Source organism: Micrasema longulum, unplaced genomic scaffold (genome assembly GCF_059751315.1).
Source record: "Micrasema longulum isolate JH-2025_06_02 unplaced genomic scaffold, ASM5975131v1 h1tg001520l, whole genome shotgun sequence".
In the NCBI taxonomy this organism is placed as follows: domain Eukaryota; kingdom Metazoa; phylum Arthropoda; class Insecta; order Trichoptera; family Brachycentridae; genus Micrasema; species Micrasema longulum.
The window spans coordinates 7,459-256,614 of NW_028278703.1; the positions used below are offsets into that span (position 1 = coordinate 7,459).

General features: G+C 32.7%; 11 protein-coding genes and 1 non-coding gene across 17 annotated transcripts; 7 read left to right on the forward strand and 5 right to left on the reverse strand.

Annotated features, from left to right (window-relative positions):
• Positions 1–2,975: 2,975 nt before the first annotated feature.
• LOC148275059 (protogenin B-like) lies at positions 2,976–40,431 on the forward strand (the record flags this gene model as incomplete). The annotated part of the gene is made up of 17 exons (XM_088236205.1): positions 2,976–3,629; positions 20,729–20,873; positions 22,389–22,457; positions 22,539–22,914; positions 24,565–24,799; positions 27,914–28,108; positions 28,860–29,015; positions 29,575–29,739; positions 30,352–30,508; positions 30,881–31,126; positions 32,404–32,537; positions 33,107–33,285; positions 34,612–34,783; positions 35,356–35,479; positions 36,046–36,109; positions 38,474–38,578; positions 39,719–40,431. Coding segments are annotated over 17 exons (3,722 nt in total), but the record flags the coding sequence as incomplete, so codon positions are not given.
• TRNAV-AAC (transfer RNA valine (anticodon AAC)) lies at positions 33,372–33,444 on the forward strand. Its single transcript has one exon. It is a non-coding gene; the product is annotated as a tRNA-Val (tRNA).
• Positions 40,432–58,713: 18,282 nt separating the features above from the next.
• LOC148275061 (eukaryotic translation initiation factor 4E type 2-like) lies at positions 58,714–68,641 on the reverse strand. The gene is made up of 6 exons (XM_088236191.1): positions 68,481–68,641; positions 68,228–68,402; positions 66,058–66,222; positions 63,980–64,102; positions 62,247–62,380; positions 58,714–59,859 (listed from the first exon to the last, which is right to left on the reverse strand). The coding sequence occupies exons 1-6, from the start codon at positions 68,489–68,491 to the stop codon at positions 59,532–59,534; spliced, it is 936 nt and encodes a 311-aa protein (XP_088092317.1). The 5' UTR covers positions 68,492–68,641; the 3' UTR covers positions 58,714–59,531.
• A 1,290-nt stretch (positions 68,642–69,931) lies between these two features.
• EloB (transcription elongation factor elongin B) lies at positions 69,932–72,441 on the forward strand. The gene is made up of 4 exons (XM_088236193.1): positions 69,932–70,037; positions 70,138–70,231; positions 70,424–70,568; positions 71,696–72,441. The coding sequence occupies exons 1-4, from the start codon at positions 70,035–70,037 to the stop codon at positions 71,805–71,807; spliced, it is 354 nt and encodes a 117-aa protein (XP_088092319.1). The 5' UTR covers positions 69,932–70,034; the 3' UTR covers positions 71,808–72,441.
• Positions 72,442–72,875: 434 nt separating this feature from the next.
• Positions 72,876–80,001, reverse strand: LOC148275063 (esterase AGAP003155). Its single transcript, XM_088236192.1, has 4 exons — positions 79,530–80,001; positions 78,975–79,178; positions 75,175–75,315; positions 72,876–73,107 (listed from the first exon to the last, which is right to left on the reverse strand). Exons 1-4 carry the CDS (start codon positions 79,747–79,749, stop codon positions 72,920–72,922), a joined length of 753 nt encoding a protein of 250 aa, XP_088092318.1. The 5' UTR covers positions 79,750–80,001; the 3' UTR covers positions 72,876–72,919.
• An 8,957-nt stretch (positions 80,002–88,958) lies between these two features.
• Positions 88,959–105,048, reverse strand: LOC148275064 (uncharacterized). 2 transcript variants are annotated; one of them, XM_088236198.1, is made up of 9 exons: positions 104,888–105,048; positions 102,914–103,104; positions 100,289–100,354; positions 95,979–96,029; positions 95,340–95,564; positions 93,708–93,939; positions 92,076–92,241; positions 91,065–91,252; positions 88,959–90,270 (listed from the first exon to the last, which is right to left on the reverse strand). In XM_088236198.1, exons 2-9 carry the CDS (start codon positions 103,092–103,094, stop codon positions 90,090–90,092), a joined length of 1,290 nt encoding a protein of 429 aa, XP_088092324.1. In that variant the 5' UTR covers positions 103,095–103,104; positions 104,888–105,048; the 3' UTR covers positions 88,959–90,089. The 2 variants fall into 2 exon arrangements, with proteins under 2 accessions (XP_088092324.1, XP_088092323.1); XM_088236197.1 differs by having other exon boundaries at positions 88,959–90,273.
• On the forward strand, positions 104,890–107,913 carry LOC148275065 (DNA primase large subunit-like). Of its 2 annotated transcripts, XM_088236194.1 has the most exons (2): positions 104,890–105,019; positions 106,575–107,913. In XM_088236194.1, the coding sequence occupies exons 1-2, from the start codon at positions 104,940–104,942 to the stop codon at positions 107,905–107,907; spliced, it is 1,413 nt and encodes a 470-aa protein (XP_088092320.1). In that variant the 5' UTR covers positions 104,890–104,939; the 3' UTR covers positions 107,908–107,913. The 2 variants fall into 2 exon arrangements, with proteins under 2 accessions (XP_088092320.1, XP_088092322.1); XM_088236196.1 differs by lacking the exon at positions 104,890–105,019 and having other exon boundaries at positions 106,361–107,913.
• A 4,187-nt stretch (positions 107,914–112,100) lies between these two features.
• On the forward strand, positions 112,101–140,349 carry LOC148275066 (synaptic vesicle glycoprotein 2B-like). The gene is made up of 11 exons (XM_088236201.1): positions 112,101–112,235; positions 116,976–117,151; positions 126,215–126,376; positions 128,096–128,258; positions 129,502–129,623; positions 130,133–130,371; positions 131,896–132,044; positions 134,478–134,613; positions 135,605–135,906; positions 136,585–136,712; positions 139,862–140,349. The coding sequence occupies exons 2-11, from the start codon at positions 117,064–117,066 to the stop codon at positions 139,954–139,956; spliced, it is 1,584 nt and encodes a 527-aa protein (XP_088092327.1). The 5' UTR covers positions 112,101–112,235; positions 116,976–117,063; the 3' UTR covers positions 139,957–140,349.
• A 2,787-nt stretch (positions 140,350–143,136) lies between these two features.
• LOC148275067 (synaptic vesicle glycoprotein 2B-like) lies at positions 143,137–160,719 on the reverse strand. 3 transcript variants are annotated; one of them, XM_088236202.1, is made up of 10 exons: positions 160,550–160,719; positions 158,115–158,276; positions 155,746–155,908; positions 154,895–155,016; positions 150,638–150,882; positions 149,083–149,243; positions 147,628–147,766; positions 147,145–147,434; positions 145,624–145,751; positions 143,137–143,361 (listed from the first exon to the last, which is right to left on the reverse strand). In XM_088236202.1, the coding sequence occupies exons 1-10, from the start codon at positions 160,596–160,598 to the stop codon at positions 143,270–143,272; spliced, it is 1,551 nt and encodes a 516-aa protein (XP_088092328.1). In that variant the 5' UTR covers positions 160,599–160,719; the 3' UTR covers positions 143,137–143,269. The 3 variants fall into 3 exon arrangements, 2 of the variants coding, with proteins under 2 accessions (XP_088092328.1, XP_088092329.1); XM_088236203.1 differs by lacking the exon at positions 155,746–155,908; XR_015824122.1 differs by lacking the exons at positions 143,137–143,361; positions 145,624–145,751; positions 149,083–149,243 and having other exon boundaries at positions 147,297–147,434.
• A 1,079-nt stretch (positions 160,720–161,798) lies between these two features.
• Positions 161,799–175,754, forward strand: LOC148275068 (putative transporter SVOPL). Of its 2 annotated transcripts, XM_088236199.1 has the most exons (10): positions 161,799–162,432; positions 164,486–164,647; positions 166,437–166,599; positions 171,048–171,169; positions 172,059–172,303; positions 172,389–172,531; positions 172,688–172,826; positions 172,984–173,279; positions 173,377–173,504; positions 175,520–175,754. In XM_088236199.1, the coding sequence occupies exons 1-10, from the start codon at positions 162,312–162,314 to the stop codon at positions 175,612–175,614; spliced, it is 1,614 nt and encodes a 537-aa protein (XP_088092325.1). In that variant the 5' UTR covers positions 161,799–162,311; the 3' UTR covers positions 175,615–175,754. The 2 variants fall into 2 exon arrangements, with proteins under 2 accessions (XP_088092325.1, XP_088092326.1); XM_088236200.1 differs by lacking the exons at positions 161,799–162,432; positions 164,486–164,647; positions 166,437–166,599; positions 171,048–171,169 and adding an exon at positions 171,679–171,741.
• Positions 175,755–177,277: 1,523 nt separating this feature from the next.
• Pxt (chorion peroxidase) lies at positions 177,278–211,686 on the reverse strand. Its single transcript, XM_088236190.1, has 16 exons — positions 211,559–211,686; positions 210,258–210,415; positions 208,999–209,190; positions 207,568–207,743; positions 206,090–206,234; positions 204,323–204,472; positions 203,143–203,310; positions 201,146–201,342; positions 198,677–198,869; positions 194,920–195,117; positions 193,322–193,466; positions 191,931–192,084; positions 191,058–191,216; positions 187,824–188,028; positions 178,862–178,976; positions 177,278–177,485 (listed from the first exon to the last, which is right to left on the reverse strand). Exons 2-16 carry the CDS (start codon positions 210,394–210,396, stop codon positions 177,416–177,418), a joined length of 2,406 nt encoding a protein of 801 aa, XP_088092316.1. The 5' UTR covers positions 210,397–210,415; positions 211,559–211,686; the 3' UTR covers positions 177,278–177,415.
• A 5,410-nt stretch (positions 211,687–217,096) lies between these two features.
• On the forward strand, positions 217,097–242,099 carry LOC148275070 (synaptic vesicle glycoprotein 2B-like). Its single transcript, XM_088236189.1, has 12 exons — positions 217,097–217,339; positions 220,159–220,209; positions 221,170–221,331; positions 224,113–224,257; positions 226,071–226,210; positions 229,809–230,035; positions 232,110–232,363; positions 233,187–233,316; positions 233,413–233,548; positions 234,292–234,451; positions 238,553–238,680; positions 242,001–242,099. The coding sequence occupies exons 1-12, from the start codon at positions 217,336–217,338 to the stop codon at positions 242,054–242,056; spliced, it is 1,593 nt and encodes a 530-aa protein (XP_088092315.1). The 5' UTR covers positions 217,097–217,335; the 3' UTR covers positions 242,057–242,099.
• The last annotated feature ends 7,057 nt before the right edge of the window (positions 242,100–249,156 follow it).

The following is a 249,156-nucleotide window of genomic DNA, read 5'->3' on the forward strand; positions in this document are numbered from 1 at the left end:
TTTTATATTTTTACATTTTTACATAAAGAAAGCGATTTCATTGAGAAATAAAAAAAAATAACTTTAATAATTTATCATAAAATAAAGATACGTGACCTTATTTATGTACTGTAATTATGTCGTTTTTATCATTTAAAAAAAATAAAAAAAATATTTAGTGTTTAAGTTTTTATTAGAAATTCGCAATCTTAAATTAAATACCCACACGTCAGAAAAATGTTGTAGTTCGTGTACAAAATTCCTAAAACATTTTCCACTGATTAAATTCATATGTAAATAAATATTGCTTATTGTCTATTTCTTATTCCCGGTGGTAGAGAAACAGGCTTATGAAGTGGAAATCCTTGTGTCTTTACTCACTAAGCCATCTGAGATATCCGAGTCGTGTTGCTCAAAGTTTGCCTTTCGGATTAGTACTGTGAAACACCCCGAATTATTCTTCCCTTTATCAGTATCGAAGGGTTAAGTTAGTCCACATCTCGAGTAAGTTATGTAAACGAAGCTTTCCTCCTCTGCGTAATATCATCAGACAAAATGTGAACTTCAATTTTAATTTACGGAAAAGGTTCTGCTTCCTGAAACATAATAACACTGAAAATCTTTGTGTCAATTAATGTTTCGGCTTTTGTAGTGCGGTAGTCAACTCCATAATGTTAACATGGAAAATAGCGTCGATTAAGTCTGAAAATACCTATATAACTGTATGTAGATATAGGGAAATTATATGTCAAACCAAATAACATGCAACATACGTAAGATTAGATTACGCAAGAATGTTATCTGAAGGAAATCAGTAAGTTGCCATATCTTTTGGAACTTTAGATTTTTAAAAATCAGTTTATAAATAATTGACTCATGTATTTATGTTTTGGAATAATAATAAATTACTGGCTACACTCACAGGGACACATACATAACAAAATATAGCTGGGCCAGCAAAAGGGTATTTTCGCAAATCAGGAATAATGTTGAAAAAATATTAAATATTTAGAGCGGAGTTTTACGATTCTACATAATTTTCTAGTTTAAAGACGAGTACATACAAAGCGTCTCAAAGTTGGCGTCACGTCACTTTAACGCCACGCGTCATGCCCGCTGAGTGCGCTTCTAACAAACAAATGCGTACTAGTATTGGGCGATAACGTAGTTTGTCCCCGGGGCGCGAGACGTCTCGTTTTCAGGTATTTCTAAATATGCGTATTTTAAAACATTGTAGAAAATTTGTAGGACGTCTCACGGTAAAAAAAACATTATTATCGTAATTTTTTGCTTATTTAAATAAAATAATATTAATAATAAAGTGAATAGGCCCTATCCTGTTGACCTGTCTAAAACACGTGAGTTTTAAAAATCATAGGAAACCAAAAAAATAACCAAAATTTTAATGAAATACTTACATATTTAGAAAGAAACTTAAGAATATTAACATAATAAATCCAAAACACAAGAACAGTAGAACTCCGTTTATCCAGTCATCCGGATTGCCAAATATCCAGATCGGTATCAAGAAATTAAAAATAAAGGATTTTTTTTTTTTTTTTTATTTAATTGTGCGATTCACTTTGCTGGACATGTTTAATTAAGTAAGGTTTTAATGTGATTCCAATTCGCTGTATTATTTCAAAAGCAATAAAATCTGGCACTCATTAATCCCGATAGTCGTAGTTTTACTGTATATACAAAAGATGTCTACTCACACACGATACGTTGGTTTATTTTCTGATTAATTAAAAAATGTATTTATTTAATTTTATTGTATTTATTATATTTGTTATATTCATTTTATTTATTCATATAAAGATACATGTTACAAAAAAAATATCGTATACCCAACTCTATGAGGCCGAGATCCCTGTGTTGAGTTGGGATAACATAATGGAAAGTGGAAGCATGCATATTATAAAAGAATACAAGAAAAATTATTACCAAATACTTCCTAAAGAGTAACGAAAAAACACCTTGTAATTTTGATGTACCTGTTCACTATCAACTGTTTTTTGAAAAAAATTTAGGAATTTGACATTCGCGAATATGTCATCTAACAAATAAATTCCTTCTCCGTAATGAGCTTTGAGCTGATGGCGTAAATACCTTAGCATATAAATGTATACAATTTAGTTGCCGCTCGGAAAGTTCTGTCCGCTAAACCCTTGCATTAGTGAATTTCCCTATTCCCCCGCAGGGTCACAGGGCGCGGTGAGAGGGAAAGTGAAATTGGTGGCACAGGGGGGAGCTACAGATATGCGGGACAAGTAGTAGGCTTTAAAATACAAAACAACGTAAATTTGCTCGTTTTGTTTTAGTAAGTTTGCATTATGAAATCGTTTGAAGAGAATGTACCCCTAATTAATTATCGCTTCTGTTATCCTTAACAGTTACATTCGTTAAAAAACATTTTTAGTTTTGTATCGAAATTTATTGGGTAATTCATTTTTGATTTGAATGGAAGTTTACCGACCATTGATCCTAATTAATCCCGGCCTAATTATCCTAATGAAAATATCTTCCTCTGTGATATATTATATCCCACATCCGATAAAATAGAGTCATAACTCGAAAAAGCATAATTTCCAGGAGAGCCAAAAAAATAAATTAAACCACGTATTTTTCATTGAATTTATTGTTTTTCTTTTCCCCCTTTGAAGCGATGCCGATGTGTCGTAATATACATATTTATATTTGTCTAGTTAAAATCTCGATTGTCATAAAGAAAATAGCTCAAATATGACACTGTTTGAGAACGGCAGCCTTTAAATGAGTGTTATTGTAAGTGTGTCATACAACCATCGAGCTGGTAAATCGTAAAGCTAGAATTATGTCATTTTTTAGCGTATGAGATTTTTTAAATGATTTATTCTCTACACTTAGCTGAAATTATATTTTTTTGAGTTATGTCTCCATTTTATCGGATGTGCGATATGTAGGTATAAAGGCGTTCGTTCAATATGATTAACGTTCGTTTCCTTCTGTTTCAGTTTGGGCAGGCGGAGGAGTCGGCACGGGGGCGGGGGCGCGGGCGGCCGTGCGGGGGGCGGCCCTGCGCCTCGCATGCCCCGCCCCCGACCCCCGCTCGGCAGCGGCCAGCAAGCCCAAGCACTCCAACATGCTGGACATCGGCGCGGCGTACGGCGCCGCGCCCCCAGCGCCGCCGGCGCCGCCGCCCCCGCTGGTCGTCCTCAAGGAGGAGGACTTCTACTACGACAGCAACGACGACAGCGAGCTCGCGGCCGGGACGGAGGAGATCGAGCTGTACCCGGACGCGGGGCGCGGCGCGTACGACGACGACGTCGCGGACGGCTTCCCGGAGCGGAGGCAGGAGGAGGAGGCGGCGAAGAAGCGGCGCGGGAAGAAGAAAAAGCCCGAGACGAAGCGACTGGAGGCGAAGAAGCCCAAGCCCACGCCGGCGCCAGCGCCGCCGCCGCCGCCGCCGGAGCCCGTGAGCTACGTGTGGTTCCACAACGGGACGGAGCTGCCGGCCAACGGCAGCAAGCGCCACGTGCTCGAGGACGGCTCGCTGCACTTCAAGAAGTTCGGCGGACGGCGCGGGCAGGACGTCGGCCACTACCGCTGCCTGGCTGTTGGCGCCCACGGCGCAATGCTCTCCACGGCCACCGTGCTTTCCTTCGCTGGTGAGTATCTACGAGTATTTGCTTTGTTTTTAAATAGTGTCATTGTAGTCATTAAAATTTTGAGAGGCGAACTTCAACGAATCTGTTTCATTTTTAATTCCGTAGAATAGTGACCGTTTAAAAATTATACCTACCATTATAATCTACGAGCTGAATCCGGCAATGCTTTTCTATTGCTAGATTTGAGTACATGCTCTTACGTACATTAGATTAAATTAACACAATCAAAAGTTTGATTTCAATTATTGTATATACTCCAAATTAGATATTTATTTTTATTTATTTAAATATTAGAAAAATCACATAAGCCAAATTACAAACAAATATTTTACTTAAACACTTAGGATAAATCAAGCAAGCGAAGGAGTGCGGTATAGCGGAATACTTGAGAGGATCTATCGGTTTCTCAATAGGCAATGCCTGTTCTAAGGAACCGATATGTTGCGGCAAAAAAAAAAATATATAGGTTCGTAGTGTACACGGATATATTAAGTATGAATGTAATAAATAAGTATGTATATAATATAATAAATATGTACATAATATATACGTATGGATATAACACATAGGTACAAATTAAGTTATAACTGTCACTAAATTTTCTGACTCTTTGCTTCCCATGTCTATCAACCATTTGTCAATTTTTTTCCCAAAACATGGTTTACTTTCGTTTTTCCAGATATATAGCTTTGGTCCCGTGAAAATAAAAGATCTTTTTTTTTTCTTTTTTTTTTAAAGAAATATTTGCGGTCTTATGATTTACCCAAATATTTGATTTTGAGGGCCATTTTCAACGAGTTGTAAATAACTCACTATTAGAAAATGGAATCAAGTTGGGGTAAAGTGGGATTCGAATCGCGGAACTTTGGTCCGTGAGTCCGAGACACTAGCCACAGGACCACAACCCGATAGTTTGAAACACCGCTACACGCGCTCTAGGCATCATTAAGTCATTCCTCACAAAAAATCGTGTTTCGTGTGCATGGTGTACGCTGTCTAGGGTATCCCAGTGTTTATGGGTTTCAATCAATTTTTTTCTTATATTAGATTACCATACATCAAGAACTCGTACAGTTTTAAACAACTCTTCTCTCGGGGGCCTATATGGCATTTTTAGAATAACTCTCAAAACAGTTTTTTGAGCTTTTACTAGTGGGTCTAATATAGTCCTAGCAGCTCCTCCCCAACCGGCACATCTGTAGGCCAAAACAGAATTACAGAGTCCATAATATACACAAAGTATGTCTATCATAGACAGTATTTTACGTAACGTTACAAGCACATAGTACTCTACGTTTTCTTACTCTACCCACTAGATAATCAATGTGCTTTCTCCAGTTGAGGTTAGCGTCAATAAAAATCCCCAAATGTACGCATACATTATTATTTTTGTGTTTCAATTTACATAAATTGTGAGGACAGAGAATTTCGATAAATAGGTATTCGAAAATTGTTTTCCCGTCACTGTCTTGCAGATGCCTACCCGATACTGTGCGAAAAAGATAACTGCATGTCAGACCTTGTTGTTAGAATATACAAAATCGACGTTTCGTTGTCCCGTTTTCCGCACCTCAAAACTGATCCGATTTTATTATTTTTTTAGACATACTTGTAAACCTATTTTCGTTTAGTTTTTATAAAAAAGGTTTATTATGGGAACTAGAATCATCCAAACCCGTAAAAAAGCACAGTTTTATCTGCTGTCTTCGAGTGCACGGTATACAAATATATCTGTTTTCGGAAAACGCAAAACGTACCAATACAGAAAATTTTATTCTTATACTCTGTCTAAACAATAACAAAATCGGTTCAGTTTTGAGGTGCGGAAAACGTGACAACGAAACGTCGATTTTGTTTATACTAACAAAAAGTCTGACATGCAGTTGTCTTTTTTGCTACAGTATCGAGGAGGCATTTGCATGGCAGTGACAGGAAAACAATTTTCAAATACCTATTTATCGAAATTCTCTGTCCTTAAAATTTATGTAAGCTGAAACACAAAAATAATAATGTATACGTACAAATCTAATTTGGAGTAAATACTATAATAAATATCAAACTTTCGATTGTGCTTATTTAATCCATAAACGAGTATGTACTCAAATCTCTCAATAGCAAAGCATTGCCGGCTTCAGGTCGTCGACAATAAATGGTACTGGTAGCATTAGTTTCAATAACAGATTATTCTCTATTACATTACGATCGCTTACCAACCTTATTTGGTCATAAGAATTTGAAACAAACAAAACAAACAAACCATCTCGCCGTTTGCCCGTAGGGGTAGGCAGAGAGGATAGAACGCCATATCACTCTATCTTGGCATACAGACCTCGCTTCCTCTACATTCATACATCTTCTCATGCACGCACGCCGATTTTTCCTACTTTTGACATGTCCATCTTCAAGTATTTGATGGACTTGATCGTGCCATGTCTTTCTCGGTCTTTCTCGTTTTCTGCATCCATCAACATCCAGCATCGTAGTCCTTTTAGCCGTTCTTTCGCTGTCCATTCGCTCTACATGTCGAAACCAACGCAGCACCCCTTTCTTGATTCTGTCGATAATGTCATTGTGATAGCATTATTTTGAGTAACAGATTCTTTTTTATTACCGACTTTTCGGTCGCACCGAACAACAATAAATACATTGTGAGGCCTTAAGGATGGAATTTTCTGAGTGTTCGAGATCCAGAGGTCCGGTTAAATGAGGCCGATAAATTTTTTGACATGTAGCGGTCGGCGATAGTCACTAAATACCACTAAAATATTCTTATTTTTCACTGGCACAAACTTATCATTATAAAAATAAAAAAAACTTTATTAAAGAAAAATAAAGCAAAGGCATACACGGTTAAATAGCGGACTTATTGCCACTAGCAATTTCTTACATCCTGACGAAAAACAAATATAAATTACAATAATAATTCAAAATATTTTTTGAAATTATAAAAAACAAACAAAAAGTTATGAAAAGACAAACAGTAAAAACACTGTAAGATTATGGTGTATATTGCTTACATGAATTACAATTAATACATTTTAATTATATAAACAAATTATTTAACAAATATTAATTTATATTAGAGAAACATTTATTTATTCATATTTTTCTCTTACAAACTATAATAAATAATAAAAATTATGTGTCCTCACTGGGGTTACCCGTGCCGAGGACACTTAACGGTATACTTTTTTGATATGTTTTTACATTAGAGAATAAATAAAGAAGACTAACTATTAAGTTAATATTTTGTTAATGATCTCTGTTTATTAAACTTCACTCTCACAGTTTCGGATTTCTGCTGGGAGAGCATTCCATGCCGTAGGGCCTGCGACCGCAAATGCACGTTCGCCGAATTTAGTGCGCTGTTTGCGTAGAGGTATAATAACTTTTCCTTTCGACATAGATGTAGCTGATCTAAGCGTAAGACGTCTGTCAGCTAGTTCATCTCTAATGCAGAGTTCCCTTAGATATTCTGGAGCAGAGTTGTTCAGTGACTTATACATAAGCCAACAGAGTTTGTATTTCACCCGCTGTGGAAAACGTAGCCAGTGCAATTCCCGAAGTAGTGGAGTGATATGACTGAATTTATAGATTCCAAAAATAAGTCTCGCTGCGGCATTTAATACAAGCCTGTAGGCGAGTCATTTTATTCATCGGTAGACCTGCGTAGATACCATTACAATAATCGACTCTAGACACTACAAACGCATTTATTAATTGACGGGCGGCATCAACTGGCAAATTTTTGCGTACGCATTAAATCTGTCTCAGCTGGTATCTCAGCATGGTGTCTCAGCATGAACTTGTATAATTTGTTAATTATATGTATTTGATTCCTTCGTCACACACTAATTTATTTTACTTATTAGATTATTACCTTTTCATTGCCCTGTTATTGTGTGTGAAGCTACAAACGATTGCGTTTTTTATTGCGGCGCTGTTTCATATGGGAAGCTAAAGAAAAGGTTGGACAATTGACAAAAGATTTGACCATTTCGCACGTGCTTGAAAGGTCCTGTCGCCGCTCTTTTTGCGCATTTTAATTCGCCATTGGTAGGCGGGATAAATCACTCCGCTGGGCCGTCCTGCAGCGGAAGTTTGCAGAATACTGATGTTCATTTTTCAGAAATTTGATTCGGCGTTTTTGCACTTAGGCCGGGGGCATATTGGATAATATATTGATATCTGCGTGTGACTCGACTAAGCCATATCTCACGGATCTGGACAACTGAGATGGCCATATCATACCCTTGTAGAACTAGCAATGTCTTTATATTATTTTTACTGCGTCCATTAGACTCTTCGAATCATGCACATAAATAATACTGATTTATCCGATGGTATCTCCACGAACCTGAGTTTAATCTCATGTGTTCGTTGTGTTTTTATCAATAAAAATACAATCGGGAAATGCATTCATGGTGATAGAGTTAGGTATTTGTCTTGTGCTGAAATGCAATATTCCACGTTTTAAAATTAATTTTGAAAATTTGTCCAGAACTATTTTTCATGAAGCGGCCGGGTTGTGGTTTCTTGGTAGCGTCGCGGACTCGGGATCAGAGGTCCGAGGTTCGAACCCCTCTATACCACAACTTGATGGCCATTTTATGCTACGGCAATTTGAAAATGGCCTCGAAATCGAAATATCACATCCAATAAAATAGAGCATAACTCAAAAAGACAGAATTTTTACGAGAAAAGTCATTGTACTCGTGTGTAATAAACTTTTTTGCAGTGCCACTAAAATTATTGTTTTATTATTCCGTGTCCGGGCGGATAAATAATACAGTTCTGTGTGTGAAAAAGACCTAGAACCCTGGACGTGTGCCAAGTGTGTCTAAGGTAATAATCCTGAAAAAAGGAAATAGACGGCTTTAATATAACCGCCTCATAGAGCAGTGGTTGGTGTTTGAGGTCCTGGGTTCGCTTCCCTGGCAGAGTAGACGTGAAATATTGGTTTTGAAGGTGGATTTAAATGTTTTTTCTCAGTAATATTTCATTGTCCCTGGACCGGTACCTGGGGGCAGTTACAAATGCTATCTTCATCGGTACACGCCGAGTTCTACCGACTTATCATCTCGACGTCATATGATCGAATCCAACCAGTAAATGACGCCGAAAATTGACTCCGTGTTCCTTAATGAATTAAAATAGTTCTCATTCGTACTTTAAATAGGCTTCTGTGATAAAGCGTGGCCACTTCAAGGCGATTATAAACTCAAATAAATCCCAATTCAAGCCAAAGGTGTTTGCTTAAACAAGATTTTTTTTAAATTATTATTTTTTTTATATTTTTTTTTATTTGAAAATTTATTTTTAAACCCTTACGGATTATTACATTCATTTTACATAAAATAATATATACATTTTTCATTTATACTCTGTTGTTCAAAATAATATTTTTTACATCTATTGAAAAGTTTGTGAGTCTTTTTTTAGTTTTGTATGGTAGTTTGTCTTGTATAATTTCAGTCCCTGGTTCATTAGTCTTGATTGTCCTTGTCTTGCTTTAGAAAGTTGTATATGGTATTTGTCTGATATTCTCGTATTATGTCCATGTTGACTACAATTTTTTAAGTTTTAGTTCTTCGTCTACAATTACATTAGTGGCTAATTTATGGATAAATTTTAATGATTCTAGTTGAAAGAGTTCAGTTATATTTAATTGCTTAGTTTGTTTAAAAAGTTCTCTAGTTGCAGTTAAATAGGGAAGGTCATATACTAACTTTAATATTTTATTTTGTTGTCTTTGTAGTCTGTTTATGTCATTTTGATTTCCTGCTCCCCATAGTAGTTGCGTATAACAAATTTTAGTTTTTACATAGGCTTCATACATTAGAATTTTTTCCGTTTTTGGAATAAAATTTTTGATTTTTAAAAAAAGACTCGATAATGTCGCCACTTTGCTTATTGTTTGTTGATATGAATTGTCCATGTTAATTGTCTGTCTATTGTTAGTCCTAAGTATTTAACATGTTCAATTTCAGTAAGTCGTTCATTATTTATGTAAGCATCTACTTTATGACATTTTTTTCTAGTTTCAAAATGGATAATATTGCATTTTTTTTTTCATTAAGTGTAAGTAAGTTTGTGTTTGTCCATTTAGTCAACATAGTTAGGTCATTGTTTATGTCATTGTTTGTTAATACGTTTAATACGACAATACGTTAATACGTAATTTTTTGACTTTTGACAATTACCAAAACGGTATGCTTGACTTTTATCTGTATTTATCTACCGAGGTATTACAAAGCCGGCTTTTTTGACATCTCGATATGTAAACTCAGGAAGATATCAGTAAAATAGATGAAACTAATATAATAACTAAATTTATTTTTTTATGGTGGCAATGCTTTTACGGCTATATACTCTTATATGCTAATAGGGTAGTATCTAGCCGTTCAGATTCAAACCAACAGTAATGTCAGAATTTAATTCTACTCAATATTTATTTATTTCATTCTCGTATTTTATATAGGCTTTTAAGAAAAGAACTGGCCACTTCAGAACGATTAAAACATTAAATAAATTGTAATGAAAGCAAAAATTGCTCGGCGGAACAAAATTTTTGTCACTTTTGAGTAGATATGTGTACCGGGGGGTACTAAACCCGTCGTTACACATCGATGTACCTACCTCAAAACTTGAAGATTGAGCATCGGTGGTGTATCTTAGCAATAGTTCGGGAGAATTTATCTTCAACTATGACATCATAATGAAGGTATGTCATTTTAGTGCGTAGATATGTGTATCGTGGCGTACGCGTCCCCTCGGTACATATCGATGTGCCTACCCAAAACTTGAAGGTAGGGGGTCGGTAGTGTATCTTCGTAATCGCTCGGGAGAATTTATCTTCAATTATACCGTCATGATGAAGGACGTCTTTGACATCCCATTGTAAACGCGGCCGTGGAGTGTAAGACTGATCGATCACCTTACCTTCCATTAAATTAAATTTATCCACATGCGCTGCAGTTGGAGTACCAATGCAGTGCCCTACGCCCACTGGGTGCGGATAGGGAAATGATTACGATGATTTAACTTCCTCATTATAAATTATTACGACTTTAGGTTAAATAGGATTGGTCTATTTCTCGATTAATACAACTTACTTCCATTGTTCATAAGAACAATTTAACGTAGTTATGCAAAAAGCAGCCAGTCCACAATTTAGAAAAATAGAGACATTAATGTCATCGGATGCAGTAAGGTCGATTCTATGTTCTGCTAAAAACAGCCAGACCGTTTTCATACAAAATACTCTAATAATCACCTTATGAAAATGGTGTCGATCACAAAAACAATATTTCTCAATTTGCAGTGAACACCCACACCACTAGAAAAATCTTATTGTATTTTGAAAATCATGAAAACTTTTCAAATACATAATTAGATTCTTCTTTTTAATATATAAAAAAACTAATGTATTCATTGTTTATCATTTCAACATTCCAACTAATATGTAGATTTTTTTATTATTCCATCATTTCATAAACGTGCTGTTATCTCGGTTTTACTTTTCTATGGCTGGCTGCTTTCTGCATAACTACGTTCAATTAGCAAGTACTCCTCAGAGTAATAATTCACTAAATAACTAGCCCTTTAGCTCTATTGCATAGAACAAAAGCGTTCCAAATTTTTGGTTTAGTTTTTAGTTAAACAACAAACGTGCAACAGACGGTTTTGGTTTTTGCTTGCAATTCTCGACCAGAGTACCTCTACGGCCCATTGTATTGCTGTAATATGTAGCTCGTAGTTAATATTCATGTAGTCGTTTTTCTCCCTATTGGCGACTCTAGCCAGTGGCGTGTTATTACTCTTAGAGTACTCACACTTAAAGTTGCTATCTAGAAATGGATAATGGAGGTGGGTTGCGCACAGATTGACGAGTCGATCAGGCAAAATTGTTTTTAAAAATATAGGATATATTATCGTCGTCGTTGCGCCGGGAATATCTGTTACGTGATTTTTCTTTTTTTTAAAAATATTTTTGTTTTCTCATTAAGATTACACGACTTTGTTTCAATAAAAAATACTCAAATATTATTTCTAAATGAAATTACGTATTTTTCTTTTTGTTATCAATGAAAAAAAAAGAAAAAAAAAACCATCATCAAAACTGTACAAAACGGTGTATTGTTTCATTAATCTCCGTAATTTATTTTACAATGTTAAAAAATATTGGCGGCGCAACGACGAAATGTTTAAACTAAAATATCGTTTAATTTATTTATTTATTTAAATGCAGTTTATTACACATTATTTGAGACATAAGTCCATGGGACTAAAAGTACTGTGTTGAATAGAACGAGCAATTAGTTAACACATCCACATGAGTATATTTATTTATTTATACATCAAAAGTTCAAAGAACCTTTTACAAAAAAAATAATAATTTACAGAAATAATCACAGCAGTGCACAATAATCACGTAATACATAGTATGAAATAATAGAATAATTAAAACTAAACAATTTAGTAAACATATAATACAAAAAGTTAAAAAGAAACATAGCATTTATAAATAAAGATAGCAATAATCACGAGAAAATCTTATGTACTAAATATAAATATAAAACGTGAATATGGAATTGTATTTTGATAAAAAGTGTGAATAAATAAATAAATAAATAAAATAAATAAAACACAGTAAAGTTGAGAATAACTAGATAATAATAATACAATAATTAATACTTAATTAGTACGTAAAAAAAAAAAGTTTTTTGAGCAATAAAACAAAAATAAAATAAAAAGTTAAATTACTAAATAATACCTCTATTTAGTGAAATCATCATCAGTTGGTTGGAAGAAGTTGCCATTTGGAAATAAATCCACCAATGTACAATTTAAAATTATGTCATCACAAATATTATATATGATCAGAAACCCAACAGTAATAATAATTATAATAAAAAACAAATATATGGCACGTCAACATGGTAAACAGTAAACTCAAACATGCGTAAAAAAAAAACATATACGTATTTAGAGAGTTTCCAAAATTATGTTAAATATTGCCCGCGGCACCCCAGTGGGAACATTTAAACATAAATTGTAAAATAATGAATAAATACATGATTCCATGTATTGGTACATTTTTCCATTCACCTTTTGAGATTATTGCGTACCGATAATCTCGATACAATTTGCTCAAACCGAGTAAGTACTGAGCAGTGAACAGTTCAGTTGGCATTAAAGGAGCGTTTCCATGTTTAATGTGGATTCAGTCCTGTTAGTGTTTTATGTCCACCTTTGGACGTGCCCTGAGCCCAGAATAATCCATTTGCACGATGAGTTCCTACCCCTCGTAAACCTCGTGAGGTCGCACAAGCACACGCGGCACGGTCTTACCGCAATCTTTTACAGTGGAACGGTTTTGACTTTTTTCCATCACCATAATTTTCTACACTAAGTAGTCCATAGGGCACTGCATATTCTGCGGTATTCCATTTCAGCGTATCTTTCTTTTTTTGTATTTAGGAAACATGTTATCATCATCTCTCTTTCTGTACCCAGTGGTGCGTATGACACTGTATTATTACACTAAATGCAGCGTATATCGATCATCAGTTACTAATAAATAATAAATACTGAAATACTTTCATAATCAACCATTATGATCGTCGGATTTTGGCTGGTTCGATATTATTGCACAAGTTAATATCTAACTGCATAGATGCCCATGATATCCTTGCTCAGATAAACCTTAATGTACCTCGCCGTAACTTGCGTACCGATCCTGTCTTTGCTGTGGGAAATTATAAAACTAACATCGGATTCTTTTCCCCTCTGCCGAGGATCCTCATAACAGTGAACGAAATCTCATTAAACGGTACTGTCAATGTGTTTTTACAGCAAGGGCAGGGATTTAAGAAGCAAGCGATGTTATCTCTCCCGACTCGCGATGTCACACTTGTCATTTCCGCCTAGATTATGCTATATACATACATACAAACCTTTTGTTAATTATACACTTTGTTAATTTAAGTAGATTTTAAGAATGTTTAGATTAAGTATTACTCATTAATGCCAATCTATTAGGGCTTACTAAAGCCTGTTGATTGGCTTAAAAATAATAAAAAAAACAGTTACATAAAGGTAAGGTGATCAGCCTATCCGTTGCAGCTTTCGAAAGCAAATTCTCAGAGTTATCTGTGCCCCTGTAAGAGAAAACAAACATTGGCGTCGTCGCTACAATAGGGAGCTGTATGAAATCTATGGGGCGCCCGATGTAATCAACTCCATCAAGGTGGGGCGCTTGAGGGGGGCTGGTCATGTAATTAGAATGGACGACGAAAACCCCCATAAAACGCAAAACTCTCTTTTTGCCACGAGGATGACAAAGACCAGGAAGGCCCAAAATGCAAATAGATGGACTGCGTCAGTGCGGATACGACAACGTTGGAAGTAAGGAACTGGAGAGGAAGGGCAGCAGACCGGCAGGAGTGGAGGAGACTAATGGATTCAGCCAAGACCCACACAGGACTGTCGAGTTTATGATGATGATGAAGGTACCAGAAACATGAAATGTTGCGGTGTAGAGCCAGCTTTGTAATCAATATATCATGTCGACCTTCCCAGGGATCGAACCTCAAGCATGGTAGGCGGACGCGCCAACTACTACAGTACGGGGCGGATATATGTAAATAACTCGCTATTAGAAAATAGAAATCAAGTTGGGGTAGAGTGGGGTTCGAACCTCTGACCTCTGATCCGTGATTCCCATCACTAGCCACGGGACCACAACCCGATTCGAAAAGAAAAACAATAAAAATCAATCCACCTTAGGTACTTCGACCATGCCTTGTGGATTTGTACGATCCGTCTGAAATAGGCCTTACCCTCGGTACGTTGGGGTCGAGCTAGGGTTACCATGCGTAAAACTGAAAAATCCCAACAACTTATTTCCACGAAAAAGTCTTCCATCTGTTGACCTTAATTTAGTAAAGTAAAAGAGCCGAAACTTATTGATGTGGGTGAGATTCATCTGACTGGATTATTTTACCTATTAGGCAACACATGAAAATGCATTTGAATTGTTTTACTTCTTCATAGACCAGTTGGTTGAATCAACAATATTTTGAATATGTCCAAATGTTTGTAGGCAAGGATTGGGTACCACCATTTAAGGAGTTATCAAGATTGGTATGTAATATATTATAATCTATTCTTTGTTTACAAACGTTTGGACACATTGAAAATATTGTTTGGAAGAAAGAAATTGTGCTGATGTTACGCTCTAAATATTATTATAAGGTATATATTTTTTTCTTCTTTATCATCTTTTAAGAGATCCTAAGATCTTTGGTACAGAAAACTATTTATTCTCCTGAGGTGATGAGGTCCAACTGTCCCTCCCTCGGGTGGTCTTCCAGGCGGACGTTGTCCAAATGGGATTTTATTGGCTGCAGCGTACACAAGTCTGTCACTGCTCATCCTGTCCACATGGTCTCAGAGCGTTTTTCCAGCAATGGACCTTAAGACCTTCATTTCAGCAGTCCTAAGTAGCCCTTTGATACGAACAGTGCCAGCTCGCATTCCACAGCATACGTCATGATAGTTCTCAACCATGTCTTGTGTATTCTGACCTTGATATCGATACGCTATATGATAATTTTTTGTTTAAATTAAAAGTAAAATTCTGGTTTTCTTTATTCAAGATTTCAAATCTAAATGTATAGATCTATGGGCGGAAGGAACAATCACATAAGTCAACTTTTTCATTTATTTATTTGTTCATCTTGTAGTGTGCAACTATGTTCACACGTATTACAAAACACACCATGTCAAATCAAATAACGTTATTTAGTATAATGTTATCAGTGTACTTTATCACACAATTGCCGGCTTTGTGGTGTAGTGGTCAGCGCCTTTACCTACCATGCAAGAGGTCTCGGATTCGATTCCCGACATGGTTGCCATGAAATTTTTATTTAAAGAAGTGTTTTTGCACTAGAATATTTCATAGTCCCCGGACTGCCACCTGAAGCGTTAGACTGATCATCTTACCTTCATGTAACAAAAAATGATCAAGAAACTCAGATCAGATCAGATCTCGGAGATATAAGTTCTTCAGAACAGAGCTCTGAGAAACATTCTTGGACTGAAATGGGATTTCCATGCCAAGGATATTATTTACCGACATACAAAAATACTTCCTTTCAAGGTATGGCACTGCATGACATCACCAACACTATTTTGAATATCATAAACTTTTCTGCTCACACAAATTTAAAATACACATTTAATCATGATATTTACAACCACAATACACGAAACTCCATGAATCTAAATTTCGCTCGACGAAGTTCGGCAAAAAGTTTCTGGAAAATATTGGCCATTCCCAATTTACTTAACTGCCCGATGAACTGAAAAACGAAAAGTTGAATAGCAAATCCAAAAGTGTTGCAATTAAAAAATATTACTTAAATCTTTTTGTTAGCGATGGTTAGTAATATAATTTATATAAATAGTGTATAATACTGTGTTTTATGTTTCTAATATTATGTTTTCTTACTATTTTTGATTATATTAACTGATATTATGAATAGTCACTTTTTTTTTTCTTTATGTACCCTCCCAAATGAGTTTTTTTCATAACTCCTTGGAGTATAATATATCGTTCATGTATTATAAGTATGTTTTATTAATAATAAAAACATATATTTATTTATTTATACATCAATGGTTCAAATAACCTTTTACAATAAAAAGTTTTACAGAAATAGTCACAGCAGTGAACAATTAATACCTAATATTATGAAATATAATATAAAAATTAAAACTTAACAATTTAGTGAAAATAAAATATTAAAAAAATAACAAAAAAGTAAAAAAGAAACAACATATCTTAGATGGCAAATAAAAGATAACAATTAACATGAGAAAATATTATGTTCTAAATATAAATATAACAAAATATAGTTGATAGTAATTTAACGTAAAAATAAAGTGGCTAGTATTTAACTAGGTAATAATAAAAAATAAAATAATACTTTATAAATAAGAAGTTTTTAGAGCAATATGAAAACATAAATTATCTAAATAATACGTTTATTTTACCGGTTGGTTGAAAGAAGTTGCCATTTGGCAATTAATCCACCAATGTACAATTTATATTATGTACCACACCTTAAAATTAGTTAAAAGTTTTCTCGAAGAAGAACCTTTTCTAACTTTATGCCTTAAGCGATTTAACACTGAAGAGTTATCGCCTAACTGTGTAGTCCCGATTATTAGCAATAATCCAATTCCTATAAATATTGTCGTGGTGTAATGGTCAGCGCGTTTGCCTACCATGCAAGAGGTCTCGGGTACGATTCCCGACATGGTTGATATAAAATATTTATTTAAAAGGGTGTTGCTTGATAAGTTAGAACGAATGCAGAATATTTGTATTCGTTATATCTTTAATCTTCGCAAAATTTGACCACATAACCGAGTATCGCACACAACTACACTGACTCAGTATCAGGCATAGAAAAAACATTCACATTCTATCACTTCTTCACGATATTTTAAATAATCCCACTTCGCCTGTTTATCTGAGAGAGCTCATCCAACCTCTTTCACAACACGGACTATCTCTTCGTTCTAGTAACGAGAGAACCCTTTTAATACCCTGTCATCGCTTTAATTTTCTTGCCTCCTCTTTCACAGTTGTAGCCGCTCGATTGTGGAATAATCTACCCACTAATGTTAGAGACGCCCCTTCTTTATTTACATTTAAGTCAAGATTGAAATGTCACTATCTAAATTTTTAAATCGTTCTTTTGTCCTACTTCTTTCCTTCCCATCCCCTCTCCACTCTTCACAGTATAGTGTTAATTTTTTTTCTGTATATATTTATTTTTGTTAATCTTTGCTTTTATTTTTTGTATAAAATTGTAAGATTCAATATGTCCATGTATTTATAATTTTCTCAAACTGAACGGTTTGGGTAGGTAGGAAGAAATTGCCTTAAGGCAATATGCCTGCCCTTATATGTGTATATATTGTATATGTATATAAAGTGTCAAATAAATAAACAAATCCACATACTTTTTTTTATTGACGTCATAATGTTTTTAATATTATTAGCTTTAGTATTAAGGGAAACATTTAACTTACACGCTTGTGAGGCTTTTAAGTGTGCCAACAGCAATGGCATGTTTTATGCAGTTTAATATTAAACCATGGCTTATTAATAAAAATACCCAATAAGAATACTGGTACCTAAATCGTAAGACTGATCACCTTACCTTAATTTAACAAAACTGATCGAGATATGCTGCGATTGGTGTACCAATCCAGTGCCCTATGCACCATTAGGTGTGGAAAGGGAATGATGATGATAAATATTGAGAAAAAAAACTACATTCTTTCAATGTTAGATTTGATTCCCGCAATGTAATACGATTTCTACCGACTTCCCGCTGTCAATGCACCAGATCAAGATCGAGATCTTATTGATGATGATGTTGATTAGTTTTTTAGTTTAGTTTTTTTAGTTTTTACATTAAAAAAAAGTGGACCGTTTTCAGTTTAGTTATGACTGCCACAGAGTAGTTTTGTCAAAACTTTCAATACTTTGTAATGTTTACAATATATAAATTTATGCAAATTACCAATTAAAATGAATAAATACCAATTACATCCATTTGACTAGATGTTTTAATTGTTTAGCCTAAACACATAAGTCACATCTTTTATTTTCATTTTGTTTATTCAGTTAGTTACACACAAGTCAAAACTTTTTATAATTTACATTATTTTTACAAATATTGCTTAGTTGTACGGATCAGTGACACCTTGAACAAAACATTTGAAAACATTAGTATAATACGTTCTTTAAGAAAAATATTAGTTACAAAAAACTGTCTCCTGAAAATAAAGGCATTTTGACTTACGCGATTGTTCCCTACCCATGGATTTGACACATCGGCATTGCTTTAAAGGGAGAAAATAATAAATAAAAAAAGCGCAAATAAAAAAATATTGTTTTGAGCATAGAATTAACCCACTTTCGTCACACGCATGCGTCAAGTCACCACGTAATGTTGCCAGATCGCGAAAAATATAATCATAACACAGATGTAAGATAATTATATATGTTTTAAAAGCAATTTGTTAATTCCTCTAAAATTTTATAATAAGGAAACATTGATTGGCACAACAGAGTAGATAAGTAAAGTGTCATTTAATAAGAGTAATTGAATTAATGAACTTTGAACTTAAAAAATAAAATTAAAATTATTTTACATATAACGGATATTTGTATGTCATGTTAAATAATATTTGATGTTTTAAATATAATGTCGGTCAAATGTCCACCACGGCGGTGTTTAATCCGAGAAGTCCAATTGTCGTAAGTTCCCTCATTAGATGAGAAAAGTAGCGTAAAAAGTTTGACTACCCTGGTAACACCCTGGTAAAATGTCCATTTTGTTTTCTTTGTCAATCTGATAGATGGAAAAATAATTAAATTTTTAAGTAATGCATTTGCTACTTACACATGCATTTGCTACTTACACATGAAATGTGATCCCACCCTGTTTCTTTTTTATCCCAGCAGTATTTCTACACTTTAAAACGACACAACTCGGCATAGTTTAATTCAAATCGGGAGTCGCGTACTGAGCGACGTCTACAGAGAAACTAATGGTCAAAACGTAAAACTACCATTTTAGGAGTAGTTTAGTCGCCTTATGTTTGATGCGCATATGCGGTTTCTGGTTTATTCTTTATTCTATGGCTTTTAGACATTATTGTAGTATTTAGTCTCTCCTGAGAATTCTGTTTTTTGTAGCTATGACTCTCGGACGTGCGATATGTACAGCTGATGATGGATAGGCTTGACTATCTGAAACTAGTGTTTGTTTAATGAACACGCGCTCGGTGAAAAGTACAAAGTGATCATTATTTTAATTTAATAATGTCATCCCACAAAGTAAATGGCGGAACAATGAATTATATTATTCTGTTCAACTTACAGGATATACAACAATAATTTAATACTCTAGTAATGTATTCGATAAGTCCACTCGCGCCCGGAATCCTGACACGTCAGGAGTCAGGACTCGGGTCAAATCCTGAGGTTTGGTAACCCTAGGTTAAGCTTTGAACTTTTTTCATCGTCCAAATCAAAGTACGACCGTGTTTATATTTTATTCTACTGCCTATTAAGGTTTTATTATTCAACCTTTGTGTTATTGATTCTTTTGCGCTTTCGGCGGTAATCGCATTAGGCGATGAACTAATAATAGCAACGTCGGCGTCGTCGGAAATCTCAAGTGCTGTAAATAAAATACAAGATTCCGAGATATTATTTGTGCTGGGAATATTGAAGTCTAGAAAGTCCAGTCTCCTGTAATTCTTTGGTTGGCTGATTAATTTACACCGTATACAATGGATCAAATATCAATAAAAAATATTTGGAAAATAAAATAAAGATTAAGATGAAAACAGGTTCGAGGAAGATTTAAAAAAAAGTTTTGGAATTAACCCGTTGATTATATCTTTAGCTGATTATGAATATTATTTACGTATTCTCATCAATCTGTTGAAAATGGTAGAAATTTACAATATTATTGTTGAATGTAATTTATAGTTACTTGTAGTAAATAAGTATTATTTTTTATGTATACCTTGCCCACCGCATCTGAAAACTTAAGTCTCTGAGAGAAAAGCTGCCCGAAGTAGCTTTCTGTAATATGGTAGCCTCGGCATCTTTGCACTAAAAGAAAGTAATCCAGAAGTACGTAAAATGTACTTATTGAAATTGAGGAAAATAAGGAAGTGAGTGCGGCGCCCTCTGTGGTGTAGTGGTTAAGATGCCTGACTCATACACGAAACGTCCCGAGTTCGATTTCCGGTGAGAACACAAAAAAAAAAATTCTCAAGGTTATATGTTCTGTGCTGTAATTCACCACTGTAATTGGGCCTCCTGGCCTGTTGTGGCGCAAACAAAAAAATAAAAATATTTCAAAATTTTTTCAAATAAATTATTTTTGGAAACCAACACACTTGCGATTTTATAAAATATATGTTATATTAGAAGCTTATCTATTTAAGTCTGATTTTGATTATTTATAATTGAATATATGTATTTTCAACAGGTATGAATCGTGATTTCACTTTGTACCCAGTCGACAAGAATGTTTCTGAAGGAGATGCATTTCAGTTTTCTTGCGAAATCCAATCCAATCCGACGGCCAATATCACCTGGGAGAAAAATTCACAACTTCTGCCCGAAAATAAAAGGTAAAAAACTACATGAATATCCCAATATACAAATCACTACATATTTGCTTATTTATTTATGCACATTGTATCCAAATCCATCACTGCGTAAGTCAAATTTGCCCACATTACAGGAGAGAGACAAAAACCTTTTTTTTAATGCGTGTTCAGTAAAATTAAGGCAATCAATTTAACATTTCAATTTGACTTTGCACTAGGAAAATATCACGTTCTACGAATACCGATAAAAATATGTGAAATGGATTTAGAAAAAAAAAAATCGAAATCAATATGGATATTGTGAAAAATTGTTTTCATTTATAATTTTTATAATAATTTAAAAAAAAAATACGCTTCCATTAAAACGCGACAAGATTGGCCTTGACAATCGTGACGCGAAGAAAACGACGTTCTATTTAAACGGTCACAAACGACCGTCAAAATTTAACCGAATGGTGACGTATTAGTGGCGTGTCGGCCAATGCAATGAAGCGTTTTCGCAGGAACTTTACTTAAAATTCTAAATTTATCAATACTTTTTATGCTACTTATAAGTACATTTTTTTTACTCTGCGGTATTTTAAAGGCTCTTTTTAATTCATAATTGTAAAAAACGTGATATTTCCCCATTATGTATATATTTTTTTTTACTTGCAATGTTTGAATATATTTAACTCCAAATGGCATAACTGTTTGACTTTAGGCGGTGATGTTTCATACGCGGTTATGGACTGCCGTCGACGATATGCAATTATTATGCTTATGGGCCTTACTCATAAACTTGGCATAAAGTTACGCCTAGGTATAGTGGTAAAATATTATATATAAAATATATTGGCGGCCTCCGTGGTGTAGTGGTCAAGACGCTTGACTCACGCACGGAAGGTTCTGGGTTCGATTCCCGGTGAGAACACAAAAATAAAAAAGTGATTTTTCTCAAGCCTGGTTGTTCTGTAATGTAATTCACCACTGTAATTGGGCCTCCTGGCCTGTTGTGGTGCAAAAAAAAAAGAAAAATGAAAAAAAATAAAATGAAAAAATATGTATGGGAATACCATCCTTATTATAGTGGTAGAATAAGGATGGTTTTCCCATGCTTATTTCACCACTATTCTTAGGCGTAACTTTTTACCAAGCTCATAAGTAAGGTTGTACATATTATAAGGGGGCTATATTGCCTGAAGACAATTTCTTCCTTTCTTCCAAGCATTTTGTTCACATTTAATAAAAAAAAAGAGAAGAAAAAAAGGGGGGTGAAGTATTCGGAAAGTCATCAAGAAATTTCCCACTTAAATCCCTCCCACTAAGGAAAATCCAGTCCTTGACTCCTCTTTTGAAAATAGTTTTTGTCCTTGAGAGCTTAATACGCTTTTCCAAAATATTGAACACTTGGTGAGACAAAGGAGAGATGTACTGGTTTTGGTTATGACATAATTTGTGCTTTAGGAAAACCTCATACGAACTTGTATTTTTTCATTAGATTAAAAAAACCTTTATAATTTCCTTGATCTTTGTTAATTAAATATATTTTTACAGGTATTACTTTCTCACAACTGGGGCTCTATTGATCACCAATGCTCAGAAAGAAGATAGTGGAGATTACAGGTTGAGTACTTAATAATTTATATGTAATTACCATATCCTAAATTTTTCAAACACCCATTAAAAATATCTTCTTATTTACAGATGCATAGCGGTCAATTCATTTCTGAATAAGACCAAATACAGTCCAATAGGACGTGTCTCTGTTGTGAAATCAACCATACCCAACTACCCCTTGAGTTTTGTCTCCGAGAATGAAAATGACAATGATCTTGATAACACGACCATGGAAATAAGGACCAAAAACGTGTTTGTCTATTATGGAGATAATGTTTCGCTCGGGTGTGCAGTTTCTGGAAAGCCAAAACCAAAGGTTATTTGGAACTTCCAATCTGATTCTTCGGAGACGCAAGCCAAAGAAATCAGTTCAATGGAAGTTTATCGAATTATGGGTGTCAAGGAAGAAAATGGTGGCCTCTACACATGCGTAGCTACTAATGAACAACAAAGTATTCAGCAAGTAAGTCACTTTTTGTAGCTGACTTATGAATATAAGTAATATTTTTATTGATGTTTTGCGATAAAACTTCGTTGGCAATTAGATGAATTATTAGATGCCAAATTACTAGTTTTCATGAAATATTTTTTAAAACTAAAATGATTTTGTAAATTAAATTAAATCAAATTTGATATTCAAATTTCCTTGATAATTATTTTTGCAGAACTAAACCTACTAGTTAAATTTAGCTCTTATGAAATTCCGCAATTGTAAATAATATTGCACTCTATATTTATTGTGCATCAACACAGTATCTACTCGCATATTACTTTCTCATTCAACAATACTCTTAATATCTTATCATGAAAATATTCATAGGCTACTTGGACAATATTTTCATTGTTTGATAGCATATAAATAGATTACTATGTTAACAAACCATTAATTACTGTGCATTGTATTTAATTTCAAAACAAATATTTTTTCGCAAATTGCCATCAAACTTTGCCATGACGTTTGACTAAATATTTGTTGAATTGTTTTACTTGTACCAGATGTTGGCCTAAAAATGATCAAATAATCCAGTATAAAACTGACCCCCTGAATAAATACAGTATTTTTATATTTTTTACTAGGCATGAACAGTGAAAGTGCTTTTTTCATCCATGTTGGAAACAGTAAACTACATACTATTCATCATCATCCCCCTTTCCAAATATTCCAATTCAAAAAACATTTCTTTTTCTTTATGTGTCGTGTCAGGTCCCCCTGACGTTGACTGTCACAGCTCAAAACGGCGCCTTGACTATTCTTATCCCCATCCAGTCTCGTATGTTCCGGAACTAGGAGATCTGTCTTCTGCCTACACCTCGTTGACCCTCTATTTAGAAGTTTTATCGATAATCTTATTTATAATTTTATCTAAATCATTCTTTATTTTGTCGTTTATAATTAGGTGATGTAATTTTATTCCTCTAAGCACATGTCCCAGATAGGACACCTTCCGGACTTTAATATCAGTCTTACCCTGTCAGGAATCGAGCCCAAGACTTCGAGAATGGTAGGTGAACGCATCCACCACTTCACAACGAGGTGGACTTATCTCCACTTAATTTCCTTCTTCAAGACTTTTACCCGAGAGCAGCCATCGAATCAAAGACACTTGTCCAGGGTTCCGGTTCCATTTCACACTCACACAATTGTATTCTTCATCCGCCTGGATACAGACAAACACATATTGTTTATTATGTAATATAGTTGAAGGGGGGTCTGATTCCTTGTAATTTATTATATCTAGACTATTAAGATTATGAAGTCATAGTTTACGAAACTGATCCATTTTCACATACCACAATCTAGGAGATTATGGTGCTTTTTCTTAGAATGAAAAAATTGTGAGATAAAATGTATGATATTATTTACTGTTTTATCTTTGTGAAACATATAAATATTGTGCTCAGATTTTATTTATACGTTATTTGATATTAATATTGTATTATGATAACTTTTTGTGGTTTAATTATTGTAATGGCTTTCATAGGTTATTTGTGAGATTTGAATTAAAAAATGTAGAAATTGAGTACCTTTTGAGTAGATATTGTGTGATGGTGTGTTTGCATAATTTAAATTGGATTTTTCTTCAGCTTATGAAGTAATTTTTTTTTTCTTTAGGCTTATCGTGTGTCAGTGCTTCTGGCACCGTTCCTCAAGCAGACTCCGACATCCGAACACACCCCGACAGCCAAGACCGTGAGGTTCAACTGCTCAGCGGGCGGCAGTCCGCCCCCTCAGATCATGTGGTACAAGGACGGCAGGCCACTCAACATTACGGGCAGAGTCAAACTCAAGTCACAGGACAAGAAACCGCCGGAACTCATTGTCAGTGATACTATTAGCTCTGATAAAGGTAAAAAAGGATATCTATTTCTTGTACTAATTAATTGATAAATAATTAATAAAAATAATAGAGATGTTGGACATCATTGTGAGGAGAGTGCTGCGTAAAATCCTGGGTCCCGTTGATATTGAAACCTGGAGAATTAGATACAATTACGATATGTTGAACATCTATAGAGCTCCGTAGCTCTCTGTACACAGCAGATTAAACAGGCTTAGGTGGATCGGACATGTGCAGTGAACACCATCATCATGAGTACCAAAAAGAGTCTTAGATGGACACCCAGGAGGCAGAAGAAAGTTCGATAGACCGAGGCTGCGATGGGTAGACGACATAAAACGGATGCATCCCAGCCACCAGAAGTATTCAACTGATTGCAGCAGATGACAGATGGAGTTGGAGGCGAAAGTTGATGGCTGTAGTGCCATTGGAGTATTACAGATGAAGTGGCTTTTCAATAATCTTTATAAATAAAATTTTATGTTTCCAGGCATGTTCAAACCGACATTTGCTGTTATACCGGTAATATCGTTCGAATATGAATCGGGTTGTGGTCCCGTGGCTAGTGTCTCGGACTCACGGAACAAAGGTCCGTGGTTCGAATTCCACTCTACCCCAACTTAATTCCCATTTTCTTATAGTGAGTTATTTACAACTCGTTGAAAATGGCACTCAGCACTCAAAATTAAATATTTGCATAAATTATAAGAACGCAAATATTTCTTTTCTTTAAAAAAAAAGAAATATAATATTTCTTAAGTAACATTGACAAAAATAATCAAAAGCGAAAAACAGCTCTGCGCTATTGTTAGAAGTAAAGCTCAGCTATTTTATATCTTGTTTTTCATTCAACTCAATCAATATTACATAAGAGTAATTACTAAATGTTTTGATTGCAATTAAAAAAAATTCACTGTAAGAACTGGGTTGAAATGAATATATCTTAAGGTCAAGCCGCAATAAAGCGTCACTGAACTTCAGCGGCCCTGCGCAGTAAAATTTTGTGTAGAGTGCCGCACAATGTAGTGCTGTTTGTTTTATCCAAAACATTATTTAATAAAATATCTCTTTTGTGTTTTTAAAAACACGATGTGTGTCCATTGTCCCAACTCTCTAGAAAAAACTCAGTACATTTTTCCTATTCAATTACATCAAAATCTCATCATATTTCCACTATCACATTTATTTATTTTTTATATTTAATCCGCGTACAAACCTGTTTCATTATTTTATGGAAAACATGTATTCTTATGAATATGATAGAGGCGAGAGAAGTGTACTTGTGAATTTAATTGATGGATGATACATTGAGAAAATAGGTAACTGAATGGCTGAAAACAGACTAACATTAAACCCATCAAAAACGGAACAACTTTGGGTGGCTTCAGTCAGATTTGATTCAGGATACGGCACTACCCGATGTGGGGAGTCCCACTTTACCCACCGTTAAAGTACTGGGAGTCTTACTTCATTCTGACCTTTCTCTTGACGCTCAAATTAACAGAATGATAAGTTGTTTCTACCAGCTAAGACAAATTAAATGCATTCGCAAAAATTGCCACCCGTTAATTAATAAATGCGTTTGTAATGTCTAGAGTCGATTATTGTAATAATATCTATGCAAGTCTACCAATGAACAAAATGACTTACCTACAGTCTGTATTAAATGCTGCAGCGAGACATATTTTCGGAATCTCTAAGTTCAGTCATATCACTCCACTACTTCAGGAATTACACTGGCTACGTTTTCCACAGAGAGTGGAATACAAACTCTGTTGGCTTATGTATAAATCACTGCACAACTCTGCTCCGGAATGTCTAAGGGAACTATGCATTCCAGATGAACTAGCTGACAGACGTCTTATGCTTAGATCAGCTACGTCTACGGCGAGAGAAAAAGTTATTAAACCTTTATGCAAACAGCACACTAAATTCAGTGAACGCGCATTTGCGGTCGCAGGCCTTATTGCATGGAATGCTCTCCCAGCAAAGGTGATGTGAGAGTGAAGTGATGTTTCGGAAAAAACTTAACACCCACTTGTTCTCTAAATCATTTGAATAAATCCGTAGCATGAGATAACAAAATAAACGGTTTTAATTAAATTACAAATTTAAAAGCTTTAATTAAATTTATTTATCTATAGAATCACTTTGTAAAGCACCCTTGAGGTATTATATTACAAAAATGGCACTATATAAGTTATCCATAATAATGTGAATAAACCAAACATGTCAAATGTAACATCTTTCTTTTGAAAAACATATTTCACATCAATCTAATATTCACTACACTTCTGTTGATGTGTCAATGCCGAAGCCGTGGTTCTTGTTTATTTCAAAGAATATTTGTATTGCTGACAAAATAAAAATTATACTGTCTCAGTGAATCACATGCTGTCGATCCTCTAAGATGGATTTATTTAAACACTTTATATGCATATACAGTTTACATACATATAAATAAGAGCGGGCGTATTGCCTTAAGGCAATTTCTTCCTACCTACCCAAACCGTTCAATTTGAGAAAATTTAAGTGGTATATTTATTTATTTATTTATTCATATTTTTCGCTTACAAACTATAAATTAACAATAAAAATAATGTGACCTCACTGGGGTTTCCCGTGCCGAGGACACTTAACAATTTAGTTTTTTTTTATTACATTTGAGAATAAACAAAGAAGACTCACTTAAAAAACAAACATAATTAACAAATATTCAGACAGTTTTAAAAACAAGGTATTTATATACATCTATATTATTTATATTACAAAACACACAATGAAAACAACAAAAACCTAACATAAGCCATACAGTTGTGGAGCAGTTGATTCAGCATATGAACATATTGTTGGTATATTATAATATTTTCAGATAAAACTCAAATATTCAGGAAGTGACATTACTTTATGTGCTTCAACAATGTCATCGGGTTCGAAATGGATTCTGTCTGTCCTGTTTGGCCCTCTTCAGGTCTTCATGTGACCTGCAGCTCATGTCTTCACACAAATCTTCGAGGTGTTCTCGGCGAAGGCGCCTCCCGTAGTTCGTAGTTTAGAGATTATCTTAAGCAGGTGCCTTCGTCCTTCGATTCAGTATTTGATTTAAAATTTTACTTATTTCAGGTGTATATCAGTGCATCGCATCTAACGCTGCGGGGGAAGCTAGCGGCTGGGCCCTGCTAGCCGTGAGAGCTCTAAATGTGCCCCCGCCCTCCCTCGTACGCTGCCGCCCCCTCGCACGGGATACGGTGCGCATCACCTGGGAAGCCCCCTTGCACCTGCCTGCAGTGGCCTACACTGTGCACTTCATGCTAGCAGGTCAGTTATAGTGTGTATAGTATCCAACGCCGGGGGTAAGCTAGCGGCTGGGCCCCATTGACCGTGAGACTCCTCCCTTGCTTTTTTCATCTATATTCTACCGGTTTTCGAAGCAATATCGTCGCCCCATCTTTTTTTGTGACCCTCCAACCCTTGTTTCGTTTGCCCATGGTCTCCATTTTATTATTCTGGGTGTCATTCAGTCATTATTTTGTCTTGCCAAGTATCCTGCCCTCTGCTATTTTAATTTTACTGAACAATTCATGATATATACGACTCTGGTTCGGTACCTAATTTCTTCATTTCTCATTCTGTCTCTTAGAGATACACCGAGCATCCGTCTTTGCATGAATTTCTGGGCACTTTTCTGTCACAGACATGGTTTCTAGTCCGTATATCATCACTGGAGACGATTCATAAACTTGTCTTTTAAGCATACTGGGAGTTATAAAAACCTAGAGTTAGAATAACCACAAAGTTAGTGCTTCAAATATAAACTTTATACTGGGAGTTGTTTATTTTAAAAAATGTACTTGAATTTGCCAAAAGCAGCCCAACTTAGCCCTATTCTTCTTGGCAACTCCTCTGTCTGGTTGTCTTTACCAAGTTTGACTTTGTGTGATGTTATTATTGTCAGTGAAAATGTTGGGCTCATATCTTTGTTTTATTAATATTAATTTCCAAACCGTAATAGTAATACCACCAATGCTATAATGTTTTAATTGAAAATATTTATATGTAAATTTTTTAGATGGAGGGGAAGAACATTCGCAAATTCTTACATCAAAAATATACGATCTAAGGAAGTTGGAGCCTTTTAGAAGTTACGAGTTCTACACCAAGACTTATACCAACAGGAGGGGAGCGAGTGACCAATCCCCACACGTTGTGTGCCATGGACAAGGCAGTATGTTTCTTTATTGATAAATATAATAAAAACTAATTCCACCAAACTTTAAATCATTTTTCCAATTAATGAAAGCACATGACTTTCCTTTTTTAAACACATACAGTAAAACCCCTGTTTTGCGGTTTTCAAGGGAGCAACAAAAAAATATATATAAAATTAAGGAAAACTTAAATGAGGAAATGACAAATGTATGGAAAAAATTACATTTTATTAAAATAGAATTATTGTACAAGACTTTATTAAATATACTGCAGAAAAATTGTAAGAACTGTCGTGATTGGGGATTATTCATATTTACCAATGATTTAACTAAAAATATTTTGCATTTTTTCAAACAATACTAGGTACTACTACTACTATTCAAAAAATTCATTTACAAATAATTTTATCTAGGTACTTAACCTTCAAAACACGAAAATAAAAGTTTGTGAGGTTTTACTGAAGTAATTTATTTATTTGACCAATTGCCACTTTCACCCTCTAATGCTCTCTTAGTTTGACAAAAATTTAGATGAAAGTTCCGTGCTCTTAGTAATGAATAAATTGTCATTTTCAGTCGATATATTCTTGGCATCTGTTGGAAACTCTTCCATGCACGTATCCTGGAGAGAGAGCGCCCCCAATGTGAAGATGTGGCAGCTACAATGGAGACTAATTGGCATCAATACAACTATCAACAATGTCACCCTGCCACAAAACGCTTCATCCTACCTAGTGGAAGGTATACTCCATATTACCTTACATTTCAGTTTAGAGTTCAGAAGGGTTTTGGCTGGTTTAATATTCTTCCATAAAATAATATCTAACCAAATAGATGCCACAATATTCTCGCTCAGATTAATCTTAATGTTCCTCACCGTAACTTGCGTACCAATTCTGTCTTTGCTGCGGGAAATTTTAGAACAGAGAAGTCAGATTTTTTTCTTCTCTGCCAATGATCCTCGGAACAGTTAACAAAATCTGTTCTACAGCAAGGGCAAGCATTCAAGAAGCAAGCGGTATTATCACTCCTGACTTGAGATGACACACTTGCCATGTCTGCCTAGATCATGTCATGACTATACCTTTTGTTTAGGTTAAGTGTGTAAGTTTATTGTATTATATATCATTAAAGCCAATCTTTTAGGGCTTAAGAACAAAAGTTTTTTATGCATAATAATCTTTTAACACTAGTTTTTATAACTGATTGATCATAGCACAATTTGCAACATTATCTGATAGTCCATTCCTATCTGCCAGGGAGAAGATGTTTCTTAGTATTATGATAATATTAACAGGAAGCTTCGTGATTATTGTGCGAGTAAATACTAATAATTACTGTTTACATTTGCAGATATACAGCCACTCAACAAGTACGAGTTCCGACTCCTGGCCTCTCCCAGTGACAGTTGGCTACCTCAGGACCTGGGCCTCATCTTGTGGACCTCGGCAGCAAACAGAACCATACATCCTTATAAAGATCCTGGCCCCCGAGGATCGGCTCCTTTTGAGTATGTCTACTGAACATAATTTAATGGCTATTTAATTTTTTTCTCCTTATAGCATTTTTTAAAACACAATCCTGGATGCAGTCCTGGTTTCCGAGAACATATTTCTCTCTTTTGATTGTTTTTTTTGCTACTTTGATAGATCCTTTTAAACTGTTACATTTTATCATTGTACATTTTCATTGTGTTTTTTTACTATTGTGTCCATTTTCTATAGCTTTTTAAGTAAAATATTGAACTCATGTTTGAGCATCTGATGACAAAATGCTTGAAAAATGGTTTATTGTGACTTGTTTTTGTAAGAACCTCTATAAATATGTGTTTGGAGCGAATTCAGAATAAATAAATAAAATGATGAATGTCTTCGTCTTCCAGCGCGGATGAGCTGGATGTGAGCAGCCAGAAGCAGCTGGACTGGGAGGGGGCGGTGGCGGGCGGTGCTCTACGACCGGCCTGGGTGCACGCAGAACCCACAGGCCCCCGCTCTGTCAACGTGTCCTGGCGCTGCGACGCGGCGGAGGCCAGCTCCGACGGCTACTTCTTCATCCTCTGCTACATGCAGCGCCCAGAAGAAGGCGACGAGCCTGACGCCCCCGCCTACAGGGAGAGGTGCATCGAGAGGTAATGACATCCTAGCTAAATATAGCTGAATAGATTTGTGGGACTCTCCTGGAAATACGTAATCATCACTCAATACATTATCAAAACATCCAAATTGCTGACAGTCAGGGAAATAGAATATGACCTCAATTCCCGACTAGGAAGCAAAGTGAACACTGGACAGTTACTGAATAAGTAGTACAGTACTAAGTCTGTTAATTAGTAACTCTCGCGCTGCATTTTCGATTCTCTATTATTTTGTATGTAATAAATACACATCAGCGCACAACGTCATTTTCTTCTGTCAATCTCCAGCTAGGTAGGAGCTCCCATGCATCATCCACAAGCAGAAGTCAATTTTCAAAAATGTCCCGAAGTATTGTGAATATTTATTTCTCACCCCCTCAATAACTTTTACTTAAATTTTGTTAGTTCTAATGTACACCCGATGATGGACAACTATCTGAAACGATGTAGATGTGTTTGTGTGATGAGCTCATGCACGGTGAAAAGTATACAGTGATTTTTATTTTTAGTTTAGTCGTATCATCCCACAAAATAAATGTCAAAATATTAAATAGTATATGTAAAATCTTTGTAAACCACTAAATCAGGTTGTGATCCCGTGGCTAATGTTCCTGACTCACAGATCAGAGGTTCGAACCCCACTCTACCACAACTTGGTTTCCATATTCTGATAGTGAGTTATTTACAACTCGTTGGAAATGGCCGTGGAAATGAAGTTTGTGTAAAATCGCTCAATTTTATTTTATTGATTTTGAATAAATTCTTTTCCAATAAATTCAAATACATAGTTTGCTTATTATTCCTTCAAATCTCTACTGCATTTAATTCTTCCTCAGCCAGTTTCACTTCTGTAAATAAGTATCGGATCTAAACCTATATTGTGCAGTCTAGCTCCGATTGTCATTTTTCTAATATCGATTTGTACTTTTATCAGTACGCCATTAATTTTACTGCCCACAATTATTCTACTTTCCACATTTTTTCCTATTTATCCATCTCTCGAAAACATGCTTCCTACCCACACAGATTCTCCTACTTGCTCGAGATATTTGTTATTTACATTTATTCTGGATTTTAATTCATTACCAACTTATCCTTCGAGCATTCTAGAAAAGATTACTTGCAATGAACAGATGCAAGTCCGTAATTCTTTCAAAATCATTTATTAATCCAGTTTAATGATTTTAAGGAGCTTTCGGATCATTTTTACAAAATGCGTTTTCTGTATTTCCAAAATAGAAGTGTTTATATATTTCGTGTTTCTGTTACAGTCTCAATAGTTGGACAGAGATCATGGGGCTGGAGCCAGAAACACTATATGGGTTCAAAGTTCAAGCGGTCATGCAGAACCAGAGGAGACGAGGTCCCTTCAGTGAGACTACTATCTGCCGTACTAAACATGAAGGTAACTATGCCGAATAATATATATATAATAAATAAATATATAACTGGAATAAATTTCTAAGCCTAATTATTGTCCATTCCATTTTGGTCAGCCAGTTCAATAACCGTTTGGATACTTGTTTGAAAGAAGAAGAACAGAGGCAAAAAGCAGTACACGAGATATAGGCGCACCACCAGAGGCTGCCTGGCCTATAACAAATAATAATCATAATAACTATGATATTGGTAGCATTAAACGATATAAAAATAGCTGTTGAGAGTTAAATGAACCCAGATAAATTATAATAAGTTGTTGGAATTTCTGAGACACTAAATAATCACAATTATTAAGTTGGTATTCCAATAAGACAAATTATAAATGATCTATTTGATGTTTATACATTCACTACACATGATATACTAGGCTTATATCTTTCTAAGGTAACCCTTGTAAATCCAAACAAAAAACTGTACAATGTTAGTAATTTGTCCAATATTATAAAATCTTCTTGAACAGAACTTATTTCAAGCAAAAGAAAATTCAAAATCAATTATCGATAATGACTGCATCATTTGATTTTGTTCTTTCAGTGTGGAGTGCTGTAACAGACGTCCGGTGGGAGTTGCTAAAGGGGGGCGTGGTGCAGGTATCGTGGGCCCACAAGGGCAGTCCCGGGGAGGCCCTGTACACTGTGTACTACAGTCAGGACCCCCTGGCCCCATTGCCCCAGTGGGTGGCCAGAAACGTCACAAATTCCACCCAACTACAGGTAAGGTACTAGGGCAGCCCTAGGGAATGTCTGTAAACAAATTGACGTTAACTTTCACTCTACTATTTTCTCTCTTGTTATATGGTGGCCTTGTGGTGCAGTGGTCAGCGCGTTTGCCTAACATGCAAGAGGTCTCGGGTTCGATTCCCAACGTGGTTGAATTGAAATACTTCTTTTGAAAAAAAAAAGGTTTTTTTTATTTTATAATATTTCATAGTCCCTCTCTACTGCTCTACTGGCACCGAAATCGCAAGACTGATCATCTTACCTTCATGTAACAAACATGATCAAGAGACGCTGAATGCAGTTCCCTATGCACCACTAGGTGTGGAAAGGGAATGAAGGTTTCAATCCTCTAAAATTGATTGGTGTGCAGCAAAGCTGTGCATCTCCTCTGCCACTCCAGTCTGTCCCGTCCGGCCCTCTTTAGGTCTTTATATGACCTGCAGCTTATATCTTCGTATAAATCCTCGAGGTATTCTCGGCGAGGGCGCCCCCCGCAGTTCCGTACCTCAGAGGCAGACGAATGCAAATCCAAATGTCAAATGTTCAACAATAGCCTAAAGAATCTACTTTTTCTAAGTGATTTCTAATAATTCAGAACATCAATTTGTATGTTCAGTATCTTAATACATTGGTTCTTTCATTATAAGATTTACATTTCTTCAAAATCAATGGACATGATCATAAACTAAATACGAAAATCGAAATGTCATTTGTTCAAATTCTGGATTTGCATCCGTCTGCCTTTGAGGTTCAGAGTTTATCCCCTCAGAATCCCCTTTATTACCTCATGTAGGGGTCCCTCGTGATGCACTCTGTGTCCAATCCATCTTGCACGTCTTTCGGGGATGGTTTTAACCTCGCCATTTGCGATGCGGTCTCTCCAGAAAATTCCTTGAATTCTTCTACAGGACCTCATCTAAACTCTTTCGGATTGCCACCGTTCGTTGTTAACTATTATATAATACATATGGTGGTGCCTTGGATTCCAACATAATCTATTCTGAAAAAGCGTTCAAATTCAAAGATAACTTTTGTTCATTAATAAAAATGCCTTCTCTGTATAGTAGCACGCGGCTGGCTCAAGCCGGGCATTTAAGTTCCGAGACAAAATTTACTCTTAAATTTTGTTTGGGTTCTCAGGTACCACTGTATGTTAGGAGATATTAAGACTATGGGTTCTTATGAAGCTTTCTCAGACATCACCGTGTACCCAATAAACCTGAGTAATACCCAAAACCAATAAATTCCGAATGAAATTAAATATCGGAACTATGTTGAAATCAATGGGTGTGAAAACCTGAGAATTTGGTTCTTTTTCAGTTACCTGACCTCAACACTGACTCAGTGTGCTACGTGATGGTGTCCCTGAGGGGGGAGGAGAGGGGGAGAGTGATAACAATCCCCCCCCAGACCAAAGTAGATGTACCTGTAGAGGATAAGAACTCAGTACTGCCCACCGCGGAAGAGAACACATCTTCAGAACGGAATTTCGGTAACTCTTAAAGTTTTTGTGCGAATACTATAATACTATTGGCAAATTTACACAGATTGATTGATATTTCATTTAAATTTACATTGAGTTTGTGTCTGGGCAGATGAAGAATACAGTTCTGTGTGGGAAATAAAACTGGAACCCTGGACGAGTGTTTTTGACTCGATGGCTACTCTCGGGTAAAAATCCTGAAAAAGAAAATTGAAATCGCCTACCATGTTAACATTAAATATATATTTATTTATAAGGTGGTTTTTCAATGTCGCTGGACTGACCCGAAGCGTAAGACTGATCACCTTACCTTCCCGTAATGACAATCGACAAACGCAGCATTTACTTATCCAATGCAGTGCCTTATGGATAAGGATTTGATGATGATGATGTTATCTCAATGGAGATGTGTCTATTTATTTTAATAATCTGATTACTATTTTTTTTATGTTTAAATATGTTCTGAAACTTGTCTCTTGGATTCTTCGTAGTGTCAAAATAATATGCAGATTTCATAACATCTGCGTTGATGGATTTTACCAAATAATTTCCATTGTTTGTAACTAAAGCATTTATTTCAGGAATAATTCTGGGTGTTAGTTTATCGGTGTTCTTTGTGATTATCTTTGCAAACTGCATTTTGTGGCACCATCGCAAGCGCCTCAGGCAGCAACAGGGGGCTGCGGCTCCCATCAGAACCAACAGGTAAGAAACCATTTGGATCAGATTTTTATTTTGCTTTTCCCTGGTTGGAAGGTGTAAAAATAATGGTGTCTGTGAGATATGTATTTTTTCATTGTTTTTCACAGGCCATGAGACACAATTACAGTGGTGAATTACAGCACAGAAAGGCTTGAAAATGAAATTGGCTTGAAATTGAATTAGGCTTGAAAAAAATCACATTTAATTTTTGCGATCTCTCCGAGAATCGAACCCCGAACCCTTCGAGCATGATACCATCGTGACAATTTTCTGTCACAGTTATACAAATATTTCAACATATTGTAGTCATTCGGTCAATTGTTCTTACATAATTTGAAAGATCAGGTTTTTAACTAAGGTAAAAGTTTTATAGCGCAATTTTTTTAAATCGACGCTAGATTAGGTACATCGAATTATGATGTCACACAGTGACCAACTATAGGCTAAAGCAAACTCCATTTTCTATTTTTTTTTTATTGCACTCTACATTTAAAGGATTTTTTTGACATTTTAGAAATCTAAAGTAGGGTAAAGCTAATATTTCCCATTATATATATTATTTGTTTTAGGGTTGCTAGATCAGACTTTGAATGTCAGGAGTTGATGGGACAACCGCCGAGTGTTGACTCCAAGGTAATTAATTTCTTTACATATCATGTGTTTATTTGATCTTTACCTATATGTAGCTGTAACCCTTCTCTTTTGTTCATTATCTCTCTGTATTGCGTGTTCATTGTAAATATTTCCAAAACATAGATTTATCACACCAAAATTACCATTTCTTTCCCAGTAATTATCATTTTATCGACGGTATAATGATTAGAACCTAGATTGAATTTATTCCATAATTTCAACCAAGTATATGTACATAATTGAATTGTTACAAACAAAAACAAATCAACCCGCACATAAGGTTGAAATTTAGGGCTGGGAACCACAGTCACAGAACTAAATTTGCCTAATTTACTTACAGGGCAAGATTTATGCAGCTACAGATGGAGAAGCGATTAATTGCCTCCACTTTTTAAAAATCCTTATGCTTGGCTACTTCTCTTTTTGCAGCTTTTTCGTAATGTTTTTATTAGCTTTCTTCTGCTTTGTTTCTACAAATCTATATTATTCAAACAATCAGTGAATTGCAAGCTTGCTATGTTGTATGTTTTCTATTACGTATTGTTATTTTTCATATATTTTCAATCTATCTCAATAGCACTAGCAAATACGAACCGCTCAAATGCCAAACTAGCGGGACGCAAAATGTACCTCAACTGTCGAGCATTTTGCCTGCACGCACTGATTTTTTAGCTCTTTGCGATCCAATTAAATTTTTTAAGCGAAAACGGAACATAATCGCTGATGGATTTCAATTCTCGGTTGGCCTCTATCTTCTTCTTTTCTACATCCGCTCCTTAGTGAAACATGTGGACAATACCAGACGCATCCAGGAGACCCTATTTGGCTGGCGCCAGCACTCTCGCCTCCTCCCACGTCAATCGTCCGTCCCTTGGTTCCGCCGAATAAAGCTGAAAGATCGTCATTGACAGCCTTCCAGGATACTTTTATTCAGTGGCATTCTTTAAAAAGTTTTTACCTTTTCTTAGAAAAAACTAATAAAACAACGACTGCATCACAAAACTGTTCATTTTTTTCAATAAAAACCAATGTTTCATAAAAAACCAGGTTATCAAAAAAGTACTAAAACAGTATGGTATTTGTACAAATACTGAATAAAATAAGCACCTCCTTTTTTAGTCCACGGGTGTTCATTTTCTACCCGCTCGCTGTGCTAATTTGTTTGTAAAAATCGTAGTTTTGTTGTATCATATGAAAAAATCATAATTTTGTTCCATCATATCAATATTTGTAAAATCTTTATAAAATTTTCTATAAACTGGAATAAAACTATCAAAATACTGGCAATGGTGGCGATTTTATTACTTAAATCAATCAAATGCAATCAATCATGAACAAATACTCACATTTATCATTATCTTTCTGAAAAAAAACACTAAACCTAAAAATCGCGATCCGTTGAATGTGATTTTCGGCACTGTTATGACACCAACAACGTTGTTGATGACTGATAGTAATTAGGCCCTTAAGTCCCCAATAACAAGGAGAATAAGGTGAATTCAGTTTGAAGATTTTGAAGCGCAGATCTCAGCTCCGGCACTCAACGGGTATGGAGATCGAAAGCTGAGATCTGCGCTCTGGCATTTGAGCAGTTAAAGTGCGAAAAAAATAATAATGCTTTACATTAGCCTTAGTTGCAACATCTTTTAAAATTGAATTAAATTCAGTTTCTCAAATCTAACCAGTGAATTTTCAATGTGTAGCAATATTGTTGTGTCCATCACCGTGTCAGAATTTTCAGCATTTAAAAAAGAATAATTATTATTTATCTCTTGTTGGGAAACTCTAATTTTGTACAAAGAAAAATAATACATTTTGTATATATTTTTTTAAATACTGATTGTGCCTTGCCATTTTCCACAGCTAAAAGTGGAAAATAAGATTAGCAAAAACCAATCTTCACGTTCTCGTTTTTTCCACTTATTGAAAATAAAATATGTTTTGCAAGATTAAATTAGATGCAAAAAATAATCATTCTCAGTGGTTTTAGACACATTAATATTTCATTCTGTATTTATTACGTTTCATTATTGAAACGTAGTATAGTTTTTGTTCCAAATTTTGATTGCTGGTGTCCCTTGTGGTAAATTTAGGACTTACTTAAGTACCTATTTTTTCTAAATTGAATGGGTCGTGAACCAGTGGTAGTGTCCCCCACGGAAAATTCTACCATAACTTGATTCTCATATTCTAGCATTGAGTTTTGTATTTACATCTAATTGAAAATGGCTCCAAAAATTATAATATTTGGGTTAGTTATATGAATGCGACATTTGTATTTTTTTTATGAAGAAAAAGATAAAAGGTTGTTTATTCTGAGCACATTTATTGTTCCTTGTTTGATGTGTTGTATATATATTTAAGGGTGGAGAGATTTATGTTAATGGTGTTGAAACTGATGCTGGCGCGGGAAGAGAGTTTGGTGAACCTCTGCTGAATGCTCATATTCATATTACAGAGAATCCCAGAGTGAGTAAACTTCATGTTCTTCATTCACATATCCCCACATCTTTCTTACAATACTTGCTCGGGAATTTGGTGTGATATTCTTGAAATGTTTTGGAAATACGTATATTTATATTAGATCTGTTAAAATTAATTCACATATTTTTGTCATAAATATTATAGTGATTTTTATTTTACATTTTCATTAAATGATAAATATCGCAGATAGCTAGCCTACTATAATATACATACTAATAATTTTTAGGCCCTTAAGCTTGGAAATTATTCTGGATCAATGAATCAACTTCTGCAATCTAATTTCTCCTAATTTATCGGCACTCGCAATAAGTTCGACTTTACATTCTAAAATTGGCTATACTAGTTTAATTAATTGGAAGAAATTTCTAATTGCCACGTAGCAATAAACCCACCCATGTGCTTTATACAAAAATCATAATTAATTTATGTAAATTTTGGAACAAAAAAATGGCGCTCCATTCACTTAAAAATAATAATTCTTGTTCTGATGTCACTGCGACCTGTGAAAATCTGTTGTGACAGGTCCCCGTGAATAGTTCTCGCCCTCCAAGCCCGGGTCCTTTACTTGGCTACTGTGTGGAAGGCATAATTAATATTTAATAATTATGATGAACTGGAACCTCGTTTTACACAGATTTTTAAATAATACATTTCAAAGATTAAAAAAATATATATATATATATTTAATAATGCGTAATAGTAATATAATGAAACTATTAGTTTATTGGAATGCCCTACATCGCTCTTTTACTTACTTGGCGTTTAATATATATGATGGTGAATAATCTTTAAAGTATTTTGGTCATGTTAGACTTAAGAAAAAAAATTAAGGTATAATAAATAATAAACGATTTCATTAAAAATAAAATCCAAATTGATTTTGATACAAGGAAACCTGTCAAGAATTGTTCTTTTTTTAAAAGACTTTTTTCTCGGTATTGCGTTTACCGTATCCCCTGTGTAAAAAGAGGTTCCAGTGTACATACCCATTATTAGCTGTATTAAGGTTACCATTATGTTTGCCGCCTAATTTGGGATCGGTTTTGTCATTAGCAAACAGTTATTTTATTATATGAGTCAAAATCTTATCTAATATAATATTAATAAATCTTTGGATATTTTCAGTTTAACACCAAGAAGCACATTCCCAATGGTAACTGTCGTCCACTACTGGGAAAGGAAGCAACGGGCCCGGTGTACGATGGCACTTTGGATGTGTCCAGGTACGAAGAGTTACCCGACATCACGGTAGAAACTATACTGGAGCACTCTACCGTGGACCCTTGTTATTCGGAGGCTCCGTCCGTCTCCCCGTTGTCCGCCAATCACTCCCAATATTCCGTCGGTAACGACTCGGACACCATCGCTGTCCCCAACGGGGTACGAGTGCACGTGGACAGGAATTCTAATTCCGAGGTAGCCAATATCAAGAAAATCAAGGACAATGAAATCTACGACAATGACAAGGTAATAATATTAGATGCTAAATCCGGCTCCATAAATTACAACAAAATCGAGGAAAGTAATCCGGAGAAGGCGCTCAGGGGCGGGCCAAACACCAAACTTGAGAACGCCAAGAACAACTCCTCGGTGGATGCAGCGGTGACGCTCGACTACCGGGAGAACGGTAGCGTGCGGCGTTGGGCCCCCGCCCTCGGGCCCAATGGGTGAGCAGCCCCCCGGGGTCAGCGGGAGAACCCACTACAACGGCAGGCGGCCAGATAAAGAGAGAGAAGCTTTAAATGTATTATGTTTCCGCATTGAGCTCTTAGCGACGAATCCAAATTGTATAAAAATATACCCGAGTTAATTTCATCACATGTGATCATTTACAAAAAGCAATTTTTAACCATTACCTTTTTATTTAAATTATTCTTACGTAGTGTGTATGCGAAGTGTGTCCGGAAAGGTATGAAGAAGAGTATTAGTTTCTTCGCAAGTGCGTGTCTAAAGTCACTATTAGATGTTTTATATGTAGATGTGAATATACTGGAAGCGTTATCCGAGAGATGTTTGCGCTGGTAGTTGCGTATCGTGCTGTTGGAACTGGAAGCCTCATTTTGGATGTTCCCCTGTCCTCCCCATTAAGTGTATGACTAAAGTAGATAAAACAATGTGTCAATATTCTATTGGTGTTGAAATATGTGAACTTTAAATATGAATGTTAAAATCGTGTAGATTTTTTAATAAGAAACCTAAAAAATATTTCATCAAAAATGGTTGTATTTTGATATATTATCTAATATGCAAATATAGAATTAAGATAAATTTAATACATGCATACAGGAATTTGGCTCTCGACAACTAAAACCAGAGTTATAATTCAGCGTTTATAAATGGTCAAACGTGTTTCTTAGACTCGACGAAATGTTTTAAATGCAATATTACAGTTTCCATTTTCATGAGACAGTTTTTCATCTTCACGCATAAGGAAGTGTTTGTAATAACGTTGGAAGTTTGATGTTAGTAGAATGTAAATGTCTATTTGAATTATTGATGTTGTTATTCAGAATAATAATTGTTAGGTATTGAGGGATGGCATCATTCTGCTTTCTTCTACTATAAATTTCTTGTCTGTGGCGAGGTTCGGTCATCATTCAACCCGGACAATGATGTCATAAAATAACATAAATGTTGTTTGTCATGTGTGTACAATGTTGTGTTGTATTGTTCTAACTGTAACGTTATACGAACCCGATAAGAGGAATGGACAGGAAGAAGTACGTCTTCGAGTGAAAGGAATTTTATTAATTTGCCATACAATTACAACTATCTATTCAAAGATTTTTCATATTTTACAAGCAATAAATGTTACTGACAAGAAAGGAAAAGTTGTGTAAAGTAATATTACAAAGTAAACTGCTACAAACATAACATGCACCAAATGTACAAAATGTATTCGACATAAAGTTTCCCCAGTTTGATATTTCCTTTGTTATTTCCCCAAGAACCGGAAGCTAACCTGCATTTGTACATAACTTTTGAAACGTCGAGTGTTTCAAATTGCACATAAACATATTTATTTTCCTAGGAAATAAAAGTACATACATAATCTAATTTTGATACTATTGGAAAAACAATTTATAATTAGTTTATCATATAATTAGTTTATTGTATAATTAGTTACGGTATAATTAGGTTAATCGGATGATTGCGGGTAAACTGATATATATATATTTTTTTATTTTGTAATATTGTGTTTCGATATACGAGTTACATTTTCTATTCTCATTTTTGTTCCTAGATTTGATTTTTTTATTTGTCAATATAAGTAAGGTACCACTATAGATTACACATAGGTTAATATTTAAAATAAATACAATAATTTACTTTTAGTTCAATATAGAAATATTAGTAGCAGTATAACAGCGGACCTGTCTCCAAACCAGATTGTCGACTCAGTATTAACGCAGTATGCTGTGGGAGGGCAGCTCGTACTTAACTCTCACTTACTTACCGTATATTAGCTCGGCGACCGACCTGATAACGGGCCCATCTCCCCCCGCTTTCTTCGGCCTTCACTGCGACGCTGTGTGTATTATAATACCTAGACTAGACTTTACACTCATTAATAACGACTTCTAACATTTTACTGATAAGACCCCTTTGTACCTGATTTCAGAATATTGTAATTTTAATGTATATTTTATAGTATACAATAATTTATTGACGCATGCGTATTTATATTCTTTAACCCTTCGCTGTTTTCTAATCAAAACACATTGAGGAATTTTTAATTGCACCTTTGTTTACATCTAGAGTTTTAATTCAAACGCATTTATTGATTTGTTTGTATTATTGCCAAGAAAATATATATTGTCATAGGAATCTCGTTTTATACGATGGATATTTTCCACACAATGCCGTGTATAAACGTACAATAAAGTAAAGAATAATGGTGGATAGGTTCCCTTGTATAAAAATAAGTTCAGGATATCGAAAACTAAATTTCATTATTGTTTATAGTATCTTAATTAATTTCCTTCTTTTAATTGTATCGGAAGATTGCTCACTATCACTATCAGATAATAGACGTACTCGTACCGATTTACGAACATTTGGTACGATCTCTTCCATTCCACCGACTTGTCAACAAATGGGCAAGATGTCGGTGAATGCGTAAATTTAGAATTTACCCAATTATCTGGATTGAATCAAAACGCCGTTGTTTAAAATTATACTTTATGTACATAATACATTCAGATCATTATGAAAGAAAAGCAATATTATTCTGATAATTTTATTGAATTATCTGTGAATTATAAAAATGTGCATAATATTATGAATATATTAAATCCATCATTTGAATATTTGGTGAACTTAAAGTTGACAAAATGAGTACCGCATGTTGATGTTGATCGGAAGTGCATTTCACAGTGGCAGAATAACGCCACCAATCCTAATTCCTCGAGAACTATCTGTTAGGCTACCGGAATGTGTGTTGGATGAATTAGGTGTAAGGTAAATTGGAATAACCTGTAAGGTGATGTATACAATACTGTTAAGGATTCAAAATTTTAATGTTAAGAAAAGGTAATGGTTTTATAAATATGTACATCAATCGAGTTATACGTTTGGCTTCTAAAGCAGATAAACTGTACCCGGGATGTTACACACGCTATATTGGATTTATTGCCTTTGCTAGATCATATATGTATCTTTATTCTTGAAAGTAATTGGAATAATATGGAATGTTTTTTGTATAATATGTATTACCAAGATCAACTTATTCTATATACTTATTGTTTCTTTTGCCTAAATTTCTAAGTTACCATTTGTTATAAATAGGTAAAATTCTACTGTATTTAAATATTTGTATACATGTTGGTTTCATATGGCCTCATTTTAATGTTGAATATATTATTTGCAGATTATTTAGCAAAAATCCTTTATTAAAATGTAACAAATCTGGATAAAAGCTACCTACTCTCAGCTTTATGCATGTATTGTTGTTAAACTTTTACAATAATACTATTATGTAATTGTTGATTTCATTTATATTTATTTAATTGTTTAGCTCTGAATGTAGTTTATGTATGTAAATAAGCACAGTATTTATGTAACCGCAAAGTTTTATAAGATAATTGTTCATCTTTAGAGAGCAAATCACATGTTACAAACAAATTAAATGTACAAACACAATTTTTATACTACATTATAACATTATACTGTATGTGCAAACTAAAGTAGTAAAAATATCAGCAGTTCAGGAATCCAATAAGTGATTTACCAAGCACAAGCAAGCCATTAAATGTGACTTCATATTCAATAACAAACTCAGGATTCCAGGTTCATATATTATATAGTACAAAAAGTTTATCCATTGCGTGTGCATATTTCAATATTCATAAATTATTTCATGTTAGCAGTTATGAAGTTTACTTATTTTGTTTTTTTTTTAATTGTACCATTCAGCATTCTATTTTCCCGCTTTATCTTATAGTAATAAGTTTGCCATTCTTTGTTTTGTTTAACAACCCTTGCTACTTATTCTTTACAAATAAGTGTATTATTTTACTAGCATTTAAGTTATGATTTTCTGGTATTTTCAATTTTGCATTTAATTTTATATTTATTACATAAATAACTGTTTAATTGTATGTTCCGCTTGATTATTCAAAATCGTATTAAATTATATATTGCAGATTATTTTGCTCGGCATTTAACTTCAACTGGGAGATAACCTTCACTAGAATCTGGAAGGTTTGGCAGAATTAAATATGTAACTGATGAAAATATTGTAAACATAGAAATAGTTTACAATAAATCTATCAAAAATGAACGAAACGGGTCGATATTGTATAGCTCGATTACTTGTGTGTACTTAATTAAGTGATTGAGAAGATTTACATGTTGTTTATCAAGTTGTCTATTTTCACTCGTAGAATTCTGAGCATTATATTATGTTATATGTATGTAGCGAGTGAAAAATTCACAGTTGTTGGCACTTCATTACTCTTTATGCAATTTTCACAATTAACTTTCAAGGTGAAGAACAGATCGGTAGACTGCTGTTCCAAATTAAAGCCCCTTAATTAAATTAAATTATTATTAGTGCGTGGATGAGGGTAGGGGGTCATCAGGTCTTGATTTCCCTCGAAGAGGGAGCAGCTTCTATACTCCTGACCAGTAGCCATAATTCATTCTTGGACTACGGCCGTTTTCTCCTCTTGTGATTGTATTTTAATCTATAATACTCTCCCCAGTAAAGGGCTAAGTTAGGTCCCGTTCTCCCGAATGATTGGTAAACCATAATTAACTTTTTATTTTCACATCTTTCTTTATACAAATTTAACACTATATGATAATTATTGTCATCTGGATAGAAGCGATTAACTGATTTCCGTCTACTGACTTCTACTGATGTAAAGTAAAACCAATCTTATAATTTTCTTGAAAACAATAAAATGGAAATTTATCTAAGCAGCTTTATCTGTTAAACCTTAGCAGTTAATTGAGAAAGGAAAACGAGCGTAGCTCTTCCGCAACTTATATATAAAACCCACCTGCAGAGTCTGAATTTCTGAGAGTTTTAAGTGTTTTAAAGTGTTTGTCTTTCTCTGTAGTATAAATGAATAGTCTATAGTTGTTTACAAAAAATATTGAAAGCTTTTTGGATTTTACATAACTCGTTTTTGTTGGTTTGTCGGGAAAATACTAAATGATAATTTTAAGAATGTTTTATGATGTCAACGATTACCTCATCTTTGTCGTGTTCAATGAAGTATCAAACTTTCATAACTCAAAAACGGTACTTCCTTTTGTTATTCCACCGTTTTGGTGTTGTTATTTTATATGCTGAAAAAGTGCAACTTCATACCTTATACCGAGCTGCATTTGTCCAAATAATGTAGCTTTTCTCGGGTTATAATAGGCTAAAAGTAATTATTTATGTCCCGGGAACTAAAGATCTTCTTCACTTTTATAGCGCATCAACTATGTTCTATGCTTATCTTCTAGCAGCTTCAGTTGTCGTACGTCACAGTTACTTGAAACAACCTGAACTATTTATTTTCGTTATTTTACTGTAAATTAATTTAGTAGATTATTGAAAATAAGATTATTATTTAAATGAAATTATTTGTAAGGCAAAGTTTTATGACTTGAACATTGTTTAATGAATAGATTAAATTGATGGAATAATATTGCAGCTTGTAGGATGGATTTCCCACTAATTACAGACTAACTGTGTGTTTTGTGCAAATTGCAAATTGTTTCACTTTTCTCTGAAGAAACATTTAGTCTGTTTATATTTTCCGCTGCTTTTATAACATTACACGGGTAATTAGAGTTTTACTTTCAATATGTTATTTAGAAGTCACTTGATTTCTCACCGAGCACATTCCCCTTTTCATTCTCGCAGATTTAGTTAGTCTCAAAAAGTCCTAATTTACCGGGACATTTTTGTCCAGAAACTTATTCCATATTGTATTATGATATTCGTCTTTATTAACCATACACCTGTTCTGTTGTGCTTGGGTGGAAAGCAGTAACTTATATTTATAAATATATTCAATATTATTTTCCTCCAAAGTTAAGCGAAGCCTGCAAAGGAACTCGGAAAAGAAACAGTTACTGGCCTTACCTAAGCACTACAGTATGTATTGTACACTATTAGGGAGAATGGGTGTATGAAATGATAATTATCTACCTCAAATGAATTACCTATATTATTATTATTATTATTATACTGTAACATATTTATTTTACGCAGTTTCTAGTGTGTTTGCGTTAGTTTTATTTGTGTTTATGTAACACCTTATTCTTTTCTTCATTTTTATTTGATATTCAGATCTTTACATTGTTGGGGGCACAAAATATATCAAGCGTCTTGCAAAATTGTAAAAATAAACTATTGAAATCTCATGTGTATCTATAAAATGCTCAATTAAATATTTAATAAATAAGTACGATCGATAGATTCAAAATGGCACTAGATTTTTTAATAATTATTTGTATATTTGGAGGATAAGTCTCACTGCGATTTAAGAACACAATTTTGTACTGCAAACATTATATTATACACAGTAATATGAGAATTCAAATGAAAATTTTAGCAACACAGGGTTTCGTATTATAAAAGCGCAACAGAATAATTGCATCTGGAAATATGTATATTATTCACTGTTCACCAATAGTGTAATAATATATGAAAATTGTTGCATAGTTTATTTTTATTTTGTAACAATACCGAATTTACTATTTCAGTGTTTTTTACAGCCACTATGTACAGATTTGAAAAAATATTTTAAATTTTTTAATTAAGATTAATAACGATGAAATGTACAAACCATAAATATGCATTTTTATTTTAAATCACCCACTAACCTTAAACGTGACTAATGACATTAATTTTTAGTCTTAAGTTATATGCAAGTGTAAAAACCATAATCTCTGTCCTACAGCTTGCTAACTTGCTATCTTTATAGCCAGCGATTTACGGTCATCCAATCAATTAAATGGATATTCAAATTATTTGTGGGATGGAGAAAATTTGTAAATAACATACCGATCTATGAACGGAGCAATAACAAAGAAACTCTGAGATATTTATAAATGTTTTATTGCTAAAAATTTACATGTCATATATTTTTTGCACATCTGTAAACATAACACATCATAAAAAATCTTCCGTTAGTCACTAACATTTCCGATAACTCAGAATGTACTATTTTCAGTGAATTTTAAATAAAATTCTATTTGAAACCAACCAATAAGGTATATTAAACCGAATCTTATAGATTTTGTCTCATCAAAGTGGGCGATTTGACAAAACACCGAGAAATACAAACCAATTTGTGAAAATCTTTTGGCATTTCTCATTACAAAATTTTTTATAAAATGAGTTAAATGTTGAAAGGGAAAGATCAATATTTATATGAAGATAAACAAAAATTCCAAGGAAACAGCAATTAAATTAATGGATATCAAAATATTACATACAGGTGCATAATTTTTTAATAATCAGCGTAGAATTTTGATCAATATAATGAGAACATTTTAGAGAAGGGATTTTGGAAGTCTACCTATTTACAATGCTTATATGATGGAGCTTCATTGTTTTAACAACATAATTACAATAATTATTAATTTTGACATTTTCATCGCTTGACACAATATTGGCAGGTTTAATTTTTCCGACTATTCCTTTAGAATGATTTAAATGGGGTCAGGAAGCAAGCAACAATGTTTTGTCAAGTATTTATGCAGGGAGTTTATCAACTTGCAGGGAGTTTATCAAAATTGAGATGAGTATATATATATTTTTTAATATAATAAAAAAGTTACATGTTAACAAAAAGAAATACACGATAAAGCAAAAGTACAGAAACAAAAAACGAAACTATCGTTGATTGGAGTTCAAGAATGGTAAATGTTGCAATGTGTAAAATCAACGGTAGGTCAAAAAAGCCTTGTAAATGTCTGGATTTCCATACTTCCTTCTTAAAGAGAAGTTCTCCGTCTCTATTTAAATATTTATAAATCTCATCAAATTCCAAAGTTTTTTTTTAGTTTGGTGGAAAAAAATTAAAGCCCCTATTATATTATGTGTCAGTAAACTCATCAGGTTTTGCCTCGGTTATATTATGATACATAAATTGCTTGAAGTCTTGTATGCAAATGCTATATTTTAGAACACGTCTTAATGAGGAAGTTCCGTTGTTTTTAATATTTTTTTTATTTGTTTAAACTAAGTCAATTTTTTAATTTTGATGTATCGTATTATTCGGCGCTTTGATACGCAACTCTCTTATCATCGGTTGATTTGGAAGAACTAGTGACGTCATGCAAAGTAGTTTGTTTTTATTAAAATAACTTTTATTATTAGTAGTAGTAGGGCTGAACTTCCTTAGTAGGGCTGAACTTCCTCATTTAGATCCAGCAATAAATTTCTTGACGAGTTTTGTAATCCATGTAATATGGCCTAAGAATGTAATGGCACAATATTGTATATGAAGTATCAATAAATCTTCCTAGTTGGTTTGTTGGTCTTTTGAAATAATATTTGTGTCACATTTCATATACAACATTATATGATAAATAATTGTGAAATAATAAACTGTATCAGTGTTTTTAGTTTCAGTATTCATAATATTAGTATTCGAAACAAAACAAACAATCGCGCTGTTTCTCCGTAGGGGTAGGCAGAGAAGACAGAACGCCATATAATTCTGTCTTTGCATACAGACTTTGCTTCCTCTACATTCATCGTCTGATATGTCCATCTTTAAGTATTTGTCGGATTCGGTCATGCCATGTCTTTCTCGGGCTTCCTCAACCACCGCATCCATCAACATTTGCATTTTAAATCTTTTTAGCCATTTCTTAGCTGTCCATTCGCTGTACATGTCGAAACCAACACGGAACTCCTTTCTTGATTTTGTCGATAATGCTTATCTCAGCCTTACATGATGTTACTATCCCTTTCGCTCCTGAGATATTTTTCAAAATTTTCTTTACTCTCCTTTTTTTGGACCATCTCTCCACTTCGGATACTGGAGCTATCATATAAAAAATATGTTATATTCTAAGTGGCCAGTAACATGAACAATCGTTGTGGCCAGGATCTAATAGAATATGGAAGGCAATTTGAATTTTTGTTTGTACCCACAAAAACGTGTTGGCCAGGAGCGAAAGGGTTATGACATTTGTGCACCTGTCGTGCATAGTTTTACCACATATTCGCCTGAGAAATCGCATTTCAATTTATATAAATGGTATTATGTATTGGTAATATTAATTTTTTAACACCTGTCGATGGGAGTACTCTCTCGCAAGTAAAGTTGTGTTCTTTAAATACAGTAAAACCTCATTTTTACGTTCCTTGATTTTACGTTTTCCCGCTTTGTATGCCGAAATGTTTAGGTGCCATTTTTTTTCCATACATTTTCATTCAAATATCCCCCCAATTAACGTTTTTTACGTTTTTCATAACCCCCCAGGTTTTACGATTTTTGAAACTCATTCGATCTGTCCCAAATGATGAATAAAAAAAATGTGTAAATTGTTGTCTCAAACTAAATTCAAAGTAGGTTCAGTGTAATTTACCATTTTGTTTAAGTGTCAAATTTTGACATGCGGTTGACGCATGAAGATGGTATATTGGATAAAATGGATTATTTTCTGCAATATTTCATAGTCTCTCGACTGGCCCCCGAGGCGTAAAACAAATCATCTTAACTTCACATAACAAACAAAAGATATGCTGCATTTGGCGTACCAATGCCCTATTCACCATCGGGTGCGGATTATGTATGTAATTATAAATGGAACAGACCAATCGTCATCAGAAATTTAAAATGCAGTAAGGGTCAAAATGAAAATTGTTCAAAAGAGCGAAAGAAACAATGCATTTCGTTGGTGATACTGCAATACCACATAACCTGTTTTTTTTTTTTTTTGAGAATGATTTACAGAAATAAATTTATTATGGGGAGTAAGAACGGTTAGTTTTAAATTAATGTTATTTTTACTTTAAATAATGATAGTTTTCTAATACTCCAGCGGTATTTTTGATTTATTAAAATCGTAAGTAATATATTAATAGAACGCTTTGGTTCCCCTGTCTAAAAATTCAATCGATAGTTACGCGGTGTTGCAGTATACGGATGATTAATTTTTTGTTAGTAAATAATATCAATTTGTTCTAACGTAATACCAAAAATAAGAAATACCTTCGGCCTAACTTGTAAGTCCCAAACTCACTTTTGTTAAGGGAAAAGTAAAAACAGTTTGTACTTCAGTAGCGAATAGTGGCAAAGTTTTTTTTAAATATTGTATCACTATGAATACACAAGTTTTGCACACTTATAGATTATTTGAAGTCATAACAGAAAACACCAAAATATCATTTTTGACCATTTGTGAAATTACGAGTTTTACAAGTGAGTTAGTTAGATAGTATATATTTTCAGCATTATTTTCCCCCTTTCGAACAAATTTCGTTCCTTACAGCACTTTGAATTTCCATTGGCGATGTTCAACAGACGTTGTTTAACAGGTTTAAAATAATGAAGATTGTATGTATGAATATATGGAGCATTTCCGTATTGTTTTTAATAAATCAGGTTTTGTATATGAAAATAACATTGTTTTTGACCAATATAAAGGGTGCAATGACATCAATACGAGTATACTACACTGCGCATATAAAATTTAACCAAATTACTTTGGCGATCTAACTATTATATGGCTGGTGAATAGATTTTTAAATAAACCAATATTTTTTTATTTCTGAGTAAGCCATGTTCTATTTTAAAAAAAATAAATTAATGGTGCTGCAAAACAAAATTATATACTATTGCCAGTGCCATGTTTATCTTAATTATTTATATTTTTATGATGGCTATTTACAAGATGATGTATTAATCCATTCAGACCCAGTGTGCACAATTATGCACACTTATTTTAAAGCATAACGAGTAAATTTATGTATTTGAAGTCTTCCGCCTGTTTTTATTAGACTAGCAACATTATTATTTACTAAAAATATGACTAGAAGAGCCATCTACCGCGTCAGTAATAAATATTAGTTCTTTCAAATAGTAGTGTTTGACAGGAGCGCTGGTAAGTACATTTTGTTTTCATTGTTTTGGTTGAAAATTCATAATTATTCAATAGTAGAAGTATGAAAATGCTTTATAAATAAATAATTCAGGTCTGAAGGGGTTAAATTAAAAAAAATAAAAAAAATGCAAATTGAATAAATTATAAAATAAGGTTATTTAAAAAAAAATGTTCCCACATAATTCAGTTTCTGATTGAAATTAAAATACAAAAAATCCATGGTGCGATAATTCCAGAAATTTATTGTTTTTAGAGGGTCCAGTCTCTATATCAAAAGTATTGAGTCTGATGTTACGCAGATTTATTTATGCTTAATTTAGTTAGTTCATGACATCTTTAATTAACATTACTATTTTTTATTAAATTTGAAATGTAAACATTGGTAAAACTATAAATGTTTGAGTACTTATAAGAACAAAAAAAAAACCATTTGAGTCGGCCTCGCGGTTTAATGGTCAGCGCGATCGCCTACCAAGCAAGAGGTCTCGGGTTCGATTCCCGACATGGTTGATATTAAATATTTATTTAAAAGGGTGTTTACGCAAAGGTTTCAGCTTAACTTCACAAAAATCAGATGGAAGAATTAATAAAAATTTGGATGTTCAAACATAGTCAAAATGATGAATGTTATACAAGGACAGGTCATAAGTCCTATAGACTTCCATATTTCCTTCTCTAACGTTCTAAATCTCTGTTGTCATATTAATGTTAAAAAATTTGTGGTTTAAAACAAAGTTAAATTTATAGATATTTTCTAATCAACCATTGCACAGCATTTGAGAGGTAAGTAAGATTCGAGGTGCAGCAAATATGATGATAACCTTTCATTAAAATAAAACTTTAATTAAAATTGGTTGAAACAAAACAGATCCTTACCAACCTGTTTTCTTTCTGTCAAATTGACCTGTTGTTACATTAGAGGTATTTTGGTCTGAAAATTGAAGTAATAAAGTGATGATTTGAAACATAAGTTACTTTTGACAATACATGTGTACTTAGAAATAATTTTTAAATTAGAAGTTACTTAATACATTATGTAATTGTTAATTGACTCATCAATCCTTTGTACAGACAAAATTACAAAAGCTAGAATTTCGGGAGAGCAAATTTTGTTTGCCAGTAATCCACAAGTTCATGTAAATTATTTTTTTCCAATTCACACACAGTCCCTTATGTCCAGGGCCCCGATTACAATGGGAAGTTAACAGAGTTATCTTCAATTGTCTATAAAGTAAAATAGAATTTTCTGAAGGAAGTTCAGTAGTTTTTTTTTATTGTTAATAGATTATCAAACTAAGCCAAAAAAAATGTTTATATTTTTAGGTATCGTATTATCAACACTATGATTTTAAAGAGTTTTGTGATTTTAAAATTACTCTGCTTGTGACGTCAAAAGTTTTCTTCGGCGAGTTGCTCTGATCGGTTAGTTGGCTTCCTGGTAACCTGATATCTATCACAACACTCTATCATTGGAAGATTTTGGAGAACTAGTGACGTCGTTCAAAGTAGTTAATTTTGATTATTTTTTTCATACATTTTTGAGTAACTTTGCCGTACAATTAAATACTCTAAGAAAATATTTTTTACATCCAATGTCACATAGCGCTGTACTTCCTCATTGATTTTATCTTTCATTTCAAATTGAAAATGTTCTTCTTAGGACTCCATATTAATACACAATTTGTTTACATTTACATAAATCGATCGTCCAGTTTATTTAGTCAGACAAGCCCGAAAAAGCTATATTTTCTGATTTACTACTCCGATAATTAGAAAATGCCACTGAAAAATATATTTAATACCAAAAAACTTCTGCAGAATTGAATGATAGTATTGTTTTGGTCATTTCAAAAACATTCCCAGGTGTTCTATCAATAAAGCAGACATTTTGCCAATGTTAAGTCAAACATTGTTTGAAAAATATTTATAAAAAATATTGAATTAAAAAAGATTATGTATAAATAAAAAAGATTAAATTGAAATTTAGGCGATCATTTAAATACATAGTTTACTTACTGTCTCTAACTTGTAATTTGGAGATATCCGACTAATGAACTGCACAATCGAAGCATTGACCCATCCTACATAAACTATTGTAATCCATAAAACACAATAAAGGAGCAAATATTTTATGGTGTAATTTAAGACGCTGGGTAGTAAAGTAATTTTCATAATTTATTGAAATTGACGTGTAGTTTCATTTGAAGGATACTATAATTTATGCAAAAGGAGTTCAAAGTTCATTTACAGTACTCCGATTACGTCTAAATTAGCCAAAAGTATAACATGCATTTTGGCGGGTAATAATTCAAATAAATTATTAAAAAATTGTTACAAAAAGTAAATAATATATTGTCACTTCTAATAATCGAGTTTTTATTCAGAAACTCGATTAGCATTTTTCTCGTTGTTACAATTAGCAACAAAGTGCAATGATTTAAATAATAATAATATAATTATTTTTAATATAGAAAACATTTTTCACATTCTGGTATGACATTTTACACTTTTTATTTACAAAAACTAAAAAAAGCGCATTAATACAATTGATGCATACTTCCCATGGCTTTCGTAAAATTGCTATCATTGTGTACATCTCAAGCAGAATAGACAGAATAAGAGAAGAAATGCTGGTTTTACGTGGTGCAATAAATGGTACAATAAGTTGCACAAGATTCGATCACAGAAATATTGTTTTTCTATTTTCATACAATATGGAACTACTATTTTTGATCGAGGTAACAATACATGTTTTTTAACTGTAAATAGTAATGTACGTAAGTTAATAGTTTATTTGTCAGTATGTTGATCCAACATTGCTAAATAAGGTTGAGTTATTTTAGAATTCATTTCTATTTTAACTATTTTTATATCTTTGTATTTCATTTTAATGAGCTTGAATTTTAACATATCGCGAGCATACAAGGAAAATTGGCCAAGTAAATTTTGTGCAATTTTCAGATTTTTTCACCAAGTTTTAGTGCTGGATGTTATTTTTTATTGAAAAAAAACCAAGTCCTCTTTTATCTTAATGTTTTTTTACAAAATTGATAATTGTATATTGACCAAGTTAGTCTATGTACATCTGGTACAGGAAATATTGACAAAACACTTCTATACTAACACAATACATTGCTAATCCTTTATCTATGTACAGCAAAAGAAACTTAAAATCAAAGTTGTACTAAATAGCAAAACTTCAATCTTGACGATATACTGACATAGAATATCCTTCTTCTCATCCTTAATGCACAGAAAACACTAAATTCAAACATAGTCAGGAATCGAACCTGAGATCTCATGTACGTTAGTTCAACATTTAGCCAATATACCACGAGGTAGACAGTTTTCAATTAAATGCACTAAAAAGATTTGTTTAAAGTTGAATCTCTGTAGGAATAAAAAAAAATTGACTACTATTTTTACATTTACACTAAGGCTACACAAAACAAAATAAATTGCACAAGAAATAGTATAATTTATGGTACCATTTATTGCTCTGTCTAATAGCGACTTAAAATACTGAGATAAAAACACATAAATAATATTCATAGAATATAAAATAGCTGTAGACAATTTTATGAAGCAGTGATAATGGATGGATTGTCATAAAAATAAACACAAACATATTGTGCAACAAATTGCCTGTATATACAGTTAGAGCATTATTTATAAACCTGGTATAAGGTCATAAATTTCATCTGTCATCACTGTCATAACATAACATAAAGGCAAACCTAGGCATAACTTTATACTGGGCTCATAGTGAGGCCTTTTGGCAATAAATAAAAATATTGTTGATGCATACACCGCACTGCAGTAAAAAATAATGGATGAGAATAAAATATTTTCAAATCATGATTTTTTTAGAAAACTATGGAAATTATTTTTCAGGACAAAATACTAAAAATCCAGCCATTTGTTGACTGATATAAAGTTGTAAAGTTGTTATTTAAAATACGCTCGGGCAATGAATCATGTTTAGGTGTTTAAAAAACGAAATTTTAATTGAACCTCATAAAAATATATTTGTATGCGTTCCATACATTTCATAATGTTAATCATTCCAAGAAAATTAAATGCATTAACGTAAGAGGTAAAACAAAAAAAAAACAGTTTTACAATTAGACTTAATGCGTATGGAAGTACAATGTGTCATGATCGTAGAACAACGACGCATGAGATTTTCTTAAACTGAACGTTAGACGGTTTAATTTTATTTTTACGCTTTATGTCACATCTTGATAAGTACAAAAGTATATAATTTGATACTTCGGTTAGCTATGTTTATGAAATTTTTTCAAACCTAGAAAAAAAAGCCTACAATATTAAAGAAAGTCAATGTCAGATTTTTAGCACATCCATCATTTTTCTACGATCCCGACGAATGGGAGATTTGAATTTTTCCTTTTATATAAATCAGCAATTTTTACAGATTATCAAGATAGTCTGTAAAGCAATCTGTTATCAATTGTCTGTAAACGACAATCTATCACAAATTTAAGTAACTTCACCAGAAACTTCTTGAACGATAATTCCAATAAGCAATTTACATTCTACCAGCAGTTTCTTACAAAAATCTTCTACCAACAGAATAAAATATTCATATTAGAGTTCACAAATAAATAAGGTCAAACTAGGTTGTGGTCCTGCGGCTAGTGTCACGGACTCGTGGATCAGAGGTTCGAGATTCGAACACCACTCTATCACAACTCGATTTCCATTTACTAACGGTGAGCTATTTACAACTTGTTAAAAATGGCCATCAAAATCGGAATATCTATATAAATCATAAAAAAGCAAATATTTTGTTTATAAAAAAATAAATATGTAATAATGAAAGCAAAAGCTTTAAAAATACTAAAATTAGCATGATAAAATTAATAAATACTGACATACAAAATGCAGTAAAACATTTTTAATTGTCGATGCGAAATTTGATAACTACATTTTAATTCAATGTTTATTTTAAACAACAGCTTTATGTTTATTTCTAATACGCACACTAAAGTCTGTCCATTTTTACAAGACTATTCAAATAAACAAACCAGCCGCGTAATACCCAACGGAGAATAGCCTATTCCACACATATCATCTTAATCTAAATGGCACGGAAAAATTATAGTGGTATGACATTTATTAGATTTGTTAGTACCTATTTAAATTTGATATTTATATTTTTTGTTTTTTTAAATAAAACTCCACAGTTAATGACTAATAAAACATATCAATAAAAACACCTAGGTTAATATATTATTTTAAAATATATATATATTAGCATTCTTACAATTTACCCAAATATTTCAATTTCGGTGACCATATTCAACGAGTTGTACATAATTCACTTTCAGAAAATGGAAATCAAGTTGGGGTAGAGTGAGGTTTGAACCTCGGACCTCTGATCCGTGAGTTCACAACACTAGCCACGGGACCACAACCCGATTAAAATAATATAGTAAAACTTTACAGAAGAGGTTTTAATGATAATTTTATCAAAATCATTATTTAAATTTAGCGAGTATTCTCAGGTAAAAATCCTGCAAATTAGTCGGTCTCATGGTGTACTGGTTATTGCGTTTGCCAGGCATTAAATAAATAAATAATTGTAAAACAATAGATATCGATTCACCGTATTGTATTTTATCATGCCGTGGTGTAAAATGGGCCAATCGTGCGATATCACGCAGTGGGCTCGCGGTTCGCACGTGCACAGCGGTCCAGTATCCGTGAATGTACGGTAGAATATTATTATTATTTTGTTAAGTATTTTTTATGTCATCCGAATTGAGGAAGTTTAGTGTTTTTTAATGTTTATTTAACTCTCCGTATGCCGAGCACTGCATGTGAAAGAATAATATTGAAGCTTCCATAAAAGCCTCAATTTTTGCCTCAAAACCGTGACGCATAAACTGTTTCTTTAAAATAAACAATACCAGATCTAAAATCCAAAGATTAATTAAGGCAAACATTTTTTTGAGATATTATTTTTCAAATTCGCTTTTTACATTTTAATTGTGACGTCATGTTTCCCCTAGTTGTTCTAAGAAATCTGTGTTTTTTTTTTAATGTTTCATAAAACAAGTGTTTATGAAACATTTTAAAATTACAATTTAATAAGCGAAATACGATGAAGAGATAGTTGGATCTCAATGTCCCGAGAGTAGCAGCTTTCTGCCACAACAGAGCAAACTAGATCAAGACTAAGAGGAACAAGAAGAATTTAGAAATTTTCACCGGTGACTGGATTTCGTCAATGCTAATGTTGTCAGATTTCGAATATCACTAAACTTCCTCATTGGTGGTAAGTCATTTTGTCACTCTTCTTGAAAATGTTACATATTATGTGTCAGATATGTCTGGCATTTTTAAGGGGAATAGTCAGTTTAAAGTAGTCTGTCTTGATTTTATATTAATATTAAAAATATCTCAATTGAATACTTATTAACTGGATTAAAATGTTGGGAGACATGAATCGATATGTAATAATTTAGAAATAACGGTAGTATGTATAATTTCTGTGGCAATGCAATTAGGTATTAAAAAAACAGCACATTTTGTGTGGTACAACAACATTACTTTTGCATTTTCTATGTCAAACAGAAGCCAAAAATTATTTTCTATGTTGAATATGAAGATTTTTTTTGTAATATTAAAGATAATTATTATTGTGATAAAATTTGTAAAAGTGTAATTATTGTCTTAATATTGTTGTAAGATTCTGAAAAAATGTTTGAAGTCATTCAAACATGTTTACTTTAAGTTGGTCAAACAGTATGTGAGAAAACTTGGTAATTGAATAAGGTTCAACTCGGTAATTTAATTACATTGTACATATATAATACACATTTCCTTTAAGACACTGGCAAAAGCATAAAATTTAACATGTTATCACACCAAACGACGTCGATCGATTAGTGTGGTAGCTTCGGCTGATCGACAAATACCGATCGACGATGGATCGACCGTCGATCAATGACGGATCGCACCGATCGGTTGATGTGATTATACCCTATACCAGCCATACTCAACCATTATGCAACGAGCAGATAAATTTGGTCTACCGAGAACTGTCGATCGACGATCAAACAATTGGTGTGGTAACACCCTAAATACAAATTTCTGGATTCAAATAAACATTTGTCATAATCATTTCAATATGCAACAAACTAGGCAAACTCTATTTGAATAACTACATATTATTGCACCGCATATATCCTGTGGCACCACTCCTCAAAATTACACTTAAGAATATATTTGTATAAAATTTCTTTAATGCATCTGCATGTATCGTGGTTAAACTACATATAAGGCAATAAATGTACTCATTCAATGAATGTACATGATACAGTAGATACCTCAAGACATATTTGCATTCTGATACATGTCAACGAAGTTTATGTTAGTAAAAAGGAAGATGATTATAGGGGAGTAGACCCAAACTCGGGATCCTCACTGCTTTCAAGAGATTTAGTCATTGTACTAGGAACTGAGTGAAATAAATAGAAATATAGGTTCCTTGAACAAATAAATAAAAGAAAAAAAAAACAGTAAAAAAGAAAGCAAGGTCGATGTATTATTATTTGATTGATCATTAATACGAGGGTTGGTTGATATGTTCCATCCCTGACCTATTTCAAAGTGGACGAGTAGGAGTTTTTGTACCGACGTAGACCCCCTGAACTTGTATGCACTTCTTCCAGCGAAGCTCCAACATTTGTATAGCTTCCTGGTGGAACATTTGTCCGGCCCCTGCCAATCACTCACCTACACACCGCCACTCTGCTCCACTGCACTGCTCCCTATACTGGCACCTAAAGCGTAAGACCGATCATCTTACCTCCAATCTAACAAAATGATTATGATGATTGAGATACGCTGCGATTGGTGTACCGATGCAGTGCCATAGGCACCATGAACATATTACATTCAACAACAATTCAACATCCATTCAGTAGAATTCCCAAGAGTAGTTAATGAATGAAAATTTAAGATGACAATGAGGTTATGTAATGTGTAGACGAGTGGTCAGCTGAGGTTGGACAAATGTTCTAACAGGAAGCTATAGAAATGTTGGGAGTATTGCTGGAAGAAATGCATTGGAAACTCCGTTGAAAAATAAGTCTCAAAAACTTTTTCTCATCCACTTTGGGACAGATCAGCGATGCAGCATATCAATCAACCCTCGTATATATGAAAGATATTTTTTATTTACAAATATACAAATGGAAAGTACATAACAAAAAATTAAATGCAAATCTGATGTGTTATACTTACACCGTTTTCTTTGGAACGGAAACAGTTTCACGCGATGTATACAGACGGCGGATGTGTTTCGGATAATGATTTATAGATGACAGACATGTAGTTAATCTCAACTAGCTTCATTTGTCTTTTGTGATGTTGAATCCGTGCCAGAACTTATAGAGGACGTAGTTTCCGTGGAGAGGCTGCCATTAATTGATTCCGGGGTGGACGAATTTGTATTTGACGAGTTTACAGCCGTTTCGAGTGTAGAAGAGTTTGTAGATAATGAATTGGAAACTTTATTAGGATTTGCCGAGGCAGCCGAGGCAGCCGAAGAAGCGTTAGAAGAATCAGTATGATAGGAATTCATTCTGTGTGACGAATTATATGAAGGGTAGTAATTTGAACTACCAGCCGACGTTGAATTGGACCCCATAGAATTAAGCTTCAATCCTCTGAAAGAGAAATTACATGTTAGTGCTACTAGCTAGTATTTTATCAAATAAATATAGAGTTGAAATTGTTTAATGATAACCCATGGAGTTTGTAATTTAAAAAACATAAAGTAAAAAAAAAAGAAGTAAAATAAGTGAAAAAATCTTTTTGACATATTACAACAGACATGAAGAACATTTTAGAGAAGGTAATATAGAAGTCTAGGCATCTACGGGGCTTATGATCCGTCATTGGCTGGTTTAAGGGGCCACTTTACACACTGTGTAACATTCACCATTCTGCCCATATTTTAACATCTATATTCCTTCAATTCTTTCGTGTATTGATGTTTGTGAAGTTAATTCGTTGAAACCTTTATTTATGCGGGTGAGATTCATCTAATTGAATTATTTCACCTACATATTAGGCAACACCTGAATTTTTAATATTTTTTTTCAATTTCTGTTCTTCTTCATGGACCAGGTGGATTTATCAACATCTCACCAGGGAGTTGAGTCCAGTCCTTGTCCCAAACTCAAAATACTGTTGATAAATCTTTTTGATGTCGTAATTATCATAATTTTCAAACAATCAAGTCATCATCATTCCCTTTCCGCACCTTATGGTGCATAGGGCACCGCATTGGTACACCAGCTGCAGTGTGTCCTGATCATTTTTGTTACATGAAGATAAGATGGTTAGCCTTAAGCTTCAGGTGCCAGCCCAGGGACTATGAAATATTCTAGAGCAAAAACACTTTTTTAAATCAACTCATGTCAGCCATGTCGGGAATTAAACACGAGACTTCTTGCATGGTAGGCAAAGGCGCTGGCCATTAATCCATAAGGTGGTTGGTTATTATGAGAAAGATGTAACCGACTGAATTTGCTCGTTATAAGCATTACTTGTGCCATAGAAAAGTTTTTTTTTAACACAATAATCACCATTGCATATTGTCACTAAGTAAACAAATAAATATACATATACGTATTTCAAGCAAATAATTTTTTTAAAAAACAAAACTTTTATAGAAAATTATAATAAATGCTTACAAATATACTTTTTGTAAATTTTTTCCTGTTCCTGATGTTTTTTTAATTCAGATAAACAAAAAAAAATCCGAAATGTCGATACTAGAGATGCGCCGAGTACAAGTTTTACCGAGTTACTGAGTTACCGAGTAAGAGTTTTACTCGGTTTGATGTTTGCCAAACCGAGTACTCGGCTGAATAACTCGGTTCAATCAATCAAATGCTTTGTTTGGGGCGCGAAAACAGGTTTAAATATGTCCGCGGGTGCTTCCCGTTGCATACGAGCGGCACTCCACCTCCCGCCTCGTCTCGGTTAATCAGTTAGTTGTTATTTTACAACAAAATAGCAAAAAAGCTGTCACCGAAATGATTGCTATTGACAACCAACCGATTTCCATAGTGGAAGATAATGGGTTTCGCAGATTAATGAACGTCTTAACGTTTTCATTATATTTCCCAAAATATTATTTTACTTTAGTTTAACCGAGTATATTCGCCATTTAATTTGAGTTATTCGGCCGAGTACGAGTAGTAAAAAAAACGCGGAATGCGCTGAGTACCGAGTATTAAACGAGTACTCGGTCCATCTCTAGTTGACACTGTATAATAGAGCATACATTTTTCATGCCACATTCTATTTTAGGAATAATTGCCACTTTTACACAAATTGAGAGACACTTATACCCGTATGCAGAGACAAAACTTAAGGTGAGGAAAGTACATTCTCATTTCAAATGCAGATAATAACCCGTAGGTGAAGACAATAGAATGTACTCCCCTTACCTTAAGGTTTGTCTCTGAATACGGGTATTACTCTTGTTAGTAGACACGTTTGTAATTTAAGGCTTAGTTTTTAACTGATCTTATATAACCCACTCGTAATGATAAACATTAGAAAATCTGAAAAAAACACTGTAAAAACCCCTGTTGTAATAAGTTGCCGAGCCGAAGCTTGGATTTTTTACATGCTATTTCAACCATATGCGTGTGGTACATTTTTAATGATGTTGGTGAAAAAACCGATTAAGAAGAATTTGCTAGAATTACTCGAGTTAATCAGTTTCATAAAAGTAATCCGATCCCGAGGCCCAGCTGCATGGATCCTTTAAGGTAGTCATCAATTTGTATTTTATTTCTTAGGTTCTTATTTCGAAATTTTTTGATCGGCCTTTGCCTCCTGCGACAAACATTTATTTGCCAAGGTTGATTTTAGTGCACCGTTCACCCTGTTCCTGGCATTCCTCCCTCCTTTTAATATTTTTCTCAGAAAACATACTTCCCAGATACACAAATTCCTCTACCTGTTTCTGTAGGGTGTAAGGACACAAGATAATTCTACAAATGGTTTAATAGAACAATATAGTGTCTGTACTCACTTGAGTAATTGGGGCATTTTGTACTCTAAAGAAATTCCGGGCTGTAAATGTAAAACCCTCCGTAAAGTATCTCGAATACGAGAACTTGCCACCTGGTCGGAAGATGTTCGATGCCAAATGGAGATTATGTCTTCCTGCAAAGGTTTTATCATGTTATTAAAAATGTGATTGGATCCATAAAAAGGGCCCTTTCATCTCATCATTCTAGATTCCAACTGATTTTAGACTAAATTAATTTTTATTAGAATGATATGAATTTCAAGTTATGTGTAGAAATTTTTACAATACAAACTATGTACAGGCATTGTATGAAAAACAAAAATGAATCTTTAGGAATAAATAAAAGTGGTAACATGTGCATATTTCAAAACAGGAAAATTGAAAAACTATGTTTTATTTTTCAGCCATTAACCGTATGTTTAAAAATTATAATGTAAAAATAGTAGGCACTTTAAATACCTCTCACTTATGTCAATTAATGTGAGGGCAGTGCGCGGGGTGCCAAGAATGCATTTACGCATTATAACCAATATTCAATCGACAACTGTTGTGGCAAGTTGTTTATTCATCGGTACTACGCTTGAACACTGTTATATAGCAGCAGTCAACCTGTCAAAGTGTGTCTATTATCTAATTAGTAAACGTGACACACTTATAATTTACCAGATATTTTCCTCCATATTCGTTACTATTCTATGTGGATGTCGTCACTCCCACTGCTGGCACTGGTGCTGAGACCCCACGATCAGAATTAGAATTACTTTTGGCTGTTTTGTTTGAATTGACTGAAGTTGAAGTGACTCTTGTTTTTAACATTAACCTTGCTCCACTTCCGCTTCTACCACTATGTACATACATTTAGTAAAATAAACTTAAAGTTTAAAGAACATTGTTTTTCATTTCTACCTTTTTAAAAGATGGAAACAGATTAATTGAATTTCAGTTATTTCTTATGGGAACAACGGTTTCATTATTGATCATATTCTATATTAAAACATTTAAGTTTGTAAGTGAAAATTCTTGATGGAAGTTCATTGTAATTTATTGTATAAATAAAAGACAAGCGATACTTTAATCCACAAATTTGGAATATCCAGTGACCGGTTTCATTGCTTTCGCGACATCTTCGAAACTGGTATCTTTATTAAGGAGTTCAATGTATTTATACTAAACAGAGGTAAGGATAGATAATTCAAAATTTTATGAAAGTAAATTAAATAAAGTTATTTTTATCTTAAATATCATTATCATATTTTTTTTGGGTTAACTAATGAGTTGATATAATTGTAATATATTATTACTAATGACTTTTTACCCTTTGCGTTTCAGAAATCATAATTGACAAAAATCACACTCACGAAGGATGGGGAACTAAAAATAAAATACTTAAACTCATTAGAATAGCATTATATCAACTCATTAGTTAACCCAAAAAACAATTGATAATGATCCTTAAGATGAAAATAACTTTATTTAATTTACTTTCATATAATTTTGAATTATCTATCCTTACCTCTGTTTTGTATAAATACATTGAACTCCTTAATAAAGATACCAGTCTCGAAGATGTCGCAAAGGCAATGAAACCGGTCACTGGATATTCCAAATTTGTGGATTTAAGTATCACTCGTCTTTTATTTATATAATAAAATATTCTATATTCCCCGAAGGTGAATGATGATGACAAATATAGAGGTTTAGATAACACTAAATATAATATTTGTGATCAGTACCTGAAATTTTATACTGATGGAAATACCACATATCTCCGGGCCCACCATGAACTGCTCCCCTAACATGGCCATACATAAATCTTCCCAAGCTCTTGAAGCGAGTCCTTTTCTTAATCTTATCATCTGAATCAGAAAATCAGAAAATCAGTACACAAATCAAAAGATCTCAGTATTACAAACTTTATAATTTGGATAAATAAGTGTCTATTGTAAAATATTATATTTGAGAAACAGTTCCACATCGTATATTATGTGAATTAGGTTGTATTCGCGTAATAAGTGTCACAAAGTCACGAATCAGAGGTCCGAGGTTCGTACCCTGCTCTACCACAACTTGACACCTGTTTTCTAATAGTGAGTTATTTACAACTAGTTGAATATGGCCCAAAACAAATCAATATTTAGGTCATTCATAAGAACGCAAAAATTACACTACATCTACCCTAAATAAAAAGAAAAGATTTACCTGCCACTAAAAGGATATCATGTGCCGGAGCCAAACTATATATCGCTAGCCCAAAGCGACAGTGAGATACACCCGAAATTTCCGATTTTAAGATACACATGCAGATATGTTCATAACTTAAATAAAGCAATGTTTTCAAATAATAAAATATTGAAGTCAGATAGTTAACCTATGTGAAAATATAGTATTCATAATCTATTTTAAATGATTTAATTCCGTCAGACCCTTTGCACACCTCAAAGTCCGATAAGATGTTTCTCAATAGTCCTATTCGAAGTCATAATTTTAATCTTTGTATTGAAAGTGGAACCTATCCAGATGGTCTTAAAACCGCGATTGTAAGACCCATTTATAAAAGAGGATCACACTCGGACTACGGAAATTACCATCCCATTTCTCTACTCCCAAGCATAAACAAAATCTTTGAAAAATATCTTGTTAAATATATAAATGTATTTTTATCAAGAAATAATATTTTATGTATAAATCAATATGGGTCCCAGGAGAAAAAAAGTGCTACGCAACTACTATCCAGATTTTCAAATCATTTAATTATGTTTTGTTACTAATGATAGACTTTTCAAAAACTTTCGGCACACTGAGCCATGGAAGGGTTTAACTAAGGATTTCCTAGTTGTTCCCCGAATTAGAAATTACTTCAAAGAACGAACATTAAATTGCGTTATTCCAGAAATGTTCAATAACCTCCCGAAAGCCATTATTCAATAGTATGGAAGATCTTTAAATGCAAAAAAAAACTCATAAATTATCTCTTTAGTACTTTATAGTAAATGTTAATTATTATTAAATGTATTATAATATTGAATATACACAAAACCAATAACAGATTTCCACATACTATTCAAACATCTAAAAACAAAGAAATACATATGATACATAATACTACAGCTGTAAAAGAGAAGGGATAAGAACAGGGAGGCATAGAAATATAAGAGGATAAGGATAAAGAAGCGGAGTATGGATATCTTCGCGAATAGCATAGTAGAATAGAAAGGCGGAGAATAGGAGCCCATTCAGCCTCCTTTAGGAATTTTTATGAAAGAAATGGGATTCGCGAAGATATACGGTGACAGAGCGGTACGAATTATTTATTTTTAAGAGACACGGGAATAAATTCGCGGTCAGGCGACAGTACACATTACAAGAATATTTATTTGTAGACTTTGATACAATAATAATCAAAGTAGGTAAAAAAATTATAGAAAAAGGCTTTATTGTTACAATAAACTTTTTATTAAATGATTATTTTATTTCATTTACACATATTTTGGGGAAATTTTAAAATTTCATATGCGGTCAAAAGAGGTTTAAACTACATGTTTCAATAAATTGATTTCGGTTAACGAATAATTTTTCAAAAAGCCCAAAAGGACATATTTCCATTTGCAAAAACTGAACAAACGTTTATGGAATTTTAACTCATTCGGAACATTTTTTTATTTTTACTGTGCCTTTTTATAGAGGATATAATTAGTGATATTACCATGAGATGCCATCTTTAAACTTGGCGTCAAATGTTAAGTTACAGATGAATTATTAATTACATGACATTAGTCACGGGAGTAGGAGTACAGATGTAACTAATACTCACCCATATTCCTCCATTAATATTGGCCTCGTCTTCCCACATGGGCCGTATACCGTACTTGAACAGGTTGAAGGATGTGTCGGGGGGCAGCTCGCTGGGGCGGACCAGGTGGCTGTACAGAGCCCACCACTGCTCCACACTGGCGAACTGCCCCACCAACTTGAGAGCCTGTAACAAAACATAAATCAAATTATTGAATTGATAAGATTTATTTCCAAGTTTGGGCTACACTGCTACATAAACACGTTAAAATATATTTTTTTTCACGGTAATTATTATTAAATCAGCTGATATATCATAGGTGTTTATCGATGTCGAATAAGTCTTTAAGCAACTTCACCGATCACAATGAAAGTGGTTAGTGTTGTGGACTCACGGATTAGAGGTCCGAAGTTCGAACCCCACTCTACCCCAACTTGATTTCTATTTCTAATATTGAGTTATTTACAAATGCCAGCATGGCCAGCAAAATTGAAATATTTGGGTAAATTATAAGAACACTAATTCTTTCTTTTTTTAAAATAATAAATTCACTGAGGCATTTTTATTAACATCAAGTCATTAATTATGGAGTTTAATAAAAAACAAAACTAAAAATACAAATATTATCAAGTTTAAATAGGTACTAACGAATCTAATAAATGTCAATCCACTATAATTTTACCGTGCCGTTTAGAATAAGATGATATGTGTGAAATAAGCTATTCTCCGTCGGATATCACGTGGCTGGTTAGTTTATTTGGAAATTCTCGTAATAATGAACAGACTTTAGTTGAAAATACCTCGAAGTATTTGATTACATTAAAAAAATATATATTATATATAATGATTCCTGAAATGTAACTGAACCAAAACAAAAGTCTAAATATAAAATTTTGTGCATTGGTTCCAAAAGGCAAATCTTTATATTAACTATAAATACGACACCATTTATTAAATCTATTTTCATACCAGTCTTAACTATTTACTTACATTAAGGAATCTACTAACTATGATGAATAACAGAAATATTTATTAGTGACTGAGAGAAACAAGATTTTCAGTAGACACCAAAACCGAATTTTGGCTTCTGTTCTAGTTTTGGCCAAAACCGAAACATATTAAAATAAGCTGAGTAAAAACGCACAAAATTAGTCATTTTTATTGTTAAACCTTACGAGTTCATTAAGATAACTGATAAACAAAATACACAATTAAATCAATTAAACGGGCTAATTTGTTAATTTTTAGGGCTTTTTGGTTTGTTGATATCTTATGCATAAAACTTATATGTAACAGTTCGTTAATGTACGCTGTAGAAACTTTAACTTATTAACTAAAATGGAATTACAAAAACATCAATGCGAAAAATCTTAGAACTACTAACTATAGTCGGCAAATAACAAAATCAGTCTAGTTTTATTTTAGTATGTTCGACAATGCCAATAAAATAACTAATTATTTGAATTGAGAAAAATTCAATATCTGTAATGTGATAATTTTCCATCCGAGAACAGCCAAAGGTAATTTGACACATCCCAACCGCAGGTTTTGGCTGGGCTGAAGTTTTTGCTGAAACCGCGGCCGAAACTCGTTTTATCGGCCGAAATTGAAACTTCAGCTAGTCACTAATATTTGTATTTTAATTGTTATAATACCAGAGAAAAAAATAAGTTCCTATCTAAAATAATTACTGTTTTCCATAACACAAATTAAATATTTTTATATTTTGCCTATTTAAATATATTAACTATATAAACCGAGCCCATGCAATGTGTTTACAGTATATTTAAAATCAAAACAAGTCATGTTTTACACTGCATATTATAATTATTTATATTAATATGAATTGAAAAATAATGACATACTAAATTGACCCACAAAATGGCCTTAAACTATTATGAATTAAGAGAAAAGTATTTTGCAATCATATCTAAAGGAAATAAGTCAAGATATGTTATAAATGAGACATGTGACGATGCAAAATGATGATTTAATTTTTTTTTAAATTGTAAACATTAAAGTGAAGCTTTAATCCACAGTAAGTAGTAACTTTAAAATTGTTAAAAATCATTTAGTTTTTTAACTGGTGTACAGTGGTAGCTGACTAGATAAAATACAATACTGAAATAGTGAATTGTATAGGAAGCTAATATTTTGTGATGCTGCAACCACAATGGAAAAATAATGTTACCTGTTCGTAATGCTGGGTAATGTTTCGCAATCTATTTCCGGGTCTTCTGAACCAGAGCCAGTAAGGATACTGAAGCCTGTGCTCATTTGGAGGCACGGGAATTGGAGACGACCGATCAGGGGAAGGTTCGCGATGTTCTTCATTGTCACTATTATCCGATCCATCCCCCTTGGTGCTAAGCAGAAAAGTGAGGTTAAAAAGAAAGATCGCGACCATCTTGAGTAAGACTTGGAATAATTATAATTACTCGTACTTGTCAGACATAATGTCCCTTGGGCGACACGTGATTGCTTCTTTTGTGCAACGATCTAAAATAAAAAATATATATCACAGAATTCGCGCACGATTTCAAGCAGATGCAACACTTTTTTAGACACCTATCACCGATGTTAACTCTTTAAAAATATATATATTACCATTTCGAATTTGTGGGACCCAATATTTTTTGTCAGTACTTACTCAAATATAATAATATTTTTTTATGGCTGACATAATGTGAACAATATAATACGTAAAAATTCTGTAATATGTTATTTATAAGTACTTAAATTGATTCCTCATTTCTTATTAACAAATTATTGTATATTTTTTCATAATGAGTAATTAAGAACGAATGATCATCATTTTTTTTTGTTTAAGACATTGTTTTCTTCATATTCAGTATTTATATATATTTTTTAAAGCTTTCCTGTTATTTTTATATTTTCCTTTGAACACTTATTTGGTACGTATTAAGATTTTACTCAATCAATTTTCTAGGTAAAGTTTATCCTTCTACTCTGTATAATAATAAAATTTATAATGAAATGTATTCTCGATACGGGACACCTCAGCGAGGATGTATTTATTTTTGATGTTTTATGTTTTGTACATGTATTAGTATAACAATACTTAAATAAAAACATTGTTTGTTTGTACGGCAACTTTTGCTACTTTCAAAGTTCTTCTTTCAACTTTATATTGCCACTTTTATTTCAACATTTCTCAATTCACATATTCGATGGATAAATCTTTATTTGTTCAACTGAAATAAATATGATAATAATTAGGGTCGCCTAAGAAGGTTTGGCTATGTGAAACTAAATGATGGTAAAACATATAATATAGCGAGTATAAATGGTAATGTAGGACGTGGACGATAACAACGTGACATAATAATCAGACAAACCAAAATCTTAAGTCAGGTCATGTCAAAAGCAGACACAATTGAAGTCATGCATAAGGTGTATGAATGTAAAAGAAGATGAAAATGTATGTCAGGATAGACTTACGGATTTCCATCCTTTCTGCCTATCCCTACGGAGAAATAGGGTAAAATGGCGTGATGGTAGTATTAAAAAAGTAAATAGTACAAACAGAGGATCGAAAGCGTTCGATTATTTAGTCAGTTTAGTTCTAAGAAATTAATTAGACTTCATATAAATTTCAAATTGTGTTTTTTGGTTTTTATGAGTGCCAACTTACTTAGAACTTTTTTATATATTTCAAAAATTAATAATTTGTGCTTTAAAAAGCAGATTTTTATTTGTTTTTATAAAATAATTCTTATTGCGTAAAATAGTTTTGAAACAGTAAAAAATGAGGTTCTAATTATTTTTATATTATTAGGAACTTGTAAGTACCTACATATGTACAGATGCATTTATCCATAGACAAAAATAATTCACAACGCGTTCATTCACTTTTACTCTTATTTTTAACTTTAGTCTATGGTTAACTTGACGGACGTGAAGGCTGACTTTGCGTTTGCCGATTATTTAAAGATATTTTATTCCGTAACCCGTTAAGTGTCCAAATTCAATTAAAAATGGTAAGCTAATAACGTTAGTTACTACGTTTATTTTGGTTTCAGACTATTTTATTATCCTGAACTTTTTTAACATAATGTTTTCATGTTGTATTTTTTTTAGGATGTATTCCTCATGATCAGAAGGAAAAAGAGGACCATCTTCACCGATGCCAAAGATACCACAACAGTGCTGGAGCTAAAAAAAATGATCGAAGGTATTTCAATAACTTCTTACGTTTATACTTTTACAAGCAGTTTTTTCCTGGCTGCATAAAAATTGCATATTAAATTTACTCTTGAGTCAATCTCCTGATCACTCGAAGCTTGGGCCACTTGATGAACTTATTAAAATTATGTTTCGCGAATTTATTGTGCATTCATTGAATTAATCTTTTTTTATTTTAAAGGGATCCTGAAAGTGCCGCCTGTAAATCAAATGTTATTTAATAAGGATAATCAGATGATGGAAGAGGATAAAGCACTGCAAGATTATGGCCTTACGTCTTCTACAGCCAAAGCCCAAAGTCCTGCTCCCATTGGTCTAGCCCTCAGGTAAATAAGGAGCTTATTCTCAATGAATTGTGTCTACTCTTCTAATATGACTTATTTTTCATTCAAAGTGTTGAAATCTGAAGAAAAAATGCTAGATACTTAAATCGGTTATGTGTACATTTTTTTTGGACTCAATGAATTTTCTGATATAATTACTGGAATCACTAAAACTACTTTAGTGCATTCCGTACTGAGAAAAATCAGATTCCAACTGTAAAAACAAGTATTCCTTTTTTTATCAAAGAGCTCTTCAGTTTTAGTATTTTCTAGTGTTGATTTAAAATTCTTAGATACATCAACCCTGATGATGTACACTGTTGTGCAATCTGAAACGTCGAGAAAGGCTATTAATGACACACTGCATAATAACCCAGAAAAACTTATTGTACAGAGTTGATTTGTTACTCAAACCAGTATTATTCATTCCACAAATAAAGCCGAAAATGCTTTGAATGTTTAATAAGGATGAAATAAACAAACACATACAAGGAAATTACTAAGAAAGTTAGTAATTATTGGCCTAGTGAAAGTACTTCGATTCTGAATTCAACATATTCTTATTTTACAATAATTTATAATTTTCTTTGCCCCTTTATTGACTTTTGCGCAGTATAATGTTATATCATCAATATTTAAAGCGTCAATTTTGCAGTTGAACATATCAATAAATTAGGCAATAATTTTTTTGAAAATGTAAGTTATTGCCTAATTACAATGGAAATTCTATCAAGAATTGCCAATAAATAGTATAAATCTAATTTCAATAAATGTTGAAAAATATTTTTATAAACCACTTACCGAATTTTCCGTGAAAATCAAACCTACATAACAAACATAATTCAAATTATAACTACACTATACTATGAAGAAAGGACGGGCTAAAGAGGGAAGGAAAGAGGGAGGAGAGAGAAAAAACGAAAATATTCAGGAAGTGACATTTCATGATATTTATACAATATTGATTTCACTTAAAAATAAATTTCGTGACACTAATTAAAGGAGGGAAAGTGTAGAGAACGAATGTGGGTGTGGGAAGGGGGTTGATTTTCATATTTAGAATAAATAATTTGCTTTTTAGGTATCCACTTCGGTTAGCCAAGCTAAAGATCGTAAAATTGTAATTTCAGAAAAGACACTGGCGAATTTGAAATCTTGGAACTGACGCCATTTTCATCTCCACCAGATCTGCCCGACGTAATGAAATCCCAAGAGAGCAACGGACAAGAGCAAGTTAACTAGAGCACGTAAAGCCGTGGCACACGAGCATAGACATGTTCTCGGCATGCCGGAAGATGCCGAATCGCTTTCCTCTATCGGCGCATATTTGTGGAAGTTTTATTTTTGTGTTATCATCTAACCCCTGCTACGTTTGATCAAGCATTAACTTACACTAAAAATTAAGGTCGCAAAACTTAGTAGGAGGTGTATATATTTTGTATAAAAATAAAGACTTAATATTTTATTTTACTTATGAGTACATAATGTTATCGTATGTGTTGGGCCAATGAAGTCATAATAAGTTATTTTTTAAATCTTTTTTTTAGTAAACCAACTTTTCAATTTTAACCACTGGCAGAAAATATTTTTGGAACTTCGGCATTTAGTGAAACAGGGCTATATAATATGATTATCAAAGTTAGACTTTCAATTATGATAAGCACTGAATGTGTTGCGGTCAATGTAAGACCAGTGCATTTTCTTGATCTTTAATGACTGTGGGATAAAGTAATATGTAATACCCACCCACATCACATTTATTTTGAAAGGCCTTTTCATATTTAATGATGCGTAAGAAGGTACAGTAAACAATAAGTACATTTTATGATATACAAATAAACATATGTGTTTTATCTAATAAACCATAAAATAAAAATATATTGTTTTATTTCTATATTGTAGAAGTAAAAGAAGAGTGATACTTTAGAATAAGCAGTGACTGGATTTATCGCTTTTGTGACTGGGTTATTCAAAGTTTGTGGAATTTAAGTATCTCTAGTATTTTATTTTTATAATATGTATATTTCAATAAACTTCCACCAGGAATTTTCACTTACAAATAAAAAATTTTTACTCAACAATATTTTTAGTAGTATGCCCAAATGTTTTGTGTTTAATAATCTTGGAAAATGTTTATATAGATGTTCAGAGATGTGAATTCAGACAGAATGTTGCAATGTGTAGTGATCACTTTAACCGGCCAATGACAGGTCATGAGCGCTCGGACTTCTGTTTCCTTAAAAAAAGGCTCTTTTTTTCTTAATATTTATAAATCATAAAAAAAAAAAAATTCTAGCAGTAAAACTAAAATTTTCATGGAAAACTTTGTTTAATTATCCTATTAAAAACATTTATCAATGGTTTGAAGAAGGCCTATTTTCATCCTCTTGATCATTTGGTAGATCTAAAAATTCATCAGCCATGTCTCCAAAGAAGTCCTTGTAGCTACTTTTCAAGGAGCCAGAACAAGCGAGGTAATGCCCTCCTCCGTGCTCGACAACCAGAGGTTTAATAAATATATTTACTAGAGCTTCGCTCATTTCTGAAAAAAATACAAGAATTTGTGTTTAAGAGCACTGTCATTTCAATAGATATAAAGTTAGACCATATACAGAAGTCTCGTTACAGCAATGATGCGTTTTATTTTAAGTTAATCAAATGGGGGCATGCGTTCTGTAGCTGCAAGACAAATTGGGATATTAATTGTACAGCACGCTTGAGGGGATTTTTACAAAAATGATAATAATTAACAATAATAATAGTCAAGTTCATAATGTTCAGTTTCAGATGTCAGATTATCAAATAAAAAACAAAACAAACCATCAAGCTGTTTGTTTGAGGTAGGCAGAGAGAATAGAATACTTCACCACTCTATCATTACATGCAAACTTTGCTTCCTTGCTGATTATTCTGACTTGACATGTCCATTTTCAAGTATTTATTGAATTTGCCCGTGGCACCTCTTTTTGTATCAACATTCGCATTACATTTATTTTATTTAACACTTAGCATACATATACATATAAGGGCGGGCATATTGCCTTAAGGGTTCTCAATTTCTTCGTACCTACCCAAACCATTCAGTTTGAAAAATAAGAAGTATATGAACATATTCTAGGTATGAGTACAGAATCTTGTAATTTTATACAAAATTTGAAAGAAAAATAAACTAAAAATCTACACTATAATATGAAGAGAGGAGGGAGGTGGGATGGAAAGAAGAAGAAGAAAGGAAAAACTAAAATATTTAGTGACATTTCAATCTTGATTTAAATGTAAGTAAAGAGGGGCGGGACGGGGCATTCTGACAGAAGGGGGTAGATTATTCCACAATCGAGCAGCTACTACTGTAAAAGAGGAGGCAAAAAAATAGAGCAGTGAATGGATATTAAAGAGGTTCTCTCGTTACTAGAACGAAGAGATAGTCCATGTTGTTGGAAGAGCTCTCTCGGCAAAGTGGGGCTATTAAAAATATTGTGAAGAAGTGATGTAATGTGAATGTTTCTTCTATGCCTGAATGAGCCATTGAAGTTGCTGGCGGTATTCGGTTATGTGGTCAAATTTGCAAAGATTAAAGATATAACGTATATAGACATTCTGCAATCATTCCAACTTATCAGGCAGTTCAAAATTAGCATCTGGGTAACATACACCTACAAAATCAAGGAGTAGGAGAAGTAAGCTCTGGACTAATGTTTGCTTAACATTGATTGGAAAGAAATTTTGCAAATTAAAAAAAAAATTACAACTAACTTTGTTAGTTACAGAACAAAACAAGATTTTCATCGGAAACCGAATTTTGGCCTCTGTGCTAGTTTCGTCCGAAATCAAAACTTATTTAAATAAGCTAAAAGTCACTTCAAAATTAGGTTTTTCATTGTTAAACCTTATGAGTTCATTAAAATAAGTATGAAATAAAATACACAATGAAATAAAAGGCATAAATTGGTTTATTTTGAGCATTTTTTGGTTCATTGTCATGTTACACATATAACTTATATGTAACAGTTCTTCAAGACCGGCTTTTCTCACCGGCCAACAGCCGAAACAATGTACAGGTCACGTAGCTGAGTCACGAGCCATAAGATGCACCCGATTACAGCCGAACACTGAAACTTCGTTCGGTCACCTAACTTCATTTACCAGATCATGCTTATGTTTTTATACTTTTACATTGTTTGTATTCTTTTTTTATACAGAATAATGTACTGGGGCGTCCCGTGTCGAGGGAAACATTTTACAAAATGTGAAACATGCCTAAGATTAGCTATTTAACAAGGTTAACATAAAAATAACAATAAAAAAAAACGTAATTAATCCAATTGACCTAATTATCATTAACATAACAAACAATAAAAAACTAAAATAATCATAAAAAACATAACATTATATATCTTTTTTATATTCTTTCGCTGTCCATTTGTAGCTACTGTGGTAAAAATTTACCAAAACAAAAATATCAACAAGTTCATTTATTTTTTACAAGAATTAAATTTTATTAGAAATGCCAGGTAAAAAAATTACATATTTCAACTTTTTCAGAATGGATTTTTTTTTTAATGTGTATTTATTTATCTTTAACATGACTCATCATTATGTCGTGACTCACCTTTAGGAATGACCTTGTCAGTTTCACCAAAAATGTGCATGGTTGGTAATGTAATGTCTGCATCATAGAAGGATTTGTGTACCAAACTCCCAGAACAGAAGCCAGATGCAAGGATTGCAAAATTGAATGTGTAGGGCAGAACTGAAATTGAAACAAGCAAGAATTTAAGATGTCAAACCTAAATATTGCTTTTCTAAAGTTTATCTAGAAAATCTAAAATGTTTTTTATTCAGATTGTTACGATATGAAAATAATATATAATATACAGTCTATAATTGGTTACATCACTGGCATCATTGGATTTGTGTATTGGCGTTATGTGACTAAGCTTCCAAACATCACTGCTAGATACTGGGCGCATTGTTTAAGAAATGAAGGAGGAATTTTGTCTGGTCCTGCTCCTTTATTGTTATCAAGAAGATGGATACCCTTTGAAACCTCACTTAAGGAAATATGGGAAGATGTTAAGTTAGCAACATTTTCAAAAACAACGTGGGGAACAGTGACATTGTCATTATGATCGTCATAGATGCTGGAAAAGAAATCAGAAAAAATGTTTGCTATGTCAGGACCGTTATCAGCTAATTTATGAGCAAGGTGCATTGACCTTAGGTAGCCACAGTTTTTTCTTTATATACTCACGTGTTTCCAAAATACTTTGGGATTTTGCTGAAGGGAAGCCTTAACACCTGAGATATAATGTAACTCTCTTCGGATAAGAGTTTACATTGCTTTCTTAAGTTCGAGAAAACAATGAAGTCTTCATGAGAGCCACATGTCTTTTATTCATGGTGGGCTTTCTTTTTTTCCCACACCAGTTTTTTAAAATGGTGGTTGAACCATGTAGGATACGAGTTTGCCTTGATTATTTTTTTCGGAATAAAATTCTTCAATTGTATTGTATAATTAAATAGAATAACTGACTCATTAATATTTGTGCTTCTATTAAATATAGACCAGTTGATTTTAGATAAAGATGCAAGTATACTGTTATAGTTAGTGATTTTATAGTCAAGACAAACTGTTTCCGGGTTATTTAAAGTGGCATCAAATCCAAGAGGAATTTCAATCTGAAGAGGGGGGTAATGGAGGTCGACAGGTACTAACAAGTCGTTAGATTTTAGAATTTTAATAAAAGACATATTAGGAATTACAAGATCTATGATTTTATTGGTGAGGTTCGTAATTTGATTAGATTGTTTAAGATTTAGAAAGTTAAGTATTTGGGCTTTGGGAGTGGAGGAGATTGGAAAATGGGTTGGGTTAGACCAATCAATGTAAGGGAGATTGTAATCTCCAAAAAAAAAAGTTGCATTGGGAAACTTAAGTTTGAAGTCTTCCATTTCCTCACAGTGCTCCATGTAGACGTTAATATGAGCTCGTGGGGGAATGTAAACACATAAATATAAATGTCATTGAGTTGATCTTCGCCATTATGGCCACCTGTTCCACAGTCTTGTTTTTTAAAGATAGCGGCTGCGAGTTCAACTTGTTTTTAATCGCTATGAGAACACCTCGTGATCTGTTCGTACTTGACATCGATCCTCAAGTCGAAATATGAAATTTTGGCTTTTGGCCTTTCTACATCCAAGCCACGGAAATATGGATAAAATATTTTATTATACACCCAGCGGGCATTTACAAGGACGATCTACATTACATGATAGAAAAAAATAGACAAAATATTAAACAGTAAAAGTACAGGAATTAAGACAGAATCATTGATATAACATTAAGGAAGAGAGAGAAAAAAATTGGAGTAGGTGTGAAAGGAAGAGGGAGAGAGATGGTTCTAGTTCCCATAATAAAGAATTTATCAAAAAAACTAAACGATAGGGACATTCCAATGGTAAATATTTATATTGTGTAAAAAAATCACCGCTCTAGTGTCATAATCCAGAGAAAATACGAGAATACGTTTGTATGAAGAAAAGTTAGACCGTGTTTCCTCTTGAGAATTCTAGGCATGGCGGTGAAAACCATAATTAGTTCTATGGTTTTCAGTAAGAAAAGGTACATTTTGTCTTTGGTTTCTTGTTAGGATATTTAATTTTACAGAACTTAGTATTTCAGGCGTATCAAACAATGAATTGAAGATTTTTAATAGGACTAACATTGGATTTATGTACACATATGATCTTGAAGAGAAGATATTTTAAAGATAGTTTCTAGCTCATGGATAAGCCTAACATCCAGCCTATTTTTTTTAAAATCGATTTTGAACTGATTTAAAATTTATTATTTATTAATATGGAAACCAGATAACATAAGAATACTCTAGGTGTGGGCAAACTAGGGAACAGAAGAGAGTTTTAAGGGTATTATTATTTTTTAAGTCGTTGTGCTTCTGTTAATAAACCCAAGAAGTTTCAAGGATTTATTGACAACGAAATTAGTGTCCAGTATATGAAACACCTAGATCTCGTATATTAGACACAGAAGACAATATGTTGCCATTCAATGAGTAATCATATATGTTTGGATTTTCAAATTTTGAATAGAGTAATTTATTTGAATAATTTAAGAATAAGATGCACAATTTACTTTTTTAAAGATTTTTTAATAACTGGGTGTTATTTTTCATATTAAAAAAATGTAAAGGTATTTTTATTTTGTTGAAATCCATACTAATAGTATAAATGCAAAAGTGAGTTTGTTTGTTTGTTTCACGTCTCAATGCAGTAACTAATTGACATAAGTTTTTACAAAGGGATAGCCGGAGAGGTGAGAAGTAAAATACGATACTTATTTTTCATCCCGAATAAAAAAAAAATGCAATGAAAATAATATATCAACAATGAGCAACACATAGAATTAAGAATAGTCCAGAAACCGCATACGCGCATCAAACAGAAGGCGACTAACTACTCTCAAAAGAGTAGTTTTACATTTTGACCCATTAGTTTCTTTGTAGACATCGCTCAGTACGCAACTCCCGATTAAAATTTAACTATGCCGTGTTGTGTCGTTTTAAAGTGTAGAAATACTCCTGGGATCTTTATTATGTTATGTATATCAGTTTTATGTAAAATAAAATTTGTTTTATATTTTAAGTTCTAAGTTCATTCATTCAATTAATCTTATTAAATGACCCTTTACTTATCTACTCTGTTGTGTCAGTCAATGTTTCCGCGTGCACAATCAAATTTTAGAGAAATTAACAAATTGTTTTTTTTTTTTACCTTACATTTGTGTTATGATTATATTTTTTCTCATCTGGCAACATTACGCGGCGACTTTGCGAATGCGCGCGGCGAAAGTGGGGCAAAGTGGGGGGATTTTTGGTCACAGTCCGATGTGTTCAAATATGATTCTACGCTCCTTCTGGACTATTCTTAATTCTATGGAGCAACATTATTTGAGAATGAGTAGGCGGTAAGGTGAGATGTCAGAAAGAATTAATTTGAAATTAATTCTTTAAATTTCTATAATTGACTTGTTTTATCTGTGGTTAGTTTGGTTTGCTCTTCGCTTCAGTTATGTAGTAAGATTTTTGATTTGTGAACAGAATAACGATGCTACGTCACCATAGACTAACGGATAGTCTTATATCTTTCATAGCAATAGTAGGAAGACCAAGCTACTTTCAATCTCAATAAAATGATACATTCTTATTGATATATGAAAACTCTTATTCATAAACGACGCAACTAATTCATTACCTGAATAATTTGTCCCCAATACCACGTGAGCGAAGCTGCTGCGGGTAAAAGCTAGTCAAATATATTTCACATTATTTGCGGACACCATTTATTTTGTTAGGGAGCGAATAAGCGGTGTATTTATGAAATTCCACTTACGGCCCTTTTGTTGCATGGCAGCCAGAATACCAACTAAACACGCTCCTTGTGAGAATCCTAAGATTCCGTGGAAAGGTCCGTGCTCTTTAAATACTTTTTCAGTTAGTTCCAGAGTGTCTGTAAAGCCGATGGCAGGTCCACCAACCCGTTTACCACTGAATGTGTGATCTTCTGCATTAAACCACCACCCTCTTTGGTCTTCCTCTTAAATAAAAAAAAAACACAATAAAGAGTTATTGAGGTCTATCAAATAAAAAACAAAACTGTTTAAAATTTGGGAAAAATGAAAAAAGTAAAGTAAAAATAACGAGTAAATTATCAAGACTTATTGCAAGTTGTGATAGGAAGTTTAAAAAATATTATTTACTATGCTATAGAAAAATATGACGAAGTTTATTTAATACAGCAATAAGTATTACAAGATTATCCTTTTAACGATTACTATTTTTGAAAAAAAGGTGTATGGTACAATAATACAACGTAAACTTTGTTATTTACAGGAAAATCAAAACGAAGAGCTTAATATTTCGCTTATTCAAAACGAGGAAAACTTACCACTTTCTTCACCATTTTCTGGTTTAACAATATGAGGTCCTGTCAAAAAAGTAATATCGACATATTTTGCAACAGCTTTTCGGAAAGATCCTATTTTTCCTTTGAAAGAATTTCCATTTTGTCTGTATCCATGAAATGCGAGTACTTTAAGTTTGGGCATTTTATTAATGATTTTATTATTACTACTTCCTTCGCAAGTATTTTCTTTTGTTGAATCCATTTTAGTAGTATGTTTTATTTATCACAGCATAAAATTATGCATCACAAATCCAATTATTGGTGAATTAGTACAGAAGTTATAATTGATTTTGAATTTTGAGCACTTACTGGATTACAAATTAATGTCAAGTTAAAATAAATAAAGCCAAAAAGCATCTAAGCGGATCTGTCAAATTATATTGTATTTTCTAGTTTACGTACATATTTATTCCATAACTACTAACCATAAACAACTAACTAGCCAGAGATTATACACCATACACCCCTAACCACAGAGAAATAAAAATAACGATTTATTCGGGTGTCCAAAACCATTGGTAGTTGATACAAATTCGGGGGAACATAATATTATGAAAATAATGAAAAATAAAACAAATACACAAAATTGTCGAAGAGTAATAATAGATTTTTCCGAAACGTCATTATTCACGTATTATAATGTATGTTACGGTAAATTATTCTGTTAAATCCCAAAAGAAACACTCCAATACTACCAGCAGTGAGATTCTGAACGCTGTCTAGTAGTTTACGTTCTTACTTTTAATAACGTGCTAGCAACGCTTTCTCTACCCCCTAAAGAGCGTTCAGAATCGTACTACTGGAGTCAAACTAGAGGGCGGGTCATGAGGTCTACCACGAACTCTGAATGCAGGCAAAGAAATTTCAGGTTTTTGGGACCCAAAATATTAAATGTATTGCCCAAACATAGTAAAACCATGACTGGGATTCAACTTAATATTTTTTAAAAAATGGTTAGCGGGTTTGGGTAAGAAGTAGAAGTAGAGAGAGAAATAAAAGTAGAAGTAAAGAAGTCAAAAGAATTACTTAAACATATTGATAAATATTTACACAACAGGCCAGGAGGCCGTGATAGCACAGAATACTCAGGCTTGGGAAAAATTATGTTTCATTTTTGCATTCACTCTGTGAATCGAATGCGTAATCTTTCGTGCGCGAGTGACTCAAGCGTCTTTAACCACTACACCACGGAGGCAGCCAATAGTATGGATAATTAAACTTATATAATAAATACACAAGTAGGTAGTCACATTCTATTTTTATTTTGCACTGCATATAAAAATGTCTTCCTTAAAACAGGATGTACCTAGGTAGGCTTCCTACACACAATCCAGAGAAATCTATTTTCACAAAAATCGTTAAAGTTAAAAAACATTATTGTTGTTATTATACTACATCAAAAATCCCAGTAAACCAGTGATGTTCTTACTATTGTTCCTAATCTGTATTTATTTATTTACGGTTCCGTGAACCTTTTACATAATTACAATAAAACCAATGAAAAAAAATACAACAAAAAATAGCATAATATAAAAGAACAAAAACATCAAGAAAAGTATACAATGGTAAACAGTATTCATATAAAAAAACAGAAATATTACATCTGTAACAAATATAAATATTTACCTATATAAAAGAAAGGTAAATTATAGAAAATAGCAGTTTTAAAAAAGAGGAAGAGAAGAAAGGAAAGTTAAAAAGTTTACTTCATGGTTTATATAAATATTAATACTAAACAATAATAAATTTAAAAAATAATTATACACACAAGAGTAAAGAGCTAAAACAAAAGTAAAGAACTAATCATTATTAGAATTTTTAATTGTTAATTCTTTTTCAAAACACAGGACTTGATCATCAGAGGCATGGTATAAAATAAATCTAAATCATCACTGTATTGATTTGCAAGTCGCTGCATGCAAATAATTGGTGAATTCAATGAATAATTAGTACGATGATGATGATTGTAAAACAAAAATTTTTCTTTGTTTTACAGTCATCATCATTTACCAGTCTTTTTGGTCTATGTGGAATACGAAAGTTTATTAAAGTTAACAGTTCGAGGCAATCTATTTTATTATTTAATAATTTATAAATAAACAAGAGGTCATGATTGATATGTATAAGAATAGACAGGGTCTACGCTCAAGACGCACTAATTCTTTTTTTTTTTCCACCGACCGGTTTCAAAGCAAACAAGCTTCTTCATCAAGGTTTACGTAACTGATGAATTCTTTCCTATTTTATTTTTATCATGTTTACTAAACACTACACGTGGAGCCAATAAATCAAGTTTTTTTTTTCTTAAAAGGGTGGTAATTTGATATGATTATTTTCGAAGCTAGACAGGAGTGGACTAAAAGAAATATTGTTTTTTTGGTTATTAATAATTTTTTTATTATTATGAATCGCTTTTTTAATTTCCAAGATTCCTAAGTTGTCTAATTTTAATATTTTATTTTTAATATGAAGTACTTTTAAGCCAGTGTCTTTATTGAAGTTATGATTATTTTCTATCAGATGGTTTGCAAATTCATAAAAATTATTATTATTTAAGCATCTTAAGTGTTCTTTTACTATAATATTAAAGTTTCTTTTAGTTTCTCCTATGTAGATTGAATCACAATCATTACAATTTAATTGGTATATCCCAGATTTATTATATATATGGACTTTGTCGGTAGGGAATTAGATAATTGGTTGGAAAAAATTTCATCTATAAAAAGAATCCGCCTTCATTGTTTAGATGGGTTTGCTTTATTGACTGTGGGAGTTAGTGCTTGGAAAGGGAAGTTAGTGCTTCAATTATAAAATTTATATTAAAATTAAATTCATTTGTAGATTTATTTACATTTATATTTGTAAAGCGCCCTTAAGGAATTATAAAACGAAAATGGCGCTATATAAACCATACATATTTTTTTTGCAAAAGGAAATACTTGAATTGAGTTATTATTTACTCAATTATTTAAATTTTCAGACCATTTCCTAAAAGTCATAAATAACTTGTGCTGGAAAAGTGGAAATCGAGTTGTGGTACAGTGGGATCTCAGACTTTTGGCCCGTGAGTCCACAATAATTGAGCCCAAGGAGTAGGTACTTTCTGTACACCTGATTTTCATGGAAACTTGTATTTCGATTTAGCTATTATATGAGGGCTATTTAAAATACTTTTAGATACATAAATGTTTAAGGATAACGCCGGCAAGCTGGAGCAATAATCCAAGTAAAAACATTAAAAATAATTAGAAATATGCATTGAGGCATAAGAAAATAAAGTGTTTTTTTTTGCTCTCCCTTTCCCATACCTAAATTTATACTTTTGTAGATAATGCTCTTTTTAAAATAACGTACTGTATCGACACAAGAGGTTGAGTAGGTGATACTGTTTTTACATTTTATGATTATAAGTGAATAAAATATATCTATATGTAAAGAAAACAACACTAATGACCTTTCAATGAATTGTGTTAGCAATTTAAATTTTGCATGCATACATCGGTTTAGCTGGTGTAATCATTTGTATTGTTTTCATGTCCAATACATATGTATGTCAACAGTTGACACTGCAAATTATGTTTCTATAACTATTATTATTGTAATGCCTTATGTACGTAACATGTACCATATCAACAAAGTGTATGTAGTAAAATCTGGAAACAATTATTTTCTTAATATTATTTAGTAAAATGTTATTATCATTGGTAAGAGTTATACACATCTAAAAGTAAGGAATGCCTTATGATGTAAACAATGTCTTCCTTTTTATAAACCTTCAATAAATGTCTGAAAGGAGACTGGGCAAATTTGTATGGAAAGTGGTCTATGAACCAATAGAGATATTATTATATTGATGTTTTTTGATAAAACTCCAAAGTTAATGATTTAGATATAATTATAAATAAAATTATCAATAAAACTTCTTGGTTTAGTTTCACTTTGTTTAATTTTGTCCAAAGAGCGCTTTTGCCTAAGAAGGCATGTTGAGGACAGGACAGGATTTTATCTAAATCATCAATAGAGATATGATTTGATATTTGTATTAGGTAACCCAACCACACACACCTCTGTGCAAAGAGGCATCAAAATCTGACTCAAAAGTTTTGAGAAAAATGACATTGAAAATAAATATGTTTCCGTCACATTTTTGGTTTGAAAAGTCTTGGTATTTTTACAATTGACAGTATTAGAAGCAAACTTAGAAATCTCCATTGAGGAAGTTACTGAGATATTTGCGAAAAACTTTGATAAAAGAATTATGAAATTTCTAATTATACTTCACCAACTCAATGGAGAATGCTAAGTTTGCGGTGTCAAGTAGTATAATTGAAATCTGTTTTTGCAAGATTTAGAAACGGTTTTCAATTACGCTATTATTTAGGAAGGCAAGTTTTTATGTATAGTTTATTTTAGGAGATTTCTAAGTTCGCTTCTAACACCCCTAATTACTTGTTCCATTTTGTGCTCCACTGCTGGGCAAAGTCCTCCTTAAAAGATTTTTAGATAAATTCCTTAGTGATTTTTTCCCTACCCCTCCCCTCCGCAAAAATCCCTTCTTGACCATTCCTTATTATTATATACGGTCAGATAAAAAAAACAGGTAACCGAAGGTCGAGGGTGATAAATGCAGTTCATAGCACAATCGAAGAATAAAAATGGCATATGAAACAGTTTCTTACCTTATTTTAACAAAATAAAAATATTGTTGAAAAGTAAACAACTATAATTATTCCTTATTAAATATCTCAAAACTGTCAGGTCAGATTTTGATGACATTTTAATAAAAAATGATTGTGCACATGTGTACTTTCAAAAAATATTTACCACATCTCTATTGGTTCACAGACCACTATTGCTGTCTCCTTTCTTTTGATCTTACTATTTTGCTTAAACCCTTTCAGATCCAGTTTTTTCCCACTTCCCTTTTTAATCCTGAAATATATTGTTTGTGTGACAATGAGGAAGTTCAGTGGTTAAATAAATATATATTCTTATGTTTTCTAATTTTAAAATTACTCCGCCTGTGATGTCACAAGTTCTCTTCATTGAGTTGGCTTCTCGTACACCGAAATTCTATCACAACACTATCGTTGACTGATTTGTTAGAACCTGTGACACAGTTCATTTTCTTTATTTTTTCATACATTTTTGCGAAACTTTTTGTATCAAATTTCCCATAGCATTGAACTTTCTATTTACACAGCATAAACAAATGATATTTTAAGGAAAATATGTATATAGTTCTAAAAAAATAGATAATATTTATTTCATAAGTTTTATTAAATAAACAACATCTTTTTAATTTACTTACAGTTTATAAAATCTAAAGGCCTAGGAGAATTTATATCACATATTATAATATACTACCTCAATTAGAAAGCTAATAAAAACCACATTACCCATAATTTATCTGTTTAAAAATATTATTTACATTTAGTGTAATTTACAGGAAAACCTATTTTATTGCAGAAACGGCAAATGTAATTTTATAAAATATTTACATAAGGCTAAACTGACAGTAAAATTATTAAATTGATATATTATGGAACTAGAAAAAAAGCTCATTTAATTTTATAGGCAATCATAATGTGGAACAATATAAATTGTACACTGACCCAGATTTTTAATCCATTGAAATAATACTATGATAGATTTACTAATTCATTAAAAATTTCATGAAAAATTGGTCATATTACCCAGCAAGATCACAACAGATGGTGAAATACATACATAAAAACTTGCTTTGTAGAACCTAAGATAATTATTATTACTAGGTTAAATCCAAATATTTATTTTATTGAATACTTGATGTTCTACAATCAAGTTAATATACACATATAATTTTTGTTTCTTCTCGAAATGATTGATCTAAGATCATGAATGCCAACATGTGATTGTACAAGATTTAGAATACTTAATATATTTAGCATTTGGTAAGGAATGAAAACATTGCGACCTACCATAGGTAGAACCCTCATAGATAGGCTACTTTACAAAGAGATTTGCAGAACCTGAAATATAAAGGGCATTCTGAAAATACCACGTTGGGCGGATGGACTTAGTGAGGATTCCCACAATCATGATGCACAAGACTCAAGAGTCTTCAACCACCGGGACGACCACCAAAGAGATGAAAAGAAAGTTGAACATCGCCATCACAGGACCCAGATTGATGTTCTGTCTGTACAGATCACAAGATGTATAGAAAACAGATGAAGATTTGGTAATGAGTTTTACTTCATTCACAACTTTTCGGAGAAGGTTTCAAGGCAATTTGCAATTTTGTAGATATTTTAAAAATAAATTTATAAGAACTTTTAATACCTAATTATTTCACTTATCACCCTTTTTATTCTCTGCAGAGATAATCTAGAATTTATTCTAGATTTTTAATGGTTGAAAAGTTAAGAAAAAAAATTTTTTATGACAAAATAATTTAACTTCGATTTTTTTATATAAAAATCATTTTTCACTTTACGGTATGTTATTTTAGTCATTTTTGGTTATAAATATGTTTATATTGTAAATTTTAGATCTAATATATATAAAAGTGTATTAAAAAAAAATAATAATAATTCTTATAATTTACCCAAATTTTTAAATTCTAGAGGCCATCTTTAACGAGTTGTAAATAACTCACTGTTAGAAAATGGGAATCAAGTTATAGTAGAGTGGGGTTAGGTTCGAACCTCAGACCTCTGATTTGTGACACTGTGATACTACCCATGGGACCACAGTCCGTTTCTAAATGTAAAAATCTAATATTTGGCTACATTCTAAAGAATCACAAACTAGAAATAAAGAGTGTGGGAGGCATATTCATAAATACCTGACGCTTTATCCATTTTCAATGCTTTGGTTCACCTGCAAATATTTCTCCCGCTCGGGGTGTTTTAAAATCCCTCGGGAGCCTGTTAGTTTATGCCTCTCTTAATTACTATTTTTCAACTTCGTAACGCCACAAAGTTGCCCCTGAGTAGCGCCTACTAACGTCACTCAACATGAACATTCAATTTTTTATTGTAGTATCTCGGCTACACTATAAATGTCTTATCAAAGAAATTAAAAACAAGTACACCCTCAAGATTCCAAAATTATTTCAGAATACCAAAGTGAAACATCAAGTAATTCCATCTAAATTATAAATATTTGGAAATCAAATATTTTTAGTCTCCTACGGATATTAAAAAAAATAGAGGACTTAAAGCAATTGGAAAAAAAACAACCCTTTTTATAGCAACCAACTCAATCAGATATATAAAATTAAAAATATTGTATTACAACCTTAATTAAGTCTAAGTCTCGAACCGGGTTGTGGTCCTGTGGTAGTACTTTGGACTCACAGGCCAAAGGTCCAAGGTTCAAATCCCACTCTACCACAACTCGATTTCCATTTTTCCAGCAAAAGTTATTTACAACTTTTAAGAAATGGTCTGAAAATTTAAATATTTGAGTAAATAATAAGAACTTAAGTATTTAATTAAAAAAAGTGCCTTTCCAAGCACAGGAGCTTAGTCTCCTTTTTGGAGAGGCTCAGCGTAGCTAGAACAAGATATAATATGAAGTAGTAATGAATAGTTGATAAATTAAAGTGTATAATATTTTGTAAACAATATTAAATTAATAAAAACAATAATTTTATATGTTACTGGGGTGGATAATGTGCCAGGCATTTGCATCCGATGTGTCTGCTATTTATGAAGCCACTTTAGGTAGATTCCAAAACACCCGAACGGAAGATGTTTTTCAGAGTGATACCCAAACATTCCGAATGGACAACACGTTGGGTATTTACGAATACAGTAGAACCGCGAACGAAATCCAAGGAACCAAAAAATAAAAATTCGTAATAGCAAATTCCCCCATACAATGAAAAAAAAAAATCATACTAGGTGTGCATGTTACGCGCCGTCGCAAAAAAAGGTTGCGCGGCTTCAAAAAACAAATCAGACGGACTGACGTATTCGGATAGGTTTGGAGGTTTTCCTTCACACACGCGCTTACATACATACACATGCACATACTGGACACGCACTTTGACAGTTCTGGGTGCCGACAGACTGCCACGCGCCGCCGAAAACGCCATAAAACCGTTCGCATCTGCCGTATGCAGCGGCGGCGCGGCTTTGAAAGTTCGAAATAATATTTTCATCTTTTAATTTTTTTTTATTTTGTTATAAATTTGTATTGGCATTTTTTCATAGGGGGACAAAAATGATTTTGTTATACATATTAAGGGGATTTCGTTATATAAATGCATTTTTGTATGAGAAATTGGTTTTATGGAATAAATTTAGACATTTTTTGCTATATCGCGGTTTTACTGTATGCGTGTGTGGATGGCTAGTAAAAATATGTATGAATTAAAAAATAATAAATATACATAAAGAAGGCATTGTTTTGGTTGTTTCCAAATTGTTCTTCTTTTTTTTACCATCACACACAATGTTTCTTAAATTATTCAAGAAAATGGATTTAGTTTGCTGTAATTCATTTTTAGAACCAACTGAAAAATGAGATTATTGAGATCAGTGTATTATTATAAAACATCAATTTAAGTCCCAAATATCCAGCTACAAGGGATTTTAATTTTTTTTGAAGTTTTAAATGGTACGTTGATAATTTTTTAATATTTCTATGCATTCAAAAATGCATTCTATTTTCCACAGTTTGGTACCAATATCAATAATATTTTAATCATTTTACTTATGGCATTTATATGTTGCTGTTTTTTTATGGTAATTTACTGTTGACGGTTTTATACATAATATTACATTATAAAATAAAATATTTAATTAAAATTATAAAAATAATACTATAAGAAAAAATAAATACGTATTTTTATGTAAGATAATCATAAAAATACAACAGTATAAACTCTTGAGTAAACATTAGTATTTTTTACATCAAAAATTGAGTATGAATAAAGGAGTTAAACACGTTTGCGGTTATGCCGGCTATCGCTGCCAAAATCGCGTCTCTCATTTATGAAATGATAGCTATTGCCGTCTGTCCAAAAGACATTGGTAGTGGAAAGAAGTCTATAGTCTACATGACATCGAAGTAATTATATTGTAGGAGGAGATGTTGTGTCCCTATTAAAAAACAGTCAGCAAAAAGTGTCCTAGTGTGATAATCAAATAAGATTTACTTCAAACCATCAACTATGGTCCAATCGGAAGTGAATTTTTTTTTTTAAATAAGAAAATTATGATATGTGTCCATATGAGTGGATCCTATGTGAAAAAATTGTCCGCGAACGTGTTAACTGAAAAAAACTAGATTGCTTTAAAGGATGCTGCATAATTTAATTAATAAAATAAACCCTCTCTGTAAGAGAACACTGAATTAATTGTAAAATTAGATTTTTAATCTGGAATGTAAAAAAAAATCATAATAAAAGTTGGATTACTGGCAGTAAAATAATAAAGGACGTATATTGAAATTGTACAAAATATTTACATACCATTTTAGTAGTGTAATAGTTAGCACTAAACACTACCATACATGATGTCCCGGCTGGATAAACCCAAAATATTGATTTGAAACTGGGTTTTCATTATAAAATTTCACATTATATTCTGGAGTTGCATCTTATGTAATGTTCGATCAAAGAAATTTCATTGCAGTGCTCTATACGCCATTAGTAGCAGATAAAAGTAGGAGACAAATAAGTTATTTACGTTTTGGGGACATGAGCATGAAAAATTACTGAGGGTTTTTCAGTCTTTGTGGCCACATTTTGAAGAATTTTTATTACAGTGTGCATTTGAAAAAAAAAATTAAATGTGAAATAATGTGAACATTTCTTATTGCTGGTTATTGCTTTGCTTCACATATTTTTTTGAATGAATATTGAGATTAATGTGTTAACACGTGTAAAAATTGATGAATATTTTTACTAGCGATGACTAGATTTTTAACTCTGAAAAACAGATTATATATTTTGTAATTTTGTCACTATTTGCAATATTCCACGAAAAAAAGGGCGAGGCAAGAGGCGAGTCAAAGTAAAAAAAAGAAAAAAACAAAGCCTCACACTAAAAGAAAAAGCATACTCAATCTAAATTAGTAACAAATATTCAAAATAACTGTAATTTATGAGTAAAATAAGCTTGTTCACATTAATTCACTCAGGCGATGAAAAATGACTTAAAATAAGTATGTGTAAATAAATACAGCTGATATATCTGTTTTTATGAAATACTTTGAAACTCGATCGCAGTGCAACATGATATTATTTTTTTAAAAATGCTTAAGGATGTTTGTTTGTCTAGTCAACTCAAATATCCCATTGCAAAAAACGTTTGTATAATTTTTTTAGTTACCTTCTCCAGTTACATAGTACTAATCATGTTACTGATATAATTTCATAGAAATATTAATTTAAGTAAACTATATGGACATGTTGTATCCGTAAAGCGGTGTTACGATCAGGGGGAGGGGGGGGGCGCCAAACTTCTCACAAAATGACTGAATGAATAAATTACATTCTTTACATATGTATATTGCAGTGAAAATCTTCTCAGTCCGGTAAGCACTTTACTCAGCGTTCACAGTCTCCGCAGGCGGTGTGGTGTTTGTGTTTGCCGCTGCAGCATTTGGATTTGGAGTCTGCGAAGACTCAGGATAGTAAACACAAATAACAGCGATGAAATACAGCGCTGTCAGTCCTAGCATAGCGATGCTTGCGGCTATTCCAAATAAACTCGAAAATCGGATACTGCAAAAGAAGAAATAAATAAAAGAAAAAAGCTAGATACTTAGATTTGGCAACTTGGTACCATTACTTGCTATGCTGACTGATTTTCGGTATTAACCTCTAAGCGAGTATGGCCATACCGTGTACGTGTGAAATAGTTTATGCATAAAGGAGTATGGGCGTATATTGTACATCATCACTTGTCAAAAACCTTCCGTTTAATTTATTCATAAAAATGACACGGGAATGCCATCTATGGATGATTGGAGAAAAAATTTTGGAGTAACAAAACTACAGCAATATTTTTTCTCCCAAAAACTCACTATCTGACTGAAACTCAGAGCTGACCAGAGTGTACAGCAAGTTACATGTTTGGAGATAAATAAATGTACCTATATAATTATGTATTACATTTCTAGCATGTTACAGATAAACAGTAAAATTGTACACTTTTCCAAATACAATCATTGCAAAACACACGGCTGACAAGCTAATATGGGACACCAATGGTATGATTTGGTTCATATAAATTTGGATTGTCAAAAGGCAGATCAACTTGAAAGAATTTTTTTTTAGTGGTTAAAGAATATTCGCATTATGTAGCTGTAAATAAGGCACGAGTTCTTGTTAACTTGGTTTAAAACAATTGAACATATTCCAGTAGGTGACCACAGAAAATATTTGAGTGTGTACAAAAAATTTTTTTTTTTAATATGAAGGTATAGCCTCATGTACGAGGTTTCCAGGTCCGATTCTATGAGCTGTAAGTTAACGGAATTTTTAAAGAAAAACAATAGAAATTTATGTATACTTACTGGCAATACCATGCAATAGACAATATGGATGCGAGGATAGTAAGTAAGATATGACTAAGGTCCCAATCTCTCTCTTCGTGAGGTCTAGAAGGATCAGTCGGAAGGTGGAAGTGCTCCCGGATTTGTGCAGAAACTCCGGAACTAGGGTTAATTTCCGGACTGACTGTCGAATTTACCTGTTGTTGGACCTGAAACATGTTTATTAATAATTTATATCTTCTATTAGGTGCACTTATTTAAACTGAAGGCAAATAAAAAACGTAACAGAAATAGTTATATGAAATATGTATATCATTAACTAAGAAGTAGATGGACATAATATAATATACATATGTATTTTTCATTAAAAAAGTAAAACATTTTCATTCATGTGATTAAGCCAAATATTTTAATTATGGGGCCATTTTAAATTCACCGATAGAAAATGAGAATCAACTCGGACCACTGTTTTACGAGTTGACAACACTATATGTTTCACTGTTCTGGGCCCTAGTGAGGTACCACGATCCGCATGTATAGAAGTAAAGCCCAAAAATGACAAATTTGAAATATGTAAAAAAAAAATTTTTAATCACTATACAGTCCTCCTCAGAATAGGTTTTCCCTGTGAAAAGGACTCTTGAATTACCTTCTTATATAATATATTTTATATAGTAAATAAAAATAAAATAAATTTTAAAAAAGCACTCGCTATATAGTCGGTATTTGGTTTATTGTAATTATTTCATCCGTTTGAGATCTTTCTTTCTTATGGTAAATTTTGCATGTACTATTAACTATTAGTGATAAGTAATTTATCATGTTTTAAAGTGTGTTTACATTTGATATAATATTATTTTGTGATACAAAAATAACCCCAAAATTGAGTTTGTACAAAAAAAATGTTATTAAAAACATTTTGGCATTGCAAAACAGCTTTCGTTTCAGTTTTGTAAAGTTTTTGATTACATTAATAAGGTTCAAATTACTTTTGGTGCAGGTACAATAAGAGATAAGTATGACTTTGTTTACCTGGGCAAATTGATTGGGAGTTCTAGGGTGATGGACAAGGCAGTGCACCACACAATTATCAAACAATCCACACGATGCCAAGGTTGCCCCTTCTCTCTGCAAAACCTGTCCGTTGAATATAAGGCGAACCAATTTCCGAGTATTCAGTTCTCCTCGAAAGTGTCTCCTAGAATTTAAAAGCATTTTGATAAAATTACTACATTTAATATTATAAAATTGACCGTTTAGAAGGGATGGGTTCACACTGGCCCATTTTTTCAGGCTGATAAGATGTTATATCAAGATCTCGGCGATTTTCCAGAGTATCAATTTTTAGATATCTCACAGTGTCAGCACAGGCTGTTTTACCTCCCGGCTTTCAGAACCAACCTGCTTCTGGTAATGCCGATAGGAAGAGCAGTCAGGCAGCTGAAAGTGATTACTACGGAGATTGACATCTTTTACTTTAGTGAAACTATGTTTAAAAGGCAAACACTCTTGCTATTGGAGGGTATTATGCCTTCATAATATCTAGCCATTACTCAGGGGTGTGGCTGATAGTTGTCCCAATTGAACGCTTCAAATATTTTGTTTTATTTGTAGTGATATTTAGGTTGAATACAAATGAATAATTTTTTTGATAAACATATACGTTCATGATGATTTATAATGCATGTTACACAAGTTTCATCTAGCATGTCAGAAATTTAACATGAGCATCTCGGTAAGTAAAACAAAAAGTTTAACAATATCTAAGCACCGTACGAGATGCAAACTGATGATAGATGATAAGACAGAGGAACAGGTCATGTCTTTTAAATATTTAGGTGTTAAAATCTCGAGTCACAGTAACCTATACTCTGAAGTGAGGGAACAAACAAAGCCTCGGAAATATCTGGATGCTTGAGAAATATTGTATGGTACAATAAATACATGCGGATTGAAAGCAAGGTTTGTATGTACAAACCGTATATCAGACCGATCATGACGTATCCAGTAGAGACGAGAACAGATACAGTGAGAACAAAAAATCTGCTCAGAACGTCAGAGATAAAAGTACTAAGAGCAATAGCAGGAAAAATTCTAAGGGACAGAATCCAGAATCGAGAAATTGGACAGACTTGCAATGCCCACGACATAGTACGGTAGAGCAGAACAAGGGGAAAATTCTGGAGAGATCGGACAGCCCCAAAGCCCCCTCCCATTGCCCAGGAAATCACAGCAGGTCGCCGTCCGCCTGGAAGACCACCAAAGATGGAAGGACAGCTGGAACTCAACTTCAAGGCAGATTCATGGTGTCATCTTTATACATATTCCCGCATATTAGTTGGCCAATCGCGAATCAGCGGAATATTTACATAATCGCACAAACCAACCTTTGAGGGATAAATGATATCAAGCTCAATTTTTGGCAGGGTGGATGAGTATTATCGGTTTTAAGGGTGGTTCTACACTGCAATATTCCGTTGTTTCTGGGTTGACATTGGAAGTGCAAGGCTGATCACCTTTCTTTCCATGCAACAAAACTGATTAAGATACGCTGCAATTGGAGAACCAATGCAGTGCCCTATGCAATACTGAGTCCGGATAGGGAAATGATTATGATTTTCCCTAACATATTGGGCATTGGTATTATTTCTGAATCTTGATTACCTTTTAAATTCTCCCAGCAATTCGTGTAACTTCCCTTCTACAAGTTTTTGGTCATCATTCAAAAATTTGAGGCGTATTCTAATATTGTCATTGTCGGGTTCTTCTTGCGGTCCTTCAGCTGATCTATTAACGCTTTCTTCTTTGTTTTCTTTTTCATCTAAATTTTCAAAAGCATCTCCCGAGGGACTGCTTTTGTCCGACTCTCGGGGTTCCCCACTTTTGTTTAAATTATCTGAGGAAAAGACATAATAAATTATCAGAGCAAAAGATGTAATAAATTATTAATAATAATGTAATAAATTATTATTAGAGGAAAAGATGGAATAAATTATCAGAGGTTAACTCCACTCGATTTCCTTTTTAGGATTTCTGCCTGAGAGTAGTGATCAAATCGAAAACACTTGTCCAGGATTCTGATTCAATTTCACACACATAGCTGTATTATTCATTCACCCAAACACAGAAATGTCCCAGTTCGGAGACTGAAATATTGTTGTGAAAAAACACCATTTAAATCAATATTTTGCTTCAAACCTGCCGGGAATTGCACCAGATAACCAATAGACCACGAGGGGGACAAATCTCCACCTCATTCCCTTTTTAAGAATTTTTGTTTGAGAGCAGCATCAAGTCAAAAACGCATGTTATCCTTTAATTAACAACACCAGGTCAGTCATTATTTTTTCTTTTTACTGGATGACAGAAGAACGGCTTATTTTATTAAACACTGATCTAAATTACACTTTCAAATGTATTAGGGACTTGAATAAGTTCTTGCCTTTTCCCGAGAGATGGTGTTGTCTTAGCCTTGCGACGGCCAATATGTACTACAGCCAAATTCACCATGAAGCTCTGCCATTAGCCTTGAAATGACAGTATTTGTTATTCTGCCGAAGTGTAATCAGCATATTTTTTTATAGTTTTATGTCAAATTTTGTGGCAAAAAAAGTATTTGCGGGGAATTGTATTGTATTACTTTTTTTTTGCTGGGTGTAGTGGACCTCAGCTGGGTGTAGTGGACCTTCTCAAATACAATGAAACCATCACAGGAGATCGCTATTGCCCACAATTGAGCAGTTTGAGCAGAGCATTGAAGGAAAAACCGCCACAATACTAAGACCACAAAGGAATTTTGCAGCATGACAATGCTCAGCCATATATTGCAAGGCCAGTCAAATATACTTGGAAACGTTCAAATGGGAAATCCTATCCCATTCGCCGTATTCACCGGCCATTGCTCTTTCCGATTACTACTTGTTCCAATCAATGGTCTCATGGCCTGGCTGACTAGCACTTCCATTCCTTTGAAGATACCCAAAAATGACTCTATCTGTGGATGAGCTCAAAAGATAAGTCGTTCTTCTGAGATCGTTAACGATGGACAATACTTTCAATGACAACATAAATCATTAATTTTTATAAAAAACAGCAAAAACTTATTCAAGTCCCCAATATTAAAATGAAATGTTTATTTATAAATTTTCGCCTATTAAAACTCCAAGTCTAATTTCTCTTCAATTCAATAAAATAAGCAGTTTTTTCATCGTAATGTAAAAAGAACAAAAATAACTTACTGGTTCTATTTAACACAAAAAACAGTATTTTTGGTAATAAATAAAAAAAATTAAATACCTGCTGTGTGATTTTTTAAAAATGCCAGTCTTCGATTCCGAAGGACACAAGTTTCTGAATCCATAGCATTTACTATGCTATCCATCTCTACATCTTGCGGAGATGAGTTTGAAGTAGACTCTTCTGATATGGTATCCTCAGAAGTAGAGCAGCTCGTAGTAGCTACGGTGGGTTCTGTAGAAGTTACCGGAGATGGTATCTCAGCGAGGGGAAAGATTAGATCACCTAAAACAATAAATAATTTATTTACTTAATTAAGAAGGCCTTTAAAAATATTACTCCAGAGATATTTCTTAAAATATACAAGGCCCCTATTAGAATATGGATACCGAGTATGGAGTCCCTACCTCACTAAAGATATTGAGCTACCGGAAAAGGTCTAAAGATGCGCTACAAAAATCCCCAAATTACTCAAAAGCACTAGGACTTATGTCATTGGAAGAACGACGGAAGAGAGGGGACTTGATAGAAACTTATAAGATACTAAATAATCACTATGAAAGAGATGTATAAATCAAATTCCAAAACCAATGTACAGGGTCATAACCGGAAGCACTATTGTCACCAATTCCAAGAAAAGCTTTATTTAAATATTCACATATGTATTGTTAAGATAATAAATAATATAATATTTTTTACCTGTAGGCTCTGTGGAGTCTTCTACAGATGAAGTGGAAGTATCTGTGCTGGCTTGAATATAAAACACATATTTTAAAATTACAAAATAAATTTATAAATCACACAATTTATTTACATAGCCCTGAAAGATTTGATATTTCAACTCAATTCCTAGGTCTGGTTTAAATTATTAGTTATTCATGAAATTTTAATTTATTGAATGCACACAATGGTTGATATGAAATATTTATTTAAAAGGGTGCTTTCACGCTAGAATATTTCATAGTCCCTGGACTGGTACCTGAATCGTAAGACTGATCACCTTACTTTCATGTAACAAAATTGATTGAGATATGCTGCGATTAGTGTACCAATCCAGTGCCCTATGCACCATTAGGTGCGGAAAGAGAATGATGATATGTTATTAATAATTAATAGTAATTTTATAATTCGATTCGGTAATTAATTGATAGTAAAAAGAATTCAATCTATATATTATTACTCTAGAAATGATTGATTGCGTCTGTCCTCTTTCTGTACGGGCAAATTCAGCCGCAGACCCCCGACCTCAGACCATCCACCTCACCCTACCACCTCAGCCAACCACCGAGTAGCCGGATTACAAAAGACGCCACGCTTCCAGTCAACGAGGGCCACAAAAACATTGTATATATGAAAGGTCTAACGATCGGATCCTAACACATGTAATTTTTTTAACAGACTAGCATGTAACAGTCGGCGATAGCTGACTGTTGCCTGCTAGTAAAGTAATAATAGTAACACATCTACATGGTAGAATATGTAATTTAATAAACATATTAAATAATAATTTTATGCTTCGATTAGCAATAGTTAAAATATACATTCACAGATTATGTAAATATGTCAAAACTCATTTACACGTTTTAATTTTTTTGTTACGGCTTTTTTGTCTTATGACTTATGAGGCATTATATAATGAAACTATAAAAACATGTTTTCATTTAAACCATAAATTCAATAAATAAATACTATTAGTAGTAAACATAAACAAGGAAATAGAGGAAATAATTTTTATGTCAATATAAAAAGGAATCGAATTCTTTGACCAAAAATATTTTGGTGTAAAATAATGTTTCCCTTTTGTGAAAATTTTAGTTTTCTTAAACTCCATTAACTACAAGGAGTTAATTAATATCACGAAAAATAATGTTATTATTCATTACTGGATTTTGAACAAAAATATGTTATACAAGATCATTATTTGGATGTAGATACAAGAAATCGAAATGGAAGGCACTACAAAGGGGCTGAAATTTGTAGTGACCACGAATTAGTTGTCGCTAAGATCAGGATGTGACTCGCACCTTCTAAGACCTCCTCAGAGAAAGAGAATCGACGTGGAGAAATTATGACGAAGCACAACAGAGATTCGAGGCTTTGGTTATTCAGCGTTAACTAACCTACTCATCCGGATTCTATTTCAGATTACAGAAGAAAGACCCACATGGATCTCTGATTGCATATGGGGGAAAATAGCAATGCGCGCAAGATTGAAAGCACTACAAGACAGTGAAGATGACCCAGACCAAATGGGCACTCGCAGAGGTGATTATAGGCGCAAAATTAGTAAAGTTAAAAGCTAAAAGATCGGTAAGACTAAACAAGCACAGCCATCTTGACACTGTAATTGCACTGTGCACAGCATCACTGGTATTGTTGGCCCTTTACCAACTAATGACCAGGGTGTGGGAAGAAGAGAGGTGTCCAAGGGACTAGGTGAATGGGAAGATTACTGCAAAAAAGGTGTGATCTGTTAAACTGTGATAACTATTATAACAGAAACAGCTTGCCCATGCTATATTGCAAAGAGTTTGCCCCCATTTCGAGAGTATTAAGGGAGAGCCAGGCGGGTTTTCTGCCAGGCAGGTCAGGTGGGGATCATATCTACAATATACAATGTATTCTACAGGAAAACCATGAACTAAATAGTTCCTTGGGTTTATGCTTCATAGATTACAAAAAAGTGTTTGATAGTCCGCACAGACCCACACCCCGGAAAATACTAGAAGCAAATGGAGAGTTCCTAGAAAAATGTTCAATTTATTAACCCAGTCCCAGAGATAAATAAAAACCAACGATAAATTCACTTTTATTATTTTGTGTGTAGAATCTTAAAATCACAAGGATAAGCATTTTTATTTTAACAATAAAAATAACATAAATATGAGTTGCGCTCTTCACGCATTATGAAATTTGAACCGATGTTAAAAAAAAAAAAAATTAGGACATAATATTGGAGGAATTTTGAATAAACAATAATTTTATTTGTTGAGTTATATTTAAGCAAATGCATTGAATATATAATCTAAGAATGTAAACACTAATAATTGTGCTTAAGTGTCTCCGCACTGCGTTCCATCAACACATTCATAAACATGAGCATAATGGTAGTGCTCTGTTCACAAATCCGTTGGAACACTTTTTAATGTTTATTGATGTAATTTCACAGTGTATATATGAAAACCTATTTGATTATTGAAGTTCAAGTATTTGGGAAGATAACTAAACGATAAATTATATGGATAAATGCCTTTGTCTATTATAATTGGAAAATTAAAAAATCTCATCTGCAATTTTTAGCGCTTTAAAATATGCCGCCGCGTACGAGTGTCGGCAAATGTACTCTATGCTTAGCGGTGAAAGAGTTAAAGTCCTTCACTTGAATAGCAAGTGCTAGATCAGAATTAACGATGTTGTCACATACTGGTTTGGGGTCAGCTGCTGCATGCATCCTTGCACTATTCCTAATCATAACATTTATTCATATTAAGGAAATCAATAATACCAGAACGAGGAATATCTATTCCCTCCTCTTCACAAAAACTCTGCGACCTAGAGTATTGACAAATCATTGTTGAGGCTGAACAGATACTCCGTAAGCATTGGTTTGAAAATAAATGTTATGAAAACCAATGTTATGTGAAAAATTTCATGCCTGGATGCCCCCCAACAGTCAGGTCAAGTCTTAAATTCCTGAGTGTGTATGTAACAGAAAGAAGCTTTCAAAAAGAGCTGGGAGTGAGGCTAGGATAAGCTGATGCTGCATTCAATTGTCCGAAAGCTGTCTGGAGAACAAATGCTTACTCGGTAAAAACTAAATGTTGCATATACAATGCCTGCATAACACCTATTATCCTCTACGGATGTGAATCATGACACCTCCTGGGGCCCAAAATAGCAAACTATTGAGTTTTGAAAACGGGTGGCTCAGAAGAACACTGGGTGTGGGGATGTTTGACTTCGCAAAGAATGTAGAAGAATGACAACGGATGCAGCAACCTTCAGTGACAACCATCGTCGAGCAGAGGTGATGCGGGTTATACGGACAGTTCGTCGGCAGTTCACGTTTCAACTACAGGTCGTGGATCTTAGTTGGGAGGACACACAAAAGTTAGCCGCAGACAGAGATGCCTGGAGGGATTTGGTAGATACAAAATGCTCCACTCAGGGAGCGGAGATGAATTAAGTATAAGAAAATTTCAATACAAAAATGATAAAAACATGGTATGGAAGAGAAAAACTATGGTTAGTGAAATTATTGGGATCGAATTCACTACCACACTGTTAATGTTTTTAAGCTTGACATTAACTATAGTTAGGTCAAAACTATATATAAGAGAACTCAGATTCTAGAATAAGCAAACACTAAAGGTTTTAAAGTTCTACAATGCATGAATAAGAAAGAAAATGATTTTGAATCACACATTTGGTAAATCCAACAAATTCAAAATTTATTTACAAATGGTGTTTATTCAAGAGTGCACAAACGATGCTATCTCATTTTATAACCACTCACCAACTTCATCTTCACTCGTGTCCTCTACAAATTTTAAACAGAAAAAAAATATTTGAAGCACTAACTTTGTGATTATTAATAATTATATAACTAAAATTGAAAGATACTTTTTTAACCACTAATTATTTATTTGAATACTTAAGTCTAGAAACTGTTAAATTATAAACTAGGATAAATTATATTCCATTTCAAGTATGTGTACCTCGATAAAGGAGCATGTGTAGCTCCGAAACAATTAGTAAATAAATATTGATTGGTGTTTTTATTTTAATTAAAAAATACCTCAACTGAATATATGTGATTAAAATAATTTCTTGCATTTCCATAAAGAAAATCAATTAAATATATTGTTTTATTGATTGATATCAACCGTACGTAAATATAAGTATTTACAATTCATCAATTTTTTAATGAAATTTCTTAATAACATGTAAAATAACTAGAATTAATAAATAAACTTAAATATAAAAATATAACAATAAAATAAAAGTACCTATTTCATTTGGCGCTACTATAGTCGTACTCCAAGGAACTGCCAAATTTTGAATGGGTATTCTCACTGCAATCAGATTTAAATACATATAAATGTACATAGTTGAGTAATGAATTTTCCACGAATTTGTTTAATAAGAATCATGTTTTAAGCCATCCAAAAATATTAAATGTCTAACTCTGTAAAATACACCTTTGTTTCAGTGATGATTCTTGACGTGAACCAGTTTTTGCCAAGCCATTTTTCATGTTTAGAAACGAAAAGAAATTGCAGAGTGCCAAATCTGCAGCATAGGGTGGATGTGGCAGAAATTTGTAGGGTAATTTGACTAGTTTTTCTGTGGCGATTGTGGATTAGTGAGCTGGTGCATTGCCACGGTGAAAGGGTACTTTTTTATAGCTAAATGGGGCTGTTTTCTTATTAATTCAGTGTTGAATTAGTTCACGATCTTTCCAGCCGATGGAATCGTCATTGCCCTTTTTAAAGCAGATTTGCCGGGTGAAGTCCACTGTTTTGACTGTCCTTACATTTTCTAGAGCATATAGGACATGCTCAACGGATGCACTCCCGGTTCTAACGGGCTTGTTTCCTTTAGATCTGGAGGTTCAGCGACGATCTGCAAATTTCCACCTAAAAAGAAGGCGTTCCTCTGTTATTGGTGGCGTCCGTCTACTCCCAACTGAACGAATGTCTCAATCAAATATTAGAAAAATGACTTTAAATGCTCTTCTTAATGCTTGGCAATCGCGATGGGAATCTTCCTCTTCAGGGAGGGTTCCCTTTCTTTTTTTTCCTTCAATCCGTCAGCGCTTAGAATCTTCTTGGGTTATCCCCGATCACTGGACTACGCAGTTTTTATCAGGTCATGGTAAATTTAATCAAAAATTATTTGTTTTTAATATTGTTGACTCCCCTTCGTGCTGCTGCGGATATCCTAACCAATCTTCTGAACACATCCTGTGGTCTTGTCCCTTTCCCCTTCTCTATGATTACCGAATGGAGCTTCTCGCTACTATCCGTGGCCCTGTTATAGGTCCTGTCGGATATACAGATCTGGTGGCTTCTAAAAAGAATTTCAAGGCTTTTAAAAAGTTTTGTAATCATTTCGGCGAATTGCTCATGTCCAATCAATTTAATCCCAGTCAGTGAAGAATTCACTTCCCTCTCTTCTCAATCCAATGAAGTACATATTTGTACTTCTGGATTACTTTCTTTCAGCACAAAGATGCTAAGGCTACCAGATCTCAGAGAGCTCCTTCGGGCAGCTTTTCTCGTTTGACAACGAGCAAATTTTCCGTGTATGTGGGCACCGCCAAGGAGACTTATGTCCTCAGATGCGGTGTGCGGTATGTGGTGGGTAAGCTGTCCTTACATTTTTAGCGTGCAGTGATGGATCTTGCACACCAGAAATGAGACTTAATGTTTCGTCAACAGTTACAAAATGACGTAAAATTGCGCTAAAACATGTCTTAAACAGTGCTCCGAAGTTGTCATGTGATTCCGTTTTTGTTCCACTGCGAGCAGACGCGGCGACACATATCTCGTCAATGCCCAATTTTTCAAACGCATATGGATATTTTAGGCTTTGAATTGAGATATTTACAAAATCAGCAATCTCTCTAATATTATCCTGGATTTTGTGGACTAAATACTCCGCAGTCACCTCAATCAAACGGCCTGGGCGCACTTTGTCCAAAACAAATATTCAGCCGCGCTTGAATTCATTAAACCAATATCTGATAGTAGTTATTGGATGTGCATGGTCTTAATAAACGGTATGCTTCACTTTGATTTCTAATACATCTTCCTTTTAAAAAAAAAAGGAATCGAATCCTCAACTGTTATTACTTTTTTTCCATGGTTGCAAAAAACACAAAACAAATTTTGACTGGTGTCATTTGGATCAGCCATTCAACACGGGTACTTATCATACAACCTTCGTAAGTTGCTAAACATGTAATCCCATATTTTGTTACTAACAGTTAAAAATTATTTTGATTGTAAATATAATTAATTGAACGGGGCTAGATTACTACAAATCTTAGTTACAAGCACTCACTTAACTTAACTAAATATTTATAAATGTTAATACTTATGAATAATTTTCAAATGGGCAGATTTAAATTAAACATTAATTTTTTAGCTTTAATGAGCTAGAGTACAATTCTCACAGCTATAATTTGGAAAGACTATTAACTCTAGTCCAGCAAAAGAAAAAAATACACTATTTTATCAGATTATATTAAAAGATATTTTATGAATGAGAAAAATTAAAATTTATTTGAATGTCCATAAAGCTTTTACATTCATTTAATGTGATACATATGACAAATTACATAAACAACATATAAGGTGATGATAAATTAGCATATTAATTGATAAATATATGCATCCATTGTAATGGTGGATTTGTGCTATAAATTGTTGATGCTTGGTCACAGTAGAATTGTGTATTTATTTGAGTGGCTAAACCAGGCACTTGTATAACTACGTTTAAAATCCCATATGCTGATAAAACTCAAACATGGATTATAATATTTTGAATATTAATCATAAATTTCTTAATTTCAGTTTGTTTTCTAATATTTGTATTTCTTCTTCTAATATAAATAAGAGAGTGCATACCGATCATTCTTCTGGGTACGAATCTGACCAGCCTTCTGACATTTCTCTCCATGACGAGTACAGTCCTCAGGCGCTGTTGTCGGTAACCAGTGGACCACCAAGCCAACAGTATAACCAGGCCGCATATCACGGCTATCGCAAACTGTGTCACCTCATCTCCAATACCTTCGATCAACGGCATTTTTAGTGATCTATAAAAACATCTAAATATTCAATACGTTCATTTGTTAATAATAAAATGAACAGTGTTACCGAAAAATGTTTTAAATCTAAATTTTTATATGTTGTAATGCTGTGGCCCTTACGCATGTAGATGCTCGTAAGATCACTTACATGGTATGGATAGCCACTTAATAAAAATCAACCATATAAATCTTGCTCGCTTCCAAATGGGTAAAGACAAAATTCAAATTCATCCTGGACAATGGTAGGGTTGTCTAATAAAAAAAAACAAGATAAAAAATAAATATAAATACAAAGGTGAATCCTGGTCGACGTTCAAATCAACCTCAAGCGGATTATACTGAGAGGTTTCTGATTCAATAAATTCCAGAGGAAAAGGGACATCATTGAAATAGATAGGTAAATAAATAAATATTACCCATTTGTAAATGAACAATAATTAAATAAATAAATCAAATAAATTAAATATTATACGGGCGAGTTTTATTACAAACTAATTCATCGATCTAGCTCAAATCAAGAAGCACGAAACCCCAGTTGAAATTATGGGCAACCTGCTAGGAGTAAAAATTCTTCAAAGAATAATACAGGATAATATTCTTGAAAAAGATCAACCTTTATGGAATTTCACACTACCTTTGAATCAATGAAATAAAAGATTTTGTTCAGTTAACTATTGCATTTTAAAAGTTCTCTAAAAAATACATTTCGATCATTACGATCGTTTAAGTAAGATTTTAATATGATACTAATTCGCTGTATTACTTCAAAAACAATATCTGACACTCATTAATCCGGATAATTGGAGCTCGACTGTATTAGATTCCTATGAAAGTATCTAGTGTTGGGCTTGCGGTTGACGGTTGGGTGTAATTCTCTATTCAAGTGCATGACCACTACCGTTATCAATAAATTATGCTGTTGATTAACATTAAGTACTTTAAATTCTTTGGAGAGCAAGTCACTTGGATATCGGAATGCAAAAATAGACATATTTGTTCTCTACAGCAAGTACTTGGACCAAAAACTGTGTTTTTAAAAATAAAAAAAGTTATTTGTGAATGGTTTTTACATGGGTAAGTATTTACATACTATAGCATTTTATACTACCTCAAATACAGTAATTTACAAATGATAATTTTCATAATACAGAAGGCAAAACGGGCATATATACACGTTTGTAGATGAATGCTAGTATAATATTATATTATTCTCCCCTCCCTTGTGAGTGTGATTTTTTAGGCTAGCTGAACTTATAGTAGGTCCGGCTCTGAACGCAGGGTAGTATTAGTTTGATCAACAGTATAAAAGTTAACATATAAAATAAACTAAGAAAGACTAAGAACACTGAATGTATAGGCAATGTAGCAATTCAAGAAATAGAATCTAGCCTTACTAAGAAAAATTAACTTTGCGTCATTTATTTCACTTCTCAAGTTTTGAAAAAAGATTATAACAAAATAAAAATCCATTTAAAAAATATTAACGACAATCTGCTATGATGTTATGATGCAAAAGACACTAGGATGGTGAAACACAAAAAATAATGAAAGTCGTAAAGCTTTAAGTATTAGGCCGTTTTTTATGGGATGAACATTTGAAAATAGTATCTGACCGACTATAGAAAGTTAATTGGAATATCAAGGTAATATTGTCAAAATAACAAGATTACAAGAGCTAAGAATGCGGAAACAATGTGGATCAGGAAGTTTTTCACGCACGTTACGAAGAAATAACCAAAAACGATAGAAATAACACGAGACAATAAGGCCCATTAAAAGTTATGCTTACATGAAAACACAATTTCACAATATCAATGTCACAAATATGACATATTATCAAAATGTCATACAAATTAAAATTACAGATAACAGCACAAAACGAAAAATATTGTCATTTTATAAAATTTGGGCTCTACGGTAGGTAAGTACTGAAACCATATTTCAGAGATTGGAAACCTTTTTCCTAAATTCCGAACACGTTTTTCTGGATTGTTATATAGTGTATTTTATTTGTTGTTGATTGTTTTGTATTGTATTTATAATAGAATAAACACATTATGGTTTAAAAGTCATGTAAAAACAATTACTTTTAACTTTAATATAACAACTTTCCTTCATAAATTGAATCGATTTTATAAAGCGATCCAATTTTTTTCAATATTTTCTGATCCCTCTTCACCACTTTACAACTTACTAAAGTAAGCAAAAAACAAAAGTATTAAAGTATTTAGTAACTAAATAAAACACAGCAGCGACCTCCTAATTCACACGAATGAACGTTTTATCTCAAAGGGTGAAGAATAAAAATCATTCTTTCCCCACTAAAAAGTGTGTCCACGGTGCTCCCAAAATAGCAACTTCAATAAAAAACTAAAGAAAGAAAAATTTAAACAAAAACATTACCAAACAAACATTTGTATAAAAGAAATCAACAAAGTTATAACTATGTTGATTTCTTGACGTATTATAATATTATTAGGAAACGGAGCTAAACACAAATATTTATTTGGTATGAAAATTATAGAGTCTGATTTCTAATTTATATTTATTATGGATAAAATAAATAAGGAGAACATACAAATTGGAGCAATTTTTATAAATAAATAAACATTTTATTTCGATTGCTCTAAAGAACAAAAAATTACACGGTGAGGGTGAAAGAAACGATATTTCTAAGTATTCAAGATTCTAACCAACCGAGGTCTGGTGGAGCATAAATTTAATGAGTAAATTGTTTTGTCTTTATTGCTTTTTGGTTCCTTGTTATCTTATATATTTAACTTATATTATGTAGGTACCTAACATTTCTTTAATGTATGTTATAGGAACTTAAACTTATTAACTATAAAAGAATTACAAAAAATTTAGTCATGAAATATTTTAGAACTACTAACTATAGTCAGCAAATCACAAAATAAATCTAGTTTTTTTTTAAATGTTAAACAATGACTTATTATTTGAATGTATTACAATCTAATTTCTCCATTTGTGATGAAATTTGTTATAATATATGAATAGTAATGTGTATTATTTGGGATACTTAATGTATATACTCGTATACATAGGTTTTGGTTTGGCCTTTCAGTTCAATTATTGTCCTAAACGGAAACCACTGCCGAAACTAGCTTTATTGGCCGAAACCGAAACTTCGGTCAGGTCCACTCTCCACTCTTTACTTCACTAATAACTTGTTCAGTGTTACCTAACCTTAAAATTTGCATTTTGAGATTTGGTAACATGGTAATACTGCTGCTTTATGTCACTTGTCACTTTGTCATTGAACTTTGTGTCTTGTTTTGTTACTATATCAGCTGTCATTATAAAATTGACATTAATATTATACATTTTACGCTGTTATTCATTTTGTTTTTAGTTAAAAAAATCATAATTACGTTTAGATTGCGTATTGAAACCAAGAAAATAAATACATTTAAAAATAATAAAAGAATTCTAATTTAAAAAACATTATGTTTCAGTGCAATACATAGAATAATACAAAAGTTACGGAATTATTCCCAAATGTCATACTTTTATCTAAAACCAGTGTTGGGAAATATTTCATTACATTTGTTAGAAGAATGCGTTTTAAAGAGGTGGGAGTATTTTCAAGAAGGATTGGTTATGAGAGACAGTGACAGAGGATTTTGCCAGTATGTTATTGAAGGTAGTGCCTATGATAATATTGGTCACTTTATGCTGACTTTTTTATCGACCTATTCTGGAGATAAACAATTGATAGACATTGTATCTCGTACCGAAGAAACCCTTTTCTTTAAAAGGATCCAGTGTGCATCGTCGAATGATTTAAGACTGCTTTGTAAGAATATTCTAAAATTAATAAGCTATCAGAATCCAGTGGATCCACCACATTTCAAAATTTTAGAAAAACTATGTAGAAAGATGATATTAAAACACATAGCACAGCATTTGTGCGAGGAAAGTCATAATAATGATTGTTCTGTTTATGAAGTAGATTCTCACTTTACTATGTGCTTGCCTTTGGTAGCAAGTAGGCAAGTAGAAATTAAAAATGGCTTAGCAATTATTACTTGTGGTAAATGGAAGCAGTTCTTAAAGATCCTTTTTAGAATGCATTTGAATTTTAGAAACAATAACATTCAATGTGACAATAAAACTAATATTGATCCACGATGGCGAGAATTACTTCTACGACTAACACAAAGCATAGGATGCGCTAACAATATTGGCAAAAAACGAATTAAACATTCTGACATTGACGACAAAGCCTTAATTTTCCCGCCTTGTATGACTAACCTACACTTGACTTTAAGAGACAAGCATAGATTATCACACAACGAAAGGTTCCGATACAGCCTTTTTTTAAAAGACATTGGTATGCCCATGCAGCAGTCGATTTATTTCTGGCAAAAAGAATACAAAAAGCCGTGTCATTCAAAATCAACATGCACACACGAGTGGGATAAAGACGCATCCAAGTATATCTATGGGATTCGTCATTTGTATGGCTTGGAGGGTTCTCGTAAGAACTATTCTATGGTTCGCTGTAACGTTATTCAAGCAAGGGCTTCTGCGGAGGGCGGCTGTCCATTTAAGCATTTTAATGAACAGCATTTAAAAAGAAACATTGACTTAAATGTTGTGTTGCCGGATATATGGAACAATATTTCACAGAATGTTCAATTGAAAAACTATACCAAAGCTTGTCATGCTTATAAAAATGCATTGATAACTCACATAAGACAGAAAAATGCACTGAACTCAGTGTACGAAACAAGTATGACATATTCTCCAGTGGATTTTTTTCAAGAAATAAATGCATTATTATAACATCAATTTAGTTTTATTTATTTATCAAGAATTATGAGGGTTGTAACACACTTACAAAACACCTATTCTTCTCTACGGATGCGAATCGTGACACCTCACTAATGTCCAAAACAGCAAAATACTGGATATTGAGAATAGATGTCTCAGAGAAATTGGGTGTCCTGTGGTTTGACTTTGTAAGGAATAAAGAAATAAGAGAACAGACGCAGCAAACTTTGGTGACAACTGTCATCAGGCAGAGGAGATACAGTTGGCTGGGCCATATACTGCAGATGCCTTCTGAGAGCCTTAAACATGCTTGCCTACTCTACAAGACATCAACTTCTTAACGTCCTGGATGTCTGCTGCCAACTGTTCGTCGGCAGTTCATGTCAGAACTACGAGACGCGAACCTGACTTGGGAGGATGCACGGGAGCTAGCAGCCGACAGTCATACCTGGAGGCTCTTTGTGGGCTCCATGTGCTACAACTAGGGAGCTGACATGGAATGATGATTATGATGATGAGGGTTGTGCAGAAATATGTAGTCGGAACATACACTACCCTATTAATTGGCTTAAATAAGTTTTCACTGTTTCCTGACAGATGGTGTTATCTTAGCCTTTTTACATTGGGAAATACTAGTCAACTTCATTATGAAGCTCCACCATTAGGCTTGAAATGACTGTACATGTTTTTCCAACATATTTTTAAATAGCTTTAAACATGTCAAATTACGTGTCAAATAGAATGTTTGCGGGGAATTTTACTGCATTACTTATTTTTGAAAAAATTTACAGCTAAAGCACATAGAATTATTGTGGAGACTTTAAGCAACCATGTTCTGTCAGAAATAATATGCAGAAACTGGTTTTGACGCTTTAAAAATAATGATTTTGATGTTGGAAGATAAAAAACGCTCTGGGGCACCGTTAAAGTTTGAAGACAAAGAATGGAAGCATTATTCGATGAACATCCATCTCAGACACAAAATGAACTCTCAGAATTATTAAGAGTTGATCACACAACAGTTGCTAAACGTTTAAAAGCATAAGGAACGTTTCAAAAGCAAGGAAATTGGGTGCCGTACAAATTAAAGCCAAGAGACGTCGAGCGGTGTTTATTCACATGCAAAGAGCTTCTCCAGCAGCCAAAAAAAAAGGTTTTTTGCATTGTATCTTGACTGCTGATAAAAAGTGGATACGCTACGATAACCCGAAGCCTAGAAAATCGTGGGGTAAGCTAAGCCATGCATCAACACCGACGGCAAATCCGAATATCCATTGTTTCAAACTTATACTCTGTATTTGGTGGGATCAGCTGGGTGTAGTGTATTATGAGCTTCTCAAACCCAACGAAACCATCACAGGAGATCGCTATCGAAAAACGAAAAACGGTGGCCATACGAGAAGAGACAAAACAAAATAATTTTGCAGCATGACAACGTTCGGCCACATGCTGCAAGGCTAGTCAAAACATACTTGGAAACGCTCAAATGGGAAGTCCTACCCTACCCGCCGTATTCACCGGACTTTTCTCTTTCCGATTACTGTTTGTTCTGATCTATGACTGATGGCCTGGCCGAGCAGCACTTCAATTCTTATAAAGATGCCAAAAATGGCCCGATTCGTGAATAACTGCAAAAGATAAGTCGGTCTTTCAAGATGGGAGAAAGTAGTCGCTAACGATGGATAATATTTTCAATGACATGTTCTTTACAATTTTTTTAAAAATGAATCATTCATTTTTACAAAAAAACAGCGAGAACTTATTCAAGTTCCCAATATGTTATATTATTCCAATTTTAATTTGTGTTTCACACATGCAAATAACAAATTTTGTAAAGAAGTAGAATATAATTATTATTTTCACCACAACAGGCCAGGAGGCCCAATTACAGTGGCAAATTACAGCACAGAATACCCAGGATTGAGAAAAATCACATTTGAAATTTTTTGTGTTCTCACCGGGAATCGAACCTGAAACCTTCCGTGTGTGAGTTAAGCGTCTTAATCTCTACACCACGGAGGCCGCCTTTATAGTAATGGTACATATGTATTTGACATTTGTGACACTGCTTATAATTTGATGCTCATTTCCATACATATCTACACTATGTAACCATGTCTTAGTTCTCTTTAATCTTGTTAAAATATGGCAAAAATAACCGCTGTCCTCAGTTATTTTTAACATTATTATCTACCTACATTTTTAAGACAAGTAGAAACTATGAGTACAATGGTATTCCCGGTTTTTAATTACTCAAGCTCTTCAAGTTTATTTAAATGATAAATGTTTTACGAAAACCCCAAAAATATTTAAATACTAACTTTGTGATTTACAATTTTTAACACTTATTTTTTATTTGGTACATGAACTACATAAAAACTAGTTGATACAGTGGGCTTAGGCAGAAATGCTTATTGTAGTGAAATTTTACTTTAAAATAAAATTTAAATTATATTTATAAAACTGTTTTTTTGCAATAAAATATTATTTATATTTATTGAGACTCCAGTTCCAACTTCATGGGACTAAAGTCATGTGTTGAGTTAGGAATAATAATAAACTTCAGTAATATAGTACAACAATAATAATATACAAAACAAGAACATCATTAAAAAATATCAAATGCACATCAATATTAATTAGCTCTTTATTTTTCATCATCAAATCAAACGCAATTTTCCACTCCTGCTTTCCTTCATTCATCCTCCACCACTCCTCATCAATTTCCTTATTTTTTCTTCCCCCATCTCCTTGTTTTGTCCCTATTTATTTTATTTTAATTTATCTGAATAACATTGTTTCAATTATCATTTTATTTTTTATATAGTTTAAACCATCGTCGCTTTATTTTAATACAATTAAGTGAATACATGTTATTGGATGGCACACCCTACTATTTTTATATTTATATATATTTATAGTTTATATTTATAATCATTTAGAGTCTGTTTGTATTCTAAATAAAATAATATAAAAAAGGACAAACGAAGACAAAATACGATTGACATTAAACAACCAACTCAAATAATTAAAAAATCACCAGGTACTTTCCAACTCAAATCCCCCCCCCCCCAAGGAAAATTCAGTCCTGAATCCCTCTCTTGAAAATAGTTTTTGTCCTTGAGAGTTTAATACGCTCTCCTAAAGTATTAAAAGTGCCTGTGAGCAAAAGTTGTGCGGGTTTTGGGTATAACATAATTCATATTCTGGGAAAACCTCACACAATTTTTGCTGAGACCTCTCCTCATTGTTTGACCAGAAGTGTGTCAATACTTCTTTTAGGTAAAATACTCTCACATCCAGCACCTTCATGCACTGGAACAACTTGTGATCGTAGGACAATAACGGATGTGTGAAAAATGCGACATTGACTTTCTTTTATATTTGATCTTGAAAAGGTTTTATATTATAGGTTTAAAATTTTTTTTATTTATAATTAATCCAAGTATCAAAGGATTTATACTTATCGAGTTGTGACTTGTGACATAGTGTCAAAATATAAAAAATTAACCGCTCTCATGTAAAGTTGAAGAAAATCACTTGCGTTGTTGTTCTCCTATCACGACAAATTGTTCTGACTTATATGTTGGAGGGCACCAGAAAATGGTCATAAGCAATAATATCTGCGAAATTACGCTTAGAAGCTTTATGATGGAATTGATTAGCGGCCCGTGTGATGTAATGGATAAGATACTTGCCTCACTCACAGAGGATTCCGAGTTCAGAAAAAAAAAAATTAGATTTTTCTCAAACCTATGTATTCTGTTCTTAATTCTTCACTATAGTAAGGCTCTTGGCCTGTTGTCATGCAAATAAATAAATAAAAATAAACAAAAAAAAAAAAAAAAATTTTACTTTGTGAGTTTTCAGTAATTTTTGGTATTATACCCACTCTATTATCTCTCTCTTTGCAATTCAATCAACTATCAAAATTTTCAGATCCATGAAAATTTTTACCTGTGTATTTTTATTTTAAAAACATATTATTCGATAAATTAACTAATTATGCTTTTTGCACGTCCTATAGACTATAGTGAATCCACTTTTGACGAGACTTCAAAATGAAATATTGTCTTAGATTACTCTATCTCCAAAAACCGTATTATTATCTCATGTCATGTTTATGTTCTCAAGAATTATTTTAGTTTCAGTTACCGCTATTAAGATAAAGTTGAACAATATTCTGGCTATCCTATTTTGCCTTCAGTACCAGTTTGATTTCAGGCCTTCAGCTGTTTGAACCACAGCTGTTTGAAATGTAGCTACAATTAAAATAACTAGGTAAACTTGTTAATAACTTGGTGCTAAGTAGTGCATAATATATCCTTAAGCGATTTAATGTGAGTATATATCCATAAATTGTTTATTTCCGTTGGTATGTAGCCAAAAATAAAAATGAAACAAATAATACGTACACGTTGCATAGCTATAAAAATACGGCAGAGATTTTATGCATAAATATTTCTGATAAACTACGAGCAGTCTTAGCATGTGGCGTTTATTTTGATTACATAGAGCGGGAAACTTTAAACTCCAGTGTTATGAATTCTACATATGTAGATAATCTTAATATGAGGAGTCTTGTTAGTCTCAATTATTATAACTTAAGGTGGTATGAACCAAATTGTTTTGGTTTATCAGAATAAAAAGTTCACTACAGTGTGAAACATTGTTATTAAATATTTATCTGTAAGAATGTTATTTGTTGCTAGTGACTGGAACTCTGTCTTTCAGAAAGCAAACTTTGGTATAAACATTGTTAAACAATGACTTGATGATAATCTTCTTACACTTAATACTAATAAAACTAAATATCTGTCATTTTGTATAAATAATAGTTCACTACCAAGCAATACGCTTAATCTAGGAATTTACTGTGATAAAAAACACCAACTTCTGCAACGGGTAGATACTATAAAATACCTTGGTGTTATCATTGATAGGAATTTGCGATGGGAGGCTCAGGTCCAGTCACTGAACTCTAGGTTGAGAAAGCTGTGCCATCTATTGTGCTCTCTTAGAGACATTTTGGATATTGACACTCTCAGAAGTGTGTATTTTGCTCTGTTTTAATCCACGGCAACCTATAGAATAGCTGGCTGGGGGGGCTGTGCGGCATCCATTTTCAAGCCGCTCACAATTTCACAGAAATTATTATTGAGAATAATGCTCCGGCGCCCTCTAACATACCCGTCAGAACAGCTGTTCCAATACATGAAGGTGCTGAATATGAGACAACTGTACCTAAAAGAAGCATTTACACACTTCTGGTCAAACAATAAGGAGAAGTCTCAGCAAAATGTCTGTACGAGGTTTTCCCAGAGCATGAATTATGTCATACCCAAAACCCGTACGACTTTTGCTCAGAGACATCTCTCATTTATCGCACCGAGAGTGTTCAATATTTTGGAAGAACGTATTGAGCTCTCAAGGACAAAAATTATTTTCAAGAAAGGAATCAAGGACTGGATTTTCCTTAGTGGGAGGGATTTGAGTAGGAAACTCCTTGATGATTTTCCGAATGCTTGAGTTTACTGTTTACCTTATTGATGTGCCATATATATGTTTTAAAAAATACTTTTTATTTTTTATGTCTCTAATCCTATATTTGTGGTGATATTATACTCTGTGTCATATAATTGCTCGTCCCATTTCAACACAGGACTTTTAGTCCCATGGAGTTGGGACTTATTGTTTCAAAGAATGTACAATAAACTTATGTATGTAAATAAATAAAAACATAAATATGTTTCTAAAAAATCTAATTTTCTTCTGTCATCAATGACATGCATTTTTGAGCTACCAAATCTAGAAGTTTTCTCAACTAAATCATTTTTATTTTTTTTACTGGCACTTCTTCATTGGTACTGTATTTATAACGGAAATATCATATACTACGAATACCGATAAAAATATATGAAATGGATTTAGAATAATTAATTGTATTTTCAAAATCAATATGAATATTTTAGAGAAATGTTTTCATATAAATATATTTTTTTTTTTAATGCGTCACTAGAAAAACGCGACATACTTGGCCTTGATAGTTGTGACGTCAAGATTCGTGACAATGTTCTTAACAAATTTGAATGTTCAGGAACAAATAAACATGAATCGTGACGTATTAGGGGCGTGGCCAATGGAATTACCATTTTTGCGGGAATCCAAAATATAAAAATATATTTTATGCTGACAAAAAATTTCAGTATTTCATAGACCTTATCACTTTAAAAATGTAAAAAAGCGATATTTCCCTATTATAAAATATAAAAAATATGAATCTGTAAATACCATATAAAAAATATTACTATAACTAACTAAATCGATTATTGCAGCACGCATGTTGTTCAGGGGCTTGCGGATTAACGGGGGTTCAGATTAATGAGATTCATAGTACTTTCTGCATTTCATTATGATTAACAATAATATTTTAAGTCGGTTAAAATTGAAAATCATTCCAGACAAGTTCTGGACCATAGAATTAAGAATAGTCCAGAAACCGCATACTCACATCAAACATAAGGCGACTAAACTACTCATAAATGAGTAGGTTTACGTTTTGACCCATTAGTTTCTTTGTAGACGTCGCTCAGTACGCAACTCCTGATTTGAATTTGACTATGCCGTGTTGTGTCCTTTTAAAGTGTAGAAATACTGCTAGGATCTTAAAGAAACAGGATGGTATCACTTTTCATGTGTAATTAGCAAACGAATGTTTAAGTAGCAAATGCATTACTTAAAAATTGAATTATTTTTCCATCTGTCAGATTGTCGAAGAAACAAAATGAAAATTTCGTTAGTGTCGCCAGCGTAGTAAATTTTTTTACCCTACTTTGCTCTTCTAATAAAATAACTTCTCAGATTAAACAACGCCGGGGGAGACATTTGAACGACTTTATCTTTAAAACATCAAATATTAATTACTATAATATAGAAATATCCGTTTTATGTAAAATAAAATTTGCTTTATATTTTAAGTTCAAAGTTCATTAATTCAATTACTCCTATTAAATGACCCTTTACTTATCTACTCTGTTGTGTCAATCAATGTTTCCGCGTGCACAATAAAATTTTAGAGAAATTAACATATTGCTTTTTTTTTTAACCATACTTTTGTGTTATGATTATTTTTTTTCCCATCGAGCAACATTACGCAGCGACATCACGAATGCGCGCGGCGAAATTAGGGCATAGTGGGGGGATTATTGGACACAGTCCGATGTATTCAAATATGATTCTACGCTCCTTCTGGACTATTCTTAATTCTATGTTCTGGACCTTCAGCCTTCTTAAGATTCTAAAGAATTATTCGGAAATATGGAAGACAAAAATTCGGACTCACACTTTATTTATTTTATTTCATTTCATAGGGAAGCCAATAGACATTTATAAATTTATAAGATACAATTATATTATAAATACATATCATTAAGTCCAATTAGAGGCTTCCACATAATATTGTTATTGTAAATGTTGTCACATAAAAATTATACATAACATAAAATAACTAATCATACAAAACTTATAATATTACTCAAAATGTAAATGTAATACATATTATTAAAAATATATCTACTTTTGAATATTGATAACACAGTTGCACATTATAATATATAATACAACTATAGTTGACCATAAAGTATACATTTATTATGTGTCTTCATACAGAACTGCGCATAACCTGCATATTATAGGCTGCGGATTCAAGGCGCAACATCATAACTTGAAATTTCTTTTTTAAAGGAAGTTAAAGATATGTTATTAATATCAATACAATTTAATTTCTGATCAAAAGCTTCTCTTCGGACATCTATCTCCCTTTGTTAACCATGGAGTTGAAACAGTGTTTGATTTATTTAGTTTTTTATTGCTTACTTCTTGGCATGAACACTTGACCAATTTACTACTATACTCTATTTTTTATAAATTTATTGATATTGTTTTAACTTTGCTGGAATTCTTCTCGTCTATGCGCTTTGTAGCTGCACGATGATTGGTTATCTAGCTTTCATATATCAACTTTAAAATACCTAAATTTTGTAAACGGGGTCTAGAATTCCAATCGTCTATGCGCTTAGTAGCCGCAAGGCGTGTTGTAATCGTACTCCTTTTTATTATTCATATTATTATTATTTTTTAATACACTAAATTTGTTTGTCAATTTTTAAAATGTGTAAATGGGAGCTAAATTTCTAACTGTCTATGCGCTCTGTAGCTGCAAGACGTCCTGTAATCTAGCTCCTATCTGTTATAATTTTTGATTAAACTTAATTAAAAACGAGGAACTAGAATCCCAACCGTCCATGCGCTCTGTAGCTGCAAGACGTACTGGGATATTTATTAATTGTACAGCGCCCTTGAGGTGATTTTCACAAAAATGGCGCTTTATAAATTATCCAACAATATATATATATACACATATTGCAGGTTCTATTTACAAATGAATTTTGAAAAAAAATTGTGGTACATTAAGAAATTTTCAATAGATAATATAAATACTATTTATGATGATAGCAAAGATCATGTTTTTATTTTCCGATAATTAAGGATATTAGGAGCGAACTTGGAAATCCCCACCAAAACAGGAATATTAGTTATTGACGCTAAAATAAACTATCCATAAAAACCTACCTAGCTAAATAATAGCGTAATTTAAAATTAGAAATCTCACAATTATTTTTTCAAAGTTTTCCGCAAATAAATGTAAATATATTTAAAATTAAATGTAAAAAGTATATATGTGAAAAATATTAGGTTATATATAGTGTAAATAGTGAATATAATTAATGAAAATGTACATATGAAACAGTGAATATTATAAATTAGGATTAATAGTGTATAAAAGTGATTAATAATGTTACAATAATTATAGATGTAAATATTGTGTTGTAAATATATATTAGGCTATGTTAATTATAGAACTAAATAAAATAAATAAATATCTCAGTAACCCCTTTAACGTAAATTTCTTATCTTGCTCTACTAAATACCTTCAATTCTTTTATAATGTGAAAAAACTTTCTGAATACTACAACATGGTATGGTTGGCAATTATATTAAACATACATACATCTTTTTAGCCATCAATGCTCGACGAACCTTAAACCTAGTATCGTACTGATGAGAACGTAATAATTACCACTGCAACTTGAATCAGGTGTGATAACAATGCCGGAAGAAATAGCAAGCGTGTCATCAGGATTGGAAAAGGATTTTGCTGTAAAATTTTCATTTGAAGATGCCATGACAATTACGGGTAAGAACTTTTATTTACTACATAACAAGTTAAAGAACTTAATTTGGAATTTGAAAAAAATGTATGAAGAAATTACTTTCTTTGAAATTAAAATACAGTATTTAAATAAAGTTATTAATCGATAAGTACAGTGCATTTGAATTTTCGATAATTAGTCTCATCGTCAGAGCGCCAAATGCGCCAAGCTATAGAGGAGTCCAAACGTAAAAAAACCATTCTATGACTATTGGGTATTAAGTTAGCTACAGTTCGCAGCAAAACAATAGGCCGTACTCGGATATTATTATTTTTTATTTCAAAATACAAAAATGCACAAAACATAATTGTATTCCCATGAGTTAGAAAACTCATTCTGGGATAGATACAATCAAGGATTATCAGATAAAAATACATTTAGTTGAACATAATTAAAACAAAAATGGACAAATCTCGGAGACCTTTTTAAAAACAAATTATAATATATTATTTCAAATTTACTTACATGGGTCAAGGGTTATTGAGAAATAATTTAAGGAAATGATTTGTTAGTGTAATTTGATTTCCATTCGTAGACTGGTAAGAAATTGATTTAAGGTGAATAGGCAGGAGGTTATATTGAGTAGAGGCAATGTAGAGGAATTTGCATTGTAAATACTTTTAAATATGTACCTGTGTATTGATTATTGTAGAGTTATTCCAATTTATTTTTCTATAATTCGCCTATATTTATTTTATAAAACTGAAAATACATGTGTGTGTTTATTTTTTTATTCATTTATTCACAATATACTTATGTTACATTTATTGAGACATAAATCCCAGCTCCATGGAACCAAAGTCCGGTGTTGAGTTTGTTTGTTTGTCCGTCACATCTCCGAAACAGCGAGTCGTAGCGGCCTGAAATTTGGATATGTCATTTAAGATGCGATTTCAAGATTAACGTTGCTATTTTCGAGTAAAATTTGAATCAACCTCTGCTCGATAAAGACTCAAACTTTATATGGATGCCTAGTGCGGCCCTGACATATTGCCCATAATCAACTGTCATTATCAACAGTAAACATACTTTAATTCACAAATTTATCCCCTAAATTGAGAAAAAATAGTATCTGAAGTAAATATGTTGATACAAGGAAAGTTATTAAGCAACATACGAGTAATAGACGTGTCGGGACAATAAATGCCAAACATCAATGTTAATCATGGGAAAATATTTGTAATCGATTACCGGTGAAAACTGTCTCCTTTGCCACCTTTGACCCTCCTACTGCTGCAACCAAACATACTGCAACTCACCATAGTCGATTTTTATTTATTATAACGTAAATATTCAAGGTATTTACAAACAAAGCCAAGCACACCGACAAAAGCATCCGACAGAACCGTTATGTGTTTGTTGTCAAACAAAACAAAATAGTTGCTACCAACAAACCAACATCGCTTGCGTTCTATAAAACATAGTGATAGGGCTTCTCTCTAGGTTACGCATTATTACTCTGAGGTCTCATAAATATGATCTCAATCAACACGAGTTAAAATACATACTCCCAAAATAACTATATTTTTAGTGCGATAAGTGCCACCTTGAAAAAATTTACAAAAAATATGTTTGTTATGCGTAGGTATCTATGTCAAAATAATGTTTCGGTATGTTTTATAGCCAGAATTTTCAATGTTGACATAAGCCATAAAGATATTCACATTTTTCATGATAAAAGTGGATTAGATCACAAAAGTCTTGTTATTTTTAGTAGTGAAGAAACGCCTTTGTTGACTTTGGTAATTTCATACAAAAAATCTCTACGGAAAAAAACAATCGTCTCTCTTAAACAATTAACTTTTTCGACATAAACAATTCTAGCATTAATCGCAATATATACTATACGGTCGTACAGGCAACCAAAAAATAAAACAAATTAAATGAATAAATAAACAATCTTGCCTTCGAGTAAATCAGTTTTAAGCTATAATCAAATAATGAACTGAAGTACATTAAGTACACTTAAAACGTATTTTGCCATTCCTTGACACAATTTAATACGGGTTTATGTCATAATTCACTATGCTACTGAGAAAAACAAGATGTTTTCTATCTACATTAGGAAGGTACTAGGTACCTATACGTATCACTCCTATCTTGAAGGCAATTAGGTATAATATGTTCAAAAAATAAAAGAGGCAGATTCACACGATTTGTTAAACAAAAAAAAATTGATTCAAGTCTCTAGATTAGGGTTGCCATATTTCGCTAGGGTCTCGTCGGGACGTTCTGCAATGGGGATATGTAGTAAAAAGGCAATTTTATAATGTTTTTTCAGAAATATAATAGAACGATGATGATAAATATATGTTTTTCTTACATTTTATGTGGTGCTTCTTGCGGAAAAAGTACAGCTGGCCATACTTTTTCTATGACTTAATATTAACGTAGGTAATACTGCAATATTGATTCTACAGTCCCTGGCAGCAGACGACTTTTTTAACGTTTTTTTTTACTGGACCAACATCGATGATATTGGTTTTTCCACTATGATTTTATGAGCAGGAATGGAAATTAAATACTTGCTCAGTTTCAAAAATTGACAAGAAAAAAACATTTTTCTTTTACAGAATCTATCGACTTCTATAAGGTTCTTTAGATACATCAATTTCTGAAATCATCTGCCACCTTATTTTCACATCCATTGTCAGTACGACCGTGGAAGATTTTGGTTGATTAACGGCTTTGCACTGTTTAAGTTTAAATCGGGACATTATAGGTTTCGTCGGGCGTCGGGACAGAGGGCTCGATAACGGTGACAGTCCCGATATGTCGGGACGGATCCCTACTCTAGATGTGTGAAAGCAAAAAATAAAACGAAATAGACCAAGACTATTTTAAATATCGTATACTTTTCTGCTCATACAAATTTAAAATACACATTAATTCATAATATTCACAACCACATACACGAAACTCAAAAAATCTTCATGTATCTAAATTTCGCTCAACGAAGTTCGGCAAAAAGTCTCTGGAAAATATTGGCTATTCTCAATTTAATAAACTGCCTGATAAATAAAAAAACAAAAAGTCGAACAGCAAATATAAGTGTCGCAATCAAAAAAATATTACTGAAATCTTTTCGATAGTAATAGTTACATAAGTAGATAGTGAAGTGGTTTATACAAATTTATAAACAAATAAGTGTATAATACTGTGTTTTATGTTTCTTATATTATGTTTTCTTACTGTTATGGATTGTATTGACTGATGTTATGTATTGTCACAAAAATGTTTTCTTTTCATGTACGGTCCCAAACCAGTTTTTTTTTATAACTCCTGGGTTGATATTCCAAACACTCTCGCGGCCGTAGAAAAAGATTTTATCTCGCGTATTTACACATAAAATACGCGAGATAAATTGTTTTCTACGGCTGCGAGAGCGTTTGGAATATCACCTCTGAAGTGTTGTATTTTTTTATTTTTGAATGGTATATTTTTATACTTAATAAAGGTTTACAAATAATAAAAAATTGTATTAAAAAAAAACAACACTTTTAGATTGCTTTCTTGATCATTTTGACGTCACTAGAATATGTTAGAAAATGGTAGCATTGAATGCTTGAAAGACAAATTTAAGTACATAAAACATGCGAATAATATACTGCCGTCATAAGAAAAAAGGACACATATAACATTTTTTTCGAAAATGAGTTAAATACATATTCGGAATAAGGAAAAAAAATACGCATCTACTAAAAATACATCTATCTTCCTAAAATAACAACAACCCTATTATTTTCACTAATAAATGGACTAAACTGCAAAAAGTCTTGAAGATTACTAAATATAAAATGCAGTTCTGACTTATATAATTATTAAAGACAGATTAAAATTTAAATTTATTTCACCAGAGAGGGAAAAAGTTTTCGAGAAGGGAATATGGAAGTCTAGGCATTTACAGGGCTTATGACCTGTCATTGGCTGGTTTAAGTGGCCACTTTACACACTGTGTAACATTCACCATTCTGCCCATGTTTGAACATCCACATTTCCTCAACTCTTCCATCTGTTGACTTTTGTGAAGTGAAAGAGCTGAAACCTTTATCACGTGGGTGAGATTCATCCGGCTGAACCAAATCACCTACTAGGCAACGCCTGGAAACAATTTTCCAATTTTTATACTTCTTCTTTTACCAGGTAGTAATTCAACAATGTTTGATTATGTCCAAATGCTTGCAGACTGGCTGGATTTCCTCCCTAGGGAGTTGTTCATATTTAAATTTATTTCACCAGAGAGGGAAAAAGTTTTCGAGAAGGGAATATGGAAGTCTAGGCATTTACAGGGCTTATGACCTGACTTATTTTTTCTTCTATTCCGTTTTTCAAAACATCTGAAATGAATGTACTTACTCGTTTTCAATCAAATTTAAGATCTGCTGGTAATTTCGAAGTTAATTGATTATTAGGTCGGCGTTACTAGTTTGAAAAACAGTAAATGGCCAGTAACGTCTATTTTGTTTAGTTGCGTATAATCAATTGGCATATTAACACTAAAAAAGAAAGACTTAATTACTAAATAAAAAGGGCGTTTCTAGCTAGAAACGTCTTTTCATTGCAGTATAACATATTTTCTTGTATTTTTTTTTAACTAAAAAGAAAATGTTCAATTTTAAATATAAAACGTGAAATTTATTAAAATTAATACCTAGATATACATTTCGTTAGGGCAAACCATAAAAGATACTGTCGCATAATAATATACTTAATTTTTGTAGTATTTTTCACACAGCGAATTTTTCAATCTCCAAGTTACAAAATATTTATTTTCTTCGATAATTGTTTTGTGTAGAAACGTCCTTCTTTCTTATGATGGCAGTATAACAAAAGCGAGCGTAGAAAACGCAGTTTGAACGCGTATTTACGTACTAAATACACGCTATCAGAGCGATCTCTTCGCGCGCAATTCCGTTCAGAATACCAGCCCTGGGAGTATAATATCTTGTTCATATAATATTATATGTATTATTATTAACAAAAAAAATACTAGTGACCAAATAAAACAAGATTTTTAGCTGAAACGGAAATCGAATTTCGGCTTCAATTCTAGTTTTGGCGGACACCGAAATCGAAACTTACTTAAATAAGTTAAAAGTAACTTAAAAATGCCGAAAAGTAGGCGTTTTATTTATTAAACCTTACGAGTTAATTAAAATACATATTAAATAAAATACACAATAAAATAAAGGCCATAAGATGCACTCGAGTACAGCCGAACGTAATCAGAGTCCTAGATTATTTGACACATCCCGATCGCAGGTTTCGGCTGAGTCGAAGTTTTAGCCAAAATTTTTCAACGAAATTTTGGTCGGTCACTATGAAATATTAATATATTGCAACAGAGATGAAGAACATTTTAGAGAAGGTAATATAGAAGTCTAGGCATAGTGTGTTAAATGGCTACTTAAACCAGTTAATGACAGGTCATAAGCCCTAACTAGCCTATACTTTCATATAACCTTCTCCAACATGTTCTTCATCTCTGTTGTAGTAAATTGATATTAATAACTTCCTAGGGGGTTGAATTCAGACCTTGTCTACAAAAATATTGTTGGTAAAACGAAATACACGAAAAATTTTCATCGATCGATTTATGTTTTATGATTTGCTTTATTGTAACTTTTGAAATCTGAAACAGAGGGTATTTTAGATAGGGTTTTTCTCTAAGACTAATAATACGCCACTAGCTAATAGTCATATGGACGAAAACCATTCTATGATTATCAACCACGAAGTTAGTTATCGTTTACGGCAATACAACGAGCCGTAGGCACTCAGATCGAGAATCGCAAGCGCAAACCGAAACCATCCGTTTCACGTTTGTTGTTAAACCAAAAACTAAACTAAAAATTTGGAACGCCTTTGTTCTATGCAATAAAGGGCTTCTCTAACGAATTATTACTCTGAGGTTTTTCTTATGGTGGCTGTACACACTCGTCGAGAACGTCTCGCCTGGAGTCTCGGCCGATGAGACTCTCGACGAGAACATATCTGTACACACTCGTTTTGTCATTAGTACTGAAGATTCCCGCAGTAATGGACGTAGAAATTGCTGCTGCTGTTTTGGACTTGTATGTTTAATATACATAGACGCGTAATAAGATTCAATTCAAATTATTTATTCACAAAGTAACATAACAAATAACAAAGGATTTAAGACGTTAAATTGGAACTTTATATCAAACAAAGAACCCTTGAGCAATGGTTCGACATTATTAAGGTATAATACTCTCAAATAGCAATATAGTGAACCGGGCACACAGAAACATAGGTTTTGTTATCCGCACTTGCCAAGTTTTTAATGATATTGGTAGTATCAAATTAATTTATTTCGCTTACGTTCGTAGTCTCCTTGAATATGCCTCCTCTGTGTGGTCTCCCCAGTATTCCATACACAAGATAAGGCTTGAAAATATTCAGAAAACATTTTTGAGACATCTCAATTGGAGATCCAGATTTACGGACCTTAACTATAAAACTTCTTGTCATAAACATAATATACTTAGTCTTGAGGATCGTCGTTTGTTATTAGATATGGGTATTTTACATGACATTCTTAATGGACGTCTTGATAGTCCTGTTCTGGTTTCTGAGTTAGCCCTTAACGTACCTGGCTACCGCACCCGTCACACGAATCTATCTCTTTTCCATGTACCCACAACTATGCTCAGAACTCTCCTCTGATTCGCTTGACGCGTAATTATAATTTATTTTTCAATAACATAGACATATTTAATTACAGTAAACTCACTTTTAAAACCAAAATTAAAAAACTATTATTTGAAAAAAATTATGTTTCGTTATAAAAAAAAATATATTTATATTTTTACATTATAATTTTAAATTGTTTCTATTCACTCATATCAAATACACACTGTCCTTAAACCTACCCTCACACCCATATACAATCACACACATATTCACATACCTACCAAAACCACACTCCACTTTTTTACACACGCATCCTCACACACAAAAAAAAACTCGCACACATGCATTTCTATAAATTATATTTAACTGAACTGGATTTTTATAATTGTATTTATGTGAAAAACTGATTTGGCTTTATTTTATGTTTTTTTATTATGTTGTGTATATTTCTTTGTATTGCTGTTGTTTTTCTTAATAAACAAATAAAATAAAAATAAATAAATAAAGAGTATTTGCCTCTTAAACATAGTTTCACTAATGTGAAAGATGTCGATCTCCAAAGTGATAATGTTCAGCTGCTTGACTGCTCTTCCAATCGGCATGACCAGAGGCAGGTTGGTTCTGGAAACCGGGAGGTAAAACAGTCTGTGCTGACGCTGTCGGAGATAGCCATCAGGAACATAAAAATTGATACTCTCTAAAATGGCCGAGTTATCGATAAAACCCCTGAACAGTCTGAAAAAATGGGTCAGTGTAGACCCATCCCTTCTAAGTTGCAAACTATTGGTCTCAAGCATACCCAAGAGGAACCCAGTGGGATAGAGCCACGTATAACTACCATACTCCCTCATGTATGTAAGATAATGAACATATTGGTATTTATAACTCAATTTTCTAAAAATGGTCTATTAAACATACAATCTACATTGAAAAATTTCATTTAACACTATGATCACCGGTCAAATACACATAAATTTTGCCCAGCCCATTTTTGTTAAAATTTATGTTTTGTGAAGGGTTTCTTAAAAGTGTCGCAATTATGAAAATACTGGGTTAAATCAATTGAAACTTCTCATATTTATTTAAAACTATTTAATAAGTCATTTTTATATGATAATTTTGCCAACATCGGCCTTTATGGGGAGCCACATTGCAATATTTGCACATATACCGGGTCTCACTCCTTTTTTTGTGCTTTGCACACACCTTGCAGGTTCGACAGGGTTTGTCTTTTTTTTCTGTGGCAGGTATAGCTATTAAAACATGCTTGGACATATCCCTTGACAATCTGGTTGGTGGGTTCTGCAAGTTTCGCACTCGGAGTGGATCCGGTGACTGCAAAATGTGGTCTCCAGAGGTGAAAAATGATTACTCAAAACTAAAGAACCTACATAATCTAACAATTAAACTCTAAAAATTTTCTTAACACTAACATTATTTTTCTTATATAATATAAAAGAATTAAACAGAGCACACATAACAAGGCGAAAAATACTTTTTTCGACCACTTAATGGTCTTCCTGTGGATATTGTAATAGGACAAGAACTGGTCCGAGATGTCCACACCGCTCATATACTTATTATATTCCAACACACTTTCAGGTGTGTAAAATATCCCTCTTAAGCAATCTTCAAAATCAAACGTCAACTGCAAGCGAAACTGGCCGAAATCATAATGGTCAATGGCGGCCACAAGTAGCCGTGAAAAAATCATGTGATTTCAATCGATAAAAGAGATCCTTTTATTTACTGATATTGCAAATCGGAAGACAGCTTTGGAATGGTTTGAGTATTTACTATTCATAAAATTACGAAAAAGTACTAATAAAAGTCACTAGATGTGAATAAAATGCGCATTTTTAGATAGCTGGTACACCATGTGAAAACACGGGACCGGGACCCAATGCTCGGATACACAATCCCGTGTTTACACGGCTCCGGGATACAATGTGTTAAGAATGAGTCCATGAAATCGAATGCGAACCATATCGACTTATAAACTGATTCAGCTGCAGCTCCAGACTGCATAGATGCAATAATTTTTCTTTTATGGCTACGGTATGTCGCCATTAGCGAATATCTTTTCTTTTTGAACAAGTGTGTACATGCTCGCTCTCGTTTTCCTCGCGAGACCCAACGAGATCCTTTGACTCGGGCGCAAAAAACCGACAAGCGACCGAGACGTCCGAGACCGACCGAGGCGAGGCGCGAGAGAGCGGGACTCGACGAGAGCACCATGTACATACTCGATCTCGGCCTGTCTCTAGGTGTCTCGGCGAGTGTATACAGCCACCATTATGCTCATTTGTTCTAGTTTATTTATGAAAAATAAATCATATAAAAAAAAAAAAACAACGATTATAAAGAATTGAACAAATGGTTTTTTCTTGCAGGATTCGGAAAATTCAACATCATAATAGTATTTTTTTGTGGATTTATGCTGCTGGGCATGATATTAGAAACATTAGGATTTAGCTACATAATCCCAGCTTGCCAGTGTGACTTAATGCTGACATTATCGGACAAAACATGGCTTCCGGTCATCCCCTTTGTAGGTACGTAATTATTTATTTATTGAATAAAGTAAAATATTTTATCCATCTCTCTCCAAAAATCATTGAAACTGTTTACTACGCAATCACAAAGTTTATTCTGCATTACGGAGTCATGGGCTGGGGAGGAGCTTACGAGACAAATTAACGTACACTTTTGATTGCCCTAAAAACCATCGCAAAAATGATATTGAAAAAGCCAAGAACTTATCCTTTAAATTTAGTCATCTGCCATACAAACATTCAAAGAAAAAAAAAATACTAATTTACAAAGTTCTCGGAACCTTAGATTTCCAATTAACTTAATTTTACATAGATGCAATACAACTGCAGCTTTATATCGTTAATTATATGGTGGAATAAAACACTTTAATACGCTTCCCAGAAGTCATAAAATCAATATCAAATATCAAAACATTTAAATCTAAATTGTATAAATGTAAACAACGAACGTCTTGAACAAGTAGAAGAATTTGTGTATCTGGGAAGCATGCTTTCAAGAGATGGAAGAATAGAAAAAGATGCCAATGCGGGCAACAAAATGAACGGCGCACTAAGCACAGTAATTGATAATAAAAATATGTCAATCGAAGTTAAACTGGCAGTGCACAACAGATTTTTAGTCCCAACACTTATGTATGTAAGTGAAACACGGAACTAGCAGAGAAAGGATGAAAGCTGAGTGGACGCGGTTGAAATGCGATTTCTTAGACGAATGCGTGGGAAATAATGGTATGACAGGGTTACGAATGAGGAAATCAGGCGAGAATGTAAATCTGAGTTAAGTATAATTGATAAGATTAAGGAAGGGTCTCTGAGATGGTTTGGTCATGTAGAACGAATGGATGACGAAAGAATGGTAAAACAAGTATATATTGCAAAACTTAACGGTAACGTGAGACGAGGACGACCAAGGAAGACGTGGCATGATCAGATTAACCAAAACCTTAAGTCTGGTCATGTCAAAAGCAGACATAAGCGAAGGGTATGAAAGTGGAAGAAGCTAGGAATGTATGCCAGGATAGACGTGTGTGGCGGTCCATTCTCTCTGCCTATCCCAACGGCGAAATGGCGTGATGGTAGTAGTAGTAGTAGTAAATCTAAATTAAATAAACACACACAAGATCCTCCCTATCCTGAACTCCATACAGTGGAAAGTTGTGTATCTTTTAAAAATAATATCTCATTTTAAGGAATCTTTTTTGGATAATAAAAATGAAATGTAAATAAAATACAAAATATACAAAAAAAAAAATGTAAAACGAACCCCCTCTCTAAACATTTTTACTCTATTATAGAGGTAGAAACGTTATTATTGATTCTGTATTTACGAAACACCATTTTCACAAATATACATACCATCTTTAGAAGTAGTTGACAAAAGAAGATATGTTTGAAATATAAAATGTAAACCATTACTCCATTTCAAAAGACGGTATGTCAGGTCTGTTGAATGATGGCTAAACATGATATATCGATTTTTAAGGCATATTGAGTTATATTTTGTAACTTATCTCAATTTGGCATTTTTGGAAATAGAAAAATTGGCATATCATAAAGTGACATGGCTAATTTTCTTTATCCCTATTAAATGAAGACATACCATAGTTCTCCAGATAGAAGATCTCATCAAGATGAATTGGTGACATAAAAATCAATATGCCAAAAAAGTGACATCTTTCCACTCAATGATGTGATAATCTATTATGTATTTTTGATCAGCTATCATCCTGACGTCACACATGTGGGGCTATTTAGCAGATACAAAGGGAAGAAAGAAAGTACTGACACTCTGTATGGGTGTCGGATCATTCTTCTCAGTTCTTTCCAGTTTTTCCCCCGATCTTGTCACATTTGCTGCCCTGAGATTCATAGCCGGAATATTGTAAGTGTTTTCTCATTTATTTATAATTTAGTAGGTGTCTTTGTTTTTACGAGACATTTTCGCGTTTCTCCGTGTTTAACTTTACTGAGATTTCCCGGGCACCATAAAATCGCGTTTGTTGCGTGTTGTGGACCAAAATGAGAATTCATACCAAGCAGGGGAACAATATGCAGCAAAAGCTTCTCTAGAGAGATACTTTTTCTCCTTTGGTTTGGTTTAGTTCAAAATTATAGTTAGGCTGGGTAATGAAAAGGCCGCTAAACTGGTATTCCTCTTTAAATATTTCCACCAACACCCTGAAGCCAGGTATACTGATTTGAATTGGGATTAGGGGGGGGGTTGGTCTCAAAGGCTTATGATGGTTTTTTGTCCTATGATGATGTTCTAATAGTTAACTTTTTAAGATATTGATTTCTGTGTTTTATCCTTTATAATTTAAATAGTTAAATAATCAAATTGTAATTTTAACGTCTATTTATCTTTAGTATACGTAAAAATAAATTATAGCTTTATGATATACAATATTTGAGTTAGTCCAAATGTTCGTAGACAAAAGACTGGGTTTCACCCCCTCGGAAGTCATTAAAATTTACAAATTACAACAGGGATGGAGAATAGGCATTTACAGGGCTTATGAGCTGTCATTGGCTGGTTTAAAGGCCGCTTTACACACTGTGTAACATTCACCATTTTGCCTATGTTTGAACATCCATAATTATGAGTTGTTAAATGTTATCAACACCGTTTTCCTAGGAAACCACTCTCTAGTCACCGTTACGACGGCTGTCCACCGCATCACCGTTCACTACGGCCGTTAAGATACGGGCACCGCTGTCCTAGGAAACCACTCACTAGTCACCGTTACGACGGCTGTCCACCGCATCACCGTTCACTACGGCCGTTAAGATACGGACACCGCTGTCCTGGGAAACCCTAGTTTTAGTGTGTTCTCGCCACAGTTTGTGTTTTATGTTTGTTTTAAAATGAATAAATCAATATAATAGCTTAACATATTACAACAGAGATGGATAATATTTTAGAGAAGGGAATATGGAAGTCAAGGCATTTGCAGGGCTTGTGACCAGTCATTGGCTGGTTTACTATGTAACATTCACCATTCTGCCAATGTTTGAACATCCACATCTCTTTGAGTCTGTTGATTTTTGTGAAGTTAAAGAGCTGAAACGCTTATTGATATAGCTAATTATATTTACTAACATTAATTACAATAATTACATTTTAGTATTGCAGGTCCTTCAGCTTTGGGTTATGCTTATTTGGGAGAGATGAATCCGAAGTTGCATAGAGATAAAATGGTGGCACTAGGAAATGCCTCCGTAGCTCTTGGTACCGCTGTTGTTCCCCGTAAGTTTGACATGAACCGTTTTTTTGTCGGCCTCGTGGTCAACGCGATTCTGAATGTGGTTGACATTCACGGTGTTTTTACGAGTACACTCTCAACAATATTTCATGGTCTTGCAGGATTTTGCTTGTCGTTTGAGGGTGGAGCTCCTACCCCAGTTGGAGATTGACAGAAGAAACGATGATGTTTGTATGCGTGTTTATTGCATGTTGAATAAGATACAGAACATTGGTTTTTTACAAAAACTGCATAACTGAAATTAGAATGTATTCTAATTAACCGCAAAAAACATTCTGTATTAAAAATCCTTTAAAATTTGGATTGTTTTGAACACAATATGGTAAAACATATTTTCCATGTAATAAATAAATAAATTTATCATCTAAATATTTTCTGTGTCTTTTCCTTGGCATTTTTTTAAAGCGCCTTAAGCGTATACATGTTGAACAAAATTTTTAATTTTGATGTTGAAATTGATTAAATAAAAATCAGTAATCATTATTATTTATAGTTATTGCCTGGGGTATTCTACCTACGGACTTTAAGCTGCATCTGATGTACATAGACTATCGTCCCTGGAGGTTGCTGATCTGTCTTTTCGCTCTTCCTTACGCAATCTGCGCCATCCTGATGTTCAAGTTCCCCGAAAGTCCGAAGTTTCTCATTTCGCAGGGAAGAATGGACGACTCCCTTGACGTGCTCAAATATATTTACTCCGTGAACGAGGGACTAAAAGCGTCGGAATTTCCAGTAAGTACGTAACTTTCGGTTTAAGTTAAATGTAATCAGAATTATCTTGTGAAAACAAGTCTCTGTTATCAACGATAAATCAGCTTCATTAAGATTAGACAAACGCTCTACCTAAACAATCTAAACATCTTGCATACATTATTAATGATACTACTTGGAGAAATCATTGTCAAGAGTACAGCTGAGTGTGCATATGATTTATTTGACAGATAAACATTTTTTTAGTCAGAGGCCCATCTGGTGTTGTTGCATTACACAAATAAAGTAAAAGGATCATTTTGTTGTACAGTTTCTTTTAGTATCTTCCAGTTTTATCTTTTATCTGGTGATCCTCTTTTATCTGGTGATCTGGGCCTTTTGCTTACCCAGTGATTTTCCTCCCGTTTAACTTTAAACTGGAAGAAATGATGATAAAATAAAGGTTCAAGTCAAATACTTCAAAACGTGAATTTAAAAGTCGGAAAGATGTGTTGGCCTTTTTTAAAAACTTAATACCCCTTTTAGTGCACGCTTGTCCAGGGGTGGTATTCTGAATCTTGTCTATCCTCTAGAGAGTGATTAGTTTGGGGATTTTTTTTTGGCATGCACCTAAACTTTGATTTATTTATGGCCACATTGATGATTAATCGTCAAATAAATGTGAAACCGTAGATGAGTATTTTTATTTAGAACATTATTGCGACCTTAAGCATTACCCAATTAGGTTGAATTGACCAAACTGTCTTTGTTTTTTTCCAAATTTTTAACAGTTTTATATATCATTTGACATTTAATCATCAATGTAGCCATTATTTCGATGAAAGTGTCGTCAAATTTAAAAAATAAAAATTCCCAAATTAACCAGTCTTAAGGGGATAGAGACGATTCAGAATACTACCCAAGAGGTAGTTTTTACTAAAAAAATCCTCAGTCGTTCGCGCCTTGTGTTTACTGCTACTCGTGTCGCCATTTTATCTCTATCAGTTATATTTTGTTAGTTTACGCACTTTCTATCACAACTATCCTTGAGAATTTTCCACCTCAGTATCTTTGAAGGCTGATTTCAGCGAATAATAACCTTTTAAGTAATACTTTTCTTATACTATTACAAAAACCCAGAGTCTAGGGCAGTTTATCAAGTTACTCAGAAACTAAGGGATGACCTTTTTAGATTTTTAATTTGAAGTCGAAAGTTCAAGTATGACTAGCATGAACTTAAATTCTGCATTTTAGGTCAAGACTTTTGTAGCTGTCATTGATGTTACGAAGCTGATTATTTTATGCGCGAAAGCACAATAAAAAAAAGAGCTAAAAAAAATCCCGAAAAAACCTTTCACAAATAATAATAAATAAAAAAAACATGGGGGTGATTTGGATACCCCTCAATATGAGACACCGACATTTTACCTTGGACGTCACTTCTCCGGCTACCCTGTATATTTGCTCTTCAATAAAGTTGCTACATGTCGCTTGGTACTTTTTTCCTTTCCAGCATCGATATATACTATTAGATTAAACTTTATGATATTTTTTTCATTTTGGTAGGTAAAACACCTGAAGATCGAAGGTGTCCATAGTGATAGGAAGGAATCATTCCTGAAAGATGTGTGGAAGCAGACTGTTCCTCTTTTATCATCAAAATATAGACTATACACCCTGATTACATGTTTGATGCAATTCGTCGTATTTGCAACGTAAGTGACTCATTTAATAACAAATAATATATGTCTTTAAGCATAATAAACATTTGTAAACACTTAGATATAGCAATAAAATAAATATAATTTAAAAAAATGTATCGTTAATAAGAATATTATTCATTATACATTATTCCATGTCCGTTTCCTAGTCGGAGCACATGGTGTCCACAAAGATCCTTCAATTATCGCTGCCAGGCCAGCTCCTGTGCATCCTCTCAAGTTAGGTTCGCGTCCCGTAGTTCTGACACGAACTGCCGACAAACAGTCAGCAGTGGACGTCCAGGACGTCGAGAACCTAATGACTTGTAAAGTAGGCAAGCGTGGTTAAGGCTCTCAGGATGCAACCGCAGCACATGGCTAAGCCAACCGTATCGCCTCCGCTTGATGACAGTTGTCACCGGAGTTCGCTGCGTCAGTTATCTTATTACTTCATTCCTCACAAAGTCAAACCACCGCACACCTAATATTCTTCTGAGACACCTATTCTCAAAACTCAGAATTTTGCTGCTTTGGACTCTAGTGAGGTGCCACGATTCGCATCCGCAGAGGAGAATAGGTGTTATGCAGACGTTATATAGGCATTAATAATAATATCTATCTATTTGCCGAAAAGAAAACGCACCATAAATACATATGAAGCTAGAGTTGTTTTATAATTAAATTAAATAATATTTTTAATACAGATTTTAATCCTCCACAAGTTTATTCTTTTCTGAAGAGCACTGTACACACAATGAAGTAGTGGATAAGTTTACTAGGTTTGCTATCATTATTTAAATTATGGCGGCCAGAAAAGCTCCACTGAAGACTTTATACCGCATACCGCTGCCGCAATTTCTTCAGCCAGAAAGTTCTTCTCCTCCCGGGGCCACTTCTGCTGGCAATTTTTCCTTGCATAATGAGGTTTAGGATCTCATATTTCTCTGGGTGTCTCATGATGGGTCCGAAATACTGCGACTTTCGAATTTGAATTGTTTTTAATATTTATTTTTCTTTATTCATCCTACTCAGTACGTCTTTATTTCGGATTCTATCCACCCATCGAATTTTGAGGATCCTCGTAAACACCTACATCTTAAAGTCTTCCGATTTTTTATGGTCTTCGTTGTGGGTCCAAGCCTCCATTCCGTACTCGAGCACAGAGAACATGTAGGTTACGATTAATATCATGGCTGGACAACACCGCGGGATCTAGCCTGTTCTATACGGCATTTAATTTCAATATCAGGATTCCAATTTTCGTTCAAGTTGCATTCAATTTTATTCACATTTTCGAGTTTTTCTACGTTAACCACCAACCCTGTGTTTTTTTAAATTTACTTAATTTTTTAAAGGGTTTACACACTTCATAAAAAACGTGTTTTTTATACTTGCAATTAGGTGCAAGTGCAGGTTTTTTAAAATACACGTATTTTATGCATATATATATTTATTTAAAATTGTACCGCAACAGGCCAGGAGGCTCAATTACAGTGGTGAATTACAGCACGGAATACGCAGGCTTGAGAATGATCACATTAGATTTTTTGTGTTCTCACCGGCAATCGAACCCGGAACCTTCCATACGTGAGTCAAGCGTCTTAACCACTATATCATGGAGGTCGCCATCATCGCCTAATCACCTTCCCTTGATTCTTCGAGCAATTTGCAATATTAATCTCAAAGAATCGCTTAGAGATAAGTAAAAAAAAAATCAATATATTGACAGTCACATGTCAATATATTTGAAAACTTGATCTATTAACCCAAAAATTTAAATAATTTTAGGAGGAACAGAGATTTCTATAGGTTCAACATGAGAAAAAAAAGTAATGCTAGTTGTGCCTACTACTAGACTGCAAAAAACGAATAATTCTTTTACCTCAAACTGCACACGATTCTTTAAGGTTCATACCTCTTGAAATTTAGGCTCTGCCAACAAATTTTCAAAAGATTTTGTTAAGCACAGCCTATTTGGAAAGAGCTTCTATAGAGTCGAATAATATTTGCAGGACAAGACAGCTAAGCATTAGATTTGTGTTTATTGATTTTAGTTTGTTGATTTAAATTGTGTTCTTGATTTAAAGTTATTCGTTTGTTAGGTTTAATTTAGGTACTGATTGTTAAATTATATTATATAGTTCTAATTTTATTGACTTTTATAAGTGATTCAATGAATCCTATGTAAAGAATAATATACTTATACTAATACTTCTTAAATCAACGGATCACAAAAAACGCACGAAATTCTTCGAACGACGGCATATTATTTCAAACCCACAGCTTTTTTCCGGTAGTGTATGGATGTATTATTTAAATGATATAATTTATGCTTCATTTGGGTGCATAAATGAAATCGACGTGTTTCGTGTTTTTTAGTAGTTTTAATAAATTGATTTAAGAAGACGAAAATAATATATTATAAATGGATTTGTGTTTCTTCTTTAGGACAAATGGGTTTTACATTTGGTTTCCTGAAATTCTAAATACCGTTTTACAAAATAATGAAAATGCTTCGCACGAGGGGAAAACTATATGTGGCTTATTGGAAGACGAAAGTGCTCATTTCGATTTGAATAATACGGTGAGAATAATTGTTTAAATTTATAGTATATTATCCCCTCTAAAACGTTATTCAAGATATTCCGACATTTATTATTACTAGACAACATTTTTGGACGAGAAATTTTGCTGCTTAGATTTCAGAAATAAAAAAAAATCTTTTCATGTAATGCCGTTTTATAATTTTGCATGGAAAATTTCATTTGAATAAGAAAACTTGTTGTATTTACCTTTGTATAATGCATACATTTCTAAATGGCTTCATTGCTAAATTACTATCGTTACTGACACAAGTGGCATTCAATGTTCCGATCCGCTGGTAGCGAAATAATGATCGATCAGCACACCACAAGCTGTGGGTTGCATGCACCAATGTCCCGAATGCGTCGTGTTGTAAACTCGAGACAAGATCTGGATTCTTTTGGTGTGAGTCTTTCTAGACTTAAATAATCACAATAATAGACCAGGTCTTGTCCTGAGGTTTATGTTTATTTATTGTTTTGTGCTTATGCTTTTATTTTCTTTGTTTATATTTTATTTTAATTGTACCGCTACATACTAATATAAAGTGTATTTATTGTAATTAAATGAGTACGTCCATTAATAAATAAAAAATAAAATACCTATATGATGGACTCGATCAGTTTACGAGACCTAACAAGAAATGTTGTCATTATTTCGCGATAAACTCAAAATGGAATTTTCTCACTTTGTTAAGGGATAATTATTTCTTTTAATTTAAAATATTGAAATGAAATATTTAAAATAACGTCTTTGAATTTCAAAATGGATTTTTTCATATACAGTATTTACAATATTATTAAAACAATTCATTTCCATCAAGAAATATCTGTAAAGACTCAATATATTAAATTGATAAATGCTAGCCATTATCCTAAAAATATTGGCACTGACATATTATTTTATTCCTTCATTTTTAGTAAAGCGAGCAGTAGTCTTCTACTATTAAATGACGGGCATAATATATTAATAATATATGTCTTCCTTTATAGACAGATCCATCGGGAGACACTATTTGTAACGACACACTAAATACAAGCACCTTTACCATCGCCATTCTCCTTTCTTGTTTTGTGTCTTTCGTGACAGTGGTATCAGCGTTCGTGATTAGAGTGTTTGGCAAAAAGAATATGCTGATTGGATTTCTGACATTCGCGGCTCTTGCTTGTCTCGTGCTAAACTGGATTCCGGAGACTTGGTCAGCTATCACTGTCTTCTCCATGATACAGATTTCGGGGACCTGTATAGGACTTATTAATGCGTACGTCATAGAGATCTTTCCCACAAACGTCAGGTATGGATCAAATAATTTACAATATGTATGTTAATATTGGTCCCAGGGGGCTTTACCAGATAGTTAAGTGCCAAATGCATCAGAACTCTAGGTATATTACATCCTGTCGAGAACGTAATTTCCACCACTAGCTTACTAACTTCAATATGTACTATGTAATTATGTAACATAGTTACAAATTAAAATATAACTGGGACAGTAATTTTTTGTAACTATCCACCGTGTACGAGTTACAAAAATCATAAGGAATTTAAAAGGTGAAACAAATTATTATATCAGACACAAATATTCAGAAATAACTTAAAAGTATGACAAAAATAAAAGCAAAAGTCAAGTTCAACGTATAATATAAAAAATGATCTAGGTCAAAAATAAAAGGAAAACCTTTGCCTTGAAAACGATTAAAGTGTTATTAAATATATCAATGTTTATTAAAATGTCTATGTGAGATAGAGATATTATAATATCCGGCATTAGAGAAGAAATGATCAACTCTGAATATATCTGGATTACGAGAAAAAAATGAGGATTGTTTTAGAAATAAGATTGAAAGTAATCTGTACATATTTTCCTATAGTACTTACATATTATTATTCTACCTATATTTATTTATAAATACTTGATTCCATACCTACCTACTTTTAAAACATACGTGATTAATATTTTGTTATATTTCAGAGCAATGGCTGTGTGTTTGACTTTGATGGTTGGTCGAGTAGGATCAATGTTCGGAACTAATATAATAGGAATTTTGATACATTCTGTTTGTCCAGCCAGTTTCTTTATGTTTAGTGGACTTTTGTTTGGTAAGCATTATTCTAGAAATATTAGATATTTTTTTATATTCGGTGTTTATATAAATTGTGTCCCTTATTTCCAAATTAAAAAAGTAGCGCCAAAAAATGATAAAAGTCATACGTCATTTGAAAGAAAACTTTCCCCTCTACAAGATTTTATATTTGCTATTACGGTACAAAATATTATTTTATCTAATTACAAGCCTTCGAAATGGAACAAGATGAAAGTGAGCATTTTTGAAACCTCTTTCTATTCGCGTTCAATCGAGGAATGAAGCTTTCAAAGCTGCTCGCGGTATTAGCGCAGTGTACTGTTAAGATGCTATGAATTATTGACTAATTTTTTGTATTTTTTTTGTTATATCATTTTGTTTTCTTAATTTAGAAAAAAACGGACACAACGTATGTTTACACCAATAGCGTTTTGGAAAAATGCAAGTAAAAAACTACTACCACCATATCTAGACTTCTTAGAAAATTTTCAAGTTTTTGTCTTTTATTTTTTTAATTTATTCTTACAAGTTTTTCAAGGCAGATTTTTTAGATTCCTTCCTCTTAGGTATTTCTAATTAGGGAGCTATACTGTGCGGTCCAACTTCGTCTATATTGCTCTGAATTTATATTTAGCTACCCGTCCTCCCCACGCTCCTAGCGCAACTCCACACAGCAATAACCACGTGTGTGCGTGCCTGTCAAAACTGCGACTAGCGAGTACCAAATTAACATCGAACAAGTGAATCATCATCAACAACCGAGCTGTGCCAGTGTCCACTCTGACCGCCAGCTTCAAACACATGTTGTGTCAGCTTTTCCACCAGGTTCCAGCACCACGTCACGCCTCAACACAACAGCGGATTAGTGGAGTTGCGCAACCCCCTTCTTTAACCATACAGTTCACTCTAAATTTTTAATTTTTTTCGTCCAGGATTAGGTATTTCTGCAAACCTAGTCCACTTCTCAACATAAGTATACCACAAGCAAATTAATGTGATTTAAATACTAAATTACCGAACTTAAATTTTGTTCAAACTTATTAAGTATTTTTAGCAGTTATTGTTTGATATCATAAACTTTTTATAAATAGTATAAGTTTAGTACAAATTGATAGTCTCGGAAATAAGTCCCAAAACAAAACCATTGATTCATTTCATATGGAGTATAGTACCTACAAGGCGGCTCTTTTTTTAGTGCTTTGCCATAGTCCTACTCATATGGTAACAAGTGTAGTGTCCACAGTGACGCGGCAAGGGGCCGCGTACCTTACCGCAAAACGCTCTCCCTATAGCCAAGCACCTAAAGAGATTCCCTTCCCTTACCGAGTTAGGACTTGTGTCTCAATAATAATAATTATTATTATTATGGATAACTTATATAGCGCTATTTTCGTTATATAATACCTCAAGGGCGCTTTTCAAAGTGACTGTATAAAGATATAAATTTAATTTTAACTTTTTAATTGAAGAAAAATAATGTACTTTGTCACCACATGCTAAGAATTTATTCAAATGATTTAGAGAACAAGTGGGTTTTAAGTTTCTTTCGAAACATCACTTCACTCTCATAGTTTCGGACCCCTGCTGGGAGAGCATTCCATGCCGTAGGGCCTGCGACCACAAATGCGCGTTCGCCAAATTTAGTGCGCTGTTTGCGTAGAGGTATAATAACTTTTCCTTTCGACGTTGATGTAGCTGATCTAAGCGTAAGACGTCTGTCAGCTAGTTCATCTAGAATGCAGAGTTCCCTTAGATATTCGGGAGCAGAGTTGTGCAGTGACTTATACGTAACGTAGCCACGTAGCCTACGTAGCTAGTGTAATTCCCAAAGTAGTAACGGGCGGAATCAACTGGCAAATTTTTGCGTATGCATTTAATCTGTCTCAGCTGGTAAAGCTTGAACTTATCGTTCTACTAATTTGAGCGTCAAGAGAAAGGTCAGAATTAAAGATGACTCCCAGTAGTTTAACGGTGGGTAAAGCGGTACTACTTACATCGGGCAGTGCCGTATACTGAATCAAATTCTGTCGTCTGGCTGAAGCCATCCATAGTTGTTCCGTTTTAGATGGGTTAAGTATTAGTCTATTTTCAGCCATCCAGTTTCTTATTTTGTCAATGCACCCACTAATCAAATTGACAAGCACATTTCTCTTATAAAAAGTGAACAAATAATTTGTGAATGTAATGGAAATAAAAATAAATCACAAGTAAAAAAAATAATTTTTGAACAAAAGTGAAATTTTCCACACTTCCTCTTTTCAAAATAGATGGTACAGAAAAGGTCAAGACGCTTGACTCACGCACGGAAGGTTCCGGGTTCGATTCCCGGCGAGAACACAAAAATTAAAATGTGATTTTTCTCAAGCCCGGGTGTTCTGTGATGTAATTCACCACTGTAGTTGGGCCTCCTGGCCTGTTGTGGTGCAAAGTAACATTAGTCCAGAGCTTACTTCTTCCACTACTTGACTATGCGGATGTATGTTATCCAGATGCTCACTCTGAATTACTTGATAAGTTAGAACGATTGCAGAATATTTGTATTCGTTATATCTTTGATCTTCGCAAATTTGACCACATAACCGAGTATCGCACGCAACTATACTGGCTCAGTATCAGGCATAGAAGAAACATTCACATTCTATCACTTCTTCACGATATTTTAAATAATCCCACTTCACCTGTTTATCTGAGAGAGCTTATCCAACCTCTTTCACAACACGGACTATCTCTTCGTTCTAGTAACGATAGAACCCTTTTAATACCCTGTCATCGCTCTAATTTTCTTGCCCCCTCTTTCACAGTAGTAGCCGCTCGATTGTGGAATAATCTACCCACTAATGTTAGAGACCTTAAGTCAAGTTTAAAATGTCACTATCTAAAAAATTTAAAATGTTCTTTTATTCTTCTTCTTTCCTTCCCATCCCCTCTCCTTTCTTCATTGTATAGTGTTAATTTTTAATTATTTAATTAATCTTTGTTTTTAATTTTTGTACAAAATTGTAAGATTCAATATGTCCATGTATTTATAATTTTCTCAAACTGAACGGCTTGGGTAGGTAGGAAGAAATTGTCTTAAGGCAATATGCCCGCCCTTATATGTATATATATTGTATATGTATATAAAGTGTCAAATAAATAAATAAAAAACATTACATTTCATTTCAGCTTCCGTTGCCCTTACTTTCACATTACCAGCAACCGATTCACAAAAAGAAAGAAAAACTTCACAAACAAATCAAGAAACTGTTACGTCACTGTGAAATTTACAAACGGATTATGAAGACAATGTACTTAAAATGAAAGTGGAAAATATCAACGCGTATCGGCAGCTCTTCAAGCTTTCCAGATACTGAAGTGCAATGGAAACGTTTCGGGACGGTAAGGTTCCTTCTTCCAATTCTCTTCTGAAATGCAGGATCCGCAGGTTTAGGGTAAGAACCTTAAAAGCAAGTGACCTCCTGATTCTTGCAATCTAACAGTGGCTAAATTTGTAAGTTGATCTAAAATGGTTGGATTTGTTACGACCCCGCTGAGAATTTCTGTTGCATAACACTTACCACATAAAATGTAGTTTAAAAAATGTAAATGGAAAGCGTAGTATTTCACTCCCTTACTTGCTTTGTGGAATAAATGTTCATTATAATTTAAGAAAATCAATAAGTTTTTATTTTAACTCTTAGTGTACAGCCATAGTAGCAAGCGTTTTGTAGCGCAGCGGCGCGCGATTGCGGTACGCGGCGCCTCGCCGCGCCCGCGCGGTCACTATGGACACTACACTTGTTTACATATGTTTGAGTTCACCGCGCCCGCATCGCATCGTAAAACGCTCGCCACTATGGCCATACACTTACGAGAACTTAAACTCTCCCTATACTGCTCCCTTCCACGCCGATGACTGACGCTTGCTTGTTGTTCGTGTTTTTATGTTCTTATTATAAATTACGATATGAAAAGATCAGAAAATTATAGAAGAAAAGTTATAGCACGTGTAATTACCTACAATAGAGGAGAACGAATTTTTTAAATCCTTCAAACACTTTAATATAAGCTCGAGGAAAGAGTTGCCATGATGACGGTACACTATTTTAAATGTTTTTAGTAATGTCGTATAAAAGACATTTCCCTTTTTTTGGGGAAGGTCGTTTACTTATATTTCATGCAATATTTTGTAACGTCCATTTTTCTCATTAGTGTATTTTGGATTGCATTCGACTTAATAATCGTTTTTACTAAACTTTTCAAGATTATTGTTGATTTCATCTGTGTTTTAGAAGATTTAAAAGATACAGAATAGAACAGTTAACAAAATCGCACTAAAGAGTAATGCCGGTGTGTTCCTAAAGCAAAGTCATGCATTCAAGAAGCAAGCGGTGTTATCACTTCTGATTTGAGATAACATACTTTCCACGTCTGCCTAGATCATGCCATAACTATACCTATTGAAATTGTTTAGGTTAAGTAATCCGTTGTTAACATATTACAACAGAGATGAAGAACATTTTAGAGAAGGTAATATGTTAGTCTAGGCATCTACAGGGCTTATGTTATGTCATTGGCTGGTTAAGTGGCCACTTTACACTCTGTGTAACATTCACCACTGTGCCCATATTCGAACCTCTTATTATTTTATAATAATTATATTAAAAATAAAAATAAATTGTTGTTTTTTTTTACAGTATACATATGAGGTAAATCAGAGTGTTAAAAAAATAAAGGACAATTACGTGGCAATGAAATACATATTAATGATATATATAAACAGTAAAAATAGTAAACAAAAAATCCCACAAAGACATGGCCTGTTCGTGGGTATCCAAGAAATGTTTATGAATTTTTGCTCCTAAAATAAATAGACGGGTATAATATTTTTATGTTATATATAACATTTTCTTTTCTCTTATAAGTTGTATGTCTTATCGTTGTATGTCTTATAAGAAAGAGAAAAGAAAATGTTCTGTAAAAAAATATAAGGTACTAAACTAAAAAATATAAGAAACATTAAAATATTCCTTATTTTCAAAGGGCAAAAAAATATATCATGAACAAAAGATAATATCTTTAGTTTAAATTCAGGATAGTGCATGTTTTTTAAAAGAAGGAAAGTTTTGAAAGTTTGGGATCAATGAAATATTATCATTAAAAAAAGAATTAACAATTTTTGGGCCTATGCAATATGCATAATATAAATGATAATTTAAAATTAATGTACAAAAAAAGTCCTGAAAAAATTTTCCAGAAATAAAAAAAATGATAACCCGGTCGAAAATTTAAAAAAAACCAATAAAAATTGAAAAACTACGCAAAATTGCGGAACGTACAACGTACATGGGGATGATTTGGATATCCCTCCGTACATTTTATCTTTGGACGTCACTTCCCTGGCCACCCTGGATAGGTATCATAATGGCCAATCTATTAGGGCTCTTATATAAGCCTATTGATTGTTTTTTCCTTTTTTTTAAAGTTATTGAAAAATATAATTAGATTTTTTGAAAAAGGTTACCATGAGGAATGTTCCTCTGAATTTCGCAGTCTGGCCCTGAAATACCGTGAATGTACTACTTGTATCAATGGAGGGCGTTTAAGATGGGCTGGTCACGTAATCAGAATGGACGACGACAGCCCCATACAATTCTTCACACTAACTGCGCCACAAGGACGTAGACGACCAGAAAGGCCCAAAGTACGACGGATGGATTATGTCAGGGCTGATGCATGTAAACTACAAATAACTTACTCACTAGTGGTTGAGAGAACACAGAACTTTCTTCGTTACCTCTACATGAGAGAGTATGGATACTACCCATTGCAGTAACCATCATTGTTCTTTTTAGGTATGCTTGGTAGCACAAATTTGCGGGCCAGAAGGAGCATTGCCTAGCTTATGATGATGGCCTTTAAACTTCTAAACGGGTTAATTTACAATCTCAACATTTAAGAGCGCATAAAATTTTATGTACCGAGCAACTATTTAAGAGCTAGACAACACAGACCATTCGTTCTTCCTGAATGCAGGACAAATTTACCGTTGATAATGCCTTTGGGGAGAATGATAGGTCTGTTGAACAGCCTACCGAGAGAGGTGGATCTTTTCCATCCTGGGATTACCAGCTTTAGATTCTTCCTCTCTCTATAATGTGTATTAGTGACTTTTCGCAATTATTTATTATTGTTTTTATGGACCATATGTTGGAGCTTTATTGTTCTTTTTTTTTAAAGACACGTTTTAGTAATTACGTACTTATATTTAATTGGGTAGATTGTAATTGGCAGTAGTGCTGATTGTGTATTTTGATGAATAAATAACAAACTGGAAGACAAAGACAACAGACAGACGGAAATGGAAGAGACGTCTGGAATCAGACAAGGCCCACCCAGGGCTGTCGAGCTTATGATGACGATGATTAATGATCAAACAACCGGGTTATAATTAATGAAACTATTTTTAAAAGGGTTATATATTTAAAATGTTTGAGATACATAATGAATTATCATACAAAAATATAATTTCACATACATGGCAACGTTCTTCCTTAAATATTTTTTGTATTTTATAATATAACCAATACTTAGTTATAACATTGATATCTTAGATTTTATTTCATGGTGAACCTCAATAGGTGTGCTGTTCTTCCCTGGTAATACTGAACACATTATGATGCATACTGAAAGAAAAATAAACACCCATTAAACCCCAATACAAGGTGAGGCAGCTAGCCCATTACATACCCACGCTGCTCCTGCAGTTCAATCACTATGGGCGCTTCGCTACTATCGGTAAAAAGTAATAATCGACGCGATAAAAGCTTCTCACCGCGATTGATTACCGTTTTACAGATTCCAACGGAACATCGACTTTAATTTATCGATCGGGGATTATTATATATTTTGTATTGACTCTGACTGAGAGGGGGGCGGGGGGCCAAAGTGGGGCAAGTATGTAAAGACGTTTTACTCAGTTATAAATGATAATTTAGTTTATTGAGAATGGTTTATTAGTAATGTCGTTTATGATGCGAGATTTGCGTTATATATTTTCATTATAACAGTTTAGCTACAAAATAAAAATATACTCTAATAGCAGTTTGTCCCACTTTACCCCGCACAAAGGAGCAAAACGGAGTGCCAGGTGGGGCAGTGTTGGGTATCTTTAAAAAATCGAATACAGTGGTCATTTCTTTATTACAACGAATTTTTTATTGAAAAAATATATATTTGAGAATAACTAAAATTAAAAGTACAAAATATTGACTTCAATAGCAAAACTCAATCGTCAATGCACATGGCACACAAGTGGGTGGCGTCATCGTCCTCATAAACTTCTCCGGCACACGAGCAGTTTGCCCAGCGATTGCACATTTTATCTATCCCTCATTTGACTCGGACCACAAGTACCCACAATAAATACACTCGGCGTCTTCATCAGCTGAGGATTCATCATCTCTACTTATTTATTGTTTATTTTCTTCTTTTTTTATAGACTCCATAGACCTGAGTGTTGGTCGGTTTTTCTCTAATATGTTCTAACCATATTGACTGAAACAATAGAATATCATCATCATCATTCCCTTTCCGCACCTAATGGCGCATAAGGGACTGCATTGGTACATAAGGTAAGATGATCAGTCTTACGCTTCAGTTACCAGTCCTGAGACGATGAAATATTCTAGTGTAAAAACAAACTTTTAAATAAATATTTCATGTAAACCTTGTCGGGAATCAAATCCGTAACCTCTTGCATGGTAAGCAAACGCACTGACCATTACACCACAAGGCCGACAATGGAATAATAAATCAATATTTCAATCTTCATGAAACGGCATACCGTTTGCCCCATAGGGCATAGGGGGTACTTAAATAAAAGAACCGCACTATGCCCTTTCCAGTACACCCCACTTTGCCCCAAGATACTTGCAAAAAAGAACAAGGACAGCGCCATCTTACCTTTGTTTATAGCCAATTCTTTTATTAGCTTTTTCATATTTAAGCGTCCACCCCAATTAATAGGTTTATTTCACCCCACAAACATTCACGACAGAGTAAAGTAACTCAAAATGAAATTCGTCAAATATTTCAGCAAAACGGTGCTCGATAAAGTTACACGCAGAGAAAAATCTGACTACGGGACAGCGTCTAACGCTAGTGCAATTGGCGCGACAGCTAAAAACCAATCGTGGCTCGGTATTTCGCATACTATGTGACTTCTACTATGGGATGGCAGAGCGCCACCCCGCTATACCCCGGTACCCCATTATGCCCTCTCCTCCCCCTACATAATAGGACGTACTTTATTGGATTTAGAAAATAAAGAAAGTAATTTTTTTACTGATTGTTTGTTTTACGATGTTTATTTTACCGTGTATTTGTAGGCTCATTTTGAGAGTGAACATAAGGCTTTAAAGTAATAACACGCCACTGGCTAGTGGAGTCGCCGATACGGTGAAAAACCATTTTATGATTATTAACTACGAAGTTAAAAAATATTACTTAAATCTTTTGGATATCGATAGAAATTAATGTAATTCATTAAACTAGCGTTATAATACTGAGTTTTATGTTTAAAATATTATGATTTCTCATTATTTTGGATTCTATTTACTGATATTATGTATTGTCAAAAAAATGTTTTTTTTGTATGTACCGTCGAGTTTTTTTTATAACTCCTGGGAGCATGATATCTTGTGTATGTTTTATTAATAATAAAATACAAATAAAAAAGTTAGCTACAGATTACAGCAAAACAACGGGCCGTAGATACTCGGGTCGAGAATTGCAAATCCAAACCGAAACCGTCCGTTACGCGTGTGTTGTCAAACGTTTGTTTTAAGCAATATAACTAAAGGGCTTCTCTAGTGAATTGTTACTCTGAGACAAACGAATTGTTTCCATACAAAGGTACGACCTTTAATAATATAATGTTGTATTACCTAGAAGCAGTAATGCAAATATGATGAAATTGCCTGGGCAATATGCCTCCATGATGCGCCCAATTATATTGGAGCCTGTGATAATTCCTATCCGTCCAAATATAAGTAGTAAGCAAAGAGCCATGGCCCTGAAAAATTACAGCATAAAATAGGAAAATCAAAATAGAAAATCAAAAGATGATCATATTTTTACACATACATGAACATATATAAAATAACACTTTTTGTACGTTTGCACAATGAACAAAATTTTGTGTTTGTTCAAATTTTCAAAGACAAAAAAATCTATTAACATCTGTATATATTCAAAATATTGTGATTATATATTTTTTTTATGCTGTTGTACATAAAAGTATTACAAATTTAATGTTTTTTTCAGAAAAAAGAGGTTACGTAATACGTTATTTTTCATAAAAATAAAAAAGAATTTCAAAAATTAATAAATATAAAATAACGATTCAAACAAAAACATGTGTTGGGCTATATATACATATATACATATATCAGCTATCATCAACCTTTCAGACTATCCGCAACCAATTTCACTAAAAAAAACAGCCGGTCACCTCTTAAGCTTGAGGTTATTAAAACCAATTAAAAATATGATTGCACTTACCAAAAAAACAAATCGTCAAGCCCTTTCACTGTAGGGGTAGACAATGAAGAAAAACGTCACATTACTTTATCTTTACATATGGATCTTGCATCCTCTACATACATAAATCTTCTCATCCAGGCACGCCGATTATTCCGATTTTTTATTTTCAAAGTAATTATATGATTTGGTCATGTTATGTCTTTCTCGGTCCACCGGGCTTGTATGGTTAATTTTTTTAGTCGTTCTTTGCTATCCGTTTTCTCTATATGTCCAAACCAACAGAGCACCATTTTTTTTTAATAATGCTTGTCTCAGCCTTGCATACTGCATGGATCTCGGCATTTGCCCGAGAGATCGAATTTTAACAAAATTTAGTCTACTTTCATTCCTGTCATTTTAATTGCCCAATTCACATTCATATTTAAGGGTATGTACTTTATATTGGAAGTCCCTTTTTTAGGTTCTAAGCTTTAATGGACGGTTAATTACTTCTTTTCACTTTAATATTCAAAAGATTCGCGTTTTTAAGAATTTACATTGCTTTCAATGCCCCTATAATCGCCAGTGTACCTCAGCAAATTATAGTCATTTTGTCTGTAACAGTTATTCTAATTTTCACAATTCTGACGTATGTTAGATTATTGGCTTGTTAGTAAAGAGAAGAGAGAAACAAGTCTGATTGGGTAAACCAGAGCCTTTGCCACCCTTCTACTGACCATTCTGTAACAGTTCACAAAGAACAACTTTTTCGCGTTATTCTCCTTGTTTTAAAGACGCAAGATTTAGACATGTATAAAAAATTAAAACCTATCAAGCCTAAAAGAAAATCATAATTCATAAATCCATTATATTTCCAGAATCACACTGTTCAAGACAAGAACCTAAAGGTCGGTACTAATAATATAATGATTAAAATAAGAAACCTGTAGTTAGTAGGGAACAATTCGACTCCATATGCTACGAGGATCCCTCTAACAATAGCGCAACATTGGAATACTGTGAAGAACACCCAGGAAACCCACGGATTCTTTATCCAGATTATGTTAATGGCTGCAAAACATCCGATCCCTATAATGACCACCAAGGCTATCTTCTTTTGAGTCCACTTCAAGGCGATTGCCATGAAAACGTTGACTATTCCTATAATACATATCAAGGACAGCACCAGCGGATATGAGTTTGGATGGAAAGTATCGTCACAAGGAATCACAGACTAGAAAAGAAAAACTTCATCATTTCGACATCAGAATGCACAAAAAGCATACAAAGCATTGGTACTGGATATGGGTGTATCGGATATTTTATAAGAATTGTAGTTACAGTTACATTTCGTGTATCTTAGTTTAATTATAATGACACGATAATGATTATTATTATTCAGTTGTGTAAGTTCGTTAAAAACTTACGTTGGGGCTGTTGCTTTTTTGTTTTTGTATACTATAATTTACAAGTTCACAAAAACTGCGGCCACTCGCGCCATCCATGGAAAGTCCTTCTCGAAACTTATTCGCAATGTCTGGTAACCATATCATAAAAGAACTCGTACTAGAAAAAATATTTTTACTGAAAATTAGTGATTCTTGATAGGAAAAAATTTACATCTTCATCCTAATCACACAAGTGCTAGGATATTCAAAGATTATCTTTTCTTAGACATGACTCTATTTATAATCTATTATACTTTTTTTGTATGGCGAAACTTTACAAAAAAATATTATAAATGACGTTTGTAGCGGGGACCGGAGTCGTTGAACAAATCCAAATCGTACATCTTCTTATATATTGAAAAAGTACTGATAGCTCTTCCTGTTGAGAGTTTTGGGCTGCTTTGGTGTTGCATATGTTCCTATTGAATAATATAGAATGTCGAGTGTGACGAAGGGGAGCATCGAAATTGATTTCAGACAGGAAATTGGCTTAATCGATCTGAATTTTAAGTAAATTATTAAAAGATAAAACAAAAGTATTTTCAGACGTTTGAAACAATTAGAAATCTCACCCATATGGATATAAAGGTTTTCAAAAAAAGGTTCACAAAAATTAACATAATATGTGAGAATCAAAAAAACATAGATGTTTTTATTGAAAAACAGGTGTTTTGCAGCAAACCCATCCAGGGGATCGAAACTTAAATCAGAAGAATATATTTAAAAAGAAGATCGTGAGTATTACATAGTGTATAAAGTGATCAAAAATATTGTCAACCAGTTAATATTGACAATATTCAGAGATTGACCAAATTTTTCCAGCAACCCCCTAGCAACATGTTACAACAGAGATAACGAACATTTTAGAGAAGGGAATATAGAAGACTAGGCATCTACAGGTTTATTTGATGTAATTGAGTGGTTTAAATGGCCACTTCACACACTGTGTAACATTTACCATTTTGCCTATATTGAAATATATTCCTTCGATGCATCCACCTGTTGATGTTTGTGAAGTCAAAGAGCTAAAACCTTTACTGATTCGGTGAGATTCATCTGGTTGAATTATGTTACCTACATACTGGGCAACGCCCGAAAATAGATAGAATAGTAAATTTTACCCAGTGCGTAAGATGGCCACTTAAACCCACCAATGACAGGTTATAAGGCCTGTGGATGCCTAGACTTCTATATTCCTTCCCGTAAAGTATTCTTAATTTCTTTTCAATCAGTATTACGTTAAAATTCACGTTATTAGTTGGGAAATTTATCTTAAATGCATTTTTTACAGGTCTGTTTACAGCCAAACGAAGTTTATTATTATTTGAGGCATAATTCAGCTTTGAAAATACGGATTGATAAAGTTCTCTGCATTCGTTTTCTTGGATAAGTCTTCGTGAGCTATTTGTGTAAATAATACGTATATACGAATACCTGGCGTAGATTCCAAAATTTAACAGCGCAAATATTAAAATATATTTTAAATGCGGTGGGGCGAATAAGGGAGACGTTTGGTTCCATATAGTTCTGAAGGCTGATTTTCCTTCGACCCTTAATCCTAAGTGATCCATGTCGTCTATGATTATATCCTCAACCTTAAATAATACAGATATAAAAACAAGATTTTTCAAAACAATTTAAATGAGAGTTTAATTTTTAAGATGTGGCTTACCATCATCATCATTCTACATTTTTTGTTAATAAATTTTTGTAGACCACTTTAATTTTTAGTCGACAGGTTTCCAGTGCCTTATCATCAGGATTTACTAAATGGTTCTGCCTAGGTTACATTTAAATGTTAGGATGCGAAGATTTTTTTTTCGCAATGATAGAAGTACTACTCAGACAGGTGCCGTGGAGCAATTGGTAAGACGGCCAACTGTGAATCTGGCATCGCGGGCTCAACTCCCACCAGTTGTTAGAAAATCATCAAAGAAAGATTTTTTTCTCAATTGGTCTGGGTGTTGTGGTGTATTTTTCATAACTTCCTTCCACATAAATTCTTTCTCACCTACTGACAAGCTAAGCTAAGCTAAAATAGAAGCTTAGTGGGCTATTCCTTTAAACAGGCGTATTTTCACAAATAGGGAATAACGTTAAAAATAAATTTAAAATGAACAGTTGATTTTAAGAATTCTATTGATATAACTATCAATAAATAAAAAAAACAGTTTTCATTCATAATTTTCTGTTTAAAAAACGAACACATACAAAACAGCTCGCAGTTTGAATCTCGTCGTAGCTTTGACGTCACACGTTATGCCCGCCGAGTACGCTTCTAATAAACATAGTGTATAAGTATAACGCGGTAACGTAATACGTGCCGTTTGCCCCATAGTGCGCGAAGTGCTTATTTTTCATCTAATTAAAACTATTCTAAACCTCCATAGAAAATTTATCCAACGTACCACGGAATAAGTAATAATTGATTTATTTAACGTTTTGTTCATAATGTTATTTGTACATTGGCGGGCTTATTGCCAAATGGAATTTTTTCCAACCAACCAATAAAATAATAGTTTTATTTTTATAATTCAAGTTACAGAACATATTCAATTGAAAATAAATATTAAAAAGCTAAAGATATTTAAAAATTGAAATAAACGTATTTGTTTAAATCAAAACTATGACTCAATAGGAAAAAGGAAAAAAGAGAAAAGAGGAAAGGAGGAGAGATTAAGGAAGAGAAAGGGGATGTTTTTTCAGACGTGATTTAAACAGAGAAAATGTTGTAACATTTTCGAAGGTGGATGAGAGATGATTCCACAGTCGAGCCGTATGGACACTATATGAGTTAGAGAAAAAAGAGGAGAATAATACCGTTACCATCGTAATGTTTTATTTATTTCAAAATTTAACCAAAAAAAGTGTATAAACCCTGTTGACGATGATCTATTACATATTATGTTGGAAAAAAAGTAGAGCCAGTTAAACAGAGCCCTTTGAAAAGGGTGAGTCTGCTGAGTCACCGTTTTCTAAGGTTACTAACCGGAAAAGTATCTTGATGCTTCCTCGTGTTGCACTGATACATCCTTTTCAGTATGAGGAGGGTCTCATCAGCTCCGCCGTGTATCAAGAGGAATTTCGGGCTTTCTGGGACCCATGCCAGGCAGAAGGTAGCTACGAGGAATGGCATAGCGTACACAATGACCAGTAGTCTCCATGGACGAAAACTTATCCCCAAACCTGCCAGGGGTTGGTTGAATTCAAAAGAGAAAACTGCCCAAGCAATCACTGAAAATATTGCATTTTATTTTTTAAATTTACAACATCAGTATTTTAAACCTACACCATTTTCAAGATTTTATATGCTCATAATGTTGCATACGCTAATGTTGCGTTTGTGATTGGATCATAAGAATGAAGTAATTCACCCAAGAGCTGAAAAGTTGCAAGCATTTAATGACAGCTGCAAATTTACATCAATAACATATCCCTAACTCCACGAAGCCGAGAGTCCTGAGTTGAGTTGGGATACTGCATAATGGAACGTGGTACCGATACGTATTATTCAATATAAAAAAACAATTATTATATAAACATAATTTTTTATCAACATCTGGTCAATTTAGTTATTTATTTATTAACGGACATTGTCCATGTATACAATTTATAGGATTTAAATAATACAATAAAATAATAGTTCAAAACATTAAAAAAAGAAAAAAAGAAGCATTGACGAACATAAGGGACATCGAGACAAGATCTGGACTATTTATTTAGTGCTCGTTTAAATCGTTGTAAACTTAAACCAAAGAAGTCCAAATCTTGTCTTGAGTTAACAATACGACAAAGACGGGTCATTGGAGAATTAAGGCCATAATATTATATTCCAAAATTCGTCACCCCTGCTTTCAATATTTCCGATTATTAGGAAAACCCCATCCCCTCCACCTCACATTACCTTTCCCCTTCCACCCAACACTATCAGTACCTAATATTAATCTGTGTGTGTATTTTAGTTTATTTTATATTTACACCTGAGGATGGGTAATACTGATTACCCGAAACTAGTCGTGTATTTAATGTAATAAACTCTTGTGTGGTAAATTTACAAAGTGTTTTATTTTAACTAAATTCAAGGCCATAGTTTGTTCTATGCTGATCGATGAACAGTACTTCATTGTTTCTCAACCTACGAGTCAGAATATTGAATTTTAGTTGTCCCAGTCATTACTGTCATCATTATGGAACATCGATTATACCATTTAGTATGCCGAACATATATGGAATCAATACGGTCTACGTTTTTGTAGACTAGAAATATATAACATTGACTCTATATCAGGATAAGAATAATTACCTCTCTCTAGTCCAAGCATCCATGCTACTTTTCGAAGCAAGCGATGTTGGACTGATTCAATGTGATTTATGCAATTGACATAGAATGGAGACCGGACCACGGAGGCATATTCAAGAAGAGGGCGAACATTTGAGCAATAAAGTGTTTTGATTGTACGGACATTAGTAAAATAAGAGGATATTCTGTTAATGAAGCCAAGTAATTTCAGTGATTAATTTACTGTATTATCTATATACTCGTTGTATGTAAGTTTATAGTCCAAAACTACTCCTAAATCTCTGATGGACTTAACTACATCAATTTTAGAGTTTTCTATTAGGTACTCGAAGGAAATCGGTTGTTTTCTTCTATGAAATGACATTATTTTGCATTTTTTAATATTAAGTTCTAATTTATTGACTTTACATTGAAATTATTTTGAGAATTTTCAACACGATTAATTGCATATAAATCCATGCAATGTCTGGCAACAGTCTCCTGTAATGGCCCCTCCCCTCAGATATTATAATTGTACATATCTCTTGAAAATGGCTTTCGTTTTAACAACTTTTTGACAACTTAATATGTTCATTCAGGATATGAAATCATTATTTTTATCACAGCGAAAGCACTTTTTGCACATATCCGAAAACCGTTTTAAAGACCGAGGGTCTTAAAAAATCGAGTTTCTTTAATTTTTTTTTTCAATTTCATAAACCGCAATTTCAATTGAATTTAACTTTGCTGCTTTAATTGCGAGTTTGGCAAATTAAATGCTGGAATTATTTAGTCGAGTTGTGATCCCATGGCTAGTGTCTCGGACTCACGGCTCAGAGGTCCGTGGTTCGAATCCCACTCTACCCCAACTTGATTAACATTTTCTAATATATATAGTGAGTTATTTACAACTCATTGAAAATGGCCCTAAAAATGAAACATTAGGGTAAATCATAAGAACGCAAATATAAATTTTTTCTAAAAATAAAAAAATAAAAAATAAAAAAAGAATAATTAAAAAAATATATTGTCATTTTTCCTCATGAGCAAATTGTAATTACACAAATTTTTAGGAAAATTATTTATTTATTCAAATTTAGTGGTGCATATGGCACTGCATTGGTATACCAAGTAGTAAGCTCAGTGGTTTTTAAAATATTATTTTTTCCTTTAAATCTATGAAATAGCAAAAAAACTGTATTTTTTATTTGCTTGCGTTTTATCATCGCTAAGATTTTTTGTATGTTTTTTATTACTCCGCGCGCGACGTCACAAGCTCTCTTTGGTGAGTTGTTCTGATTGGTAGGTTGATGTCTCGTAAATCTATCGCAACACACTATTATTGGTTTATTTAGAAGAAAATGTGATGTCATTTAAAGTAGTTAATTTTTATGAATTTTTTTACACATTTTAGAGAACCTTTCGTGTACAATGAGGAAGTTTTGTGTTTAAAAAAAAACCTGTATTTGTCAAAAGACTTTTAAACTAACCTATTTTTTTTTTTCAAAATATTTTTCTTTTTTCGTTTGTATTTCTGAAATAACTCCGCGCGTGACGTCAGATGTTCTTCTCTGTCAGTTCTTCCGATTGGTTCGTTTATGTTAAGAAAACCGGATATCCTTCACAGCTCTCATATCATTGGTTGGTTCATATGAACCAGTGAACGTCGTTCAAGGTAGTGCATTTTTGTTAAAATATACAATTGTTTTTTCGTACATTTTCAAGAAACTTGTAGTACAATTTGATGCTCTAATTTTTACCGCACACAAGAAAACACTTTTTGTATTCAATTTCCCGTAGCACCGAACTTCGTTATTACAGCTTATCTTATAAATGAAATAATCCAGCTAGAGGCTAGTAAAATTCAAAATATGAAAAATGCCTAAGCAATCACTAAAAATCATATATTTTTATTTATTTTATTTAATGCATCCATCAGCATTTTTATCATTTCTTATTTTTATTAAGGTGATAAATATGCTACTGCATCAAGATACTTGTACTTATTATAGCATATTTATGATTAAAATTATCACGCCGTACTTAAATCAGAAAATTTCCTCAGATACTACAATACAGTTAAAAAATATTTTAATTATATTTTACGTCAGTATTTAAAGAATCATTTTCTTTTTCGCACTAAAACGGACTTCCACTTCTTCTACTCCTTGACTATGCGGATGTATGCTATCCAGATGCTAACTCTGAATTACTTGATAAGTTAGAACGATTACAGAATGTTTGTATACGTTATATCTTTGATCTTCGCAAATTTTACCACATAACCGAGTATCGCACGCAACTACACTGGCCCAGTATCAGGCATAGAAGAAACATTCACATTCTATCACTTCTTCACAATATTTTAAATAATCCCACTTCGCCTGTTTATTTGAGAGAGCTCATCAACCTCTTTCACAACACGGACTATCTCTTCGTTCTAGTAACGAGAGAACCCTTTTAATACCCTGTCATCGCTCTAATTTTCTTGCCTCCTCTTTCACAGTAGTAGCAGCTCGATTGTGGAATAATCTACCCACTAATGTTAGAGACGCCCCTTCTTTATTTACATTTAAGTCAAGATTGAAATGTCACTATCTAAAAAATTAAATTGTTCCTTTATCCTTCTTGTTTCCTTCTCATCCCCTCTCCTCTCTTCATATAGTGTTAATTTTAAAAAATATTTTTTTATTTTGTTAATCTTAGTCTTTAATTTTTGTATAAAATTGTAAGATTCAATATGTCCATATAATAATTATTATCTCAAACTGAACGGTTTGGGTAGGTAGGAAGAAATTGCTTTAAGGCAATATGCCCGCCCTAATATGATATATATTGTATATGTATATAAAGTGTCAAATAAAATAAAATAAAATAAAACGTGCATAGAGCATTGCATTAATCTATCAGTCACTGTGTATCTGATGAATGGATTACAACGTCAAGTATATACTATACTATACATACGTGCACCAATAGCCGAGCTGAAGACTATTATAGACGACAAAACTGACATCATGGTGTCCACGTACTCCTTAGGAGTGAATTCTCCGTAGAAAGGGAATACACACACATTAGCTGCAGACATCCTGATAAAAATAAATGACATTGATTAGCAAGCAAACAATAGTTATAATAATTTTGATAGATGTTTCAATTTCATGATGATCTCTTTTACAAGGAAGTATGAAAGTCTAGGCTTTTACAAGGATTTCAACTTTTCATTAGGTGATTTTACACACTTTCAAATAGTTATTTTACACTTTCTTACGTTGGTAAATAAATGTTTGGTCCCAGGAGGCAAAATTAATCATTCTGACCATGTATGGAATCGAAGAATGGAATTTATATTATTTTTATTATCATGTTAATTCTAAGCGAGCAGCTTAAATCTGATATTTAAATTTGTTGCAACAGAGAGAAAAGACATTTTTGAGAAGGGAATATGAGAGTCTAGGCATTAACAGAGCTAATGACCTGTCATTGGCTGGTTTAAGTGGCCACTTTACACACTGTGTAACATTCAAATTGGAAAATTGTTTTCAGGCGTTGGCCCAGTAGGTGAATTGATTCAGCTGAACGAATCTCACCCACATGATAACGGTTTCAGCTCTTTTACTTCTTAAAAGTCAACAGATGGAAGAGTTGAGGCAATGTGGATGCTCAAATATAGGCAAAATGGTGCATGATGTGCAGTGGCAGGTCACCAAACATGACAGCTTATAAGCTCTGTGAATTTCTAAACTCCATATTCCCTTCGCAAAAATATTTTCCCTTTCAGTTGCCATAAATTTTATTTAAAAAAATATATAACTTACATAAGCGCAGAAATTAGTCTCATGAAGGCAAAACTCCACAAATTGGGAGCCAAACTGGACAGTGCCGATGTAACAGAGGCCAAAGTCATGGCTACCATAAGGACCTTTTTTCGGCCTCTTGTGTCGGCCATATAAGCCCAAAATATGGAGCTGAGTAGCAAACCTGCAGGTGGCAGTATTTTAAAAAATGTATGTGATTTACCCAAAAACTAAAATTTTTAAGTCATTTTGACTAATAAATAGAACTGAATTTGTGGTAGAGCGTGTTTAGCTCTTAAGAGCTGGTACTAAAATAATCCTTTGCAAACGGAGCTGTAATGTTGTGTTACATCTAGTAAAAGACAGGATATTTTAAAATACAGGTATTTATTAACAACTATGAATACTAAAGTTAGTAAATATTAGTATATAACTACTTACCCACTTTTTTAGTCTACGAGTTTCGACATGTACCCGTCTCTTCTTCAAGACACTCACTACACTAACATGCAAATATTAAAATACACCTCCACCTTCACCATCAAGGTAGTATATCTATATAGTATTTCCAAAAATACGTAAATCAATGCAGATTCATAGAGATGCGAACTCCAACGTGTCTAAACATGCACTAAGCTTAATTAAAAAATATTTCATCTGATAATGAAGAATTGGTAGGGAGTTGAGAGGGAGGAAGGGTTAAAGTGGGGTTACCCGATTGGTTAATTTTTAATTAAAAAAGAGAACTGAACTGTAAACTTATTTGATTGTTTATTAAGGGAATATATTTTTTTTAGGGGTTCAAACTGTCAGAAGGGTCGCAGTGAGTCTCATCTTGCTGGAGGATGCGATTCTATAAAATGCTGCAAACGCCCAGTTACATTCCATCAGCAACACTACTGACTAGTCCAACTCGTTAGCGTCCACGTCGCGAACCCTGGGCAATGGGATCACACTCATAGCAGTGTGATCACAGCAGATAACGAAAGGATGAAAGGCGAGTTTTTGGCGCCTCAAAACCAAAACCAACCAGCTAAAGGAAGGTAACCCCGACAAAAAAATCCACTAGAGAAGGCAACGGAAAACCACTCTGGTCATCTTTTCTCAGGAATCACTACGGCGAGTAAATCAATAAGCAGTCGTCCTGGCTGCGAAATATAAAAGCAGCGCAGGACAGATACATATGCTTTTGCTGTAGTGATCGCCAACGTCGGGGGGACCCAGCAAGGCACCAGAAGAAGAGGAAGGCATTTACAGGGCTTATGACCTTTCATTGGCTGGTTTTAGTGGCCACTCTACTCTCTAAGCTCCATTAAGCTTCCCTGGAAGTTAAATCCAGTCCATGTCTACAAAAATTTGGACAAACTGAAAATATTATTTTTTAAGGCTTTTTTAATGTGAAAAATCTCCATATTATTTAATATAAGGATGTAGTCTGGTAAAACGAACGCAAAATTAGGGAATCATACGATTTTGCCATTTTAAAACGAATGTTTTAGTATAAATGTAAATAGGGGCTAGATTTCTTATTGTCCATGCGCTCTGTAGCTGCAAGACGTTCTGTTATCTAGCTCATATATATCATAATTGTAATATATCATAATTGAAGACGAGGAACTAGAATCCCAACCGTCTATACTACTTTTGATAAACTGTTCACCATTTTCAGTATGCTCAAATTTAATGTGATGTTACAATATTTTGTGGTATGCATAATAATTAATCGTGTTATTTCATATTCATATCCCGATTTAATAGAAATTAAATCAGAGTTAATATTTTGGTGCCTCAAAGACCCAGAACAAGAGACCTGCGAGGTTGGCAGCCCTGGGGATCAGTGACGTAGGCAAGACTATTTAAAGCTTTCTCACTAGTCACTCTTCCTCTTTTTCCTTCACGTCTCGTCACAACTACTCAAAATTCACGATCCTCAACGTAAAGTTTTTACTATCTCAATCGTAGTCAAAAGCGGAACATTTCAATTCCGTCTAAATATAATAAAGTTTATTCGTCAAATATACTCATTTAGATTGTAATTAATTTGTGCGTTAGTAAACAGTAGTCTTTCTTATTTTCTTTATTATCGATGGTTTATTGAGAAACTTTCTGAAACACACAAAGTAGGATACACGCTACATGCTGATAAAAAGACTTCGACAGACTTCTGATATCGTGTTTAGTCTCTAGAGCATACCAAAGAGTGCGTAGCATGCACGCTCAAAGCCATACCGACGAGACATTTTGTAACGCCGTGAATCAGCAGTCCCCACAAAATGATTATTTTTATATGAAAAAATGTCAACATAATTTACGGATAAGTTAAAATGTTCAATAGTTGTCATAATAGGTAAAATGATGAATGAGTTAAATACTAAAAACTATATTTTTACCTGTAAATGGAATAGCTCCAACCCACCCTTTATGGGTTAATGTTAAATTTAAATCACACTGAGCTGATGGAATAATAAAACTTATTCCTATTGTTTCCAGTACTGTTCCCAGAACAATTGTTCCACACACTATTGTTATCCATACGTTATACAGTCCGAATCCTATAACATTATAATAATATTAATAATTGACAAATACTGTTGGGAGAACCTCTTTGAGAAGAAAACTATTTGGACCAATTATTTGGTCGATTTCACACCGGTCTTACGTAGCAGTTTGTAGGGTGGTTTTAAAAAAAATGGATTCAGCATTTCATTTAAAGGCTCGCAAACGCAATAACTAGAACAACATGAGGCCGTCTTATCTTCATTCGATTTACTTCTGCAGGATTATAAATAAAATAAAAACATATTGTAATAAACATCAATCGATTTTAATTTAACAGTGTCTTTTAAAGAACTTGTCATTATATGAGTACCAATGAAAGTACCTAAGGTTAGGCTAAATTTCAAGATGCGTTATTTGTCGTAACCCGGTCGAAGAGTAATTAGATTTTAAACCCATATGTAAAACCTTTATTATCAGAAATTTCTTAGAAAATAATTGTTTTTCCTGATGTCCATTTAGACTATTTTTTGATGGCGCGATTGATAAAAAACAGTGTTTTAAAGTAGGAAAACCGCACGATTTCCTTATATCGATAATTCGTTCGAAATTCAAGAAAAAGTATTGTAGAATGGCACTTAAACGCACACTCTTAAATTGATTTTGCATATAACGTTATAAACATAATAAATACACAAATTAATCACAAAAATTAAAAAACAGTAAAAATACGTTTATATTATACTTCTTCTTCAGCCAGTAGCCATCCGCTCCTGGACGTAGGCTTCCTCCGTCCTCCCCCATGCCAAACGTTCTTGGACTATTTGTATCCATGCTTTTCCCGAATGCTTCACAATATCGTCTCTCCAGCAAAGATGGGGGATTGTCGGGGGTTTCAAAAGTAGTCCGAGGGCGTCAGTACAGGGGGCATTTTGTCCATCTGTCGTCTGAGCTGCGAGCAACATGACCAGTCCAGTGCCATTTCAATGTTGCAACGCGTTTGATAATGTCAAGCATTTCTGTTTTGGTTTTTATGATTTCATTTCTTATATTGTGTCTAAGACTAATTCAGAGCATCGCTCGCTCCATGGCTCTCTGTATGACTCTCAGTTTATACGCACTTTTGTTGGATAGTGTGATGGTCTCAAACCCATTTGTAATGCAATGTAATTGTTTAGATAGTTGTAAAAAAAAAACACAAACAACTTACGTTACAATCAATATGTATTAAACAACATAATTTCACTTTGAATCCTAATGGTTTCATATTTCTCATTCTTCATCTGATTGAATTATTTAAGCAATTTTGCGTGAGTCATTTCTCTGTTTCTGAAGTTCAAACAAGGATTGTGAATGTGTATACTCATAGAATTAGGAATAGTCCAGAAACCGCATACGCACATCAAACAGAAGGCAACTCAACTACTTATAAATGAGTAGGTTTACGTTTTGCCCCATTAGTTTCTTTGTAGACGTCGCTCAGTACGCAACTCCTGATTTGAATTCAACTATGCCGTGTTGTGTCCTTTTAAAGTGTAGAAATACTTCTAGGATCTTAAAGAAACAGGATGCAATCACATTTCATGTGTAATTAGCAAATCGATGTGTATATAACAAAGGCGTTACTTAAACATTGAATTATTTTTCCATCTGTCAGATTGTCGAAGAAACAAAATGGAAATTTTGTTAGTGTTGACAGGGTAGTAAATTTTGCTAACCCTACTTTGCTCATCTAATGAGAGAATTAATGAAAATTGGATCTCGGATTAAACAACTCTGTGGTGGAAATTTGACCGACATTATCTTTAAAACATCAAATATTATTCAACATGATATAAAAATATCCGTTTTAAGTAAAATAAAATTAGTTTCATATTTTAAGTTTAAAGTTCATTAATTCAATTACTCTTATTAAATGACCTTACTTATCTACTCTGTTGTGTCAATCAATATTTCCGCGTGCACAATACAATTTAAGAGAAATTAATAGATTGTTTTTTATTTTAACCTTACATTTTTGTTATGATTTTTTTTCCCATCAAGCAACATTACGCTGCGACCTCACGAATGCTCGCGGCGAAAGTAGGGCATAGTGGGGGAATCGTTGGACACAGTCCGATGTATTCAAATATGATTCTACGCTCCTTCTGGACTATTCTGAATTCTATGTGAATACTATTTTTTGTTATTTTTATTTAATATTAATACTGCTGTGAGCTGGCAAAACACGTTTAATACGCTTTTACATCTTATAGGTATCCAATAATCTTCATCCAGTTGCATTCACCTTAATATATTTAGTATAAAATAAATCCAGTATAAATATCACCTGTGAGAGCCATCGCCTGGTCAAACTGGAGGATTTTATTTGGATCCATATAAAATACTTAAGATACTACGTAAATGTATCAAAATAACACCCTTATTTGATTGAATAATACATAATCAAATTTATATTTACATGAACGAAATCTTTGATTGATTGATTGACATTTGATTTAAAAGAACCCTTTTGAAAGAATATGTTTTTAAATATCGTAAGAGATTGTTATAGTTCTAATTTAGTCACTGAGTAGGTAAACATATTTTGATTTATTTTGTATATTGATAATATTTTAGGCATAGTAATCACAGATCTAACTATGTATGTACCAGCTCCATGAGACCGTTGCCCTGGGCTAAGTGGGACTTAGACCATGCAAAAAACAACATTAAACAATCTTTCAATAAACTACCTAAAAAATAATACAACTTATTGCAATATTTTACCTGTGAAGCACTAAAAATTTAAAAGCTAAAAATATACGACATGAAAAAAAAGTTTCAAATGAACATTAAAAGAAGAAAATTTAAAAGCAAAACATATTTTTAAATCTCAATAACCCGAGACCTTTTACATGGTTGCCAAATATTCTGACTTCTACACCACGAGGCAAATTATATCATCTTTATATTTTTATTTATTTCTCTTATATGTGAATAAAATTATTACATTAGATTAAAGTTATTTTAACTGTCTTAACTAGATTTATCAAGTTCTAAGTCAATCGAAAATAAAATATTTTACTAGCCAAAAACACAATATATAATGATGTGAAAACAATTGGAAAAAATGTGCAACGGTCACTGTTATCAATATGTTTCTTTTTTGGGTAATACCGTGTATGGGTAAACAGTTTACTCCGATGATGGCTCCTGCAATGGTAGCCGAAACGTCGGAACAAATCCAACACACACGGTATCACCCAAAAAAGAAACATTAAATTTAAAAAAAAATATTTTTAGAAAAATTTATTTTTTTAAAAACCTTTATTTTGCACGTAAACATACCATACAACAATTCAGGGGTGATATTCCAAACGCTCTCGCGGCCGTAGAAAAAGCTTTTATCTCGCGTATTTTGTAAGTAATTTTGCAGTAAAGTGTTTTCTATGGCCGCGAGAGCGGTCCAGAATAGCACCGCAGCTTGCCAACTTGCCAAAAAGTGTCAAGCTCTTGTGTTTGGCAAGTATACAAAATAATATAGAATAAAAATGCATAATAAATAAAGAATTATAAATAGGTAAACAATTAAAATTTAAAAAAGAATACAATGCCTTTAAAAAAAACAAATTAATTAATATGAATTAAATGTTCCATTCTCCTTAATTTACAGTGTGCCTACATACATACGAGTATAACACATTATAACATGTAGTGAAACCAAACATTTCAGTGAAGGAACCCGGAACATGATATGAATAAATAATTTTCGTATTTAGATAACTTGTTCACAAGTACATGGACATTAAAATGTGCAAGTATAAGGCATTAAACTATGTAGTAATATTGACAGTAGTTCATGAGAACTATTAAAAGTTACTGCCTCGTGTCTTGTGTGCATATAATATGAGTAACCGTAGAAATATGAATTAAAAAAGAGACGCCGCTCGTCTAGGAAATGTAAAATATAGTGCAAATCTCAAAAACTGTTTCAATTTTCTGCTGTGTTATTTACTACGTGAAAAAAGTGCGTTCATGTGTAGCTTGTCCTATTAATAGTTTTTTTTTGAACAAGCGAAATGATAATTAAAATTCATGTTTGTTAATGAATGTTTTACGCGTTTATCGATATTATCGTGAAAATTAAAATGATGAAAAAAAACACCATACCTCAGGATCGAAGATTGTCCAAAAGATATTTATCGCTTGACGAGTGTCTTCTTGCGACAGGTCAGTTATAGTGCAAATTATTATGTGTCATATTGTACGCGTAACTTATAAAACTCGTAAATCCTAAACATACATTTTTTCATAACAAGCGAAAAAAAAATTTTAATATACATTCTTAAAAAAAAAAATGCGACACTGCACGGATATACAATACGCATGTATATTATTTGAAGTCCTAACAAAAACGCCAAAACATCAATTTTGATCATTTGTGGATTTACGAATTTCACAAGCTACAATACTTGTTTATTTTTATTACCTTATACTTGTTTTTTATTTTTTACTATTATATCAAATTGCATTGTAGTATTGGCAAATACGCATTTCATATATATATTTTTTTATTTCTTTTTTCTTCGCGATAATATATGCTTGCTTGTTTATCAATTAAACTTAAATTTGTCGTTCTTGCTTACCGTAACACTTTATTTACTGTGTTTGCTTTACGGAATTTATTTCATAAGCTCATATCTTTGCATTTTTTGTTTATATGCTTACTGTTTTTTCTTGCATACCTTTGTTATTATTGTTTTTTTTTTTTACTTTATAAAACTTTTTATTATATCCTTTCTAACGTATTTCACATATTTTTTTATGTATATTCTGTTTATTATTTAGTATGTTAGCATGTATTTTATTTTTATTTTTTGTAAATGCCTTTTGGGCGTTAATGAACAAAATAAATAAATAAATTTGCATTTCGCATTAATAGGCGTAACGTAATATGTAATGCTTTTCAAATACAGTTATTATTAATGTAGGTTAAGTATGTCTAAGTATGAACCGGGTTGTGGTTCCGTGGTAGTATTGTGGACTTGCGGACAGAAGGGCCCAGGTTCAAATCCCACTCTACTACAAATCGATTTCTATTTTTCCAGCACAAGTTATTTATGGCTTTTAGGAAATGCTTTGAAAATTTAAATATTTGAGTAAATGATAAGAACTCTAGTATTTCTCTTTAAAAAAAAAAGTCGTAATAATCTGTCGTATTAACGAATTGTATGCTTACAAGGAGGATGTTTAGTGTTTTTTTATTTGTTAAAATAAAACAATTTTTTTTTTCAATTTTTAAATATCGTATTATCAGCGCTACCAATTTTTAAAGTTTTGTATTTTTGAAATAACTCCGCGTGTGAAGTCAGAGGTTCTTTTCCGGTTATTCTCGATCAGTTCTTCCCATTGGTCGATCCACGGAATCGCAAAACCGTAAATCTTCCATAACTCTCATATCGTAGGTTGATTCATATGAACCAGTGACAAAAAGTAGTTCGTTTTTATTAAAATATTCTTATTATTTTTTTTGTACATTTTTATGAAACTTTGCAGTAAAATTCAATGCTCCAATTTTTATTGCGCGCAAGAAAACATTTATTGTATCCAATTTCCCGTAGGGCTGAATTTGTAATTTTAAGATTATCGTGTAAAAAAAAAAAAAAATCCAGCCATTTATTAATTAATAAATATTGTAATTATTATTTAAGTACCAACTTTTATTATTTTTAGTGTCCTAATTTTTTTCCCATTTTAATAATCCAAATCAAAATTTAATACATTACATTTATTGATTTATTGTGGATGTAGCCACTCCACTGGCTCACAGGCATAGCAGTTACTACTGTGAAAGAGGAGGCTAAAACGTTAGATCGGTGATTACTAAAAAGGTTCTCTCGTCACTAGAACGAAGAGATAGTCCATGTTGCGGTAAAGGTTGGAAGAGCTCTCTCAGATAAACAGGCGAAGAGGGACATTATATAAACTCTTGTAAATACGCGACAACTCTTTGTAAAAAGGTCCCTCAGTCAAAACTATTGATGATTTTGATTTTTTGAATAAATACATTGCTTTATAATATTGCTCAATAAATTCCTTGCTGTTTTTGAATAAATACATTGAATTTTATAAAAAAGACATGAGTTTCGAAGATGCCACGAAAGCGATTAAACCGGGCATTGTATGCATTTTGACAGTCAAGTAAAATGTCATGGTTTATTGAAATGAAAACATATAACAAGCAATGGAGTAATTTTAAAAATATTTTTATTTTAATTTTAAGGATTTGGAAAGTACAATATTGGAATCCTTCTTCTATCAGGATGCATTTTGATTGGAATGATATTTGAATCCCTCGGGACAGGATATTTTATACCAGCTGCTCAATGTGACCTCAAATTAAATATCTCTCAGAAAGGATGGCTCGGGGCAATACCTTTTATTGGTATGTATTTTAATTTTCTTTTTAGATGAATGTCCGTTCTAAATCGCCCCCAAGGGCCTCATTTAATCTATCTGAACTATCAATTAATATAAAATAAATATTTCATTTATAATTTCGAGGTTTAAGAACGAGCACATACAAAATGGCTCGCAGTTGGCGTCACGTTATTTTGACGCCGCTCGTCATGCCTGCCGATTGCGTTTCTAACAAACATGGTATTGGTGATTGGTTTTGTGAATGGAGGATCGCAGGTTTGACAATTCATGTTTCGGACAAACGCGTCTAATCTTGAAATAAAATTGAATTTATCGATCCTCAACGAGCTTACCGTTGCAATTTGGCACTCATGGTACAAGCTACAAGCATGGTGCGCTAACGTAGGTAATACGTACCGTTTGTACTATAATTTCTCGTCGATCTACATCGCCCACATGAGAGAGTTCGGGTATTATCCTTGGCTCTACTCGACCGAGTTTCTACAGGGTTCGCTTGGCTACAACAGTTTAGAGACTAGAAGGAAGGTGTATTTGACTACACATTTTTATCGATGGTTGCGCGGGACTGTCGATAATCCTGAGATTATGATGAACATTCGTTGGAACAATAGGCATAATCCCCCAGTCTACACACGTGCGTTTCCAGAAATTCTCCAGCAGCCTAGTGGACCACATGGTGACGATATCTACCTACTGTCTACAAAAGATTCTCTTCGGACTTCTATCTCCCTTTGTTAACCATGGAGTTGATACAGTGCTTTATTTATTTAGTTTTTATTGCTTAGTTCTTGGCATGAACACTTCACAAACTTACTACTATGTTCTATTTTTTATAAATTTATTGATATCATTCTAACTTTGCTAGAATTCCACTCGTCCATGCGCTTTGTAGCTGCACGATGATTGGTTATCTAGCTTTCATATACCAACTTAAAAATACCTAAATTTTATAAATGGGGTCTAGAATTCCAATCGTCTATGCGCTTAGTAGCTGCAAGACGTGTTGTAATCTTACTCCTTTTTATTATTCATATTATTTTTATTTTTTTTAGTATCATTAATACACTAAATTTATTTGTCAATTTTCAAAATGTGTAAATGGGGGCTAAATTTCTAACTGTCTATGCGCTCTGTAGCTGCAAGACGTCCTGTAATCTAGCTCCTATCTGTTATAATTTTTTATTGATCTTAATTGAAAACGAGGAACTAGAATCCCAACCGTCCATGTGCTCTGTAGCTGCAAGACGTACTGGGATATTTATTAATTGTACAGCGCCCTTGAGGTGATTTTCACAAAAATGGCGCTATATAAATTTTCCAACTATATATATATATATATATTGGTTTGTATGTTCCTGACAATTACCTAAGACAGCGTCAGCATAGATTGTTTCATAATCCGATAAACAGGACTAATCTGCCGGTGGTTACGCCTGTTGGAAGGGCTATTGCTATGCCGAAAAACATCGCTCTGGTTGTTGATTTGTTTACAGGATTCTCCTACTACTTTAAAAAGAGTCTCTTTAATGTATTTTTACATTTTTATGATATTGACGTCTTGAATTGAAGTTTGAAATGTTTATATTATTTTTAAAAATAAATTATTTAATTGAATAAAAAAGTTTTCAAAATTTGCGTATTTTAAATGCACACTAAAAAAAATATCCTGCGTCAAACGGATTTAAAAAAAATAAAATAATAATAATAAAAAAACTTGAAAATACCCTATCCTATTAGAATTTGATTAATTAATGCATATAAATATGTTCATTTACTTTTAAACATTATTTTAGGGAATATAATAACGGCTCACCTATGGGGGTGGTTGGCAGATACAAGGGGAAGAAAACCAGTAATTATGTTCTCTATGGTATTGGGAGCATTTTTCTCAGTCTTGTCCAGTCTATGTCCCGATCTGCTGTCTTTTGCCATACTCAGGTTCATCGCGGCTATGTTGTGAGTATTAAAAAAGACGTAAAGACGCTTGCTGAGAACGATTGTGACCGAACGCTGTAATCGTCGAAAATAAGTTGTTAAGCACGCCAAAAGATTATACAGATTAGAGAATTGAGCTGGAAATTACTCAGAATCTGAATTTCCAATTTTTGTTTGCTGTATTACACAACACAATTTTCTTTAAAAAAATAGTATCTGAGTATGCCCTATACGCGTGAAGCGTTCACTATTTATGCGTTTAGACAGACATTTAATAAATCTTAATTTTTTCATAAATTCTGAAATACTCATTCATATTGTTTTCATTTTTCATTTCTTTACACATCAAAGGGTTTCGGGGTTTTGTATTTTTAGAAGTCAAAATCTATTATTTATTCAATCTTCTAAGGGCAACTTTTGTTTTTATGCCACGATGTCCGAAATATGTAGATTAGTCGAACCGTCACACAACTTGGAATTCTTTGCTATAGATCTTTCGGCTTTTGGTAGATCTATTCGCCATTAACACAGTGTGGAATAAAGATGAATTGGCATGGTTTAGCTAGAAGTCTTATATGATTATCAAGTTTATGAATATATTGTGTACTATTATTTTATAGCCCTTGTTTGTCTTTGCTACATAGTGTTATGTTCCAGCTTCTTGTACATATGTTTCTTCATATAACTGTGATTGGCTTAGGCCGTATATGTAATGAATATTAAGTCATCTAAAAAAATGTTATGGCGACCCTTTTCCTGATTTAAAAATACAACTTAATTGTTTTCATGCGTAAATCTGAGTGAAAAATTGGAATAAAATTTGGGTGTTTTTCAAAATTATGCATTCGCATACACGATTTAAAACGAACACAATATGATGTGATTTTAACAAAAATGGCGCTATATAAATTATCCAAATATATAAATATAAATATTGAGGTGTAAATCTCAGATGGCTTATTCTGTAACTAATTAGTTTCGTAAATTAATTCGTAATGCACGAGCGCGAACGAGAGCGAAACACGTTTTTGATTGGGTTACAGTGAGATGGATATATGAGAAACGAACTAATTTACGAAACGAAATTGTGACAGAATACGGGCTCTGCTTTCTAATCCGTGCTAGAGAGGTTCGTATTCTGCGATCAATCAACAATACAGAATATAAAATTTGTAAAATTTTAAACTGCTTTTTTAAGTTTAGTTGCTATTTTATTCAGCAGGTGATAGTTCTATCGAAAAGAACTGAAATATTCATGCTGCGGGTGTCATAATGTCAATTCTGATAAACTCGGGTTATATTCAGTACTCATCTACCAAAAAAATGTATTATTATTATTAACAATATTCTTTTGTCCAAGGAGTAGTTGTCGGTAGTGAAAAAGTTAATAAGCAGAATAAACAATATTATTAATATTAATGACCCAACTTACCTTCAAAAAGCAGTTTTTCTTGTTTTCTTTTACACTTGCACGAGCATATTATATACATATGCAAAACCAAGGCTTTTCTGATGTATCAAATGATTAACAACGTTCATGACCTTGTTTTAATTCTACCTATTATTATCTTCTATCCATTTTTTGCCTGCTATGATCAATGAATTATCTACGTTATTTTCTTCTAATTATCTAAGGAAGAAGCTTCCTAACTCTCAAAATTGAAAAACTAGTCTGATCTTTTCTACATTAAAACTAATCATCGCAAACATTTTACCATCTGTCCATCGTATATGTGAAACAATTAAGACTGATTTTAATAGTTCAGATATATTTCACACTCCATATAATAGGTACCAAATAAATCCAACAAGCTTGATTCAGAATAACAGAGAATGGACGTTTTGTCATCAAATCAAATACAGTTTTAAACTCGTACTTTCCTTCTTTCATCCTCCACCACTCCTTATCACTTTCCTTTCCACTATCTCCTTGTTTTGTCCCTATTTCATTTATTTAAATTTATATGAATGACTTGTTTAAATTATTTATCATTTTATTTTGATATGGTTTAAACCGTCGCTTTATTATTTTATATATATATTCTTGTAATATTTTTTTTGCACCACAACAGGCCAGGAGGCCCAACTACAGTGATGAATTACACCATAGAACACCCAAGCTACGTATTTCTCTCATTTACCTTTATTTAGGCGGGTGAGATTCATCTCATTGAATTATTTCCGCAGGGACTTGAATCCAGTCCTTATCTACAAAAATTTCGACAAACCCAAAATATTGTTGATAAATCCACTTGGTCCATTAATAAGTAAAGAAATTGAATTTTTTCAGGCGTTGCCTAGTATGTAGGTATGCCCGCATAAATAAAGGTTTCAGCTCTTTAACTTCACATACATCAACAGATGAAAGAATTGAAGGAATATGGATGTTCAAATGGCCAATAATAGGTCATAAGCCCTGGCTCTAAAATGTTCTTCATCTCTGTTGTAATATATTAACGGAAAATAACATTTTACATGTGCTGCTTGTAAACAATGGTGGACATAAATAATGAATATTATATATATTATACTTTATTATTTATATTTAAGTAACATGTATTCTTGGCACATATCTACATTATATTTGTATAATAAGATTTTTCATTTCTTACATTTAATTAGCTAGGCATTTATAATTAAGTGGTTTTAGTTTTTTTTGTAATTGTTATATTAGTATAGAACTACTTATGCTTTAAAAGATAAAAAATTTCCATCTTAGAACAGGCTGATACATGTTAGATAGAGACTGTCATAAACAGAGAACACTCCGTTTTCATTTTCTGTTCATTAGTTTAAATAGATTCCCTGTTATTAAATATGTATAGTAATTTTATGCAATAAATTTATCTAATAAAAAAACTGTAATAATGATCGTACCTCGTACGTATGTATGTATTGCAAAAAATGTAGATTTATTAATTATTGAGATATGCATGCACAAATGCACATATGTACTTATAGATAAAACGTACACTGTATAGAGAATAAAGTCTATTACATTCGGGAGCGCAACTCTATAATGTAGATATATAATATCTGTACCTTAGAGGCAGAAGGATGCAAATCCAGAATTTGATAAAATGACATTTTGATTTTCGTATCCAGTTTATGATCAAGTCCATTGATTTTGAAAAATGAAAGTCTTAAAATGAATGAACCAATGAATGAAGATACTGAATATACAAATTAATGTTAAAAAATATTAGAAACCACTTAGAAAAAGAGAATTCTTTAGGCTTGTGTTGAACATTTGACGTTTGGATTTGCATCCGTCTGCCTCTGAGGTACATTTACTATTATTATTAACTTAATATTAAAAATGCAAAATAATGTAATTTCATGGAATAAAACAACCGATTTCTTCGAGTACCTAATAGAATACTTCAAAATTGATGTAGTTAAGTCCATCAGAGATTTAGAAGTGGTTTTGGATAAACTGACATACAACGAGTATATAGATAATATAGTTAATAAACCACTGAAATTACTTGGCTTCATCAACAGAATATCCTCTGATTTACTAATGTCCGCATTATCAAAACCATTGCTCAACTGTTCGACCTCTTCTAGAATATGCCTCCGTGGTCTGGTCTCCATTCTAAGTGAATCGCATAAATCAAATTGAATCAGTCCAACATCGCCTGCTTGGACTAGAGAGAGGTAACTATTCATATGCTGATATAGAGTCAATGTTAAATATTTCTAGTCTACAAAAATGCAGAACGAATATTGACTCCATATATATGTTCGGCATACTAAATGGTATAATCGATGTGCCATAATTACTGGGACAGGTAAAATTCCATATTCCGACTCGTAGGTTGAGAAACAATGAAGTACTTTTCATCAATCAGCATAGAACAAACAAACTACGTCCTTCATTCTCCCCAATAAATAAATAGTTCAGATCTTGTCTTGATGTCCCCTAAGTTTGTCAATGCTTCTTTTCTTTTTAGGAATGTTTTTACGTGTTCTTATATTTTAATATTCTTTTTCTGTTGATTTCAATGATACTATTATTTTGTTTTTTTTAATACTACCATATTTTACTATTATTTTGTTGATTTTAATGATACCATTATTTTGTTTATTTGTGAATCTGAATTTATATAATTTATCTTAAAAAAAAACTTTTTCTGATTATCTTTTTTGCATTGTATTCTTATACCTTTTTTTTCTAGATTGCAATAGAAATTGCATCACATGTCATTGTAATTTAATTGAATTAATTTTACCATATATTTTTATTGTTAATTATTATGGCTTGACACGGGCATAGCCTAAAAAGCCTTAATAAGTACATTAATATTTAAACTAGTGTAAGTTTGAATGAATAAATAAATAAATATAAATACCATATGAATTATATAAATGGACAATGTCCGTTAATAAGTAAATAAATAAATCATAATTCCGCGTTTATAGATAATTACTAACTGTAGGTATAACTATAATATAAACATTTCTAGTTGCGCCGGTCCGTCAGCTGTTGCATACGTTTACCTTAGTGAGTTCAACAAACCCAGTCAAAGAGACCGAATGGTCATTATTGGGTCATCGTTCATCAGCGTTGGAGTTGTCATATTACCTGGTTTGTACCATTTTACCCGACTCCTACATAATATTATGTTCAGCCATTTTGTAAGCTACGCTCACGTTCATTAGTATTGACTTTGTCTATCGATAACCTTTGAAATTTATAATAATTGATCTATTTCTACCTGTTTTCATGTATCCCATGCATTTAACTCTAAAAATGTTGTAGATAATCGACCACAAGTTTAAATCAGTTTAATTCAAATCAATTCAAAAAGTTTAATATTTCATAAAATGTATTTTAGCCAAGTTAAAACTTTAGTGAAAAAGCTATTTACTTAATATTTTTTTTGAAGACATCTAGTAAATTTGTTTTTTTTTGCATGATTAAAAATATTTTTATAAGTTTTTAATCTTTTCTAAATGTGTAAAATAACTACAATCATTATGAAAAATATACCATTGCCTCATTGCTGATTGTTGTCTCTTTGTCACACCTGCGGGCTAACGCCACCCTGAAAGGCCGTCGACGATCTTTCGGCTTTATTCGGTGGAACTAAGGGACGCGGGATTGACGTGGAAGGAGGCGAGAGTGCTGGCGGGAGTTAGGGTCTCCGGAGGCATATGGTGATGTTCACATGCTTCACTTAAAAAAGCAAATATAAACATGTGCTTTAAATTATAATTATCATAAGTTTTTGTTTAAAAAAATAGCGACAAATTACTGAGTGAATTCACTTATTTGTAAATGTCCTTTGCACCACAGATTTTTTTACTTTCAATTAAATATTTCAAATGTAATAATGATCAAATTTACAGTCAATCTTGAGTAAATGGCTCAATTATATTTTTTATAAATCTCTACTCAAACAATAAGAAAATGTTTATTACTGTTATTTAAAATTATTATAACTAATCGGATATTGATTTTTATCTTATTTCAGCTTTGGCATGGTTGACACAAATGAATGATTTCCGAATTCCTGTTGATGTTTTCGGCATAGTTTATAGACCCTGGAGACTTCTCATAGCAGTACTGACTATACCATACTTTTTATGTTCATGTTTAATGATAATTGCTCCAGAAAGTCCTAAGTTTTTAGTACATGCAGGAAAGACAGAAGAAGCGATGAAAGTCTTTAGATCAATGTACCATTGGAACACGGGAAACAATGGTAATTCATTTGAGGTAAGACAGAATGAATAAAACTGTCAAATTAAGAAGATAATAATTAGAAACTATAATCGGAACAGTAGTTTTTATTATGTTTCAGAACGTAGAACTAGAAATCAAAAGTAAGGCTGAAGATGTATCTTTTTTGCGATCTATGTGGAATCAAACTGTTCCATTGTTCAAAAAACCTTTGGTCTCCTATATGATCTTAATTTGTTTTGTTCAGTTGATTATTTTCGCTTGGTAAGTGTACAAAACCATATCTTTTTCAGTGCTTTTATTTAAACTAATATAATTTTTATCCAGTGTTTTGTTTGATCTCTGCTGTTTGTCGGGTTTAAAACCAATACAAATATGAAGGTATTTTTAAGCCCGATTAATATTAATATAATCTTCCAGTGCCAACGGATTTTATATATGGTTACCAGAAATATTTAATCGCGTTATTAATGAAGAGAATTCTGGTTCATCGGGAACTGTGTGTGACATTATTTCAACCAAAACTGTTGTCCAATCAGCGATGGTCAACAATTCTTCTGTAAGTAATCTTAACAGTAGGTAAAAAAAGAGATTTTCTTTTCAAATCTTTCTCTCTCGATTTGAGAAATCTCTTAGATTTAAAAAATGAACATTATAAACTCGCACCAGTAACATTTGAGATTGATTTAATTTATGGTTTATGACGTATTTTACAGATTTACATGGGTCCTCAGTGCACGGATATAGTTTACACTGGGACATATTTAAGGACAATAATCATCAGAGGAGTATTAGCACCATTCTTGGTTTTGTCCGGATTCGTCGTCAACACTTTGGGGAAACATAATATCCTAGTTTCAGTTCCTCTCATCTCTGGTCTATCAGCTTATGCAGTGTACTGGTGCACCAATAACATTGGATCCTTGTTTCTTCTGGGACTTTTCCAGTTGGTTGGTTGCTGCATTTCAATGATGAATGCGGTGGTAGTTGAGATTTTTCCAACGCATTTAAGGTACGTGCTGAATAAAATGAATTCACTCATTTTTTTATGATTCCTTATCTAAACATTGCTCTTACATTTATAAGTTAATAAATAAACTTTTTTCCAGGGCTATGGCAGTTTGTCTTTCTTTAATGTTCGGTAGATTAGGATCTGTAATTGGAAGTTTTTCGATTGGTTATCTTATAGAAGTTAATTGTTCCAGTACGTTTTTTATTTTTGGTAGCCTTTTATTGGGTAAGTGTATTTCAATGTTCTCGTTATTATTGACCCCTTTTTACTTATATTGAATGAAATATGATAACAGTTTATATAAGATGTCAAACAATTGTGTAGTTTTAGTTTGTGTGGTTTCTGTAGACTGCCAAAAAACTAAAGAAGCTGTTTTAAAATGGTTAATTATCGTTTTTCTACTAAATTCAGTTTACTATAATTCATTTTAGTTTTTGTAATTCAGTTTAGTATATTCTTAACACAGAATTCACTGAATCATTTGTAAACATCAATAAATCACAACTACATAATTCAACAATTAGTTGATTAAACTCAACAAACTATTAAATTCAAATAAAAACAGAATTGAAATCAACAAACTAAAATCAATAAACACGAATCTATTGCCAAGCTGTCTTGTCCGGCAAAAATTTTTGACTCTATAGTAGCTCTTTCTAAACAGCCTGTGATTGACAAAATTTTCCAAATTCTTTGTTGGCAAAGCCTGAATTTCAAGAGGCACCTTGTTGGAAAATCATATGCAGTAATTCTAGTAGTGTGCACAGCTAGTTTATCTTTATTTCTTGCGTTCAACGTACGGCAATCTTTGTTCCGCTTAAAGTCATTAACATTCTGAACGTATATTAGATTTTCATAAATATGTTAATATCTTTGAACTTATCTGTTAGTGCCTTTCCGGCGGCCATGTTGTATATTGCTCGAAAAGCCCTCCTCTGCAGAACAAAAACAGAGTCAATACCTGCAGCATTTCCTCACAGCAATATACGGCAAGACAAATACTGCAAAAGTAACTGAAATAAACTAACCTAGCTGTTTCTACATTAGTAAGATGCCGAATATTTTTAACAGCGTATGCAGCAGAACTAAGTCTGTTCGATATACCAGCTATATATGGACCCCAATGAGGCGTAGGCGTTATTCCTGAGAATACAGGAGGATCAACACAATCCAGGTCCTTCCCGGAGCCGTGTAAACACGTGATTATATAACCACGCGTTGTGTCCCAGTCCCGTGTTTTCACGTGGTCTACCAGCTGTTTAAAAGGTGCATTTTATTAACATCTAGTGACTTTTATTAATAATTTTTTGCTGCTGGTAATCAACGTGAAAACACGGGACCGGGACACACCGCGTAGTTATTATAATCTCGTGTTTACACGGCTCCAGGATACAAGACACAAAAAAAGGAGTGAGACCCTGTAGGTATATGTGCGAACATTGCAATGTGCCTCTCCATAAAGGTCAATGTTGGCAAAACTATCATACAAAAATGACTTATTAAATTGTTTTAAATGAATATGGCAAGTTTCAATTAATTTTACCCAGTTGTTTCATAATTATGATACTTTTAAGAAACCCCTCACAAAGCATTAAATTTCACAAAAATGGGCCGGGCACAGGCTAAATTCTATGTGCATTCGGCCGGTGCTCAAAGTGTTAAACATCGTCTGTTTGACATAACGTGTCATAAATCTTATACATTTTGTATTTTTCTCGTTAAATAATAAATTGTTGGAATGAAACCAATATCATCAATAGCTGATTGCTGTCGTTTCACTTCGAATATAATCGACGTATTATCTGCAATATTTGGCATTGTTACGGAACTATGTATGTAAACACATTAAGTTAAAAACGTACGAGATACTGCCATTTATGCTTCGAACCTTTGCACTTGTCAATAGTATTATGTTTTTCTATACATTGATTGTGGCGTCTAACTCATCTCAGACCAATGCCAATGGTGAAGATCGCCGTCTTTGTTTTAACTGGCCTCACTTGAGAGCAGGAAGGTCACCGGTTAGCACTCATTGCGTAGTTTTCCTACAATTTGTCTAACTGCAAGTAGCTGAAACAAACACAATTTGTACTCTCTTGTATTTGAACTTAGATTACTGTTCTATTTTTTCACTATGTGCCTACGAACTTTTAAACAATTTCGTGCTACATAACCATGTCGTAACTCTGCGAGACTTTTATATTATCTGTATTTTTATTTATTTTGGAAATTTGTTTCAGTTACATCAGGAGTGTGTCTGTTACTTTACAAAACAGAAAAAAGGGTGGATGAACCTGAAACTATTGGAAAATGGACGTCAAAAGGCGAAAATTGATTTTTACAAAAATAAAAGAAACTGCGCATTCACACAATTCAATATTTATTATGAAACATGTCATCCATTACCGTTTGCAATTCAATAATTCAAATTAAACATATATTTAAAACTAAGAGAGCAGCATTCTTTGGCATGTTTATTAGTATTTTTTCTCTGAATTTTTGTGATTTATTGAACTATTTTATTTTATTTAATTTTATTGAAATAAACGGCACTTAGTGCCTTTTACATATTAGTTACAAATACAATTAAATATACATACATGTAAGTATAAGAATTACAGAGCATTTAAAACAATATTGTTAATTTAGAAAGTCTAAGAAATATAAACTATATAAAAGAGTAAAATATTACCAGTTATAGAATTATCGATAAAAAAAGATAATTTGGTATTAGAAATACTTTGAACCAGTTAAAAAAAAACTAAGAAGGCAATTTTGAATAACATTAAAAAAAATATATATATTTGTATTATTATTGAAAACTAATATTTTGGTAAATAATATATGTTTATGTATAAAAATATATAATGATGTAAAAAAAATGATACAGAGAAATATTTTTTACGTATAAATTAATTCAAGAAAAGAAACGAAAAAAGAAAAAAAAACACTAATAAAGAAGTTTAAAACAATTTTTTAACAAAAGTAACAAATAGTTACCTAGAACTATTACCAATAAAATAAAGAAGAAGAGCCGTTCTATATTGTTAATGTATTTATATAAAAAATCGACTGTTATAAAATTTACATAGGGAAAAACTATGAAGTGATATACATAGTGGTATGACGTCGAAGAATATTCTTTTGGCTTTATCTGTTCCTAAATTAGCAAAATGCGTACTAAAAATCAATTTCGTCGGAAAAAAATTTAGAGTGAGAGGATTTTTTATATTTTCAACGAGTACAACTTGAAAATATCACATGTAAGGATGCTGATAATATATTTAATTTTTTTAGTAAGCATTTAAAAAAAAAGTTTTATTTAATTCATGATTGTTTATTTAAAATAAAAGTTAGTAAATATTTGTAAATAACAAATTACAGATTTTTTTATGTCTACCGGCTACGAGACGTGCCCGTCTTTTCATCGGTTTACTAACCACACTAACATGCAAATCCCACTATATACTGTCACCGTAGTAGTTGTACAAAAAAAACCTAAGTGGGACAAACCGACGACATATGGTATTAGAAGTTAGCACTGACGTGCATAATAATAAGTTAGTTTTAGCATCTAATAACATGTCCTATCAGCAGGTTGGTTTTATATTTTGTCCAACTACTATGGCGAAAGTGATGTCCCGACGAAGAGACGGTACGTCTCGAAACCGGTAGACATACAAAAATCTGTAAATTGTTATAATAAAAAAATTACTAACATTAACTGAATTTCATAACTTCCCTACTTGAATTTACTAGGAAGGACAACAAAAAGGATATGAAGGAAGAAAATGACAAAAAACATGTAAAAAAAAAACATGTTATTTTCAATATTATTTTGTACACTTGCCAAAAACGGTAAGGTAAATTAATAAAATAAAATAAAACAACTTAGTTTTGTCAATACTAAAAATATGCCAAATAATCAATAACCTTATTGTAGACTGAAAATATTTAAGCAAAAGTGGATAGGAATTAGGATTATTTGAAAACAGTTATTTTTCATGTATTCAATTTTTTATTTAAGTACTAACAATAATCAACAATTTGTATTTGTTCTATAAAACAAATACTCCCTTTTAAAATAACAACCAAAAGAACGTTGACTAGTTAATCCACTCGAACACAGATTTTATTTAAAACTCTTTCCACGAAGATAAATCTATAAAAGGAATTTGGTGATTGTGACATTCAATCGGCTCGTTTCTGAAAGAAAAACACCTTGCATTTTTTTATATTTTTAATACAAATATATACGTGGTAGAGCTAAGTGCTAAGTTATAGAGGGGAAGCGTTTGTGGCACAGCGCGGGTGCGTTGAATAGTGAACGCGCTGCAAACGTACGCCACTATGGCCAAGCACTTAACAGATGTAATTAAAAAAAAAAAGTTAATAAAGATTCATAATTTGGGGCGCTATATTTCAATACTGTATCATCAGCGAAGTGTCTAAGGGATTCACTCCTACAAAGCCAGTCAATACTCGTATAAACTAAAAACAGCAGCGGTCCCAATGTACTTCCTTGAGGAACACTGTAGATAATCGAACATAGCAGCATTTCTCATAAAATTAAAGAAATAATAATTGTTTCTCGTCATCGTTATCCCCATGTCTGCAGTTGATGCCGAATAGTGCACCATATTGGAACAGCAAATATGTCATATGTTACAAAAGGTAAGGTTGTAGAAGTCTAAAGTAGAGAATGCGTTGCTAGCACGAAGTTGACATACTAATTACGTGCTAGCAAAGATTTCTTTTACTATTTAATTCTATTCAGAACCGCACTACTGGAAGATATCGTTACTGTAATAAGCCGTAAGGACTTATCACGTGAGGTAATAAATATGTATTAGGAAAATTATTAATACTGATTACCTGGCAATATGCAGGCCAATTTTATCAGACTAAATTTGTTAACAGTTGTCACACTACACAAGATTGTGAAAAATGCTATAGATTGTCCATGCTTGCTAAATTAAATAAACTTAAGGATTCCATTTAAGACCACCAGTAGCTCAATCACAAATAACTATTGACCTGCTAATGAGCGACGTGATAACAATTTCTCACCATGGTTGTTTATCGTATTCGCGATCACAATGGAACATCCGTGAATACCTAATATTAATAAGCAAATGCGGAAAAGTTCCTTATCAAGGCTACAGCCAACTATCCCGACAGATCTTCATACAATGTATAGAGCAGTTAGAAGGTAGACATTTGCAGTAAATGTAAGCTTTCTACATAATAAGCAAGGCAAAAAAAACTCTACAATGAATATTTTACGTCGATACTGCCAGGAATCGAATCAGGGACCTCCAGCATGGTAGGGGAATGCACCAACCACTACACCATGGGGTGGACTTATCCCCACTTGATTTACTTTTTCAGAATTTCAGTCGGAGAGTTGCCATCAAGTCGAAAACACTAGTCTAGGATTTTGGGGTGATATTCCAAACGCTCTCGCGGCCGTAGAAAAGTGTTTTCTACGGCCGCGAGAGCAGTTCAGAACAGCACCGCTGTTCTATTTCTGTTATTTTTATACAGACATTTTTATCATTATAATTTCTAAGGATACTTACCCCGGGACATCAGGTCTCAAGAGAGCATTGGGAGATTGGAAGTGGAGTTCTATATGGTCACTATTATCACATATTAATCTTGCCATTGTAACTTTTTTTATTTCTGATAATTGGGCTGAAAGAAAATATAACTTTTAAGGCTGCTGAAAATATAAATTTAGTGATAAAACGGATAGTGGTTTGTCCGGATACTGGATCATCGGCGAGCCTTTTATCCGGATAGCCGGGTATCTGGCCTCCGGATATCGAATTTCTCTCATAGTTAAAAACAATACTCTTAATGAGCATAAAACAAAAAGGGGTTTAAGTATGATATTTTTAATGATCACTTATCGATCAATGAGTTGCATATCAATATGGTTAATAAGTTGATTTCATGAAATGTTTACAGTTTAATTAATATTAGGTATCCGTCGAATAGTTCTATAAACGCATTAATTCAATTCATTTCTATAAAACGCCAATATCACATAAGCATGAAACGCGATAAAAAGCGAGAGGAAATTTCATAGAAGAGCCATAAATGCGTATGGAGATAGGACCAGGGCGTATATACTCCCTCGCATAGTAAAGAGACTCCCGGACGAAATAAAGAATAGTGATATGAATAAAAACAAAGTAAAATTGGTTTTAAAAATCGTTTTCTTAAATTCTAAGTTAAGTGTGTAAAAAAAAAATTATAAAAAAATGGGGAAACCAAACAATTTAAAACAGCGTTAAAAAAAAGTGTTTATTTATAATTTTTTATATATTTTGTTATCAAAAAAGACTTGATTTACTTGTATTTAATTTTTTTAAACTTTTATTTTATTGATATTTTTAAGATTTTTTAAAAATATTTTATGTAACATTATTATATTGTGCTACCAAAATGTTTAAAGAGATAAATCCCTGCAAAAAAACTGCTTTTGCAGTTTGGAGGGAATTAAAAAATTTTTTTTAGAAGAATGCTTATGTGAAAAAAAAAAAAAAAATGGTTACCGGCTATCCGTTTAATTTTTAATGAATATATTTAGAATATACGCAAGCCAAGAAAAAGAAGTAATATTTACGACACACCAAATATTTTTTTCCATACATGCTTTATTCAGTACGTGAACACAGATAATCGTACCTAAATACGGACGAAAACGCTAAAGAATACCCTAGCTGTTAGGCACAACTAAAAGTTTAACAAGCATGTTTACTTACATTTTTTTCCTTAATACATTTTTTGATTTTACAGTGCGAGATTTTTATCAAAATTTGTATGGAGTGAACCGAGTAAATAATTTTATTTTCTGTATTAAAAAAAATGGTCAGAGATAAACATTGAAGCCTGATACGTCTACCAACGAAAAACGTGTTTTTGTAAATACATTATGCTAGTGGAGAGGTATTGTAAAAACACGCTCTGTATATTTATGATATTTATAACGTTATTACTGATTTGTGAAAATTCTTCTTTTTCCACATCCGCTCCTAGGTGGAGCATGTGGACATCACCAGATGCCTCCAGAAAACCCTATCGTCAGCCAGAACTATCCCCTCCTTTCACGTCAATTCCACGTCCTTTAGTTTCGCCAAATAAATCCGAAAGATAGTCGTCGACGGTCTTTCAGGATGGCGCGGCGGGAGCCCGCAGGTGTAAAGAAGAGACAGCTTGAGTTTAGGTTCTCCTGAGGCCTGCGAAGCCCGTGTCCAATCCAGGTCCACCACCGTATTCTCAAAACGTTCGTTATAAATAAATATTTTTTTAAATTTTTTTATTTTATTTATATCCCTACAGAGATGAGGTAGAATTTTTTCAAATTCAGGATTATGGATATTCGAGCGTTTACAGGGCTTATGACCTGTCATTGGCTGGGTTAAGTGGCCACTTTAAGTACTACAACATTCCCCATTCCGCTTATTATAATATAAGTAAAAATAAATTATTGCCCGAACACCTGTTTAGTGATGTTCAGCGTAATAACGAAATTCGTCGCTATCCACTGAAGGTTTTATACTCCTCAAAAGAAGAATCCAGGTCACTCGAAAAAATTGTATCATAAAGGAGATGTTTGATGAATTGCCAAAATAGATTAGAGGTGCTGGGTTGAATCGCGTAGTTTCGTGGTATGGCTATGATATTTGTTAAAAACAAATATCCACGTAGGTAGATAGAGTGTCATCGGAAAGTGTCTGGTTTTAAAAATATGTTTTGTTTTAGAAACTATTTTTGAATATACATATACATATGAGTATATTGTTTATTGGTTAAGGTGTTAAAATTTTATATGTACAACTATCTAAAATAAATACACTAAACGAAATAGGCGGCTGCTGCGTCCGTTCACGGACTTAAATGTTAGTTATGAAATCGAACCACCGAACGCCTAATATTCTCCTCAAGCACTTACTCTTAAAACTCAGAAGTTGTTTTGAGTTTTGGTAAGGTGCCATAATTCTTTGCCCCCAGGAATACTCTGCCCTCGTAACCAAAATGGCAGCTTTTTGACAAAACTTCTAAAATGAGTTAAATATCTACAAGAAATTTCGAACCATTTCACATAAAGCAAAAAGCAGTAAGAAAAAATATTTCAGTGCGAAAACCGACATAAGGATTTTTAAAGTTTTTTATGCAATAACAGTATCGAAAGATTTTAAGTAAAAACACAGTGTATATTTGATACACACTGGTTTTATGCTTAGAAACAATTAACGTACTGTGATTTTACCAATAATTATTTACAGTTTTTAATTATTTTCATAAAGTGATAAATTCTAAGAAGTGTCGTATCTCTTTTTTTAAATCGCTGCGTTTCGCTAATGAAGGCAGTACAGATATTATCCAAGAACTGAATAATCAGCATTTTATTTTTACCGAGTATAGACAAGAGTTCCAAAAAAAAACACGCATCGTGAAAATACGTCATTGTTTACTTTATGATTTAAAACAATGTAAAATTGAATTTATTAATAATTCAGCTTTAAAATGATGAAGGCTAGAAAAAAACATTGCTTTTAAAACATCGTTCATTGTTATTCTTGTTACTACTAACTCATAACTATTTATAAAAAGTGACTAGTTAGTTGAAAAAAGCTGTAGTAATTAATTGACTACGGTAAAACAGTTCATAAAAAGGCCCACAGCCGCCTTAAACTGGTTTAAAAAAAAAACCTTTTCAAGGCTTTAATTTGCTCGTGTACTGTTGTTGAGCACCTTTTTTATTATATAAAACCACTTTCTAGTCGGCCTTAAATACATATCTACTTTATAAAAAGTGATGATTTAAGATAACAAGGTTACATGTACTCGTATTATAGTAAAACCAATCACTTCAAAGGTAAAAAAAATATTTTTTGTTGGTTAAAAAATATGAATTATGAGATGGCTACATACATTGATTCAATAATATTTACGTATCGATTAACTAAAAATTAAGAGTCAAGCTAATGTTCTTCTTTTGTTTCTGTTTAATTTTGAGTTATAAACAACACACTTTAATCCTGTTTTCTTTTTGCAAAAAAATGATCATGTGTTTCTATATGTGTAAAATTACTGTGTTTTTCTTTTTTGCTTATCTACTACAATAACTTATATCTCCCTTTACTAATCCGTTTCTATGTAAGTTTAAATAATTAATTTGTACGAGTATGTATGTGTGCTATACTTTCACATAAAATAAAAAAATAAAATAATGGCCCACGCCAAGTAGAGTCGATGGGTCTTACTTATAAACTTACTTATAAAACTATGCCAATGCATAACGTTTTACCAGGTTTAAATTGAACGTAGTTATACAGAAAGCAGCCAGCCATAGAAAAGTGAAACTGAGATAATAGCCATTTTGTGAAAAGAGTGAATTATATAATAAACACAATTGTTTGAATGTTTTTGTCTTTAACAAACGATAAACAATGAACACATAAGTTTTTTTTATATATTACAAACAAGAATCTTATTGCGTATTTGACCAGTTTAAAAGATTTTTAAAGTACCATAAGAAATTTCTAGTTTTGTGGGTGTTTTCTGCAAATTGAGGAATGCCGTTTTTGTGATCGGCACCTTTTTCTGGAGGTGATTAATACGGTTTTTTTTATATGAAAGCGGTCTGGCTGTTTTTAGCAGAACGTAGAATCGACTTCATTGCACCCGATAACATCAATATCTCATTTTCCGAAATTGGAGACCGGCTGCTTTTTGCATAACTACGTTCAATTATGGCCCTATGTGGGCATTTATTCCAAAACGAGCCTACTGACTGTAATTGAAAACAAAACATTTTTTTAAACTTTTAGTTTTTTGCCATACATATTTTACAAAAGTTGTAATTTATTGTAATTTGAAAAAATAAATAAATCACAATGTGGCGACGCGAGGGGTTGATAGAATAATTATGAGGTTTGTCTCATCCTTAGCCCTTATTTATTTCTCCCTTAATTTCCTAATACATATAATAGTCACATTTTCAATACTCATTCTATCGACGTGGGTAGACTTTGGATAATTGTGACAACGACCATTCCTTATCATTCTCGCACGGCATACTTATTTCGTTAAAAAACAAACCGCACGTTTTTTTGTGTATTAGTTCTCAAAATCCTTAAGGCGATCCATCCAGCGCGGAGCAAAAAAAGGCAGTTTTCAAACTAAAATTTAGAGTCTAATAATAAGTATAACATTTTTTTTTAAAACCACATAAAAGATTAAACATTTATCTAGTAAACTGATGAAGTAAAAATTTCTTTTTAAAATTTTATTTGACTAAAAAATTGCAAGGAAAAGTGCACTTTTCGTTTTTTTCAACATTTTCAACACAAATTATCTATATTTAGATAATATATTGTAATATGTTTTATTGTAGTTATTGAAAGATCTATTATTTATCTAAGCCGATGATGAGTTAGTTTTTTGAAAAAAAGCATATAATTTTCGTAAAATACAATTCTTTCAGAGTCCATTTTGGGTTAAATTGTTTAAACTAAATGGCTCTTTCTTATGCATATTACTTTTAAAATTGTTTTTTTTTTTACATTTCTTCATACAACACACATTTTTCTAGTTACACATATTTTTTATTTTTCAAAAAATGCTAAAATATAAATGTAATTAATATTATAAAATCATGTATTTTCATTGAGAATCAATCATATATTAAACGTACAGTTTGGTATCAGTTCTCTCGGGCGTTCACCGAGTACGGACGTGTTTTCTGTGTCGGATTTTTCGGGACGTTTCTTCTGTGATTTTTTAAAGTTTTTGAATTAAAAATGGGTTCCAAAACAATTAAAGCTAAAGGTTTTACAAGAAAACATAAATATCGTAACAAGACCAAAAGATTTGACAAGATAAATGAAGAAAGAAATAGGTAAGAATTTTTTTTATATTTTCGCATGTATAACTACAGTGTGTTTCGGAATCGAGTATTCTTTAGCATATTATATATGAGGCGCAGAGCTTCATAGAAACTGAAACGACATTACCAACTGATTGATTTGTTTTCTGAGGCCTTGAATTATCCAATAAATATTTATTTATTTAACGTTTTGTACATAATGTTATTTGTACATTGGCGGGCTTATTGCCAAATGGCATTTTTTTCCAACCAACCAATAAAATAATAGTTTTATTTTTTTTATTCAAGTTACAGAACATATAAAAATAGAAATAAACGTATTTGTTTATAAATTACCTTAGATCAAAACTATTACTCAAGGGGAAAAATGAAAAAAAGAGGGAAGGAGGAGAGATTAAGGAGTAGAAAAGAGATTTTTCTTCAGACGTGATTTAAACAGAGATAATGTAGCAACATCTTTGATGGATACTTGATGTTGTGTTGATTGTTAGTGCATTTAAAAAATATATATATATATACCTCTACCCACCTAAACAATAAACGTGTTTCAGGAAAAGGGAATTGGCTGCCCAAAGATCTTCTACAGACAAGCATATTGTTTCCAGTAGTTTAAATGAAGCTGATGATGGAGAAAATTACAATTGCGATACTCTTCATTCAACCGTATGTATTGTCATAAATTTAATTACCTAATATAATTGATTATAAACAACTAACTAGTAACTAGTCATTACGGCATTTCTATAAAGGGGTAGGCAGAGAAGGTAGAACGCCACACCAATCTATCCTGGCATCATATATCTTCACGAGAATAATTCATATGTCCACTTTCAAGCACTTGTTGTACTTATAAATTTAGGCATACTCGCATCATATTTATGCTATGCTCAATAACTAACTAAATAACTAAACATCACGCCATTTCTCCAAAGGGGTAGGCAGAGAGAATAGAACGCTATACCTCTCTGTCCTGGCACACGTGGCATGCTTCTTTCACATTCATGCATCTTCTCATGCGCGCACGCCGATTATTCCGACATGGGACAACTCAAATATTTATTGTACTTGATCATGCCACGTCTTTCTCGACCTTCATCGACTTCTACATCCATCATTTATTCGTTCCGCATGAGCGAACCATCATAAAAGACTTTTTTTTATTTTGTTCTACAACTTTTGAAGATGTTTTTTAAATTGACCTAAATTTAAATTTACTGTCTTATATTTCACTTAAAGATTCTTCTCATCGTTTCTTTGAATCCCTTAAAATAAATATGTGTTTATGTTTTTCCTTTTTTTAAAAAAAATGTTATTACTATTTTATTTTATTTTTACATCTGAGTATGTTTTTCATTCTTTATTTCCATTCTTAATTACTCTTACAAGTTTTCTTCATTTTTAATATTATTTCCATTTGTAAATACTCACTACAAACTACAAACCTTAAAATATTTTTTTTTTTCACTTAAATTTAAATTTTTAAACAACTTTCATTTATGTTTTCTTTTTCCTTCTCTTTTTTATACTTTCATAATTAACATTAGATTCAATTGCTTTTTAATATGGAAACTTCACTGGTCCATTAGAATTAAGTCCAATTGTGTAAAATATTAAACTTTGTAACTGTACTGTATGTTTCCTGAATAAAAGAAAATATAAAAAAATAAAAAAAGCTTATCTCAGCTTTGCATTCTGGATATAGTGCTGGTTTTAGTTTTTTTTTTTTTTAGTAATAATATTACCAAAAAATGAAATAAATCATTTAATTTATATACCTACTGAGTTAATTATCACTAGCTTATTAAAAATAGAATTCACCGAAACATTTATGCACACTCCATGATAAGCACTGTTGATTCTTGGAACTACATATTTATTTGAGTCAAACTCGGATTTTTTGGTGATTGAAAATGCATATTAAAACCACAGCTAATTGCGTTCCTCATTAAGGGTTCTTTTCTTAGAAAACTCAATTATGTTAATAAAATTTGAACATAATAAAATAATGTTTCCTATTTTATTGTCTTGTGCACTGTTAGATATTGCAAATACCATATATATTTTTTTATTTTTCCAACAGGTATCTGAAACAATACTTGAAGAAGATGTTGGATATTGTTTGAACGAAAAAAAAAAAGAAGACGACAATACTCATTTTAGTATTAGTGGACGAAGAATAATTGATTTAGGGTTTTTTTTTGAAAAATTACAAGAAATCGCAAAACATGACAATGCTTTACAGTGCTCCATTATAAATTTAAAGTTTAGATCTGAAGTTAGGAAAGGTTTTTATAGCACATTTGTTGTGAAAAGTGAAATGTGCAATAGAATATTTTCGATACATTCAGATCGTAATGAATCAAATAAAATTGACATAAATCACGCGATAGTTTCGGGAATTATGAGCATAGGTAGCGGATTTTCTCATCTAGAGGAATTAACATCGGTGGTAGATATTCCTTGTATGCAAATTTCGGTGTTTTGACTTCAATAAATGTTTTTTTTTTAAAGACATAACAAGTATATTATATTTTACTTTTATTATGTTGTTTGTGAATAAAGTGTAGCTTTAACAAAAAATATGTTAAGTATTAGATAGAATATGTGTGCTTTTATTAATAATTAAATGGTATTTTTTACTTTCTTTTTTATCAGCAATAATATATTTGTTAATGTAATTGGATATGTATCTGGATAAATAATAAAATATTTACTGATGATAAAATATTGTTTTTTTTTTTGTATACTTTTTATGCATTAAATCGTATCCACCACATTGATATATTAAGACTAAGGAATAAATAATATTCCAAAAACGATGTAAAAAAAATAGTTTATACGAAAATTAATGATAGGTGAGAACAAATTTATAATCCAAATATAATAAATAAATTGAGCCGTGAGTCCGTACTGTAACATAATACATATTATTTATCTTGCAAAAGTAATTATAGTTTTCAAAAGGAACTATTGGAACTCAAATTCAAATTCATGACCATGCAGGTAAAAAAAATCTCATTTTTGCGGGTACTTAGCGGGCATACTGTATTTAACTTTACCCAAGCTTGACTCACCCGCGCGCACGGACAAATATATTGCTGTCTCTTTTTAAAACTCACTACCGTCTTAAAACGAAAATGAAATTGTGTTTGGCTGGATGAACCGCCTTAAGAACTGGGTTGTGGTCTCGTGGGTAGTGTCGTGGACTCACCGATCTGAGTTCCATGATTCAAAACCCCCCTCTAGCACAATTGAATGACCATTTTCTGGTAAGAAGTTATTTACAACGCGTTGAAAAGGCCCCTTAAAATTGAAGTATTTGAGTCAACCATAACATTTTTAAAAGAAAATCATAACTAACTAATTAAATTTGATCGGGTTGTGGTCCTGTGGCTAGTGTCTCGGACTCACGGACCAAAGGTCTGTGGTTCGAATCCCACTATACCCCAACTTGATTCCATTTTCTAATAGTGAGTTATTTACAACTCGTTGAAAATGGCCCTCAAAATTAAATATTTGGATAAATCATAAGAACGCAAATATTTCTTTTTTTTTAAGAAAAAAAAAAAAAAAAAACACATATTATTAAACTTTTTCCTTAGCCCAAATGTAAAATTTTGAAATGTAAGATATTTTTATACCGATTGTAAAGTGTCCAGGATTAGTGAGCGGACTGTGTTCGTAGAAGTATCTGTCTCCTCTCCTAAACCTGGCGAACTGGTCAGCAATGATTTCCCTGAAGGTATACCCCACTAGAGCATCGTTTACTGGAGCTTCCAGAAGGCCGCCCACCCACAGGTCGATTTCGTCAGGAGTCGAGTATACTTTGCTTATATGGCGACCAATCTAAAAAATGACAAAAAAAATAATTCCCGCTTTAATACTCCAAAAACCAAAACTTAAAAATATTTAATTAAGTAAATAATATTTTTTTTGTTGTTTTTTTTTTTATATAGAAGTTGCTTTATTATTTACCTTGCCTTTAATAAACTAGGTTTATATTTCAAAAGCGGATTTTTCTGCAATTAAATTTCTTTAAATTTATCTAAACTGTTGATGTTGGGATCAGGAGGGATATATATATATATATATATACTCCAAAAACCAAAACTTAAAAATATTTAATTAAGTAAATAATATTTTTTTTGTTGTTTTTTTTTATGTAGAAGTTGCTTTGTTATATACCTTGCCTTTAATAAACTAGGTTTATATTTCAAAAGCGGATTTTTCTGCAATCAAATTTCTTTAAATTTATCTAAACTGTTGATGTTGGGATCAGAAGGGATATATATAACTTATATATATATATATAAGTAAATAATAATGCACTTCGCCAATTAACTGCTATTAAGATGTTTTGAATCTAGTTTATGACCAATAATTAATATTTTTTTAATCTCCGCGTTCATATGGATGAAGAATAATGTTATGTGTGTGAAATAGAACCAGAACCGTGGACGAGTGTTTTAAACTCGATGGCTGCTCTCAGATTAAAATCTCAAACATAAAAACCGGAAGATTGGCGTGTTGCTTTACATTTTGGAGGCTCGATTCTTATCAGGGTGAAGGTGAAATATTAATTTAAAACGTTTTTTAAACTGTAATATTTCATCACATTACCTTGATTTTGCAGATGATCAAAATACACTGCATTTGGTTTACTAATGCAGGGTTCTATGTACGATTAGATGCAGAAAGAGCTATGTTGATGATGAAAATGTGCTCAGATTGAGGTCTCCTGATTCAATTAACTTTCAAGTTTCCAACGCTAAACAAAGAATGAATTTATCTGTTTAAACAGAATCAGGGCCCGATTACAATGGGAAGTTAACATTTATCTTCCATTTTATCTACAAAAGAAATATTAAGTTTTATGTATAAAAAGCAGAATATGCATGCAATTTCATCTTCTAAATATGTTGAATTATAGGTTACTGACGAAGATACTTTAAATGCTCAATCAAACATACTGATTTTCGTATACAAATATCGGTTTTTCTTCATAGACGTCGAAGATAACTCTGTTAACTTCCCATTGTAATCGGGGCCCTGAGCCCTGGATGAGTAATTTCGACAAGATAATTTCTCTTAGGAGAAAATCTTAGAAAAGGAAATCGGACGTAAACTAGTCAGCCTAGTGATCTACTGTAGCTCAATCACAAATAACTATTTACGTGCTAATAAGTGACGTGAAAACAATTTTTCACCATGGTTGTTTATCTTATTTACGATCACAATAGAACATCCGTGAACACCTAATATTAAATGTAAAAATATTTACGTTTCTCGACGTATAATCCTGCTGCGCAATTGCATATTTAAATTTCACCGGTGTGAATATGGAAAATATTCCAAAACTGCTATTTTTATTTATTAATTTATTATTTATCATGCTTTTTATTGCATATAGCCGGCTTTTGGCAAGCTAAATGTCAAGAAAAGCAGTTGCCGTAGTAATTGTAATTTAATTTTCTCTTTTTTGTATTAGATACTCCTTACTATTTTGCAAATGTAAAATATTGTATTATTTTTTATAGTAAACGCCGATTTTTCGCCAATGAACTGTATTTATTTACGAGGAAAACAAAAAAAACAAACCGACACAAGCGTTGACTTAGAGATTACACATGCGTTGACTGCGATAACTTAAGGATGTTCATTATTGTTCATTATGATCGCTCAAATGTTTAGCATGATTTTAAGCAAGTCGATAGTTTTTTGTGATTGAGCTACTAGTCAGCATAATTGTCTACCAGGCGATTCCCGGCAAGGTCAACGTGAAATATTTATATGGGCATACGATAGGTGCTATCCCCCTGAAATATTTAATGGTCTTCGGACAGGTAATTAAAGCGTAAAACTGAATTATCTCGCCCCCATGTATATACAAATTATCACGGACACGCGCGCCGCGATCAGAGTACCAGTGCAATGCTCTATGTACCATTGGGTGCAAATCATGGAATGATTATGGTTTATTTGTGAATTATTATGTACGAAAAACTGGGTCCATTCTGAGGTTCTTCCACAAATATTTACAATTAATTGAGAATGGCCCCAAAATTGAAATATTTAGGAACATCATACGACCACAAATAATTTAAATGTAAAGGGTACCTACCGAATACCACCAATAAAAAAAACTTATTAGTCACAGCACTAAATAAAATGCAAAAAATAGCAAAAAAACAAAAAAAATATTTAAAAAAAAATATTTATTCAAAAGGGATATTTTACAAAATTTGTAGGGGGTGAAATCCAGTATTGTCTTTAACCATTTGGACAATTTGAAATATTGATATTTATTTTTTCATTTAAGAAAGGCCTGAAAAATCCTTATTTATACTTGGTCCCAAAACTTTTCACCACATCATTCCTATTTTTTCTTTGATCTTCTCACCGTCTCCTTCTAAATTCATTCCTACCTAATCCCACATCCTTTGCTTGACTTTCCTCAACAATACACTTTACTGCTCACTAGTTCGTCCCCATCTAGAATATGTTTCTCCAATTTGGTCTCCATTCTATAGGACTCGTATTGACTATATCGAGTCTGTCCAACACCGTTTTCTAAAAAAATGTGGCATGGTTGCTCGGATTGCAAAGGAGTAATTATTCCTATTATGAAATAGAGCAATTTCTCAATCTGTCTTCATTGGAGAAACGTAGAGCTGAGATGGACCTTATATGCATTTTCAAAATACTTAATGCTGTAAGTGACGTCCTATCTCTGTTGCAATCAATTTCTTTTCACGTTCCCGACCACGTCACCAGAAGTCAACATTTAATATTTATTGAATCTTCTAAGAGCAACTTAATATGTTTTCATCCGTTTTACCTATCACTGGAGAGTAATGTTTAGTAAAAATACTCACAGAATCTCCAAAATCAGAAAACTCCCTTATTTTTGGTAAGCCAACCAGTTCTCTATAGTCATTATAAGTCCTCAGGCCATGGTCTCTTCCTCGCTGGATGTTCAGTGAAGCAAGATCGATTCCATGAGGATTACCACCACGGAACAAGTATCGGGTCAACTGAAAGACAAAACAAAATAAAGGCAATAAATAAGTACAAAATAAATAAGTTTAAAATTATTATTCCGTTTTTTTTATATTTATTGAAGGTATAATTTAACCTAGAAGTTGAGAGATAAACAAAAAAAAGTGATTTCAAATGCTTTCATTTCTTTTTAATAACCGTTTTTTTTTTCTTTAGTAACTTTCCTATTCAATTTACCATTTTCAATTAAGAGGCGTAATCTGCCGTTCGAAAAGTAATTATATTTTAGTTATAGGTACCTACATATTTTTAAAAGTATATTTGTATTTTTTTATCACTACTTAAGTTTTTTTTTAAATAGCGGGATATTATAAGAACAGCACGGCGTTTAAAATTAGAAAAATCTTATGATTTCCCTTCTTTTTATCAAAAGAATATAAGGATGTAATGACAATAATTTTGTTTTTATTGTTTGAAATATATATTTTTAACTCTGAGAACTTGAAATTTTTAATACAGCATAATCGTTGAATATTGCCGTTTTATTTTTCAATTTAACTTTAATAATGGTTTTCTGGACTACTTTTATAGAATTTAAAATATCATCTCTTTTCATAATAATTATCGCTATTCGCAAATGTTTTGCATTTTTACAAGTTGACAAAGGACGGAAAGTTTACTATGGAATATAATGAAATTACACGTACTTTTCTTAGGGACCATCAATATTAGGATTTCGATTTAAATACCTGAATACTTAATGAAGGGTCCGTTTCTTGCATCGGCTGTGAAGTTAATCCAATTAGTAATCTGTCATAAAATTCACGAATCCTCATTCTTGCTGGATGGAACATAACTTCAGGAATTGAAATTATTTCATCTACATCCAATCCTTTAAACAGCCTAGAAAATTATACATGATTTGTGAAATGTAAAAATTATTGGTGACGTTCAGTAATGACGTTATTGTTCTAGGAGTATACTAGCTTTGGTACAAATGTAGCTCTAAGAAAGACTGCTGAAATTTTGCAAAGCTAGCATATGCTGGGTTAACAAGAGCGGTAGCAGACAAATTATTATTTTTTAATATTTTTTTTTATAGAGTCTTAATTCAATAAAATATACATATTATTACAATATTAATACATTATAAAGAAAACAAAGTATTAAGATATATTTTGTCCCGATAAACTATTCAATAATAGTTTGTCATCGGGTGCTCAGACATTAGTTTTAATTAATAATCAAATAAGAAGAGTACAGACATAATACTGTACACGTATAAAATAATAAACATAAAAATAGTTTAAAGATTTTTTTTTTTTTTTAAGTAAGAAAATAGAGTAAAATAATATAATTAAAATTAAAGAATAGTAATTTACTTAAATATATTTTAAATATAAGAAAGAAAAAATAGACACATATATAAATAGCTCATTCATTCAGCTATTCAAACGATCAAAACAAATATCCATCTGTGCCGCGATTATGAACGCCATCTTCTGTTCTATCTCTATCTACCTCGGTATGTTCTACCGCCTTGTCATTTCGACGTCACATTATGATCGAATCCAATCAATTAATTATTCGGAAAATATAGTCCCCAATCTGTACTTACTTAAATTTTAAATAGTTCTTATTTATATTTTAAATAGGCTTCTGTGATAAAAAAGTGCCCCATCCCAATTTAAGCAAAAAATGCTCGCTTGAACATATTTATTTGATGGCTTTTGACAATTACCAAGACGGGTGGCTTAGCGATCATCTGTATGTATCTACCGAGCTATTATAAAGCCGGCTCCTTTAACGTCTCGATACGTACACTCAGAAAGATAGTTAACCAAATGGAAAATATAAAATAACTAAATTTATTTTTCATGGTAGCAACATTTTACGCCTAGATGCTCTTATTTGTTATTGGACAGAATCTAGCCACATTATCTGTGCATCTAGACGTTCGTTTTCAAAACTGACAGTTATGTCTGAATTCAGTAGCGTATCTTGGTAATCGTTCGAGAGAATTTATCTTCAAATATACCGCCATGGTGAAGGTATGCCGACCTTAGCTTTCCATCATAATCGCGACCCTAGTACCTTATTAATTATAGTAGTATTAACTGCGCATGTAATGTCCACTCACTTTAATTTCCCATCAACTGTCGAATGACCAAAGCGGAAAGCTGCCACGGTAAATTCATTAGTAAGACTTGGGTTGACGGTCACATCATAGTCTATAGAGTAATCATGTCTAGGCTTCAATCCAAATTCTTCCATAGCTACATTACCTGTTAACACGGGAATCAGAAACAAAAAAAAACATCAAAATTAAGGTGAAAGTTTATTGAAAATATTAAAGCGAAAAACAATATCAATGCCAACTCCTTACTCGGAATCTTGACTCAGCGGTTTTGTTTCAAAATCTAGGCAAAAAACTACGTGGAGGATTTATAAAAAAAATATTGAACTTTTGCTTAATTAGTTAAATCCTTACGTTTAAGTAAAACTTTCTTGGAGCTGAAACACTAGGTTTTTTAATATGAAACTCGTTTTGTCTGTTTTACTCTCGCAGTTATGTCAGTATTGACGAGACGTCATAGGACCTGTAACAACTAACAACTAGCTATGAAGCACGTCAGTAAATTGTTGATTGTGAACAACATAATGGAAAATATAAAATAACTAAATTCATTTAACTTATTTGTTAATTGGGCAGAATCTAGCCACATTATCTGCGCATCTAGGCCTTCGTTTTTAAAACTGACAGTTATGTTGGAATTCAATTCGACTTCAAAATTGACTTATTTCTCTTTCATATTTTTAATAGGCTTTCAAGAAAAAGTGTGCTAACCTCAAAACAATAAAAAATGTAAATAAATCGTAATTAACGAAAAAATTGCTAGGTGAATTTTTTTTTGTCATTTTTAATCCGTAGATATGAGTATCCAGGGATACTAGACCCATCGGTACAAACCTATTTACATACATAAAAACTTGATGGTGAGGGGATCCGTAGTGTATCTTTGTAATCACTCGGCAGACTTTATATTCAAATATAACGTCAAAACGAACCTGTCACTTTAGTGCTTCGATATGTGTACCGTGACGTACGCTTCGTCTTGTTACATATCCGTGTACCTACCCAAAACTTGAAGGTAAAGCTAGGGTTTCCTAGGACAGCGGTGCCCGTATTTTAACGGCCGTAGTGAACGGTGATGCAGTGGACAGCCGTCGTAACGGTGACTAGAGTGTGGTTTCCTAGGAAAACGGTGTTATCAACACCATTTAACACCGTTTCCCTAGGAAACCACTCTCTAGTCGACGTTACGACGGCTGTCCACTGCATCACCGTTCACTACGGCCGTTAAAATACGGGCACCGCTGTCCTAGGAAACCCTAGCTTAAGGGGTCGGTAATGTATTTTGGTAATCGCTTGAGAGAATTTATCTTCAACTATACCGTCATGGTGACGGTATGATGAGAAACTAAGGCATCCCATCATAATCGCGGCCCTGGTCTCCGTTAAAATGGCCGTCTTGTTACGCCTACGGCATTACAGCTCGTAGCTCTAGATAACGACACCATTTATAGGAAACCATAGCTTTACGGGCGCTCGCCGAATCAGCTGGTTACACACATTTACATTAACTATTGCTGTGGGTGTAGCTTTTTGAGGCATAGACAGTGAATGTTATTGTATTTTTCTGATTATAGGTCATCAATCAAGTATTCGAATCTTACCAATAACAAGGGGAAGATACTCATTGTATACTATGTGCTGAAATACTGCTGTGACAATTTTTCTTGCTTCCAAGAACGTTCGCTGATCTAACCAATGAGGGTTTAGATCACATAATATTTTAGCAATTCTGTTGTGCTCTCGGGAAAAAAGCATGTGGACAGCCACTAGAGAAATCATCTGGTTGGCATGGCCATCACCTAAAATTGTGAAAACTACATTTAATTTTTTAATTATGCGATGCATCTGAAACATATCAAAAGAGTTTGAATTTGTGATTAGATTTTTCAATAATCATGGGCCACATTTTTCAGTTTGGGCACGATTATATATTTTTCTTCGAGTTGCGAGCCGGAATATCAAAATTACCACCCACACATAAATCAAAAACATATATATGTGAGTTATTTTAGTTGAAGAACACGCTATAGAAATAAATAACAGCAATCAATCCAAAATTAAAAAGACGCATGATGCACTCTGGATTGAAATGATTTTCTAGATAAATAACTGCATTCCTAGTCCAGTAAAGTCCCATTTACACCATCCGCTGATTGTGACTTTTGTCGCCGTAACGTTTTGTCACTGTCACGTTGTGTCACTGTAGGTGCGCTCACTACTCACTACTGGTGACAAAATGTTCATTTAGCGATGGATTTCGAAGAGGTCGCAGTGATTTGCGCTCTTGAATAACACTACCGGGTACATCCCATATGTAATGAATGATTATTAAAAGAAAAATTTTACTCTCTGTATTCTGAGTTACGTCAATATCCTCTCAAGTTTTAAAAATTATTTTCATATGTCAATAAACAGTTTTGAAATAATTTAATTCAAATCTCGTCCCACAATTTCCTTTTCAAATGAATATCAGAGAATTCCTTCAAAATTTTTGTATTCAATACTGGCCTTTTCTCTATGTCTTCTATTAACAATTCGTTGTCAATATCGTCTTCTTGCAGAGAAGGAGCCATCTTAAATTTCGCCCGCATAAATAAAGGTTTTAGCTCTTTAAATTCACAAACATCAACAGATAAAAGAGTTGAAGGAATGATGCTCAAATATGGGTAGAATGGTGAATGTTTTACAATGTGTAAAGTGGCCACTTAAACTAGCCAATGACAGGTCATAAGCCCTATAAATGCCTAGACTTCTATATTATCCTGTCAAAAATGTTCTTCATTACTGTTGTAATAATATTAAATTAAAAACAACTACAGCACAACATCATTATATTTACAGAGGAATATTTTTCTTTAATGAAATGAACAAATATAATAAAAAGTACAGTCAGGAATACAATATATTTAAGAAAGAAGTGAAAAGTTATCACTTATAATACTTCTTTATGTAACACTGATTAAAAACCTCTTTTATATATTTTTTTGTAATTTTTTTTATGTTACCTCAAAAATATTATTAATTAAAATAAAATAAACTATTGTAAGACGTCACTCCCCAATTATGTACACAAGAATTGTTTATTTATTTTACGTAATGGGAAACGTTAATTTAAATATATGTTTTTAATTAATGTAAAAAATTGTATTTAGTTGTAATATTGTATTATAAATTGTTAAATTAAAAAAAAAAAATGTTAGTCTTAAATATAACTGAGAAATTCACAACACACGTCCGTTCGGTAGGCGTGTGCTGGCAGAATGACAAAAAGTTCCTTGTGAGCGCACTCCCATAGCAATGTACAGACTGGGGCCGGGTGACAGTCACGTCACGCTGGAACTTTTTGTCACCGTATTGTCATGTCGCCACAGTTAGCGCACTCTCATATATCAGCGGGGGCTCTTAACATTGCACGTAAAACGTCCCTAACTAACCTTTAACTAAAAGTTGTATTCTATTACTATTTAATACGACATCATATATTTTGAAGATAATAAGAAAGGATATTAAGAACCATTTTCGTGAAATATCACCAAAGACTTTCTGATAATATTATTTATCAAGGTATTATGAAAAAAAACAATAAATCACACACTCATTCGATGTCTTAAGTTTATAAACGAATTTTGGTATAATAAAATAAATAAAACAACTTTGTTTTTAACCACTAATTTTTATTTTTCACCAACCGGTTTCAAAGCAAACAAGCTTCTTCGTCCGTAAACCTTGACGATGAAGCTTGTTTGCTTTGAAACCGGTCGGTGAAAAATAAAAATTAGTGGTTTAAACAAAGTTGTTTTATTTATTTTATTATAATGAATAACCACAAAGTTAGTGCTTCAAATATAAACTTTATGTTTGAATTTTGGTTTGATCGAAATTCCACATTTCAGCGGACAGGATCAAAACGTCTCCTTCCACGGGCCGGAGATTGTCTTCATGTGTTAAAAGGATATAATTAATAAAAACACAGGTAACCTAGGGCATTCAATGTACTAAATACATTCCAATATAACATGGCAAAAATACTAACAAATTAAGAATTTGTGATTTATGCCATTTCTAATTTTCTGGGTTATCTTTATATTTTTTTATCTAAGCATGTTAAGTATAATGTATCTAATAGTATTACAATATTGCACAATGTGTAAAAAAAAATGTGTTATACGTAAAACTATTTTTTGTTGTTGTATTATATCATAATTTTGTAATAGGACACGGTTATGTTTAATGTATTTATGTTAATGTTTATAAAAAGGCACTTGTGACGTGTACATTAATAAAATAAATAAATAAAAACAGATAGGTCAAACAATAGGTACGTCCATTATTATTGTACAAATAGTTTAAATAAATATTATTTCTATGGTAAATGTAAAACAGATATATCGTGTTTATCGGTCTCGTGGTGTAATGGTCAGCGTGTTTAACATGCAAGAACTTGCGGGTTCGATTCCCAACACGATTGATATGAAATATTAATTTCTTCTTTCTTCTTCTTCAGCCTTTTTATGTCCACTGCTAAATGGCGGCTTCTTCCAAACGTCCCCGTTCCTTTCTTTCGCCCGCTTTCATTATCCATGTTTTACCGGCAATAGAGGCGATATCATCGACTCAACTTTTCTGCGGCCTTTCACCACTTTTTTTGTTTGCCCACGGTCTGCACTTTATTATTCTGGGTGTCCATCTGCCATCATTTTGCCTCGCTAAGTGTCCTGCCCACTGCCATTTTAATTTTACTGCACGATCCATGATATCCATAACTCCGGTTCAGCGCCTTGTTTCTTAATTTCTTATTCTATCTCTTAAACATTCACCGAGCATCTGTCTTTCCATGGATCATTGCGTGCATTTTAATTTCTGGCTACTTTTCTGTGTAACAGACATGGTTTCTAGTTCGTATGTCACTACCGACAATACCCACGATTCGTAGACTCGTCTTTTTAAGCATATAGGGACTTCCTTGTTTTTAAAAATATATTTTAGTTTGCCGAAAGCAGCCTAACTTACCCCTATTTTTCTTGGTAATTCTGCTGTCTGGTTATCTTTACCGAGTTTGAATTTGTGTCTTAGATATATGTATTCATCAACCACTTCGATTTAATTATTGTATGACAATAATATTAATTTAAAAAGGAGTTTTTCATAGACCCCTGACTGGTACCTGAAGAGTAAAACTGATCATCGTACCTTCATATAATAAAAATGATCAAAATACGCTGCAATTGGTGTACCAACTCAGTAACTTATGCTTGATTAGTTGCCGAAAGGGATTATAATATCGCGTTTGATTTCATTCAAGAAAATTCCGAACACGTACCGTAAATCAAATCTTTTGTACGTTAATAAAAAACCTACCTGATTTAAAGCATGCAGATCCTTGTTCCATCGTGATGCAGTCATTTTTATCTTCGCTTAGTGGCAACAAGTCTCTTCCAAAGTCTGTAAACATTTTCAACCGCCCCCCGGACCACTCCCTCAGAGAACTTAAGGAGTCTTGATGAGATCCATATAATTGGGATAGATCCAGGAAGTGGGTTGCACCATTCATCTAAAAAATAAATTAAAACACGAATGTTATTAGAATAAATAATATTCCTTTATGTTCGTTGCAGAATTAAGAGATTTAGACTCAAACATGGCACCTTATCGTATTTCGTGAGTATTCTGCCAAAAAGCACTAAGCCAAAATTTGGCTGTTTTTACTAAATGATGAGGTTATGCTGTTGAAAAAATACTCTACAATTTGCAAAAAACGCACTAAGTCCTATCTACACTACAAGTCGAGATATTTTCTGTAATAAGTCAATATAACATAAATCTTATAGATAAGATAAGATATAGATATTGAAACGAAAGAACTAATTGACCGAATAGATGCTGCTAGTTCAGATCTGGAACTCTCAATGAATATGAGCAAAACTAAGCTTATGATCATTGATCGAGCTAATAAAGTAGCGCCATTGGACACTGAGGGAATCTGAAAAGAAAAACAATCGAATCTTTCGAGATGTGGTGTTGACGGCAAATGCTGCGGATTCCGTGGACGGCCAGAGGTACGAATGCATCTATTTTCCATGAATTGGACATAGGAAAAAGACTGATATCCATGTGCGAGAAAAGAATTTTGCAGTTCTTTGGGCATATTTCCAGGGGAGACTCTGATAGTTTGGAGAAAACTATTCTCCTGGGAAGTGTCGAAGGGGCAAGGTCACGCGGACGTCAACCGACAAGATGGAGCGGCACAGTCACTAAGTTATCAGAATTATCGCTGACGAATGTCTATAGAAGAAAGATCGTTCCAGATGGAGGGAGACTGTCCAAGTCCTATCTACACTACAAGTCAAGATATTTTCTGTAATAAGTCAATATAACATAAATTCGTTCAGAGGAAAAGCATCTAGGGACAAGAGACCAGGGGAGAATCGTCAAAGTAAGCGATTATGCACAGCTTACCATTATATTTGACTTTTATTAATAATAATTTATAGTAACCATGTTTATGCGAAAATAAATAAAGTAATTGTAATTTATTATAAATCACCGTTTATATTTTTCTACAAAAAAATATCTATGAAGCGCGCCCAGCCTATTCTTACTGAACGATGAAACTAGCCGATTGCCTAAGCTTATTCTTCCATACAAAAAAGTACACTGTATTTTTCGTCTTTAACCCAAGTCGGCTTTTTTCGTACTAAAACAAACTTGCAGATTACAAATATTTTTAGAAGATTCTCTATTTGGAAACTAGTATTTCGATCATTATTTCCGAAGGACTATTTTTCTTTGATGGGATACCGTTGACATATTATGTCTCACATAGGACAGGTGGCGTTCGCAGTGGCCGTTTTAGGCATTATTCATTTTAAAAGAAATCGGCCAGTGCTCAAGTCTTGACAGTACTGTCAATGACAGATCATAATGGAAATATCTGCGGAATGTCATTGTGGTATTTGTTAATAAACTTTTGTGCAAGTATTGTATTAAAATAGTGTAGAATAAAGCTACGTTTATCGCGTGGTTAATAATAATTGTTGTTTGAGTTGATTTTCACAGAATTACAAAAAAATAGTCATTTATAATTACATTACTTACATGTTATGTAAGTACATATATGTGGTACAAATTAATGAATATTTTTAATAGATTACCTATAAAATAAAGCACGGATTGCCACTGCAAGAGACGCCGTACTGGTGGGCCATCAATAAAACTATTTCGGATGTATTCAGCGGAGCTTATGGAGCAGTACTAACTTGAGAAAAGGTGAGATTGTTGGTCGGCAACATGATATCCTGGAGATGCCTAGTAAGTGATGTCTACGTGCTTCACTCAGGGGCAAATGTGACAATTATTATTTTATTTCTTTTCTCTTTTAACTAATAAATTATTATTTTACCTAATGTAATAGGTACTGTACATTAAATAAAATGATTGCATAACTTTTTTAATTAAAGAAAAAAAACATTTCCCTCAAAGTGACCATAGTAGGTACAATGTGACTTCAATTTGAATTCCTTACTGTGGTACTCGTATTATGTAAGAGCGAAAGTCCGCTAAGTCATGTCAATCCACTATTATTTTGAAAAAAACGTTCTGAAAGTTCAGTTATTATTTATTAAAACAATTGAATAAAATGTAGTTAATAGATCAATTTAACATTTTTTCAAGTTGGCTTAGTAATGTTTAGTATAAAAAGAAAAGTTATTTCGTTACAAATTTTGAACTTCAATTATCTCAGAAGTAGTAATTTTGACTTAGTGCTTTTTCGCAGAATACCCACGATTTACTCGATAAAATTATTTATATTACAAAAGAAATGTAAACCTGCTTGGCGAATCCAAGTGAACAATCGTGATTAGGAGCAAGCTGTGTCCTAACAAAATTCATGCATTGTTGCTCAAATTTTCCGTAAAAGTTGTCTTCATTATTCAACTGGATGGGGTAACAACCGAAGTGACGAAGCTCCGAGGGGAGAGCCGATTTGCCATCCGCACTGCAGCAAGAAATTGCACTACCATTCTCTGCAATTAAAAATAAAATAAAATATATCATTATGAATAATTTGCTTAGTAAAAAAAACATTTCAAAAAGATTAATAACATCACTTTACGAGTACAACCGCAATTTATAATAAACTAGCGAACTTTGGCTTGCCTGCTATTAGCTGGTTGAACAAATGTTTTTTCGTAAATAAGGACACACGTTATTTATTTTGTACTTTTTTGAGCTATTTATATATTCGTTATAAGGGTATGTTTTTCGTTTTATCTCCTAGTGTGATTGGCTAAAAGTCCTCGTCGTGTTCAAATTAAAATCGTGCAAAAATCACTACTGTTGTGCCATAATCCATGGAGAAAATACGTATTAATTTAGAAAAAATAAGAACCCTTTTTACCCTGAGCATTCTTAAATTACGATACTCAACTCATGCTTAACGAGAATTTAGTTATTCTTTAACAGCCGGGTTTTGACCTCACCTTGACATTTAATTCGAAACCAAAAGAAAAAAAGAACTAAGATACACCAGATCTTGTCTTGAGGTAGTAAATTTTTTTTTGACCTAGTTTTAATTTTATTTACTTGTATTTTATTTCATTTGTGCCTGTATTTAGTATGAGGAAATGTAGTTACCATTGTTAGAATGTACTGTATAAGTCCGTCAATAAATAAATAAATAATAATTAAAGAAAAATGACTGTGCCGTGAAAGCGTGTAAAAACTCCCCGGATAAAAGAAAAAAGACTTTTCATTAATATGTAGGTACCTAAGTACTTGTTTATGATTGAATTCCAAAACTATTTTTTTTAATATTGAGTTTAATCAGGTACCTAGGTACTTGTTGATGGTTAAATTCCAAAAGATAAAATAATTAATTTTCGAATAAAGATTTTTTTGCAAATGTCTAACTCTAATTGAACGCAGTTATGCAGAAAGCAGCCAGCCATAGAAAATTGAAACTGAGATAATAGAACTTTAGTGAAAAGGGTAAATAATCGAATCTACACAACAGTTGGAATGTTGAAATTGACTTTAACAAATGATGAACAATAAATACATAAGTTTTTTTCATAGAACAAACAAGAATTCAATTATGCGTTGGACCAGTTTTATTGGTCTTTAAAGTACCGTAAGCTTTTTCTAGTTTTGTGAGTGTTTTCTGCAAATTGAGAAATGCCATTTTTAAAATGGAAACCATTTTCAAAAGGCGATTATTTCATTTTTTGTATGAAAGCGGTCTGATTGTTTTTAGCAACACATAGAATTGACCTTACTGCACCTGATAACATCAATATCTATATTTTTTTTTTAAATTGTGGACTTGGCTGCTTTCTACATAACTACGTTCAATTGATGTTTGTAAATGTCAGAATACAAACTTTTTAATATACAAAAAAACAACAATCTCAACTTTTTTGGAATATGCATTCCAGTCGAATGTGACCCTGAAAGTTCGATGAAAAACACATATTCGCTCCTAACTTTTTTTTTATGAACATATTGAAAATATTATTTACCAACCTAATTCATGTAAATAATATTGTTTTCCTAACACTTTGGTCCGGTAGTTATCGAGTCCATAAAGGACAAACTTTCATACATTCATTTTTATACATAAAGAAGATAGATAACCAGTTTCTACCCCCTGTTTTCTCCCTTAACCACCCCACTCTACCCTAACTGCGTAAATTTTAAACAATGTAATTTTGTAATTAACCTTGAAGAAAGCATAGTATTTTGCCGAAACTAGTTATAAAAAATAAATAGTGGTACATACAAAAAACAAATTTATTTAATTGTAAAATATTGGATTTTTTTCTTACCGAACGTCAGGGTGACTGTTGACGATACATCATGAGCAATAAATTGGCCGAATTGCATGGTCAGAAGATTAGCTCGAGGATGCGGGCGGTCTTTATCTAGGATCAGTTTAGCTGATGCTGTTCTCGCCGAACATAGGGGGGTTGATAAACCACGAGGAGACCAGATACCTGTGGCGTTAAAATAAAAAAGTTGGTAAGCATTATAAAGCATGTAAAATTTTACATGCTTTATAATGTGACAAAAGGTTAAATTTTAAAATTGCTTTAAGATGCTGTTAAAATTAAAACAAAAAATAATTAAAAAAACATCGAAAGCCGATTTTTTCAATCTGTTAAAAATAAGAAAAGTCCTGTCCAGCCAATGTAAATAGAACTAGATTCAAATCCAGAAAAAAAGAATTTGAACGGAGAAAATTCCGCCTCGTAGTGGTGTGTTTACCTACCATGCTTGAAGTCCTAGGTTTGATTCTTGGAAGGGTCAATGCAAAATATTTATTTAAAAGGTGGTTTAGCACTGCATCACTGATCCCGGACTGGGACCTGAAGCGTAAGACTAATTCTCTTACCTTCCTGGATAACATAATCAAGAAACACTGCGTGTACTTTTCGCCATTAAATATATTATGGTAAATTTCGATCATGGTGTGGGGACCGTCACGTCGGGGTCACCATATTGTAGAGGTATCTTATTGTACTCGACTAGATGGTAGCTATTTGTTATTTTATGTAAAAACAAATAATTAAATGGATTTAACCCCAAGAAATAAATAAATATAATAATCTAAGTTTCTTGCAATTTTTGGTTTATTACACACGAAAATACAGAGGTTAAACAAATAAATAGAATTTGAATACTGCTGGAGGCAGAAAAAGGCGAGTGACGTGTTGCGCGCCTTTATAAAGTGGTTCATTTGGCACTGTGGCCATAGACAACAACACATCCTCGTCTCTCACTCTGTGGTCCCCACGGTGGAAATTAATTTTACCTTTCATCGTAAATTTAACAAAAATTGATTGTCATGAAAATATCTTACGCAATGCAAAATGTCGACTCAAGATCGCTTCTATCAACTGACAATCTCATTTATTTGATGGAAAAACACGATTTAAAAATCAGGTTTTTGTAATTATTATAGTTGAACTTTCGGCACTCTGAAAATATTGTTTAAGACATATTTACCATCTTCATAATGTGGAGGAAGGAGCCTTTCGATGGCCGTCCGAGCAGCGCCCCACGATGGATGAAGAATATTGTTGCAGCTGCCATCAATTGAGCGATACTTTTCCATCAATTTATTCACGCAATTTGGCTCGGGTTGACAAGGTGGTTCTAGAAATATGTAGATGCCAAACAATCACAAAAGTAGATATTACCGGAATATTTTTTAATGATGGATTAATTATAATAGTCTATTGACAATGAATAAAAATTATAGATAATTTTCTGAGGAAATGAAGCATGGAAAGCATCCACCTCCACAAAATGTTTGATTAAAGTTATGTTTTTATTCAGGTTTGTAAATAAACTTGTCAAAATATCTAATAAGTTCTTTTAAATATTTATTTATTATATATACGGCTTAATGACGGCCAGTGGTTTTTTTTGTTTTTTTATTTGTTTATAAACCATTAAACTAAGCCAGAAAAATGTTTTCTTAATTTTTAAATATCGTATTATCAGTGCTTCGATTTTATAAAGTTTTGTATTTCTGAAATAACTCCGCGTGTGAAGTCAGATGATCTTTTCCGCGTAATCTCATTCAGTTCTTCCCATTGAGCCATCCATGGCAAGCAAACCGGAAATCTTCCAAAGCTCTCATATCATAGGTTGGTTCATAGTGGCGTCATTCAAAGTAGTCCGTTTTTATCATAATGTTTTTTTTTCGTACATTTCCAGAAAACTTTGCCGTGCAATTTGATGCTCCAATTTTTGGATGGAAAGAAACGGAAGGAAGCATTTATGGCATCCAATTTCCCGTAGGGCTGAAGTTATTTATTACAACAGTCACACGAAGAAACACATATACATGAAACTAAACAAAAAGAACAATGACCAGAATCTGATACGAACGTCGAATGTTAAGGATCTGGGCGTTAGATTTGTGAGCACTCTGACATTTCATGAACACAGAGACAATCAGTGGTAATGCATTGAAGATGTTAGGATTTTTTCTGCGTACTGCCAGGGTTTTCAAAAATACCCGCGTACTGAGAACTCTTTACAACTCCTTGGTGCGAAGTAGACTCGAGAGTGGCTCGATGATTTGGGGGCTATATTAACTGAAGTACTCTCTTATGATAGAGAAAATCCAAAATAAGTTTCTTAGATATCTCTACATGAGAGAGTGCGGGTATTATCCCTGGCTCTACCCGACCGAGTTTCTCCAGGTTATGCTTGTCTACAACAGTTTAGAGACTAGAAGGAATGTGTATTTGACTACACATTCTTATCGATTGTTGCGCGGTATGATCGATAATTCTGAGATTATGATGAGCATTGGTTTGTATGTTTCTGGTAATTACCTAAGACAGCGTCAGCATAGATTGTTTCATATTCTGACATAAAGGACCAACCTGCCCATGGTTCTGCCTGTTAAAAGGGCTAATGCTATGCTTAATAACATCGTTCTGGATATTGATCTGTTCCATGTATCCGAGAGGTTTTTCCGGAGCAGGATTCTCCTACTACTTTGACATGAGTCTCTTTCATGTATATTTTTTTTTTTATAATATGAACGTATAAAATATATGTTTGTTATGTATATGTTATATTTAAAATAAGTGAATTGAATAGAATAAACTATAAAGCAACGACAAACAAGGGCAATGAAATAATGGTATAAAATATATTCATAAACACGATGCTCATTTAAAAATAAATATGTCTTCTTTTAGGGATATCTCATTAATTTATTTTGAAAAAGGAGTATAACGTATTTCTCATTACCATCCAGTTTGATTATTGGCAGTCCCAATTCTATATCTTCTTCTGGAATGGCATCTCGATCTTTAAGGGACTGCATGGCAAATATGTTCATCAGAGCTCCTCTGCTAATGGATAAAGCTTCTGGATGGTTGATGCTTCGTTGGAACTATGAATAAATAAAAAATATTTAGAAAATGGATTTGTTCACTTTTATCACAATAAATTACAGGTTGCAGTGACGCCAGGAGCTTAGCACTGACCCAAGATTTTATTTTTTTTCATTAAATATTTTCCTACATTTTTGGCGTAAGTCAAATACGGTATCTACAAACAAATGTTTTTTTTATACCCAATTTGGCGAACGAATTTCTTTCAAATATTTGTATTTCCAAATGTTGTATCATAATTTTACTTTTACGGTTACAGATTTGAGCTGCCCAGCTATCCAAATTTATTATTAAAATGCCGCACGCAATATTAATTAGTAATATAAAATTAATTATCTAGCTCTGAAATGAGATTTTGAGTAGTTTTATGTTTCAAAAGAAATGATCAACGCTTGAAAAGATCTATTTTTAAAAATATTAATAATTATATTTATTTATTTACAGACTCGTTCAGTGCATTTAGTAACAAAAAAATACACATTTTTATTTTATAAAAAAATACGATTTTTTGATTTTTACTTTAAACATAAGTGGTAAAACAGAGTATTAAAAATAAAAACATAATTACATAGCAATGAAATACATATTAATAGTCAAAATAGTAAGCCAAAAAAATCCCACAAAGGCATGGCCTGTTCGTGGGGATACAAGAAAATGTTAATGAATTTTTGCTCCTATAATAAATAATGGACAGTTATAATATTTTTGTGTAACATAAGAAAGGAAAAATGAAAAATTCTGTAAAAGATAATATGGTATTTTTTTATAGTAATTAAAAAAGGAAATAAAAATATTTAAAAAAAAAACAAAAATATTCCTTATTATTGTTTTAAGATTTTTTCTATAAAGAAATACTTGGACTAAAAAGGTCTTGATGTTGTCTTGAATTTACAATTCGAAACGATCGTGGCATTGGTGCATGCAAGCCATAGTTTGTGCCGTGCTTATCGAGGAACATCACATCATTATTTCGCATCCGGCGGATCGGTACGTTGAATGTCACTTGTTCCCGAAAAATCAAGCGATTCAGTCAAGTAAACATGAATAAGGAGTCAATGTTATTTCTACTTTTTGTAGACTTGCGGTTTTTAACATTGACTCCGTACCTCTGTGAGTGTAGTCTCCCCTTTTGAAGCCAATCATAGATGCTACTTTTTTAGCAGACGATGTTGTACTGATTCCATATGATTTATCCGGTCTGCGTAGAAGGGGGATCTGATATTTATCAGCATTCTTCTTACTTCGATTTTGAACTGTCCCGTTCTTCCATTTTTCATATCTACAAACGGTACACCAATAAAAAATGTTTAAAATTTTGTAAATGTTCCTCACCTGAAAATGTCCAAATGACGGTGTGCCTCTTGGTACGATTGTTTGAAACGAATCAGACAAGATATTTTTCTCCTTCTCAATCAATCGATTCATGCGTAGTTTTGCTTTTGATTTTACCTCTGCCATTGAGTGCAAATCATATGTTCGCGAAGACCGGGATTTCAAATCCTCGAAAGCTGAAATCAACAAGTAGTTTCAACTTTTCAAGTACAACTGATAATATGAAATTTTATGGTAACCTAAAACATGTTTTACTATAATACTTTACAGATAAAATTTTGAAAGTTATTTAAAATCACCAAGTTGCAACTAGGAAGCTTGGATATTATGTAACATGTCACATTAGTTTAATAATAAAGATAACAAAACTAAATGTATGGTTTTCGTTTCCATGGTGAGTGTAAAGATAATCTAATTTAAGGAGAGACAGTGGGCTAGTGAGCACGCGTAAGCTAGGTATTTTAAACGATGCACAAAAACAATTTTCGTCGGTAGATCTATCAACGATACCTCAAACGAAGCGACGTCCGCCCAGTTCCAATATTTATCTCAGATGAAATTTTTAATGACTGAGTTTGCGTACAACAGAAAAAAATTATATTAACTCAGTTCACTCAATACAAATTTCAAAGAAAATAAAGAACGTTTGAGTAAATAACAGTACAACACATATTAATGAATTTTTTATTGACTTTATAATCTTATTCAAATCATTACCTTTACTATAGAGAAATAAAATGGATATTGACATGCTTTTAAAAATTTTACTTGAGCCTAAAGGTAACTCATTTTTATGCATTTTCTCCCGTATTTAGGTATGATTATTTGAGTTCATGTATTACATATAGAAATAATTTATTTATAGTAAACTTAACTTCTTTTTCTTATCCTAAATATTTTTCTTTATATTTCAATACTTTACTCTATGTCAGTAGTTAATATGTACGCAGAACATATTTCTTGTTTGCCTACTTTGCGCCCTTAAGTACTGCGGTTTTGGTTTCTGTAGTAAAACTAATATAATTTACCTAACGGTAAAGTTTTGTTTAATACAGAAAAAATAACAAAACCGTAGTAAAGACATAAAAATCTACTAGTAAAGTTATGGTTGCTGTAGTTAGCATAACTTAATCTGCTGGTATGGTTTTGGTTACTCTATGAAGACATACTCAGCAATTGGTAAGGTTTTAGTTACAGTAAATAAAGACATCATAATCTGATATGGTTTTGATTAATTTAGTAGAAAAAACGGTTTAAAAACAGGTTTTGTTTACTGTTGTAAAAATAACACAATCTGCTGGCATGGTTTTTATTACTGCAGTAAAACATAATAATATATTGGTTATGTTTCTGTTACAGTACGTAGTAGACATTATAACCTAGTGACATAGTGGCATAGTTTTGTTTAGCTTTAAAATATATGTAACTTACTGGAATGGTTTTGTCCTGTTTGGCAGCAAATTCCTTCTCTCCCATGGGTAAGATGGCACCTTTGTCCTTTACTGCCCATCCTAACATGCGCAGGACACTGCACAAGAGGTACACATTCTACTTTCACGGAACATTCTGATAAGTCTCCCACATCCTTCGATGTATCGTTGACCTTCTTCAAATCTTCTGAAACTAAAATTAATTCTATGATTTTTCAAAGGATGTCTTATATATTTATTTATCTTACTTGGACACTACATTATTCAAATACTAACATATGGTATTTTACCATAAATTTAAGAATGAATAAACACAATAATTATTTATCGATTCTCCAATTGTTTTTTTTTTCAAAATACAGTACTTGATTATCAAAAGGATGTAAAAATCAAATCTTGACCATCACTAGGGAAGTAGCATCATTACTGCCTGACTGCTCTTGCAATCGGCATGAGATGCAGGTTGGTTCTGCTTCTGAGATCATTGGGTGGTTTAAGTATAAACTTTACACGCTGTGTAAGATTTACCATTCTGCTTATGGTAATTTGGACATACTTAAAATTTAAATGTAAATTAATTTAGGAATATTTTAAATGCGTTTTAATCTTCGTAGAAACTGGATTTTAAGTATCTCAGAATTTAAATTAGATTTTTTTGGAAATATTATGTGTTTGGCTGGTTAAGGTTACTTTATCACATTAATTTAAGAATATTTTAATGTGTTTAAATCTTTGTAGAAAGGTAGACAAGCAGAGTTGTCAATAAAAATAAATATAGTTTATTATTCTTCTTCTTGTGGTGCCTTATCAGGTCCCCCCGACGTTCACTACAGCGGAAGCATCTCAGTCCTGCGCTACTCCGAGGCCAGGACATCTGCTTCTTGGATGTGCTCCGCATAGTGATTCCTGGGAAAAGATGACCAAGTGGTTTCTCGTTGCCTTCTCTGGTGCATTTTACTGTCGGGGTTACCTTCCCTTAGCTGGTTGGTTTCGGTTTGGAGGCGCCAGAAATTCGCCTTTCATCCTCTCGTTATCTGCTGTGATCACCCCGTTATGAGTCTGATCCCATTGCTCTGGATTCGCGACGTGGACGCTAACGAGTCGGAATAGTCAGTAGTGTTGCCGGTGGAATACGACTGGGCATTCGCAGCATTTGATAGAATCACACCCTTCAGCAAGATGTGACTCACTGCGACTCTACTGACGGTTCGAACCACTGTATTATTACAATAAATAATTAAAATAAACTTAGTAACATACCTATATGCGGCTTTTTGGTTGCTTTTGAAACTTCCTTATGCTCTAGATGAGATTCTGATCTTTGATGCCGGGTATGACAATGTAGTGACCCACAACTTAATAATAAAATGATTGAAAAGTATCTTATTGATTTAGACATGATAAATATTTTTGGCGACCTAAAATACAAAATAAAGTTTAATATTACTATTTAAATTTATTTTAACAGAGAGGGAAAACATTTTTGAGAAGGGAATATAGAATTCTAAGCATTTACAGGGCTTATAACTTGTCATTGGCTGGTTTAAGTGGCCACTTTACACACTTAGATCATAGTCTAATATAAACTTGGAGGTAGGCAAGGAGGATTTGAATGTTAGTAAAATTAGTGTCCTGACATAAAGGCGGTTACGTCTCGAAATCGGTAGACATCGAAAAGAAGGTAAGTGGTTACATAAAAATATTAACTTACATCAATTTATTCAAATGCTTGTTGCCAAAGTTAACGCTTTAAATATTAATAATAAATAATCAATAAATTATTATACCCATATTATTATTCATTTATATGTAAATTTTAAAACTTATTAATTAATCGATTTTTTACATAAAACAAATATTTCCATAGCTAAGTATAAAAAATGTTTTTAGGAGATACATTAATCTTGTTATTAATCATATATTTTTTTTATATCTTTTAATGAAAAAAGTAATCTTACAAAATGTACCTCTCTTTTTTTCCAAAGATTTGAGCTTGTTTAAATTTTTGTTGACCGGGGCTGGATTTCAGCTCCTGGGGTTTTTTAAAATGACAACAGAGAAGGAGAACATTTTAGAGAAGGGAATAGGAATGTCCAGGCATTTACAGTGTTTATGACCTGTCATTGGCTGATTTATGTGGCCACTTTCCACATTGTGACATTCTCAACAGATTGTTGCATAAACCAACTGGTCCAAGAAGAAGTATAAAAATGAAAAATATATTCAGGTGTTGGGTAGTATGCAGGCACATAGTGTGTAAAGTTGCCACTTAAACCAACAAATGGCAGGTCATAAGCCCAGTAAATGTCTAGACTTCCAATTCTCCATTTTTTCCGTATCTGTAGCGATGAATATTGATAACTACCCAAAGAGTAGAATTCAGCCTTGTCTAAAAATATTTAAACATACGCAAACTATTGTTGATACACGTTCATATTAATCTTGTGAAAAACAGTAGAATAAATTGTACCTAGTTTATAAATTATTTTTAAGTAATATTCATTTATTGATAATCAGTAATCAAATAAGGGTCAAAGTATAAGTTTTCGTAAAATACTCACCTGGCTGTTTATAAAACATTGAAAAACATTGCTAAAACGATTGAATTACAAATATTTATTATCACAGCGTCCCGGTTAACCAAACTGTAATTTTACGTACATAGGTTCAAGTTGGTCAGATGTTTCATGTATTTTATAGAAATTACAACAATAATTATTTTAGCAAGTGGGTATGATGATACTGAGAAATGCGTGGAACATATGATAATAATATTATATACTGTATAAATGTAGGTAGTTTGATCAAGAATTTTGTTTCGATGTTTTATTTATATTTACTCGTAAGTATCATAATTATTATATTACGTTATAGTTTGATAATTTATATGGCGCAATTTTGTGAGAACCATCTCAAGGGTGCTGTACAATAAATAAATATCCCAACACGTCTTGCAGCTACAGAGCGCAAGGACGGCAAGAAATCTCGCCTCTGCGTACACTATGTTTTAGTTTGACCAAGAAGTTTAATTTTTGAATGATATTAAAATAAATAAAAAATCTCAAAAAAAAAAATAGGTGATCGATTATATCGAGTCTTGGAGTTCATGAGCTCATAGACTGTTGAAATTCTTATTAAAAAAAAGGTATTTAATAACATTAACATATTAAAGCTAGATTACTAATCGTCTTGCAGTTGCAAAGCGCATGGACGAGTGGAATTCTAAAAACTTAAAACTGTTTCAATAAATTTATAAAAAATATACATTGAACAGAGTAGATAATTTATCAAGTGTGCATGCTAAAAAGTAAACAATACTAAATAAATAAAGCACCGTTACAACATTATGGTAAACAAAATAAAGAAAGTTATCCGAAGAGTAGCTTTTGTAGATTGTACATGTGGCTTACAGACCGCTTTTGATTCCTGGAAGATAGTAGAGGCACATATGTGCCGTTACCGAGGGACGCGGACGGTGCGTATTGTTCCAATGACTTGGTGTCCGGTGGTGGACGCATGTGATGTTGCCACAATTACAGTAATATTTTCAGTTTGCCATTTTTTTATGGACGAGGACTGAATTTCACCACCTTGAGAATAGCTTATTACGGTTTCAGCAGTGTGATTTCACAAAAATCAATGGTTAAAGTACATTCCTTCAAATACCTGTAGCTATTTTCCTTCAACCATTTCTTATCGGTTTCACTTGGATAAAAAAGCAATGTTTTTTGTCCGATTTTTATCTTACTTATTTCACTGCCCCGTTCACGGTGTGTTTGGCAATTTGTATGAAGAGCCTTTGTCATCATTCATCTTCATGATCATATTGCAAACAGGAATAAAAGCAAAAACTGTATTTACTTGTATCACAATAGCCATAATAGTCACATTTAGTAACGTCAGATTATCAGTAATTTAAAATTTTACCGACGCCTTTCATATAAGTCTTAATAAAATCAAAATAGAGAAATGGAAAGAATATTAATGTTTACACCAACAAAAACTGTATATAAGCTCTGTAAATGGTCAGATTTCTATACTCCCTGCTCTTTGACTTTTTTTACCTCTCTTGTAACGTGTTAATCATTATAACAATGTACTCTTATATTGATTAAAATACGCAAATAAAATTGCAGCTCAACAGGCCCTCAGGAGGCTTAATTATAGAGGTGAATAACAGCACAGAATACGCAGGCTTGAGTTCTTATTGTGTTCTCACTAGGAATCGTACCTGGAAGCTTCCGTACGTAAGTCAAGCTTCTTATACACTACCCCACAACGTCCGCCTTAATCGTTTATGTAAAAATTCTTTAGATGATGTTTCTTGATCCTTGTATGATAAACTGCCCAGTAAAATCGAAGAAACTGAAATATGAGAACAACACCTTTTCCTAGAGAACTGAAGAGAATTTATTGAAAACACTATATTAAGGTGTTGATAAAAATGTATTACTTTTTTGTTTATTTAAAAATGTTGAAGGCTTAATGCTGTTGAAATGCGATCTTTTAGGCTAATGTGTGATAAAACTATGACCGATAGGTGAACAAATATCGAGATTCGTGCATTAGGTAAGATAAAATTAACATTATCAATGATAGTTTTTTTTTAAATATCAGTGCGTAATGTTATAAAATAATATGTAATTTTTTTTATATAACAATGTGTAGAAAATTATTCATTGATAAAAGCGAATAATCTTATGTCTTATATTCGTTATTATCATCGTATGTGCACATGTGCATTAGGCCGGGTCAATACAGCGATTTTAAACATTGACATACCTACAAACGGAAATTAAATAAAAATAAAAACTCTGTCTGAGTTTATTTTTATAATTTTACGAACCATTTAAGTTGTCTAAGGATGCATCAAACTTGTCACAGAGTCTGCAAATAAAAAAAGGGTAGAAACAATAATTGAAATAGCTTAGCTTAACGACGGTCTATCGCTTATTATTTTCAAGCTCATCGAGATCAATGATGCCAAAATTCGATATCAAATCTGACTTTAAGACAACGTCTTTACCCAAATAATATTTAATAAAATATGTAATACATTCCATTTCGTTGGTTGGCTTGGTAGGGTGTGGGTGGAACTCGAATTGTAACGACCTCCTCGTGAAAAGATCTTGGTCATTTCATCTAAAGAAAAGTGAAATGAGCAAAGATCTACAAAACGTTAACAATCTTCTTCTTTGCAGTCTCGATCCTGGGGATTGGTTTGCAGCAAAGTCCTACATCTCGTCCTCCACTGCTTTTTATTCTCTGCAGCGCTCCTCAGCTCAACATATCAGGCGCAGTTTAAATCCTCGCACACTTGTTGAAAATACTCTTGTCGGGGGCGCCCTTTATGATTTGTTAACAGTAAAATCCCAAATTTTAAACTAAAATAAAAAAAATATGGCCTTTATGTATACTCAAAATATCTTTAAATATATTTTTTCGATCATCAGGGTATTTAAATGCTACTAAAATTTTAATAAGTTACATTTGTGTTTTAAGCAAAAAAAATATATTCGATGTTTTTAATAATTTTTTTCAAATTTTAGTCCAAATGCGCTACAATTTGCGCAATGCAGCATTAATAGATGAAGATTTGTAGATTTTGAGAAATGAAGATTTTCAGTATTTTCCGATAATGATCATGATAATATGCAAGTTTTGAGCCGTGTTTGAATTTGATTATTTGAAAAATCATTGTTTTTGACCTGGCCTAATGTACATATAAATATATAATATATATAAACTTAAATATAAATACATATATAAATATATATGGACTGTGTTATTACATTTATTGATCATCTGCCAATATTCGACCAACGAGGGCTCGTGATTAAAAAAAGAATTGATCTTACATTTGGTCGTATTATCAAGTACTTACTTAATTAAGTTTTTAAAAGTTAGATATTAGATACCTACATCACATCGTATCATTATAGTAGAAGCAATATCATCTACCAAAGATTGAACGGTTAATTTTATACGGGTAGTTAAGTAAATATCTAAGTTATACAGTGATTAAAATCTAAAATTGTAATTATTAAAAACCCAAAAAAATAAATGCGGAAATTTATGTTAACACATATGCAAAATGCCTTTTTTGTCATGTTCCGTGTGCCTGTTACAGATATTTTTTTAAGAAATCGTTTAACAATCCCATCCAATAGATAAAATGTGTGTACTGTCTATGAAATTTGTTCTATTGGTCTATATAAATTGGTTCTGTTTTATATGATTATTTTAGTTTATATTGTTTATTAATGTATTGATCATTAGGTTAATTAGATTAATTAGGTTTTTTTTATTGTTATTATTATGTTAACTTTGTTAAATAGCTAATTTAATGCATGTTTCACATTTTGTAAAATGTTTCCCTCGGCACGGGACACCCCAGTGAGGGAACAATATTCTATATAAAAAAAGAATACATACAGGGTCAAAGTATGAATAAAAAAATATAAAAAAGTTTTAGAAAATACTCTACATGCATCAAAACCCCTTCAAAGTAATGACATTTTTAGTGTAATTCAGTCAAACTTTGGGAATATTTCAGAACGCTTAAGTTGCTTGTCTGTATCGGTAGTCTGTGGCGATATCCTGAAACAATTAAATCGTCAATTCGGAAAAATACTTCAAGCTGGACACACATCAGTTTTAATTGTATTAAAAATGGTGGGATGTAGGGCTGTGTAAAAATATACAATACCTAGGGTTGGCGCCCGGATAGTCAGTGTCTTGGGCCTTAACCATGTTCTGCAAGTGCAATACTGACTTGTTAAGCCACAAAGTCGTAACCGAAAAAAAATCGTTTCGCGTTTTCTTTTTTGTAATAAATATTCGATACCTTTACATATTTCTTCAACCAACAAGCTATTTCTGCTTCTAGTATATGGGATATTCTCTTTTTATATATTTTTTAAAGAAATTGTATCAATATTCAACTAACTGGTATAAAAAAGAGTATATTGTCTGGTTCAATTGACTGTCCTGAATTACTATGCAAACTTTCGATCAATGTTCCTTCCAAAGTTTTAAGAAATAAACCTCTTGTTTCATCTAATTATAGGCAAAATTCATATTTATGGCGAACTTTTAATAATTTTAATGTTATAAATAAATCATTTAACATAGATTTATTTGCAAATAATCTTAATGACGTACGGCGTTTGCTTTCGAAATAATTCGTCGTATTTTTTCTTTTCTTTTGAATTTACATTTAATTACTATTCATTTTATGTTCGAGAATCTTTTTTAACTTACTGTGATGCTACTTGTGAAAACCTGTAATTGGATATTTGTTATTAGTTTTGTTATATATATATATATATATATATATATTTATATATATATATAAGATAATTATAGCTGTTGGTTATCCAAATAAAAAAAATAAAAAAAATAAAAAAATGATAAAAATAAAAGTTGCACAGTATTTTTGAGAATTGCCATCGAGCAGTCAGATGAATCTTTTTCACATCAGTAAATGTTTTAGTTCTTTGATTTCACAAAAGTCAACAGATGGAAGAGTTGAGAAAATATGTACGTTCAAACATAATTGTTTCAGATTCAGACAGAACGGTGGATGCAACACAGTGTGTAAAGTGGCCACACAAATTAGCCGATGACAGGTTATAATCCCTAGACTTTTATACCTCTTCCCCAAAATGTTTTCCAAAGGTTATATCCAGTCCTAGTTTACGAACGTTTTAACAAAATAAAAATATTATGAGTTATTTAATTGATTGATTGTTATCACGAACCTCCTATGTGTTATTAAAAAGTGCATGAGGAAACCATGTCAATAAATTCAAGGGCAGTAGCGCAGTGTAGCGATGACATTCATAGAAACGAGCCAAGAAGTAAATACATCTCTTCTTTTTCAAATCCCACGCGTATAAAAGTTCTTAAAAAAAACCAAAATATCAATAAACCATAGAAAAAACCTGTCACTTCTAGATTACCAAGCGTTAAGAAAATATTATAAAATAAAATAAATTCTAATGTTGAAACATTTTGGACGAATTGCAAGATATCATAGGGATGTAAACATATTGTCAAGTCAAGTGTAAAATAATTTAGTTTTGTCGGAATTTTTATTTGTGAACTGTTTTACAGTGGGTAGTAATCAAACTTTTAAAACGTGTTGTAATCGATATGTCCTGTGCTGTTGGTCTTGTGCTTGTTTATTCTTAAAATGGTGAAATTCATAGTATAATTGTCGCAAAATGGAGTGAAAATGAATGAAAACAATGCTGTGTAATTGTGGGTTTATTTCCTGAAATATTGTGAAGTTTGAAATACCGAAAAAGACACCCTTAGACTCTTTAAATTGAAAATGGGTGAGTTTCACAAAATATTACAACGAAGAAAGTTTGTAAACGTTAAGTCTGACTATGTTTTTGAAATATTTTTATACTTTATAAATTAACTGATGTATTTATATTTTTTTAATATGTACATATTGATTACTTATTAATTTATGTAATATAAGAGTATTTTAACTTAAATATGTAGAGTCTTTTAAGTAGGTTAGACTAGTTTATATGGTCACTTAGTATTTTTTATCTTTAGTATTTTAACATTTTTAGAAATAATAAATAGGTATACCGAATAAACAACAAATAATTGTAATGAACTATTTGATTAAGCGAAAAGATAAACAATACATTGAAAATGAGATTTTAAAGTATTTTCTTTTATTTTCAATTTTTCAACAAAAAAGAAAAAAGTGTACATGCCATGATCAATTTTGTATTTTTAGTGCTTTTTTCATATAAACATATGTAATTCACCATACCCTTTATTTTAAAGAAACAAGAAAGAGCGTTCTTATGATTTACCCAAATATTAAAATTTTTAATGAGTTGTAGATAACTTACTTTTAGAAACCAAAATATTTAACATGCGTTGATGCTTTAATCATATTTGGCTATTTATGGAGTTATGTACATAACAGTACAATAATTCGTGTTTTTTATATTAAATAAAACATAAATTGCAAATATTATACTACAAATATTGAATTGTTTTATATCTACTACAGCTCGAAAATGGCTTTAAAAGGTGATTTAAATGTTTTAAAAAACATAAACATAAGTGTATTGATTTTGTATTTTGTAATGACTATCCGTAATATTTTAGTAAAATGTGTTTTAAACTAAATGTTGCGTAAATTAATTTATTATAAGCTAACGATACAATTTCCCTGCAACCGGTTGACGTAATTAAATAATTCAACGATGAAAATAGTTGACAGAAAAAAAACAGTCTTATTTTCAACGCCATGATGTATGATTTAATTGAAAATAAATAATTTGTGAAGGGTAAATAGTTTGAAAATCATGCAATCAAATTTGACAAAGCACTAATGATATATCAAGATTGACATAAATTACAACAGAAATTGGAGGTGAGAATGTTTACGAGATGGAATACGGAATATTATGCATTTACGAGCCTCGTGACCTGTCATTGGCGGGTTCAGTGATCACTTTACACACTGTAACATTTACCATTCTGTCAAATTACTCGCACCCAAGTTATCAAAGGTTTCAGCTCTTTTAGGTCATAAAATTTGATAGTTAAAGCACTTCTTCCACAAACCCGTAAACCATTTTAAAGACCAGGTGTCTTCCCATCGGCTTCGCTCATACTTCAAACTTTTTTGATTTTATGAAAAAAATCAACATTTAAAGCCCTCCGAAAATCAATTTGAAGACCGAGAGTCCTTCTATCGGTTTCACTTATTAAAAACAAAATTGAATAGTTGATTTTTTAACTGCGATTTTCGTTGAATTGATCTTCACTGCTTTTATTGCTCCTGAGGGGCTTATGTCGAATATTGTCATTCTTCTTCATGACAAAATTTAAATAAAAATATATGAAATGGATTTAGAATAATTAATTGTATTTTCAAAATCAATATGGATATTGTGAAGAAATGTTTTCATACATAAATTTAGGAAATATATATTTTTTTAAATGTATCCATAATGCGCGATCGTAGAACAACGACGCGCATGATTTTCTACAACTTTACGCGAGAGCATTTTTTTTTACACTTAGGGCCTTACTCATAAACTTGGCATAAAGTTACGCCTAGATATAGTGGTAGAATCTGGATGGAAATACCTTCCTTACTATGGTGGAAGAATAAGGACGGTAGTAGCATCCTTATTTTACCACTATTCCTAGGCGTAACTTTATACCAGGTTTATTCTTATTTATATATTATGTAGGTGCATATAATATGTATTTGTATGTTCGTTTTGAATCAACGTTCGCGTATTGTCAAACCTTGTTTTATTGTTGACATTATATCGTATTTACTACATTTTGTGGTTACGTACCGTATTGTATGGGACTCGTCGCACATTATTCATTCAGTGTGTATCAGTTAAATTTTAAAATAAAATGCTAATTTTTCAGAATACGGTTTTGGAATTTAACATACTTTTAAAAAATACAATTTACAACATTTCTTGATTTAAATTTTAACAAAAAGGTTTCAAACTTTTTACCTAGCTCTTTCTTGTACCATTTTTAATATATTTACAAGTTTTAAATAATTATTTTTTTATACTTACGCACCCACACACACGCACCCTCTCCCTCATTCATTTACGCATGCACACATTCACATGCACATGAATACAAACGTCACACACATACAATTACGTAAACTCTTTTCTTATATATTATGTGTCATTAGATTTACAGTCGATTTTTTTAATTGGCTTAAGTATTTTTAATATTTTTCTACTTATTTTGTTTATGTAATAGCTGTAAAAATCCTAAATAAAATAAAATAAAATAAAAGTAAGGCCCTTTATGTCACAGCTTGATAAGTAGAAAAATATTTAATTTGATACTTGGGTTAGTTACATATGTTTTATTTTTATGAAACCTGTTATACAAAGCATTTATATAACATTTTAATGATCAAATGTAAAAGAAAGTCAATGTCGCATTTTTCGCTCATCCGTCATTGTTTTACGATCACGACGATATTCTCGCCTTAAAAATGTTCTTGTTAGGATAGTATTCATCTTGATTGATCAATAACAATTTATTTGAACAAATCAAATATGAATAAGAGACGGTTAAAAGTAATTAAAATCAAGTGCATGATCATTGAAATGTATTTTTGTTTTGGCAGACCATGAGCCATTCGAGAGAGCAGACTTTGAGACAGCTATTCAACATGCAGGTAAGTTATTATTTAATATCTTCATGTGCATATGATTCTGCTACAATGGTTGAAAATATACTAATCTTAAATTGCCGATATAGTAAACTTCTGTGTGTAAAATAAAGGTAGAATTATGGGCGAGTGTTGCCGACTCCGATAGCTTCTCTGGTAAATCTAAAAATGGAAATAAAATCAACTAGAGAAAAGTCCACCTCATTCTGTAGTATTTGGTCCATTCGCCTACAATACTCAAGTTCGATCCCTAAGAAGATCGACATGAAATATTGATTTATGGTTTTACAACGCAATATTTCAGTGTTCATGGACTGAAATCTGAAGTTTAAAACTGATTACAGAATGACCGCAATATGCTATATTTACTTTACCAATGCAGGGCTACTTTGCACCACGAGGAAGTTAAGAAAATTCGACTTGACAATATCGAAAAATCCTTTCATACCTTAAGCTGCTATAAAAATAAATTATTATGAAGACGTGTTGAAAACCAAAATTCAATAAAATTCATAAACATTGCCAAATTAAAAGTTGAATTCAAGAAATTTCTAAGTCCAATAACGGCATTTTGGGCTGAGATTTATACAGTTGAAGATTTTAATATTAACAAGCCGCATTGTCCTATTGTAGATGCACACAGGTAGCGTGGTAGGACAATAGCGACTTGCTCCGTACGCGGGTGTCGCTTCCCCGCATTTTTTTTTTCTTTGTATTAAAAAATACATATTTGTTCGCGATCTCACTGGTAATGCGGGTGATCGTGTATTTGCTTTTGCAGCGTTCTGCATATAAATTATGGTACAAATGTGTCATTGATATTCTCCGCGGTTGAGGCTGCGGAGTTAGGACAGGTCAATATTGTCCTGCCTATTGTATTGTCCTCGTGCGAACCCAAACGTTACTTTTTAAACTTTTTTAGTTCTAAACTTTTCATTTCCTCAACTCGTATCTTGTTTGATTCAGGTTATGGACGGTATCAGGCTAGACTACTGTGTGTTTGTGGAATCATCTACGCAACGTGTGCCATGTCCACTACAACCCTTAGCTTTGTGCTACCATCGGCTGAATGCGATTTCAGCCTCACATCCAGCGATAAAGGAAAACTCAATGCCACTCCACTTGTAGGTCTGTTATAATTGTTACATATTTTATCATAACCTTTACCGGAAAAACCCCATTTGAATTTCTTTATTCTTCCTAATCAAACACCATATTCACTAGTTAAACAACCAACTTTATATCATATATTCAGTCTGTGTACTTTAGCCTCCGCGTTTCTTAGTCATATCTCAAACACTCGTCATTACATATCACCAGTAGCTCAATCACAAATAATTATCGACGTGATAACAATTTCTCACCATGGTTGTTTATCGTATTCGCGATCACAATAAAACATTCGTGAACATCAGGTATTTGAATTTCGCCGGTGTAAATATGGAAAATATTCTATTTTATTTATTTATTTAACAACAATATTTTGAGTTTGTCCAAATTTTTATAGACAAGGATTATAACATTTTTTAATTTTTTTTTTATTTAAATAAAAAAAAAAAAAACATTATTACAACAGAGATCTCTGTTGTAATATGTTAATGTTAACAGCTCCCCAGGGAGTTTAATCCAGTTCTTGTCTACAAAAATTTGGACAAACTCAAAATATTCTTGATAAATCCACCTGATTCATGAAGAAGTATAGAAATTAAAAAAAAAAAAATTTCAGGCGTTGCCTAGTATGTAGGTGAAATAGTTATATTAGATGAATCTCACCCGCATAAATAAAGGTTTCAGCTGTTTAACTTCACAATCATAAACAGATGAAAGAATTGAAGGAATGTAGATGTTCAAATATGGGCAGAATGGGGAATGTTACAAAGTGTGTAAAGTGGCCACTTAAACCAGTCATTGAAAGGTCATAAGCCCCGTAGATGCCTAGACTTCTATATTACCTTTTCTAAAATGTTCTTCATCTCTGTTGTAAATTGTGTTGATTTATTTATTATGTATCATGATATTCATTGCATTTAGCCGGCAGTTGGCAAAATGAGCTGTCGCCATGGCAATTGTAATTTAATTTTCACTTTTTTGTATTAGATACTCCTTACTATTTTGCAAATGCAATATATTGTAATATTTTTTTATAGCAAACGCCGATTTTTTGCCGGTGAAATGTATTTACTTACGAGAAAACCAAAAAACAAACCGACACGAGGGTTCACTTAAAAATTACACACGCGTTGACTTATGACTGCGATAACTTAAACATGTTCATTATTGTTATTGTGATCGCTCAAATGCTTAGCATGTTTTCAAGCACGTCGATAGTTATTTGTAATTGAGCTGCTGACATGCTTTTTTTAAATGTCTATTTTTATTTCAACTAAGCTACCATTTTACTATTGAGTTCCCAATAAGATACTGCACTCGAAGTTCCAAAGTAGAAGAAGTGTTGGTAGACCCAAACTCCGATGGCTGGATGGAGTGCAGCGGGATATGGATGCTATTGGTATCGAAGATTGGAAGAGTGGATATGGAGATGAATGTTGGATGAGACTAAGGCCCACAGCGGGCTGTAGAGCCAATGATGATAATGAAGCTACCATTTTGATGATGCCACAAATGCGCTAACTATTCTGTTATGGTACTGCCATTAAACCTCATTACACCCATTACACAACAAATTCGTTAATAAAATAGTTATTGTATATTATTGAAAATTAATTGTAGGCCTGGTGGTGTGGTGGTCAGCGCGTTTGCCTTCCGTGCAAGAGGTCTCGGGTTCGATCCCCGACATGGCTGATAAAATATTTATTTAAAAATGTGTTTTTACACTAGAATCTTTCATAGTCCCTGGACTGGTAGCTGAAGCGTAAGAATGATCATCTTACCTTCATGTAATAAAAATTATCAAGATAATTGCGATTGGGGTACCAATGCAATACCCTATGCACCATTGGGTGCGGAATAGGAATGATGATGATTGTAAATTAAAAACGCCCAGTGAGATGACAATTGAACATTAAAAAAATCAAACGTTTTGATTGAACAAGCCATTTACTTAAAATTTGAGAAAAAACCTCGAAAATTTCAATTGTTTTGCCACAGGTTCATTATCATTAAAATTATAAAATACAGTATCGTTAGTGGTACTGCAATACCGCGTACCTGGTTTTTTACGAAAATATTTTACTGAAATAAATTGGCCTCAGGCAAATGTGTGGTATAACGATGTACTATAGGTCCACAAATGTTGAGATCCGTGAACTGTGCAAGTCTGAGACATGCATTATCGACAGAATCAGAAAGGGGTGCTGCGTTGGTTTGGACATGTAGAGCGAATGGACAGCGAAAGAACGGCTAAAAGGATCTACGATGCGAATGTTGATGGATGCAAAAAACGAGGAAGACCGAGAAAAACATGGCACGATCAAGTCCATCAAATACTTGAAGATGGACATGTCAAGAGTAGGAATAATCGGCGTGCGTGCATGAGAAGATGTATGAATGTACAATGTTGAGGAAGCGAGGTCCGTATGCAATATAATATAAGATATCTCTCTGCCTACCCCTTCGGGAAACGGCGTGATGGCTTGTTTTGAAATAAACTCGTTATAGGGACTAAGAGCCGTTTGTTTTTAATTGTTGCTTTTTTTTCCTATAAATAATGATATTTTTTCTGATACTCCAGAGATATATTTGGTTGATTAAAATCGTAAAGACATATTAACAAAACGCTTTTTGGAATCTCCTGCTAAAAAAAATTAATTAAAGCTACGCGGTATTCCAGTATCACCGACGATATCCCCCCGTTTCTGGAAATGTTTATTTCCTAATAACTTTTGGTCATCAGTTATTCTATAGCCGTAAAATGGCTTCTAATAGTTGTGTGCACGTGGCGTGTTTCAGGAATGGTGATTGGATCCTTTGTTTGGGGATCAATGGCGGACTCAAGAGGCCGCAGAACTGCCATTCTCTGTGCACTTCTGCTAGATGCTTGTGCTGCTATAGCATCCTCCTTAATGCATAACTTCTCACTGTTTCTGGCTTGCAGGTACTATTCATCACATTATTTTAAACAAATCTTCCTTAAAACACTTGGCTATCCATGAAACGATCCAGTTTATCACGAGACTCAATAGGAAATTATCATGGATTTTTTTTATTAATTAATAATTTAATCTAAAAATTCACAAGCCAATCGGTACTATTCTCATTAAAATCTGTTCAGAAATAAGAGAGATATAAAGGATTAAACTCTAGGAATTTGAATGGTGTCAAAAACAAACAATTCGTGACGTCATCAAGTATGACGTCTTCGGATGTTTTTTGACGTCATCGATTTTTTTTCATCACAGTCTATAGATTCACAGAGTATTGTAGATAGCTTCCTTTTTATGTGTTGTTTGTTTACATTTACGGCGTCCTGTCATTTATCAAACGCTACGAGTTGTGATTTATATTTTTTATGATAAATTGAATTAATTTAGAAGAGGTTAAAAACCATAAAATAATAAAAGAAATTTGAGATGTAAGATGTAATCTGTTTTCACTTTCATATGTCGGTTCCTGGAACTGGAGTGTGGAGTGGGTAAGGGGGGAGCTTAAGATAATATGCATAGACAATTCTCCTTATATTTCAATCTGTGGCCTGTGGCATTACCAACATTAAAATAAATGCATTACTCGTAAAATTCTGTGACAAAATTTATTACCAACTTACGAAACGATCGTTTTCGAAAGACCTTATTTTCCAAACGAAAATTATTAATGAAAACGGCTTATATAAACACTAAGAAAATCTTCAAAAGATCTCTTATGTGTAGAGTTGGTTAAATCCGATATTCCTCCCGAGTGATAATACCCTATTCTGTGTACCACTATCACTACCAAGTAATGTAATCGTTATTATTTTTATTTAGTTTGATCAGTTCATACGGTTGGAGATTTTCTTCCCTACACTTTAAATATCATAAGGATGTTAACTTTCTTCTCAAGGTGGTAAGTACTAAATAAGTCCTGAACAAAGCGTTAAAAGTATCATTTACCGAAAAATTATTTACCAATGCCCCGAGAGTATATATGCCTGTCCAATAGTTGCCAATAAAATGATTAGTATATTATCAAAAAAATATTTGTAATTTGTTATAAAATCTGCATCGATTGCATTTAAATGTTTCCTATTTATAACTAAGCAAGCCTGTATCGAACGAGTCAAATTTACTTATTAAATAATTTTTAAAACAATTTTCTATTATTTTGCTCTTGTTTTAATGTATGGTGATTGACATAATATGTAGATATTACATTTTTTATTGTTTACCTTAATCGCACCTTCGAGCTTCTAAAAATATTTATATTTTAATAAAAACCCACTACTTTGAACGGCGTCACTAGTTCGTGTGAACCAGCAAATAATATAAGAGTTGTAAAGGATATCCGGTTTGCTTACCGTAAACGAACAAATCGGAAGAACTGGCAGAGAAGAACTTTTGCCGTCACACGCGGAGTTATTTCAGAAATACAAAACTTTAAAAAATCATTGCGCTGATAAAACGATATATAAAAAAAATAAATTGGCTTTATTTAATATACGAGTACAATTAACAAATAAAAAAGTTAAAAAAGACACCGAACCTCCTCATTGTACAGGTGTATTATAATGAAGGAGTTTGTACTCTCATTCTTAGTTATAATGTTCATATCAATAACTGTAAATTAACCAATATTAAATAGATACATTAAATATAAAAAAACTGCATAAGTTATAGTAAGAAGTTATGAGCGGTAGTTAATAATGAATGAAAAAATCCAATCAAAATTGTCTCAAAGCTGGCATATTTTTTGTAGTTTTCTTTTGTTTTTAGGTTTCTTAATGGCGTCGGTGTCATCGGAGCAACCAGCCTCGTATTTCCGTACTTCGGGGACTTTCTATCGGTGAAGTACAGAGATGTAATGCTTTGCAGACTGGAGGTTTTCTGGACACTAGGAACCATACTTCTCGCAGGTACACACATAAATATAAAACATCCAGAGATATCTGATTCATCAATGTACAATTTTAAATCGTAAAGATCCATCAAATGTCCTTCTTTATCTCAAAAAACTTGCATAAATGAATTAATGGCCAAATAAGTCAGGATCGGGATATATCGGATAAGATGTTCGTTCCCTCCTATCTCTTTAAAATAAAATGTGTAACTTCTCCATTTTGTGAATGTGGTCAGGACATCGGTGAACCTAATCATGTTTTCTTGCAATGTCCACTTACGAAGGACAATTTCTTATAACGATTGATCAAACTAAAAGATTCCCTACCAACTCAAATACCTACCTTTGTTTCTGATCCCAATCACACAATTGTTTCAGATATTTCAAAAATGTTATTAATCAATTCTTTTGAATTATAAATACCAACTGTTTTGTGTGTAATATTTTGGTATATATACTTTGTAATCGTGTTCACTTGTTAATATGATACATAAAATCGCCATTCTGAAATGGATAATGGAGGCGGGATGCGCACGGATTGATGAGTAAATCATGACGGATAGGTGGAAATATGCTTTTATTTATAATATTTTTGTGTGTTTTTATTATGTTTTATTTATATTTGATATTATGATTTAATTATGTTTAATAAAGCATGTTTCAAAATTATATAAAATGTCGCCCTCGGTACGGGACACCTATTGAGATAAAAATGTTATATTAATGTAAAAAAAGTCATACATTAATTCTAAAGGAACAAATAAATACGTAACTAAACATATCACAGTAGCCTCCTTGGTGTAGTGGTCAAGACATTTGACTCTTACACGGAAGGTTCCGGGTTCGATTCCTGGTGAGAACACAAAAATTAAATGGGATTTTTCTCAAGCCTGGGTGTTCTGTGATGTAATTCACCACTGTAATTAGGCCTTTTGGCCTGTTGTGGTGTTAAAAATTAAATAATTGATTACTTGACACCACCGAAAACATCCAGATTGCCTTTTAAACCGTAAAAAAATGTAGAAGTAAAAATGAATTTAAATATAAATAATTGACGACAGTTTCTGTAATTTACCAGCAGTTTTTTTTATATAATTTCCAATGCTTGTTTTTATTTTTCATTATCTGTTTGAGCAATTGAGTATTTCATGATCGATTATTATGAATTATTGTATGAGTTTAATATGTTGAAGTAGACGTTCACGTGATTTGCACTCAGACAGTTCGCGTGAAGGAACGTGCCAGCATTAATACGAGTCAGACTTGATGCTGTTGCCAAAACATTGATCTTTAGATTATCTTCGCTTCTCGCTAGGTCGCGATTCTTGATTATGAATGGTATTATAGATGATTTCACCTTGGATTATTAAGTCCAAAAAATAATCCCTAAGAACATGTTTAAGATGCCAATATTCACTTGTTTGGTTAACGTGTTCCATACAGCGGCCGTTCTCTAATTTTTTTAACGAATACAAACATAAGACTAGAAACATAAGAACCGGGAAGCCATTGAAAAAGTGCAGCCGGCACCAGGAATGAAAAGATCATAATAGGTTGGGGAAAACGTAATTTCGTATTTCGCGCCCTTTTTTTTCAACTTAATATATCTCGTTTATTATTGATCACATCAGATTATACAATAGGGTGTTGTTAAGGTGTAAGTGTATACTACAAACGATTTTTGATAGTATTGCGCTTGGTCAGTTCAGTCGTGAACTATCGTGCGTCGAGTATGGAGGACATAAAGGAAGAAGTTCGCCATATTTTACATTTTTCATACCTGAAAGGAAAAAACGCGACGAAAGCAACTAAAAAAAATTGCGATGGATACTGGGCCGATACTCTTTCGGTTTGTGCTGCACAACAGTGGTTCGAGCGATTTCGTTCTGGTGTGGTCAAGGTGAACGATGCACTCGCTCTGTCAGGTTTGTCGTCGAACATGTCGATAAAATCATGGAAAATATCGAGATATCCCAAGAGCTAAATATTGATCATAACACCGTTTTAAACCATTTGCAGAAGGCTGGATTTAAATAAAGTTCGATGTTTGGGTGCTAGTTTGAAGCTGGCGATCGTAGATAAGCGGCCAGCATTGGTGAATAAGAGAGGAATCGTGTTTCATCAGGACAACGCCAGGCCGCAAACATCTTTGATAATGCGCCAGAAGCTCCGGGAGCTCGGATGGGAAGTTCTTATCGAAAAAAACATATCAAAATTTAAAATAATGGTCAAGACATATGTGATAAACAATTTATAAATTAAATATATTTGCAATGTTATTATTAGAACACACATAACAATATGTATGATATGTGTGCCCTAATTTAAGATTTAAATAATAAAAAAATAAAAATAAAGCAGGTACGTTGAAGGTGAAATTTAGTTTTGAGTTCTTATTTTTCCTCAGATATTTCTTTCTTACTATATTTAAATGTTTAATATGAATTTTTATTTTGATTTGTTTTAATTTTTTGTATTATATTCTCAACTTGCGATGTTATTTCAGTTTTATGTACATATTATTACTTGTTACTATATTATTACCATCTTTATTACTTGTAACTATATTATTACCAACCTTTATGTAAATATTTTTTCTGTCCTTAAATGAGTTTGTTGTAACTCCTGGAGTACAAAAAAGTTAAAATTTTATATTTAAAAAAAAAAAAAAAAGAAATGTTATATTAAAAATATTTCGAGTGTGTCCAAATGTTTGTAGAAATATTATAACCTTTAGTTAAAAGAATTTTATTTTTGCTTTAACCTAACGGAAAAAATAAAACATACAGTTAATATAGTCCTTAAAATGTAAAATGATTAGAATGACAGCTGTCAAACTCAAATTAATAGTGATGGGAAATTACTGATCACTGATCATGTATCGATCAAATCGATTTTATAAGTTTTTTCATGCAAACATGAAACTCTGTTTCCGAAAATAGATTTAAAAAAAACGCAAAAACAAGCCTATTATCGTGTGTTGAATACAATTATTCACCAAAAATAAGACATTTATACTTTTTTCGTTAACATTGTCAAACGAACTTTTTTTTATTAGATCAATTTACATTGATCAATTTGTCCCATCTCTAACGTTTTTGCAAAATGACGTAACCTTGTAAGAACGTCGTTAATAATTAGGTTTATTTTAGTTTTTTTAAGTTTTAAAGCTGATTTTATATATTTATGTTGAATTATATGTCAAGAATTGTATAAAAAAAAAAAATTAACTTACCAAATACGAATGATTTTTTTTGTGGCAATATAAATCACTCCTTAGACGTTGCTACAAAGTTATGTCGTCAGTTTTTCTGACAACTATCATTCTAATCATCTTACATTTTAAGGACTATAAATTGAAATTAATTGCACACCCGAAAAATGCAGTCGGTCAACAAATAAAAAGAAACTGAAATTGAAACATTCACAATTTCTTAATTGTTAATGCCTAGACTTCCATATTTATTTCTCAAAAATGTTTTCCCTTTCTGTTGTAATAAATTTCAATCTTATTAACTTAACAAGCACTAGGCAATTGGGCAATATTCACAATATTGTTGATTTACAGAGGTATCCAACATGACAAAGTAAAAAAACACATAAAATGGTTTCAGGTCTAGCATGGGCTGTGATACCATCGCCGGACTGGTGGGGCGGGCGGCCGGCCGACGCCTGGCGGGCCTTCGTGGCCCTGTGCGCCGCGCCGCCGCTGCTGGCCGCCGCCGCGCTCACGCGGCTCCCGGAGGCGCCGCGCTTTCTGCTCACGGCGGGCCGCAAGGACTCCGCGCTCGACGTCATCAAGAACATCCACACGGCCAACAAGACGAGGAGTCATTTTAAGGCAAGATATTGATTTATGGCAAGAGTTTCAGGCGAAAAATAGATTTTTTTGCTAAAGTTAGCTTTACGTCAAAATATTTATTATTATTATTTGCCTTTTTTTGGTTTTATTTATTTATTGAGGAAATCATACAGTCTTTATATAAATACAAGGTACAAAAGAACAATTAAAAAAAGTAAGACCAATTACAGCTTTCACATTAATTTATTATGAATGCAGGAGGAGAGGGGAAAAAATAATTAAATTCTAAAAAATATAAAATATAAATATTAAATAAAAAGTAAATAAAATGAAGAAGACATTGTATAGCTCCAATTCTACTTTCCTCTCTTCTCTCTCTGCTTTCATGAACATTTATATTTCTTAGCAAAAATTCATTACCAACAATAATTAATTAGATGCAGGTAGTAGATGTACACATGAATATATAAAAATTAAGAGTTGATATTAAATGTTAAAATTAAAATTAAAAGTAAAAGTTAAAATTAAAAGTAAAAGTTAAAATTAAAAGTATTAATAAATAAATAAAATTAAATAGTTAAAATTGAAAGATAATATAAAAAGTCAAAATTAAAAGTTAAAATCAAGAGTTAAAAGTTAAGCAGGAGATAAATTTAAAATGTCTTTAACAGATGTAAAAAGCATATGTTTGTTTTATTGGCAAGAAATTATTTTTTTAGAAAAGAAACTCATGGTTTGTGGCAAGTTATTGATTTTTATGCATAGTAGTGCTTTTTAGTAAGACGATAGACAAAATATTGATTTTTAAACGGTGCATATTTTTTTGCTCATTGAATTGTGCCCACAACGAAGGGTCGCAATTTCGATATTTTAGAGTAATTCAACAACAGCTTTTAGGCAAAACTCTATTCAATAAGGTTTATTTAAAAAAAAATAATAAACAATGCTTATTTCATAAAAGTGACGACTGTCAATGGTACCCGTTTGTATAAAAGTATATACCATTTTACGTTTAAAACAACGCAGGCATCGACATTTTACACACTTGGCGATCCACCCAATAATAAGCTCTAAAATAAAAATCTCAATAAAGATAACCGCATAGAGAAAAGTCCACCATGTAGTGAAGTGGTAGGACTGTTTGCCCCCCATGCTTGTGCTCAGGAATAAAACACTATTTTTTAGTTTGTTTGGTATGGGCACAATTCGTCGTCCATCTTCCAAAAAGGCCTATCTCGTTTTTTGTCGGAATTGAGTTATGAATATTTTAATGAAAATTAAGTTATATTCACGGAATAAATGGGAATCATGCTGTCTTACAATAATAAAAAAAAAACCAGCAAAATACAGTAAGATATTATTTGTAAAGGCGAAAATTTTCCAAGCAATTAAGAGATTCGAGATACGCCTTTTTGAAAGATGGATTATGAATTGAACTATTCATTTATAGGCAAGACTTTTATTTTTATGTATTATCAACGTTTTGGGTGTTTTTCTTAATAATGCATATTATTATTGCGATTTTTGTTTTATTTCCAATTATTGTTATTTTTAAGATCTGTTAGAATTTCAAAGTTTTTTAAGGTTTATCTATATTTTCTGCTTTGTCTGTAATATTGTTTTGGTCCCATTTAACATTTGTAAATACTGCTTGTTTCTGGCTAGTATTACCACGAATTAAAAAGTCATAATAAATGAAAATAAAAATAAAAATAATAGGTTTTTGACAGAGAAATTGATTTTAAGAAAGATGTTGATCTTAAGGCAAGAAATGTATTATTTTGCATATACATATTGTTTCATGACATTATTGTGTGTTGCGTGTATTGCTAAGTGCATAAGCAATAAATTGATGGAATGGATTTATTGAAAAAATGATTTATTATTTTACGCAAATGATAGATATTTATGGCAAGAAATTGATTTTAAAACACGATATTGATGTTTGTGGTGAGGTATTCATTATTATGTAAAGTGATGACAAAAATTAATTAAATTGTCGCTTGAATCACTGCACAATGTCCAATTTGAGTTTGTCTCTAGTTTTGAGAGTTAAAAAATATTTTATTAAGTCATTATATTTAAATATTTACATAGAAAAGTTTATTTCTAGGTAAAATCTTTAAGCAGAAGTGCCAATAATCAAGACAGTCCGCCAACAACCAGGCGTTCAGCATCAGCTCCTCCTTCCTTTCCTGGTTGTCCGAAGACCAACTCTGCATCCTCTGACGTATCGACAAATGTCACCAATACTGGCCTCATCCAAAGACTGAAAGAGTTATTGGAGATCAGCAAAACTCTGTTTTCTCCCCCATACTTGCAGTACATACTACTGGCATGTTTTGTGGACTTTGGTCTGATGTTCAGGTAAAAGAAAAGAAATTTAATATTAAAATCAAACACCAATTTCACTACTAACTTTGCTTATTTTATTTTTCATACAAAAAACAAAAAATGGGACAATAGTTTCGCCTTGTGAGGCCATTAAATTAAAGTAATCAAAAGATAAAAACTTTATGATATTACTTGGATATACACCAAAGTTAGAGTGAAAGTTTTTTTAGTCTCTTTAAACTACAGTAAAATTCCAATTATCAGGATTAATGAGAGCCAGATTCTAATGCTTTTGAAATGATACAGCAAATTGGAATCACATTTTAAGCTTATTTAAACATGTCCAGAAAAGTTAATAGCACAATAAAATTAAAATTAAAAACATCTTTATTTTTTATTTTCCGATAACGATCTCAATATTTGGTAATCCAGATGTCTGGAGTTCAGATACACAGAGTTTTACCGTGCTTAAATTAATTGAGTTGGTCTCATAAAGGCAATTAGTAGCTATGAATAATTGTTTATTTTTAAATCATTTTACTGGAAATACAAAAAAACGTAACAAGAAATATACAATTCTTGAGGATTTCAGGTCCCGTATAACAATGAGAAGTTAACAGCATTGCTGACTGGCCTTATATTACAGATGCCTCCCGGGAGCCTCAACTATGTTTGGCTACTTTAAAAGGCGCCAGGTTCTGGACGTAGATAGAAAATATGTATATATGAAATTTCTTTACGAATCAATAAAACAGAAATATTGAGTATTATGAAAGGGTTATATCGCACCTTAAATGTTTATGAAAGTGTTGATCTATTATATTCACTAACCCTCTGTATATTTCTTTTTTTACAGTTACTATACCCTTATGATGTGGTTTCCCGATCTTTTTGAACGTTTTGGAGATTTCGCCAAAATGCATCCTGGTCAATCAGCTGGAGTGTGTCAGGTCACGTCTGCAGTCACGCTAGCTTTAGAAGGAGAGGTATAAACTTTCAATTAAGTTGTAATACCTTTGCATGAACTATTTAATATCTATCTGATATATATATCTTACATTTCTTTGTTTATCTGTTCATAGCATTCTCTAGACAAATGTAACTCTCCAATGGATTCTGAAGTTTTCCTCCATACTCTTATAGTAGGATTATCATGTCTTCCTACTTCCATATTAGTAGGTCTTACAATAAACAAGTTGGGGAAAAAAGTTTTACTTGGTAAGTAAACCAAATATTTGAATCAATTGAACGCATTGTCATAATTTTTTTTAATTAATCAATTTATTTATTTATTAACAGAAATTGTCCATTTATACGATTCATATGGTATTATTAATAATATTACAATATAAGAATAGTACAAAACATTTTTTTAAAACAAAAGAAGCATTGACAAACATAAACGACATCGAGACAAGATCTGGAATATTTATTTAGTGCTCGTTTACATCGTTGTAAACTTAAACCAAAAAAGTCCAGATCTTGTCTCGAGTTAACAATACAACAAAAACGGGTCATTGGAGAATTAAGGCAATAGTTTGTTTGTTCTATGCTGGTTGATGTACAGTACTTCATTGTTTCTCAACCTAGGAGTCGGAATTTGGAATTTTACTTGTCCCAGTAATGATGGCACATCGGTTATACCATTTAGTATGCCGAACATGTATGGAGTCGATATTAGTTCTATGTTTTTGTAGACTAGAAATATTTACCATTGACTCTATATCAGCATAAGAATAATTACCTCTCATTAGTCTAAGCCTCCACGCTACCTTTCGAAGCCAGCGATGTTGGACTGATTCAATGTGATTTATGCAATTCACATAGAATGGAGACCAGACCACGGAGAGATATTCTAGAAGAGGGCAAACCGTGGAGCAATAAAGAGTTTTGAATGTACGATAGTAATTAATTATATCTTACATTGTTTTATTATATTGTTTTTTTTTTGTAATTTCCAGTTGTGATGTTAATATCGTCAGGATGTGCAGCTGTTGGTTTAAATTGGGTAAACAGTTCTCAACAGAATCTCATATTGTCCTGTATATTTGAAGCCATAATCAGTTGTACAGAAGCGGTTCTGTTCTGTGTTATAGTCGAGATATTTCCTCCAAATCTAGGGTAAGGATTTGAAATGTTTGTTAATATTTGTAGATCATATTATTTTATACATTGTTTTTTTATAAACAGAAGTTTTGTAATGCAATAATGATTTAAAACGGTTAGATAATCAACGAAAATTTAAATCAGAGTTAAAACTGTACGGGCCATACTCATAAACTTGGTATACAGTTACGCTTAAGCATAATGGTAGAATACGGATAAGAATATCATTCTATTAAAAAATATGGTATTCTCATTCTTATTCTACCACTATGCCTAGGCGTAACTTTATGCTACCAAAAATTTGAATCCTAATAATTGTTTAAAAAAATAGATACTTAACGAAAATTTAAATTAAAGTTAAAACTGTACGGGCCTTACTCATAAATTTGGTATAAAGTTACGCCTGGTAGAATACGGATGGAAATACCATTTTTATAATGTGGGTGCTACCACTATACCTAGCATAATGATATATTGTAGTGGTATAATAAGGATGGGTATACCATCAACCACTATGCCGAGGTGTAACTTTATACCAGGCCCTACATGATTTAAATTTATTTTTGACATAACATTGATTTTGTAATTAAAAAAGCTTAAAATCAAAATACTGTAGTTGTGAAATCATATTTTAAGGTTTTCTGCAATACAATTTAGTAATCTGATTTAAATTTTTGAATAAAAAAACATTGTAATGAATTAATTCGACTATATTTCATTGTTTTCTGTTATTTTAAGCGTAATAAAAAATGCCTTGACTTAATGTAGATCAAGATGAAGGCTATAAATTTAGTATTGTACTATACATAAGTAGTATTTCAATAGAATTTTCGAATAGCTAATTTGACTTGTTTAAGGATCGCTTACGGCTTCGTTTTAAAAATAACTCTTAAAATCAAACCAAAAACAGTTATTTCAGCATAATCTGTGATTCTCAGTATGGCATAGATATTTTTATGTTCAGTATTTGTATTAGAAATTACGCACATGCAGATAAAAAAAATCTAACACAATTTTACCACAAAAGGCAAGAAAATTCTGGTAGTTATGCAAATAAGAATTTATTTGCTTAAAATTTAAAACGAGTCAATGTACGTTTATTTTGGTCATGTTTTCTTGCGTCTGGTGAGTAAAGTTACATCAAATAAGTATTTTTTAAATATAACTTTTTTATGTTTTTTGTGGCTATCATTTCTAGACAAGTGGCACATTTATAATATTTTGTCCATATTTATTGATAAAATTCTATAGGTTATAATTTTGGTTCACGGTAACTATAATTTAACCATTTTTAGATATTTTTTATTTATTTTTTAGACCTACAAACTTTTGATATAATGAAGGGATAACAACAATAAATTGAATAATCAATGAGCCTATTTTGTTAGAAGTCAGGCAAATATGTTTTTTTTAAATATTTTTTTAAATTATTTAAAATCTCTTATAAACAGATACGATTTTAATATAAGTTGTTAATACACATTAAGGCAAAAACTACAAAAAAACGAAACGAAATACAACACCAAAAAATGCAACCCCTCGTGCTTACAAACTATTTTATTGTAATTCATTTGAAAATACACATTACAATTTTTGAATTTACGGTTTATGCATTTCTATAATTTTCTTATGTCATTTTTACAACTTTCTACGAGATTCGTAGAATATATTCGAGTTTCTATGCATGTATTAATCGATAATTTATTATTTGTTATGACATCATTAAAATATATATTTATTTAGCTACAAAAATTCAGTTTCTTTGGGATAAACATATTTCAGTTCTTTAGGTAAAAATCAGTGTTGAGCTAAAATGTACAATATAATGTAAAAATAAATATAATATCATATAAAACTTGTTTTTTAGATATTCTAAATAAAAATGATAAATAATATTAGTACTAATATAAAAGCGTTATTTAAATGAATTGTTAGTAAACATAAAAATAAAAATATTTTTCGTGATAAATAAAAACAAATATGATAATTTAAATAAGTCAACAATAATTTAACGCAAAACTGCAAATCAAAATATAAGTTATACTTTTTTTAATACCATTAATAATTTTTAAAAAACTTTGAATTTTACATTAATTAATAAAAAACATATTCAAATACCAATAGCATTTTAAAATGAGATAAATTTGTATAACAGAGAAAAGAAATATGTCAAATTAAAATTATCAAGAACATTTTTAAGCAAAAATTAGAATCGAAAAATAATTTATTTAAAAAAATCATTATTAGTTTTAAACAAATTAAAGCTATATAATATCTAATTTGTAAAAACAATTTTATGTTAACATTATAATTCAGAACAAAATTAAAAAATAAAACAGAAAAAAACAGAAAATATAAACAAAGTTCAAAATTAACATGAATCGTGACGTATTAGGGGCGTGGTCAATGCAATGACTGTTTAGCAGGATTTAAAAATTATAAATGAAAAAATATTTTTCATGGTACTAAGAAGCAGTAAAAAAATATTTTTACTCGACAGTATTTCTTCTTCTTTTTATGCCATATCAGGTCAACCTGACGTTGGTGATAACTCTGGAGTAGACATTCCGGTCCGAACAGTGCCTCAACCCCGCATACTCCAGTCCAATCGCGGATGTTTCTCAGCCAGGACATTTGTCACCTTCCAACTCTACGCTTTTTCTCGATCTTTCTCATCATGATTAGCTGTAGAAGCGCATATTTGCTTCCGCGCATGATATGGCCCAGATATGGCGAGCTTTCTCTGTTTTATTAAGGACAGTGGTTCTTTTTCGGCACCGGCTCGTCTCAGCACCTCCACATTGGTCACTAAATCTGTTCACGAAATTCTCAGCATTCTCCGGTGAAGCCACATTTCAAAAGCGTCTAATCGGTTCATGGAGTTCACGTTTAGCCGAAACCCTCACAATAATGCTGTATCGCAACTGGATGGTCAAACAATCAAGAGAGTGACTAACTTTAAATACCTCGGCAGTCAAATCACTTCTGATACACACCCAGATAGGAAAATTAGATGCAGAAAAGAGATGGTACGATCAGCATTTAATGGGTGAAATCATGATTTTGCAGTGATAGTCTTAATTCAAAACTGAGAAAAAGGATGGTCAAGTGCTATTCGTGGTCAATGCTGCTCTACGGGGTTGAAACATGCACATTATTTCATAGACCCTTATCACTTCAAAAAGAACTGGGAGTGCAGCTAGGAATAGCAGGCGCCACATTCAACAGAATGAAGGCTGTCTGGAGGTCGGATATTTACTCAGCGAAAACCAATGCTGCCTATATAACACCTGTTCTCTTTTACGGATGCGAATCGTGGCACCTCAATAAGGCACAAAGCAGCAAAATTCTGAGTTTTGAAAATAGGCGTCTCAGAAGAATTCAGGTTCTCGACGTCCTGGACGTCCACTGCTGACTGTTCGTCGGCAGTTCGTGTCAGAACTACGAGACGCGAACCTGACTTGGGAGAATGCACAGATGCTGGCAGCCGACAGAGATTCTTGGAGGATCTTTGTGAACACCATATGCTTCAACTAGGGAGCAAACATGTAATAACAATAAATATTACTTCAAAATTGTAAACAAACTGTACTTACTTAGCGTGTCCGGTTGGATTATATCCTACCACTCCAATATGCGGCGACAGATATCGCCTTGTCGTTTGCCACAATTAGGTCCCCAGGAGTGCAGCCTTCCTCCATGAGCGGGCATGTCAATAGGTAGCTCTCGTCCTGGGTGGGTCACACAATATATCATCACCAGAGAGGTACCCCACCTTTGAAGTTTTTTTAAATATCGTGTAACACCCACCCGTAGTCTATTGAGGGCGATCCATAGAGAGTATGGTAGGTGTTCACCTCCTTGGATACCCTAATTTGGATCCATCCACGGTCTCGCTCCAAGATCCTGTTGTCATAGTTCTTCTCTCCGCTGTTGTGAGGATTCAACAGGGTGGCTAGGATAAAACTGTTTCTAGATCTCAGACGCGAGGCCGTTGGTTGATGGTGGTGTAGGGGATGACTAGGATCGGAGGTTTGTTTGTACCTCTCTGCTTCTGCGGCTGTCCTTCTTCGAATGTGTATTTCCCTATTACATATGAATTTATACATGTTTCAGGGCAACAGCTATGTCACTAACTGTAACTTGCGGAAGGATTGGCGCCATCGTAGGAAATGTCATCTTCGGTTTGACGATAGATCTCAACTGTATTATACCAATCTACACATTTGGTGCATTATTAATAAGTAAGTACAATAATCCACTTTTTCGGACCATTATTTATATGTCGGCATACTAATTTATGTAAATGTAATATAAAATATTGTCAGCTTACAAATCACACATTTGAGCATCATTAGTTCATCCATCCATCATTCCCTTTCCGCACCTGGTGGTGCATAGAGTACGCATTGGCATACCAATTGTGGCGAATCTTGATCATTTTTGTCACATGAAGGTAAGATGATCAGTCTTATGCTTCAGGTACTAGTCCAGGGACTGTGAAATATAAAAACACTCTTTTAAATAAATATTTTATTTCAACCATGCACCTTTTGCATGGTAAGTGAATGCGCTGGCCATTACACCATAAAGCCGACTTTATCATAGCCATAATTAGTTACCAAAACATTATTTTTAATTTTTCGGAGCCTCATGTCAATAAATCTACTATATTTGAAGCATCAGAATGACAAACATAAATTATTCATGTGAATATTTTAACTACTTTGAATTTTTAGCAAACAGAACAGTTTCTGAGCATTTCGATCATCGTAACAACTGACATTTAGAACATTATTAGCCAATATACACATAAGATTCAGTATGAATAAGCTAATCTACAAAAAAAATAAAAATATTTGGAGCATTATTTAAAAGTCCGCATAAAATTAATTTATAATTCAAAGCATTATTAACGAGAAAAAATATAAATAATTAAAATATTCGGAGCATTAATTATAAGTTAACTTATAAAGAATTATGACATAAAAGATTAATAAGTTCAAATATAAATAATTATCACATTCGGAGCATTATTAAAAAGTCAACATATAAATAATTGAAACATTCAAAGCGTTTTAATAATTCAAAAATTATGAAATTCAGAGCAAATAATTAACATATCGAGGAGTAACTGTCAAAAGCTGGTAAGTCTACATTTTAGGTATATGGAGTTAGCGATGAATCATGTTTCTTTACGTGAATATCTATGCCTGGAAAAAGTTTCTAGCTCCTTCGATCTTAGTAAAGCAGTTTTATAGATTTTTTTTAAAGAAAAGATCGTAAGTCTAGTTTTTTATATTATCAAACAGGGAGAAATTAGTATCTTTACTGCCAAAAAATTGTAATATAACTAAAAAAAATTTTCTGTCAGAATGTCAAACTTTCAAATTGCAATAACTCCATAACATGTGTTATGGACCTACCAACTTTTGGCAGTAACCCCACGATATACGAAAATTTATTTGTTAGTTAATATTCCAATTCACACATTAGGAGCATTATTAATAATAATCCAATAAACTAAAATCTAAATTGAAGAAAATTAGGGTAGAAGAAATAAATAAAATATTTTAAAGACATGTGAAATATGCAAACAAAATTCGTAACACTGTACAGTTTTCTTTATAACAGGTTTCCGTAGTAAGGAAGACTCGAATTTATTGAGCATAAAAATATTTCGTTTTGTTCAAGAAAAAAAAAAAAAAAAAACAAATCAATAAACTATTAATTAGTAATAACAGACAATCTACGTATTACTAAAAAAATACATAACTTAGTAAGTTGGTACATAAAAAAAAATCCATATTTATAATATAATATATTTATTTGAAGTTGAAAAACGGTTTGCTCACAGAGTCTGGTTCGTTTTTTTAATATTTTCACGTATTTTTTTTGTAAACCGTTATTTTAATAGTTTACATAAAAAGCATCTAAATAATATTACATTTTTAATATTTAAAGCGTTAACTTTGCGGTCAAACATTTTGCTGATTTTTTTTATGTCTACCGGTTTTGAGACGTACTCGTCTCTTTGCCAGGACACCAATTAAACTAACATGCAAATTTAAATAGAAAACTAAAGAACAAAACAGTCAAACAATTTTTATATTTTGTTAACAGTTATTATAATTATAATAGTAAATGAAGAAGAATTCTTTACGTGAATAAATGTATCAAAAATTTTACCAAATAATGTCAAGCCTGCTTTTAATACAAATGAAAAATTGGTAGATTATTGCTTAATTATAAAGATAAAAATAGTTTATTAAATAATTCGGGTGTTTACCAATTAAAATGAAATTATTATCCTTTAGCTGACGTTGAAAGAACATCAAGAGATTTTGATATTCGTGTTAAACAACATATGACGTGTCTTCACATTGATAATTTCTCCGGATTCGCAAATAACCTAATATATTTTTAATCATGACATAAATAAAGATACAGTAGTTAAAATCTTGCATACAAATAGTAAAGTAAGGCTTTAAAAAAATAATGTTCTTTTGATCAGTAATTTTATTCTCTATTTATATATCAACGGTTCAAAGAACCTTTTACAATAAAAAGTTTTACAGAAATAATCACAGAAGTGAACAATTCATTATGTAATATTTAATATGAAATATAACTATATAATTCAACTAAATAATTAAAACTAAACGAATTAGTATTTTTTTTTTTAAACTGCAAAAAATTAAAAAAGAAACATACAAATGTAAGATGACAAATAAAAGATAATAAATTGAAGTGAGAAAACCTTATGTTGTTAATATAAATATAGCAAATTAAAATAGAGAATAATTTAACATAAACATAAAGTGACTAGTATTTAGCTAAGTTATTATGAAAAAAAAAAGATGCTAGAATAAGATTTTTGAAATTTGACGCTACTCTCAAAACAAATCCAAGCATCTTCTTTCTGTCATTAGCGATCTGATTAATATGAAAAGTAAACTGTAGTTTCTCATCAAGCAAAATACCTAGATCTTTTATTTGAGACACTGATCAAATCTATACTATTTAACAAATAAGTAAATTTAATCGGGTTTTTGCAACTACAAAAGGTTATATTTTGACATTTACCTATATTTAACTGAAGTTTATTTAAACTACACCAATTGTACAATCTATTTATATTCTCTTGAAGAGTATAACAATCAGTTTATTTTTTTTATAATCTTATATATTTTTAAGTCATCAGCAAACAGTAGAATATTAACATCTACGAATTTTTTTATTACATCATTTACAAAAATACTAAACAAAATCGGTCCTAAGTGAGATCCTTGAGGAGCCCCACTTGTCGCAAAATCAAACAACCTTTCAATACAGACCATTATACGATGTTCCATTGTAATGGTCACCCTATACCTTTTAAACTCACGCCCCTCCCTTCATCCTCTCCCTCTTTTTAAAACTATTTCTCCCACAACAATAGCATAGTTTCATAACCTAATTAGTGCATGTAAGGGTTGCTTATTAAAATGCATGTCGTGTTGGTTTTATATTTTTGTGCAACAAAATAAAATTAATTTAATTACATTATTTTTTCCAATTTCAGCTAGTGGGCTTTTATGCTTAGGTTTACCAAAACATGAAAATCGAAATAAAAGGTGAGGAAGAAATGAACACACCTCGAATGATTTTTTAAAAATGTGAATATTAATCGTTTTAATTTTAATATGTATAAATAACTCTAATAAATAATATTGTACATAATATTATACTATAATACTGTTGTTTTACCCGATTAATATAAAACTAGAGATAATTTGATGTTTTATTTAAATAAAATTGCTTAGTCAAATATTTTTTAAACGATGGTTTCTTTTTCTGTTCATTTTATAAAATGCAACAACTCTCAAATGGTTCATTTTCATTTCGTCGAGGCATCGACCTATCAATACACATAGACGCGCCCTGAGCCCTCAAAAATGATGACACCAAACTGATGACTAAACGTTCAGTGATGCCCAACGCGTATTTAGTTATTCTTCGACCGCTGAATGGTAAAACATACATATATGGCTAGAATGAACGGTAACGTGGGACGTGGACGACTAAGAAAGACGTGGCATTATCAGATAAATCAAAAATTTAAGTCTTGTCACGTCAAAAGTAAACCCAACTAAAGGAAATACTTGAGTAGCGGTCCATATCGTATTATCAGCGCTATGATTTTTTCAAATTTTGATTTTCTGAAATAACTCCACGTGTGACATCAAAGGTTCTTTCCCAGTAATTCTCGAACAGTTCTTTCCATTGATCTATACACGCCAAGCAAACCGGAAGTCTCCCACAACTCTAATATCATGGGTTGATTCATATGAACCAGTGACGTCATCCGTAGTTCGTTTTTATAGAAATGTTTTTTTTTCGTACCTTTTTTAGGAAACTTTGCCGTATAATTTAATGCTCCAATTTTGACCACGTGCAGGAAAACATTAAATGCTATAAATTTCCCGTAGTGCTGAAGTTTCTCATTGAAATAAAATGAAGGAAATTAATGCTAGGACGAAAAATTAAACAATAATTACTATCTCATAGATAGTTAAACGCATTCATTCTTAGTGCTGAAGTCTGAATATATGTCCTTTATTCAGAAATATTAACATGAGAGTAGCCATCACTTAATACATGCATTTTTTTGTGTGGAATTTTACAAGCACATTCGTAATACAAGTTTTCCTAGATAATCGAATTGTGGTCCCGTGGTAAGAGTCGCAGACTCGAAGAGGTTCGCACCCCACTCTATCCTAACTTGATTACCATTTTTATAATTGCGAGTTATTTAAAACTTTTGAAATGGCCCTACATATACATAAAAATGCATAAAAACATAAGCACGTAAATAAGTATTCACTTAAACCGACCAATGATGTGTCATAAATCCTTTAAATGTCTTTACTACGATATTATATTCTTAAAAAATATCCATCTCCGTCGATAGTTACACATACTTACACAACAAATTGTTTATGTTTTAAGAGGAAACGTGGTCTGACTTTTTTTATGGAAAGGTATTCTGCTATTTTCTTCCTGGATTCGCTAGAGCACTAGGGGGGGTAGATTAGAATATTTGAGTAAATTATAGGAACGCAAATGTTTTGTATTTATTAAAACAAATATATATATTTTAGTGTCAAATTAAAAATGGTTTTTAGAGGGGGCGGAGAAGGGCAACATCTTTTTTACTACTACATCTCATTACAGTATTTTCCCTAAATTTCAAAACTGTATAAATTATTCTCCAGTTTTCCCTTATTTCTCCGGATTAATGTGTGAGCCTAAGAATGAGTGAGATCTTGGGTTCAATTTCAGTGAAATAAATAATTATATATTCTTTGGTCAAGAATGGCCGATTGCCTTTTGTATGCTGATGATGTCGTGTTTCTTGGTAATGGCAAGGAGAAACTGCAATTCTTGGTAACAAAAGTCTACGATGTATGCAAGGGAAGTAATTTGCTGATTAATGTCGATACATCGAATTTGGTGGTTTTTGAAAGAAATGAAAGTATGGCTAAATGTAAGATCACTGTGAACAAATATACTAAAACAGAAAGAGGTATTTATGTATCTGGGAAGTATGTTTACTAAGGATAGAATGACAGAAAAATTTTGAAAGTAGGGTCAGTGTCGGAAACAGAGTGAACGGTGCAATTAACTCAACCTACCAAATAAATGTTTGTCGCAAAGGCAAAATTAGCGGTTACAATAGAGTCCTGGTCCGGATTCTGATGGGAGCAAAAGTAAGGTCTTTGAAAAATAGGGATGAAAGTAGGCTGAATGCTGTCGAAATACGATCTCTCAGGCGAATGTGTGGTTTAATTATGTACTATATATGCATAAATGTTAAAGTCCGTACATTATGTAAGGCTGATATAATCATTATTGTCAAAATCAAGAAAAGAGCTCTGCGCTGGTTTGGATTGATACAGAAATAGAGGAAGACCGAGAAACACATGTCATGACTAAATCCAACAAATACTTGAAGACGGACATACCAAAAGTCGGAAAAATTGGCGCGCGTGCATGAGAAGATGTATGAATGTAGACAGACAATTGACATGGACAATTCATATCAACAATTTAATTAGCAATGTGGCGAAATTATAGTCTTTTTTTGTTAAATCAAAAACTTTGTTCCGAAAAAGGAAAAAAAAATGTATGAAGCCTATGTAAAAACTAAAATATGTTATATGCAACTACTATGGGGAACAGGAAATCAAAATGACATAAATAGACTACAAAGACAGCAAAATAAAATATTAAAGTTAGGATATGACCTACCCTATCTAACAGCAACTAAAAAACTTTTTAAACAAACTAAACAATTAAATGTAACTGAACTCTGTAAACTAGAATCCATAAAATGTATTCATAAATTAGCCACTGATGTAATTGTAGACGAAGAATTAAAACTTGAAAACAACTGTAGTAAACATGAACACAATACGAGAATATCAGAAAAATATCATAAACAACCTTTTAAAACGAGAAAAGGATAATCGAGACTAATAAACCATGGACTGAAATTATACAATAAACTACCAGAGAAAACAAAACAAAAGACTCAGATAACCTTTACAAAATATTGTTAAAAATATTATTATTAACAGTAGAATGTGAATTTTAAAAGTAAAAATATTTTGTTTAATGTATGTAACCAGTAAGGGTTTATCAATAAAAAATTAAATAAAAAAAAAAAAAAAAGCGAGATCTGTATATATAGAGCGATTTGTATATATATTCTACCCTCTCTGCCTACCCTAACGGGGAAACGGTGTAATAGTTAATTGTTGTTGTTGTTGTTGTTGGCCAAGACTTATTGAAGCAATATCTCTAAAGTGAATGCTACATTAATTTAGGATCTACTGGTATTTATAGTGAATAGATGTTTATAAAATCAAGTAAATATGTAACAAGTGTCTTCGCCAAACAATACGAAAACTATACAAAAAGTAAAGTATAGTTTATATTTGTTCTATAATATATATATGCGCGACGGTTTGATTCGCGTTCAAATATTGTAGTTGGTAACAGTACACATATTTTTTCTTTTGTACTGCATGAACCTTCCACATTACTTAACAAATATTTATTGTAGGATTGTCACAAGAAAGATAAAGAAAATTAATGTTTGTCGTTGACTTCTCGTGATCGCGTGAGGTAAAGAAAATGTATTGTTGACTTCCGAAGGAAGCAAATTATTGACAAATAAATTAATCTTAAATGCCTTGATAAAGTTAACAAATGCAAAGTAAATACGAAGTTATTATCACCATAACCGTGCCCTATACACCACTGGGTGCGGAAGGGGGATGATGATAATGAAAAACAAAATACCTAAAATTTAAATTTTTTAATTTAACTTTTTGGACATAACGTAAATTGTACATTAGCGGGCTATTACCAAATGGCAATTTCTTCTAACAAACCTATAAAATGAAGGCTTTATTTATAACATTTAAATTACAAATTCGCATACAATAGAAAATAAATTAAAAAGCTAAAGGTATAAATAATATATATCTAAATATATACATACAGTTTTTTGTATTTGTCGCACTGATTTTATTGATCGTTGTTATATTTTATTTATATCTCAAAAGTATATAGATTATAACTGTTTTTGGATATAAATTACCCTAAATCAAAAGTATTACTCAATGGGAAAAAGGAATAAAGAGGAAATACGAAAGAGGAAAGGAGGATAGATTTAAGATGGAGGATATGTTTCTTCAGACGTGATTTAAACAAAGATATTTATTTATTGATTTACATTTTTTTTGTTTACATTCGTAACATTTTTTATTACATAATATATCATTTTCTTTATAAAAAAGTCAAATAACCCACATGGGCATGGCCTGTGCGTGAGTATACTAAATCTAGAATAAATTATTAAATCTGTGGTGCAGATCCACATTTCCACGTTCTTTTTTTTTTTTTTAATCTGGGTAAGTGGTAAAATTGTTAAATTTAAGTGTCTAAATTTGTTAAATTTAAGTGGTAAAAATTGTTTAATTTAATTAAGAATAAATTCAAAAGTAAATAAAAAGTTTACCTGGAAAAGAAAACATTGACATTTATTGTAGAAACCTCTTTGACAGTGGATGGGAGATGATTTCACAATCGAGCCGCATAGAGACTATATGAGTTAGAGAAGATAGAGGAATTGTGGATGGGTATTAAGAGAGTGCTTTGAGAATAAGAACAAAGAGGTAAACCATAAACTGACCGCTAAAAAAATTCACGGAGGTATATAGGTGCGTTAGGACTATGAAGTATAGTGAAGAGAAGTGACAGGGTGTGATAGTCTCCTCGTTCTTTGATTTTGAGCCATTTCAGTTGTCTACGATAATCAGAAATGTGTTCATATATCCTAAGACCAAAAAAATAACGAATACATGTATTCTAAGGTCGTAAGTTTATCGAGTTGCTCACAGCTTAAATCAGTTTATTTCTGGTTTTCTATAAATAATAGTACCATACGTTTATTTTGTTATGAGAAACAGGGGAAAATTACTAAGAACAAATTATAATTTTATTAAACAAACACTTTTCTTATCACTGTTTATTTAAAAAGGTAAACAGGTGCTGATTTCATAAGATTTATTGTATAATGTATAAGTCAATTTCTAACATTTACGTATAATGTTAAATATTATGTTTACTGTGATGATTCTAGTAATAAGAGATGATACATTGCATCATCTTTAAGTAAGCATAAGGAATATTTAATTAAGGCACGAATAAAAAAAATTGTCATAGAATAGTTTTTGATACAGGATGGCTACTCCCAGGTAAAAATCCTGAATAAGGAAATTGAGTGTATTAGTTGGTGCGTTCGTCCATCATGCTTCCCAGGTAATGGGTTCGATTCCTGGGAAGGTCGATATGAAATGTTGATTAAAAAGGTGGGTCTACACTGCAATATTTCATGTTCCTGGCCTGGCACCGGAAGTGTAAGTATGATAACCTTTATCATCATCATTCCCTTTCCGCTCATAATTAAATTAAATTAAATTAATTTATCCTTAAAAGAACTCAAACATTACAAACAAATATTGAGGAACTACACATTATAAAAAGAAAAAATAAATGAAAGAGACTTTTGTCAAAGTTGTAGGAGAATCCTGCTTCGGAAAACCCCTTCGGGTACATGGACAGATCAACATCCAGAGCAATGTTGTTCAGCATGGCGGTAGCCCTTCCAACAGCCATACCCATCGGCAGGTTGGTCTTGTATATCGGAATATGAAACAATCTATGCTGACGCTGTCGTAGGTAATTATCAGGAACAAACAAATCAATGCTCACCATAATCTCAGGATTATCGATCATAGCGCGCAACAATCGATAAAAATGTGTAGTCAAATACACATTCCTTCTAGTCTCTTAACTGTTGTAGCCAAATAAACCCTGAAGAAACTCGATCGGGTAAAGCCAAGGATAATACCAACGGTGCATAAGGAACTGCGTTGATACACCAATTGCAGCGCGTCTTGACCATTTTGGAAATTTTCGACATTTTTGTAAAAACACCCTGTTAAATGAATATTTTATTTCAACCATGCCGGGAATCGGGAACCGGGAACCCGAGACCTCATGCGTGGAAGGCAAACGCGCTGACTATTACACCATGAGACCTGACCTTCATGTAAAAGGTAATCGTTATATGCTGCATTTAGTTTACAAAATATTCAATTCAAAACAGAAAATCCCACATCGGCATGGCTTGTGCGTGGGTATACTAAATCGAGAATACATTATGAAAATAATAATTTTATCTTAAACAGCACATATTCATCTAAGCAAAAAGTTGATTTAAAACAGACCATTAGACCACGATTTATCCGCCTCGTGGTCTAATAGTTAGCCCATTTGCCAGCCATGCAAGTGGTTCCGGGTTCGCCAATCAACATTGTTGACACCAAATACTAATTTAAAAATTAGTTTTTGCACTGAAATATTTCATTGTTTCTGGACTGGCACCTTAAATTTTTTAATAAATAATACAGAAATATCAGTATTTTTTTTAACAATCTTAAATTAAAAAGAGTCCATGATTTACTGTCAAACGAAAAATTTTTTTTTGTACTTATTAGTATAATATATATTTTTTTAAAATTACCTCGAAAACGGTCAGTTGAATTGACAACGCTAGTAATACGTAACCGTTCTGGTAAATTTTGAGCTTTGTTTGTGACCGTTTAAATTTAATTAGAACATCATCACGAATCTTGACGTCACAATTATCAAAGCCAAACATGTCACGTTTTTATAGGGACATCTTTTTTAATAATATATTTTTTAAAGTTAAGTTTGGAAGAGGATGAATGGATTAAATATTTGCTCTGCGAAATATGATGGAAAAGTTTCTAGCTAATCGCCAGAAACTTTTCTGCGCATTTGTCGATCTGCAAATGCCGTGTTAGAGTTGACAGAGAGAAATTGTGGAAGGTTTTATCGGAGTATGGAGTGAATGGTAACCTGACAATGGCTATTGCGTTACTGTACAAGGACAGCACAGTATGTGTGAAGGTGATTCACATCATGGTTTAACATTCTTAAAAGAGTCAAACAGGGATGTGTAATGTCACCATGGTCGTTCAACAAATACATCGATAACTGTATGAAAGAACTGAAAGATTTAAGAATTGGAGCAAAAATGGGTGGTAAAATTGTTAACTGTCTTCTGTATGCGAATGATG

Excerpts from the sequence above, each read along its gene's own strand:
- LOC148275066 (XM_088236201.1), top strand. The coding sequence starts at position 117,064 with ATGCCGGAAGAAATAGCAAGCGTGTCATCAGGATTGGAAAAGGATTTT. Across the intron at positions 128,259-129,501 it reads AGATTCATAGCCGGAATATT|TATTGCAGGTCCTTCAGCTT; the intron begins GTAAGTGTTTTC and ends ATTACATTTTAG. Across the intron at positions 136,713-139,861 it reads GTTTAGTGGACTTTTGTTTG|CTTCCGTTGCCCTTACTTTC; the intron begins GTAAGCATTATT and ends ATTTCATTTCAG.
- LOC148275064 (XM_088236197.1), bottom strand. The coding sequence starts at position 103,094 with ATGCCGTTGATCGAAGGTATTGGAGATGAGGTGACACAGTTTGCGATA. Across the intron at positions 96,030-100,288 it reads AGTAGCGCCAAATGAAATAG|CCAGCACAGATACTTCCACT; the intron begins GTACTTTTATTT and ends TTTATATTCAAG. Across the intron at positions 91,253-92,075 it reads CTCCCAATCAATTTGCCCAG|GTCCAACAACAGGTAAATTC; the intron begins GTAAACAAAGTC and ends AACATGTTTCAG.
- EloB (XM_088236193.1), top strand. Across the intron at positions 70,232-70,423 it reads GCTAAAAAAAATGATCGAAG|GGATCCTGAAAGTGCCGCCT; the intron begins GTATTTCAATAA and ends TTTATTTTAAAG. Across the intron at positions 70,569-71,695 it reads CCCATTGGTCTAGCCCTCAG|AAAAGACACTGGCGAATTTG; the intron begins GTAAATAAGGAG and ends TTGTAATTTCAG.
- LOC148275063 (XM_088236192.1), bottom strand. The coding sequence starts at position 79,749 with ATGGATTCAACAAAAGAAAATACTTGCGAAGGAAGTAGTAATAATAAA. Across the intron at positions 79,179-79,529 it reads AGAAAATGGTGAAGAAAGTG|AGGAAGACCAAAGAGGGTGG; the intron begins GTAAGTTTTCCT and ends TTTTTATTTAAG. Across the intron at positions 75,316-78,974 it reads TGCCATGCAACAAAAGGGCC|TTCTGCCCTACACATTCAAT; the intron begins GTAAGTGGAATT and ends TTTCAATTTCAG.
- Pxt (XM_088236190.1), bottom strand. The coding sequence starts at position 210,396 with ATGTCTAAATCAATAAGATACTTTTCAATCATTTTATTATTAAGTTGT. Across the intron at positions 207,744-208,998 it reads AACAGGACAAAACCATTCCA|CTTTCGAGGATTTGAAATCC; the intron begins GTAAGTTACATA and ends TGTTGATTTCAG. Across the intron at positions 178,977-187,823 it reads TCCTGGACACTTTACAATCG|CCCAATTATCAGAAATAAAA; the intron begins GTATAAAAATAT and ends ATTTTCTTTCAG.
- LOC148275067 (XM_088236202.1), bottom strand. The coding sequence starts at position 160,598 with ATGGATCCAAATAAAATCCTCCAGTTTGACCAGGCGATGGCTCTCACA. Across the intron at positions 155,909-158,114 it reads TGGAGCTATTCCATTTACAG|GTTTGCTACTCAGCTCCATA; the intron begins GTAAAAATATAG and ends TGCCACCTGCAG. Across the intron at positions 150,883-154,894 it reads CAGCTCGGCTATTGGTGCAC|TGATTGCTTGGGCAGTTTTC; the intron begins GTATGTATAGTA and ends CAATATTTTCAG.
- LOC148275068 (XM_088236199.1), top strand. The coding sequence starts at position 162,312 with ATGTTTTACGCGTTTATCGATATTATCGTGAAAATTAAAATGATGAAA. Across the intron at positions 164,648-166,436 it reads CGGGGCAATACCTTTTATTG|GGAATATAATAACGGCTCAC; the intron begins GTATGTATTTTA and ends ACATTATTTTAG. Across the intron at positions 172,304-172,388 it reads ACAATGGTAATTCATTTGAG|AACGTAGAACTAGAAATCAA; the intron begins GTAAGACAGAAT and ends ATTATGTTTCAG.
- LOC148275061 (XM_088236191.1), bottom strand. Across the intron at positions 66,223-68,227 it reads TTACCCAGCATTACGAACAG|GCTCTCAAGTTGGTGGGGCA; the intron begins GTAACATTATTT and ends GTTTTGTTACAG. Across the intron at positions 62,381-63,979 it reads CCATCAGTATAAAATTTCAG|GAAGACATAATCTCCATTTG; the intron begins GTACTGATCACA and ends AAACCTTTGCAG.
- LOC148275065 (XM_088236194.1), top strand. The coding sequence starts at position 104,940 with ATGTCATACAAATTAAAATTACAGATAACAGCACAAAACGAAAAATAT. Across the intron at positions 105,020-106,574 it reads AAATTTGGGCTCTACGGTAG|TGCAATACATAGAATAATAC; the intron begins GTAAGTACTGAA and ends ATTATGTTTCAG.
- LOC148275070 (XM_088236189.1), top strand. Across the intron at positions 226,211-229,808 it reads AGGAACCATACTTCTCGCAG|GTCTAGCATGGGCTGTGATA; the intron begins GTACACACATAA and ends AAATGGTTTCAG. Across the intron at positions 232,364-233,186 it reads GACTTTGGTCTGATGTTCAG|TTACTATACCCTTATGATGT; the intron begins GTAAAAGAAAAG and ends CTTTTTTTACAG.